Source organism: Pinus tabuliformis, chromosome 3_2 (genome assembly GCF_031772625.1).
Source record: "Pinus tabuliformis cultivar Carrire ecotype Pingquan chromosome 3_2, CPIR1, whole genome shotgun sequence".
Classification (NCBI taxonomy): Eukaryota; Viridiplantae; Streptophyta; class Pinopsida; order Pinales; family Pinaceae; genus Pinus; species Pinus tabuliformis.
Genome location: NC_142302.1, coordinates 649,259,815 through 649,548,172, shown reverse-complemented (window position 1 = coordinate 649,548,172; position 288,358 = coordinate 649,259,815). Strand labels below are relative to the sequence as shown.

At 39.0% G+C, this 288,358-nt stretch overlaps 1 protein-coding gene across 2 annotated transcripts; it reads left to right on the top strand.

Annotated features, from left to right (window-relative positions):
* Positions 1 to 62,153: 62,153 nt before the first annotated feature.
* LOC149182312 (uncharacterized) lies at positions 62,154 to 253,849 on the top strand. Of its 2 annotated transcripts, XM_089416810.1 has the most exons (8): positions 62,154 to 62,668; positions 111,967 to 112,107; positions 149,543 to 149,635; positions 149,750 to 149,876; positions 152,665 to 152,774; positions 211,341 to 211,421; positions 253,189 to 253,274; positions 253,357 to 253,849. In XM_089416810.1, exons 1-8 carry the CDS (start codon positions 62,198 to 62,200, stop codon positions 253,571 to 253,573), a joined length of 1,326 nt encoding a protein of 441 aa, XP_089272936.1. In that variant the 5' UTR covers positions 62,154 to 62,197; the 3' UTR covers positions 253,574 to 253,849. The 2 variants fall into 2 exon arrangements, with proteins under 2 accessions (XP_089272936.1, XP_089272937.1); XM_089416811.1 differs by lacking the exon at positions 211,341 to 211,421.
* The last annotated feature ends 34,509 nt before the right edge of the window (positions 253,850 to 288,358 follow it).

Sequence of the window (288,358 nt, the reverse complement as noted above, 5' to 3'; positions counted from 1 at the left end):
TGATATTGTCTTGTGTTCGTCCATTCCAGACTCTTCACTTGTTGTGAACGAGGAATAACCCATTGATGGAGTTAGTGTTACACAACCAACATGCATTGTCATTCATGAAGAGTATGAGTGGGAGCTTGAGCATCAACACTAGGCGAAGGAGGACTCCCTTATGTCTAAGCCCGCTCAGTTCTTTCCTAACATCTTTGATGAACCTGCCATCCAAGATTTTACATGTGTGTCTTCATCCACAGATGCACCCGTTGTTGATCACTTGCAAGACTCACTGGATGTTGGTCCACCATTCGACAATGAAGAGGATAAGTTATTCGTTGAAAATCCACTTGATCTTTCATCTATATTTTCTAGAAACACAGAGGATGAGTTTGTTCGCTTTTCATCTACCCCTCTGTTTGATTCATCTGATCATGAGGATGCCGATGAAATCATTGATTTTTCTGATCGTGGCGGTCGTGATCCATTTATTTTTGTATTTGATCACGATCATGACTCTGTCACAGTTGATCTTTCGAAGCCACCGGTTTATGATGATCTATTTGATGATGAATTTGAAACACCCAAGACTGTCGAGGCACTTCAGCCCAAGCTAATGGTTATGTCAGTCCCTCGCTCACTTGGGGTTATTCTCACTTCCGATCATGAAACTGTTCAATCACCCAATGCTCCTCATCACTCATTTGTATGCATTGAAGAACCATCTCACACACAGATCACACTTCCTCCACTCAAACCGCACAATCCCATCGCTCATGCATTAGAGGAATCTTACATTGCAAGCACACATGTACGCCGCAAGTTATCTTTTTTTCTTTTGTTTGCTTACATGTCTCAGTCAAGATTGTGCTCGTGCTTCAAAGTTGCACACAGTCTCACACAACACCATGATAAGTCCACAGACTACTCATCATGCACTTGTACTCACTTATGTACTGTGGGCACTATCAAACACGAAGTGTGGTTGTATTCAATATTATATATTTCTTGTTTGTTGGTTCGCACAACTGGGTTGCTCCCGAACCAAGCCTTCACCAACATGGGTCAACCAATGCGCCGGTGGCTACATTGGAAATATCACTTCATATGATCAGGCCCATGCATCGTTATTGTAGGAGTAGGAGTCGTGTTTGCTTTCAATCAGTTTGCTTGCATGCTTGTTTGCTTGTTTGTCTGCTTGCTTGTTTGCTTACTTGCTTTGCTTTCACAGATTCCACTAATTTGTGAAGGTATTACTTTTTAGTCGTAATATAATTTTTGCATTAAATCAAGTAAGCAACTCAAATTTTGTTGTTCGATCATGTCATTGTTGCCGCCTTGCCATTCCATCTTCCACATTCATATTAATGATGATACTATCAATTTGTCCCCTTGGTGTCTTTAAGAGTTTTATCTTCATTGTTAAATGATTGTTTATATTCATTAATGAACCATTTTTTTCTCTTTTCTTGGGGACGATATATACAGAAATAAAGACAATGGATATAAAATATATTGTGAATAACATAAGCATGTGATCAGTACCATATTTGTTCAAAATTATTTCTCTAAGAAAAATAATTACATATTGCACTCCAGATTTATGTTATCATGCCCATTAGTCGTTCTCCTAGAAATACACAAATCATGCATTGGATTATTAACCATTTATCCACACCAATTGTATTGTGGAGACATATTTCCCTCATTGGTAGAAAGTTGCCTAAGACCTTATGTTATAGCCTTGCAACCAGCATCAACTATTGCAATTTGTTTTCTTTTCTTTATTATGTTCTTCACTTTATGAAATTATTTAATAAGGGAAGTTTTGAACACTGTGATGCAAGCTTTGGATTCTTGCACCATTTTGTGGTCACTACTATCCATAGAGGCCAGATCGTCTTAATTTTTGGTACATACATGTAAATATGTTGTGTACCTCTCATATGTTAAGTTTTTGCTCCTTTTTGTTATTAATCCATTTTCCATATGCTTTTACATGATACTATGAAGAGAAAACCTAAAGATATGTGGTCCCATAGGTCAAAAAAGTTTGCAGACACTTATAGGTAAATACTCCTCACTTTCCATTCCCCCAACTGCCCCTGTTCATGTCTTTGTTTGTTGGTGTTGTTTACTAAGACAACCTTGACTTCTACATAATATTAACAATACAAGCTAGAAGTAAATATACCAAAGTTTGACATAAGCATTTCTATAGTCTCTCTTCAATCCACTCCAATCTCAGAAACATGAGAAAAGTTGAATATTGACCACCCACTTTTAAAGCCTTACGTGAGCTAGCACATGCTTGAGATGGTTTCATGCCATGGGTATATGTACATCCCATGTTCATGGGTGTAGATAGGTTGAAGTTAACATGCTACCAACAAACTGCATGATAGTGCCCTTGTACTATGCAACAAATACATATTTCTGCCTCTTTAGCATGCCTGCAGGAAAAGTAACTGCTCCAAAACCCCAGGCATGACTAACAATTTTTGAATGTTGCAAAACACTATATGGAAAAACTTAACATAGCCTGCCCATGCACAATAAACGAATAGTGAGTAACATACTGCAAGATTAGCTCATTATTTGGTCCTTCATCTAAAATAAGGATAGAAATTTGTCTCGGTATCAAGTAAAACAATAAGACTATATATAAGTAGCGCACTTAAACATATTATGGTACCTATCATGTTTTCTTTTATCAATGTAAAACTAGAGAAGTCATAGACATATTTGTAGGAAACTTGAACATATTTAGAGTTTATGTCCCTATCCCAAGCCCATTATATAATTGAGAACAATTAGACAACATAGGTGGTACAATTGTCCTAGAAGAACATCAGACATGTTCAAACCCTTCACTTCCCATGTACATGCCCAAAGAGACAAAGACCCATTTCCTTGGAGTGGGTTTCATCAAATGTTGTCTATGGAAGTAACATAATCCCTTGTAAATAGAACTAATGACCACATATTGCACAAAAAAAATCTTCATTCTGAATCTTAATTAGAAAGTTGCAAGACACTAGTTATTATTATAATATACTATTTAGCTTTCTGAAGTACACGAGATACAAAGAGATTCCACAATGTTTGGCTTCATAAATCATCTCAATTTTCAATTTATGAAGCAATTGAATACAACATGTTCAGAATAAGCAACACTAAGATCAGTACTCAAATCAATGCCTAAAAAAGCTGAGAAAAAATAAACATAATGCATCCTCGATAATGACAATGGCAACTATGAATATAGACCATGAGGTCTGCCTAGAAGAGGTAAAATTGGGATGGCCAACTTTAAATGATATATTCATTACAAATCTTAATTAGAAAATTTTAAGGCATAAATTATTCTAACAACAAACCATTTGGCTTTCAAAAGTAAATGAGATACAAAAAAATTTCAAAATGTTTAGGTGAAAATCACAGGACAATATAATTATATAAGAAACAACTCTTAGTAAACAATAGAATTAATGGAAACTTTTAGCTACAATCTTGAGTGCAGACTTCATAGTTTCATACATGTATAAAGTGGACTAATAAATTTACAAAGAAATGACCAAAGATGCCCTGGACTGCCATTATAAAGTGAATGTCCACAATCAGTACAGTAAGGAAACCTTATACAAATTTTCCAGAAAAGAAGAATATCTTGGATTGCTATCATGTAGTAAATCTCTGCAATCAATACGATAAATGAAATCTTATTCAAATTTTCTAGAAAATAAGGTTTCTATTTAGGGAATTCCTTCTTCATTGCATGACCAATAAAAAATAAAGTTTGCAATTGTATGTTCATAGATTTTCATTGAACTTTTAGTATGATATAACAAAGAGTAAAACATTTTAATGAACCTTGTAAATAAATAATATTGACAGGATGAGCTACAACATTCATAAGACAAAGTCAACATCACAACCAAATGAATTGTAATAAGATTTCCTGGAAAAGCAATAATTTTGTGTCAGTTTTATAGGAGCCTGAAACAACATAAGATATTCTCTACAACCTGTCTTAGTAAACAATGCATAAATAACAAAAAGGAGCTTCTAGGTTATCATTGATTTTCATCATGTCTAACAGATTATGTTAAACAACTAGACCCATAAACAAGCTAGATCAAACAACAGTGTCAACACTGCCCCACCCAAAATTGTTGCTTTAGGTTGGAAATTTCAATAGAAAATGAACAGACATTTTAAAGTCCAGGAAAACTTGCAAATCAAATTACTACAACTAAATATTAAAAATAAATTTCTACCAAGAGGTTCAGAAACTATATACAATTACACAAACAAACGCAAACACATTTGAAGACAAAGTATTTGATTTAACAGGAAAATGCATAACAAACATAAAGCAAAATATACATCAGGAACATCAACTAATACTTGCAAGCTATAATATAACTTCATGAAATTTAAAACCGATGCATCCTCTTGTGCAGTTGGACTTTTGACAACTTTGGGGCTCTTAGATGGTGGTTTCAATTCACGGAGTCATTGAGCTATGTCCTTGAGCAATGTCAATTCTTCTTTCTCTTTTTTTAGGGAATCAATGGTCTATTTCATAAACTTTGTCGCTCTCCAATGCTTGTAGCCTCACACTAAGCTACTTGACTTACCCTTGCAAAGAAGTGTCAAGTATTGACCCCACTAAACCACCAAAAGCAACATTGCAAAGACTATCACCTCCTTTACATAACTGGACATTATGCAGTGCAGACTGCAAGAAATTTCTTTCAGTCAAATTAGGGTCCTATGAAGAACTATCTTCTTGACGTTTTTGTGGTAAAGGTTCTGGTTTTCAAAGTTGATCACCAACCACTATGTCAAAATTAAAAGTTGTTCCTTTATGAGAATTGTTTCTTCTTGTCCTTTCAAATTCATGTTGGACTACATAAACATCATGCACATTAAAATTTAAATCAATTTCATCATTGGCAGCTTTAACATCTGCGACATTCTTATTGGAACATGGCACTTCAATAACAATATTAGATACCTCTGTCGTTTGCTTATTTTTTGCAAAGACACTTGATGGTTGAAGATATTATGCACTTTCTCCTCTAGCTACTCTCATCAAGCCATCACAGATTCTAGTATTATCTGAAGAAAGCTTCCAACAAGACCTTGCTCCTTCCCTTAAATTGACAGTGTAAGTCGCAATTGTTTTCCAAAGCTCCCTATTTGTTACTACCCATTCATCATCCATGTGACAATTATGCACTCTTATTTTTAACAATTGTTGCAGCATATCCTCTAACTTTTCTATCTATTCCCAGAGAGTAATATTGTCACATCTAAGGATTGTTTCTTGCATATCCATTTCTATTTCGCAGACAACATCAAGTTCTAGATCAACATCAAAATTATCATAAATTTTAACCTAATGTAATATAACCTTTAGGTATAGTGATATCAAATTAATATTAGAATTGCAACCAACTATTTACACATGTCTGCCAAATGTCTTATGATATCAGTCACAATAAGAACTCACCGAATTGACTCCCTTGTTTCATATTAGGAAGAGATTTTGGAGGTCACATGACAACCCACGCCCCCATCAGGCCCCCGCTATTGAAGAATGTGTAACTAAGTTCGATCTTCATAAGTGTTTAGTCAATTTAGTGTGACCTAAATTGCTACATTAAGTATCAATCCGGGAATCGTAAACTGATGAAGGCGCACTGTATGTGCAAGACAACCTCTTTCTTGCTTTATTGTTTTCAGTTTTTATCTTGTTTTCGGGGTTTTGTTATTGTTGGTCTCCTAAAGTGTCTAATGAAAATGGAAATCCTATTCTAAGGTCTTAAGAATACTTTTAAAGGTCAAGTATGGATGTAGAATTTAAGAGAAAGTTTATGCCTCTTATGGTAATTTCCAAACTTAACACTTCAAAGATCTCAAAACATGTTATTTATAGAATCAGAACTTGAACAAAAGTGTAAACGTGCAGCTACTTAAATCAAGCAAAAGATGAAGTACTGAACATGAGGTTACTGTCTCTATTATCCATCTAATTATAGAAATAAAATCTAAACTACTGCACTCAAAACCAAAAAGAATAAAGAAGCTGGAAACTAGTCACTGATTTCACCCATAATTCCAATATTTCGTCAATTAACTTCTAAAACGGGGTTAAGCTAAAGACACCAGAAATATCGTCATATGACATGAAAGAATGACATTTAAACTATCTACTTGCAGACTAATGAAAGAAAAATCAATTACTTCACCTACAATCCGATAGCTTACCAATTAACTTCTAAAACGGGGTTAAGCTAAAGGCACCGGAGATAACGTCATGTAGCATAAAGAACTGATATCTAAATTATCTACTTGCTGATTAATGAAAGCAAAATCAAATTACTTCACCTACAATCCGATAGCTCGCCAATTAACTTCTAAAACGGGGTTAAGCTAAAGGCACCGGAGATAACGTCATGTAGCATGAAGAAATTGATATCTAAACTAGCTAAAAGCAGTAAACAAATCTCACTGAAATCAAAGCATAACAACTGGAATTAAAAGCTAAAGTACAGCAGAGGAAGCAAGTCTCATATCACCACTTGATGCAAAAACTATATTAAAAAGCTCGAGCATAACCTATCCTGAAATGCACTGATCAGTGTTAGTGGAAAATATAACAATGCTGCAAAAACATGTACAGGAACAAAATGATTAATACCATGAACAAAATGTGAGAAATGTAGAGTTAGAATAAAAGAAAACATGCGTGAAAAACTATACAAAAACAAAAAGAAAAAACTCAGCCAGCAGGGGCCCTTTGCACAGCCTTGGATTTATACACTATCACCTCAAAACCATGCTTTAAACAGTCATAAGAAAACATAGTTTTTGCATTATAAAACAGAGGATATGTCTCTCGGTTACAACAGCAAAATAACGCTAAAACAACAACATCTAGACTAACTACTTGCGTTGCAAACGCTTATACTTATAGGAGAAATAGATAATTTCCTTTTGGAGAAAAATCTTCAGCAGAGGACACGTGAACAGGACAGAATCCGGAAGTTCAGCCTTTTGGTTGCCATAAACATTAAATCTACGAAAGGTGGGTGTTAGATTGTGTCGTGGAGACGGCCTGCAGATGGCAAAAATGGATCCATGAACCCAGGAACGGTTTCGGACTTTTTCGTGTGCTGGAACAGAGTCGTAATTGACGTAGAACTCTCCGTTGACCGTCCTTTGGCCGATGCCTTTCTTCACAAATTCGGCTAAACAAATAGGACCTTGTCCATGTGTGGATCATTTCTGAGTTGCCCATGTGCCTCATTTCTCCTACCGACACCTATAACCTATAGAACAATGAAAATAGTTGCGGAATTGCAAGTCAGCTACAGAAAGTGGCTACATTCCATAGCTGATGAACAAAATCTAAATCAAATAGCACACACAAGGATATAGTTTGAAAATCACTTAAATGCACTCCTAGAATCAATATGTAACAATCTTTGATAGCTTATGAGGCACTAATGTGGAAAAATGGAAGAGAAAAGGTTTAGAAAAGTATGTAGAAGAGAGGTAGTTCTAGGGCTCAACATACCCCCACTGTGAAGATGTTGCATGTCCTCATGCAACCAAAACTGTGACTATCCTTCCTTCAATTCATCTGCTCTGAGACTTCTGCTAATACATCTAACCTTTTCTTCTTCTTCCTTGGTGTCACTGTCATCCTGGGCTTCATCATAAGGCACCTGTATTTGAGGTTGATAAGGGCTCTGCTCAACCTCCTATTCTTCTTCTTCAATTTCCTATTTTTCTTGTGCCAAAATCCTAGATGCAGCATGGTGTTGTCATGGATAATTTTGTCCAATTTATTTTGCTCTTTCAATGTCTCATTTTCCCTTTTGATATGTCTGTTCAGGACTTCTAGTTCATAAACTTCTTGTTTTAATGATTGGATCAAAATTTCTTGAGTTGTACCAGGCTGATTAGATGAAGTGCCCTGTTCTGTTGTAGTCTTTTCCAATGATTCAATAAAATCATACATCTGTTGCTGAGTTTGATCAATTTCTGGTGTGGTCTTTCTTGGATTGATTTCAAAATCTAGTTGAGGAGAAGTAGAATGTTGTGGACTATGGCCAGGAGGAGTGATTTCTGGTGACTATTCTGGTGTTTCCCCTCCCAAGTCGATAAAGTGGGCTCCTTTGACTTGCATTTTCTTTAATTTGCCTTTAAGTCTTGAGCTCCTTCTTAAACTCTGTGAGCTGGTATCTCCCTTTTCTACACTCTGTTTATACTTTCCTTTTTCTTTTTCCTTAGCTGATTGTTCCTTAAGATGAATTAGTCTCTCAGAAAGTACCTGTTCTTCTTCCGAACAAGGTTCTGGGGTCTGATAAATATCTTCAACATTTCTTTTCCCTTTCTGTTTTACTTGTTTTCTAATCTCAGTCAAAGTTTCAAACAACATTTCTTCTTTACTGCTTCCCTTGGTTATACTAGTAGGATTATCTTGAATGTTTACATTTGTTCTTCTTCTCCTACTTTTTCTTGTTGAGCTACCCTCAGGCATTTTAGGTGGGTCCTGAAAGAAATTCCTAATTAAGAATTGTTCCCATGTATCCCCTCTCTCTTTCAATTGATTTTCAACCAGAATTTTAACAAGGTCGTGATGATAAAGATGAGGCTCTACATCATCCAGATTCTTTTGTATAGTGGTAGACATCTTTCTCAAGCTACTCAACAAGAAATAAGGAAGATTGATGGTTTGACTCTCCAGAAAATTCATTAATAACCTTATATGGTACATGTACATAGACCCATACCTTCCTTCACACGTAATGAATTTTTGAATTATCAACAACAGACTGGTCCATTTTTCTTTTAGGGCTGAAACAGGAATGCCTCGTTTAAAAACAGATATGTCCATACCTGGGTTACGCAGAATGATCCTCCAAGCCTTTTCATCGAAGTCCTTATTTTTGAACCATCGTTCTCCTTCCTGTGGAAGTTCTGTTGCTGCTGCAATGGAGGACTCTGTTACTGGGAATTTGATATCCCCAATCTCGACTTCCACACCGTTGAAGGACCTTGCAAATGTCTTTGTGACTTCTTTATTATGACCCCTGAACTTCTGAATAAACTGCAACCACCTTGCTTTTCTTAACATGCTCTTTAGCTGTGGATAACCCTCCATAAATTTAGCTCCATCCGGCTCTGTTCTTACCAGAAGACCCATTCCTCCTCCTTGCTTCGAAAATACCTCTGTAAGTGATGGTTTCATGGAGGCAAAACAGTGATATGAGCGGAGAATGGAAAAAGGGTTGCGGAGAAACCAGTGGTTACAAAGCGGGAAGAATATGGAGCATGCAATGAGAACAAGTTCACGGAGCAGAGGTCTGTATAAACAAACCCTGAACTGACAATCATAAACTCGGTGTGAGAGTATGGAGACAGAGTGAGACTGGTAGAATTTTGAAATAAAAGGTTCCGGAGTGGACGTTGGTGAATTCATAAAATGACTGCGGAGTGGAGCGTGGAAGAGAGCCATGGTCAATTGGCTTACGTCTTCATGATTAACTGTTTTAACAGGTGTGATGCGGAGTACGAGTTAAACTCGGAAGAGGATTATGAGGCCGTTAGAATTTGATGTGCAGAGGACATGGTGAGTTAAGGCGGCTATCAAATCAATCATTACACATTATGGAGTTTGTGATTTTACGAACTATATAGATTATGTGTTTAAAGTGCTATTTGAAAATGATTTTGCTCATACCTTAGAATCTTACCACTTCTGTTCGCTAACTTTTGATTGGTTGCCTCTTGTAGGTGCTTTTAGGTGCTGACATCTTCAAAAGATTTTCCTCTTCCATACCTGCATCTGAATTTCATCATTATTTGGCTAATCACCTGACTGTCACTGCAGAGTAACAGAGGATTAGCTGCGGAATCAACAATCAGCTGCGGAATCAGTGTTCAACTGCGGAATCAAAATTCGGCTGCGGAAACTGACATAGTGAATAACACATGACTTGGCGAAATGAATGGAGATGGATGGAAATGAAAGATGACTGAATGAATGATATATGGAAAGTTGAACATGAAAATAAACTGAAAGAAATTTTATTGGTGGAATGTGGTAGGGAAATGAAATGACATGAAATGAAGCAACTATGAGTGAAATGAGAGAGATTTTTTTGGAAAATATAAGGCATCAAAAGCTTCTGATTTTCGCCCTATATTTTCTGTATAAGATTGCCAATTATACTTCACCAGCCTTGTTGCAGAATTATCGTGAAAGACTTTGATAAACTCCTCCTTTGAGAGTGGCTTGTGGTAGATCTTCAATCTGTGACCATTCACAATGAGAGGAGTTTGATACTCATCAATTGTTTTGATTCTTATTGCTCCATTGCTAAAAACTTTTTCAATCTCATATGGCCCAAGCCAATGAGTCTGAAATTTACCCTCAAAATCTTTGAATTTGGAATCAAATAGAAATGCCCAATCTCCTTCTTGAAAACTTTTGTCCTTGATGTATTTGTCATGCCACTTAGCCCTTTGATGTTGAACTAGATCAGTTCTTAGAATTGCTTCTTGTCTGATCTCATCTAGTTCATTCAACTGCTCCATTCTATGCTTTTGGGCTTCTGATAGATCCATTCCCAATTGAACTGCCATCTTGAAGGTCTTAACTTGGAACTCAATGGGAAGCAGAACTTCCTTCCCATAAACAAGTTCATAGGAATAATGTCATATTGTGTTCCTCCATGTGGTTCTGTAGGCCCATAAGGCTTTAGGAATCCTTTCTACCCAATCTCTTCTATGTAGATGAACATTCTTGGTAATGATGCCTTCAATTACTTTGTTTGTGGACTCCACTTGACCATTTGCTTGCGGATGGTAAGGAGTGGATTTTCTGTGCTTGACCTTGTACTCTTCCATCAGCTTCTCCACCAATCTGGATGTGAATTCACCTCCCTGGTCTGTCACAATTTCTATTGGAACACCAAAGCGAGTAAAAATATCTTCTTAAAGAAAACTAACAACTGAATTTTCAGTAGCTGAAAATAATGCTTTGGCTTCTACCCATTTAGTGACATAATCAGTACATACCAATATATAATTTTTTTCTGTTTGGATGGAGGATTAATAGGTCCAATAAAGTCTAAAGCCCATTTTTCAAAGGGTTCAATGAGTACCTGAGGTTGTAATGGCATCTCATTTGAGGGAGTAGGTTTCCTTACCCTTTGGCAGCTGTCACACCTTTTGACATATTGTTTTGCATCTTTTAAGAGGGACGGCCAATAATATCCTAAAGAAAGGATTTTATAGGTTGTCCTCTTGTCAGCAAAGTGTCCACTGCACGGTTCATCATGACATGCTTTGAGGATATCAGGCATTTCATCTTCCTTGACACATCTTCTGATCACAAAGTCTGGCCCTGTTTTAAACAATTCGTTAGAAATCCATGAATATCTTGAACTCTCCTAAATAATCTTTCTTCTTTCACTAGGAAATAAATGTGAAGGTAGTTTCCCTGTAACCAAATAGTTAGCCATATCTACAAACCAAGGAGTTAGTAGTTACTGCAAATAAGTATTCATCAAGAAACGTATCCTCTACAGGTGAATCTTCTTTGATATTCTGAATCCTAGACAAGAAATCAGCTATTGTGTTTTGTTTCTCTGGTCTATCTAATACAGTAATATTGAATTCCTGCAAAAGTAGGAGCCATCTCGTAACTCTGCCATTAGTAACAGGTTTGTTCATTAGATATCTAATTGCAGAATGATCAGTATGAATATAAGTTTCATAGCCTATTATATAATGTCTGAACTTATTAATTGCATGAACAAAAGCTAAGAACTCTTTTTCAATCACAGTATAATTCATCTCAATGGGAGTCAAATTTTTACTGGTATAGTAAATGGCATAAGGAACCAAGTTTTTTTGTCCCAATACAGCTCCTAGAGTTGTATCTGAAGCATCTGTAGAAATATGGAAAGGAAGTTTCCAATTTGGTCCTCTCAAGATAAGTGCTTCAGATATTCTTGTTTTCAAAGCTTCAAACGCTGATTGGCAATCAGGACTCCATTTGAATTGACAGTCTTTTGTAAGTAATTTGAAGAGTGGAGATGCTATTTTGGTAAAGTTTTCTATAAATCTTCTATAATAACCAGTAAATCCTAGAAAACTTCTAACATCTTTTTGACAATTTGGAATAGGTAACTTGGAGATGACTTCAACTTTTGATTTATCAACTTTAATCCCATCCCCTGAAATATAATGTCCCAAAACAATGCCTTAAGTAAACATCATAAAGCATTTTTCATGGCTTAATGAAAGATTTGTTTCTTTACATCTTATAAGGACTTTTTCCAAATTTTCTAAGGCTTCTTCAAATGTATTACCATAAACTGTAAAATCATCCATATACACCTCTACACAATCATGGATTAGATCAGAAAAAATTCCTAGTACTACTCTTTGGAATGTTGCGGGTGCATTGCATAATCTGAAAGGAAGCACTCGGTAGGCAAAAGTTCCTCATGGACAAGTGAATGTCGTTTTATCCTCATCTTCAGGTGCTACCTGAATTTGATTATAACCACTAAAACCATCCAGAAATGGAAAGTATTTTTTGCCTGCTAATGTATCTAATACTTGATCAATAAAGGGAAAAGGAAAGTGATCCTTCAAGGTTGCTTTATTCAATTCCCTGTAATCAATGCACACCCTCCATTTACCATCCTTTTTGGGTACTATAACCAAGGGAGAAACCCATCGGCTATCTGAAATTGGGTAAATGAAGTTCACATTGAGTAGTTTTTGGAGCTCTTCTTTCACAATCTCCCTAAGATTTGGATTCATCCTTCTCTGAGGTTGTCTGATTGCTCTACTGTTTTCCTCAATATAGATATGATGGATGCAAGTCTTTGGGTCAATACCTTTCATATCAGTATACTCCCATGCAAATACAACAGAATGCTTTTGCAAGATTTTGGTTAGCTCCTCCTGTTGTAATTTTTCCAAATTTTTGTTAATATTCAATGGTTTTTCCTAGAAAAATTTCAATTGCAGAAATGCCAAACTCTTCGATAGAGTAGAGAGACATTTACTTTGATGGCAAATATTCAATATCAATATCTAACTAAAATTGTGTGTGATCATATTCTGAAGATGTTTCAAAATTTTCTAATGTATTCAAGATTTGACTATCTTCACTAACTTCAGAGAGAGTAAAGACAGGTTGTATAGTATCTTCATCATCGACCCATTCATTGTTTCCTACTTCTATAACTGTTTTTGCTAGAGGATACAAGGTGAATTTCTTTTTTGAACTACCATCAGAAATATACATGTCCCCAGATCTACAACTAATAAAAGCATCAACTGTGGCTAGCCAAGGTCTTCCTAAGATGAGTGGGTGCCCTCCTAGATTACTCTTGGGAGTCAAAATCATGAAATCTACTGGATATTCCCAAGAATATAAGGAGACCGAAATATCTTCTAGTACACCATCTGGTTTGATTACTGATCTATCTGCAAGTTGCAGTAAGGTAGGTGTAAAAAGAAGATTAGGAAGTTTAAGTTGTTCCATAGTCTGTCTACTCATAATGTTTATAGCAACCCCTAAGTCAATCAATGTATTTGGAATTTCTATCCCATTTATAAGTGTCTTGACAATTGGACTACCTGGATCCACATATTTCTGCATGGTAATATTTCACATCATGATATCTGCTATTTTTCCTACCATGGGGATTATTTTTGTGTCTCTTGGTTTCCTACCTGGTCTTTTGATACTCAACTCCTTTATTGTTTTTGCTAGCATAGGAATCTTTCTATGGCTTGTAGCAAGGGAATCTTGATATAGACATTCTTTAATTCATCTAGGAAATCATAGTCAAGCAACAAGATTTGTTTTTCCACCCCTTTGTCAATTTGTAATATTTCAGGGAAAGGAGGTGTGGATGTAGATACAGGTTGCTCAACTATAGGAGTTGTGGGGGTTGACTCTTTTTGTTTTTCTTTTTGAATGGTTGGGTTTTGAAGGGATGCTTCTTCAAAACTTTTATTGACTTTAAGAGAATCCTCCTTAGAAACATCTTGCTCTTGAACATCTATAGAAGGTTTTTCCCTTTCTAAAATCCTACCAGATCTAAGTTGAACATCATTAAGATCTAGAGGAACAATCATGTAAGTAGGAAATTGTTGTCCTTCTACCATGTAAGCATTCTGAGGGTTTTTGTTGTTGGGATTTGGTAATGGCTAGGCTGGTAGTTGATTTGGCTTCTGTTGAAATGGAAGCAAGAGTTGAGGATTTTGATTTTGTTGGGGAGGTTGTTGTTGTGGAAGTGGCAATGAAAGTTGTGGGCTTTGATTTGGAAGTTGTGGATTTTGTTGTTGAGGAAGAGGATAGCCTTGATAAGATGGAGGATATTGATAAAATTGAGCAAATCTCCCATAAGGATTTTGTACCCCTTGTGCCCATGATTGAGATTGATATTGATTTTGAGGTTGGGGCCAAGGTTGTTGCCAAGAATTCCAATTTAGTGGGGGCTGAAAATTCATAGGATTGTTAAATCCTTGACTTTGTTTCCCTTGCCAAGTTCTTCTTGAAACAAAACAAAGAGATTCTACTGAATTTAGCTCCTCCTGAAAGATAGCTTTGAGTCCTAGGATTGAAGGACAATCCTTGGTCTCGTGATTTTCTGAGCAAATCATACATGTTTCCACAACTTTGGCATCCAAGGGGCATTCCCTTAGAGCATGTTTCTTTCTACATTTTGGGCAAAAGATGGCTAAAGCATCTGCTTCTGTTTTCTGCTTGTTTTGAATTTTAAGGGTGTCTAGCTGTTCACTAAGGCTTCCTAGAATGTCAGTTTTGAATTCATCAAGCATATTGCCAATCTCTGCCCTACTTACTGATCCAGTTGCATATTTGTTTGCTCTAATAAGAGAAGGATCTCTAGGCCCTTTTCCAGTTTTAGATTTTCCCCTTGAGAGATGGACACATAGTTCTGCTATGTCATGTAGTGGAAGTTGAGAAATGTCTCCCTTCCCCATCATGTTTAAAATATCTATCCATTCATCTCTGATGGCTTTCAATAGAAGGGCTTTCAAGGTTTCCTCATCTAAATTGTTCATTTTCACTCTCTTTAAGTTGTATTGAAATCTTTCAAGTAAATCCTCCAAGTTCTCATCTTCTTTTTGCATCATTTTGAATACCTCATCCTTATGATTAGTGGGCATACAATAATCCAGATATCTATCCAAAAATCTTTGCTTCATGTCATTCCAAGTCCTAATAAATTGAGTGACTAATCCCATGAACCATTTCAGAGTAGCCCCTTTCAATGTTGAAGGAAACAGTTTGAGTTTTTGAGAGTCTTCTAGATAGTCATAGGTTCGGCATAAGACTTCAAACTCAAATAGAAATGTCTCAGGATCCTCACTTCGCAATCCATAAAAGTTTGGGAGGACGGATGGTGAAATATTTTTCATTGTTGTATGGGTTTCCTCATCGAATATAGGGAATCCAAATGAGTTATCTCCTCCCCTATTTCCCCCATCATTACCTCTACCTCCTCCATTGTTACCTCTACCTCCACCCCCTCCTCCAAATAGTGAAAATTCTCCATTTGTCACTTCTTCTGCCATGATAGTTTCCTCAGGGTCTTCTGGTTCTTCTATTAGTGGATAATGAGAGAGAGTCTCTACCTCTTCTTCTTCTCTGGGTGATTCTACTTCTTTTACTGCAATATGTTCCCCTATAGAGGTGAAGAAGGGTTCTTCTCCTAGGTCAGATTTACTAGATAGTGTGGGAGAATCTTCTAATTCAGTTGTTGCCCTTTGAATTCCAAGAATCCTAAGGCTAGGAATATGAGTCTGGGATGGAGGTGTATCTTTTCTATGCCTTGAAGTAGTTGGAGTTGTAAAAATCGAGCTTTTGGCCCTAGCTATAAACCTTCCCCTAGAATCTCTTGCTCTATGCATGTCATTTTTTTAATGAAAAAGTTTTAATTGGGCTCAGAATCCTTTTTCTGATCTTCCAGATCACACTAGGTGCAAGAAGAGAGCATACTCAAGAAATTATTGAACTAATAATTCTCTTTTCTAATCCTCCAGGTCACAGCAGGTGCAAGAGGAGAGCATACTTCAAAAAATTATCAATTTTTCCCTATATTTTTTTTTGTAAGAGATAGGCTGCCTAGTTACACTTCCCCAGCAACAACGCCAAAAAGTTTAGTCAATTTAGTGTGTCCTAAATTGCTACATTAATTATCAACTCAGGAGTCAGAAACTGATGAAGTGTGGTGCACCGTATGTGCAAGACAACCTCTTTCTTACTTTATTGTTTTCATTTTTTATATTGTTTTTGGGGTTTTGTTATTGTTGGTCTCCTAAGGTGTCTAATGCAAATGGAAATCCTATTATAAGGTCTTAAGAATAATTTTAAAGGTCAAGTACGGATGTAGAATTTAAGACAAAGTTTATGCCTCTTATAATAATTTTCAAACTTAGACTTCAAAGATCTCAAAACATGTTATTTATAAAATCAGAACTTGAACAGAAGTGTAAACGTGCAGCTACTTAAATCAAGCAAAAGATGAAGTACTGAACATGAGGTTACTATCTCTGTTGTCCATCTAATTACAGAAATAAAATCTAAACTATTGCACTCAAAACCAAAAAGAATAAAGAAGCTGGAAACTAGTCATTGATTTCACCTATAATTCCAATATTTCGTAAATTAACTTCTAAAACGGGGTTAAGCTAAAGACACCGAAAATATTGTCATATGACATGAAAGAATGACATTTAAACTATCTACTTGCAGACTAATGAAAGCAAAATCAATTACTTCACCTACAATCCGATAGCTTGCCAATTAACTTCTAAAATGGGGTTAAGCTAAAGGCACCGGAGATAACGTCATGTAGCATAAAGAATTGATATCTAAATTATCTACTTGTTGATTAATGAAAGCAAAATCAAATTACTTCACCTACAATCCAATAGCTCGCCAATTAACTTCTAAAATGAGGTTAAGCTAAAGGTGTCGGAGACAACTTCATGTAGCATGAAGAAATTGATATCTAAACTAGCTAAAAGCAGTAAACAAATCTCACTGAAATCAAAGCATAACAACTAGAATTAAAAGCTAAAGTACAACAGAGGAAGCAAGTCTCATATCACCACTTGATGCAAAAAATATATTAAAAAGCTTGAGCATAACCTATCCTGAAATGCATTGATCAGTGTTAGTGGAAAATATAACAATGCTGCAAAAACATGTACAGGAACAAAATGATTAATTCCATGAATAGAACGTGAGAAATGTATAGTTAGAATAAAAGAAAACATGCATGAAAAACTATACAAAAATGAAAAGCAAAACCTCAGCTAGCAGGGGCCCTCTGCGCAGCCTTGGATTAATATGTTGTCACCTCAAAACCACGCTTTAAACAGTCATAAGAAAACAAAGTTTTTGCATTATAAAACAGAGGATATGTCTCTCGGTTACAACAGAAAAATAACACTAAAACAAAAACATCCAGACTAACTACTTGCGTTGCAAATGCTTATACTTATAGGAGAAATAGATAACTGTCTTTTCAAGAAAAATCTTCAGCAGAGGACACGTGAACAGGACAGAATCCAGAAGTCTAGCCTCTTGGTTTCCATAAACACTAAATCTATGAAAGCTGGGTGTTAGATTGCGTCATGGAGATGGCCTGCAGATGGCAAAAATGGATCCATGAACCCAGGAACGGTTTCAGACTTTTTCACGTGCTGGAACAGAGTCCTAATTGACATAGGACTCTTTGTTGACCGTCCTTTGACCAATGCCTTTCTTCACGAATTTGGCTCAACAGATAGGACCTTGTCCATGTGTGGATCATTTATGAGCTGCCCATGTGCCTTGTTTCTCCTGCCGACACCTGTAACCTACATAACAATGAAAACAGTTGCGGAATTGCAAGTCAACTGCGGAAAGTGGCTACATTCCATAGCTGATGAGCAAAATCTAAATCAAATAGCACACACAAGGATATAGTTTGAAAATCACTTAAATGCACTCCTAGAATCAATATGTAACAATCTTTGATAGCTTATGAGGCACTGATCTGGAAAAATGGAAGAGAAAAGGTTTAGAAAAGTATGTAGAAGAGAGGTAGCTCGGGGGCTTAACAATAAGTATGAAATGTATTCTTATAAATAATAAAATGGAAATAAATTATTATTAGAACATGGGTTTCATGCTCAAGTTCTTTTATTTTATAGGTCAATCACCCATTGAGTTCTTGTAGGGTTTGTCCTAGGTTAAAGAGTCATTGTCATATATTGAAGACCCTATGGGCACATTGTATCCTGTAAAGAAATAATTCTTTTGTCTTTAAAGTGTCGAAATACCTCCAAGGTCAAGTCGACCTAAGGAGCTATCAAGTCAGCCTACATGAAGAACCACGTCTACCCCTTGGAAAATAGTATATAGAGAGAGGAGCTCGTCCTCCATTGGACACATTCACTCATCTCATTCTATGTGAAGAAGAGGAAGAGAAGAAGTCAAAGAGGAGGGTACAAAGAAGTTGAAGTGCTTGGGCTAGATATCTCTCTCTTGAGAAGGTCAAAGTTAGGGTTTTTGCATTGGGACTATCTTTGGTTCGATCTGGGAAGAAGAAGAGAATGAAAGGAAAGTGAAGGTCTCTTAGGGTGTCTCAATAGATCGAAGTCTCCAAGATAAGCAACAACAGTTGTCGTGAGCCATAATTTCAAATCTACAATAGAAGGTCGAAGTCACTAGAGCAGGAGGCCAAGTTGATATTGATCTTGGAGGGTGTTTGTCTGAGTCACTAGGTCATAGTATTTGCCAATTGAAGAATCTATAATAAGAGAATAGATTTAAGGGTTTTCCCCTCATGAGGACGGGTTTTGGCCCTGGCTTGCAACCTATATATTGTGTCATTGTTCTTATTGTTTTGGTAGTTGTTTGATGTATCGCACACTGTAATAATAAGAAATAAATCTAATAAGTAAAAAGGTAACACAAACAGTTATCAAGTTAAGAGAATTAACCTACTTACTGCCCTATTGAATTCTCAACATGGTATCAGAGCCAAGTTTATCTCAGGGCATCAAGAAGATCTCCTCTACGGTGAATAATTTCATTAATGAGATTGCAAGCCATATCAAGAAAGGTATTAAGGAAGCATGGAATTTCTTATTCTCTACAAAGAAGGTATCAATCAAAGAAAGGGATGAAGGTCTCTTCTCGACTCTCTCTGACATGTTTCAAGATGAAGATGTTTGGGTAATTGAGAGTGGTGCATCAAGGCACATGATTGGCCACTCCAACCGATTGAAGACCTTATCAAAAGGTAAATCTGCCTATTTGATGGAACTTGGAGATAACAAAAGATATCCCATGAAAGGCATTGGATCAACCTCCATAAAGCTAGAAGATGAAAGCAACATGCACCTCAAAAAAAATTCTATTTGTTCTAGGTTTGCATAAGAATTTACTTTCTATTTCAAATTTAGAAGATAAGGGTGATAGAAATTTCATAGTTTTTAAAACCGGAACCGGTGACCGGACCGGTCCACCTAATGAACCGGTTTACCGATCGGAACTGGTCTAACCGGGACTGGTTTGGTCTAAACGAATCGGTTAAAAAAAAAAAAAAAAACATTAAATAATTAATTTTTAATGAAACAAAACTATTTTTAAGATGTAAACCCATGATTCCAAGCCAATAGAGACAAAATATGCAAATTTTTCTCATTTATATCCCATGTAAAGGTGAATATATCAAAATGGCACCGAGTGCAATACATATCATCGACAAAATAGCAAAATACATAAGAAATGAGGCTCTAAATGGCCTATAAAGTCCAAAAGCAATGCTGCAAGCTATGAGGCCATTGGCCTACAATCCTACTAGAAGTCTACAGTGTACACATGATCAATCATCAAGTTCATCACCACTACTAGACAAAGGATCATCATTAGGAGCTACATAGACATCATCTGGTTCAGAGTCTGAGGATGCCTCAGCCTGATTTGCAACCTCAGTATCAATGCCACCAATGCACAAGTTTGTCAACCTACACGACAAGTGCCTTGCATTGGTTCTTTGCCTTTCCTTGATGTCGTTATTGATCCTGGTTCTGATGCCGCCACATAATCTGCTTCATCCTCCGCGAAAGCCATGTCGATATCAAAATCAGCCTCAAACACAGGATCTTCAGTCTCCTCCACCCATTCTAATGTTGGATCAATATCGTCCAACACAATGGGATCTAGATTAGGTGTTTTGCTCGTCATTTGGTTCCTCCTCAGTCGAAGGTTGTATTGCACGAAAATAAGATCATTTAACCATTTTTGTTCCAAACGGTTTCTCTTCTTCATGTGTATGCACTCAAAAACAGACCAATTGCGCTCACAACTTGAAGCACTACAAGTTTGACTGAGGACTCTAATTGCAAACCTTTGCAATTGAGGACACTGGCCACCAAATGACTCCCACCAATGTGCTGCAAAGAAAAAGACATTAATTAGTAACTTAGTTTATAATTTGAATTGTAAAGAACGTAAACAATTTTAACTTGAAAAGAAAAACAAAATGGAAATTGGAATTGCTTACCTGGTTGGTCCACATCTCTTGCCATCTTTACCAAGTTTTTGCCAAAAGTACCACCTGCCATATTGAAAATAGTAAGCTATCTATGTATTTCCAACTAGTCTGCATGGCTAGGGACCATGCACTCCAAGCAATCAATCAATCCAGCTCTGACCTCCCCATCATGTAGATCTCCTAGCCGATTTTTATAGTGATACTTTGGGTTCAAAAAATACCCAACTGCATGTATAGGACGATGGAGTTGATTGTTCCATCTGTTCTCAATGATCTCCCATATGCTGCCATATTTAGCTAACCTGTCCTTGTAAGCTGCCCATATCTGCTCCTTTGCCTGATCCATAGCCTCATAAATGTAGCCCATGGCCAATTTTTCCCCATCCACCAACCTTAGCACCTTAACAAGGGGCTCGGTAATTTTCACAAGCTCTAGAGACCTTTTCCAAAAATAAGTGTCTAACACTTTCTTTTTAGTGTCTTTTCCATCTGGTCTACGAGCCCACTGAGATTCAGACCATTCTTCAGAGGAAAACATTTTCTGCAAGTTTTTATGTTGACCATTGAGACATTGCAACATGAGGAAGTGAGTTGCAAATCTTGTAATTGCAAGCCTAACAAGCTCTTTGTCCCCAGTGCGTTTCCTCATTAGGCTCAATACCCATGAGTGGTTGTAAATGTATTTTGTAATGCACTTGGGATGCTCTATAGTGGTTTTTACCCACTCCACTTTGCTTATATCCTCAAGCATGAGGTCTATGCAATGTGCAGCACATGGAGTCCAAAATATGGTCTTATATTTGGTCTCAAGCATCTTTCCAACAAGAACATAATTTGAGGCATTATCAGTGATGACCTGCACACATGCTGCTCCCCAACTTCCTGAATAATGCTATCCAAAAGCTCAAATAGAAGGGTTGCATCCTTTACCTTATCAGATGCATCAACTGATTTCAAAAACATGGTTCCTTGAGGCAAGAAACAAGGAAATTAATGATAGTGCGATTCTTTCCATTGATCCATCCATCTGACATAATGGAACAACCTATTTTGAGCCATGAATCTTTAGACTCAACCAAATACTCATCAATGGAAGATATCTCTTTTCGCAAAAGAGCTCCCCTCAAGTCATGCATACTAGGGCCTTTGAAGCCCTTTCCTGCAGCTATAACAGAGTCCCACATAGCTTGGTAATAAGGTGAGCGAGCAGCATTAAATGGGATATTTGAATCATACCACAATCTAGCAATGTATTGATGAGAAGTTTTTTTGCATTGTCTTTTCCAATGTTGATCCAAAGTGGGTTGAGAACTTGGCTGGGAGGAAGTGGGATTAGAAGAGGCAATGTTGGCAGAAGATGAGAAATAACTTTGGATGTTTGTTCTCTTTGTTCCTTTTGATGGTTGGCCAACAGAAGGATGAACATAGTGAAAGGGGTCATTGGTGGAAGGGATAGAAGAGGAGTCTTGAATCTCATAATCATCATACCCACTCTCTTTCATGGCTTCTAATAATTCCCTCTTCCTTGCAATGTCATCTTGGATGGCCTTCTCCCTAGCCTTATCCTCATAGAATTTTTCAAGCTTGGAAATGTATTCTGCCCTAATAGGACCTAACAGTGCATTTGGTGCATCACATGGCTTTACTTGGCCTCTTATCCCAGCCAAGTGTTGTTTCAACCTAAGAATACCCCCACATCCAATAGATTTATGGCATAATTTGCATATCATTTTTCCATCAATTACATCACAATGAGCCCATGCACTGTTCTTTCCTTTTGGAGCCATGTTTGCTTGAAATAATAACAATTTGCAAAGAAATCTGCCATTTAAAAAAAAAAATTGCAGCTAAGGAACATGGAAAACTAATGATAAATGTAGGGGAAAAAATGCACATGCAAGCTACAAAATTTGATAGCATAGAGCTAGAGAGTTAATAGCATAGATGATAGATCATTGAAGTGAGAAGTTTATAGCACATAATAAAAAATAATTTATGGACAGTAGACTCAAATGAGGAATTTTCAAGTGCAAATCCTTACCTGGAAATGCAAACTAACTTCCTTAGCCTCCTCTTGAAGATGGAAACTCCACTGACAGCTACACACTATCTCCAAAATAGCTCCAACTCCAACTCCAAGATGACTACTTCAGCAAAAACTCAACACTCTCCAAGCTCACAAACAAACTCACAAACACTCCAAATCAGTTGTGTGAGACAAATGAGAGTGAGAGGGGCCTCTTATAGGCTTGGAGAGGGTGTTTTTGGAGGGAAAACACCCTTAGTTTCCCCCCAAAACCCCTAAACCACAATCAGAATTACGCTTTTTGCAAGTTACGGTGGGCATGCCTAAAACCGGCTAGTTTAGGACGGAACCGGCCGGTTTTCACCGGTTAGGGCAAAAATTTGGCGAAATGGCCTTTCCAATCGGGTTTTTTGGCCGGTTTAGACCTGCAGCCTTGCTAACCGACCGATTAGACCGGTAACCGGTTTTTAAAAACGGTTTTGAAAACTATGGATAGAATATACTGCATTGATGGAAAGGTTGTTATCTGGGGAAAATACTCAAATATAAATCAAGTCAAGGTCATTGGCATCCGAGAAGGAAGAATCTACAAATTACTATCTCATATGGCCTAAGCCCTAGTTCACATTGAAATTAGCCCATGTGAACTTTGGCATTGAAGATTTGGTCATCTACATTTCAAAATCCTTCCAACTCTAATCTCCATAGTAGATGGAGTTCCTAATTTGAAGGAGGATCATGAAGATGTCTGCAAGGGATGTGCATTGGGTATGAATACCAAGAGACCATTTGGAAGTAGTGCTTCATGGTCAAAATAAATCTTGAATCTCATACATTTCGATGTATGTGGTCCTATGACTCCTAAATCTCTTGGAGGACATCTATTTTATGTCAAATTTATAGATGACCATTCAAGAAAGACCTAGTTTACTTAATGAAAACCAAGGACTAAGTATTTACAAAATTTCAATAATTCAAAGCTGAAGTGGAAAACCTTACATAAAGGAGAATCAAGATACTAAGACCTGATAATGGAGGAGAATATACATCCAAAGAGATTATAACATTTTGTAAGGAATCTGGGATTAATAGGGAGTTGATAGTCCCATATAATCCCAAACAAAATGGAGTTGCAGAAAGAAAGAATAGATCCATTGAAGAAATTGTAAAGGAAATGTTACATGGTCAGGATCTACCTAAGTTTTTGTGGGGAGAAGCCACAAAGACAGATGTCTACATTCAAAATAAAAGTCCCTACATATCTCTAGACAACAAAACTCTGGAAGAAGAGTTCACTAGAAAGAAGCCATATGTAGATCATCTCTCGATCTTTGGGTGTCGTGTATATATCCATATACCAAAGGAAAAAATAAGGAAGTTGGATCCTTCCAGTCTAAAGGGTACATTTGTGGGGTATAGCAACTCATCAAAATCTTATAAGATCTACATGAAATATGGACATCACATAGAAGTCAGTGGTGATGTCATATTTGATGAAAGCATAAAATTCAAGAAATCAAATGAACTTTCCATAGATTCTGATGACGAAGAAATTCCGATACTTGAGGAAGAAGCTAACCAAGGGAATGAATAATCGCACCACGAAGGAGAAGGTCCCTGTGAACCAGTTTAATTTGTGGTCATTCCTAAAACAGGGAAAAAAACTAATTGGTTGAAGTCTACACTACTTGATGTAGAAGGTCATGGAGCAGTGACAGACTCATTTAGAGAAAGCAAGAAACCAAAGAGATACTCTAGGTACGTTGCATACATGAAAAAACTAATAGAATCAGAACCATCCTCATTTGAAGAGGCTATAAATCATCGAGAATGGAAGGATGCCATGAATGAAGAGTATCAATCTATAATGAAGAATGGAGTCTGGGAGATTGTACCTCGGCCCAAAGACAAATTTGTGGTTTCTTCCAAGTGGATCTATAAGATCAAGCATGCAACCGATAGAAGTATAGATAAGTACAAAGCAATATTTGTGGATAGAGGCTTCTCTCAACTTGAAGGCATCGACTATGAAGAGACATTTGCTCCAATGACAAGATATACAACAATTCAACCATTAGTATCTCTGACAGCATTGATGGGATGGAACATCCACCAAAATGATGTCAATATTGTGTTTCTGAATGGCACAATAAATGAAGAAGTCTACATAGAGAAACCCTTGGGATTCAAAATTAAAGATAGAAAGACATGTATTTGTAGATTGAAGAAATCATTATATGGCCTCAAGCAAGCACCAACGGCATGGTATGCTAGAATGGATGCATACTTACAAAGAATAGGCTTCTCAAAAAGTTATGTTGATTCAAACCTTTATATCAAGGTTGTAGATGGAGAATCTGTAATTATTCTTCTATATCTAGATGATCTTCTCTTGATATGTGTAGAAGATCGAATTGAAGAATGTAAGAAGAAACTAGCAACATAATTTGACATGAAAGATATTGGGCTAATGCATTATTACTTGGGACTAGAAGTCTGGAAAGGACCTAATGAAGTTTATTTGGGTCAAGGAAAGTACGTGATTGAGATACTGAAAATATTTGAAATGATGGTTTTAAACCTATGAATACTTTGATGATCACTAACTTGAAGAGACTAAGAAGTTCTGAATCTAGCCCTGTGGATTATTCCAAGTATAGGAAACTCATTGGCTCACTGATGTACTTGGTGAATACTTGACCAGACATATGCTTTGCAGTAAATGTTCTCAGTCAATTCCAAGTGGAGTCAAAGCATGATCATTGGGTGGTAGCAAAACATATTCTGAGATATCGACAAGGAAGCATCCACTATTGTCTAAAGTATGACCGAAGAAATGATGTCCAACTGATTGGATATACAGATTCTGACTGGGGAGGCAGTGATCAAGATTGAAGGATCACTATGGGAAGATGTTTTAGTTTGGGATCCTCCATGGTCTCATGGATGAGCATAAAGCAAGACACAGTTTCTTTGAGTAGTGTTGAAGTTGAATACATTGCAACCTGTGAAGTAAGAAGAGAAGCAGTATGGTTGAGGAAGTTTTTATCTGACTTGTTTGAAGGACCGATGAACCCTACAATGATACTTTTTGATAACACCAACTGTAAATGTTTGTTTGAAGATCCAGCGTTTCATGGAAAGACAAAGCATATAAACAACAAGTATCACTATATTCGAGAGCTAGTACAAAATGGTGTGTTGCAGCTACAATATATCTCCATTGATAAGCAGATAGTTGACATACTAATGAAATCACTTTCGAACAAGAAAGTTGTATACTTAAGAGACAAGCTTGGTTTGGTTGATATATCCTCCCTAATTAAGAAGGAGAGATAGACATTGCATTCTTGTCTTCACTTGGGAAGAAAGAATGGAGGATCGGGTAACCATCTAACATTCGATACTCTTTAAGAATGTCGTAGGGAATTCATGACAAGAGTATTAGTGGACCGATATTCTTTGAGGATTAGCTACCTAATATAAGAATAGTCCAATGGAAGGTCATACTCTATGAACACCCAGGTGGAGTATATACCTTGAGAGACAATGATTTTGGTGTCTATGAATCATTGGTCTTGCAAGCATTGTGCTGTGATCATGTGGATATGGATATTAGTCAAGGACTTTTTATGTAACAATGTTAATGGATATGATGCTAAACAGGTGGGTTACCAATCCGACTCTTTTTATGGGATATCTTCAGATTGAGAATTATCATGTACCTCTTATGAATACCTTCCTAGTTAAGAGGGAGTGTTGAAGAATGTGTAACTAGGTTCGGTCTTCATAAGTATGAAATGTATTCTTGTAAATAATAAAATGAAAAGAAATTATTATTGGAGCATGGGCTTCATGCTCAAGTTCTTTTATTTTATAGGTCAAGCACCCATTGAGTGCTTCTAGGGTTTGCCATAGGTTAAAAATTAATTGTCATATATTGAAGACCCTATGGGCACATTGTATCTTGTAAAGATAAAATTATTTTGTCTTTAAAGTGTCGAAATACCTCCAAGATCAAATCGGCCTAAGGAGTTGTCAAGTCAACCCACGTGAAGAGTCATGTCTACCCCTTTGAAGAACCTATATATAAAGAGGAACTCGTCCTCCATTCGACACATTCACTCATCTCATTTTATGCGAAGAAGAGGAAGAGAAGAAGTCAAAGAAGAGGGTATGAAGAAGAGGAAGTTGAAGTGCTTGGGTTAGATCTCTCTCTCTCTCTTGAGAAGGTCAAGGTTAGGGTTTATGCGCTGGGACTATCTCTGGTTCGATCTTGGAAGAAGAAGAGAAGGAAAGACAAGTGAAGGTATCTTAGGGTGTCTCATTAGTCCTAAGACTCAAGTAAAGGAAAACAAAGGGAGGAGAAGGCTATTCAAGGGAGATCGAAGTCTCCAAGAGAAGCATCAAATTTGTCGTGAGCCAGAATTTCGGATCTATAGTGGGAGGTCAAAGTCACTATAGTAGGAGACCGAGTTGATCTTGATCTTAGAGGGTATTTGTCTGAGTCACTAGGTCATGGTATTCATCAATTGAAGAATCTGTAAGAAGAAAAGAGATTTACGATTTCCCCTCAAGAGGAGGGGTTTTGGCCCTGGCTTACAACCTATATATAGTGTCACTTTTCTTATTATTTTCGTGTTTGTTTGATGTATCGCACACTGTAATAATAAGAAATAAAGATAATAAGTAAACAAGTAAAATAAATAGTTATCAAGTTAAGATAATTAACCTATTTACTACCCAATTGAATTCTCATCACCCGCCTCCATCATTGCAGACATAGTAATTGAAAGAAAAATTCAAAAGAGCAAGAGGCCTAGAGATCCAAGGTACCAGGTATGCAATCCAACTTACTCCCCATGAACAATTTGGTTCCGACAATGTATCTTGTAATTATTTCAAGTGGAGAAAGTGTTGCTAATAATTCATAGTTCCAATTGGTTGAGGACTTGTGGGCAGACGAATCTGTGAAGTTGAAGAGTGTACAGAGTTTGGCATATCAAAAAACCTTCGACTCCCACATGTTAACTAATTCTATAAGTTCGAATAGCTTCCCAACATAGAAACATGGTATCTTTGGAGAAGTTATGTGGAGGGTTGTGTGAAGTTGAAAATCATACCAGGATCGACCAAGCCATAATGCTTCGGATCCTATGTGTCAACGGGTGGTCTAAGTTAGACGAGCTACCAAGCATGGAAATATTGGTATCTTATGAGGAATTGGGAGTAAGGATGTGTGAAGTTGAAGAGGATATGGGGCAACAAAGCTTTGACTCTTTTGTGTTAGTGGTTTGCGTTAGAAAGTAAAACAACTAACAAGAATGTAAACATTTCTATTTGCGTAGGAGAAATGGATGGTCGGATTTTTAAAGCTAAAGTGCATATGTGATTCGACACAACCCATAAAGGTTCTAATCGTTCATGTTGGTTGGTGCTCTGCGTTGGAAGCTTTGCCAAGGGCGGAAACATTGGTATCTTTGGTGGTGTTTACAGAAGATGCCTTGTGAGGGACTGGATTCCACAAAGCAGATAGGGGAAGAGTAGGACCAATAATAGTTAGGTCGTGGTCACGTGGAAGAAGTTGAGGATCAGGAGAAATTCCATGCTGGTTACCATGTGCCATGTGGTCAAAAATAATTCACGAGAGGAAGACGATCTAATTGGTTGGGATGAACAGTGTTTGTTCAACCCAACCTCGCAGAGAGAACGCCTTCGGTGTAATTAGACTTCACCATGTTATATATTATAATTAACAGTTCCATATCTAAATTATTCATATTCGACTCTCTTATATATTTTGAATGAACGTTGTGTCTTTGCATGTATTTTCATCCTTCTAAATTGCATCCATAATGTTGCTTTGAAAGCTTCAATAATTGTACACCTGATATACATTGAATATGTGAAACAAAGAAAAAAAATTACTAGTATATATTATGTACAAACAAAAAAAAATTGTTCTTTTCCCTAATTCTATTTTAGTTTGTTTTTTGTAATTTATGCATCACTTCTCCAATCCATTCATTTCAATTTTTTGTATAAGTCTAACTGAGGTGAATCTTGATCCCTTGACACTAGTGGATGAAGGAAATGCCCTGGTTTTAGCTATTGTTACATTTGGTAAGTGCTTTAATCAGACATTATTGTTAGTTCTATTTGGATTTGTGTATGTCATTTATGGTGAAATAATGAAAAATTTTATTATGGATGGTGAAGACTCTATTACATTTTGCTAATTAAACATGGTATGTTTCCCTGTTATACTTTCAGATAGGTGTTTAAACATCTAATGAAGCTTCCTCACTAACCAAATATCGAAGCTTCCTTGCCCTCTACCACACGGACTTATCTCATTGATCAATTTCACTGAAGCAGATATTCATGGATCAAATATCCAATTGATCAACACATTGCTATTGTGATTCGTGAATAGTTGTTGGGCATATGGAAATTATGTTCATCTCCCTTTTGTCCCTATTCAATATGTACCGATGCACTAGAGTTTTCATATCATAATGTATTGGGGTATGTTTTGAAGTTTGCATTTGTCAATTTACTTGATGGCTTCAACTTAAAGTTTGTTACACTTCACTGAAGATTACATTCTTTGCTTTCTTTCCAAATGTTGTTGTACAAATATTCTTATAACATTGTTGTTGCTAGTGCTGGTAGTATTGTATGAAGGAGCTAATTTTCCCTGTCTTATTTATCACTTGATAAGCATTACCTAGACAAGCTCTTTCTTGCACTACTTTATTCAATTCTCCTAGTTGCCAAATATCAAGCACACTTAATCCTTTTATCACTTTGTTGATGCATCATATATTCCAATTCACTATATTATTTCCCTTAGTCCTTGGATTTATTTTTTGTGGACCAAACAATGTTCAATCTGTCTATCCCAACAACTTGATAAGTGTTCATATATTGTGTTGGATGTTCCATGGATTTAGACCACATGCTTACATAGTATATCAATTAAGACAAATCCCCAAGTCCTCTCAAGTTTTTAGATTGTTACACATTTTTTGCAACTGCCCTTAATTTATGGAAACATTTTTGTACAAAATTATTTTCTCGACACACTGTTTTATGTGATATTTTGGTAGAAGTGATTTGAGCAACATTTTCCTTAACAAACCTAAAATTTACTTGTGTGAATATCGTTCTTTCATTTAGGTCTTTATAGTTTTGCTATGCCAAATGAGCAGTGCACTTTACGATGTTGAGTGTGCATACAAAGCACTCACCATACCTTTTCCCATTGAACACACACACATTCAAGTAGTTGTCTATTTTCAAGCACATAAATTGACAACACATATATTGTTGTAGTATACATTCAAGATAGATCATGCATATTAGCACTCCTTATGTCATTTCTCACTACAGCAAATCAATTTATATATATATTTTTATATGTGAATGCCTGTAAGTGATGGGTAAAACACATAGGCTTGGAGACACTCGAATGATGGTTGTAGGTGGTTTATATATAACTCAAGCCAATCCAGTATACAAGTGAACAGGGTAAGAGCCAATTTGGATTTTGATTCCACCAAAGACTCAAACAAGTTGAAATTTATTTGTACAATTTGGTTTATACAACAAGAATTAGTGTTCACACTAATGAACAAAGCAATCATTGCAAATGAACAGAGCAATCGTTGCACTTGGAATTTGGGGAATTAGCAAAAAATAAATCTATGGTATAAAAGCTTGGTTATTCTTATACCACAAAATGACATTGATTTAATAAGAGTGTAACCCGCAACCAAGGTGAATAAGAGAAAACTTAACAAAAAATAAGCACAAAAAACAACATTCTTCCTCCAAACACTTATTTCATCTCCTTGGCTATTATTAAATTTAAAGCTAATGTCAAATTTACAATAAATAGCACAATAGTGAAATTTATAAGTTTGAAGATTTGAAATATTTTAGAGTCAAATGGTTGCCAAAGATTTGCATTTAATCTTTTTAACTGTAAAGGCACGTGAAAGCACAAAACCTCTCAAATATATAAATAATAGCAACACCAAAATCCAAAGTTTATAGTCTTCCTTCCATATTTGCTTCTCTTTTTTATTATTCTCTGTTGCAAAATTTTAGAGTTGAAATCTCAAATTAAAACATGCTAAAGAATTCTAGTTTTGGGGTTTTTTTCATTTCTTTCTGGTTAGTGTATAATCATTATTCTGCATTTTGTGACAATGTGTGCGCTTCTTAAATATACTATTTATTTTCTTATTTTCAATTGTTTACTATGTTGAACTTCAGATTTCAGAACATCTGTGATATCTTATGTTTAGAGAACCTCATTTTAAATAAATATACAAGGCTTTCAAAAAACCTTATAAGTGTATAACAGGGTTTGAACCTATACGATTTTCAATTCTGTAGATGGTTATGATAGTGGGGGAACATGGGGGACAAGAGCTGCCTCATACTTATGTCCTTACAAACTAGTGGAGTTTCTTGCATGTTCATGGAGTGATTCCTCAAACGAGGTCACGCAGGCCCTGTCACCAAATTTTGGGGGCGGCTCACTACTCTAGTGTTTGGTCTATTTCATGTATATTTGGAAAGCTTTTAGCTTTTCAAGAATGTATCTACCAAATATATTTCGAGACTCATGAATCAATCTTTGATTATACAATGCACTTCTTGAATTGTTTTATATATAATCTTTTGGTGAACAATGATGTGATGTACATAACGAACCTAATTAATTCATAGAGAGAAAACCATGATGCACTTTTTAAGATATGTCCTCGTTTCCCACTCATTAAGTTTAACTATGATTAAGGCTACTCGAAATCTAATTGACATATAAAGTGAAATTTTACAGGCCTTCGTTTCTGATGCATAATAATGTTTGCTATAATACTTTAGTCTTTACATGTAGCAGGTTTTTAGGAACTCCTAATGAAGAAGTATGGTCGGGAGTGACTAAATTCAAGGATTGGCATATCTATCCTGAATGGAGACTGCAAGATTTAAGTTGTGTTGTTCCACACTTGGAACCAAGTGGTGTATACCTATTGACTATAAGTCCTTAATTTGTATTCTTGCCCTTATATTTCTTAGTTTCTTTATCGTTTTGTAGAAATAGTAGACTAAAGAAACTTGAATTCACATGTTTTGCAGAAAAATGTTGGTTTATGAGCCCTCCAAAAGAATCTTAGCTAAGAAGGCATTACAACATCCTTATTTTGAGGACCTGGATAACCCTCAATTTTGAGATTCCTTTTAAGGATTTAGGCAGTTCAGGATAGTTTGTATGTGTCATTGTCATATTCATTGATCTTTGCTTAGGGTGTTTTGGTGATGTTCCATTTCTAATATTTCCATCTCTACAAAGGAAAACATGTTAAGCCCATATAATTATCTCGAAGTGTTTGCACAAGCAAACAAGCAGTGTAAGGCTACCCTTTTAGCATCATGACAATTTATACATGGGAACTAAAAAATCCTAAATTGCAAGCTTTTATAGAAAGTTTACTTAAGTGTTTTAGTTTTCTTTTTATCAGGACAAATGTTTAGTGACATGTCTACTAGGTCACCTGACCTATGAAGGTTTTCAATTTTGCGATTGAAATGTCAGGAATGCATGTTTTATTCATTAGAGACTCTGAAGTACAACAAATTATGAGCATTTTCAAGTTATATTTCACCAAAAAGATATATCCCATCTTTGTTTATAGTTATTTGTTTCTGATGCATAATATTTTTCTGCTATAATACTTTAGTCTTTACATGTAGCAGTTTTTTAGGTACTCCCTTGTCCTAGTATTAGTTACATTTTATCTTTGACGTGCTCCACCTTGTGTCGGTTCATAGGGAGTATCCCATTTCCTGACTCCACAAGCCTTCCCCTATTGGTAACTTTGGTCCTTGTCATCTTTCTAGCTAAAACAAGGGATACATGTGTGTTGTATAATAGAATAAATTATATTTGGGATGGGTTTTTTGGTGGGGCAAGAGATGGCCAATACCTCTATCCTGAATGAAGACCATAAGAGGACAAAAATATATCGCTATGGTGCCAACACCTAGGGGAAAAAAAAGAAAAATGTTGTACAAAGTGGTTTTTTTTTTATACACAATAAATTTATGTCTATTAGATGCATGCATTAAGAGAAATGTTGAAAATAACATCAAGAAATGTTAAAAATAGCATAAAGAAGAAAAATCCTAATTTAATTTGTCCTTGAATTAAATTAGGACTTAAAAGTTAATTCCACATCTCATGACAACTTGTAATAGTTAACTAAGTTAATTTGACTTAGTTGGCTTAGTTCATTCGAGTTGAGAGTCTAAATTGAGTCACGTAGAGTGTCTCCTACTTTTTAGGAGCCCTCGTTGAGTTTATTTTGAGTTGTAATTATTTACTTCAGTTAAACTGAGTTAAATTTAATTAAACTAGTTCCAACTGATGGAGAAATTAGTGGGAGATCTAGTAGTGCAGCATAACCTGCAGTAGTGAGGTGTAACCAACACTGATCAACCAGTAAACTAAAGATTCACTCATAATTAATTCATGCATGTTAGATTAGAGAAAGACCCAGTTGAGATTGGAGTTCAGGGACAGTGTACTATCAATTGTATAATCATCTGAATTGTACATGTGGTGCATGCAATCAGATGAAGGCCTATGAGGATTGCGCAATTCATATTTGTGGATTTTCCCAATAAAATATGGGCTAATTCCCTAGGAAATTGCGCAAGGAAATAGGATCTTGGCAGGCAATAATAGGCTAAGTATTGGCTTGAACTTGTCTGGGAAGTAATGAGATAGATAGAGATAATGCAAAGATTGCTCGAGCTTTAGCAAAGCATTGTAATCTTCTCATATTTTCTGATTAATGCAATATACATATAACAGGGGTTTTGTAGTTGTGGCTTTCCCGAGAAAATTATTGTGTTATGTGTGATTGAATTCTTTCTCTTTTATGCTTCGTGATTTCATCAATCGTTTATTGTTTCCACTGTTGAGTAGAGTAGATTCAAGCCAATTATTTTAGCATATGAAAATCTCCAGCTTGAATATATAAGGAATTTCTACATGGTATCAGAGCTAGATTTGTAGAAATTTCTACATGGTATCAGAGCTAGATTTGTAGAAATTTCTACATGGTATCAGAGCTAGATTTGTAGAAATTTCCACATGTACGAGAGCTAGATTTGTAGAAATCTCTACATGGTACGAGAGCTAGATCTGTCAGAATTTCTACATGGTATCGGAGCTAGATTTGTAGAAATTCCTACATGTTATCAGAGCTAGATTTGTAGAAATTTCTACATGGTATCAGTGCTAAAATCACTATAGAAAAGGAGAATACAAGTTTTGAGTTTGTCTTTTGCAGGAGAAATTGAATTTGAAATATCATACTTCAGAGCCAGCAGGATGTCGTTCTACAGATTGAGACTTGAATATGCCCTTGAGGGTAGTTTAAACTATATTGCTTGGAAGGACATGATGGAGGTAGTGTTGGAAGACAACGAGCTTAAGGAATTCATAGACAAAGATATTCTTAATCCAGTTGATGCTCGGTTTCTAGAAGAGTGGAGAAAGATGTGGAAAAGGCAAGAAGAATTATCCTAGAAGGAGTGCGATATCATATTGTCTCAAATCTCCATGGTAAGAAAACCCCATCTGTAATGTGGAAGGCCTTGAAAAACCTCTTTCAAAACAGCAATGACCAAAGGAAACTGGCACAAAATGACAAACTCAGAAAGATCAACATGGAGAAGGGTGACATAATACTGAAAAAACTTGACCAAGTTCACCCAATGTCGAGATGATCTTGGAAGTACTTGTGTTATAGTTGTTGGAGACGATCCGGTGAGCCTAACACTTCTAGGCCTTCCCAAGAGTTGTCACAGTTACCAAGACTCAGTTAATGGGAGGGAGAAGCTGCCAGAGTGGGAGTGGTTGTGGTTTGACTTGGTACAAGAAGAGATTCAACGGAACATCAGAGATGGGGCCTTATCCAAAGAAGTGGAAGAGGAATTTGCATTAGTCAGAAAAGAAAATAAATCGAAGGCGAGGAGGGTGGAAATAAGAAGGACTTGTCGAACATCAAGTGTTTTCACTATCACAAGTTTGGGCACTATGCCACGAAATTCCCACAGAATAAAGCAAGAAAGAAGGAGCTTGCATTAGCAACAGCAGGTAAAGCTATAGCTTCACATTGAAACTTAATTCAGAAGCAGCCTTAGCAAGTTGTGGAGCAGCCAAAATTTGAGAAGCAAATAGGAAACCGAGTGGAGACATCCACTCAAGTAGAGACCTTCAGTTGGGGGGAATTTCGAGCCAAGTGGGCAGAGGCAGAACATGGAGCCATACCTCCAGATGTCAGGTGGGGCGATATGAAACCTTATTCCAAGAGTTTCAGGATTTGGGCAGGATCCATTGAGGTGTTTTTGTCTCATGGACCTATAACACCCCCCTCTGACATCTACCCGAGTAATCGGCCAACTGGGGTAAACAAGTGACGAGAGGCTACTATGATTAGATTCAACCTCCCATGTGACCTTAAGGAAATGCAATTGACGGAAACACAACATATAGACCTTCCACATCAGTTACATGACCACTTGTAACCATCCCAAATCTTCAGGTAGCTATCCTGCAGGTCCCACTGATGTTTTTTACCATTTAACCTCTAGACGCTCTCATGTTATAGGCTTTCCAGTGTCGAGGAGGCTCTGGATGCTCTATTTTGTCCAGTGTTGTGCTAGCGTCCCCACGTTTTGAACCACTTTTTTAGGCCCAAATCCTAGGTCACTGCCCATAATTAATGATATCTCCAGAACAATAATATAACAGGGAAACAATGATGCAAAAGCATATAGTTCAACAAGCCCTTAACCAGACCCTTATTAGCCATGACAGGCATTTTGTCAAACATATCACAAATATGTAATCTACAGGTGTAAATAATAGATTTAAGCGTAGGGATCTCATACTTATTTGAGAATCGCTAAGAACCATTGTTCCCTCATATCATTTGTTGCATTATCATCTATTAGGTCATAGATACATTTTCCATTCATTTATAAGTAAAAACATGATGAGATCCATACATAGCCACTGTCATAAAACACATACATAACCAACATAATAGCAACATAAATACCAATGAAATCACAATCATATGATCCACATATAAATTAGTATAATATTCATAAAAATACAAGGAGAAATAACCTCTCATTAATGATGCAAAATACAAACCCAGGATGGGACTACCATGTTCCACCGGAAAATAGAATGGTTGATCCAAATCTGTCTTCAGCCATTCACCCCTGTGCCATATTCTAAGCATGAATGTGAGACTCAAACCAAAGAACCAACCAAGGCATCCCGAGGCTAAACCACCACACCCTCATCAATAGAAATCAGGTTTTACCGTAATCCATCCTGGATCACTAGGCCAAAAAATAAATATGTCATAACAAGTGTTATCATGATCTCCACCCGATCACTAGGCCAAACAATCATGGATGCCACCAAATTTCTCCACCTACATCGTGAGGAATTTTCCTGTCTCTTAGTCTCTCAGGCTTTACCGCAATCCAAAACCGTGATTACTAAACCCAACAAACAACAAACCACCTCTTGGCTTTACTGTATATCTTTCCATTCACCGGTAAGGATTCCTAGGCCCACCAAGGCAACACAATCTTGGATTTACTGCAACCCACAGTCTAGCTTAGGGGTCACTAGGCTAGTGGCTTTACCATGATCCACAATCCGATCCAGGGACCACTATGCCATGTGCTCTATCATTCATAGATCCACCTTACTCAACTTCGAATCCATCTGGCAATCCATCTCAACCAAAACATGAGAACCCCATCACACCATGGCTATCCAGAAATGGAAAGGCTAGGCTAAAAACACTATTGCACCTAGCAAAACCCATGCCATAACAGCAAAAGAACCGCATGAAATACCATGCATGCCTAATATAGCAAAGAAAATGCACATGAAAATCAATACCTGCAAAGACTCATATTATAGTTGATTGATCCTGCCTTTTACTTCTTGATCTTTGCTTCCTCTTGCCTTCTTTGCCTTTCTTGATCCAATGCCAAAATGCTCCAAGAAAACTCTAAGTATCCAAGAGTGAGTGAGAGAGAGAGAGAATAATGAGATAGCTCCAAAACTGAACTGAAAAAAGATACCAATTGATCCTCAGAAGCCTTTTTATCAATGAGGCCTCTATTTTCTTCAATTTCCATTATTTTCCTTCATTTTCCTCCTCACATGCAACCTGCAACCTTTCACCTCCCTTTTCTCATAATTTCCATTATTTTCCTAAATAAATGTGAAAAAATGCCATTTTGCCTTTCCAAAGCCTTAGCCATTGCCTTTGCCAATTTCTTTAGCCATAATAAATCGATGAACACCAACACTAGGATGTTTTGCCCAACATTCAACTTGGAATAAGTGTCCCATCAACCATGGTTATTATTTTTGGCTTTATTAACTTTTATTACATGGAATTTTCACCAAGGCTATTACAGAACCCTCCCCCTTGAGGGACATTGTCCTTGGTGTTCAACCACACCTATGCCTGAGCAAAGTCGTTGAAAACCCAACATACTACCATGGAGCTTTATAACATAACTCAATGCAGTATTTACACTGATCACACTGCTGAAAAGCAAACCGACATGACAACATAACGACATGGCAACATAATGACATGACACCCATACCGCTTATTAGAGCTTTATAACATATCTCATGGCAATATTTACATCCATATACATATGTACATATACCAAACATCACCAAACATGTACTAAAACATATATCGAAGACATGTACCAAGCACCATACAAAAATACTTTGCCTCAACTGGCAAACAATGAAGGATACATAGCCCGCATCTGCTCCACCATCTCCCATGTAGCTTCATTGGGCCCAAAGTGCTTCCACTACACTTTAGCCTGCTCGATTGGTCAGTTCCGGAGCATGAGCACCTTTTTCTACAATATACACTGAGGCTTCAGCTGGAATTATCCATCTGGTTCCACCTGCAATACAGGCTATTCAATCACATGATCAACATCTTTATCATACTTCTGAAGCAATGATACATGGAAAACATCATGGACTTTCACTGTGGTATGTAATGCAATTCGATAGGCTACTGGCCCAATCCTCTCAATAATACTAAAGGGTCCACAAAATCGCGGTGCCAACTTGGCACATGATCCAATCCATAAGGAACTCTTCTTCGGTTTGATGTGCAAGTACACCTGTTCCCTAGCCTGGAACTCCTTAAACAACCTGTTTTTCGATCTGCATAACTCTTTTGCCTATCATGTGCTACCTTTAGATTCTTCTTTATAACTTGCATTTCCTTTTCCATGTCCGCCAACATATTTGGTCCAATCAACACCCTGTTAACTGTATCACTCCAACTGACAGGAGTATTGCAACTTCACCCATACAATGCCTCAAACAGACTCATCCTCAAAGATTCTTGATACCCATTGTTGTACGTGAACTTTACCAATGGAAGGTACTCTTCCCACTTCCATTGATGATGCATCACATACATCCTCAACATGTCCTCCAATATCCTGATGACCTTCTCTGTCTATAGATGATAAGTTGTACTGAAGGCCAACTTTGTGCCATAACCTGCAACCAACTCCTTCCAAAACTTGGAAGTGAACTTTGCATCCCTGTCTGACACAATCTTCTTCGGAACACCATGCAATCTGACCACATCTCTGATGGATACCTATGCTACATCGCTCGTTGAGATTGTAGACTTCGCTGGAATGAAATGTGCAACCTTTGTCAACCTGTCCATAGTAACCATGATGGAATCATGTTGTCTCACTGTCCTCAACAAACCTGTGATGAAGTCCATGGATATGACCTCCCATTTCCATTATGGAATCGCAATCGACTATAGCAGTCCACCTAGATGTTTACACTCTACCTTCACACGCTGACAATAAAAACACCTAGCCACAAACTTTGCTACATCCCTCTTCATATTCGACCAATAATAAAATTTCTTCACTGCGGTCAATGTCTTATTATAACCTAGGTGACCTGAATATGGTTCCGCATAAAACTCTCTCAAGATCACTTTCTTGAGCTCACTATTGTATGACACGTATATGTTGTCTTTGAATCTAACCAATCCATCTGACCTAAGACAATAGTTCACATCATGTGCACTTGTACTTGTACCACTACCTATACATGTACATGTCACTGTACTACCACATGTACCTATAGTATCACATGTACCTATACCAGTACTCTGCTGCAACCTGTGCATAATCTCCATATACCTGACATCCTACTGACCTACCTACAAGATCATATCCTGTAAGTCTCTCCCATAGGAGCTCATAGCTCCTAAGTGATTTACTTGTATCTACCTGCTGAGAGTATTTGCCACCTTGCTCTCCTTTCCTTTGATGTACATGATCTTGAAATCAAACTCACTGATCTTGGCCAACCATCTAACTTGCTTGGCATTCAGATTCTACTGGTCAAACAAATATCTCAACCTAATAAGATCACTCATAAGTACAAACCTCCTACCAAGAAGATAGTGCCTCCACATCTTCAATGCATGTACTATCACAGTTAACTCCAAATCATGTGTTGGGTAGTTCTTCTCGTGCTTGTTTAGTTTTCGCGACTCATAGCATATGATCTAAAATAGATAAGATTAGTAATTTTGTGCTAATTCCCCATTCATAATAAAACCCAAAATGATTATCATTTGCTTATCAAGTGCTCAAGGATTCAATACTTTTTCTTAATTAACTCATTCCCATGAGAGTTTCTTATGTAAATGTTAAGAACAATTTAATATAAACATATATGTTGAACAACAACAAAATAATAGCAAAGAACATCAAAATACAACACACAACAAGCACATGATAAAGGAGTTCACTACTCTTGAGCTACGTCTCCTTGTTTCAGCTTACAATGGCTTGGTCCTCTCTGTTATGCTCAAATTACAACAAAAGTGTGTTTACAATGCTCAAATACCTCTAAAACATGTCTCAACGAGTTCAGAATACTAAAAAATGGGTATCTAGCCTCTTTTTTGCATCGCATTTGGATAAGAACTGAAGAAGATATGGCTTCTCTTAGTTCTCCCACTATTCGTTCCATAAATTGCTCCAAAACTGACCAAAAATCCCATTTCCAATCCAAAATCTGCTAACGGAGCGAGAAATTTGATGCACAGTGGGTTATATCCTATTGGCCATATTACAAAATGGAATCAGCAAGTGTTGCGGGCTCTTATGGAACAACAAAACATTGTAATTGTGATATTGCAGACCCACTAGGGATAATTAACTGCAACATATAAAATCCTGCATCCGGAACTTGTCACTCATCGAAATCGATGAAGTTCAGCGGCCAAAGGTTTTGTTAACATGGGAACACTATGATTGTGGTATTGTGGATCTGTCGGGGTATTAAACTGTGTCATATAAAATTTTTGTGTTTGAGGTCTTATTGCTCATCGCAATCGGCAATCGGTTGCGGGCTCTTAACACAACAAAACGTTGTAATGTGATATCACAGACCCACTGGGACATTAAACTGAACACAATAAAGTATCTCGTTCGGGCAGTCATCATAATAGGAACTCTATCAGTGGTAACAAATAACAACAAGGTTTTTGGTGCGATATGCGATTATCTCAAATCGCAACCCAACTTGTCGGGGACTGATTCTTATCCTACATCCTTTGTTTTTCCCTGATATGCGATATGCGGGACCCAGTGGCAACCTGCCACTTGGTGCTTCCCCATTCGTTGGGACCCTTGTCATGTCATCCAATCCTGCCACATAAACAAGTCAAACTTGAACTTTTACTTGCTCTAACTTCTACATACGAACTCGGATTTGAGTACCATTCACACCGTTGGATTCAAAATGATGAGCTCTTCAATATGAATCCGAGTTTGACAAGATTTTGACACTTTGATTTTTTAGTATAATTTTGAGCACCTGGTCGCTCCTCCCCACTGGAAGCCTTTTGGACCCTAAAATATTTATATTTAGTTATTGAACAGATGAGGATATTATTCCCTCACCTTCCCCACTTCAATCCATTTGGCCTTTGATGGATGCGTAACTTTGAGACCCACTCAAAGATAATCAATACTTCCCCTTTTAGTTGTCCTTGTCCCTCTATCAAGTATAGTGTCTTGTTGAAGCACATCAAGGAATTATGGAGAAAAGTCTTCAATATATGGAATTTGAACATTCTCTCCTTGATCTTCAATCAAAGGAGGTTCATACAATCTCAAATTTTCAACATTAACAATGGAATAGATTTGCATATATGAAGGAAAATCAATCTTGAAAGCATTATTACCAATATTTTCCATAATTTTAAATGTACCATAACGAATTGGTTTTAGCTTTTTACCTTTACCTTAAAGCCTTTCCTTGCTAATGTATAGCCAAACTTCATCACCTACTTTAAACTGATGATCCACACGATGCTTATCATGTCTTGCCTTATACTTACCTTGACTCTTTTCTAGTTGTTCTTGAACTGTTTGGTGAATCAACTGAATTTGCTCAATGAATTTCTTTGCTCTATCTATGTCACTATGTCCATCTATAGCTACATCTTTCTCAAACATGAAATCCAAAGGCGATTTAGGGAAATAACCAAGACATGCCTCAAAAGGCAAAGTTAGAGTAGAAGAGTGTTTTGCTCAGTTGTAAGCATGTTGAATATAATGCAACTGTTCATCCCACAACTTAGGATGTTTGCTACAATATCCTCTTAGAAAATGAATAACTGTCTTGTTAACCACTTCAGTTTGACCATCTGTTTGCGAATGAAAGGTTGTACTTTTCTTTAACTTGGTCTTCATCATGTTCCATAAACTTGACCAAAAATTCCCAACAAATCTAGATTCACGATCAATTACAATAGAAGTAAGCAATCCAAAATGAACCGATACAGTTTGAAAGAAAAGTTGAGCTGTTTGTTCAGCTGTAATTTTCTTTTTACAGGGCATTAATCTGCACATCTTTCTGAACCTATCCACAACTACATACAAATAATCATGACTTTTCTTTGATAAAGGAAGACCTCCTACAAAATCCATAGAAACACTTTCCCATGGTAGTGCATGCATTGGAAGTGGTGTGTACAATCCTAGTTTCCTATTACTAGGCTTACTGATTACACACAATGAACAACCTCTGATAAAACGTGATACACTTCCAAGCATACGAGGCCAATAAAAATACCTCTGAATATTTTCCACTGTTTTACTTACATCGAAATGTCCAGCAATAAGAGAAGTGTTCGCTTCCCTTGTGACATTTACTCTCTCTCCCTGTGGCACACAAAGTTTTCCCAAATGATACAACAGATTATCATGTACATGGTAGTCTAATTCCTCAACCTGGTGGCCTTGACTCAAGTTTAAATGTACCTCTTGAAAGTCAGCATCCTGTGTGTATTGTTCAACATAACTTTAAGGCATAAGAGAATGATTCTTGAGTAAAATGGCAACATTAATAACTGGTCTAGAAAGCATATCAACAACTATGTTATAAATACCTTTCTTGTACCTGATTACCAAGTGGAATTGCTATAAAAATCCCATCCAACGAAAGTTCCTTGACTGCTGCAATTTGGTTTGAGATTGTAGCTATTGCAGAGGCTGATGATCGTGTGAACAATGGTTTCTTTTCCCATCAAGTAATGCTTCCATTTCTTCACACTTTGTACCAATGCATATCATATATAGGATAATTAATAACAACACCATTGAAAATCTCAAAATGAAATGAAATGGGCTTACCATGATGTAAAATAACTGCACCCATGGCGTAGTCGCTTGCATTTGTTTGTATTTCAAATGGTTGTTTCAAATCTGACAATGCTAAAACTAGGGCTAAACTGATCTTTTGTTTCAATGCATTGGAGGCTTTTTGTTGTTTGCCTCCCCACTGGAAGACAACCTTCACGCTGGTCAAAGCATGTAGTGGAGCTGCTATGGAGGAGAAGTTATCAATGAACTTCCTCCAGTACTGCGCTTCTCTTATAAAACTCCTTAGTTTTGTGCTTGATTTGGGTATTCGCCAATTCACAATGACCGAAACTTTAGAGGGGTAAACCTTTAGCTCACCTCATCCAACTATGTGACCCAAATACACTAAGGAATTTTTCCTAAATTCACATTTAGACATCTTCAGAAATAAATGTTCTTTTCCCATGATATCCAAAACTTTCCTCACATGCTTGACATGCTCTTCTCGTAATTTGTTGAATTTCAAAATATCATCAAAATAGACAATTACAAACTCATCAAGAAATGATCTTAAAACATCATTCATAACTCTCATGAATGTAGTTGGAGCATTGCAAAGACTAAAAGGCATAACCAGCCACTCAAACAATCCTTGTTTGGTTTTAAAAGCAGTCTTCCAAATATACTTCTCAGTTATTCTTACTTGATGAAATCCACTTCTCAAGTCTAATTTTGTGAAATATTTTGCATTTTTCAACTGATCTATCAAATCATCTATTCTGGGCAGTGGGTATCAATTCTTTATTGTAATCTTATTCAAAGCTTGATAATCTACACACATGCGCCAGGTTCCATCTTTCTTGGGTACCAATACAATTGGTGAACCACATGGCGAAGTCGAGGGATGAATTACACCTTTATCTAACAATTCCTAGACTTGTTTCTTAATTTCTAAACTTTCCAGAATTGACATTCGATACATACCAATGTTTGGGAGTGGACAGTCCTGTTGTAGCTGAATTTCGTGTTGAATTCCTCTTTTTGGTGGAAATCCTTTTGGTTCTTGAAACATGTCTCCATATTGATTGACCACATCAACCAATTCAGCTTTCAACTTCATCACAACCTACAAAGGATTCCTGCTCCATGTCATTCTTCTGCTTGATCATAAGGAGCACGAGACTCTTGCTGAAATTAACCAGACGCTTCATTTTCCTATTCTTGCTAAAGACAGACTAAGCTTTTTGTGATGGGCTCTCACAATATACTCCACTCCGTCTTTGAACAAATGATATTTGTTCTCAAATCTGTGGAAAACGACTTTCCTATCATACAGATACGGGCTTCCCAACACAATCCCAAAAATATCCAATGGCACAACGTCTAATTCGACTTCATCAATAAAATTGGCAGTGATTGCAAACCTGAAAACACATTTCCGTGTGACCTGCAAATTGGCATCCTTGGTTATCCAACCCAACGAATACAATTTATGATGAGGCATGGTTTACAGATTCAACTTCTTGACCAAGTCTGTAGAAATTAAATTTGTCTAAGATCCATTGTCAAACAATGTATCAATCTTGGTGTGTTTGGAAATAACTTTGATATGGAACAACTCAATTCTTTTTTCCTCATTTGAAGCGTTATTGGAGTTATTGGTTGTGTTGGTGCTTGCCACGAATTTCTCTTTTCTTGCTTTTGCAATGGCTTTTTCCTTAGTGATTGTGGCTGTAATCTTTGATTCATCACCTGAGTTGGAACCCAAGCCTTGTTGTGCAATAATGTTTGTCCTCTGTTTCCCTTTATTGCTAAATTTCTTTGGTCATAATTCTGGATGAAGCTTCCAGCAATGCGCTTCATCATGGCCCTCTTTGGAACAATTCTCGCACACACGTTTCTCCCCTTCTTTCTTAACATAAGATTTTTTATTTTTCATTTTTTTGCTTTCCTTTAAATTTCTTCCCTTTTTCACCACTCTGAAATGGTTTCTTCTTACCTTCTTCTTGTACATTTTTCCCTCTTTCTTCGAGGTGTGTAGCTTGAACACAAACCTCGTCAAGATTTGTGGGACCAAACATAAGAATGGTATGTCAAAGATAGCTATGCAACCCTCCAATGTATTTCAGCAAAGTATCTTGTGACTATAAGTCTACTCCTAGCATAAAAGCTATTTTCCTAAACTCTTGAGTATACTCTTTCACATTTTGATCTTTTAACTGTTTGAAATTTTTCCAATTCATGATAGCTTTTTACATATGAGCTAAAGGGTAGAATTGTATTTTTATAGCAACAATGAAATCATTCCAAGAAATAGAGATCTTACCATGTTTTTTGATCTCGTCTTGAGTCCTTGATTCCCACCATACAAGTGTTGCACCCTCCATTCTCAATGAAGCCAACTGAATTTTGATGTCATCCTCTTGAAGGTTTTGAATTCTACAATACACCTCCAATTGACGAATCCAGTTATCTAGCTTCTCTGCATTCACTTCACCATTGTACATAGGCAACTCGAATTTAACATCAAGCTTTAGAAAAGGTGATTTACCAGTTCCTTTCAAAGAATGATGATGAGTATGAGTAGTGGTGGTATTAGTGGAAGAGGGTGAAGATGCTTTCGAAGAAGAAGATGAAGAATATAGTGGAGATGGTAGAGGTTTTCTTCCATTCCCATTACCTCCTTCCAAAGAGCCTTCTCCATTGGGAGGCTTGGAACTTTCTCCTTGCGTCATGCTATTCCTCTCTTCATAGAGGACCTTAACCATCTCTGTCATATCAAAAAAAGCCTTTCTGAAGGTCTTCTCATCTTCTACCATGCCAGGTTCTCCTTCATGAGACATGATCTCAGGAGACTCAACTGAAACTTCTGCAACTTGAGGATGTACTGGTGTAGAAGACTTTGGAAACCTTTCTCTTCTTCCACTTGAACCAACTTCAGGGCTTCCAACCAGTTTTCCTTCACCTCTTTTGAGTTTCAACCTTGTAAGCATGACATAAACTTGCAAACAATTAAATCCTTCTTTCACAAAGAAAATCTAGTACGCAAAACCAGCGCTCTGATACCAACTTGATCTGAAATAGAGCAGATTAGTAATGTTGTGCTAATTCCCCATTCAAAATATAACCCAGTATGATTATCATTCGCTTATCAAGTGCTTAAGGATTCAATACTTTTGCTTAATTAACTAATTCCCATGAGAGTTCCTTATGTAAATGTTAGGCACAATTTAACATAAAAATATATGTTGAACAACATCAAGATAACAACAAAGAACATCAAAATACAACACACAACAAGCACATGATAAAGGATTTTACCCCTCGTGGGCTATGTCTCCTTGGTCCAGCTTCCAATGGATTGGGCCTCTCTATTATGTTCAAATTACAACAAAAGTGTGCTTATAATGCTCAAATGCCTCTTAAACCTATCTCAATGAGTTCAAAATACTAAAAAATAGCTATCTAGCCTCTTTTTGCATCCCATTTGGATAAGAGCTGAAGAAGTTATGACTTCTCCTAGTTTTCCCACTATTTGTTCCACAAATTGCTCCAAACCAACCAAAAATCCCATTTCTGCTCCAAAATCTACTAGCAGAGGCTGAAATTCGTCGTACGGCGGGCTATATCCTGTTGGCCATATCACAAATCGCAATCGGCAAGTGTTGTGGGCTCTTATGGAACAACAAAACATTGCGATTGCAATATTGCGGACCCGTTGTGGATAATTAACTACAACATATAAAATCCTGGGTCTAGAACCCATCGCTCATCGCAATCGGCGAAGTTCAGCATCCGAAGGTTTTGTTAACACAGGAACAATGCGATTGCGATATTATGGACCCATCGAGGTATTAAATTGTGTCATATAAAATTCTTGCGTCTGGGGTCTTATTGCTCATCGCAATCGACTGTGAGCTCTTATCGCAGCAAAATGTTGCGATGCGATATCACAGACCCACCGGGACATTAAATTGTAACACAATAAAGTATCACGTTTGGGCAGTCATCACAATCAGAACTTTATCAATGGTAACAAATAACAACGGGGTTTTGGGTGTGATATGTGATTATCGCAAATCACAACCCAACCTGTCGGGGGCCAATTCTTGTCCTACATCCTTTGTTTTTCCCCGATATGCGATATGTGGGACCCAGTGGAAACCTGCCACTTGGCGCTTCCCCATTCGTTGGGACCCTTGCCATGTCATCAAAGCCTACCACATAAACAAGTCAAACTTGAAATTTGACATACTCTAACTTCTGCATACGAACTCGGATTTGAGTGTCGTTCACACCGTTGGATTCAGAATGATGAAATCTTCAATCTAAAGCTGATTTTGACAAGATTCTGACACTTTTATTTTTGAGCATAATTTTGAGCACCTAATCAACATACAACCTATCCATCCTGCATAAGGACTCCACCAAGTCCTCTCTTGCAAGCATTTGTGCACACTACAAAATATTTGTCCAGATCTACAATCTGTAGCACTGGTGCATGTATCAAAAATTGCGTAAGTTGCTCAAAATTAACCTCACACTCCTCTGTCCATTCAAACTTCTTACCTTTCCTCTGCAATGATGTAATAGGATAAGCACTATGTGAGAACTTCCTCATGAACCTCTTGTAATAGCTTGCCAATCCCATCAAAGATCTCACCTCATCCACATTCTTGGGAGCTACCCACTCCATGATGGCCCTTATCTTTTCTATATCTACTACGATGCCCTCCTTGGAGAAACATTGTCCCAAGTAATGTACCTCTGTCTGAAAGAAACTACACTTTTTGAGCTTAGTATACAACTGATGCTCTCTCAATAACCTCAACATTATTGCTAAATGCTCGGCATGCTCTTCCTCATTTTTAGAATATACCAATATGTCATCAATGAACACAATAACAAATTTATCCAAATACGACGCAACACACTATTCATCAAGCACATAAATGTAGTTGGAGCATTAGTCAAACCGAATGGAACTACAACAAACTCATAATGCCCATACCTGGTCCGGAAAGTTGTCTTGTAAATGTCCTCCTCTTTGATGCGTACCTGGTGATATCCTGACCTCAAGTTGATCTTAAAGAACACTGCTACTCCCTTCAGTTGATCAAACAAATCATCAATCCTCGGTAATGGATACTTGTTCTTAATAGTCACTTTGTTCAACTGCCTGTAGTCAATGCATAATCTGAGAGTTCCATATTTCTTCTTCACGAATAATACTGGTGCACCCAAGGTGATACACTTGGTCTAATGTATCCTTTGTCCAAAATTTCCTTTAACTGCAACTTAAACTCAACCAACTCTAGAGTGCTCATCCTGTAAGGTGCTTTTGATGTTGGAGTTGCCCCTGGCACTGACTCAATATAAAAGTCTACTTCCCTATGAGGTGGCAACTCCGAAATCTATTCTGGAAATACATCCTGAAACTGCTGTAGAATTGGGTACCTGTTCAAAACATCTGCATCCTCAACTTCCTTACCTTTGTCACTTGAAATATGAATTGCAAATAACACACACCCTTTCTTGTGACTACACTTTGCCTGCATAGCCGTCACCATCCTAACTGATGTGGCTTTCTTCTTTCCCTGCAAAACTCTTGGTTCCCCATTGTCATCAACAAACTCAATGGCTTTGTCATAACAATTTACCTTGGTTATATGAAGATACAACCAATCCATGCCCAACAACATACAGTGTGATCCCAATGGTAATACATTCAAATGTGTTACAGTAGGCATACCATTCAAATCAAATGCACAATCTCTTACCCAATGATGAACTCGCTTCTTTGTACCTATATCCAACTGCACTAACCAAGATTTTGCATGCAATTCCTTACTCGAACCACAACTTATCCACCAAGTCAAGACTATCATAGATATAATTAGATCCAAGGTCAATCAAAATAGAAATAACTTGATCACAAAGCTTACCGTCCATCTCAATGATAGATGTCTGATGGTCTGCCTGTTTGTTATCCAATGCCGCACAAATACAAGGAATGCTCTGACCAACATCCCCAATAGTCTATGTCTCCTATGCACTATATATCTGAGGCCTACCACCCTGATTTTGCGAACTATCTCTCTTAAGATGCTCCTTACCGCATGTCCAACACTCCAACCAACTAGTACCATCACCTTTATGGTGTTGTTGTGACCCATGTCCCTGTCTAGCTGCATTGAACCTCTTTTAAGGTGCCACATTTTCTTTCTCATCTGCATTTTGAGGCCTTGTTCTTTTCGGATGCCATTTACCATTACCTTTGTCTTTTCCTTTCCATCCTTTTTGAGATTCATTCTTACGCTTTGAATGTTCATAGCAATGCTTCAAGTTCCCAACAACTTCCTCAAGTGATTGAGGCTCATCACACTCGATCCGATATCTAAATGCTAATGGCAAACCACTGAAAAATCACTGAAATTTATCCTCCTCATCTTTAAGATACGTTACATACCTCAATAGCTCTAGAAACTTGGTCGTGTACTCTTCTTTTGTCATTGATCCCATCTTTAGCTCATAAAATTATTTGGACTTATTTTCGTAGTACCTTTCTGACAAGTATTTCTTCATGAAAAACCTCCTGAATTCATGCCAACTCAAGTCGTATGTCCTAATGTCTCTGACCTGCTTCACATCTTCCCACCAAATGTCTGCTTTACCTTCCAAGTTGAAGATCGCTACTCTGGCCTTCATGTTATTTGCGTAATTATTCAACTCAAATAATTTGTTCATCCCAAGTATCCAAGCCTCTACATCTTCTGACTTCTTCACATCTCCATCAAAAGTAGGTGGCATTGATTTTTTAAACTCATATGGCAAGTATCCCCTATCACTCCTCCTGTAAGGATGATAACGATGATGATCATGATGTCTATCAGAACTAGAACTAGAATAATACTTGTATCCATCACCTCTCCTATCCGGAGTATCTAATAATCTGCCATCTCTAATATTGTCATCTCTTTCTGAAATGTGACCACCATGAGACCTACTGCCACATGCCCCATTATCTTTGTCCTCCTGTCCATGGCTGATCCAAAGTGGCCCTTGTCGCTACAATTTTGACAAACTTTGAAGAAGTATATCATTAACCTCTGCTTGTTTCTCTTGTGCTTATATGATCTGGTCATTGTATGCTTTACAACTCCTTATTTCTTCCTTCAAGCTTCTCAATGTGTCTGCCAAATAAGAAGAGTGCCCAACACCACGCGGCTCATCTGAATCATAGGGAGAGCCTTTGTAATATACCATCTTGCTAGTCATTGATCTCTTTCCTGCAAGGCATACTATGTCATCTAAGCCAAATCACAATAAGGCAACATACCTTATCATAATTTGGGGATGACACCTTGTTTGCAAGATCAACAAATCAACGTGATACATGTATAACATAATCATAATAACATATAGAAACATAACACATAAACATATAACCATGCAACCATCATTCTATTAGAGTCCAGTCATCAATGCATGGCCATATAAACTACACATACCATGACTACATGCATGACAACAACAACCATTACACCATTGTACACTTAACTGCATGCAAACATTAACATGCATAAGCAATGCGTTATCGACCACACACTCACATGAACGCATATAATCAAGCATAAGTGAAATAATACTTGAAACCAAGCTTGAAAGAATGATACATGCAACCAAGCATACAAAAATGATACATGTAAGCGACATATAACAACATGTAACCAGTCATACACTCATGACAATGCATTCCACAATGTTGGGAACAGGATCCCCCAAGGACAGTGTTGGGGCTAAAAGCCCATGTTTTGGTCAAATTTTGTAATAAACTTGTAAAGACTCCGCATTTTGTGGTTGTGGAGAGCGAAGGTGTCACGAGTCATAAAGGGTTGTCTGCCCTTATTTTTGTAAAGTAAATTCGGCTATAAGAGATCTACCCATGGTCCGCGGACCATGGGATTGTATAAAAAGAGCTAAGCTCTAAGTAGTTTTGGAACTAGATAGGGAAGATAAGTCTTAGAGAGTCATAGCTCTGAAGTAAGAAGTCTAAGTCTTGGGTCGTAGCGTAGGTAGAGGCTCTGTAGCTGAGTGCGTAGAGGCCTAGGGTAGAAGTTTGCAGCTGAGTGCGCGGACCCCTGTAGCTGTGTGCGCAGGGTGGATAGAGTCTGTAATCACTTGGAAGATATCAATAAAGAGAAATATTCTGCAAATTTTGTGTCTTTGTTCCTGTTAATGCATCTTGACATGTTATGTATGAATTTCATTTATAATGCTTATATGATGCGCGAATGTATGTAATTACGTTGGTTCAATGAACGGAAGTAAGAACATTTGTTTACGTGGTGCTAACTATAATTGTTTAATAAGATAAGTAAGACACTTAGAATAGTTTGGGCATCTACACGGTACGTTGCCCTAGTAGCGCAAAATACTTGAGTCGTAGGTTAGGGCTGTGCGAAGGTCAATCGTACCCTTTCACAGAGGTACTGAAGGGTGGAATAGAGCATTAGTCTGGCCAACCCTAGATCCAAGTGACCTGTGCGAAGGCAGAGATGAAAGGAATAAACCAACATCACAACCATCTCAGTGTGCAGAAACTTGGTTCTAGCATCCCCCCATACTGCTTCGGGTGAGACTTAGGTTCGCGCTTCACGAGCTGATGCCGAAAGGGCCAGTAGTGTAGGGATTTGTTTGGCTACTTAACACTGAACTTGGGTCAGGCCCCAACAAGCCAACATACAACAACAACATAAAATTCCACAGGGTGATATCACTACAACCATGATCAACACCGTGCAATGCAACAAGCACATGGAATGAAAGTGTGAGAGACACACATGGAACCGACATGCATGCATGACCAACACACAACCCCTCCAATTTGAGGGGTGAACCATGCTTTGATACCACTCTGTAACACCCTCCTCACACATCTACCCATGTAATTGACCAACCGGGGTAAAGATGCGACGAGAGGCTACTATGTGACCTTAAGGAAATGGAATCAACGGAAACACAACATACAAACCTTCCATATAAGCTACGTGACCCTTGAGAACCATCCCAACTCTTCAGGTAGCTAACCCCGGGGTCCCGTTGATGTTTTTGACCACTTAACTTCTGGACGCTCTCATGTTATAGGCCTACTAGCTTCTAAGAGGCTCTAGACACTCGCATGCTATAGGCATGCCAACATCTAGGGACTATTTTGCCCAATTTTTTGCCAATGTTCCTGAGTTTTGAACCACTTTTCAGGCCCAAAGCCCAGGTCACTGCCCATAATTGAATGACATTTCCAGAAAAATAAAATAGCAAGGAAACAATTATGTAAAAGCAAATAGTTGAACAAGCCCTTAACCAGAACCCTACTAGCCATGACAGACATTTCATCAAACATATCACATGTATGTTATCTACAGGTGTAAATAACAGATTTAAGTGTAGCAATCTCATAATTATCTCAGAATCGCTAAGAACCATTTTTCCCTCGTATAGTTTATTGCATTATATCTATTAGGTCATAAATACATTGTCCATTCATTTACAAGTAAAAACATGATGAGAGCCATACATAACCACTGGCATAAAACACATACATAACCAACATAATAGCAACAGAAATACCAATGAAATCACAGTCATATGATCCACGTATAAATCAATATAATACTTATAGAAATACAAGGAAAAATAACCTCTCATTAATGATGCAAAATCCAAACCCGGGCTGGGACTACCACGTTCCACCTGACCATAGAATGGCTTAGCCAAATCTGTCTTTAGCCATTCACCCCCGTTCCATATTCCAAGCATGAATGTGGGACTCAAACCAAAGAACCAACCAGGGCATCCCAAGGCTAAACCACCACACCCTCATCAATATAAACCAGGCTTTACCATTATCCATCCTAGATCACTAGGCCAACACAATAAACATGTCATATCAGACTTTACCATGATCTCCACTTGATCACTAGGCCAAACAAGCATGGATGCCACCGGATTTCTCCACCTACACCGTGAGGAATTTTCCTATTTCTTAGTCTCTCAAGCTTTACCGCAATCCAAACCCGGATCAATAGGCCCTAAAACAAAACCCACTCTCCAGGCTTTACTACATATCCCAAACCCAATATTACTAAGCCCAACAGAGAGAAAACCACCTCTTGGCTTTATCATATATCCCGCCATTCACGGGCAAGGATTCCTAGGCCCACCAAGGCAACACAATCTTGGCTTTACTGCAACCCACAATCTGGTTGAGAGGTCACTAGGCCAATGGCTTTACCGTGATCCACAGTCTGGTTCATGGACAACTAAGCCATGTGCTCTATCATTCAAAGATCCACCTCACTCAATTTCGAATCCATTCGACAATCTAGCTCAACCAAAACATGAGAACCCCATCGCACCATGGCTACCCAAAAATGGCAAGACTAGGTTGAAAACATTGTTGCACCTGGGAAAACCCATTCCATAATAGCAAAGAACCACATGCAATACCATGCATGCCAAATCTAGCAAGGAAAATACACATGCAAATCAATACTTGCAAAGAATCCTGCTACTACTGCTTGATCTTGCCTTTCCCTGCTTGATCTTTGCTTCCTCTTTCCTTCTTTGCCTTTCTTGATCCAATGCCAAAATGCTCCAAGAAAACTCTAATTGTCCAAGAATGAGAGAGAGAGATAGAATAATGAGAGAACTCCAAAACTGAACTAACAAAAGTTACCAATTGATCCTCATAAGCCTTTTTATCAATGAGCCTCTATTTTCTTCAATTTCCATTATTTTCCTTCATTTTCGTCCTCACATGCAACCTGTAACCTTTCACCACCCTTTTCTCCTAATTTCCATTATTTTCATAAATAAATGTGCCAAAATTTCCATTTTGCCTTTCCAAAGCCTCAACCATTGCCTTTGCCAATTTCCTTAGCCATAATAAACATATGAACACCCACACTAGGATGTTTTACCCAACATTCAGCTTCGAATAAGTGTCCCATCAATCGTGGTTATTATTTTTGCTTTATTAATTTTTATTACATGGAATTTTCGCCAGGGCTGTTACAAGATCATTACCTTGATATGGGGGCCCACAATATTCGGTAGCAGGAGGAACAATATCATTCATATACTGAAGAGCGCAGAGCAGTATTGATAGCAAAGCAGGAGGCTCAATAGCATAGTCAACAACAACACAATTTTCCCAGTAGACAGTTGCAGACACAGTTGATTCAATTTATTTTATTTGGATGTTTTTTAGTTGCAGTAGCAACAACAACAGTGACAAGAGTTGCATGCAGAACATTCCAAAGGTACCGAATTAGGATAGAGCTGAATTCCTTTCTTGTTGAGAGGGAGTTTTGAAAATAACAACAAGAAATGTTAAAAATAACATCAAGAAGAAAAATCCTAATTTAATTTGTCCTTGAATTAAATTGTAATTCTACATCTCATGACAACTTGTAATATTTAACTAAGTTAATTGACTTAGTTGGCTCAGTTAATTCGAGTTGAGGGTCTAACTTGAGTCATGTAAAGTGTTAGCTACTTTTTAGGAGCCCTCGTTGAGTTTCTTTTGAGTTGTAATTATCTAATTCAATTTAACTAATTTAAATTCAATTAAACCAGTTCCAACTGATGGAGGAATTAGTGAGAGATCCAGTAGTAAGGTGTAACCTACAGTAGTGGATGTAACCAACATTGATCAACCAGTGAACTGAAGATTCACTCATAATTAACTCATGCATGTAAAATCAGAGAAAGACCGAGTTGAGATTGGAGTTCAGGGACAATGTACTATCAATTGTATAATCATCCAAAGTGTACAGGCGGTGCATGCAATCAGAGGAAGGCCTATGAGGATTGCACAATTCATATTTGTGGGATTTCCCAATTAAATATGGGCTAATTCCCTAGGAAAATGCGCAAGGAAATAGGAGCTTGGCAGGCAGCAGAATAGGCTAAGTATTGGCTTGAACTTGTCTCGGAAGTAGTGAGATAGATAGAGATAGTGCAAAGATTGTTTAGGCTTGAGAAAAGCATTGTAATCTTCTCATATTTTTCTGATTAATGCAATATACATATATCAGGTTTTTTAGTTGTGGCTTTCCCCAGAAAATGATTGTGTTATGTGTGATTGAATTCTTTATCTTTTATGCTTCATGATTTCATCAATCGTTTATTGTTTCCACTGATGAGTAGAGTAGATTCAAGTAAATTGTTTTAGCATATTACAATCTGCAGTTTGAATCTACAAGAAAAATGGTATAAAATAACTTTAATGGGCCACATTCATCCAATTCGCCCAAGATTTTAGAATTGAGTTGGTGCTCACACATTGTCGTTTGACTATATACAATGACAAGGCTCTCTTTTATAGCATGATGAGTTCAACAGTGTGGAAGCCTGTGAAAATAGGAAAGCCAAAGGAAGCAAAGACACGTGGAGAGCATGAAGTTAGTATATTAATGTTAGCAAGATCATAACTAGGGCAATAAAATATGTAAACCTACTTTTGTCTTGCTAACACTTCAATCAAAGTGAAGAGGAAAAGGTAAAGAAATCATCTGAATTCAAAATCCTTGTAACTAGTAAATAAATTTTAATGATGTCCACCTTTAATAACTCATATCATCCATGTCATGAAAGAAAGTATTTTTACTAATGTACACCATAAATAACCTATTTCATTTTTATCATTATAACATGTATATGTATGTATATTGAAGGCAACAACATGGAATGCAAAAGGCATGCCTTAAAACAAATATACAAGCAATAGTTATTTGATAAGCATACCCAATACAAAGCAACACTCAATTTGATATAGTTGTTGCCCATGTCAACAATTATGATACCCAAGTTATATGTATATTATCCTCAGCTAAGGTGGATACTTACCGACAATCCAGTTGTATAACATGGCATGGTATTTGAAGATGAAATCCCCGCTAGAGCTACAAAATGTTTGATGAGGAGTAGGAATTGAAAGAACTCATCCTCAGTTGCTAGTTATAATGTTAATTAGCGTTATAAAAAATTGGCATGTATTGTAGTGCCCAGTCATTCTATGAGAGTGTACTACGTAGGAGGTTCTCATAAATACCTATGCACAATAGATCATCCGTAAAGTGATTAAAGTGTTTTTTAAGCATAATATGTTGAATAAAATAAAATAAATTTGAAATGACTCAATGGACCATCTCGGCCCTCGCATGAGGGCCACGTGCCTCACCACTCCATCTCCATAACATAGCATGGAAGCCTAAATCACACCACTCAACATTACCACTTAACATTGCATCATGTTAATATGCCTATATGGGGGCATATGGTTGTCTCACCCATAGTATTTGTGTCAAATTGGACTTGTGGAAGCCAAAACCTCACTGAGTTAAGCTCATATTGCTACTGCTAGAACCTTTATATTATTGGGGTATTCATTGATCGCGGGACGGTGGAGCTTTCCTCTCCACCAACAATTACCCATTGTGGGGCAAGAAATATGAGCGAGAAATCCAGACATCTTGAACCCACAACCTGCAATGTTTGTGTTGTGCCAAAAATTGCAGGGATTTTGAGTTAAATAAATCCAAATGGTTCAAACTCACAACTTTCCCCTTCAGTCGAACCCACGAATTGCCAAAAACACAAACCTAGCGATGATTTTGCCAAAATATACTAGGACTTGCGTTGTAGAGTCTGTTGGTGGATCTATTGTTGCCTCTGCAACTATTGGTGCTTGGTGAGCGTTGGACGGTGAATGTTTCATGGGAGGTAATTAAGGTAGATATGATTTCATGAATATTAGTCATTACTAGTTTCAATAAATCCATGGGGGTGGGGGCTTTTTGGTCTCTACCTAGAAATCATTTGAAAAAATATAGAGGGAGCTATTGAAATTAAAACGCTATATTGTAGAGGAAATTTAAAATACTCTACTGATATTGAAAATCAAAATCCAGTAGGGAAGGCTTCAACATCTATCACTGAAGCAACTAAGAATGAGTACGGGGAATAGAACAAAGAGTTAGTAAAAAAGGGGTTTGCTTCATTGACTATCACCCTTCTATCTAGGGCTTAGGGCCTTGCTTCAAGATGGTAAGACTCTCACGACAAAAAAATGAAGCAATGGAGGGAGAGGACACAACACCATAGAAAGAATGTGCTCTACTTGCTTGGTAATTACACATGTACTTGAAACTTAAATTTTATTTTGTAAAAAAAATTAAAATACCCCACTGCTATTGAAAAAGGGAGAGCAAAATCTTTAGAATGAATGATTTTACATATGATTTTGCCTTGGTTATTTCTTCACAAGGTTTTCACTCTTAAGCTTAGAATTTTGAGGAAGCGCATGTCTCGACGACAATAATCGTGGAAGCAAGATTTGAACTCGCACGGGAAAAAATAAGTCAGGCATGTTGGAATTAGTTTGGTTGATATGCATTGCGGGCTTGCTTCAAGCTGGCAATACTTTGAGGACATAGAAGTGAAGCAATGGAGGGAGAGGACACACCACCATATAAAGAACATTCTCTCCTTGCATGGTGATTACACATGTACTTACAAGTAATTAAACATGTTTAGTGCTACTTTCTTTGCTTCTACATCTATCAAACAACCAAACATAACTAGGGCCCCAATAATCTAATGCTCAAGTTCACATATCCCTAAAAATATTAGGGTCACCCACAAAACAATTTGCAACTCCAAATCCAATAATATAAGGCTTAAATTCTCATATCCTTGAACATGTTAGCATCAACTACAAAACAATTTGTAACTCCAAATCAAATTGGCATATGAAATTCAGTCAATGAAATACCTTTGTCCTTGGGAGGAAGGAGTAAAACTTGTATTCAACAGAACCCTCCCATCCTTGGCCTTCCCAAACCATTTTTCAATTGTAATTTAGCAGTGGTCCACCTCAACAAATAGTCTTGTGTAAAATTTCTTTAACCCCTTCAGGAAATGGCACCTAGAACTCAAATCAGACCCAACTGTAGGGACCAAAGCACAAATCAGGGCCTCCTTCTGGGGAGCCCTATCCCTCGATAACCAAATGATAGGTTTTGTATATTGAATTACGAGATGATGCATTGGTTCCTTTCCTTGTTAAATATATTGAATAAATGTGGGTTTTCTTTCCATAAATCAACTCCAAGAAATGAAATAGGACCAGGGTTTTGTGCAACTTTACGAGGGTTGCCTTGGTACCCCACTCCCTCTCTTTGTCCCCCCTTACGTTGATAACCTCCCTGACGCGTCTTGTAGATAACCAAGATTAAATGCATCAGGGATAGAGTAAAAGATGGTAGCAAAGTCATACCGAGACAAGAAAAATAGATTAATGTATGAAATGACTTTAAGAATTCATGTACAAGTATTAATTTCATTAATAGATTTTACAAAAATATATAATTGTTTTCTTGTTAGATTCTAGTGAAAACAATAAATATCACGGAAAGAAGGATTTGAACCTGCACAAACAAAGATTACTTAAAACACTCGCTTGTACCTACACAACAAATCTAAAATACGAATCCCACGTCAACTCTTACATGTTTCTCTATCTCAATGGCTCCTCCCAACGCTCATTCCTCTGAGGACGAAGAGCCCAATTTGCAAAACGTGCTAGAGGAACTAATGCTCTCCCTGAAGCCCTTAGGCATAACCCTACCTACTCGGCTCTGGACTTGAAATAAGATAGTTGGGCTTAGGAAGGAAATAAATGCGGTAAGTTGGTAAGGAAGAGGCATGACCTCCATTCACGAACCTGAAAGAAGAAAGCAAGGGGCTGACAAAGCGTGCTTTAAAACTGAAGACAATAAGGATGCATGGGAAAGGAAAGAGTCTGTCCCTCTTACTAGTGGGATGATAGGTTGGCTGGAAGTTGGACATGCCCAAAGACCAAAGTTCAAAGTTCTAAGTTGCAGAGCCTATTCCAAGCATGAGTCGCCGATTAAGCCCATGACAACACATCTCAAATTTGGCAACCATGTGTAATCATGCATTTCGACCACATTCTATACAAACACTTAATATTAATCAAACAATGCTAACATTACTTTATTATGATTTGTTTTTGATAATATGGTTTCTTAAACTAAGTTTTGAGCCTCTCCGCTTTGGGAAAAGGCCAAATAAGAAGACAAAACTCTTCATTGGCCAACCCAAAAAAAACCTTTGAGAAAAGATATATTAAAACACATATTTAAAACTTTGATTTTAATGATTATATATATATATGATATTTTAATGTCCACGAGACTAAAAATAGTCCATGAGACCATTAGTTCTCTGCTTTTCAACTTTTGCAATTCAACCCTTTTCTTATTCAAATTGATGATAAGCTAACCCAACTTTCCAACAATCCCCTCGCTGAAAAGACAATGCCAAGAAACTGATGCTAACATATTCCCATAATTTTCTCTGGTGTCTTTGAATGCATCACATTCCAAAATGAAACATTTTTCCGATTCCAAGCTTCTTTAGGTCTTTTCCACCATCTTGTTTCACATCGAAGTTTATGCGAGTTGGTTCTTAATTGAGCAATAAGAACCTTTACCCTCCATGGAATGCTAGCTCCAATGACTCTTTCTGTTGTAAATCACAAGTAGGGTTGAATTCCTCAATGTAGTACTTCTTGGCCTTCCTAAACCATTTTTGAATTGTAATTTAGCAGTGGTCCACCTCAACAAATAGTCTTGTGTAAAATTTCTTTAACCCCTTTGGGAAATGGCACCTAGAACTCAAATTAGACCCAACTGTAGGGACAAAAGCACAAATCAGGGCCTCCTTCTGGGGATCCCTATCCCTCGATAACCCAAATGATAGGTTTTGTATATTGAATTACGAGATGATGCATTGGTTCCTTTCCTTATTAAATTTATTGAATAAACGTGGGGTTTCTTTCCATAAATCAACTCCAAGAAATGAAATAGGACCAGGGTTTTGTGCAACTTTATGAGGGTTGCCTTGGTACCCCACTCCCTCTCTTTGTCCTCCCTTACGTTGATAACCTCCCTGACGCGTCTTGTAGATAACCAAGACCAAAGGCATCAGGGATAGAGTAAACGATGGTAGCAAAGGCATACCGAGACAAGAAAAATAGATTAATGTTTGAAATGACTTTAAGAATTCATGTACAAGTATTAATTTCATTAATAGATTTTACAAAAATATATAATTGTTTTCTTGTCAGATTCTAGTGAAAACAATAAATATCACGAAAAGCAGGATTTGAACCTGCACAAACAAAGATTACTTAAAACACTCGCTTGTACCTGCACAATAAATCTAAAATATGAATCCTACTTCAACTCTTACATGTTTCTCTATCTCAATGGCTCCTCCCAATGCTCATTCCTTTGAGGACGAAGAGCCCAATTTGCAAAATGTGCTAGAGGAACTAATGCTCTCCATGAAGCCCTTAGGCACAACCCTACCTGCTCGGCTCTGGACTTGAAATAAGATAGTTGGGCTTAGGAAGGAAATAAATGCGGTAAGTTGGTAAGGAAGAGGCATGACCTCCATTCACGAACTTGGAAGAAGAAAGCAAGGGGCTGACAAAGCGTGCTTTAAGACTGAAGACAACAAGGATGCATGGGAAAGGAAAGAGTCTGTCCCTCTTATTAGTGGGATGATAGGTTGGCTTGAAGTTGGACCTGCCCAAAGACCAAAGTTCAAAGTTCTGAGTTGCAGAGCCTATTCCAAGCATGAGTCGCCGATTAAGCCCATGACAACACATCTCAAATTTGGCAACCATGTGTAATCATGCATTTCGACCACATTCTATACAAACACTTAATATTAATCAAGCAATGCTAACATTACTTTATTATGATTTTTTTTTGATAATATGGTTTCTTAAACTAAGTTTTGTGCCTCTCCGCCTTGGGAAAAGGCCAAATAAGAAGACAAAACTCTTTATTGGCTAACCCAAAAAAAACCTTTGAGAAAAGATATATTAAAACACATATTTAAAATTTTGATTTTAATGATTTGGTGTATATCTATATATATATACCAAATCATTAAAATCAAAGTTATATATATATATATATATATATATATATGATATTTTAATGTCCACGAGACTAAAAATAGTCTATGAGACCATTAGTTCTCTGCTTTTCGGCTTTTGCAATTCAATTCTTTTCTTATTCAAATTGATGATAAGCTAACCCAACTTTCCAACAATCCCCTCGCTGAAAAGACAATGCCAAGAAACTGATGCTAACATATTCCCATAATTTTCTCTGGTGTCTTTGAATGCATCACATTCCAAAATGAAACATTTTTCCGATTCCAAGCTTCTTTAGGTCTTTTCCACCATCTTGTTTCACAACGAAGTTTATGCGAGTTGGTTCTTAATTGAGCAATAAGAACCTTTTCCCTCCATGGAATGCTAGCTCCAATGACTCTTTTTGCTGTAAATCATAAGTAGAGTTGAATTCCTCAATGTAGTACTTCTTTCTACCCAACTTTTTTCCCCATACTTGTTTATGAAACTTCTCCATAACAAATTTCTTTAGCTCCTTGCTATTTGTGGGACATGTATTGAGGTAGATATTCCATTTTTGCATCTATATGTAGTTTTGTTTCATCCATGTTTTCTTTCTTTCACTCATGCCTTAATTGAAGATAACATTATGTCATATACCTACTCCCATTTGCTCAATTCTTTATAGATATCTTATGAGCCACACCATAGTAATTGCTTTGATGGAAGTTGCTCATGTTTCACTCAACATTATCTCATAAGGTACCGAACTTTTTTATTTTGAACTTGCTCATGATCAAGCATTTTTGGATTTTCTCAATTTGTTTCCATTTTGAGGTAGGGGTGCTGCTAGCCCACAATTCAAACCCATATAGCCTTACTGGACAAACTAGAAGTCCAAAAAACACTTTAATCGTTTTACAATCCCATAACTTTGCCTGTCTACATCTACTCTGAAGAGCATATAATGCTTTCCACCCTCCTAAAGTTCTCTTCTTTTTGCAGTCCTCCCATTTAAGTTTGTTGTTGAAATCAATCCCGAGGTACTTGTACTCATTTACTTCTTCAAGAATGTTGTTTTCAAAGAAGAACATATGCTAGCTCTACTTCCTTTAATTAGATAAAATCATTATTTTGGTCTTGCTAGTATTGACTTGCATCTCCTGTGCTCTACAAAAATGCTCAAGGGCATATAGGTGCATTTGCAATCCATGGGACAATTTAGAAATTAATACAAGATCATCAGCATATAAAAGAAGCTTTATCACAAACTCCCCCAACCAAACACCATCTCCACCTTGCAAATTTAGGCTCTCTTCCAGGTTATCAATATATAACCTAAAAAAAATAAAAGATAGAGAACAACCTTGCTTAACTCCAATGTCACTTCTAAAGTTTTATGAAATACCGACTGAAGTTCTAATTTTAACTTTCACCTCTTCATAAAATCCATGAACAACAACTCTATAATCCAAAAAAATTTCAAATTTTTCCATTGTACACCACAACTCATCTCTATATAGTGCTTTTAACTCATCTCTATATAGTGCTTTTATGACATCCACTAATAAAAACATGGCTCGTGGCACCTCAATAAAGTGGAAAATTCGCTTGAAACAACGAACTTAATGAATTACAAATTAGGCGAACTTAAACACAATCACATTAAAATAGCAAAAGACCGTTCAGAACTTGAACCCTTTTGCTTTGCACTAGAATAGCGAACATACTATTTAGATGCACGAAGGACGATATATATGCATAGAAAAGACAATGGCGGCAGTTTTCTGTTTGTTTACATGCTGTGCCTCTTCGTTCCGACCATTTCTGCACGAAATTTCTACCCATTCTCGCCCCATTTTAACTCATTCTCATCTCGGAATGGAGTTATATCCTCAGAGTCCGTCACAAGACTTCCCAGCCAGATACTTCAAAGCCTCTGCATTTTCAAATGCCAATGCGGGAAACCCAGCTTCTGTTTCTACCCCACTGGGGGCCGGCGATTGTAGTTCTGGGAACGAGGACGAGGGAATGGAACCCGTGACCTCTTTTGTGATTGGGAACGATATAACTCTGGAGGAATGGCAGGCATGGGGGACGTCTTCTCAGATTCCTGCCATGGTCAAGAAGACTATCGATGATTTGAATCTGTTGGAGCGCGAACTTGAAATTAAATTGAATTTCTGCACTCCTCGAGGGAAGCTCCAGGTTTGTCGATACATCCCGGTTCCATGGAATTTGTCCAATGTGTCGTTGATTATATTTTTTTCAATTTGCTTTTATGTCATATTTTGTGTGTGGTTGTCTGGTTAAGACGGTGATCGATTCTCTCAGGTTAATGTATTCAATTTTTATACGTATTTGAAGTTTAAAACCCCTGAAATGCAAGTAATAGAACTCCTGTAATTACAATTTGTTGTTTAGGTGTTATTGGGATAAGTGTTTTGTCTTTAATTTTTATTTTGAGTTAGCAAATCTCAGTGCTTAAACATAAGGCACCAATGTTCTTGAAAGGTCTGCATCCATAGCTTATAAATTTTTGATCACCATGGCACGAGAAAGGTCTGCCACTTTCCGCTTGTCATCATGCTTGCAGTTCTCCTATTTGCTTGCTCCACCAAGCTTCATTGCTGTCCCATTGTCATCATGCTTGCAACTGCTCGATACATCCCGGTTCCATGGAATTTGTCCAATGTGTCGTTGATTATATTTTTTTCAATTTGCTTTTATGTCATATTTTGTGTGTGGTTGTCTGGTTAAGACGGTGATCGATTCTCTCAGGTTAATGTATTCAATTTTTATACGTATTTGAAGTTTAAAACCCCTGAAATGCAAGTAATAGAACTCCTGTAATTACAATTTGTTGTTTAGGTGTTATTGGGATAAGTGTTTTGTCTTTAATTTTTATTTTGAGTTAGCAAATCTCAGTGCTTAAACATAAGGCACCAATGTTCTTGAAAGGTCTGCATCCATAGCTTATAAATTTTTGATCACCATGGCACGAGAAAGGTCTGCCACTTTCCGCTATAGCATATGATTTTTTTTCTAGCTTTTATACCTGCCAATTTAGCACGTCTTTTGTCTACACTGGGGCTTTGCGAGAGATGGGCCTTGAACCAGCGTCTCACCCGCTGCAATGCTCTGCCCTGCCACTTCTCCACCCAGGCTATATGCTGTTCTCATATTTAAACTAAAGCCGCTGCTTTTTTGTTGTTGTTGCAATTTTTGCCCTCTTGCTTTGCCATACCGATTAGACGTGCAAGATTATGGTCTGCCCATTTCAGATGTTCCACATGGCCTTTAATCAATTTTAGGTTTAGCATTTGTTGAGGTTGACCTCTTCGCTGCCTTGGCCAGCTAAGCGCAAGTCGTTTATTGCCTTGTCTGCCCAAGCTGGTATCATTTGTACCTTCCTTGGCTGATCAAGCACCTCTCGTTCGTGTCTACATTGGGAAACCCCATGTTTTGGTGGCATTATGACAAGACTTTTTACCTTGCCTTATCTACGCCAGTCATTGCCTCGTCCGTCAGCAAGTCTTTTTGTTCACCTTCATCCTTGTCCAACATGGGATGGCCACAATAACGTGCTCACATTATGTACTTTTCTCTGTACCATAAATAGAGGGCTTGTTGGGAAAATTATGTATTATAATTCCAACATTAAATCATCAATCCAGGACTCATAGGCTTCGAGGCACAAGTGCAAGTAACGCAGGATCAGAGCGTCTAATCTAAACTAACATCATGAAATCTGAAATCTATTCCTAAATTAAGTACATAATTCCTATTCCTAATTTGAAACTAATCCATTGATAAAAACATGCTCAAGCAATACCAATCACTGTTCAAGCAATTCTAATCATTGTTCAAACGAAATTAACTCTAATCAACATTTAAGAAATATTAATCATAACCCAAGCGACACAAATTACCATTCAAACGATTTTAATCTAAATGGAAATCTCAATCTAAATAATAAGATCTATTTAATCTAAGAACATGAATCTTGAATCAATTGAGATAACATCAAGCTTATGCTAAATCTCAATCCAACATAATTCACTTTCACTCAAACGATGTTAAACTAAGGCAATAATTCAAACAAGATTGCAACTAATTTAATTCCTGGGATCACGCAAATCAATAAGCATTCAAACTTTAACCTTTCAATCTTCCCAACATCACTCTGCAATAAGAATTTAAATGATCAAGATTAAATTGACATGCTTCAGATCTAATGGACTACAAAATAATAAATTATCCTATCCTTAAACGTCTTTAATCAAATTCAAGAAAATACTCAAACATGAACGCATTAACCAACAATTCTATCAATAACTAATTGCAATTATAATGCATCTGTTAAGTTTAGGTATGTTCTATGCTTAAAGCAATTTAATTCAATTTTCACAGTTAGCTCAATATCTTTTCCAGATTAGCAATCACATTAGCATTAAAGTAAACTGCAGATAGAACATAAACATAAATCGCAGAAGACAAGCCAAGAAAAGAGGACACAAGATGTGGCGCTAGCCAGGTACAAACCCCAATGTGGGGAAACCCTTGATCAATTTTTCTTATATGTTCTTCAATAGTTCAGCAGAGAGATAGAGAGAGATGGTACATTTACAACATAAGTCAACACTTTGACTTGTCTAGATAAGAGCATAGATCATCTCTAAGAAAATGATACATGAGATCAGTTGAAGGCAAGCTGCCTCAACTGATTCTCCAAGGTGACTCCTTCACCTATCATTGTGCTGCATCTCGTCATCATGCTACACTTCACCGTGATGCACTATTGTCCCAGTGTTTGGCACTGTTGTACCTTGTGCCACTGTTGCACCATGCTGTCACCCATGTGCTTGCTGCACCATTGTTGCTTTGTGTACTTGCTGCACCAAGTACTATATTGCTGTCCCAATGTACTTGCAACACTATGCTTGCTGTTGTCCATGCTTTACCATGCTTACAACTATCCCATGTGTCACCATGCTTACAGCTGTCTTATTTGCTTGCTCCATGAAGCTTCATTGCTGTTTTGTGTACTTGCTGCACCAAGTACTATACTGCTGTCCCAATGTACTTTCAGCACTATGCTTGCTGCTGTCCATGCTTTACCATGCTGCTGTTATCCATGCTTCACCATGCTTACAACTGTCCCATGTGTCATCATGCTTGCAGTTCTCCTATTTGCTTGCTCCACCAAGCTTCATTGCTGTCCCATTGTCATCATGCTTGCAACTGTCCTATTTGATCATGTACAACTATACTGTTGTCCCATTGTAACACCTACAACACACATTTCCATGCTGTCACCTACAACACACTTAGATTTTTGCTGCAAATCTTGGCTATGCTTGACTGTAGATTAGGACTTCCCTTTGATAACGTATAGGAGCTCCTCTTGACTTTAGATTAGACCTCCTCTCCTTGCTATGTATAGGTCTCCTCATTTGCTGTGGATCTGGCCTCCTTTAATGGCGACCAAACCTCCCCCTTAATGGCTGCTAGAGCTCTCCTTCATCTGTAGCTAAGTCGCCATTTAGATCCACGGCTAGGGCACATTTAACTCAGTTGTAACCCTACCTTAGATTTGCGGCTAGGGCATACTTAAGGCCTCCTTATGACAACGGATTAGGGTAGTGTATAAGGGCTCCTTTGGACAACGTATGAGGGCAGGTTAGGGCAGCGAATGGGAGCCTCCTTATTGCTGTTAGGGTATCCCTTTTGCTGCATCTAAGGGTTGTCTCAAACCCTTCCAGAACAACGTATAGATTAGGGCATGATAGGACTGCGTTAGGGTCTGCTGTTAGGCCTCCTTCACCGTGCTAGATCTCCCTTTCCTCCTGCGTCTAGGGCTTCTTCATTAGGGCAGCGTAGAGCCTAGGGCACTCCCTCTAGATAGCGTAGAACCTTTCTCCATTAGGGCAACATTATCCCTTAGGATCTCTCCTCTTACCAAAACCCAAAGACAAGTAGAGAGGAAGAGATCCCAAGTGAGTGTGTCCAAATGAATTTCAAGGCACCTCTATTTATATTGAAACGTTGAGCACATGTGGGGTTTGTTTGGTTGCCTGCTGACCTTGACGAATTGTCCCATAACATAAATAAATTCATATCTCCATGAATACTTATCGGAATCGGATGATCTTTAGATCAATCCTATACCTCTCGATGAGAGGGATCCAAGAAAAATATTAGTTTCCATTAATAAGATGACCCACATGTAGTTTGGCCCCAGTTGCCAATTTTAACACTCCCTCTCAACTAGGGAGAACTCCATCCGTTGATCCATATGTCCGACTGTACTATCTCTGCCATCAGTGCCCTGCTTTGCTGAACCATGAAGAAGAAGAATTGATCGAGAATGTCTCATACCATTCTCTACTGACCCGAAGTCAGTTTTATTGATTCCAGATCAATATCACAAGAGAGTGTCTCAAACCACTCATGCTGATCCCAGATCAATTTCATTGATTTCAAATCAATAACACAAGAGAGTGTCTCAAACCACTCATACTGATCCCAGATCAATGGGGGTCATCCTAGCATAGGGAGTACGGTAGATACAACGATGCGTCCATCGATAGTACTACTATGGTCCCTAACCCTATTTCCCTGCTCATTGATCAGATGAAAGGTACTTCCCATGAGTCCCAGACTACATGGGTAGGATGCCTTGACAAAAGAACTAATCATCCTGTCCCAAAGTCGCTTGGGGGTATCACAGGGGAAGGCTGAGCCATTCACCCTGTACACAACGCACCATTAGGGGAGGGCGAGTCGCCTTATGGTCATGTGTTGCTTCAGTAAGTATCCCAAGCCCCCTAGAGCTCCCAGAGCTCAATGCATGCAACATGCAGGACCCTTATAAGAAGGTCCGTCAACAACTCCAAATCGTTCGGGAAAGTCACAGATTTGACCTTTCCTCAAGGCTTTGACAAAATGTCTGCGACCTGTACATCAGTTTCAATGTGATGGAGTCTCCTCGTTCATCGATGTACCATATCCTAGACAAGGTAGTATCTGATGTCTATCTGCTGGAGCAATCATCGAATACGGGATTCCTCAACAATCGAATCCCCCCCTGGTTGTCACAGAGGATCATGATGGTATTCATCATGTGTACAAACAACTCACTGAAGAGCTTCCACAACCAGGCAACTTCATATGAGATCATACTCTTAGCTATGTATTTGGTCCTGACGGTGCTTATAGCAACCGACTTCTACTTCTTGCTCATCCATGATATCGAAGCAGAACCCAAAGAGAACCAACACTGAGAAGTGCTCTAGTGATCCTCCACACTCCCTGCCCAGTCAACATTCGAATAATCATGTAGCTTCATATTTTCGGCAGTGTATTTCAATCCATGAGAGATTGTGCCCCGAAGATATCTCAGAAGATTCTTGGCAACAATTCAGTGAGGCTCAACCATATATGAGATCATCATGCTAATTGCAAATCATATGTCTTGACGAAAGTTCACCAAGAACATCAATGCAAATGAGTTTATGAAACTCAGAGGCATTTCCCAAATCAGGTTTGGCATCACTACCATATAACTTTTGAAAGTTAAGATCCTTGAGGTAGTGACGGGCTTGTAGTTTATCATTCCACATTCGAAATCCAACTCCCTCTTACTTCTGTAAATGAGAGGGTTTGCACCTTTCAGAAATAGGTCGTCCTTAGAAGGTGCCGGTATGAGAGGTCTATCATCCACAACCTTCAAACAAAGGTTTGGATTGGCTTCACTCTTAGTGAATCTCAGCTTCATCTGACAGCTATCCTCTCATATCAAACCTGGGGTGTTTTGCTTCAAGCCATAGAGGGCTTTCTTCCACCTGCACACATGAGATTCCTGATCATGAATCTCAAACCCCTCGGGTTGTTCCAAACCTGTGGACCTGCTACATGAGGGGAATGGTCCCCTTGTAAGATTTTCCTTTGGTACATCTTAGACATGTACCTTCATGCTTTTCTTGAATTCAGGCATCCGAGTCACCATCTGACTCACATCGGGTAGAGCCCCATAAGTAGACCTCCGGTGCTATAGATGAGATCTGTCAACTGACATGGTCCCCAATGGACCATCCTGCAACTTGATACAAATTGCCAACCCTGAACTCAAAGATAAAAGCATCTTTGAAAATTCTATTTCCAAACACGTACCTTTCCATCGATGAATGCCACCCTGTAACCTTTGACTTTCAATGCCGAAGTGGACACCAGGTTCTTCTTGCGATCAAGTACATAAAAGAGATTCTGTAAATGAATCGAGTTACCCTCATTCAATTGAGGGGTAACATTCCCTACACCCTTTTCGGGATAGGTGGCATTGGCTCCAAGTATAATCCCACGATTGTTTCCATCTCTACCAAATTAGAGAGAGCACCCTTCTATCCGATGAAGTGCCTTGAAGCACTACAATCAATAAGCCAAATTCCCAAAGAATTTGAAGGAGAGGGCCAATACAAGATAACGCTTCTTTATCTTATCAGAAACAACATTTGATTCTTCATACTTGGGGTTCCTTGCTTTCTATGAAGATTTGGCTATTACTTGTCATTCCTCTAATCATTGAAGATGTCTCTAGAATGATTGTTATCATCATCAAGTGATGTGTCCCTGCCATTCAGACACTCATTCGCATAATGGACGAACAAGTCATCCGCCTTTCCTTCCACCCTTAGATCCGAACTTCCCAATGAAGTGATCTTTAGGTAGGCCATCATAAGCTTCCGCTGCGCTATTTTGATAATGTTCTCTTCTTCGATTTCACCCTTGGTGAATTTGAAGAGGGATGAAGAATCCATTGATCCTTTTGTCCTTTCCCAACTGTCTTCGGTGATTGCTTTTTCACTCTTGCTTGGGCATTGTCTTCACCTCAACTCTGATACCATGTTAAGTTTAGGTATGTTCTATGCTTAGAGCAATTTAATTCAATTTTCACAGTTAGCTCAATATCTTTTCCAGATTAGCAATCACATCACCATTAAAGTAAACTGTAGATAGAACATAAACATAAATTGCAGAAGACAAGCCAAGACAAGAGGACACAAGATGTGGCGCTAGCCAGGGACAAACCCCAATGTGGGGAAACCCTTGATTAATTCTTCTTATATGTTCTTCAATAGTTCAACAGAGAGATAGAGAGAGAGATAATACATTTACAACAGAAGTCAACACTTTGACTTGTCTAGATAAGAGCATAGATCATCTCTAAGAAGATGATACATGAGATCAGTTGAAGACAAGCTGCTTCAACTGATTCTCCAAGGTGACTCCTTCACCTATCATTGTGCTGCATCTCGTCATCATGCTACACCTCACCATGCTGCACCATGCTGCACTACTGTCCCAGTGTTTGGCACTGTTGTACCTTGTGCCACTGCTGCACCATGCTGTCACCCATGTGCTTGCTGTACCATTGTTGCTTTGTGTACTTGCTACACCAAGTACTATATTGCTGTCCCAATGTACTTACAATAATATGCTTGTTGTTGTCCATGCTTTACCATGCTTACAGTTGTCCCATGTGTCATCATGCTTGCAGCTGTCCTATTTGCTTGCTCCACCAAGCTTCATTGTTGTTTTGTGTACTTGCTGCACCAAGTACTATACTGTTGTCCCAATGTACTTGTAGCACTATGCTGGCTGCTGTCCATGCTTCACATGCTTACAGCTGCTCCATGCGTCATCATGCTTGTAGTTGTCTTATTTGCTTGCTCCACCAAGCTTCATTGTTGTCCCATTGTCATCATGCTTGCAACTGTCCGATTTGATCATGTACAACTATACTGCTGTCCCACTGTAACACCTACAACACACATTTCCATGCTGTCACCTACAACACACTTAGATTTCTGCTGCAGATCTTGGCTATGCTTGATGGTAGAATAGGACTTCCCTTTGATAACGTATAGGAGCTCCTCTTGACTTTAGATTAGGCCTCCTCTCCTAGCTGCATATAGGTCTCCTCATTTGCTGTGGATCTGGCCTCCTTTAACTGCGGCCAAACCTCTCCCTTAATGGTTGCTAGAGCTCTCCTTCATTTGCGGCTAAGTCTCCATTTAGATTTGCAGCTAGGGCACATTTAACTCAGTTGCAACCCTACCTTAGATTTGCGGCTAGGGCACATTTAACTTAGTTGTAACCCTACCTTAGATCTGTGGCTAGGGCATACTTAACGCCTCCTTATGACAGCAGATTAGGGCAGTGTATAAGGGCTCCTTTGGACAGTGTATGAGGGCAGGTTAGGGCAGTGAATGGGAGCCTCCTTATTGTTGTTAGGGTATCCCTTTTGCTGTGTCTAAGGGCTGTCTCAAACCCTTCCAGAACAACGTATAGATTAGGGCATGATAGGATTGCGTTAGGGTCTGCTGTTAGGCCTCCTTCACCGTGCTAGATCTCCCTTTCCTCCTGCGTCTAGGGCTTCTTCATTAGGGCAGCGTAGAGCCTAGGGCACTCCCTCTAGATAGCATAGAACCTTTCTCCATTAGGGCAACGTTATCCCTTAGGATTTCCCCTCTCACCAAAACCCAAAGACAAGTAGAGAGGAAGAGATCCCAAGTGAGTGTGTCCAAATGACTTTCAAGGCACCTCTATTTATACTAAAACGTTGAGCACATGTGGGGTTTATTTGGTTGTTGGCCGACCTTGACGAATTGTCCCATAACACAAATAAATTCATATCTCCATGAATACTTATCAGAATTTGATGATCTTTAGATCAATCCTACATCTCTCGATGAGAGGGATCCAAGAAAAATATCCATTGCCATTAATAAGATGACCCACATGGAGTTTGGCCCTAGTTGCCAATTTTAACAGCATCTCAAAACTAAACTACAACTCCAACACTGATTTAATGGTCTCGTTGCATTGCTTTCAAATACTTGACTGCCCAGACACAATGTTACAAGAAATTGCATTAAATCAGTAAGGTACAAAATTGCTGATATATCAATTTTAATTTAGATTTGAAAACCAATTATTGATCTCTTTGTTTATCCAATTGAAAAGCACGTTTAAACTCCGAATCGTAAGCCTGTAACAAAAGGTTTATTCATGTGATAAAATTGTTGATCAAGACAATTCGTTTAGCTTGCAATGAGATGGAGCTGAAGTATCTATTTAGCTTCAAAGAAAATAGAGTACAACTTAGGTACAGAATGGAAATTCTAAGATTTAATTAACAAACGCTTTCAAAACAAAATCCTTTACGCCTAGATCCTAATTAATCATGTTGCCTATAACATATGAAATTTACAGGACTTGCTTCTGGGTGGTGGTGGGCCCTTGCCATTCCTGGAGCAAGTCTAAGTTAATGCATTGCTCTTAGAAATCAAAGAAAGCCATAATACTCATAGGAAAATAAATGCTGAATCGAAATTATATATTAAGGATCAGCAAAAGATGAGTTCAGATATCACAACTCCCATATCTTCTGAGCGCAAAGCTTCTTTGCAACACAAGTTATTTAACAATCTTGTCCAAGCTCCCTTGTACAGAAAATCATCCCTATGCGTATCCTCCATCGAGATTTTAAAGAGTTCAGCTGGTAACAAATTGGAGAGGATAGTTTCAACAAATCACTAAGTAAGGAATGGAATGGATCAAAGCTACATAGAGTGGAAGAACATGCCAAATTAGAGTCTTCTAGAATGTGCAACCAACTAGCCCAATCGTGGCTGACCCGAAACCGTGGCAGACCGAAATCGTTCAGCGATTCTGTACTTACGTAGAGAATTCCGGAACTGATTCTATACTTAAGATTCCCCTGATCATAACTTCCTCATAATGCCAAATTTTGCGAAACGGTTTTATGGGTTATCTGAATGAGGGTACTCTGAACAAAACCCGCGTGTCAGAATCTCAAGATTCTTCCCCATTTGATCACAAATTTCATATTTTTAGCTACATGAATTTATTCCATACTCAACCTGTAGCAACTAGTTTAATTGTCTTGTGAAGAATTTCAACAATGGAATCCTGCGAAAAATGAACTTAGCAAAAACCGTCATTAGTAAATCATGACAAAATCATATTTAATCATAGAAAGGCTATGAAAACTAATGATAATAATCAACCATAAGGTGTAAGATGTGATTTGGCGGCAAGTTGAGGAATTATGGTATGAAATGAGTTAAAAATATAGGAATTTAGGTTATGAATAGTGATATTATATTGTGGAAAAATGGGCATATTTGAGGCTCAACATCCCCCCATGCCTGAGGATTTGCATGTCCTCATGCAAACAAATCCCTTGCTCATTGACAAATTGCTTGTAGATGTTGGTTCTTGTGGAGCAACATTGCTTGAATATTTGGAGGTGCTGGTTCTTGTGGAGCAACACTCTTCACATTAACATATCATAATAGTTTACTGAGCAATACAAATTGAGGACAAGAAAGGGATGGATGAGGAAGAGATGATGGATGAAATGAGGTGGTGATGGAGATGATAAGTATGTGAATGGGTGCTTGCATACTCTGTCATCGCAAGGCCAATGCTTATAGGTGGTTTCCTTTATCATTTTATGGCAATAATGATTTCATCCTCTGGATAGAATGCTTGTTATCATGGGAGGAGAAGAAATGTATAGAGACTACTTTTATTAATACACCATAAGGATTTGCTTTTAACATGGTCTTGTAATCAGAGTATATGCGTAATGAATGGAAGGAAAACAAAAGGATAATGGTTTATGAAAGATAAAATGCATGGAATAAGAAGTGGTCAATCATTAAGTTTCTTAAACCTTCTAATGAATTAGAGAATCTTAAGCCAAATTTACCTCAAGTTTTACCTTTATTGTTGATGTGCTTGGTGCTTCAAGATGAAGTGGAAGATGGACTTGCGATAGCTGATGTGACTGCTATTTGATCTACTGAAGAAGGTTGAAGGATTAAAGGATGAATTGAAGGTCCCCTTCTCCCCCATGCCTGAGGAGTTGTATGTCCCCAAACAACTGAGGAAAGGTGACTGCTGCTGCAAATGAATGGCCAGGCTGCTATATGGAAGCCTTTACTGAAATGAATATACTGCTGCAAATGAAAATGGAAATGCTGATACAAAAATCCAAACTATTGTAAATCTGTGTTGAGATCACAAAACCATATAGTCTTCAACCGCTACACACCCATGTGCAATCTTGCATATATGAATAAATGGTGTCGATGTCGAACATAAGCAAGATCATTGGATTATCGACCACTGAGGATGTCGTTAACCAATGCGAGATATCCCACCTTTGATGTCAATGGGAATCAAGGCACTAGGTACATTCTACCAGCCATGAATGGATTTGAAGTCGAATGGACTGCAAAATTCATCCACCAAGAAACATTGATGTATTTCCTTAGTATATGACAAGGATACTTGCCATTAAGGTATGCAGGCTCCCATGTACCTTATTTAACCCTATCCTTAGTCCCAGATAATTTGCTGCTGTCAATGGGACAAGGCTTGTTGGCAGGTGGGCCTCAAGGGATCCCACATCAACCGACACGAGTACAAAACATAATGACTTGAAAGATACATGATTTGAAGAAATCATACAAATTTACAAACTCTATTGGGAACCTTGCCTACCACCTACCTAGTTTTCAAGCAAAGTCCCCGTCCAGTTGCGCCAGACAAGATGGTTTTCACAAAAGGACTTATTTTTATCTTTACTATTTTCATTTATTTTATTACAATACTAAATTTCCTACTATACTCGAGAAAAGATGTCCTCCTTCAAGTGAAAGAGAACTTCCAATGAAGCCATGTGCGGATCAGGTACAAGGATATATTCATGCTCAGATTTAACATATACAATTTAGAATGTACATGAGCATGAAATATTAGCAGCTTTGAAAGATGTGATACAAAGAGTATTTGAAGATGAGAGTGGTACTTTGACTGGATTATGATTTGGAACCAATGCTCGATGTAATCCTGGTGGTATTGGCCCATTTCTTCATTTGAACCACTCTGAAAGCCCTCCTCGGTCATGCCAGGCAAACTTGGATAATTGGTCTCCAGAATGCATACAAGGCTTGCTGATGGGCATGGTGAAAGTTCTTCGATCTTAGGTTCCGCTGGATGCTCCCCATCATATTTGGTACATGATTTCTCGATCTCCTTGGTAGATAGGCAAGAGGAATCAAGGGAGACTTCCAAATCCTTTTCTGACTGTGGAGAGATAGATAATTTCCTGAATGCGGTTAAGATGAACTCTTCCTGAGAAGCAGATACCCCAGCTACTGCTAGGATTTGAGAAAGTGCTTCGAGGGACATTCTTCAAGCTCTCAATCATTCTTGAATTTCTCCTGCTGGTTGATGATCCCTGTCTCGCAACATGGATTAGTACAAAGGGGTTCTTACAACACCCCAAAAATGTTTTATCTTTAAAGAGCTTGAAATTTTAATCTAAATGAATTAAAACTAATTGCAATAAAACTCACCAAACTTGAAATCCTCGCTTACTTGGACAACCAAACTTTGGAGCAACCCCACCATAGTGGATGCGTGGCTCTTCACTCACGTCTTACTGTACACTCTCTGCCCTCTGATTGCCCTGCAACTAAGATCACACAAAAAAAAACTTGTGAAAGAAACTATGCTCTAATCCCTTTAGCACCTCCTCAACAATGACGCCAAAAATGTTGGGGAAATTATGTGTTATAATTCCAACATTAAATCATCAATCTGGGGCTCGTAAGCTTCGAGGCACATACGCAGGTAATGCACGATCAAAGCGTCTAATATAAACTAACTTCATGAAATCTGAAATCTATTCCTAAATTAAGTACATAATTCTATTCCTAATTTGAAACTAATCCATTGATAAAAACCTGCTCAATACCAATCCTTGTTCAAGCAATTTTAATCATTGTTCAAACGAAATTAACTCTAATTAACATTTAAGAAATATTAATCATAACCCAAGCGACACAAATTACCATTCAAATGATTTTAATCTAAATGGAAATCTCAATCTAAATAATAAGATCTATTTAATCTAAGAACATGAATCTTGAATCAATCGAGACTAACTCAAAATAACATCAAGCTTATGCTAAATCTCAATCCAACAAAATTCACTTTCACTCAAATGATGTTAAACTAAGGCAATAATTCAAACAAGATTGCAACTGATCTAATTCCCGGGATCACACAAATCAATAAGCATTCAAACTTTAACCTTTCAATCTTCCCAACATCACTCTGCAATAAGAATTTAAATAATCAAGATTAAATTGACATGCTTCAGATCTAAGGGACTACAAAATAAGAAACTATCCTATCCTTAAACTTATTTAATCAAATTCAAGAAAATACTCAAACATGAACGCATTAACCAACAATTCTATCAATAACTAATTACAATTATAATGCATCTCAAAGCTAAACTACAAATCCAAACAATGATTTAATGGTCTTGTTGCATTGCTTTCAAACACTTGTCTGCCCAGACACAATGTTACAGGAAATTGCATTAAATCAGTAAGGTACAAAATCGGTGATATATCAATTTTAATTTAGATTTGAAAACAAAGTTATTGATCTCTTTGTTTATCCAATTTCAAAGCACGTTTAAACTCGAACTGTAAGCCTGTAACAAAAGGTTTATTCATGTGATAAAATTGTTGATCAAGACAATTTGTTTAGCTTGCAACGAGTTGGAGGTGAAGTATCTATTTATCTTAAAAAAAACAGAGTACAACTTAGGTATAGAATGAAAATTCTAAGATTTAATTAACAAACACTTTCAAAACAAAATCCTTTACACCTAGATCCTAATTAATCATGTTGCCTATAACATATGAAATCTATAGGACTTGCTTCCTGGCGGTGGTGGGCCCTTGCCATTCCCGATGCAAGTCTAAGTTAATGCAATGCTCTTAAAAATCAAAGAAAGCCATAATACTCGTAGGAAAATAAATGCTGAATCGAAATTATATATTAAGGATCAACAAAAGATGAGTTCAGATATCACAACTCCCATATCTTCTGAGCGCAAAGCTTCTTTGCACACAAGTTATTTAACAGTCTATCCCAAGCTCCCCTCTACAAAAAATCATCCCTATGCGTAGCCTCCATCGAGATTTTAAAGAATTCAGCCGGTAACAAACTGGAGAGGAGAGTTTCAACAAATCACTAAGTAAGGAATGGAATGGATCAAAGCTACATAGAGTGGAAGAACATGCCAAATTAGAGTCTTCTAGAATGTGCAACCAACTAGCCCAATCGTGGCTGACCTGAAACATGGCAGACCGATACCATTCAGTGATTCTGTACTTGCGCAGAGAATTCCGACACTGATTCTGTACTTAAGATTTCCTTGATCATAACTTCCTCATAATGCCGAATTTTGCCAAACAGTTTCTGGGTTACCTAAATGAGGGTACTCTGAACAAAGCCCGTGTGTCGGAATCTCAAGATTCTTCCCCATTTGATCACAAATTTCATATTTTCAGCGACAAGAATTTATTCTGTACTCAACTTGTAGCAACTAGTTTAATTGTCTTGTGAAGAATTTCAACAATGGAATCTTGCGACAAATGAACTTAGCAAAAACCGTCATTAGTAATTCATGACAAAATCATATCTAATCATAGAAAGGCTAAGAAAACTAATGATAATCAACCACAAGGTGTAAGATGTGATTTGGCAGCAAGTTGAGGAATTTTGGTATGAAATGAGTTAAAAATATAGGAATTTAGGTTATGAACAGTGATATTATATGACGGAAAAATGGGCATATTTGAGGCTGAACAGGGCTCTTGTACAACTAGCATTATACTTACAATCTGGCTCATGATGGACCTTCCTGCTATTTTTATGTATTATGATTAATCCAAAGCTGTTTTTTATTGTTAGCAACAAGTTTTTGTATCGGTTATGAAAGATTCAATGTAATGATTACTCCTATGTGGATGTGAATTGGGGTTTGAGAGGACTATGTGGAAGTTTTGGTCCCCCATTGTTAAAATCAAGCATTTTTGGTTTTGACTAAATGACATCATGATGTTAGTTTAGTAGCAGAAGCAGAGGTTCATTGTGCAGTCAGGGATTTCTGGCTGCTGTTAAGTATGAATCACAAATTTGACACTTAAAGCTTATCTGAGATCTCTGCACAACACAAAAAACTCAAAAGACAGTCGCCAAAATTGATAGTATAAAGAGAAATAAGATCGACATCACAATACTACAATTGGAGATATGTTTGAGATTCAAATAAGTTTTCTAGAGTTGCTCTTTTCAAGATGGGCGTTGTCGAAGTCTTTTGTTTTCTCTTGTTTGAGAATATTGAGGAATGTTGAAGATCACGCTCTCTTTTCTCCAATTTGAAACCTTTTGTAACATAAGCGGGCCCATTAGACCATGAGTAAACAATGCATGATGTATGGTCGTTTGGTCAAAATCTTGTCAATTGGAGATTAGCTGTTACCTACTGTCGACTTAAATATACCAGATATGGAGAGATTTTGCCTTGTCCATATTGCAACCTCGATGATGAAATGGAGTGCAGATTCTTATTTCAGCATATTGAATGTGGTATTTGTGTTTCAAGCCAAGAAGGGGAGTCAATTTAACGTTAGAAAAGAAAAAAAAAATGAAAATGTTACCTAAGAAATCTTGGTAACCACAAGTCTCCCACTGGTCTTTCTTTTCTATGATGCTTTTTCTCTTTTCATGATGGGAAGGTGTGCCCTTCCCCAATTTTAGCTGACATACTATATGAGTATCCAACATTCTCCATGCTCAAAAGCACTTCAACTGAGATGTTGAGATTAGGGGGTATCTATTTCACTAAATTCACCTAGAAGTTGCACCTTGACTCATTTCCAAGGAATGACATACTTACATAGGTGAGATGGCCTGCTTGCATGGGTAAGACAACCCACAAGGGGCTTAAATGTTTCTAGGGGATTTGAACCTTGGTTGGGGGTTTCAAACACCCGCACTATGCCATCGAACCAAGACCCTGTTGACAACACCCAGGTCATCGATCTTATGCAGGAAGTCATATTGGCCAAGTTGCTCACAAAGAGGGATTTTGGTGAATTGGCTTATAGAGCATCCCAACATAGTTAACTTGCACTTTTTAAAATTTTTGGAACCTTGAAGTGTGGTTGTATAAACAACACTAGCATCTTAATAGATGTAACAAATATAACACAATACCATATGGAACCAAAAAGAGAAAGAATTGTAAAGTGAAGCCCACGTGCATTGGGTGGCCTAATATGGATCAATTAACATCGTGATGACAACTTGCTCTTGCTCCTCTTTATTTGTTGCTTCTTGATGGGTGCTATCTTGTTATGTGATCATAATCTCTTCTTGGTGGGAGGTGGAAGTAAGGAAATTGTGGGTGGAATGATTGACCCCTTTAATGTGGATTCAACTTTTGTTGCCTTCCCTGTCCCCTAAGTGTGGAGATGTGGAAAAGAAGTGGAGTGAGTGATAAGCCTCACAATGATTTGTGTATATTTGATAATGAATGATTCAAACGAGTGAATATGACCACCATTTATGTGATTCCATATGAAAATTGCTCTCAGTAAAGTAACATACATTTTAGCTTCTAAGTTTGTGGCACACTTGGGATTGTTGTTGGCTTCATTTAGGCCTAAGGGGGAGTACTCAATGGTTAGCATGGAACTGTAGTTGTCTACAAAGGTCAAACCTATTGTTTTGGCTTGTGGAGTAGCTCTTAGTATTGTTACCTATGAGGCATTTTGGTGGTAACACTTGGGACATATGGTAGTATGTGGATTATTTTGATTGACGTCATCAGTTGGGGGAGTCTCATTTCTCCTTGGTTGGATGATTATGCTTGTTGGTGGTGGTCTTCTCACATATACTTGCCTTGTTGACCACCCCTTGGTTGAACATTTGATGTTTATGAAACATGCTATCTCACCATGGTGTGGTTTTGGTATGCTTGTTTATCTTTTATGTGATACATCTTGTTCATGGATGGTCTATTAGGTCCCTAAGGGAATAGATGATCGTGTTTGGAAGTAGATGTTTCATGATGTAGTAGGAGTTTCCTAGTGATTATATGTGATGATGTTGTATTATTTGTGTCACTAGCACCATTGCTTTAAAAATTGGTCCAGCTCTACTCGGAATTGGTCAAACTGACCGAGTTGTTAGGTGATCATGTTGACTTGGCTTTCAACTCAGCTCAAGGGGTTGGTTTAGGTTGGTTTGGTACCTGTTGATGCCTTGAAAATCACTGCAACAACATTGGGGAAAACCACCCGGTCGGGGACTTGAATACCGTCCCTTTTCCATTTGGAATAGTGGCTTCGACTAGATATAATGGGACCAGTTTCCCAATAAAATGTGTTAGAATGGATAGAGTGTTTATAACCAAAACTAAGTGATAGATGGGAGTGATTTATTAACTGGGGTTACTTATGTTTATGCGATAATTGTCCTTAGTGCATGATAATAAAGATTAATCAAACACTTACAGAAATGAAAAGCATTTAAGATAATTATTTTGATTAAATAGTTAATCAAAATAATTGATGAAACTCGTATCGCAATCAAATAACGTTAACAAATTGCTTATATATGTATTAAAGATGACAATTCTAGCATGTTCAGAAATGAATTAATGCAAAACTGCGTTAGAAAAGATACATATAATAAACAATATAAAGAGGAATGACTATCAATTCATAAACAAAACAGAAATACAATGATAAAAGTGTTGAAAAATCTAGGGCATTCAAAAATTAAGTTGACTCTTCGATACATGATAACAATTTGTGAAGTATTTATACTTAATGTTTCCTTCATTATTAGTATGTATATGTTAGCTTCATCAAACTGTTATCAAAAACCAAAAGAGACAAGAACACAAATATTTGGCTTTCTACCAGGGCCAAAACCTCTCCCTCTTGGAGAGGAAAAGCCAAGCAAAATTCTTCTTATAGAGATTCCAACTGACGAATACTAAGACCATGACCCTTGACATAATTTGCCTCTCCAAGAACAAGACATCAATCCTTTACTCTGCCACTGCTGAGATCATCATTTTCGTTGCACTATTGAAGCCATTACTGCTACATTATTAAGATCACTGCTGCATCATTGAGATCTTCTTTATTGCTTTTTGAGATCTCTTGTCCTCACTGAGATCATCCTCTTTTCTGCTACCGTGCCATTGTTATCACACAACTGCTGCATCTTCACTTGTTGTTCTTCTTGTATAGTATCATTATTGATATACATTCTCAGAATAATGAAATCATTGAGATATATAAGATCATGATCCCATATTCTATCCATGCTAGGGATAATGTTTCTTTATACATCACAAAGATCCTACTTGATTATTCATATGTTAAGACTATGATTATATTCCATTATACAATAATCATCATGTGCTGCGCCTACAATGTCATTACTAAGAGAATGCGGAGAAGGTAGATCCTTGTGTTCTTTTTCTCTTAAGAATGAACAATCATAGTTATGTCGAGATTGAAGACTTACTCTTTGAAACCTTTATCACCGCTGTTCATTGCAGCGTAAATCAATCGAGGTGATAGATCCGAGTCTTTCGTTTGTCACAATCATGCCGAGATCGATATGTTTGATCCTTCTCATTATGCGGAGACTGTTGTTCTCCTTCACCGTCATGATTCTGATCTTCTATGTCACTGTTGTGACTACGGTTCTTCAATATGCCAAGACCATACCTTCAAAAGAGCAGAGACATCTCTATGCCGAGACTGTCTATCCATTCGGATATCCTTCTGCTCCATCTATTCGGGATCTAGTTTGACTGTACCCTTCGTTCATAGGTATGCTGAAGTCCTGTCTACTCTTCTTTTCATTCGAAGTGTAGCTTGCCTACACCTTAAACACATTCGAGGTGCAGTAAAGTCCTTCTCCGTATGCCTTCCCATAGTGTGGTTCTGTTCCTCTATTCTAATGCGAAATTTCAGAGACAAGAACCTGAGATCTGTCACTTGCATTTGCGGATACCCTAGATGGGTATTTATAGTAGTGAGTGCTCCTATTTTGAGCCGAGGTGAGCGTATGGACAGTTGTGACTATTACCCAAGTTGACATGACTTCCATTTACTCAATAATTTCTTTTTAATTCATTTTTGGAGCCGACATTAAGATCTCTTCATTGTTTTGCTTGCAGATTTCGGTGTGCTTGCTCTTGGAGGATTTTTCTTGGCCTTGGAGGGCTGATACACAACTTTGAGGACTTGTCTACATTTACATAGGCTCAAGAAGAGCTTTCATTACATGACATGACTCTGACAAATAAATAGAATCCTAAAGACATCAAGAATAAGTCTTTGACCTAATGACACTACTTGCTCATGAAACCCATGTAGCAAGATATACAAAAATAATTTATTACATCATTTACAAAGATCATGTCATTATGAAGACCGAACCTAGTTACACTTTCTTCAACACTCCCTCTTAACTAGGGAGGTATTCATAACGGTACTTGGTCATTCTCAATTTTAAGAATTTCTCATAAGAAGAATCGGATTTGCAATCCATCTGTTATAGCATCCTTTCAACCAACATTGTTTCCATTTAGGACGGCCTTGACTAACAACTCCATCTCTCACTTAGATCAGAGCACAATGTTGGCGAGACCAATGACCAATAGACACACATCATCATTGTCTCTCTTAGGGTCATACCCACCCGGGTGTTCTTCGAGTATCCCCTACTAGGACTATTCTCATCTTGGGTTCCCAGCTCTCAAGAATATTGGTCCTCTTGCCCACTCTTGTCTTGGATGCCCTACCACATCCTCAAAGAGTGTTGGATGCCAGATGATTACACAATCCGCCATTCTTTCTTCCAAACTGAAGATAAGAATGTCGTGTTTAACTCTCCCTCTTAACCAGGGACGAGTTCCAAGTTTCTCTTCACTCAGAAACTTGCTTGAGTTCCTTTTCTCATAGGAACTTCCCAGAGCTCCCCCTTATCCAGGGACTCTATCATCAATGCTTTATAGGGTCTTCTAGTTGACTGATGATCCAAGGCTTCGATGTTATCAATTTTCTCCACACGCAGTGTTCAACCATCCATTACTTTCCTCTGTCATGTCATCTGTAAAGTATCCTCCTTGGCTTTACATCCGGGACTTCCCTCGTAGGGCCATCTATTTTCACCTTTTTCTTCAACGGTGATTCACAAGGTACATAGTTGTGACATCCTTCACAACTCTCCTTACCTTGGCCTTGCACACATACCCAAAATTTACCAAGAGGCTAGACACCAAAAAGCAAATCACATGTTACCTTTTGGTGATGGCCTTTTTTTAGTGACATCACCTTATAGGTATCAACATCTTGTATACATGTTGACACATCTCCCAACGATATTTGTTGTCAAGGGTCTTCATCTTTTCAGACTTCCATCAAAGTCTTCACATCATTCCGGGAGATTTCCTGGTCAGGCCTTCCTGATCCTCTAGATGTTGATTGCCTTCATCATGGTTGCATAATTCACGATCTCTTCCATCCTCACATCTTTCATTCCCAGGAGCTTTCAATCAGAGTTCTTCAATTGTGATCAACTACCTCATACTTTATATGAGGACATATTATGTTGATTTCATCTAGTGTGACTTAAGTCTTTCAACATCCTTTCAAAGGAGGAAATTTTTCCCCTTTTGATCATGCTCGATCCATGTTACCTGCAACCATATGACATGACATTACAATATTAATCAAATATAAGCATACATACCTCATTATTCCTTCAAGCTTCTTTCAACAACTTTCTTGATTGAACGGATCTTCAATCCCTTGATCTGCTTCATCATGTCATCCGTCCTTCATCTCATGATTTCCATAAGTTGGAATTCTTGATGAAGCTCTTGCTGCCTTCCCAGACTAAGGGATCCTCCGCTGAGGTTTCTATCAGAGACTCTTCAGGATCTAGTATATCCCTATTTGGCAAATGTTCCCTTTGTCCTGGATGACTTCTTCCTTTCCTTTGATATTCAATGAGATTCCCAAGAGCTATGTTCTTCATGATTCATACGAGCTCTTGTTTCCATGATGCCACAATGCATCTTCTTACCATGATCATATCTGCAAGGAATTCTAATAGGATCCTTTTGAGAGGGACACCATCTCATTCATAATGGAGATCTATTACTCCCTCTTTCCCTGATCCTTTCTTCAGCTTCCTCCATCCTTCAGGTAATCTTTCCATAGTACTATCTTGTCAACCTTTCCTTTGCACATATTTGAGTCTTTTGTCTTTCTCTATTCAACATAGAGACCACAAACTGTTGATCGAGGTAACCTTCTTATTCATGGACATTTGTTACCTTGCTTATCAATATCAATACCAATGATGATTATTTTCTCATCATTTTTCCCAGATCTCATAATTGAGATCTCATGAAGATATATCTTCATTCTTCTTTACTGCATTTCAGATAGTATACCCTCCAGCATTTCATGTATCCTTCTTATGTCTCCTTTCTTACTTTATAGAACCTTAAGAGTTCTCATGACTTTAAAGGAGACCTTGATGTACTGACTTCTCTAAGGATAATGACAATCCTTCTCATTCCATGCAAGACCCTTGATGACCCATCCAATGTAGGTTTTCTTGCAATCATGAAGTCATAAAACCAAATTTGATAATAAAATGAAAAGGTACTTACTTGATTGTGAAGATGAAGTCTTCACCCTGATCATGATGACTGTTGATGAGGCAGATGTATTGCTTCCATTGGATGAGATCCTTGATAGGAAGATTGCCTTCCTTGCCTTCAAGCTATCTTGATATACAAACTGTTGATATGTATCCGGAGATTTGAAGGTTTCATCTTTTGACTGTAGATCTCCTTGTTGTTGTAGACTATCTCCTTGATCAGACAGACAACAACCCTTGTTACTATATAGTATATACTGCTGTTGTAGGCTGATCCTTTGATCTAGGGTTTGATCAAGATGTAGATCTTGATATATATTCTTCAACTTGCTGAGATGTTTTTCTTTGATCTTTGCATGTCTCTTTTATGCCCTCTCTTTGATTTTTGAAACCATCCCTCTAATACCATGTTGAAAAATCTAGGGCATTAAGAAATTAAGTTGATTCTTCGATACATGATAACAATTTGTGAAGTATTTATACAATTTATCTTAGCTTAATGTTTCCTTTATTATTAGTGTGTATATGTTAGCTTCATCAAACTAATATCAAAAACCAAAAGAGACAAGAACTCAAATATTTGGCTTTCTGCCAGGGCCAAAACCTCTCCGTCTTGGAGAGGAAAAGCGAAGCAAAATTCTTATAGAGATTCCAACTGACGAATACCAAGACCATGACCCTTGACACAGTTTGCCTCTCCAAGGCCAAGACATCAATCCTTTACTCTGCCACTGCTGAGATCATCATCTTCGCTGCACTACTGAAGCCATTACTGCTGCATTATTAAGATCATTGTTGCATCATTGAGATCTTCATTATTGCTTTTTGAGATCTCTTGTCCTCACTGAGATCATCCTCTTTTCTGCTACCATGCCATTTTTATCACACAACTGCTGCATCTTCACTTGTTGTTCTTCTTGTATAGTATCATTATTGATATACATTCTCGGAATAATGAAATCACTGAGATATCTAAGATCATGATCCCATATTCTATCCATGCTAGGGATAATGTTTCTTTATACATCACAGAGATCCTACTTGATTATTCATATGTTAAGACTGATTATATTCCATTATACAGTAATGATCATGCGCTGCGTCTACAATGTCATTACTAAGAGAATGCCGAGAAGGTAGATCCTTGTGATCTTTTTATCTTAAGAATCAAACAATCATAGTTATGTCGAGATCGAAGACTTACTCTTTGAAACCTTTATCACTGCTGTTCATTGCAATGTAAATCAATCGAGGTGATAGATCTGAGTCTTCCGTTTATCACAATCATGCCAAGATCGATATGTTTGATCCTTCTCTTTATGCCGAGACTGTTGCTCTCCTTCACTGTCATGATTCTGATCTTCTATGACACTATTGTGACTGCAGTTCTTCAATATGCCAAGACTATATCTTTGAAAGAGCTGAGACATCTCTATGTCGAGACTGTCTATCCATTCGGATATCCTTCTGCTCCATCTATTTGGGATCTAGCTTGACTGTACCCTTCGTTCGTAGGTATGCCGAAGCCCTGTCTGCTCTTCTATTCATCCGAAGTGTAGCTTGTCTGCACCTTAAACCCATCCGAGGTGCAGTCAAGCCCTTCTCCGTATGCCTGCCTGTAGTGCGGATCTGTTCCTCTATTCAAATGCGAAATTTCAGAGAGAAGAACTCGAGATCTGTCCCTTGCATTTGCAGATACCCTAGATGGGTATTTATAGTAGTGAGTGCTCCTATTTTGAGCCGACGTGAGCGTATGGACAGTTGTGACTATTACCGAAGGCGACATGACTTCCATTTATTCAATAATTCCTTTTTAATTCATTTTTGGAGCCGACATTAAGATCTCTTCATTGTTTTGCTTGCATATATCAGCGTGCTTGCTCTTGGAGGATTTTTCTTGGCCTTGGAGGGCTGATACACAACTTTGAGGACTTGTCTACATTTACATAGGCTCAAGAAGAGCTTTCATTACATGACATGACTCTTTGACAAATAAATGGAATCCTAAAGACACGAAGAATAAGTCTTTGACCTAATGACACTACTTGCTCATGAAACCCATGTAGCAAGATATACAGAAATAATTTATTACATCATTTACAAAGATCATGTCATTATGAAGACCGAACCTAGTTACACTTTCTTCAACAAAAAATACCCGATGTATGTTACTCTGCTCATAAAAGAAATAGTTCTGGTCCAGTCTTTCTCATTAAGATGGTTTCAAGAATACAAAAGTGCAAGATCTCAAAGCCTTCTCTACAGAACTTCAGGACCTTGATCCGGTCATTCTACTAAGATAAAATTGAAAGTACAGAAGTGCAAGCTTCCAAAGTCTTTTCTTTATAAAATTCGGGACCCTTTCTTTGTAGACATAAAAGGGTTTATATAACAAAAATAAATATAAAAATAAACAATACATAAAAAGTGCTGAGGAGGTTGAAACAACTCTCCTTAAACTAAGAGACAATAAGATAGAAATAGAAGTTGTTGAAATGACAAGCTCATGAATGTAAATGTATCTATTCTTCCATTAGTTGCCTGAGCTCGTAAATATCTAACATTGGCTTAACTTCAGGGGGTTGACCTGTCCTCATGTGTAGCTGTCCAGTGTACACTACATCTGAAAGCGCAGGAAGCATATGAGTGGATGAGTCAGCAAGGCAGCGGAGCATTAGCCACTGACTGTGTGGCTTCACAAGTGTTGACGGTGCTGGACCCACCAACATGTCAGGGGATCTCCCCGGTAAGAAGTCCCAACTAGACCTTAGAACGTTTGGTGTAGGAGTCGCCGCTGTGGGTTGTATGGTATCGCCTTGACTACGGTTGTGTGTTGAGGCAAGTAAGATGTCCCTGTTGGTAGCAAGGGTGTGACATATGCAGCAAGTCAAGGAAGGTGCATGAGTGGTTCTAACACACGGAGGGTGAGGTGAGTGCGCCCCTTGGAAACCTGTGAAAGCACGGAGTTAAGAAGGGAACACATGAGCAAAGATGCATCACAACATGGAAGGCAAGTAAGCTAGCAATTCAAAGTGATGGTTAAACCAACAACACATTTCAGTAAGATTCATACATACATATACAAAAAATATCTACACGTGCATGCGTAAGAAAACAGGTACACATATCATTTAGAGTAAACAAGATAGCTGAAATACAATACGACATGCATGAAACGTGCTAGATTTGTTATATTAAGAAGTAAAAGTTTCAGTCATACAATAAAACCATGGCCAACCACTAGTTTCAACAACGGAACATTACAATCATTGCCGCCTACTCCTCCAAAGAGATATACTAACTCTGCACAGTGGAGAAGCCAAGGCTCGTTATAATACTCTCCAAGCTTTCTCTAAGATACTCCTATCGAAAACTTCGTTGACCAAAAGCCTCTACATTGAGTTATGAGGTACTATATACAACAAAGGGTGGGGTGACCCTTAACATTCCCTTTTGTGACTGTTCGCCTACCCTCATGACTCTTCAACTACTCTATCACTGTTACATTCAACTATCGACACTCGAACTTCCACTTGACAAGATGTTACATACAATCTGCACATGTACCCATATGAGACAAAATAGGCTTGAGCAAGCCATGCAAGACATCACTAACACTTGGACAGTTGTGGTAAGACCAACTCTTTGGCATCCTTGCGATGATCAATGGTGGCAAACTGATGTCAAGCTTGGTTGTTTGTGATGGTGTCCGTGTGCTCAATGGTGACATCTTGTTGAAAACGAATTCTTGCCTCCGTTGCATCCGGGTACACTGATATGGCTCCTCTGTCCAACTCGTCTGATAACATGCACATCATCGTCTTGAGTGTAGCTGTACCAGCAACACATTGATGCATAGTGTTTGTGCTGATCTCCAAGTGTGTGCTGGTGACCATGTTCATCAACTTGTCAAAATACATGTTCAGCTCCAGTCAGACTTGCTTCTTGTATTCACCTCGGTGAGTGTGCCAAATGGGTGGAATCGCGTGCGTGCGCACAATGACATCCATGCCCGTGAATACCCTTGCATGCGATCGACAACACTGCTCACCTTGTCTGCTCCATGGCGGCTATTGAATGGATCTATAACTTGTACGACCGCAGTTTCATTAGTTTGTGCATGTTGCGCCCCTGTTGTACCTGTTCCTACTGCAACTCCTTCTCTCGTCTGTGTAGCTCTTGTTCTTCCTTCGCACGATCTTCTTGTCGTGCCGTTGTCTCATAGCTTCAGTCTCCAAAGCTGTTTTCATCACAAGTGGATCTGCTTGAACTTGCAACTTTGCTCCGCCTCTATGCTGTCAACAACCTTCCTCTTGCATTTGTCGCATGTAGGTGTGCTACCTTCTACTGCTGCTGATGGTGCTGCTCACTGTGATGCCATTGCCATTTCATCTTGATATCCTTGTCCATGAACAACTTTATGTCTTCATAGATAGGCAAGTTCATAGACACTTGATTGACTGCATCCCCAGTTGTGCTTTGAATGATGTCATCGACTCTGCTCTCCTGGAAGCCATTGTACCTATGCTGCTGAGAGGCAGACGAACACCTGTGATACCTGGAGACATAGCAACACTCATGACAAGCAATCTGTCAGTTGAAAACCAAAACAAACTGGAGGACTGACATGCAACATACCTGTGTGATTGTTTGTGAAGATTATACGATTTTCATCAGGAGGTTGGGAGACTGATTGCCAAAATTGCGCAAGGCACAGTTCGGGCTGTCGGGAGGCTGACTGACTGTTGGAACTGCATAATGCACAATCTAGCTTGGCCTGTTGAGGATTGAAATTGCGCAATGCGCAATTTCAGTCAGCAGTGACATGCAAACCAGCAAACTGCATTGCGCAGTTTCTGGGGCCAGCAAGGCACTGCCTCCTAGAATTGCGCAATGCAAGCCTGGAGGTCAGTGTTGGGCTAGATTTGCGCAATTTCTGGAGGGAAGGCAGAGTCTTCACTTCCAGAAATGTGCAATGCTAGCCGGGCAAGGCAAGGTCCGGGCTAAGGCAGCCCAGACCCGTTGACGGGCGACTGAAAACATGAGAAGTCTGAATGCATGGTGATATTGAGTGTAAACAAGAGTGAATGATCATGCATGCAAACAACAAGTGCAGGATTCAGAAAATGGGAAAACATGCATGCGTGTGAAGCGAGTCGTCGCAACGACGATCGTTGGTGCAAAACAATGTCATGCATGCAACAACAATGAGATGCAAACGAAAACTGAAACGATGCTTCTACAAGCTAACATACATTAAAAAGACAACAAGCGCTCACTGAAATCAGGTAGACAACACTCACACAAGCCGAAACACAAAAAGCGATAGAAATGCAACACAAGACATGCAAAGGAGGCTTACCCGGAAACAACTGAGCTGAATGTGCCGACAACTCCTAGATGCGATGTGGGATGCTAGAGCTGCAAGTTCGATGTGAGGGATGAGCTCTGCAACGTTAGGTTCATAAGTTTTGATAAAATCGAGGTTATGACGTGCTTGCCACAAATCTAGGAAAAGTGACACTTGGTGGGAGGTTTCTAAAATTAGCATTGCATGTAACCTCCAGCTGCTAAACATAGATTCCTAAATCAAGGGATGTCGTTGCATGCTGCTTTGGGAAAAGCAGTCCATGCATGCAAATCATTTTTGCTCGGTCCCAGAGGGAACCGATCAACCTGAAGGCACATGCATCGGCCTGCGAGCTTGGGATGAAAGTTTGCGCGGTTCTTGATTTGAGCTGGGCTAGTTGTCCCAAAGGGATTGCACAATTTCTGGGCTCAACAGGTGACTGCCTCCCATAATTGCGCAATTTCTGGGCTTAACAACAGTGCTGGGTCAGATTGTGCAGTTTTTTGGAGGAAGACAGGCTGACTGTTCTGTGCAATTTTGGAGCCCAGCAGGCTGCTAGGCTGATTTGCGCAATTTTTGGAGGGAAGGCTGGTTCCCCTCCAGAATTGCGCAATTTTCTGAGGGAAGCCTGATAGACTGATTTGCACAATTCTTGAGCTCAACAGGCTAGCCAACTGATTTGCGCAATTTTTGGAGGGAAGGTTGGTTCCCCTCCAGAATTGCGCAATTTTTTGGGGGAGCTGCTTGGCCAACACATGGTCTAAGTCCGGAAAGACAACCTGTGAGGGGAGTGAAGCAAACTGACATGCACAGGCTGACAAGACACTGAGAAACAACTGAAGCCTATATGTTTGATGGTGCAAGACATGTTGCTGAGGATGGTTGGTAGGGAGGCTCCAAAACGAAGCTAAGGCAAAATTTTGGAGGGTGTTTGTAGCCGCTACAACAACAAGATATTTCCAGTATATCTCCCAGTCAAGTTTTGTCAAGTTTTTAGTTGTTCCTTGCTTTGCTTTTGAAATTTCCTACCATTGTCTTTCCAAAATTTTGATATCGGGAAGATTACTATGTGTGCATTCTTGAATTAGGTTGGCATTATGCAGGTTATCATTGATAGTTTCAATGATGTTATTGGCAACATGGTTTGCCTTGGAGACTGCTCTTTCTGCCTGTTTCAACTGAATGTCCCAATCAGTAAAGAGGATTTCCTTGTGAGATTCCTCTATTCTGGGAAGGTCTGCTGCTCTGCCTTCTGGTGTATCCTGCCATGTTATAAATCCTGAGATTTTATCATCAATGTCATTGAAAGTCACCCTCAGATCAGATGATTGATTCATCAGTGAATCACTTTTGACACATAGTGGATTGATGATTGATAACTTTTGATAGAATATCGCTTGTTGCTGTGATAACAAAGTGTTTAGTTCCAATGCTTCCTTTATAAAGTCTTCCACTTTAGGATTGTCCTTCAGCTGATCAAGTGAAAACTGGAACTGTTGGATTTGAGTATCCTTAGTACTGATCTCTGCCTGATGTTGGAGCTTTAATTGATCAAAGCTTTGTTGGAGTTGAGACAATTGTGTCTTCACTTGTTGATCAATACTTTGTTTTTCCTCTACCAACATCTGTTCCAACTGTTCAATTCTTTCTTCGTTCTCTCTGATCAATTGTCAAACTTCTGCTGTTTTATCAATCGTAGCAGATGCATAAGCACCTGCGAACTATAACAACTTTGTTAAATTCTCTGAAGGATCAGTTTGTGTATCCTTCCACACTATGTCCATTGGTCAGGAATGATTGTTGATGATTGCTCCGTTCTTCTCCTTTTCCTTTGTCTTTTCACCACAACCCGATGTTTGAGATTGTAAAAGACATCAAGAGGAGGGATTTCTTCCACTTTAAAGATTCAAGATTCGAAATTCTCTACGACGTTTTGGAAGCAAAATATCTTCTAAATTGAGGGAACTAAAAATCTTTTTTTCATCCCCCAGAATTTTCCCGCGTTGCACAGATCCATCATAAAAATCTCCATCTATCCATTCTCCGACTCTTTTTTTACAATTTCGGATGAAGGGAATGCCGGGATGATTTCAATTTCATCTGTAGTGACAGCTTTATCAGAAGCCCTATCAGTAAACGAGCTCTGTCCAGTGTTTTGGGGTGTGCTGACTGTTTTCTCCAGCTCAATATTCTCTGCCCCTTGCTATCCTTTTAACTGTTGATCAAACTGTTTCCAGGCTTCATCCAGTTCATTATTGAAGGGTGTTTTATCAATATGGATTTCTGTTGATTTATCTTCCACTTCAATATCTTTAGAAACCTGCGCTGAATTCTATCCCAAATTCTTCTTTGAATTTTTCTCTGAATCTTGCTCTGAATTCTGCTCTTCTTGGGAAATCGGTTGAGAAATCCTCAACAGATCCAAAGGGATGTTCTACAGTATTTTTTCCCTGTATTCTTTGAATTGCGCTAGCTTTTCTAGATTAAGTTTCAATGTAGCCAGGTGCTGTACTTGTGAAAATATCTCGGTAGACTCAAATAGGTCATCATAGTCATCATCTTCATGACTGAATTGCCTGATTTTTACTTGAGCAGTAACATTCTGTGCTACTTTGTTTGGATCAAACTGTCTGCCAGGCATAGTAGCAAGATTTAAACATGTTATGTTATCAATTTCAAGCGAAGCATGCTTGAAATAATGTAGAGCATATACACCACATTGGATAGGGAATGAAGGCCATAAAGATTTCTTGGCTTCCTTTAGGGTTTTTGTCAATCCATCCCCTATAGTTTGATAGGCAATCTCCCTGGCCAATAGTTTATCAGGGACATATAATGGGAGAACATGAGGAGCTGCCAGACTTCCATAGACTCTAACATAGGTAAATAGTTCTTCACCAAACCACCTGCCTATAGGTATGAAATCAATTTTGGCCTCTTCGGACAATCTTGGGGCTCTTTTATAAAAAATGGCTTGGTGTATTGGCAGAATGACTCCTTGGCAAATTTTATAAAAATGGGCATGGAAATTAGATTCCCACAGGATTTTATGATATACATGGATAGGAGTGGGGTCTTGAATGGTCCATTTCCATCCCATGGTTGGGAAATCTGAAGTGAAATAGACCGCATCCATGATATATGCACTCATAAAGAATGGTGGAACTACTCTGGTAGTAACATACCGATTTTGTCTGTATTCTCGGATTTGGGAGGCAATATTATTTGAAAGGATAGTGCCCCAATCCATTATATAAGAATATGATGCTGCCTCAATAAGAGGAACCCATTCGACTGAGAATTTAGCTGTATTAGGGTACCCAAATAGCCTACACATCATAGTTGCGATATAAGAATAGGGAGCGGCAAGAGAAGATAAAGAGTACATACCCAAATTTTCATGTTTGTGTTTGTTTGGGTAGGATCTCCATCGTTTAATTGGATCTGATTCCACCTCATTCTCGCTTGCAAACTGTTCGAGGAAAGCTTTGCCATATACCTTCTGTGGGTCGGGTATATGGTACATTTTCTTCAAATCTTGAGTTGTAAAAGACCCGATGACTGTTTTTCTTGAAGTCAAGTGTTGGAATTTCTAAGTCTAATCGTTAGAAATTCTTCCTGTACTATCTGATTTATTTCTTCTTACTTGTTCATTTACTTAAGAAGTTATTTACCATGTAAATACGGAAAATAAATACAAGTACAATATCAACACATACAAATCATCAACTGAAAGAAACAAGCACACAAGTGACACTGTTGCTTTTTGGACTAATGTCCCCGGAAAAACCCAATGTGGGAAAACCAGTGCAGCTATTCAGAGGGTTTTATTATTATGCAGTTTCAGAATACAACCAGGGTGCCAAAAATGGCTCACCCAACAGAGAATGCCCTCGGTAGTAGTACCTCTCAGTCGAAGACTATTAAAATTGGCAACTAGGGCCAAACTCCACGTGGGTCATCTTATTAATGGCAGTTGATATTTTTCTTGGATCCCTCTCATCGAGAGGTGTAGGATTGATCTAAAGATCATCCGATTCCGATAAGTATTCATGGAGATATGAATTTATTTGTGTTATGGGCAATTTGTCAACATACAGTGAGTGGTAGCAATGCAGCATAATGTAAAATGGGTGCAACATGACGTGATGCATAATACTACACTATGTATGATGTAGCTACATGATTGGATGCAATGATGATTAGTGCAACATAGAGTGCAGATCCGTGATGAGAGCAACCCAGTGATTGGAGAAGCACAGTGACAGGAGCAACAACATGAAGTGCATAGCATGGTCATTAGGTCCAACACTATGATGATGAGTGCAACATGGTGCAGAACAGTGAGGTGCAACACATGGATGAGATGCAACACAATGATAGGTGAAGGAGTCACCTTGGAGAATCAATTGAAGCAACATGTCTTCAACTGATCTCGTGTAGAAATGATCTATTCTCTTATCTAGTAAGTCAAAGTGTTGACTTCTGCTGTAAATGTACTCTCTCTCTCTCTTTTTGCTGAACTATTGAAGAACATGGAAGAAGAATTGATCAAGGGTTTCCCCACATTGGGGTTTGTCCCTGGCTAGCGCCACATCATGTGTCCTCTTGTCTTGGCTTGTCTTTTGCGATTTATGTTTATGTTCTATCTGCAGTTTACTTTAATGCTGATGTGATTGCTAATCTGGAAAAGATATTGAGATAACTGTGAAAATTGAAATAAATTGCTTTAAGCATAGAACATACAAATCATCGGATGAACGATCCCGCAGCAACAATACAACTTTCTGCGGCTCTGCGTCACCCTGATAGGGACTGTGTCACCCTATCCAGCTGTCCAGCGCCAATCTGTCCCACGAAATCTCCCAGTGCTGCCTCTAGGGTCTGCGTCAGCCTCTCCGGCCTAGCGTTAGCCTATCTGGCCCAGCGTCAGCCTCTTGGGGCTCTTCGTTAGCCTCTGGACGCTGGCCCTCCTTAGGCTCTGCGCAGCTCCTGGCTGCATCTACGTGGCCTCTAGCTGGCTCTGCGTCAACCCTCTCCCGGCTTCTGCACTGATTCTCCTGGTACTAACTCTGCCTCTCTGCTATGTATTTATTGCTCCTCAGCTGCAACTCTGATCATTCACTCATTCTCCTCAGCAAACCCTGCCCCAGAAAATCGAGTTCTTGATCTCTCTTGGTGTGTTCTCCAACTGGCCCTCAAGCCTCCTCTTATACTTTTCTCGTTGGTCCATCAACGACCGAGATTAAATATCTAATCAACGACTAAGATTAGATTTGGCTTGATCCATGACTTTTGGACCATTCTAACTCAGTTTTATATTAATTCACATTAATATTTTATTTTTCCTAAGTTTAGACTTAGGAATTCCATTAAAAATATTAATTATTTTAATATCTCCCAAACTAGTTAGATTTAGCCCAAACCATTTTTGGGTCTTGGAGATCTCATGTGCTATAGTCTCTCCACCATTTTTCGTGGCTAGATCACATCCGATGCTACCCCAAATCAACACTTCCTCTTAGCGAGGACTGTGCTCTAATAATACTCGTCACTGAGTATCGCCCTGATCATCCAGCATCGGTCTCTGTGGTGATGCTAGGCCTCCTTGCCCAACATCCTCTGCACTGCTACATCATGTACTGCTACCCATGGCCCTGCCACTGCCACTGTTGCATCTGCACTGCATCCCCTCTCATCATGCTGCATTGTGCTGCCCATAGCACTGCCACTGCTAACTGCTGCATTGCAACTCAGTTACTGAGAAGTAAGTAACTGATCCTCCCAATTCTGACATCTTTGTTAGGCTAGAGACACTCCCGACGCTGAAGCTCCCTTTGTCACTGACAAGTGCTCCCTCTTTGATCTTTGCGTTGCTGCAACAACTCCATGCATCTCACATTGCTGCCTCACGCTGTCTTGGGGCTCCTACACTAGCACTCTCTGTCGCTCCATCCGCATCCATCTCTACCGACATCCGCCAGTCTTGCTACTCCTCTTCGGGGCTCTTGTAGCAAGGTATAATCCAAGAGGTAGGGTACCTCGAGGATCCTGCCCCTCATCCCCTGTAGTCCGTCTGACTACAGTTCGATGTCTCCCCACCTTTTCTCTTGAGGTGCATGAGAACTCATGGCACAGTTGTCATCAATCTCCACTTCCTTCTCCGCCTTAGCCGGTGCATCCTTGGTCTCAGAAGCCTCTCCCTTGCTCTTCTTCCTAGGACATTGGTTCGCATAGTGATCCAGTTCCCCACAATGGAAGCACTTGACCTTGGAGAGGTCCTTTTTCTTTCTTTTCTCCTGCTTTCCCGCAGATGCGAGAGTCGCATCGTCTTCTTCCTCTTTCTTGATTTTGACCCATTTTCTGCTACTCCCCGCCTTGGACACCCTTCTGATCTTTTCTTGATGAAGAGCTGCCCACTGTTCCTCCCAATCTGGAAGGCTCGTCCTGCCCAGTGTGTTCTGGACAAATACCTTCCAATCCTCTGAGACTGTGTTCCACGCGGTCCTCACCATTAGTTCCTGATTTGGTGTGGCCCCTGTGGAAGTTAGCTGATCACAGATCTCCTTCAATCCACCGAGGAAGACATCTATCTACTCTCCCTTCTGCATCCGATTTAACGCATCTAATTTTCAAGTAACATCTTCCTCTGCATAGAAGTATGCTGGTACAATTTCTTCAGGGCTTCCCACATCTCATTTGCCATTTCTTTCTCGGCAATATGTGGCACCACATGATCCTTGACACCAAGGATGATGCACTTTGCCCTAGCCATTGCCTCCTCGTACTTGTCAATTTCAAATGGGTCAACCGGGATCGCTATCGTTTTCAAGGCGAAGTGTTTGATGCGATACCTGTCTAGAATGGACAAGATCCTGGCCTTCTAGACTACAAAGTTTGAAGCTCTGTCCAGTCTATCTTGATCTCTTAGCCCATCCATTGCCATTTTGCTGCTCCTCTTTTGACTCTTTCAAGTCTCTCTACTTTTCGTCTGGAAGTTCTCGGTTTGACTTCCTTTGAGCCTCGATTTCCCTTCTTGAAATCTCTCTGCCAATGTTGAGATGCCCCACTTTGATCGTTTGTGCAACTGCACCACTGATCCCGATTTCTTGGCTAGAAATCCTCGGTAGCAACTCCCTCCTCCTTGGTCTTGCCCTGTTAGGTAGTGTTTTGACCATAGTACACCACCAGCTTTGCTTCGCAACTTATCCATAGCCTCCTATGCCCCAACAGTCTGAAGGTTAGAGCCTCTAGGCTCTGCGCAATCTCGGCACTGGCACAATCTGCACCTCTTGGCCACAACGTCGATCCTTCCTTGCTGAGAAAGATGACTAGGCACTGCGTAGGTCAGGTCTGCTCCTCTCTGCCTCAGTGTTGATCCTCCTCCTGGCTCGAACTAATGACGCAGGCTCTCTGCGTCACCCCTTTCTTGCTGCTTTCTGCTAGGAACAACTTCTGTCACTCGGGACAGATGTGTCCGCTGCTGCTGCTCTATTCGGCTGATGCTCTAATACTAGGTTGGAATTTCTAAGTATATCCGTTAGAAATTCTTCCTGTACTATCTGATTTATTTCTTCCTACTTGTTCATTTACTTAAGAAGTTATTTACCATGTAAATACTGAAAATAAATACAAGTACAGTATCAACACATACAAATCATCAACTGAAAGAAACAAGCACACAAGTGACACTGTTGTTTTTGGACTAATGTCCTCGAAAAAACCCAATTTGGAAAAACCGGTGCAACTATTCAGAGGGTTTTATTATTATGCAGTTTCAGAATACAACCAGGGTGCTAGAAATGGCTCATCCAACAGAGAATGCCCTCGGCAGTAGTACCTCTCATTCAGAGACAGATATTTCGGTTAAATCACCGAATGAACGATCCCACAACAACAATACAACTTTCTGCGGCTCTGCGTCACCCTGATAGGGGTTGCGTCACCCTATCCGGCTCTCTAGCTCCAATCTGTCCCACGAAATCTCCCAATGCTGCCTCTAGGGCCAGCGTCAGCCTATCTGGCCCAGTGTCAGCCTATCTGGCCCAGCGTCAGCGTCGCGGGGCTCTGCATCAGCCTCTCGAGGCTCTGCATTAGCCTCTCGAGGCTCTGTGTCTCACACACTGGCCCTGCGCAGCCCCTGGTTGCCTCTGCGTGGATTAGTGGGGGAATTCGGCCCAAAGGGTGGGCTTGGCTTGTACTCTTGTCTACTCTATCCAATTTGATGATTAGCCTTGTATCCTAGTCCCATGGGAGCTCCTTTATTGGCTACTAGCTTTAGGGGTGGCACTACATGGGAAATCCAGATTTTGGTTGTGTGGTCTAGCTTCCTGACACCATCTACATCACTCCCCTCCGCTCATTATAACCCCATTCACTACAGTTGTTCATTAGATCCACATTTGTTCATTGGGTCCACAAGGAGTTAGCCTCCCCCTCCCCTTGTCCACACTTTGGATCGGGCCCGGAACGATGTCCTGGAGGTTGATGCAACTAAAAGAAACGAAAAAGCATAATTTGGCCACTCTTAACAGGAAAAGTGCCATAAAATGCAAAAGATGGCCGAGACATACACATTTAGCACATGGGTAAAAGCCAAACATGAGCTCTACCCCTTTCATCATGGCCATCACCTTAGTTCCTAGGGCCCCTCACATTAGTCCCTTACATCATTTGGGAACCCATGATTGTCCCAACCCTTGTTGGGCAATGAATTGCCCCACCTAATGGGGGTATTCACTGCTACATCCTACACATCATGCTCTCATCCCCTGAGTCCCGAGCAGTTACAAAAGAAAATTTATAAAAGGCAAAAGGCACATGAAGAAGGGTGGAAAGACAACGGTCAGGGTAACTCATGTACCACTATTGCTCCCTTACACTCATATACGCAAGTGTGGGCTTCTCTTATTTGAGCTACCCTTGTACTGTGGCATGTGGTTTAGAGCCTTTCCCCTGATGCTCCATTTCGTTCCATCATTATTTCACATACCACCAACCAATTGATGGATGTACCATGGACATGTCAGCCACTTAGAGGCTAAAACCACCTAATATGGTCCTTGGTTAACCTTCTTCTTGAACTTGGAGACACTTGTACGTTCTGAAGCCCATTATGTAAGGGCATGCCACTACGAAGTGTCCATTTGGTTACATGATTTGTAAGCTCATTTACTCAATTGCACTAATGATTGTTTGTACTGGAAGGCGAGGAGACGCATTGGATCTTATATAGGATTTCAAGTGGGTCTTCATCTGGGGTTTGGTCTCCCTATACGGGGTCCAAGCCCTCCAGAGGGTCATATTGGCACTTGTAGGGTGAGCGTTGAGAGTCATGGGCCTCCACCATAAGAAAGAGCAGATTGCCACTTCATGGGAGCCTTCAACACCTTCCATTGCTTGCCCATGTTCCATTTATTTGAGGACAAGGATGCACCTAGATCACCTTGCTCAACTGACTACAATCTTGCTTTACACACTTGGCAGCTGATCCAGGGTCCAAATGAGGATGTGTCTCGCCATGGGAGACAATGGTAGGGCTTGCTTCTAAAGCAAGTAAGCTTTTTATCTGACCCTCTCTTGTGAATAGGGTTTGGAATCACTTTACATCCTATCATTGATCTATCATTCCTAGTGATTCTTCTCATATCGGGACTCCTCCCCTTAGTGAAAGTCTTTAAAGAGCAGGGAGCTTTAACTTCAGTGACAGTGGGCTATTGCTCCATTGTTGCCACTTGACCTAGTAATTGCTCTATAGGATCCCCTCCTTGGACTCTTGCTAGTTTGAGCGGTAACAAGGTCAAAACATATTGAGATCTAGCACCACTTCATTTGAGATATGGTATTGAGGGTAGTAGTGAGGCTCCAACACATCTCAACAGGTGAGCAGGTTGTAGACATTCTCACCAAGCCTTTTTGCCGAAAATGAACTTTTTATTCTTCCGAGAGAAGCTTGGAGTGCAGGGGAATGTATCTCTTCCCGAGAGGGAACATTATTGGTCAAGGACACTGAGCATATGCTCTTCCCCAAGTCTTCTGACTAGCCATGGACTTGGTGAGGGGGGAATGAGCAGCGAGGCTCTTGGGTGTGAGGGTACTTCTTGAATCCAAGTTGGCTGAGTGGTTGCCCCAATATGCATCCTACCCACAACCCACCTTGTACCTTTATTAATCAAGGGTCATGGACTTGGTTAAGCTTGTCGGATTGCGACACATCTGGCTAGTGTGTGAGGAGACTTAGGTGTGTGTGATCTTTATCAAAGTCGGATGCGACTGCGATGGACTTGGTTAAGGTAAATTGATTTCCCTAAGTATTGGATGTAGGTGTTCTACCACTTGATTACTGAGGATCAAGTTGGGTGAGGGTCAGTCTGTGGACATAGGGTGTGTGATCTTTACCAAGGACATTTATGACTATCATGGATAGTGGACTTGGTTGTGGTAAATCGATCTCCCCTGTTGTCGTGTGGATTGTTCTTCTTCTTCTATGGATCGAGTCATCGTTGTTGAACTGAGTTGAGATGAGATGAGACGAGATGAGCTTCTTTTATGTTGAGACATGTACATCTGAGATGAGACTTATGGTGCAACCAGAAGTTCCTCCCTAGCTGAGAGGGAGTGTTGAAAATTAGCAATTATTGTTTGAATTTCACCATCAAAATCATTTGCAAACCATGGAGGAAAGTCACATTTGCACATTTGACTAAGTCGACCCTAGGTCCAACAAGTCGACCCCTTAAGAGGAATTGACCCTCCTAAACCACATATAAATAGCGAATTGATGGAGCTCATTTGGCATCACCTCAACCAAGCAATTCGATTTGAAATTGTAGGAGACATTTCACATGTGCGAAGAAGCAAGGATTATCCTTTATGTTCTGCATTTTCTCTATCTTGACCAATGTTGACCTACGTTGACTTGCGCTGTTTGGTTCTAGTTTGACCAAGTTTTTGGACTGTCTTGCAGGAGACTTTGACCCTGAGTTGACCACATACTCAACTCTGTTTTGGCTCTTTGAGGGAGGTTGGCTTGCAACAATGTTTTAAAACTCCGACTCCGACTCCGACTCGGTATCGACTTGGCCGGTTCGATTTCAATGACTCGGTCGTTGTAAAAAATACATTAAATATTTTTTTATTTATAAAAAGACATAATTTTAAAGATTTTCATTCATGTTTCCAAATGCACAGCATTAGAATATAGATAGAAGACAACATATGATCAAAGTAGGCTCATGAATATATCCATTATATCAAAAATTAAAATGGCACCCAGTGCATTGTCCAATACATACATGATGATGATATAGAGATCAAAACAAAAACACATAACCAAGGAGGCTAGAAATAGCCTCTACAGCAAAAGTAAACTGTGACTAGTACTATTGGCTAGTGGCTGCTACTAGAGGAGCCAAGATCATCTAGATCAACCACTGGTAGCATATCTACATGCTTCATAGTTTGTAAATCATTTTTAATCTTGTACCCTCATCAATCATCTTAGACCATCTCACCAAGATGGATTTTAATAGATGTATTCATGAGAAGAACTACAAAAGCAAATTGTATGTGACATAGTCTACAGATCAAGATATAGGATCCCTAACGCTAAAACTTCTACATCCACATCTACATGCAGTCATGACATACCCATCTACACTCCATAGAATATTTTGGGGCTATTCTCTAGTTTTAGGATCCCTTGGGGAAACTTCAAGTCTGTTCCCATCAACTTTGTAATATGTTTAAAGATAAACTGCCATCTTCCAAGAGAGAATTGCACCTATAAACATTCTAACTAGGACCACATGTCTGATCAGCATTTCAATTTCATGTGCCCTCTTTATTACATGGTTCTCAGATAGTATCATTGTTTACTTAGAAATTCACATTGTTCCTTGAGGAATTTTATACAATGAAGGCAACATATGTCTTGCTCCATTCTTACAGGAGATTTCATGTTCTTGGCAAAAAGTTCACAACATTAGATCCTATCAAATTGCCAGCGCCAGACTCATCACTTTCTATTTTCAAGCACTAAATGATTCATGCCATAGGAAGCCGAGTGAACAAGTAAACAACCTATGAAAACAGTCAGCTAATGTGGAATTCATGTGCCCACCAACTTTTAACACAAATCTCTTCTCCAAAAAGAAAGTAAAAATAAATTGTTGTTTTTTTGAGTTTTTAGGCCACTGTTACCGAGCTGGCCGGGTTATTACTGAGAAACCGGTTTGATGCCCGAGTCAACACGGTGAGGGCTTGACTCGGACCAACTCAGCCAAATCGGTTCTGAGCCGGCTGGTTCTTAAAACAGAGGCTTGCAGTCAATTCTCTCTCTTTTGACCGAAGAATTGCAAGACTGTTTGAGTTTGTTTTGATCGAAATTTGGACTAAGGATGAAGGGCTGAATATTCTATGGTATATTCTTTGTGTTGACTGATGCTTTGGCTGAGGGTTTTGACTAGCTCTTTGATCACAAACTTTGACTGTGATTTGACCAAACTTTTCTATGGAAGTTGTAGGCCGAAATTCAACCTCTGTTGCAGATTTTCATATTTGACTAGAATTGACTTTTCTCTCTCATTTGATTTGTCTTGCATTGATTGACTTTGATTGGTTATTTGATGTGCTATTTGATTATGTATCTCATGCTGAACTTTGTTTGACTAATAGAAGAAGAAGAATTGATTGTGGGTTTTCCTCCTTGTGGGGTTTTTCCCTGGTCGTTGACCAAAATCTCTGTCTCATTGTGCTTAGCTATCTTCTATTGTGAATTTACGGTTTACTTTTCTATCTATAATTGCTTAACTTTTACTGGGGTGAATGAAATTGGATGAAATTGTTTAAGTGATTATATCAACATAGAACACTGTGAAAAAAATTAACAAGAATCATGGGACTTGATCGGGAAAAGCCAAAATAATAAATGCTTTGGGTAAATTCACAAATGCTTGGAAGGAATATGGGGTATCCATTGTATCTAATGGTTGGACAAATGTAAAAGACAAGCCAATGATAAGTGTTCTTGGTGTGTCTGGTACTAGTGTAGTCTTCCTTCCATCTCATGATTACTCAGATAAGTTCAAGGTCGACATCAACATTGCAGAACCATTAATTCAAACAATTGAAACTATTGGGCCATACAATGTCATCCAAGTCATTACTGATAATGCTTCTAATTGTAAGGCAACAGTAGCAATCATTGAGAAAAGATACCCCAACATATTTTGGTCTAGGTGTTTGGTTCACACAATGAACTTTTTGATGTATGACAATATTAAGATAAAGGAACCTGAATACAAATGGATTGGTTCATTGTACAAGAGAGGCAATTGCATGATAAGGTTTATTACCAATCATAGCAATGCCCATGGCCTTTTCCACAGTCACTTGAGGTTGGAGCTATTGAGGATTGCAAAGACTAGATTTGCTAGCTGTAACCTCACTTTAGGTGTCTTTTGAAGGTAAGAGAGGCATTGGCTAACATGGTATCAAGTGAATCATTGAATGTATTAAAGGATAGGGTTGCAACCACATCCAACAGGGAAGATTTTCAAGAGGTGGAGGACACTGTTCTTGAGGGTTAGTTTTTGGGTAAGTTTGAAGTATGTTTTGTAGTTCACCAATCCCATTTATAACATGATTGGTTTTGTAGATACAAATGTGCCAGTGATTGGGGAGGTTGTATGAGCGGACGAATAACATGATAGGGAAAATCAAAGATATTGTTCCAGCCGAAAGATGCCATCTTGTATGATCATATTCACAAACATGTGGTCAAAAGGTGGAATAATCTTAATGTTCCACTCCATGCCTTGGCATATGTCCTTCTGCCAAAATGCTACTCTCCATATTGGTTGGCCAAACCTGCCCTTGGGGGTGGGGTTAGGAGAAAACCTTATATAGATCCCAGAGGTACAAAATGGGTACATGCTAACATTAGACAAGTTGGACCCTAATAGGGAGGAGTGTGCTAGATTACATGGAGAATTAAGCAAATACTTTAGTCAAACTGGAATTTTTGGTATTTTGCATGCAATCGATGATAGAGTTCGATTGGATCTCGTTGAATGGTGGAACATGTATGGCTTTAGGGGGCCTTTGGCGAAATTGACAGTTAGAGTGCTTTCATAGGTGGTTAATACTTCTTCTGCAGAGAGGTGTTGGAGCACCTATAGCTTCATCCACAATGTTAAAAGAAATTGCCTCAATGAAAACTGGGTAAAAAGCTTGGTTTACGTACACTACAACTTGAGGTTGTTGACATATTATTGTGAGCGAGCTCGATTTGATATAACATATATCTCTTGGGACAACAACCTGGAGGATAATTTGGAGGATGGAGCCTTACATTTAGAACAGTTGGAAGCAAAACTTTTGGACGATGAGGATGACGGTCATCAAGCAACAACAACAACATCAACAACAATGCCACCCCCATCCACTAATAGGGCTCAAGTTGCACCAACTTTGCTGCCACCTCCATTTGCAGCATTTCATGGAGGTCATGTGCCTTTTGTTTCTAGACATGGTTCATGACCATTGCAGAGTCAAACTATGCGGGAAGGAGACTCCCATTGTTCATAGATCACGAGAAAATAAATTACAAGTTTCTCGTGGCATGAAGAAATTTTAGTAGATAGTAGATTTACTTGTGTTTTGTAGTTTCTAGTACTTTTTATAACTATAGACTCTTTCGTATTTATTATGTTAATTTTTGCAAACAATATATGACAATTTAAGTTTGAAGTTGGCAATTATAACTCATTGGTAATGAATTATGAATATGATGCTTCGTGAAACGTTTCATTTCATGTTTGATATTCTTTGTTATAGTTTGGTAATGGTTACAAGTACAACTTTAGTGATGACAAATGTTATATATTGAATTTTGAAATGTTGAAACTTTAAGGTTGATGGGAATCAAGAGGTTGTGGACTTGTGGTTGATGAAGATTATAACTACTAGATGATTGATGTTATATTGTTTAATCCATGTTTTTATGCTTTTTATAAATAATTCATCATTCTACATGCTTTTGTTGACATATATGCATCAAAATATATACAATTATATATTATATAAAAAACGCTCAGAATCGGAAATCTTTTGAAAATTGTCGTTCCCGCTCCCATTCTAAGCAGCCTTGCTTTACGAAGATCTTGAAAAGGGTGGTCCCATTAGCTCCCTGGAGATTAGCATTGATGAGTTTTGGCATGTGGAAAAGGGTAAATGGGATATATGAGTGGCCATCATTTTGATAAGGATCTGAATTATGACATTAATGATGATGATGTCAAAGATGACTTTATTCTACCTTGCACTCCATATGATGATCAACAAGATATAATTATTGATTTGTCTATGCCTTCTTCGCTTTTTCCTGATGTCATTCCTTAGTCACATTCAAGTCCCATAAATTTTGAAAATGATGAGCCAACTTTGGTTGACTCTTTTGAATTTGATTATTGTGACAAGCCACGAGGTTGTCAAGATCTTGTTCTCTGACCATTCCTATCCTTATGCTACTTAGGGCATGTCCCTAGTGACATCACTCAGGCTTGTATGCCTAAGATATCTATTGGGCATGAGTTCCTAAAATTGATTATTGATTACTGTTCTAGATCCCTTCTGATGGTAGTGAAATCGATCTATGGTTCTTTTAATTTCCCACCTCCCACCCCTATGAATTGGATCCAACATTCAAGTATTATGATATGGTTGATTGTGACGTTTCCTTGTTCTATCTCATGGTTGATCATAGAGGTAAGAGGTATGATATTGATGTAATGATGTCTTGGCTACATTGGTTATATGACTATACTTAGTTGATGTATTGTATGCTAGCATAGGTTAGAGTAGGTAGTTGCATTGCATTCTTATGTGAGCATCCTACTTTCGAATTCTTCATGGTGATGTGTATGCGCAGTAGTTAGATTACCTTGCATTTAATTGACTTTTCTTTTCAGTATTGGTTTTATATACATCATATGATCGCAAGGGTGGAAATTAGCACCCTGTCTACATGTTAGCAAACAAGTTGATTTGAGTGTGTAGGTAACATTGAGAAATCTAGGGCAACTAGATTAGGTGATTTCTCTTACTTTGATAACTGCTTGTGATGTTCTTTTACTTAACTTGATGTACTAGTTATTAGCTTCTTCTTTCACTTTATTATTATTATTTCTTGATCATCAAACAACTACTAAACAATGAAGATCAATGAGACAAGAGGACACAGAATGTAGGCCGCTAAACAGGGCCAAAACCTCTCCTCTTGAAAGGAAAACCCACAAGAATTATTCTCTTCTTATAGAATCTTCAAATGACGAATTCCAAGACCTAAGACCCTTGTCAAAAACCCTTCCAAGACCAAGTCAAACCTCTTCTTGATGAACTTGCCTTATAGCAACTAGAACTTCTCCTTTGACCAAAATTTTCAGACTTGCAATTCTGGTTGGAAATTTCGATTTAACTACAAAAACCCTAGTTTCGCATGTGTGAGAGAGGATGGTGAAATTTGGATTCTTTCTCCTTTGTTTGGGGTACTTATCCTTCCTTGATGACTCAGCTTGTAAACTAGATCCTTTTTACTCCAACTTTCGGCTCTTTAAGTGGCTGTAATTTCTGTTATGTAGTAGCAAAATGTGCCCTAGTTCCCTCACATGAGTGAAGGATGATGCCCAAAAACAATCCTTAAACTTATTTGCTTTCTTTTCCATTTATTCTCCTTCTCTTTGCTAGGTAATATGCTTCTTTTTCTTCCTTGATCGAACTGCTTGTTGCTTGAATGTGTTGTTCTCAAATGAGGTCGATGACACACTTATATATAAGCTTCTTGTGGAGGTCGAGTAGCACTTATGAGGTTGACTTGTCACTGCTTGTAGGCTGACTTAACCTTTCCTTAGGACGACTTGTCTTGGAGGGAGTCTTTTGACATTTCTTGACTTGCAATAATTTTCTTGACATGATACAAGATGCCCAATGAGGTCTTTCATATATGAGAATGACTCAATTGACTTCTTGACTCAATGACAAACCTTAGAAGCACTCAATGGGTGCTTGACCTATAAATAAAATTGACCTTGAGCATGAAACCTGTGCTACAAAAATAATAATACTCTTTTTACAATATACAAGAATCAAGAGTACATTTCATATTTATGATGACAACCTAGTTACCTATTTCAACAGGTAACTGGTTTGCTAGCCCACAGAGCTAGGGCTTTCACGAACTCCCCATTCGAGCATATGGATCATGTGGTCTATGGTGAGCATATGTCCATGATTTGGACAACCAACGAGCCAGTAGCCTTACATTTCTTAGTGTATGATGATGTGCCACATGCCTTAGCTATTTGCATCGGTCATACATGGTAATGTACCAAAGCTAATTTATGCCACTAAAACACAACAAATTTTTAAAATTTATTTGATGCATTTTGTCAAACAATTAGTGAACAAACATTTCGTCATTATACGAGGGGAAACCAAAGATTTTATGAATCTAATTGGAGGATTTTACAATACAAAATTACTTCATAAACTTGAATGTAGCTCCAACAATCAACTCAACATACAAATAGTGATGAATTTGGCCCACTGAGAAGCAAACTCGTCTCACAAACAATCCGGCTTGATATAAGAGGGTAACTCGACTTAGCAAATGGTATTTTCAGCCTCCTAGGAAATGTAACTTGATCACCAAAGGAAGATGAAACTTGACCTCCCAAAGAAGAGGGAACTCGACCTCCCAAGAAGTCGACTCACTATGCTTGAAGTTGGATTAGCTAATGTTGGCATCCATTTGTACTATATATTGGTGTCATTCATCTTCCTCTCCAAGCGCATTTGATCTGAGCATCATCAATAGTATCTGCTGATCATACGAAGCTAGAAAAGGAGCAAGAACGAAGATCAAAGTGTACCTAATTTCTCTGTGGCATATCTCTTGAAGAACCAAGTTTTCCTGAGGTCTATCTTTGTGCTAAAAGGGCTGAAATATTTGTGGTTTGTATCCATGAAAGAAGGTCGAAAGTCTAAAGTACGTTTGTTGAAGGAAACCAAAGCATCTCTGTTGAAGGAGGCCGAAACATCTCTGTTGCAATGGGACTAACACTCTCTGACCTATCTCTGTTGAAGGAGGCTGAGACTTTGTGAAAAAGGGCTGAGCTTTTGAAGTTGATCTTCATGTTAAAAGGTTTGCATATCTTGTGGAAGAGGGAGCCAAAATTCTTTGTTCTCTTATGGTTGTTATCAGAATGAGGAGGGCTGACTTGGACACTTGGTGGATGCACTTTATGGTTAGTTTGTCCATAGCTTTGAATTTGATATTTCTTGTTGAATTGGTTCTCTAAGGAAAGATTTGCTGGGTTTTTATCCCAAGTGGGTTTTCCCCGAGTAATCATTGTGTTGATATTGTGCACAATGATCTCTGCTTTCTTATTCTTGTATGGTTGATTTTCTGAAGTATAGTTACTTGATGAAGAAGTTGTAAATGTTAAAAGGATTGTATATATAATCATCACAAGTAATAATCACTGTTCATAAATAAGTACATTGTACTAGAATTTTCAACACGATCATTCTGTCAATTGACTCATATATTTCCCCAAGGTTAGGAGAATCTAAATCTGCATACCTTATTAGCTCCACTATTGTAGAGGAGAAAGAGACAATGTATTTCACATTAAGCCACCATTCATCATCCAAAAACATCCACATTATCTTCTTTCCTTGATATGTTTTTGATGTCCCCCATGTAGACCACTTAGAACTGATAACAATGGGCTTGTTGCACCTCTAGCATACAATCAAGAAGAATAATATAGGTAGCATACCTTGTATTTGCTGGTTTCAAGAATTGCTTCTTTGCATAAATCTTGTAAATAGCTAGAGAGGCATGGTGGTTGCAAATGAACATTTGCACCTCTCTTGCATCTAAATCTGCATACCTTATTAGCTCCACTATTGTAGAGGAGAAAGAGACAAATGTATTTCACATTAAGCCACCATTCATCATTCAAAAGCATCCACCTTATCTTCTTTCCTTGATATGTTTTTGATGTCCCCCATGTAGACCACTTAGAACTGATAACAATGGCCTTTAAGGCTTTTTGCAGCTCTAGCATACGATCAAGAAGAATAATATAGGTAGCATACCTTGTATCTGCTAGTTTCTTGTTGTATCTGCTAGTTTCAAGAATTGCTTCTTTGCATACATCCTATAAATAGCTAGAGAGGCATGGTGGTTGCAAATGAACATTTGTGCTTCTCTTGCATTCAAAATAATGCAAGTGGTCCAAGAAATTTTTCCAATGCCTTTGAGTGCATTATTCAAAGCATGCACACAACAAGGAGTCCAAAATAGGTGCTTATACATGCTTTGAATCATTAACCCGCAGACCTACAAGCTTATGCAACATCCATGATAACTTGAACTACATTTGTAGGACTAATATCTTCAATTGCTTCCTTGAATACCTCAAATTGGAATGTTGTAGCCTTCATCTTTCCAATACGATCAATTTCCCTTCATAAATAGGGATTACTTAGAGAAGTGATAATGATGTTCAACAAATGCCTTTGTTGAATATTTGTCCAACTATCCATGACGATTGGACATCCATAAAGAACCCATGATTTCCTAAGGCCTTCCATAACAATGGCCTTTGCGTGTTGCACCTCTAGCATATGATCAAGAAGAATAATATAGGTAGCATACCTTGTATTTGCGGTTTCAAGAATTGCTTCTTTGCACAAATCCTATAAATAGCTAGAGAGGCATGGTGGTTGCAAATGAACATTTGCGCCTCTCTTGCATCTAAATCTGCATACCTTATTAGCTCCATTATTGTAGAGGAGAAAGAGACAATGTATTTCACATTAAGCCACCATTCATCATTCAAAAGCATCCACCTTGTCTTCTTTCCTTGATATGTTTTTGATGCCCCCCATGTAGACGACTTAGAACTGATAACAATGGCCTTTAAGGCTTGTTGCACCTCTAGCATACGATCAAGAAGAATAATATAGGTAGCATACCTTGTATCTGTTGGTTTCAATAATTGCTTCTTTGCATAAATCCTGTAAATAGCTGGAGAGGTATGGTGGTTGCAAATGAACATTTGTGCCTCTCTTGCATCCAAAATAATGCAAGTGATCCAAGAAAATTTTCCAATGTCTTTGAGTGCATTATTCAAAGCATGCACGTAACAAGGAGTCCAAAATAGGTGCTTATACATGCTTTTAATATAGGTCCAAAACTCCTAGAAACTTGGTCAAAATGAGGATCTTGAAAACCACTTAAAATAATTTTTTTACGAGGCATGGGTTTTTTGATCATTTTGGACACGTTACATGTCAAAAATGAAAAACAATGGAACCTCCAATATATATGCCCAAAAAACCCATGTGCACCCTTATTAACCAGCTTTGACCAACCATAACTCATCACTGGAGGCTCAAATCAGAAAATCTCTACATGGCATGTCTTCATCTCACTAAGCTCTTTAATCTGAGACTAAATTGACTTTTTTACCATTGAGACCACTTTGCATTGGGAACAATGATGTGCCTTGGGAAACATGAAAGTTGACACAAGAGACTACTATGCTCTGAGAGCTTGTCATGAGGAACACTGTACCAAGGCCAAGGCCACCTATAGACTCAATAGACTCTAACCATGTGGAATGACATAGGTGCACCTTGATGTGGGCTGGATTGACCCATACACCGATGATCACCCCTACAAATGCAGGGCTCCCATAGAACCATGAGTCCTCATGAAAAACCTCCCAAGGTCCTCCAATCCAGTTAGGGACGAGATTGCCAAGATGAAGCTCTCAAGGGACGAGGCATGGCCCAACCAATCACAATGAATACAGACTCAAAAGACAAGACACCAGGTCTGGGATGCCTAATACATGGCCTCACATGGTTTTTTACAAGGCTTTGACTTGTGACTTTGGGCTTACAATGGTGGGGAATGATCTGTTTGAAAAAATCTGTCTGGGATGCCTAATACATGGCCTCACATGGTTTTTTACAAGGGTTTGACTTGTCACTTTGGGCTTACAATGGTGGTGAATGATCTGCTTGAAAAAATCTATGTACCCTCACTGATAGAGGTGTAACAGGGCTGATCGAGTGTTGGTAGAGGAAACTAGATGTATCATCTGCATCCTGGGGATTCATGGTGGATGTTTAATCTGGCTAGTCATATATCACTGTGGATTGGGTTTTAACTTTAGATGAGAAATAGAGACCTTTAGGCAGTCCTTTGCCCTTGGGACCTCATAGCTTGGATTGGGGGTGATGTCCTCATTTTTATCTATGGTCGGGAGGTAAATTACTAAATTGTTCCCAGGCAGCTTTTTGACAAGGGCAGCTCTTTATAGAGATAAGTACTCTTCTCTCCTTGTATAATTCTGTAAAATAAATTGCTTGAGCTCTGTTTTACATGTATGTTTGAAGATGGTCTGGTTACTGTTCATGGAATATATGCTAATGAATCTGAATGCGAATAAATGTAGGCATGCTGTTCATAGTGTAAATTCTGTTCACACACACACAGGTCTCAGATTTCTGTTATAAATTTAAATGGCACATACAGTATTGCATTAGAATTCTGTTGGGAGCTGTTTGAAGCTTCAATTAGAATTACAGTCAATAATGAAACTGGTCAATGGAGAAATTTTTAGGTTTGGTACACTGCTGGCCAAGAAAAAGCAGATGATTACACCACGTGGATATGTATTTTTGTGCTATCATAGTTCACTGTGTTCAATGCTGATTTTGTACGTGTTGTATATTCTGAAGTTTCACACCCCCTATACTTATATGCTCTTCTAGACTATGAACTCAATATTATCGAAGATTCCAAGGGAACATCTCAATTAAACAACTTACTACCTTCAATGAGGCGGTTTATTTCGATAGTGAGGTTAATGTTAATCTGACTTTTGTTATTTCTCTGGAGGAATCTTCAACATTGCAATTGTTCACTCAAATCTGCGTGACAGTGGATATCCCTGTCTCTAATGCATAAAGGAAACTTATTCTGCTTATTTTTGAAGTGACAGTGGACATCCCTGTCTCTAATGCATAAAGGAAACTTATTGGCTAAAAGGAAGTGCAATGCCAAAACTAAGATATTGAAGTAATACTAATGTATAATTGGTTCGTTGATAGCTCTTATTGATCATATTGAGATTTTAAATGCTCATCTTATAATGAAAAGTTACACTCGTGAGATATCTAGATTGCATTTATGGACACTTAATTTCATGTGGCTGCGTAATTGCAGTTGAAACATGACTGTTACATGACTTTAGATCTTTTATGTTAATATCTCCCTTGAACTTTCGGCCTTAATTTTATAACGACAAAGAAACAGCTTAGAATCATAGAGTGATGTGAAGTTGTGGCCAAGATACTAGATATCAGTGTACTACTTATTTTGTTTTTAACTTTCTAAAGTCAGGGTCAAGAGAGGATTGAAGAGGATAAGAAGCACAGAGCTACATATAAAGATCTTTTGGATTCAGAACAGAAACTGCAATTCTTCACAGCACGACAAGTGGCATATCGCCTGTTAGGCAGCAGGGGATATCTTTGCCAAAATGTGAGTATTATTGTTTCTTATTAATTTGATTTTCAATTATTAATACACATCATCAATGCACCGTCTTTTTATTTCAAAACTGGTTTAAAACAATATTTTAGTATTTATGAAATAATTTTTATGATTATGTCCTAATATATCGCGTTGTTGGATTGGAACTCTTCAAGGTCAGAGATATGCATATGTAGAACTTTTAAATATCATATCAACATCATTAACAAATGTGTTATTTAAGAATAATAAAACTTGAGTTGTATATGTTATGGTGCCAGTAAATAAGCCCTTACCAAACAAAGCACTGACATCTTGTATATTTCGCGTGATTTGAGTGTTGAAAGTTGGGCAGCTTTGGGACAAATTTCCCTATAGGGAAACTAAGCTTCTTAAGGAAACCCTACTACCCCGAAGAGAATTTAAATTTGGTTAAAGAAGAATTCAAATCGAAGAAGAAATATTATTTATTGGAATGACAAATTTTCTTGGGCCAGAAATCATTAATACTTGGAAAATATATTTAATATTATTAAATATGAATAAATTTGAATTTCCCTCCATTGGTTTTAAGTAGGCTTGGAGACATTCATTTTGATCCATGAGAATGTATACTAGAAGAGATTCATCTTAAATACAGATCTAACATGAGCCGAGATGGATTAAATTTCTTCATGTGCAAACTTTTTTAGAGTGCAAAATATAATGTGTTATTTTTTATTGTTTAAATTGTATTTTTGAATTCTAGAATATATATAGGACCAAATAAACGTTTTAACCATAAAACTTAAATTTTTATTAAAATGATTTTTTATTAATGTATTTTTAAGTATATATCAATATTTATTGGTATTAAAATATTTATTGTTAACCTACATTGAATTGTTTTTATATGCAACATTAAAATATTTTAACATATTTTTATTTTCTATGTATAGATATATATGAAGTTGATATCAACATAAATCAGTTTACATAGATCTTCAAATAGTTTATTTAATTCCTTTACAAGGATTTTTTTTTTGGTGACATTATTTTTCTATTTATAGCATAATTTTTATTTTTATAAAGGGGCATAAATTAGTTAACATAGATCTTCAAATAGTTTATTTAAATATCTTCTTGAAATATTTTTTAAAATTACAAAGGTTAAACATCTTATTCGCACATTTTTTTTTACTTCTAATTACTTTACAGCATATATATATTTTTTATTATAGCTAACATTATTTTTCTATTTATAGCATAATTTTTTTTATTTTTATAAAGGGGTATAAATTAGTTAACATAGATCTTCAAATAGTTTATTTAAATCTCTTATTGAAATATTTTTTAAAATTGCAAAGGTTAAACATCTTATCACACATTGTTTTTTACTTCTAATTAATTTACAACATATTAATTTTTTTTTATTATCGTTGACATTATTTTTTTATTTATAGCATAATTTTTTATTTTTATAAAGGGGCACCTGTCAATTTGACAGATCGACGGGCAGACAAATCAACATAGATCCATCTTAAGTAAGAGAGATCAATTTTCTTCACGTGCAAACTTCTTTAGAGTGTAAAATACAATGTGTTATTTTTCATTGTTTAAATTGTGTTTTTGAATGCTAAATAAAGTATATATTGTTAGGATATTCCGACACACAGGAAATAGTTAGGTATAACTTGGTCTAGTATAGAGTTAGGTAAAGTGTGTTTCTTTACTATGTACATTTTGTAACTTACAATCCGACGGTCACGATATTTAGTGATCCGACGGTTCATTCTCTCCTCGGTATTACCGACACTTGATCCGTGGCTTAACACCCGATTGGTACATGACCTCTATTTAAAGAGCATGGAGGGTCATTTGTAGGTTAACCGTTCATGAGAGAAGCTTATGTAAATTTTCATTCTCTTATTAATAAATTGTCTGAAGTGGCCGCGTTGGCTCAGGCCGTGGACTGTTTCCCTCTTTGAGGGTTTTAACCACGTCAAAATACTGGTGTATTGATCTGTGATCTGCGTGTGAGCGGTGTCCTTTGGTGTTCTATCTGAGGAACTTACCCTGTAAATTCCTACATGGTATCAGAGCTATTTGAGGGCCGCGTCCGTTGGTGATCCAAATCTGATGTCGGTATCCATAAATAGCTATTTGAGGGCCGCGTCCGTTGGTGATCTACTGTTTCTGACTGCTTTCGGGCCGAGAGGACTGCTCTGTTGTGTTGGGAGCATCTGTTCCAATGAGGAACCCCTTTCGTTTCACACGAAAAGGTTTCCGGTAGCCCTAGCTGCGTCATTTTTAAGATCTGGAGGTATACAGTATTTATTTGCAGTTTACAGTTATTTTCTCTCTGTTTATTTCGGTTTCGGTTTATTTAGCCTTTTTTATTACCAGATCTATACCTTTCATTTCTATGTATGCTCTTTGCCCCGCGACTCTGTGCGATCTGGGCAAATCAGAAACAGAAAGGAAGGATTTTTCTCATGCGTATGCTCTTTTTCGCTGCGCCTTAGTGTGATCTCGGAAAATCAGAAACATTGAGGAAAATATTTAGTTTCCGGCTAAAGCTAACTTCGAGCTGCAAGGTTCGTTTTTTTTGTATGTCCGTGTTGGATTTTGTGTTTTTTTGTTTTGTAGGGAAAAAGAGCTTTCTTAAAGCAAGCACGCAACCCAAAGCTTCAACCCCCCTCTCTCTCTCTCTCAAACTTTTTGTATAGCTCACTTGGTCCAAAGCTAATTTATGAGAGTAGAGGTCTTGAGTTCAAGTCTCCTTTTTGTGGGGGCAGATTTTTCATTTCCACACATTCCCGCACTTTGTTGGCGACTTCATCAAATTTTCTTCAAAAAGCCATAACTTCTTCATCTGGAAGCCGTTTTCAGAACCGTTTTTTTTAAACAGCCTAATTTTTCGAGATCTTTCCATTGCAACACTTAGTTTCAACATCTATAGCTTCAGTTTTTGTTAAAATGGAAAGTCCATGCCAAGTTATTCTTGACAGCACCAACTACTTCCAATGGTGGTCCTACATTGTGGATTTACTTAGAAGTAAAGGTCTCTACAGAATAGCCTCCGGCCAAGAAACCAAACGGAAAGATGAAGATAAGGCAGCTAAATGGGAAAATAGGCAAGATCAAGCACGTGGGTTGATAGGGATGTCTATTTCTCCAGATCTTAGATTCCATATTGAGAACTTGATACTCCTGAGGAAGCAATGAAAGAGATCACTAAAGTCTTTGGAATTAAAAATGAACTTGAAGCCCATCAACTCGAAAATGAGCTGCTTACATTGGACCCCTATAATTTTTCTTGCATTGAAGATTTTTTGTCCAAGTTCAAGACCATTAGACTTCTCTTGGAAGGTGTTAAGGTTAAGAAAGAAGATAGTAGCCTTATCTATTCCATTCTTACTAAGCTGAGACCAGCCTATTCTGTGTTTGTTTCCACCTTCCATTCTACAAGATAAGCCTTCATTTCTCAAGGACAAGACTACAAGCCCCCTTCCTTTGATTCTTTTTGTGATTCTTTAATAAGAGAACAAGAAAAACTCTTACACCTTGGTCTTCTTAATCTTGGAAACTCTTCTATGAAAGCGTTAGCCGCCCAGCAGCAACCAAATCCAAAGAATCCTAAGAAGTTGTATCCTAAAAGGAATGGTCCTAAACCAAACAAGGGTCCTAAGCAATTTCAGCCTCAAAATGAAAAATCAATTCAACAAAATGATAAGACAAATAAAAACAAAGGGAAGAAGACTGATAGACATTGCAACTTTTGTAATCGAGATGGCCACTTAGAATCCAAATGCTTTAAGAAGATGGAAGCCTTGGAAGCAGCAATGAAGAAGCATAACATCCATTTGGAGCACTCTTCAACTTCAACTTCATCTTCCGGAATGACACTTTCTGCATGTGGTTGTCAAGCATCTCGGTCTGGCTATGCACTAAATGTATCTTCTTCTTCTCATTCTCATGAGTGGCTCATTGATTCTGGAGCTTCTTATCACATGGCCAAAAACAAAGCCATGTTTTCTTCTTTAAATGATTGTAACACCAAAAATATATATGTTGGTGATGATAGATCTCTTAGTGTTGTAGGGACTGGAACTGTTCATATAGACAATGGTCATTTTAATGATGCATTATGTGTTCCAACCTTATCTTGCAACCTTCTATCTGTATATCAGATAACTCATTCAGGTGAAGGTAAAATCGTTGAATTTTCACCTCACGATGTTGTAATTAAGGACCTAAGAGATCCTAGACAGATTTTAGCTACTGGCATTGCTGATGATTCTACAAGGTTGTATAAGTTTCACAAATTTGGGTCATCAAATCTTCCCTCAGTATTTGTTGCTCATAATGATGAAGTGAACAAACTTTGGCATGAGCGATTTGGTCACTTAAACTATCGCTCTCTTCAGAATCTATGTAAAGAAAATATGGTGACAGGTCTTCCAATGGTATCTTGCAGAGATGGTGTTTGTTCCGGATGTGTACTCGGAAAACATCATCGGGACAGTTTTGAAAAACGTGCCTCTTGGCACGCCTCAGCCCCTTTACAACTCGTGCATAGTGATTTATGTGGTCCACTTCCAGTTGTTTCATTCTATGGCTACAAGTATTTCTTAACTTTCATTGATGATTTCTCCAGACGCACTTGGGTATACATCTTAAAACTCAAGAGTGAAGTATTTAACATGTTCTTGGCCTTTAAGGCCTTTGTTGAAAAACAATCTGGACATCAAATTCTTAAGCTAAGATCTGATAATGGCGGAGAATATGTTAACAACAAATTCATCAACTTTTGCACTGAGAATGGAATTCAAATGCAACATACTGTTCCATATACTCCACAACAAAATGGTGTAGCTGAAAGGAAGAATCACACCTTAAAGGAAATGGCTAATTGTATGCTTCAATCTAAAGGACTTAGTCTTAGTTATTGGGCAGAAGCAATTAACTGTGCAAATTACATAATAAATTGCACTACTACTAAGGTTTTAAAGAATATCACTCCAGAAGAAGCATGGAGCTCAATTAAACCAGATGTAAGTCACTTTCGTGTTTTTGGAAGTGAAGCATGGGCCCATATTCCAGATGAGAAACATAAAGCATTAGAACCTAAGAGTGAAAAATGTATTTTTGTTGGATATTCTGAAGATGTCAAAGGATATAGACTTATTCCACTTAAGTCCAAAAATGTTATCATTAGAAGAGATGTAAAGTTTGCTGAAAATATATTGGCCTGCGAGCCTAGTTTGGCGGATGTGCCACCTCTCCCTATCTCTTCTACTTTTGAAAATATTTCTTCTTCAGATGATGAAAGTGAGGATGACAATCCTCCCCCACCTTCTCAGGATCCTCCTTCAGCTCCTCAGCTTCCAAAATGGGTCCGTGCTACTCGGGATGCAACAGGTGATCTTGTCAGTGATCCTACAGATCAGCGACATACACGTTCTCAGTTCGATAGAGCCTCTTCTTTACTGGCTCAAGCTTCAGTGAATTATGATGCTGACACCTTTGTAGAAGCTTCAGGCCATCCAGATTGGGAAGCAGCTATGAATGAAGAATATCATTCATTATTGGCAAATGATACATGGGATCTTGTTCCTCTACCAAAGGGACAAAAACTTGTTAGATGCAAATGGGTTTACAGAACCAAGTATGGACCAGATGGGAAAGTTGATAAACATAAAGCTCGTCTTGTTGCTAAGGGTTTTTCGCAAGTTGAAGGCATTGACTACACTGAAACCTTCTCCCTTGTTGCCAAAATGAACTCTATCCGCCTTGTTCTTTCCCTTGCTGCCTCTTTCAAATGGGAAGTCCATAAGATGGATGTTAAATCTGCATTCTTGCATGGGGACTTGCATGAAGAAATCTATATGGAACAACCTATTGGCTTTATACAAACAGAATCCAACCTTGTATGTCGGCTTAAGAAATCCCTTTATGGTCTCAAGCAAGCTCCTCGGGCTTGGTATGCCAAAATGGATAGCTTTCTTTTAGAATCTGGCTTTTCTAGGTGTCATTCTGACAATACTGTCTACACCAAGAAAGTGGGCAAGTCTCTTATCATTCTTGTTCTTTATGTTGATGATCTTATCCTCACTGGTAGTGATCCCAACCTTTTCAACCATGTGAAGTCCAACCTTAAAAAGAAGTTTCAAATGACAGACCTAGGACACTTACATTATTTTCTTGGTCTTCAAGTCTTGCAATCCAAGGAAGGTATTTCCCTTTCCCAGTCCAAGTATGCCTGTGATATTCTACGCCATTTTCACATGGAAGACTGTAAGCCAACCCCTTCTCCCTTTCAATCTGGAGTCAAACTTTCAGTCACTTGTACTTCTCCTGAAGTTGATGCTACCTTATACCGTCAACTTGTAGGAAAACTTTTGTATCTAATCCATACTCATCCTGAACTTTCCTTTGTCGTTGGCCTTGTTGCTCGGTTTATGCAAAACCCACATGAAAGTCATTGGAAAGCAGCTAAAAGAATGCTTCGTTATGTTCGAGGTACAGTTCAGTTTGGGATTCATTACAGTGCCGAAGAAGCTCCTCTATTGGTTGGTTTCACTGATTCCGATTGGGCTGGTGACCCTGATGATCGGAAGTCTACTGCAGGGTATGTGTTTAGTCTTGGTTCAGGACCTATTACATGGGCTTGCAAGAAACAAGGTGCCATTTCTCTTTCTTCAGCAGAAGCAAAGTATCGTGGTGCCGTCGAAGCTAGTAAGGAAGCCTTGTGGCTTCGTCAGATCCTGTCAGAGTTTGGCTTTCAGCAGTAGCATCCGACTACACTTTGGTGTGATAATCAAAGTGCCATTAAACTATGCAAAGATCTAGTCCAACATCAGCGCAGCAAACACATTGAACTGCACATGCACTTCATCAGAAAGCTCATCCACGACCATGCTCTTGAAGTGCAATATTGTTCAACAGATGATCAAGTTGCAGACATCTTTACAAAAGCTCTCACAGAGGCGAAGTTCACTAAACTTCGATTTATGGTTGGAGTTCGGGAAGTTGTCACTAAGGGGGGATAGGCTCTAGTGCCTCCTTCCTTCTCCTATTGTGTCATATTTGTAAATCTTTCAATCCAATCCCAAGTTGTTCTTAAGGGGGGATGTTAGGATATTCTGACACACAGGAAATAGTTAAGGATATTCTGACACACAGGAAATAGTTAAGTATAACTTGGTCTAGTATAGAGTTAGGTAAAGTGTGTTTCTTTACTATGTACATTTTGTAACTTACAATCCGACGGTCACGATATGTAGTGATCCGACGGTTCATTCTCTCCTCGGTATTACCGACACTTGCTCCATGGCTTAACACCCGATTGGTCCATGACCTCTATTTAAAGAGCATGGAGGGTCATTTGTAGGTTAACTGTTCATGAGAGAAGCTTATGTAAATTTTCATTCTTTTATTAATAAATTGCCTGAAGTGGCCGTGTTGGCTCAAGCCATGGACTGTTTCCCTCTTTGAGGGTTTTAACCACGTCAAAATATTGGTGCATTGATCTGTGATCTGTGTGTGAGCGGTGTCCTTGGTGTTCTGTCTGAGGAACTTACCCTGTAAATTCCTACATATATAGGACCAAATAAATGTTTTAACCATAAAAACTTAATTTTTTTCATGATATACATAAGTTTTTTAAAATGATATATAATGTATACTCAATTGACATAAAACATTTTACATAACATATACATAATTAAAATGGTTTTTTGTTATTAACATATTTTTAAATATATGTCAATATTAATTTGTATTAATTTTTTCATGATATACATAAGTTTTTTAAAATGATATATAATGTATACTCAATTGACATAAAACATTTTACATAACATATACATAATTAAAATGGTTTTTTGTTATTAACATATTTTTAAGTATATGTCAATATTAATTTGTATTAATATATTTTTTCAATAACCAAAATTTAAACATTTTACTCAAACCTTTTTTTACTTTTAATTATTTTACAACATATTCATTTTTTTATTATAGCCTACCTATTTTTTCTATTTAGTTTATTTTGAATCTCCTCTTGAAATGTTTTTTAAAATTATAAAGTTTAAACATTTTATTCATACATTTTTTTTTCACTTCTAATTACTTTATAACATATTATTGTTTTTATTATTATAGTTGACAATATTTTTCTATTTATAGCATAATTTTTTATTTTTATAAAGAGGCACGTGTCAATTGACAGAGGGACGAATGGACGGACATACAAACTTAAACATGGACAGATAAACTTACACATCTCCTCATACTGGGTTGTAAAATGAGCCTTTCGGCTCGCATAGATCCATCTTAAGTACATATCTGAGTCGAGAGGGATCAAATTTCTTGACGTGCAAACTTCTTTAGAGTGTAAAATACAATGTGTTATTTTTCATTATTTAAATTGCATTTTTGAATGCTAAATAAAGTATATATAGTGCCAAATAAACGTTTTAACCATAAAAATTTATTTTTTTCATGATATATACATAATTTTTAAAAAATGATATATAATGTATACCACAATTGACAATAAAATATTTTACATAACATGTACATAATTAAAATAGTTTTTAATTATTAACATATTTTTAAGTATATGTCAATATTAATTGTATTAATATATTTTATCAATAACTAAGATTTAAACATTTTACTCAAACTTTACTTTTAATTACTTTATAACATATTTATTTACTTTTAATTACTTTACAATAAATTATTTTTTATTATTATACCCTACTGTATTTTCTATTTAAAACATAATTTTTAAATTTTATTTTTATTTTTATATTTATATTTATATGAAAGAAAGAAAGAAAATTATTTTAACGTCCACGAGGCTAAATATAGCCTATGGGACAGATTGCTTCTTCATCTGCTTGATGTATTCAACCCTTTTTTTATGAAGCTTTACAATAAATGCTCCCAGCTTCTCGACAAACCCCTCGCTAAATAGATTATCCCAAGAACTCGCTACCAGCATATCTACATAACTTTACCTGTTGTCTTTGAAGGCCTCACATTCTAAAATGAAATGTTTTTCTGTTTCCACTTTTCCGGAAGAACAAAAAATGCATACCCATTCCTCCCACACTTCCTTTGGCCTTTTCCAGTGCCGTGTTTCACAATGGAATTTTGGCTCTCCAAGAGATATTGGTCTCTCTGTATGCTTTTGGTTAATGATTATGAGTGGGATTAAACACTTCAATATAGTAAATTTTCTTTCTTCCTAGCTCCTTATCCCAAGTACGTTTGTGGAACTTGTGCCATTCAGATTTATTTCTGAAACTCGGGTTAGACTTCTCTGTGATTATGGTTCATTTTCTCCTATCCATGGCTCAAGTGAATCACACAACACAGGTGATCTCACATTATTCTATGGCATTGCTCTGTGACTTGTCTGTATTACATCGCATGTGCATATTGTGGCATCGTTACTCCTCGTATATCGTTGTGGTATCGTATTCACAAGTATGGCATCGTGGCTTGCACAGAAATGCACAGACATCAGAGAACGTCATAATTGTAATCTTATGTATGTCTCGCACTCTATAACATTTATACTTTGAGTGGGTCCAATCAACTAATGGTGGCTCAGATACATAATGGTGGCTCGCATTGATCTGATTCACACATTCATTGGTTTACAGTGATCACATATATCATCTGCGGATCAATTTTTACAACGTACTTCTATTATGACTCATACAGGTACTTCTATTGCGGCTTAGTTTTGGTTCGTGTATATATATATACACCTCTATGGCTTGATGGGCAGTAATATTGATGCATATAGCAGTCAACGGTATGACTGTAACCTTTTTTTATATATATCCATGTCTTTAGTAATCTACAGTGGAATTGTGTCAGCATATCCATTGACATGGCAGCAATGTTGCACTAATCGTTATCGGGATAATATCGGCGCGAGGAAAAAATCGTAATAATTGGGAAAAAATTCGGTAATAATCGGGAAAAATCATTTGGTACAAAAATATTCATTTTTTTTTCAATTTTTTTAATATCTAAACCATCTACAACATAAAATAAATACATTGACACATAAATATGATAAAAGAACTAATATATAAGATGTTTAATATCATTTCTAGTGTTAAAATCACACATAACAGTGAATCATGTCCTGAATAGTAAGTCCTGACTCCTGAGTCCCAACTCAACTTCAAAATATCAACAAAAAATATAATAATGTTTTCTCATATCATGAGTCATAATGCCATATACAATGAAATGAACCAAATAACTAAAGTCTAATACCACTGATTTCCTTTGCCCCTCTAGATGTAGATGTCGGTGGAGTTGGCAGGCTGCAGTAGACTATGGAGTCTGCTGTGCTCTAGAAGCTGAAGAACTAGGAGCTACAGGAGGTAGACCACGTCCTCTACTTGTGACAGGGGTAGCTTGGGTCACCTCCTCCTACTCTCAAAAAAAAAAATATATGATTTTTTCCCCAAAAAAATCACGATTTTTTCGAAAAATTCGCCTATAAAAAAAAAGTCTGAGTACTACTCACGATTTTATCTTTTTTGCTGAAAAAATCACGAAAAAACAATGATGTCGTGATAATATCACGATTTTAACAACACTGCATGGCAGACAGTACGTATGGCACAGCATGGAAGACACACTATGTATAATATGGCAGACAACATATATGACATGGTAGACAGTATGTATGTATGATATGGCATGGAAGATACACCTGTATGATATGGCAGACCACATAAATGACATGGCAGACAGTATGTATGACATGGCACGGAAGACACTTGTATGACAGGGTAGACAACTTATATGACATGGCACACAATATATATGTCATGGCTGACAGTATAGTAAACATGGTAGGATTTGTCTTGTACACTATGATATAATTTCGATATGAATGATTTTGCTTCAACTACGCATAGCAGTAGGTTTGGCATTATATGCAGAGCAATTATGTATATATATATATATATATATATATATATAGTTTGGCATTTATATTCAGAATTCAATGTTGGTATGGCACTTACATTTAAAGCAGCATCATGGGTTTATGTAGAGCAGTTCTAATATATGAAGAGCAGTGGAACCATTGTTATATATATGTCATAGTATGTGCAGCAGTGGTATCATCATTATTGCAGCGGTGGTATAATTATTGCATATATGTATTGCAGCAGTGGCATCTATGTTTCTTATATATGCAGAGGCCTTGTTGGCCGTGAGCAGTAACATTGTTGTATGATTGATGTATCTCTTTATGGAAGCACTTTCTATCTCAGCTGAACCATTGATAAATATTTAATAGAAGAAGAAAAATTGAATTTTGGGTTTTCCCTTTGTGAGGTTTTACCTTGGTCTCTGACCAAATTCTGGTGTCTTTATTTGTGCATGCTTTTCTTTCACTGTTTCTTTATGTTCCGCTGCATTTTTTATTGTTCTTTTTACATAATTGCTAATAATGTTATGATATTGTGGGGTGAACTCAATATGTAAAAGATGTAATGCAATTATCTAAAGAAAAGTCATGGATATCACCTCTGTGAAGACACCATTGATCAAAGAAGTGAAGGTATTGGAGACCTAAAAGAATGCTAGGGTTTGAAGGAATCCCTGGGCAACTTTGTTATAGTAAAAGAAGTTAAGGTTTGGAAGAAACCCCTGAAGTATGGTTGAAAGGACTTGGATATGATAAAGGTTCGAGCTCTATAAGTCTTGAAACCCTAGCATGATCAGTAACTGTGACAAATTTAGTGATCATTGGACTTGGATGTTAAAATTGGCTATTGGCCATTGAGGCATATCCTCTTTTGATGATAATAGTCATATATGGTTGATGACCCGTGACACCTCATGATGAAGAAGGAATGGACTTGGGATAGAGATTCTATTGATGTATATCTTTTGAAAGCAACATTGACATATGGATGATGGACAACAATGACTCTTGGAAGCTGGAACAAGAGGTAGTTGATCGCTTCCTTCAACCCTTATTAAAGATAAATACCTTCTAAACTTATGCTATTTCCTTTTGACACTGCTCTTGTTCAAATTTATTGCTTATCCTTCCTGCATGAATATTTGACTATTTGAATACCTATAACTCTTTGATGAAGATATGATAATCAAATACTTCTTGAGGATCATTTGGATGTTAGTGTAGGAAGAAAAGTTGGAGCAGGAACTTGACGCAAATTTATTTTGGGAGCTAGTGAAAAAATATTTTGTGTATATGAGAGATGACAAAATGTATATGCTACAAGTTGCTAAGGTATCCAAATATTACGAGGTATGTATACATTTTAGCTGCAACGTTGAGATGGCAAAGTTAAGCCCTAAGATATGACAAGAATATTACTTTCAAAAAGGTCTTGATAGTACTCTTGAGTAATGCATGCCAGTCATATACACATTGGAATGACATGGCGGACAACATATATGACATGGCAAACAATATATATGTCATGGCTGACAGTATAGAAGACATGGAAGGATATATCTTGGACATTATGATATAATTTCCATATGAATGATTTCGCTCCAACTACACATAGTTATAGGTTTGGCAATATATGCAGAGCAATTATTGACAACATATATATATACACACACACACACATTAGTTTGGCATTTGTATTTAGAACTCAATGTTGGTATGGCACTTATATTCAGAGCAACACCATGGGTTTATGTAGAGTAGTTCTAGTATATGCAGAGCAATGGAATCGATGTTATATATATGTCATAGTTGTTGAGAAATCTAGGGCTTGAATAGTTAAAAGATATCTCTGCTTGATAATTGCTTGTGATATACTTTTACTTCTTATCTTATAGTCTTTTCTTTGTTATGTTATTATTATGTTCTCTTCATCAAGACAATTACCAATATGCACAATAAAAGACAAGTGACGCAGTATTTAGGCTTCTCAGCCAGGGCCAAAACTTCTCACCTCTTTAGAGGAAAACTCGATCAAAATTATTCTTCTAGATCTTCAATTGATGAGTACCAAGACCATGACACAGACCCTTGACTCTAGTATCTTCCCAAGAACCTTGTCATTAACCTTGATGCTCTGCCTCTTCTCTTTCTCAAATTTCCTCTTGATCTTGAACTACCCTCCTCGGCTCCTTCTAGAGCAACTCAGTTTCTGTCCTTCACACAACTCCTTCTTGGCTTCCCTAGAGAATCTCGGTCTCTAGGCTTTCATTGGTCTCCTCTAGAGAAACTCGGTCTCTAGATCTCTATATCTTGATCACCCAGAAGAATCCTTTCTTTATTGAATTGAGACTTCTGTGATCCATATCAATTTTTTGAAGAATTCTTCGGCGAAAATCACATGGAGAAATTTCTGTCGATGCGTTTCGAACCAACCAGTGTGGTTCATCGTCAGGGCAAGTTGAATGAGTAGATCAGGCTATGCACTTTAAATAGACAGGGCAGAATATCCAATGACTTAGATTCCTCGATAAGGTCACAGCTGAAAAGACACCAGCTAAATTTGACCTGATAACGGCTAGTTTGACCATGATAGGGTATTACTTTATATTATTTATTTTAAAATATCAGTTAATTAATATATAATAAAATAAAATAAATTAATTTTAATTTAAAATTGTTAGAAATGTATACAAGAAACATATAATTATTAAGAATAAGAATTAATTATAAAAATATTAGTTAGTTATAACGGCTAGTTTGACCATGATTTTATTTATTTATTATTATTATAAATATATATAAATATTGTATCTATAAATTCGGTTATTAATATAGATTAAATTAATATAATTAATTTCAAATATATATATATATATATATACTATATTGGAAATATATAATAGCATAAGTAAAATTAATAATAAAAATAAATCATTTCAAATAAATTAAATAATAAGAATAAAATTAATTTAAATTGCTCGATAAAACTTCTAGTTAGTAATATAAATTCTTCAAAAATGAGAGAACTATAAAACTTAATTCAGAGTAAAAAATAAATAAATAAATAAATAAAATAATAATAATAATAATAATAATAACAATAATAATAAAAAGATAAAAGTAAATAAATAATAATCATAAAATTAATTAATAGTTTAAATTAATTAATTAAATTAATTTTTGTAGATAAATTAAGTTTAAATTAATAGTCAAAGAGTCTTAAAAAAATAAATAAATAAATAAATAATATATATATATATATATATATATATATATATAATAAAAATAAAAATAAATAAATAAATTACCAAATTCAAGGAGAAAAAGAAAGAAAACGACTAGGAGGAGAGGGCTGGGATCCAGCAACTGCTGATCTTCCAACTATCCTCTCTATTGAGATTGTTCGGTCTTTTTTCAATCTCTAGGGCTTCCCTGAATTTCCGGTGATGGAATTGCGACACTCTAGCAATCACACTGGCCTCCTCGATGCAGACATGATGGTTAGTTTTCTCCACATGCTCTGCTAAAGCGGAAGACTTTGTTCTCATATGTTTGAGGTCAGCTGCGTGCTCACTAATCCTTTGATTAATGGAGCGACCAGTCTCACCAATATAGGGGGTCCCACAAGAACAAGGAATAATATAAACCCCTTTCATGTCCTTAGGGTCGATGGGATCCTTCACCGATCTGAGGGATTTACGAATGGTGCTGAGCGGTCTAAAAGTTGCAGGGACATTATGCCTCTTAAGGACCCTCGCAATCTTATCCGTGGTCCCTTGAACATACGGAAGATGGACACCAGGAATCCGCTCTTTAGGCCCTCTTTTGGTTAACGAATTCTTAGCTGCTTTGAGGAAAGCCTTATGTCCCAAGTGTCTACTATAACTGTTATCAACAAAGACATTAAGGAGGTGGGACTTCTCTTCCTCGAAGCTCTTATCATCAGAGATCCTTAAGGCCCGAGTTGCAAGGGTGTTGAGAACTCCCAACTTCTGGGCCGGGAAATGGTGGGAACTAGCATGAAGATACTGCTCAGTATGAGTTTTCTTGCGAAACACTCGGTGGGAGAGGGAACCATCCTCATTCTTAGAGATAAGAATATCAAGGAACGGGAGGCAACCATTAACTTCTTGTTCCATAGTGAACTTAATAGCCGAGGATTGATTATTGAGATGATCGAAGAAGAGATTTAACTCCTCTTGGCCGTGAGACCAGATGACATTAGTGTCATCTACATACCTTTTCCAAAGTTTGGGAAGGAGACGTGCTGAGTTCAGAGCCTTAGATTCAAAATCCTCCATAGACAGAAATTTCTCCATGTGATTTTCGCCGAAGAATTCTTCAAAAAATCCTTTCTTTGTTGCCCCAGAAGAAAACTCTCCTTCGCTTGCCCAGAAGAATACCTCCTTCGCTTGCCCAGAAGAATACCTCCTTTGCTGACCCGGAAGAATACCTCCATCGCTGACCCAAAATAACCCTTCTTCGCTGCCCCAGAAGAATCTCTTTTGCTGGACTAGAAGAAAGCTCTTTCGCTGCCCGAGAAGAAACCTCTTTTGTTGCCCCTTCTTCACACTTTTAATGATCGAATGCAAGTCGAGTTACTTGCTACTAATGGAGGCCGAGTGTGTCTATATATACACCTCATCTCATGTCCTTTAGGCGGACATGACTGCTAGAGGTTAGGCCGACTTCTTCTAGCATGTTCTTCCATTGTTGTAGGTTGACTTGAAGAGGTTTAAGTGACAAGGTCTTGGAGGATACTTTACATAGACAAGTTTGACCTTTTACAAAGTATAACATGACTTCATTACATGACAATGACTCTAATATTTTATGACTAGATGACAAATAAATGACAAAGACTTTCAATGGGAGTTTTGACCCAAAAATAAAATCTCTTGCTCATGAAACCCATGATGCAAGAATTACAATATTTTATTTTTCTTCTTTACCTCTCATTACATAAAATCATAATTACATGTCATTATGAAGACCGAAACTAGTTACACTTTTCATCAATAGTATGTGCAACAACGTATCATCATTATTGCTGTAGTGGTATAATTATTAAATATATGTATTGCAGTAGTGGCATCTATGTTTCTTATATTTGTAGAGGGCTTGTCGGCCTTGAGTAGTAACTTTGTTGTATGATAGATGTATCTCTTTATGGAAGCACTTTCTATCTCATCTGAACCATTGATGAGTATCTAATAGAAGATGAAGAATTGAATTTCGGGTTTTCTTGCTTGTGGGGTTTTTCCCTTGTCTCCGACCCAATTTTGGTGTCTTTATAAATGTGTAATTATGATTTTATGTAAAGAGATGTAAATAAGAAAAATGAAAATTATTATATTGACTTGCTTCATGGGTTTCATGAGCAAGGATTTTTTTTGAGTCAAGACTCCCATTGAGAGTCTTTAGGATTTATTTGTCATCTAGTCATAAAATATAAGAGTCATTGTCATGTAAATGAAGTCATGTCACACTTTGTAAAAGGTCATCTTGTCTATGTACATTGTAAAGTATCCTCCAAAGACCCTGTCACCAAACCTCTTCAAGTAGGCCTACAAACATTAAAGAAGCTACTAGAACAAGTCAATCTACATCTAGTTGTCAAGTCGACCTAAAGACCCAGAGAAGAGGTGTATAAGTAGGGGAACTCGACCTCCATTTTAAGCATGAAGTTCAAACTCAATTCTAGCGAAGAAGTGCAAAAAGAAGTACAAAAAAGAGGCAGTAAGAAAGGGTTTTCTCTAAGGTAAAAAGGACACTCTTCTAGGGTATCGAATGAAGAATCTTCTAGAAAAGAAGCAAAATCTTTTGGAGCAGCGAAGTAGATTCTTTTGGGGTAGCGAAGAAGGAATCATCTGGTAGGTAGTGAATAGGTCTCTTCTAGGATAGCGAAGGAAGGAATTCTCTAGAATAGAAAAGTAGAGACTGAGTTTCTCTAGAAGACCTAGAGGCTGAGATTCTCTAGGAAAATAGTGAAGGTGCAGCATAAGAAGTAGAGACAGAGTTTCTCTAGAAGAAGAAAAGGAAGGAAGGACAAGAAAGGACAAGGTTGGTGACAAGGTTCTTGAAGAGGATACTAGAGTCAAGGGTCAGTGTCATGGTCTTGGTACTTATCAATTGAAGATCTAGAAGAAGAATTTTATTGGGTTTTCCTCTCTAGAGGTGAGAGGTTTTGGCCCTGGCTGGAGAAGCCTATATTTTGTGTCACTTGTCTTTATTTACTTTGATAATTGTCTTGATGAAAATAACACACTAATAAGCTAACAAAGTGAAAAGATCATAAGAAAAGAAGAACAAGCATATCACTAGCAATTATCAAGAATAGAAATTATTAACATTGAATGCCCTAGATTTCTCAACATGGTATCAGATCTAAGGTGCTGAAGACAAGAAAGGACAGACAAAGCAAGTTGACACACAAATCAAACTTCAAAAGGGGAATCAAAGCAAGTCAAAGGTTATCAACAAGTCCAAGATCTACATCATAGAAACCCTAGATTAAAGAAGGAAGCAGGAAGAAAAGTAAAACCCTAGAAGCCCTTCAGATCATCAAATGATCATAAATCAAGCTCTCTCTCATAAAAAAGGCCGTCCATCAACATCAAGAAGAAGGAGGAAGCAAGCAACAATTTGACAATTCAGTCCATGACTATATTCGATAATATCAAAATATCTTTTTGCAAGGAAAGTAGTAAACTAGTTGGGGCTGTAAACTTCCTGCTTGGAAGAAAAGGAATGACCTCAATCTTATTGAGAATGAGGTCATGGTTCACATTAAAGGATCAATAACCCAACCTTCAAAAGAGGATACTCAAGCTCATGCAAAATACATGAAGGGAGAAGTAAGAGCTCAAAGGATTCTTATAGAATCTATAAAAGACTCTCTAATCCCATATGTATCAAAATTAGAAACTGCAAAAGCTATATATGACAAACTAGTAGAGTTGTTTTTTGTAAGTACCGTAGGAGAAGTAATCTCCTTAAGGCAAGAACTCTATAAGCCAAAGATATCCGAGGAAGATGGAATAACCTCATACTTGATGAGGATATAAGAAATTTGAGATCAACTACAAGAATTAAGAGAAGTTATGTTTGATAGAGAGATGACCATAGTGGTACTAAATGCACTACCGGAAGAATGGGGCAGCTTCACTTCAAGCTTATATGGGAAGAAAGAAACTACTCCATTTCAAGATTTATGGTCACTATGTAAGATCAAAGAAACTAGACTAAAGGCAAAGGTTGATGTTAGACCAAGCGAATAGAATCAAGCATATGCTACAATGATAAGAAGAAAGGGAAAATTTGGAAAGTTTTGTCCCTCAAGGAAAAGGAACATGGATAAGATAAGGTGCTTTGGATGTCAGGAACTTTGACACTACAAAAGAGATTGTCCTAATTGTCGTAAGGACGAGAAATAGAGAAGGAGCACACATTACTGAAGAAGTGCAAGAACCTGAGTCCAAGAAGCTTAAGAATGAAGAAGTAAAAGATCTCCACTATGATTGAGATATCTTCTTCTCAAAAAGGTACTTCTGACTTGTAAATTATGGTCTTGATGCAATTTAAAATTAGATACAATGCATCTCTTTAGAAAAATACATAGAAACATTAGAAGTAAGAGCACAACGACCATGGAAACATAAAATGTGGACCATATATGATGTCAAAGTCACGTAAGTATATCATAAAAATTATCTTCTTCAACTTTAACATTAGCTCAAGACATCAGAGTTAGACAAGTTGCCAAATTTAGGTATGGAGGATCATCAAATGGCCTTATTAGGTGCTTTAAGACCCAGGGGGAGGAACAGATCCCAGTGCCTACCCTTCAATCATTAGGTGTAGGTGATAATTGATATGGTTTGGGGTGTATTTCAAGAGAGTTGTCATAGGCTTATATTAGGTTCTGCTAGAGCTTCACACATGCGTACCTTTGTGGAGGGAGTGCTTGCATTTACTTGAGTTACCTTTCTTGGGCATTTCATTTTCCACCTTTTAATTAGCCTTTTGTTTTGCTTTGATTTTGCTTGCTTAGCAAGCTTTCTTTGATTTCATTGAAGGCCCCTTTTAGAATGAGGTGGTTTATTGCCCATTAGGGTTGAGATGTTTTCATAAGTCCCTTTTACTTTGATAGGTGTGATAAACATGGGACTAGGGTGATAGCCTCACATGAGCGGGTACAACTCAAATTGGCTTTTAACAATCCTTCCTTGCCATTCTTTTGCATTTCGACATTTTGGCATATGCTTTTATTTTTCTTTCTTTTTGATGCTGCATCAACCTCTGGGCAATTCTGAAACCCCTTTTCTCATTGAATGAGGCAGGTAGGGAACAAGTATGAGCGACTGACAAACAATGTTGCGAACATCAGCATCGGGATAAAATCAACTAGAGCCCAGAACAAGAAAAAATCGTAAAAATTGGGAAAAAATAAGCGAAAATCGGCAAACATTAGCAAAATAAAAATAAAAATACAAAATATCTCTGTTTGCAAAATGAGATAAAAAGAACCCACAAAATTACTTTATAAACAAGTTTGGGTGCAGACCGGAGAATTTGCAGTCGACTCGCAATTAAATCACAATTTTTACGATATTATCTCTATTTTTTCATTGAGGAAAAAATCAGCGAAAAAATCAGGGCCGTGAAAAAAACACGATTTTTATGATATTATCTCTATTTTTTCATTGAGGAAAAAATCAGCGAAAAAATCAGGCCCATGAAAAAATCACGATTTTCTGATTTTATAGCGATGTTCACAACATTGCTGAAAACAACCAAACGAAAGAAGGGATAATGGATTAAGGTCAAATGGTAATTGTCAAGAATGAAAGGGCATGGACATTACATCAGTCAAGGCCTCCTATTCGTGCCCCTCCTAGATAGTGAAAGAAAAAACCTAACTGGTAAACTTGACTAGGAAGAAATGATGACAACCAAAGTGAAATAAGGAAACAGGTACAACTTCCAAGCATCATGATCCATTATCTGATTTCAACCCATTATCCTTAATTAGATGTGCTAAACATCAAATCGAAGCACTTTGTATGAGACAATGGCTAGTGTACCTCATGGTCGTTGACCTACCATCATCTGGCGAGCAATCTGATCAAGTGGAGGAGCTGACTAATGTGTGGGTGAGAGGCATCTAAGAAGCTGCTTTTTGAGGATCATATGAGGCAGCTGGTTGGAAATCTCCATCTTAAGAAAAAATTCTCCTAGGGTTACCCATATATATGGATGGCTAACAATCCCGAATGCTGAAAGTTCACAGAACAGATCTGTGAAACACTAAACCTCATATTAGAGGTGGCATCCATGAATTTGTATTAAAGCTCATTTCAACAGCTCTTTCCTCATGTTTCTTCTTTATCATTTTGAATTTTTTTCAAACTACCACCTCACTTCTTGTTGTTGTGCATTTCACATGCTCTGTTGTGTGTCTCATTGTTGTCACTGAAGACATGGCTGCCTCAGTACTGTTTACACAAGTCAACCCCACATTCTCCTTCCTGTCAATGGTCTTGATGGTTGTGGTCTTGAAACTGCTATATGATCCATGGTAGGTTGTGCCGTCAGGTCTATCATGTTTCCTGCTGAATCGTTGGGCATTTTTAGTTCAGATTTTGCTGGGTCCAAGGCATTGCTGTCTATATTTTTTCTTTTGATGGAAAATTTTAGAGTTTATAAACTTGAACTTTATAAAACTTAAAACGGTTAATTTTCTTACATGATGGCAGCCTTTATTGTCATTGTCAACCTGTGCACATCTTCCAAATCTGTCTGCCATCAAGGTTTTGTCTCCCTGGTGCTGTTTAGATATCAAATCTGCTATTCATGCATCTGCTATGTCGGATATTATATATGGGTGCCATGCAGATGTTTCACTGAGCAAGTCAGTTGCGCATGAAAGTGTTATGGGTTTTGGTTCTTCATCTCATGTAAATTAAAACAAAGGTGATGTAGACAGTAATTTAGATCTACATATACAATCTTAAGGGCTCTTGTAGTTTGGCAGGATTATGATATCTCCAACGCATTACAATAATGCAATTCATCTGTTTTTATAAACTGAAGCACAGAAAACAGATCTCAAGTAAGAGCAAACCAATAGAATAATTGTGTGAATCTTACTAAATCAGCCAGACATCTACGCAAAAAGCATTGAATGATAAGATGTATCCATCTATTCTGTGCTGATATATATGACAGTTGGAATCCTTATTTTCGAAGCTTTTCCTTGGCTTGTAGTTCTACACAGTGTTGTTAAAATCGCGATATTATCATTTTTTCGCGATTTTTTCAGCAAAAAGATAAAATCACGAGTAGTACTCGGACTTTTTTTTATAAGCGATTTTTTCGAAAAAATCGTGATTTTTTGAGAAAAATCGTGGGGGAATTTTTTTTTTTTGTAAATTTTTTTAATTTTTATCCTTCGAGGAGGAGGTGACCCAAGCTACCCCTGTCACAAGTAGAGGACGTGGTCTACCTCCTGTAGCTCCTAGTTCTTTAGCGTCTAGAGCACAACAGACTCCATAGTCTACTTCGACCTGCCAACTCCACCAACATCTACATTTAGAGGGGCAAAGGAAATGAGTAGTATTAGACTTTAGTTATTTGGTTCATTTCATTGTATATGACATTATGACTCATGATATGAGATACATTATTATATTTTTTGTTGATATTTTGAGGTTGAGTTGTGAGTGGGACTCAGGACTTACTATTGAGGACATGATTCACTGTTATGTGTGATTTTAGCACTAGAAATGATATTAAACATCTTATATATTAGTTCTTTTATCATATTTATGTGTCAATGTATTTATTTATGTTGGAGATGGTTTAGATATTAAAAAAATTGAAAAAAAATGAATATTTTTGTACCAAACGATTTTTTGCCGATTATTTCTGATTTTTCCGATTTTTTCCGATTTTTTCCTTGCACCGATATTATCCCAATAATGATTAATGCAACATTGGAACTTCTACAAACTGCAACAGTTCTAAAAGTTCAAAGAATCATAAAACACCTTTAACATTTACAAACGAAAAGCAATTTGGCTTGTCTACAGAGTGCCACTTACAATCATCAACACTTTCAAAAGAATGTGGATGCATACTAGTTGATCCAGCGTATTGTTCCAGTACATGCAGAGATGTAAGGGATCCCCTCACAATTCCACGGAGGAGAATTCCATGTTGTTGATTTTTGGTAGCATCGGATGTGCTCTAAGTCTCAAAATTTGAAGGGGGGCTTAGACACATGCATTCTCCAATACTTAGAAATCGTTTTGGGAAATTCCACCCGGAGACAATTTTATTAAAATAATTAATTATTTTTAATGAGACCCTAAGTCTAAACTTAGGAAATTAAAATAATTAAAGGGTATTAATATAAACTGTGGGTGCAACTTCTAGAAGAAGACTGAGATCAAGTCAATATGATCCTAGCCATTGATTAGGATCTAATCTGGGCCGTTGATTGATCAAGGAGAGGAGTATAAGAGAGGGCTTGATGGGCACTTGGAGAACACGCCGAGTGAGTTCAGAAGATTGAATTTTTGAAGAGAGCAGCTGCCAGAGAGAGATTTGAAGTGAGTTTTTGCAGTGAGGGGCAGTGAGTATCCAGAAGAAGTTATCCTAGGTCGGAGAGTACGAGGCAGAGAGAGGGAAAAATGACGTACAAAGAGAGACAGATGTTGGCCCACGCAGAACTGACGCAGTGGTAGCGCAGGCCTTAGGGGGAGATCGAATTCCTGCTGAGGAAATCGAGTTTCAGTATCTAGGAGCTAGGGTGTGAGACCAGGAGGCAGAGATTCGGATTTTGTAGCCAGCAGAAGGTTCAGAGAAAGAGCAATGTGATACCCAACAAGGGGACGCAGGAACTGCGTGGGAGTGACGCAGTGTTGCGCAGGGGCTACGCAAAGGGTACATAGAGGTTCTAGTTTAGCGTGATCAAACTCAAATTCTCCCAGTGATAGGGTGAGAACACTTCACCATTCGTTTTTTCCAGTCTCTCTCTGTATCAGATTGCTAGTTGAGCATCCAAGAATTGTACTCAGATTTACTACTGCATAATAATAAAACCCTCAGATCTGCTGCACCAGTTTTCCCACATTGGGTTTTTTCTGGGGGACATTTGTCCAAAAACAAAAGTGTTATTGTGTTGTATTTTCTTTCTTGCTCAGTCTCTTGTTTCTGCAAATAAATTAATTAAGTGAATGCTACAATGTATCTATTTCAATATTTGCTGTAGGAAACTGCAAATAACTTGTTCATATAAATCTAACAAGTAGGAGAAATATCATCAGTTGCTACAGTAGGGATTCCGGTTTAGGAATTTTCACCTGGTATCGGAGCTGCAGGTGGAACAAGAAGAACAGTGCCAAAGAATCCAATGTTGAGCAGAAGAGGGAGATCGAAAAGCTGTAGGAGGCAGCGGTTTGAAACCTTAGAGGGTTTGCACAGTTCTAGCCGGAAGGCTGAAATTTCGAGGCAGTCTCTCTCTGAGTGAGTCGACGAAGAGAAGGGCTTCCAGATTGAGTTTTTGCTGGGGCAAACGACGCAATGCTGAAGCCTCAGTGTGGGGAGAAGTTGGTGGGATGCAGATTTTTCTACAGGCAGTTTGGTGGGCAGAAAATCGTCAGAAGAGAGAGGAGAAGCACGATTGAGGGAATTTCTTCTTCTGAGAATTCCTAGCCAAGGAATTCAAATTCTCTAGTGCTGAGCAACAACAAGGGGCAACAGTTCTACTAACTTCGGCAGGGAGTGCATAGGCTAGCCCAGTAGTAGTGCAAAGGAGAGAGCAGGTCATTCGACTTTCTATTTGTGGCAGAGATGGCAACCAGTGGCTTGAGAGATCAGGACAGGTTGGATGGGGCATCCAACTACATCATCTGGAAGGCGAGAATGTCATTCCTTCTAAATGATCATGCTCTCAAGACATACGTCAACAACGTGGTGGTTGTCCCTGTAGATGCAGATTCGTTGAAGAAATACAAGGCCGAGATTGCGAAGACGAAAAGAATGATCCTCCGCGGAGTGAAGGATCATGTGGTCTGTCCAATGTTTTAAAACTCCGACTCCGACTCCGACTTGGCCGAGGGTCTACTTCGACTCTGACTTCGACTCGGTATCGACTCGGTGGGCTCGATTTCAATGACTCGGTGGTTTTAAAAAATACATTAAATATTTTTTTATTTATAAAAAAACATAAATTTAAAGATTTTCATGCATGTTTCCAAACACACAACATTAGAATATAGATAGAAGACAACATATGATCAAAGTAGGCTCATGAATATATCCATTATATCAAAAATTAAAATAGCACCTAGTGCATTGTCCAATACATACATGATGATGATATAGAGATCAAAACAAAAACACATAACCAAGGAGGCTAGAAATGGCCTCTACAACAAAAGTAAACTCTGACTAGTAGCTACTACTAGAGGAGTCTAGTTCATCTGGATCAACCACTGGTAGCATATCTACGTGCTTCATAGTTTGTAACTCATTTTTAATCTTGTACCCTCATCAATCATCTTAGACCATCTCACCAAGATGGATTTTAATAGATGTATTCATGAGAAGAACTACAAAAGCAAATTGTATGTGACATAGTCTACAGATCAAGATATAGGATCCCTAACGCTAAAAATTCTGCATCCACATCTACATGCAGTCATGACAGACCCATCTACACTCCATAGAATATTTTGTGGCTATTCTCTAGTTTTAGGATCCCTTAGGGCAACTTCAAGTTTGTTCCCAGCAACTTTGTAATATGTATAAAGATAAACTGCCATCTTCCAAGAGAGAATTGCACCTATAAACATTTTAACTAGGATCACATGTCTGATCAGCATTTCAATTTCATGTGCCCTCTTTATTACATGGTTCTCAGATAGTATCATTGTTTACTTAGAAATTCACATTGTTCCTTGAGGAATTTTATACAATGAAGGCAACATATGTCTTGCTCCATTCTTACAGGAGATTTCATGTTCTTGGCAAAAAGTTCACAACATTAGATCCTATCAAGTTTCCAGCACCAGACTCATCACTTTCTATTTTCAAGCACTAAACGATTCATGCCACAGGAAGCCGAGTGAACAAGTAAACAACCTATGAAAACAATCAGCTAATGTGGAATTCATGTGTCCACCAAATTTTAACACAAATCTCTTCACCGAAAAGAAAATAAAAAAATCATTGTTTTTTTTGAGTTTTCAAGCCACTGTTACTGAGCTGGCTGGGTTATTATCGAGTCGATCGAGTTGTTAGACAACCCGGCCGGCCGAACCGGTTTGATGGCCGAGTTGACCCGGTGAGGGCTTGACTCGGACCAACTCGATCGAATCGGTTCTGAGCCAACCGGTTCTTAAAATAGAGGGTCTCTCACATTGCTAGCAGAGGGACTGCTAAGGAGATGTGGGACACATTGTCTACGTTATATCAAGGATCTTCCGAGCAACGAAGGATGTACCTTGAATAAAAGTTGAGATCTGGTCCGATGCAGAAAGGGGAGCGTGTGGATCCATTGCCCACGAAGCTTCAAGAGGCTCGTGATGAGTTGTCTGCTGTGGGGCATACACCTCAAGACTCAGAGTTAGTTATACTGGCCCTCAATTCTGTCTCAGATGAGTGGTAAGTTGTTAAATTTTAGGTATGTTCTATGCTAGAGCAATTTATTTAAATTTTCACCGTTAGCAATCACATCAGCATTTAGATAAACTGCAGATAGAACATAAATATAAATCGCAGAAGACAAGCCAAGGCAAGAGGACACAAGATATGGCGCGAGCCAGGGACAAACCCCACAATGTGTGGGGAAACCCTTTGATCAAATCTTCTTTTATCTTCAAAGTTCAGCAGAGAAAGAGAGAGAGAGTACATTTACAACAGAAGTCAACACTTTGACTTATTTAGATCTGAGCAAAGATCATTTAGTATAACAATGAGATCAGTTGAAGACACTCTACTTCAACTGATTCTTAAGGTGACTCCTTCACCTATCATAGTGCTGCATCTTGTCCTCTTGCTGCACCATGCTGCACTTATCATGACCATGTTATGCACTTCATGTTGCTGCTTCTATCACTGAGCTGCTCCAATCATTGAGCTGCTCTTTGATCATTGATCTGCACTCAATGACTTATATGCTGCACTCATCATACAACATCCATCATCACTTTGTTGCCCCATCATGCTGCAACCATCACCTTGCTGCATCCTTGTCATTTGACATACCCTCAACATAGTCATACTAACCCATGACAATAGCTTTGTCCATCTCACATTATAGCAGTGTCATACAACCATCTAATAGCTTGAGATCTCAACAATATTAGACACGACAACTCCATGTATTATGCTAATGATCTGAGCCCTCACATACCCATACGAAAAGCTTGACTGTGGTGTTATGGCCTGCGGCCTAACACACAGTTTTCCTGTAGCAGCATAAATGTTATACTTGTTCTTCCAATGATACCCCAACAAGTTTGTTCCACTGCTCCATTTAACTCGGCCTTCTAACAAGAAGAAACCACTCTCAAACGGTTGCACAAGGGATGCTCAAACAGTCCCTTAACCTTGCTGCATTATGGTTCCTTCTACTGCAGCTAGGGCACAACAGAATCCTTACTTCAACTGTGGTTAGAACTCATGGTTGGACTGCGGCTTGAACAACAGATCTGGTCTCCTTTTTATCAGCGTATCAGGGCCTCCTTATTACTGTGTATAGGGCTGCTGATCAGCCCTTCCTTTGCTGCGGATAAGGCCTCTTTATAACAACGAATAAGGCTTCTTCTTTTACTGTGTATACGTGCCTCCTTATGGCTGCGTTTTACATGTATTCCCTGATCTGCGTATATGTCTCTTTTATGACTGCGTTGGATAAGGTGTCCATGTTGTGCGTATTACATCGTATGGAAACCTGTGTGAGTATTTCTCCTTTTTGGCTGCGTTTTGCTTCCCTGATCTGCGTATTGTCTACGTGTATATATATTGCATTTCCTGAGTGTGAAAGCTGTGCGTTGATATCCATATTGACTACATATATATATACATATGCAATTGCCTACGTGACTGTATCATTGCATATACAAATCTTGCTGCGTTGTATTGTCTGCCCTGCGTATATATATCCTTATGTATGCGTAGTGTATAATGGTCTGAACAATATTATGACTGCGGCTCTTCCACAATGGCAATGTGAATAGAACGTTTCCTTTGGCTGCATATGTGACCTCTTTTACAGCGGCCAGATTTCTGCGGCTAGGGTTTACTGCGGCCAGATCTTTGTGGCTAGGGCAATGTACAGCAGCTAGGGCATTTCTTGAAGACCAACGTATCACACATGGTGTCTCTCTCCTTCACCAAAAACCCAGACGTGAAGAGGAGGAGACTACACATGAAGAGGTGTTTAAATGACATAAAATCCTCATCTATTTATACTAAAAATGTAGAGGTTGAATAGACACGTCGATTGGGCTTCTAGAGCCTACATATGCGCTGGTCGGCTTGATAATAATTACATAAACAAAATAAATTCATATCTCCATAAATACTTATCGGAATCGGATGATCTTTGGATCAATCCTACACCTCTCGACGAGAGGGATCCAATAAAAATATCAGCTGCCAGAAATAAGCCAACCCACATGGAGTTTGGCCCTAGTTGCCAATTTAACACTCCATCTCAACTAGGGGGAACTCCATCTGCTGATCCATATGCCCGATTGTACTATCTCTCCCATCAGTGCCCTGCATTGCTTTTCCTATCTTTGCTCAGCTCTGCTGGCTCTGCTCTACTCTGCTCAGCTCTGCTGGCTTTGCTTTGCTCTGCTAAGCTCTGCTGGCTCTGCTCTGCTCTACTCAGCTCTGCTGGCTCTGCTAGCTCTGCTCAGCTCAGCTCTGCTGAACTATGAAGAAGAATTGATCGAGAATGTCTCATACGATTCTCCACTGACCCGAAGTCAGACTCAGAGTGCATACCACTGGTCCCAGACCAGTCTCAACTGACCTAAAGTCAGCTTCATAGTAGGTACCACTCCTACTACTGGTCCCAGACCAGTATCGCAGTCTCAGAGAGTGTACCACTGGTCCCAGACCAGTCTCAGCGTACCCGAAGTCAGCGTCATAGTATGTACCACTCTCACTGGTCCTAGACCAGTACTACACTGACACGAAGTCAGTCTCAGAGTATGTACCACTGGTCCCAGACCAGTCTCAACTGACCCGAAGTCAGCGTCATAGTATGTACAACTCCTACCACTGGTCCCAGACCAGTATCATTGATCCCAGATCAATGGAGGACATCCTAGCGTAGGGAGTATGGTAGATACAACGATGCGTCCATCGGTACGACTATGGTCCCTAACTTCATTTCCCTACTCATTGATCAGATGAGAGGTACTTCCCATGAGTCCCAGACTGCATGGGTAGGATGCCTCGACAGGAGAAGTTAATCAATCCTGTCCTCACAGGAGAACACATCAATCCTGCTACAATCGCCATGGAGAACACATCAATCCAGGCTGCCATGGAGAACACATCAATCCAGGCTGCCATGGAGAACACATCAATCCAGACCTCACAGGAGAACACATCAATCCTGCTACAATCGCCATGGAGAACACATCAATCCAGGCCTCACAGGAGAACTAATCATCCTGCTACACAAGAGAGTGAATCATCTTGTCCCACAAGAGAGCGAATCATCTTGTTTCAGTGCACACCACCAGGGGAGGGTGAGTCACCCTGTGGTCGTATGTTGCTCCAATAGAACTGCAAGGCCCCCAAAGCTCCTAGAGCTCAATGTATGCAGCATGTAGGACCCTTTTACAAAGGTCTCTCGACGACTTCAAGTCATTCGGGAAAATCACAAATTTGATCTTTCCTCAAGGCTCTGTCCTGTACATCATCTCAGTGTGATGGAGCCTCCTTGATCATCGACTTACCATATCCCAGATAAGGCAGTAATTGATGTCTATCTGCTGGAGCAATTGTGAAATACGGGATTCCTCAATAATCGAATCCCATCTCTGGTTGTCATAGAGATTCATAGTGGTATTCATCATTTGTACCAACAGCTCACTGATGAGCTTCAACAACCAGACTGCCTCACAGAAGGCCATACTATCAGCAATGTATTCTACCTTGGTGGTGCTCAGAGTCACCGATTTCTGCTTCCTGCTCATCCAGGATATCAAGGCAGATTCCAAACAGCACTGAGAAGTGCTCTAGTGATCCTCCATACTTCCTGCCCACTCATCATTCGAATAATCATGTGGTTTCATATTTCCGGTAGTGTATCTCAATTCATGAGAGATTGTGCCCTAAAGATATCTTAGAAGATTCTTGGCACCAATCTAGTGAGGCTCAACCAAATATGAGCTCACCATGCTAACTGCAACACAGATGTCCGGACGGAGGTTCTCCAAGAACATCAACGCGAATGAGTTTATAAAACTCAGAGGCATTTCCCAAATCTGATCCGACATCATTACCATATAACTTCTGAAAGTTAAGATCCTCGAGGCAGTCACAAGCTTGCATCTTATCTTCCCACATTCAGAATCCAACTCCCTCTGTCTCCTATAAATGAGAGGGTCTGCACCTGTCAGACATAGGTGCCGGTACGAGAGGTTTATCATCCACAACCTTCGAGTAATGGTTTGGATCGGTTTCAGTCCTAGTGAATCTCAGCTGCATTAGACAGCTATCAATCCTCTCATATTATGCCTGAGGTGTTTTTCTTCAAGCCATAGAGGGCTTTCTTCCACCTGTATACATGAGATTCCTTGATCATGATTCTCAAACTCCTCGGGTTGTTCCAAACCTGTGAACCCGCTGCATGAGGGGAATGGTACCCTTATAATATTTCCTTTTGGTACATTTCAGACATGTACCTTCATGCTTCCTTTTGAATTCAGGCATCCTAGTCACCATTTGACTCACAGACCTCTAGAGCTGAGTCAATGGACATGGTCCCCAGTGGACTTCCTGCAACTTGATACAACCCTGAACTCAAAAACATCTTTAAAAGATCTATTTTCAAACACGTACCTTTCCATCGATAAGTGCCACCCTGCAACCTTTTCCGAGATGGACATCAGGTTCGAAGAGATTTTGGGGTTCCTTGCTTTCGTGGAAGAGTCGACCATTTCCTTGATGACCTGCATTACCAGTCATTCTTTTGATCATTGAAGATGTCCCAGGAATGATTGTTATCTTCATCAAGAGATGTGTCTCTGCCATTCGGACACTCCTTCGCATAACGGCCGAACAAGGCATCCGCCTTTCCTTCCACCCTTAGATCCGAACTTCCCAATGAAGTGATCTTAAGATGGACCATCAAAATCTTCCGCTGCGCCATTCTGATAACATTCTTTGCTTTGAATTCACCCTCGGTGAATTATGAAGAGAGATGTGGAGCCCATTGATCCTTTTGTCCTGTCCCAACTGTCTTCGGTGATTGCTCTTTCACTCTTGCTTGGGCATTGTCTTCACCTCAGCTCTGATACCATGTTAAATTTTAGGTATGTTCTATGCTAGAGCAATTTATTTAAATTTTCACCGTTAGCAATCACATCAGCATTTAGATAAACTGCAGATAGAACATAAATATAAATCGCAGAAGACAAGCCAAGGCAAGAGGACACAAGATATGGCGCGAGCCAGGGACAAACCCCACAATGTGTGGGGAAACCCTTTGATCAAATCTTCTTTTATCTTCAAAGTTCAGCAGAGAAAGAGAGAGAGAGTACATTTACAACAGAAGTCAACACTTTGACTTATCTAGATCTGAGCAAAGATCATTTAGTATAACAATGAGATCAGTTGAAGACACTCTGCTTCAACTGATTCTTAAGGTGCTGCATCTTGTCCTCTTGCTGCACCATGCTGCACTTATCATGACCATGTTATGCACTTCATGTTGCTGCTTCTATCACTGAGCTGCTCCAATCATTGAGCTGCTCTTTGATCACTGATCTGCACTCAATGACTTATATGCTGCACTCATCATACAACATCCATCATCACTTTGTTGCCCCATCATGCTGCAACCATCACCTTGCTGCATCCTTGTCATCTGACATACCCTCAACATAGTCATACTAACCCATGACAATAGCTTTGTCCATCTCACATTACAGCAGTGTCATACAACCATCTAATAGCTTGAGATCTCAACAATATTAGACACGACAGCTCCATGTATTATGCTAATGATCTGAGCCCTCACATACCCATACGAAAAGCTTGACTGTGGTGTTATGGCCTGCGGCCTAACACACAGTTTTCCTGTAGCAGCATAAACGTTATACTTGTTCTTCCAATGATACCCCAACAAGTTTGTTCCACTGCTCCATTTAACTCGGCCTTCTAACAAGAAGAAACCACTCTCAAACGGTTGCACAAGGGATGCTCAAACAATCCCTTAACCTTGCTGCATTATGGTTCCTTCTACTGCAGCTAGGGCACAACAGAATCCTTACTTCAACTGTGGTTAGAACTCATGGTTGGACTGCGGCTTGAACAATAGATCTGGTCTCCTTTTTATCAGTGTATCAGGGCCTCCTTATTACTGTGTATAGGGCTGCTGATCAGCCCTTCCTTTGCTGCGGATAAGGCCTCTTTATAACAACGGATAAGGCTTCTTCTTTTACTGTGTATACGTGCCTCCTTATGGCTGCGTTTTACATGTCTTCCCTGATCTGCGTATATGTCTCTTTTATGACTGCATTGGATAAGGTGTCCATGTTGTGCGTATTACATCGTATGGAAACCTGTGTGAATATTTCTCCTTTTTGGCTGCGTTTTGCTTCCCTGATCTGCGTATTGTCTACGTGTATATATATTGCATTTCCTGAGTGTGAAAGCTGTGCGTTGATATCCATATTGACTACATATATATATACATATACAATTGCCTACGTGACTGTATCATTGCATATACAAATCTTGCTGCGTTGTATTGTCTGCCCTGCGTATATATATCCTTATGTATGCGTAGTGTATAATGGTCTGAACAATATTATGACTGCGGCTCTTCCACAATGGCAATGTGAATAGAACGTTTCCTTTGGCTGCATATGTGACCTCTTTTACAGCGGCCAGATTTCTGCGGCTAGGGTTTACTGCGGCCAGATCTCTGCGGCTAGGGCAATGTACAGCAGCTAGGGCATTTCTTGAAGACCAACGTATCACACATGGTGTCTCTCTCCTTCACCAAAAACCCAGACGTGGAGAGGAGGAGACTACACATGAAGAGGTGTTTAAATGACATAAAATCCTCATCTATTTATACTAAAAATGTAGAGGTTGAATAGACACGTCGGTTGGGCTTCTAGAGCCTACATATGTGCTGGTCGGCTTGATAATAATTACATAAACAAAATAAATTCATATCTCCATAAATACTTATCGGAATCAGATGATCTTTGGATCAATCCTACACCTCTCGACGAGATGGATCCAATAAAAATATCAGCTGCCAGAAATAAGCCAACCCACATGGAGTTTGGCCCTAGTTGCCAATTTAACACAAGTCTTTGTCCAGAGTATTGTAGGCAGAGCAGCTTTGCTAAATTTGGATGAGATGTGGACATCTCTAAAACAAGAGGAGCTGAGGAGAGACTTAGTCAAGGTTAAACTTAACGGAAGCAACAACAATGGGTTGAAGCCCAAGGAGGAGGAGGAGAATGCAACCCTTGCATCGAAGGGACAACAGGAGCAACAGAGACGTAAGAAGGACGTCTCGAAGATCAAGTGTTTCAGGTGTAGTGAGATGGGTCACAGCGCTACACATTGTCTTCTCAGGAAGAAGGACAAAGATGACAAAGATGATTCGAAGGTTGCGCCCGCGAAGATTGAAGAGGAGGAGTTCGCCATGACAGCCGAGATACCTCCAGGAGGGAGGTGGGCTGATTTAGAGCTGTAGTTCGAAAGAGCTACTGATGGGTAGAATACTTGAGGATCCCACCTCTTGGATCAATTCCTTGCTACGAGACCCCAAATCAGAAGTAGCAGGATGGACTGGTGTCGAATGGTGCCGAGGAGTGTCGGGGAGACAGTTCCAGTGTCTAAGAGTGCTAGAGACCGAACAACACAGAGCAGAGTTGGCAGCGGTGCAGATGGCACAAAGTAGAGGTCAGCAACAACACCATAGATTCAGAGGGTCAATGCAGAGACTAGTAGCAGTTAGGCTTCAACATTCACGTAGTATCATACTGAACACAATTAGTTAAGTAATTTGGGATGTTTTTTCGTTGTTGATAGAGTAGCAACAATAGTTTGCAGTGCAGTGGCAGTGCTAGCAGCAACACAAATGCAACACTTGAGAGGGAGCTGTAGTATGAACTCAAGTGAGCTATAGTACAGATGCAGTGTTGACACTGGCAGTGTCAGTAGCAGTACAGTTGCAACAACAATGCAGTAGTTGATGGATAGCATGTCAGATATTAGTTGCGCAGAGGACGATGTTATGAAGTTAGGATGATGCTTCAGTGGGAAGAATTGCTAGAGCACATTCCTTGCTAGAGGGAGTGTTGATTTCTGGTAGCATCGGATGTGCTCTAAGTCTCAAAATTTGCAGGGAGGCTTAGACACATGCATTCTCCAAAACCCAGAAATCGTTTTGGGAAATTCCACCAGGAGACAGTTTTATTAAAATAATTAATTATTTTTAATGGGATCCTAAGTCTAAACTTAGGAAAATTAAAATAATTGAAGGGTATTAATATAAACTGTGGGTGCAACTTCTAGAAGAAGACTGAGATCAAGTTAATCTGATCCTAGCCATTGATTAGGATCTAATCTGGGACGTTGATTGATCAACGAGAGGATTATAAGAGAGGGCTTGATGGGCACTTGGAGAACACACCGAGTGAGTTCAGAAGATCGAATTTCTGAAGCTGAGCGGTTGTCGGAGAGAGATTTGAAGTAAGCTTTTGCAGTGACGGGCAGTGAGTATTCGAAAGTAGGAAGTTTTTTTGGGCCGAAGAGTACGAGGTAGAGCGGGGGAAAAACGACGTCCAAAGGGAGGCAGACATTGGTCCACGCAAAGCTGATGCAGTGGCAACGCAGACCTTAGAGGGAGATCGAATTCCTGTTGAGGAAATCGAGTTTCAGTAGCTGGGAGTCAGGTTGTGAACCTGAGAGGCAGAGATTCAGATTTTCTAGCTAGCAGAGGGTTCGGAGAAGGAGCAACGTGATACCCAGTAGGGGTGACGTAGGAACTGTGTGGGAGTGACATAGTGCTGCACAGTGGGTACACAGAGGGTACACAGAGGCTCTAGTTCAGCGTGATCAAACTCAGATTCTCCCAGTGACAGGGTGAGAACACTTCACCATTCATTTTGTCCAGTCTCTTTCTGTATCGGATTGCTAGTTGAGCGTACAAGAATTGTACTCAAATTTACTACTGCACTATGTTGCAGGAAACGTGGTATATAGGTCCGTTTTCGTACGGAAACGGGTACGAAACGCGGAAACGCGTTTGGTACGGTCGTGAAACGTGTTTCTGGCCGTACTGCCACGTTTCCCGAAACAGAAACGTGGCCAGTACGGCCGGAAACGCGTTTCAGGGCCGTATGACCCACGTTTCCTCATTAACTTGTGTTTTTTTTAATTTTCTTTTTTATCATTTTACTGATTAAAATGATAAAAAAGAAAATTAAAAAAAACACAAGTTAATGAGGAAACGTGGGTCATACGGCCCTGAAACGCGTTTCCGGCCGTACTGGCCACGTTTCTGTTTCGGGAAACGTGGCAGTACGGCCGGAAACGCGTTTCACGACCGTACCAAACGCGTTTCCGCGTTTCGTACCCGTTTCCGTACGAAAACGGACCTCTATACCACGTTTCCTGCAACATAGTGCAGTAGTAAATTTGAGTACAATTCTTGTATGCTCAACTAGCAATCCGATACAGAGAGAGACTGGACAAAATGAATGGTGAAGTGTTCTCACCCTGTCACTGGGAGAATCTGAGTTTGATCACGCTGAACTAGAGCCTCTGTGTACCCTCTGTGTACTCACTGTGCAGCACTATGTCACTCCCACACAGTTCCTACGTCACCCCTACTGGGTATCACGTTGCTCCTTCTCCGAACCCTCTGCTAGCTAGAAAATCTGAATCTCTGCCTCTCAGGTTCACACCCTGACTCCCAGCTACTGAAACTCGATTTCCTCAACAGGAATTCGATCTCCCTCTAAGGTCTGCGTTGCCACTGCATCAGCTTTGCGTGGACCAATGTCTGCCTCCCTTTGGACGTCGTTTTTCCCCCGCTCTACCTCGTACTCTTCGGCCCAAAAAAACTTCCTACTTTCGAATACTCACTGCCCGTCACTGCAAAAGCTTACTTCAAATCTCTCTCCGACAAACGCTCAGCTTCAGAAATTCGATCTTCTGAACTCACTCGGTGTGTTCTCCAAGTGCCCATCAAGCCCTCTCTTATAATCCTCTCGTTGATCAATCAACGTCCCAGATTAGATCCTAATCAATGGCTAGGATCAGATTAACTTGATCTCAGTCTTCTTCTAGAAGTTGCACCCACAGTTTATATTAATACCCTTCAATTATTTTAATTTTCCTAAGTTTAGACTTAGGATCCCATTAAAAATAATTAATTATTTTAATAAAACTGTCTCCTGGTGGAATTTCCCAAAACGATTTCTGGGTTTTGGAGAATGCATGTGTCTAAGCCTCCCTGCAAATTTTGAGACTTAGAGCACATCCGATGCTACCAGAAATCAACACTCCCTCTAGCAAGGAATGTGCTCTAGCAATTCTTCCCACTGAAGCATCATTGAAGGACTGAAAGGACTGCCACGTTTCCCGAAACGGAAACGTGGCCAGTACGGCCGGAAACGCGTTTCAGGGCCGTATGACCCATGTTTCCTCATTAACTTGTGTTTTTTTTTAATTTTCTTTTTTATCATTTTCATAAGTAAAAGTGATATTCTCCTTTATTTATCATTTTCATCATTTTATTTAAATTTTTAACATTACCATGAAATGACTTAGGATGTTTGAGAGTGGTTTCGCCCTCACTGGATTTCATATGGAGAAAGTAGAATTCTAGATCTCACTCAAAATCCAGCAGACTTATTTGTTTTTCAGGATTTCAGGATTGGAGGGATTGCAATGTTTCCATTGGATTTTATCATGTACTAGGGTATGGAACTTGTATTTAATCAAGAGAACCAAGCCCTCTATGCAGGGGAAACTCCCAATAATCAAGATCATGTAGGGTACTAGGGTATGAAACGTGTATTTAATCAAGAGCACTAAGGTCGTTCGACTATGTAGGAGGAGACTCCCAATACAACAGTAGTCCTTCTAAAGAATGGGATGTGGATGTAGAAAATCTTGATTTGGATCTCTCTCTTGCAGCCTTATAGTCTTTATTGTACTTGCAGCCTCATATATTAATATAAATAAAGGCTTATTTTGAGATTTGGATATATAATAAAGGTTGCTTTTGGATATTCTGATATTTTTATTTTCATTTGACATTATGTGATCATTCATGAGTAATTGTGATGTAAATTAAATCTTAATGTTTAAGTGTAATAAATTATAATGTATCATTTATGCTTTATGATTACACACACACACACATATATATATATATATATTCGCGCTTCCCCGTTTCCAAAATTTGGGGAGGTCGCGTTTCGTATCGCTTCCCGTTTCGGAAACTCGTACCCGTTTCCCCGTTTTGTGCAACTTAGCTACTGCATAATAATAAAACCCTTAGATCTGCTGCACCGGTTTTCCTACATTGGGTTTTCTTGGGGACATTCGTCCAAAAATAACGGTGTTATTGTGTTGTATTTTCTTTCTTGTTCAGTCTCTTGTTTCTGCATATAAATTAATTAAGTGAAGACTAGTGTATGTATTTTAATATTTGCCGTAGGAAAATTCAAATAACTTGTTCATCTAAATCTAACAAGTAGGAGAAATATCATCAGTTTCTGCAGTAGGGATTCTGGTTTAGGACTTTGCACACATGTAAGTGTTTAGACAGACCTATGGTGAATTTCTGTAGGAGAGTCTCTAATGTGGCTTCTAAAGGAATTATTTCCCGTATTTCTTTTTCTTCTGATATTGTGAATGATAGAATAACTTTGCTAGTTCTGATTTTGACTCATGGTAATCATATCAGAAGACTTCTGCTGTTTCATGAAGAAAATAAAGTTATATGATGATAGAGTATAATGTGAAGGTGACCTATGCAGCATAATGGCCTAGCATTGGCTTCAGGGAGATTTGTTAATATTATTCATCTACACTAATGTTATATACCTACGGCTTAACTTTAGGCAGTTATCAGTGCAATTGGTGCAAGCTGTGCACTGCTTTGAAATTGAAATGCTCCTTTTCTTCGTCCTGATAATTGGAGTAAAGTTTGGACAGTTGTGACTTGTTTCCACTGTTGTGCAGTGCTGGCTTCCTCTGCCAGATTGCATGTGCTCAAAACTCATCCAGCATTCTCTTTGGCCGGGAATACGGTTCTGGTTGTACATGCATCCCAAGGTACACCACCGTTTTGACTATCTTTGCTTTTTTATTGCATATCGAGGAAGGCATTCTGGCTAAGTTTCTTGATATGCTATGTTGATTTTTGGCATTCGTGGTCCATCCAAACAGGACTTCTTAAGAAAGAATAACACTGGAAAGCTGTTGTGGCAAGTGTTTAGAAAGGAAGCTGCTCGTCTCTGCATATTTGGTATACAAGAACACGAAGAAACAATGTGGAATGCCTTCAAACTGGCAGGTTTGTTTAATCTGTCAAGATGCATTAATTTGGTTGGGGAATAATGCAAATCCAGAGATTTCAAATCGAAGTTACTTCTTATGAGGAAGTGCTATCCGTCTGTTGGTCTTAATCATTTTCAAATATTGTTTTGATTCATTTTCATTTCCAAAGGCTATTGAAAATTTGAGATATTGAGTACATAAGAAATTGATGCGTTATGGCAGTTCAAAGGATCTTCCTTCCTATAGCTCTTTTATGCCCTCTAGATGAAATATGGACTAGAAGTAGTTTTATCGAATACTGACTTATTTTGATTTCAAAACAAAAAATATCAAACTTACATTACTTTTAGTAATAGTGAAAAGCAGTTTCATAATAGATGAATGGGAATGCTTGTAAATTTAAAATGAATAGAATAGCCGATATGCCACACTTCTTGATGGGGATGTGGAAGAAGTCAAGTGCCCTTACGAAAAATGACTGTCTTCTCCCAGGTCGATAACTCTTGGATGGGGGAGATCTTTGTTACGTTGTGTATGTCTCTTTTTATGTGATATATATATATATATTTTGCACGAAGAGAAACAAACATGATGTAACAAAGATCTCCCCCACCTGAGAGTTGTAGACCCAGGAGAAGAAATATATATATCACATAAAAAGAGACATAGACAACGTAACAAAGATATATGACATCGTTAAATAGTTTGTAAAGACTATTAACTAGTTTTTGAATAGTCTTTGAGGGTGCAAAAGTATTGAGTGTTGCTCTTCAAGGTTTTTGATCTCTCTTCTTTCTTAATAGATTTGGTGTTATGATGGATCTATGTTAGTATGTATGATTCTGAGTTCCATTGTAGCATTTTGAAAATAGACTGAAAAAAGATTTGAATGTTGGGTTTACAAAGCATTGTCTGTTTCACATATTCAGATCAGGTTCTTGAAATTAAGTGTGTTAAAGTTGTCTCCATTGATACAATAACAATCTTGAGACTCATTGATAGCAGAGCTGTAAAGGTCTGAAAAAAAAACTCATTGTAGTCATGGTCTAACAGTACATGCAACCTGACTTATACATCATTTAACTGAGTATTCAGAAGTATGAGGTTATTGCACAGAAGTTTTTTTTTAATTTTTTTTTTCATTTTCACACAAAGGAAATTTGATTTGAAAGTAAGACCAAATAGAGAGTCTACGTTAGAAGACGACAAAATGATTTTTAATGTAAAATTTAATTCATTTTCAACATAAAAATATGAGTGCATTGTTAGGCAGCAGTCTCTTTTGGATAATAACGTTCACATGGAAGCCTTGGTAGTTTTCTTTGATACTACAAAAAGATCGAACTTTTCCTTCAGATTTAAATTACTTATGGAGAGACTATTCAGTGTACTTAAGGAATTGATAGATAATGGTTGCTGTCTTTTTATACTTGTTGTTAAGTATTAAGAAAGTATTTGTCTTATTGTATTTCACATATGCGAGTAATGAACACTCTTGTCCTTTCGGTGTGTTTATGTTGTGACCTGAAGTAATGTTTTGCATTTACTGTACGTATATTTTAGTACTGTCCTTCAACGATTGAGAAATCCTTTTTATGTGGTAGGAATCCCCAATTTTGTAGACCCTTTATTTATTTATTTTAGGCCACTTTTTATTATCTTGATTCTTGCATATTTGAGGTGTAATGCTTGTGACTAATTGATTTCACGAACAACAAAATGATTTTTAATGTAAAATTTAATTCATTTTCAATAACAAAAATATGAGTGCATTGTTAGGCAACAGTCTCTTTTGGATAATAACGTTCACATGGAAGCCTTGGTAGTTTTCTTTGATACTACAGAAAGATCGAACTTTTCCTTCAGATTTAAATGACTTATGGAGAGACTATTCAGTGTACTTAAGGAATTGATAGATAATGGTTGCTGTCTTCTTATACTACTTGTTAGTATTAAGAAAGTATCCTCTTATTGTATTTCACACATGCAGAGTAATGAACACTCCTTTTGGTGTGTTTATGTTGTCACCTGAAGTAATGTTTTGCATTTACTGTACCTATATTTTAGTACAGTCCTTCAATGATTGAGAAATCCTTTTTATGTGTTAGGAATCCCCAATTTTGTAGACCCCTTTTTTTTTTTAATCTATTTTAGGCCACTTTTTATTATCTTGATTCTTGCATATTTGAGGTGTAATGCTTATGACTAATTGATTTCACGAAAAACAAAATGATTTTTAATGTAAAATTTAATTCATTTTCAACAACAAAAATATGAGTGCATTGTTAGGCAACACCCTCTTTGGGATAATAACGTTCACATGGAAGCCTTGGTAGTTTTCTTTGATACTACAGAAAGATCGAACTTTTCCTTCAGATTTAAATGACTTATGGAGAGATTATTCAGTGTACTTGAGGAATTGATAGATAATGGTTGCTCTCTTCTTATACTTGTTGTTAGTATTAAGAAAATATCGTCTTATTGTATTTCACACATGCAGAGTAATGAACACTCTTGTCCTTTCGGTGTGTTTATGTTGTCACCTGAATTAATGTTTTGCATTTACTGTACCTATATTTTAGTACAGTCCTTCAATGATTGAGAAATCCTTTTTATGTGGTAGGAATCCCCAATTTTGTAGACCCTTTTTTTATTTATTTTAGGCCACTTTTTATTATCTTGATTCTTGCATATTTGAGGTGTAATGCTTATGACTAATTGATTTCACGATATAACTACGTGTATGATGAAGGTGTGAGAGTGTGCAATTAAACGGAGTGTTGTGTGTTCTGTCTTTTTTGCAGGAAGAGACAAGGTTTGGTGCTTATATCCAGATACAAATTCTAATGTGCATTCTGTTGCAGAGTTGAGTGTTCCAAAGCACATGGCGAGTTCGAGTGATGAATCTCTTATGGTATGCTTATGTATTCACAATGTTCTTTTGGTTAATTATGGAGAGTATTTCCCTACTTTTTGTTACAGCTCAAGAATCGTCATCACTTTCTTCATTTTTATATGTAGAGGTACATCCAAACATGTGGAGGTATTTGCTTACAGGTAATGGCATTGGCTGACATAAAGAAATTGTTCACCCAGAAGTGAGGTGTTAACTATGGTTTAATTGTATTCTATTTAGATGCTATGAGGTATGCGGAACCACAGTTCAATTATAGCCTTTTAGGAGGCCAGTTAATCTTAGGGAGCCCCTTGAGTGGAAGTGGACTACTTGGTTAAGAAATGTGATCTGTAAACTGCTGTGGATATTCCACTAGAAAGTTCATCACAACAAATTTGACAACATCATACTTAAAAATCTGAAATCTGAAATTACTGTTTATTGCGTATGCATGCAAATTATAATTTATGCAGAAAATAGAGAACAACGAAAGAAAAACTCACAAACCACATTTGACACAAGGTATATCTTGGGAAACCATTTTGGGAGAAAACCCAGCTGGAAGGTGAGGCTGCTTTGCTCTCTTTCTCTGAATAGAAAATGGATGCCAGTACAAGGAAGTAAGGCTTGTGGCCCATGGGCTACTACAATGAACAAATCCTCTGTGTGCTCTCTCCCTATCTCTCTCAGTTACTCTGCTCATCTATGGAACAAAATGCACTAGAAAAGAATGGATCCCCTTTTCCTCCTAGTGGCCCGGTGTTAAAATTGGCAACTAGGGCCAAGTCCCACTTTGGACAACTCCTTTGAGGAAGATAATTGTGGCATTGAATTCCTCTTTTCGAGAGGACCAAAATTGACCTAAAGAGCACCAAATTTGGACAAGGGAAAATATTTATTTATTTAAAAGAAATTCTACAAGTCATGACTTTATTAAAGTGGGAAAATTGAAAATTTGAAATTCAAATTTGCCCCCAAAATGTCAAGGTCGGCTTCACCTTCTTAAGGACAAATTGCTATATATATAGAGGTGTTCTCCAACCTCTTTTGACACATTAAAAAGGCTTGATTATGTCTGAGACAACTGAGCTTTTGGAGGAGGATGAAGGGCTAATTGGTTTTGGGTCTCTCTTCCACAATAGGGCTGAGATTCTTTTGTTGGGCAGGCCGCAGATCTTAAAGGAAATTCTGGGTTGTATTCATCATCCAAGTGCAAGCATGTCAAAGAGATCTTCTCTGTTTTGGGCCGCAGGTCAGGAGCATGTACAGTGAGATAGAAGGAGCCATTTGGGGTTTGTTTAGGGCTATTTTATCACTGCAATGCAGACCGAGTTCACTTAGGAGAGGGCTGAGTTAGTTGAGAGAAGATATGGTCAGTGTGGGTGCTTTTTGGAGCTACATATTGTTACAGGTATGGGCCGCAGACTTTCCTGGAGTGACAGTAGGTGTTGAACCCTTATTTGATGAGGCCGAGAAGGCTAGCACCTTGGTTTGACTAAGCCGCAGTCAAGGGGAGATACTACGAAGTTTTTGGGGCCAGTCTTGGAGCACATCACAGAAATCTACAATGGTGTTTGGAGCTGATGTAAAGCCCTAACCAGGACTGTCATCTCAGACAAAATCTCTTTTGGACTGTCTCTACAGGTTGACCTCACGGTCGAGAGGCCTGTTTCATATCTAGATCATCTCCCAGGTTCAGCGAAGGGCTGTGTATTGTTTCTATGTTAAACTGCAACTGAAATGATGTGTACAAAAAGAGACCCTAATCAGATCAAGATACCTCTGCACAATGTCATCACCTCAGTCAAATCGGCAAGTCATTTTACTCTCTTCTCTGCTGAACATTTGATATTTATAATAAGAAGATTCGATCAAGGGTTTTCCCCATCTTGGGGTTTTTCCCTGGCTTGAGCCATATCTTTGTGTTCACTTGTCTTGGCTTGTCTTCTGCTGTTCAATTTAATGTTCTTTCATTAGTTACTCTCATGTGATGATGGTTAATGTAATTATTTGTTAATGGGCTAACAATATCATGAAGTAACTAACTTAAGCAAAGAACATCTTAAGATAAAATTAACACCCAGTTATAACACAACTCGTTAGCCTAATAGTGGTTAGGTTTGACTCCTTCAACTCTTAACTAGAGTTACAGTATAGACTCTTCTAAAATTTTATTCATCATGATCACGTGACTAGCCCATTTTCCATGAATAATGAGGGCTTACATGGCATCCTCTTGAATTATGGTGCTCAAAACAGGAAGGTTAGTTTCCGAATGGCATACAATTTTGCATATGAACCTCGATTGAGACAATTTTTGTGCCGTTGGAAAGGTCTCAATGTGTAGAATGGGAAGTAAAGGTGCGGCACTAAAGCGACAAAGTTTTACCCCAAAAAAATGTCGTTTAATGCGTCAAATTGTTTCCGGAAGATTTCAAACCCCAATTTGCCAAAGTGGGTCTCGCTAGTGAAAATGGTCTTGTGAGCCAATTCCTGTTGATTTTACAAGTGCAATAAAGATAAGCACAATTTTCTGCTACTAATAATTACTTCCAATGTTATTGTTCTTACTCTAGCACATTCCAGATCATTAAGCAATTATACTTCAGAAAATTACAACCATACATGTAGAAGGACAATAGAGATCACAGTAAAATAAATAAGCATAAGAGACACAAAAATTATGCCTAGGGAAAACCCAACCTCGGGAAGAACCCAACAATTTTTTCTGAGGAAAAATTGTGCAATTCAACAAATGTACAATCCAAATATTCTTGTCAAACTTAGCAACCTGAGAAATCAATTCATATAGGTCAAACCTGATCAAAAGAGAGAATTTCAGTCTTCTGCAATAGCTAGTAAAATATGGCCAAATAGGCCGAATTTCAGCCTTTGCAGCTTCTGGTAAACTTTGGTCAACAAGTCGAATTTCGGCCCCTACAACTACCTCGGGAATTTCATTCAATTGTCCTAGAATTTTGGTCAACTTCTTTAGTCAAATTGCGATCAAACAGAGCAGTAGAAGGTTTAGTTAACGCAAGGTTGTTGAAAAGTGTAACTAGGTTCGGTTTTCATAATGACATGTAATTATAATTTTATCTAATGAGATGTAAATAAGAAAAATAAAATTATTATATTGACTTGCTTCATGGGTTTCATGAGCAAGGGATTTTGTTTTTGAGTCAAGACTCCCATAGAGAGTCTTTAGGATTTATTTGAATCATTGTCATGAAAATGAAGTCATGTTACGCTTTGTAAAAGGTCAATATTGTCTATGTAAAGTATCCTCCAAGAACTTGTCATCTATCCTCTTCAAGTCCGCTTACAAACGATGGAAGAAGCTGCTAGATGAAGTTGACCTAACTCTAGCTGTCAAGGTTGAAGATCATGTCGAGAGGAGTATAAATAGATGTACTTGGTCTCCATTCTAATCAAGCAACTCGTTCTAAATTCGGTCAAGGAAGAAGTACAATGTAAGGGTGAAAAGGAGTGCGAAGGAGGAGTAGTGAAGAAAAATGCGAAGGGAGGACAAGAAGGATTCTTCTATAACAAAGAATACTATCTTTTGGGTATAGCGAAAAGACTTTCTTTTGGGCAGTGCAAAGACAAGATTTCTATTGGGGCAGTGTGAAGAAGCGTATCTACTGGGCAGTGCGAAGAAGGTCTTCTTCTATGGCACCATAAGAAGGATTCTTCTTGGAGGTCAAAGTAGAGATCTAGAGACTAAGTCTCTCTAGAGGAAACAAGTAAGGACCTAGAGACCGAGATTCTCTAGGGAAGTTGTGTAGGAGCAGTGAGAAGGATAGAGACCGAGTTTCTCTAGAAGTAGCTGAGGAGAGTAGTTCAAGATCAAGAATAAAGGCGAAGAAAGGAAGAGGTAGAGCATCAAGGTTAGTGACAAGGTTCTTGGGAGGATACTAGAGTCAAGGGTCTGTGTCATGGTCTTGGTACTTATCAATTGAAGATCTAGAAGAAGAATTTTGATCGGGTTTTCCTCTCAAGAGGTGAGAGGTTTTGGCCTTGGCTGAGAAGCCTACATACTGTGTCACTTGTCTTTTATTGTGCATATTGGTAATTGTCTTGATGAAGCTACAAAGAAAAGATCTTAAGCCAAGAAGTAAAAGTATATCACAAGCAACTATCAAGCATAGAAATTGTTAACTTTGAATGCCCTAGATTTCTCAACATGGTATCAAAGCTTAGGTGCTGAAGACAAGAAGGGGCAGTGAAAAGCAAGTAGACACAAGAGAAAATAACTTCAATGAAAGGCATTCAAGCAAGTTGAAGATTATCAAAGCAAAAGGATCAAGATCTGCAACAAAGAAACCCAGATCAAAGAATACTCCAAGCAAGAGTCTTGAAATTATCTTCAAGAAGGAAACAAAAAGAAAGATCGAAACTCTAGAAGCACTCCATAAATCATACGTCACCAAAGAAGTGGAAGTTCTTCAAATCTAAGAAAGATTAGATCAAAAGACAACCCCCTCTCTATTGAAGCAAAGATATCATAGAAGGCAATCCTCCCTCACCGAAGATTTGAAGCAAGAAGCGACAAGTTCATCACCAGGTTGAAGATTAGATCTTCACGAGTAAGTACCTTTTATTATAATCTAATATAGTAAAAATGACTTCATGTTTCAAGGAGAACCAAAAGCTGGTTTGGGTATCAAACTTCCTTGAATGGAAAATAAGGATAAACATTTTCCTCGAAGTAAATGAAGTCATTGATCATGTCCATGGAAAGGTCTCCAAGCCATCCGAAGGACAAGCATTATCTAAATACATGGAAAGGGATATCAAGGCTCAAAATATTCTTAAGGAGTCTATCAAAGATCCACCCATGTCCTATGTAGTCGAGCTGGAGACATCTAAAGAAATATATGATATGTTGGGAGAACTTTTCTCTAAAAGAACGATAGAAAAGATCATATCACTTAGATCTGATCTACACAAATTGAAGGTGTTAAAGGATGAAGGGATATTGTCATGTCTCTTAAAGGCATATCAAATAAAGGGTCAATTGCAGGATCGAGGAGATATGGTATCTAATAACGAAATGATCTCCGTTATTCTAAGTGCATTGACTAATGAACAAGATAACCTCATATCTACTGAAGAAAAAGAAGCTATCCCATTCATCAAATTATGGTCTCTTTTCAAGGTAGAAGAAGACAGGATGAAGAAAGAAAGTGACACGAGATCATATTGAAGGAAACAATTAGTGTCAAGACGAAAAGAAAAATTTGGAAAGTTTGGTACTCCAAAGAAGAAAAGGAAGAACATGGCTAAAGATGCTATGGTTGTGTTGTGCCCTACAACAACCCCCCATTTCATAACATTTTTATCACAAACAATTAACATATGAAATGGGTCCCTTTTAAAAATTTTAATTGGCATTAATGAATTTGTTCGAAAAAGGTATGATAATCAAATGAATTTGTGAATAAAAGCCTTTTTGAACAAATAACAAGCAATTTTTGGTTAAGTCCGAAAAAGCAATCGCAAGATCACTTGTTACCTTGGTCCTTCCCGATGCGATATCGCTATCGGCCATCGGCAATAGCCAATGCACACACAGAAAAAGCACATGTCTTCTCCCCGATGCGACATAATATCGGTGATCAACTATCGGCGCTGCTTCTTATGAAAAGCGTTTTAAGCCACGACCCGATGCGATATCGCTATCGGTAGTCGGGAGAATCCCATACATTTTCATAAGACGTTCAGATCTTTTTCCCCGATGCGATGTGATATCGCTATCGGTAGTCGGTAAATCTTTTGATATACATCTAGGGATTATGTTCGCGCGCTAATATGATGCAATGTCGCAATCGGCATTCGCCAAGATCTCTCCCAAATGATAATATCACTCATACCCCCGATGCGATGCGATGACGCTTAATGATGACCAGAATTCTTAAAAGGTGATTATTTCAAAGCTTTAAAGTTATATTTAAATCCGATTTGACAAAAGCACAGATTTCAAAAAGCCGTTAAATACAGGGATAAGGTAATGCATGCGTATTTAAAGCTTTGCCCCTTCGATTTAACGAATATTTACGATTAGACCTTTGAAAAAATCTGTTGCACGCTTTAAGGGGTCATTCGGTTTAATAACTTAAGTAATGGTCATTTATGGATCTGCAGGCTGTAAAATCACCATCATTGCATCTGCGGTGCCTTCTCAAATCATTAGATCCGCAGCCACTTTTAGAATTAATCTCACCACGCTTCAAGCAATATATCTATCCCGTTATGGAATGTCATTGTTATTTCCTTGTTACGATTTCTCTTGCACTTGTGTAGAATTCAACCGTCGAGAGAAGCCTGAACATGATGGGAAAGAAATTCAAGAAGGTGGCAGGTTCTACTGCAACACCTGTCGCAGGTCAAGCTGCTATAATTTCAAAGAAAGGCTTAATCTCAGATACTACATGCACTGGTCTTCCTAGCACTACGTGGCAAGGTACATATAATTTGTTAGAGGCTGAGCAACCAGAAAAAACAGTAACTGAGGCTAGTGTCGATGAACTAAGGAAGTCCGAGGCAACTCTCAAGGACTTGGCCGACTCCTTTTTGCACAGAATAGCAGCCAGAGAACAAGTCCTACCTTACACTGATGTGGTACGTTGGGCAATTGAGGAAATTACCCTCACTGATAGAACCTTTCATACCAAGGATGGAAGGATTTTCGGGTCCTTCAAACCGGACGACCTGAGGCGGATGTATCATTTGCCTGAACCTGAGATAGTCTATAACAGAGCTTTTGTGGAGAAGTTCGCGAAAGAGAATGAATCACCATCCGAACCTCTGCGAGATTGGAGGCAGAATCCAGCCAAACACAAGCATGATATCTCGGGTAAGTACTCCAATGCTTCTTTGGCTTCTCCCTATTGCTATGCTGGGATTATGATGTGTAGATTGTGGGGATTACATGACTCTGCAAATATCCATATTGATATGGTCCCCTTAATGGAAGCGGCCGTCAATAGTACAATCATGGATTGGGCCACTATTCTGTCTGATAAATTGGTCATAGCTGTTCGTGAGTTTAGAGCCAAAACCAGAGTCACCGAAAGAAAAATCCCACCCTTTTATTACTCTGCTTACATTATGGATACCCTGTGTTTTAATTCTGAGTTTCCTGTCCTTGGTTGGAGATGGACCACCCATGACCCAACACCCATTCACTTGTATCATCGGAAATTATGGAAACCCTCTTACAAAGACCATTTGTATCAAATTTGCAATGGTTTCATGGTGCCCGTCCACTATTCTATTTTCGACAGACCTATCCCAAGAATTTCCTATGAAGCTTCTTTTGACCTACCAGCCGTAGCCCATTGGTTCGGGGAAGAGCATTTTACCTATATTAGAGTTTTTGGAAGCAAGGCTAGGCCACACGTTCTCCCTCTGTACATCCCAGATAAATTGTTAGCCCGGGAAATCTCCTACCAGATTATGTCTGAGGGTGTCACACAAACTCTCAAAGAGGAGAAAAAGAGAGGATGGCCCTCTTTTCCTTTAAGAATTGGAGTTTATACGCTGCTAAATTACAAGCATGCAGAAAAGGAAGCAGCAAAACTCCAAATGATATCCCTGGCTTCTATTCCAAACAGACTCTATGATCCAAAAAAGACTGCTTTCATTGCCTTGGAACAGGCCAAACTGTCAAAGGTTGTTCATCAAGAAGATCAGTTTGACGACCTGTTCGTGAGTGCCGATTCAATAAGCCAAGTCAAACAACTTGCTGCACTGAGATACGAAGATGTGGAGTTAACTGAATTTAATAAACTTAGAAAGCAAAGGTTGCAAACTTTGCCTCTAGATTTATTATCCACAACCCCAACATCCTCCTCAAGCGAGCCTGGTCAGCAGCAAATACACCTACCTCCTGTTACAATTAAAGAGTATGATAAACAACAGGAGGAAAGGCAAAACAAGCTGCAAGCAGAGAAGCATAAAAGGGAGCAGATAGAAAAGCAGCAAAAGGCACAAAAGGATCAAGAGCAAAGAAAATAGAAAGAGGGAAGAAGAAGAGAAAGCAAAGAAAGAACTGGAAGATAGGCAGAAAAAGGAATTAGAGGAGCAGCAGCAGAAAGCACAAGAGGAGCAACAGCGGAAGGCATTCGAGGAACAGCAGAGGATTGAACAAGAGAAAGAACAGAGTAAAGTCCACATAGAACAAAGTGAGCAAATCTCTACTGATCCTGAATTGATTAAGGAATGGAACCAATTCGATTCCATTATCAGTGGTAAGGAAGCCTCCAAAGACTCAGACGCCTCTAAAACAAGTAATGCTCCCGATACTACTTCTTCTCAGGTTCTAGAAGGAACCAGCGGCCCACCCATGTTACAGAATGTTGAGGTAATCACTCAAGACCCATCCGATCAAATTGATCTTCAGGTGGAGGAAATTCCTCCCCTAGATATTTTCTACAGCCCAAAGCATAGAGCCGTTGTTAGGCGCTCTAGGAAAAGACGAAGGCTTGATCAACCTTCTATTTCACCCGAGCAAACAATCACGGGCAATGTGGTCTGGAAAGGGGAATTAGATCCCTCTGAAGATCTGACTAAGCTGTCGCAATTTGCGGGAGCTTATTCGGCAGCAACTATTGACAAAGCATCCGAAGTAAGTCTTCTGTTGAAGACTAAAGATCATGAGATATATGCATTGCAGGCAGAAGTGATAGAGGCAAGAAATAAGGCAGCGCAGGTAGAGGAACAGTTGCTGGCTCAACAGCGAGAAAATAATTTGTTAACCCAGCAGCTGCTAATCGAAAAACAGAGGATAGACCAAAGTGACATTCAGAAAGCACAAGAATTATCAGAGGCATTATCTCAGTTAAAGGCATCGAATGAGCTGATGATGAAATCTAAAGACGAGCAAATAATTCAGCTATCAGCACAGCTCGAAGGTATTAAGGGCGCCCAGAATATTGATGATTTCAGAGCAGAGGCAACTCGAATAAACAGCGCATTAATATCTCAGATCAAGCTCTTGTGCCGACAACTTGTTGACGCTGAGTCACTTTGTGAAACATCTACAGCAGTATGTGAGCAAATAGAGAAGGCCAGGAATAAGCTAGATCAGGCTGAGGATGATATAACAGAATATATTGAGTGGCAAGACACTCCAGAAGGGAAAGCGGCGAATTTGTCCCAAATCCATGTACCATACAAGGACATACTCTTCATGGAATGGAACACTCAGGTAATGAAAGCGGAAAGGGCAGCCTCAAGATGTAAAATGATTGCCAGCAACATGATCAATCTGGTCAACGACACATTGTATCTGGCAAATATGATCTCCCAGTGCACGCCTGGAAACATAACAACAGCGAACATGCTGGAGCACAGAAATTACCCTGATCTGGAGAAACAAGGACGGTTAATCGCCGGAGTAAATACCTTAACCGCCGACGCATACTGGCTCTTTCTGATTAAACCACATTCTCAAAGGTCGGCTCTTAACTGTTTAACAGATGCCCTCCGATATCTGATTTCCGACATTCAGGATGCCACATATGATGCTCAGCTAACTTCACGCCTCAATACTCCACCAGAAGTAGAGCCAATGCTGGCGATATGTCAGCGAAAGAGTAAAGGCAAAGAGACCTCTGAATGAAGCATCGCCGCCGACTGCCAGATCACCAGGAAACAAGATGATACTTGTTAAATGCCAATTTAGTAGCTTTTTCAGTTTTTAGATATTTAGATATTTAGATTAGCATAGTATTTATAGATCCTTTCATTGTTTTGGAAAGGGTCGTAAAATTTTGTAAAAGACTTAAAGGCTGAAGTTTGCACTATTGTGCTTCAGTCTATATATTCTTTTTTGAAACTCGACCACTGGTTCTTAATTTTGCTTAGAAGGCTGTTTTATGCAAATTGTGCACTACTGTCATTTGCTTGGAATGCTTTCTGGTTTGAAGGAAGGACCGCGACATAGTGATTAATATACTGGATTGATCAAACAGCTTACATGGTACTATTATCTGTATCTGTTCTCTTTTCTATTATATGAATTGCTGTGTTATTATCTTTGCTATTGTTGAATACATGTATGCAATATAACAGCAAATCTTCATTTCATATCACTATTGAATGTTTTGTGATTTGTTATCTCTCTCACTTATACGTGTAGCAGCAATATAAATGATTAAGTGTAGTAATTCGCTATTATCGCTCTGCATAACTAATTATGCAGAGCAATCTTAAATGATTTAAACATCTATGCTTTAGTGTTAGAGTCATCTATATGCCTGCCACTAAGTACAGATTATCAAACGCTGCACTCTATGAATCGATAAATCCCGGGATTAGATTATAGTTATTATATTTCTCTTATAGTTTAGCTATTCACTTATTATCACCTTATATCGTAAATCATTCATCCATCCCGTTTACTTATAATTCTTGGGAAACTGGTCCCATTATCCCCAGTCGGAGCCACTATACCAAACGGAAAGGGAGCTGCAATAAGGTCCAGACCGGGTGGTTTCCCCGATGTTGTTGCAACGAATTTCGGGGCATCAACAGGTTGTCACAATCTTGGGCACTATAGAAAAGACTATCCTTATTGTAAGAGGGACAGGGAATAAGACTATTCTATTAAGGAAGTGAAAGAACCTGAGTCAAAGAAGCTTAGGTAGGAAGAAACGAAAATATCTCAACTATGACTGAGATGATCTTCTTCACTAGAAGGTACTTTTCACTTGTAAGCTATAGATAAGATGCAGTGTAAATAAGATAGAATGCATCAAATTAGAAAGTAGCATTGTGATAGAAGCATTAGAAGTAAGAGCTCATAACATGGAAATCAGAAAGTATGTATGGTACAAATCCTATTGATTACAAAGAATAGGAAGCTTTATACCAAAGCAGAGGTCAGGATCGACTGGGATCATCATAGAAGAAAACATCTGCCAGGTGAGGATATGAAACATCCTCGAGTTTCTATGATGGAATTATCGTCAAAGGATTCACCGATCTAGAAAGCAAAGGTTTTTATCAGGAATTCCAACTTGTGGGATTTAAGAGATGATGGTATGATGACATATCAGGAAAGTAGGTCTAAAGGATAAAGACCTTTCGAATGAAGATGGTACAGGAAATCTGGATGACCGAAAGGAAGATGAGGTATGTATGCCTACGTAGATAGTTATAAAAGTCATGTCATATGGTTGCAGATAATATGGATCACTATTTCGATCATGGGAAATATGATCAAGAGAAGAAATGATCTCCTTTTTTGAGGGATTGCAGTGAAGCATAGGTCACACTAGATGAAATCAACATAATATGTTCTCATATGGATCATGAGGATGTTGACTACAATCAAGGAACTATGATTGGGAGCTCCTGGGAATGAAGTGTGAACAAATAGGAAGAGATCGTGATAATATGCAACGAAGTAAGAAGGCATTCAACATCCGAAGTCCAAGAATATTTGACTAGAATATCTCTCGGAAGGATGTGAAGACTCTGATGGAATTCAGAAAAAGATAGAGACCCTTGGCAATGGATATCTGTGGGAGATGTGTCAATCTGTATGCAGGATGCTGATACTTACAAGAAGATGTCATGGTGAAAGATCATCACTAAGGTAATTTTGATTTGAAGTGTTCATTGATTATTTTTGAACTAACATCTGGATGGGCTTATTTAGGTCTGCCAAAGGGAAATATGTGGATGACTTTCAGTGAACCATATAGAAGGATGTAATGTCCCTCTGAAAAATATGGCATGAAGCAAAGCCAGATGGAAAATCTGATGGATCACTTTCTAATTAGTTGAGGACATGACTAACTCATAGATAAAAGTGATGGATGATCTATGCCCTATGAAGAAGTCCTTGTACGAAGAAGACTCCTTGACAAAGAAAAAAAATATTTCATGACATCGATGGAAGGAGCTCTTTGAGTAGTTGATTGTTTTAGGATCTCCACATGAGGAGCTGTGGTAGGTCCCTAGTTACGAGGGAGCCTGAAAAAAAGTTTCTTACTTGGAAGAAACTTGGAAATTCCTAAGCAAAGAGCTTAGGTACATTCCTTTGTGATAGGAATGAGTACATTCCTTTAATGGAATATGTCCTCCTGGGTTGAAAAAGGGGAGATAAACATGTCGTTCTGGTCTTCTCCTGGGAAGACAAAATGGAGGATTGTGTGATCATTTGGCATCCCATGCTCTTTGAGGATGAGATAGGGCATCCAACAGTAAGAGTAGTCGTGAAGGACTGATATACTTGTGGGACTGGGGAGTCCAGGAAAAGGAATAGTCCTGATGGAGCATATCTTGAGTGAACCCGGGTGGGGTATGTTCCTAGAGAGACAATGATGAGTGTGTCTATAAATCATTGGTCTCGCCAACATTATGCTCTGATCATGTGGAGAGATAGAGCTATTAGTCAAGGCCTTGCTATATAACAATGCTGGTTGATATGATGCTATACAAATGAGTTACAAATCCAAATTCTTCTTATGAGAGATTCTTCAGATTGAGAGAGTCCAAGTACCATTATGGATACCTCCCTAGTTAAGATGTAGTGTTGAAAAGTGTAACTAGGTTCGGTCTTCATAATGACATGTAATTATGATTTTATCATTAGTATCCTAGTTAGATCCTTTGGACTTCCAGAAGGCAACTTCGTCCTCTTCTCCTTGGGAACATGAATGTAGACGTGACAACCAATGATCCTCAAATGCCCGACCTATGGTTTCTCACCTGTGAATACTTCTTCAAGAGTCTTATTCCCCAATATCCGATGAGGATTTATGTTCTAGACATGTATTGATGTTTTGGATGCCTCTCCCCGTAAGAACATGGGTAAGTGCTGATCATGAATCATTGCTTTATCCATAATGGTTTTGTTTTTCCTTTCAACAACTCCATTTTGTTGAGGGTTGTAAGGGACTATCAACTCCCTCTTAATCCCAGCTTCCTTGTAGAAGGCAATGAGTTCCTTGGAGGTATACTCTCCTCCATTATCTAACCTCAAGACTTTAATCTTCTTCCTTGTAAAGTTCTCCACCTGAGCCTTGAATTCTTGAAACCTGTTGAAGACCTCATCCTTGGTCTTCAAGAAGTAAATCCATGTCTTTTGGGAGAAGTCATCAATGAAAGTCACATAATATAGAAAACCACCCAAGGATGACACTAACATTGGTCCACATACATCTGAATGTATTAGATCCAAAATTCCTTTGGATCTATTGTCATTGCTCGAAAAAGGTCCTTTGACATTCTTGCCAAGTGCACAACCTTTGCAAACTCCTTCATGCTCTACCTAGATTTCTAGAAGACCTATAACCATCTTCCTTAATGTTGGTAAAGCCTTGTAGTGAAATATTCGGTGCCATAATTCACATAGATCGATGTTGTCATGTACCAATGCTTGAATTGTTGGTTCTAAGAATTTGTACAAGGCTCTCTCTTGAACACTAATCACCTTGGCAGAATCTATACTTGAACCCTTCTTCCATACAAGGACTTATCCATTGACAAACACAACTCTATATCCTTTGTCTTCCAAGGTGGAGGCATAAAGAAAATTCTTTTTCAAATAGTTACATACAATACATCATTTATAAAAATTTTACCTCCTGACTCCAATGAGAAATATGTTGAGCTAATGCCTTTGACTGCATACTTGTTATTGTCACCAAGCTGCACTTTCTGTGTTGACTTCTTTTCTACTAGTCCTGTGAGGCTATCACGGTTGCCCATCATATATCTAGAGGCACCATTGTCCACTAAGCAAATGTCCTTGTGATCTGCAATAGAACCTACAAGGGCAGAAAAGTAGAAATAATTATCATCATTAGTATTGTCATTCCTTGAATTCTTCTTCTGTTCTTCATCAATGTCAGCAGTTGAAGCATGCTGCTTGCCCTTCCTCTTCTTATTATCCTTTCCTTTAGGGCACTTCTTATAGTGACCAAACTTATGGCAGTAGAAACATTGAATCTTTCACATATCCTTCTTTGCAAAATTCCTTCTTCCTCTGCCACTCGTAGAATGGACTGCAAATGCTTGAGAATCACTGTCTTGAGGTCTTTGAATCTTCCTGTTTGACACCAGTCTAGATTCCTCTTGAGTACGTGAGGACCATAGCTAGTCAATCATGGAACTTCTGCTCTACCACAAATGCTAGATGCAAATGAATCCCATGAATTAGGTAGACCATTAAGAGCTGTAGTCACAAATTCTGTCTCTTCAATGCTTTCTCCAATAACCTGAAGTTGATCTCTCAATTGAGAGATCCTCATGAAGTAGGAAGCTACCATATCATCTCTAGTCATTTTGACATCACGAAGTTGGTTCCTTAAGGTCATTTTTTGACCAATGTTATTGATGATATACAATCCCACTAGAGCATCATACATCTGCTTTGAAGTTTCTAGCCTTGAAACATATGGAATCAAGTGGTCTCTAATGGATTCAACAAGAATCCTCTTAGTTGTAATTTCATACTTCTTGTACCTTTCTTTTCCTTCATTATCCTGTGGTTTAGTGACCTTTCCTTTCACATGATCCATAACATCATTCTCTTCAAGAATGAGATCAATCCTTGCCTTCCAGACCCTAAAATTCGTAGCATATTCCAACTTATTTTCCGCCTTAGTAGATGAACCCATGGTCAAAGATCTGGTCATAGATTAGATTGCAGAAGAAGGTGCCTTCAAGAGTGATCTCAATGCCCTTTCCTTCACCAATGCTTGGATTCCATGCCGATTTTCTACTACAGATAATTACTTCCAATGATATTGTTCTTACTTTAGCACATTCCAAATCATTAAGCAAGTATACTTTAGAAAATTTCAACCATAAATGTAGAAGGGTAGTAGAGATCACAATAAAATAAATATGCACAAGATACACAAAACTTTTACCCTGGGAAAACCCAACCTTGGGAAAAACCCAACCTTGGGAAAAACCCAACAATCTTTTCGTAGGAGAAATTGTCCAATTCAACAAATGTACAATCTGAATATTCCAGTGAAACTTAGTCAACTTGACCAATCAATTTATATAGGTCAAATCTGGTCAAAAGAGAGAATTTCCATCTTCTATAGCCAGTGAAATATGATCAAATAGACATAATTTTGGCCCTTGTAACTGCCTCAGGATTTTCGGTCAACTGTCCTAGAATTTTGGTCAACTGTGTCAGTCAAACTACAGTCAAACAAAGTAGCAAAAGTTTCAGTCAATGAAGGTAAAAAAACCCAGAAATTCCACAGTCAATGCTGGTCAAAAGAAGTAAAACTTCTGATCAACTTCGTTGTTCTTTACTCTCTCTCTCTCCTTTGCATGTGTGAACATAAAACAAAAGAATAGATGATCCGAATTGATGCCAAATGGAGGAGGTCGATTTTTCAAAATATAGAGGTCAAATAAGGAGGGTTTTGACCAAGGGTCAATCCCATTTGTATGGTGGGTCCGATATGACTGTTTGGGGTCGACCTGAACTTCAAAAATAATATTTTAATTTTCTTTGACTTTGTTGACTTGAATACCGACCTTAGCTACAAAAATTCAACAATTCCTGCCCTTTTTCCACTCTGAAAGGATTGAAATGGATGGCAAACAATATAATGATCCAATCTAGATCACACCTCTCAATTTTTGGAGGCTTTTGATCCCCAAAAGCTTCTATTGAATGAGGTGAGGAAAATTTTCCTCCACCTTCTCTTAGGTGTACCATTTAGCATTGTCTGGAAGTTATCCTTTCATCCCAATCTGCCAAAGGTCGTGTTACCCTTGTCTTGTAGTTCTGGATCTCTTCTGCAAAACTGTGTCCTTTGTCAACTATGCCTTAGCATATGGGGCCAAATCCTTTATAGAAGCTAGGACCTGCTCCTCTCCCTGATTTAGCATGGAAGGGTCATAGAGTTTCAAATTCTTTGTTGGAAAATGTAACTAGGTTTGGTTTTCATTTAATGTATTTGAGTCATCATGTAATCTACTTGTCAAAAGAATAAAGAAAAGAATTTTATTTTATTATTGTGACTTATTATTTATTACCAGGACGTTGTAACCTCTCCTTGTTTATCTATAACCATACTGTATCTCACACCTTGAATGACTTCTCTGTTCTGTGTTGATCATGCCCAACCTTATACTTTTCCTGTGACTTCTACATTCTCTCTTCTACCTGTACATGGATTTTAAAGATATTTTCAACAAAATTTTCTACCCTTAAGTCATCCCATAATGCATCCCTTGTAAGATCCTTCTTCACTCCTCCTTGCTGCCCATACACAATATCTAAAGGTGAAGGTGGCAAATATCCAAAACAAGTTTCAAATGGGCACTTACTAGTAGTAGTGTGGATTTTTTTGTTATAAGAGTGTTGTATATATACCAAATTTTCATCCCAGGTCTTTGGATGTTTCTGATTGTAACCCCTTAGAAGCTACATTAAAGTCCTGTTGATTACTTCTCTTTTCCCATTTGTATGTGGATGGAATGCTATAGACCTCCTTAGTGTCCATATTTTCCCAAAATGATATGATATGATATGATATATTTTAATGACGTCCACGAGACCCAATGGTCTAAGGGACCTAAACTCCACACCAAACAAGATATCACAATCTCAAGTTTCCCTCTAAAACAACTCTTTTGCCATGAATCTTGATAAAAAAATTTGCCGTTTGGTGAAGCCTTGCTTCCTCAAACAGTTTGCTCAAATTGTCCACCTTTAGACCACTTTCAAACTGATTATGAATGTCCTCATAAGCCATACATTCCATGATGAAATGCCATTCAGTTTCAACCGCTCCTGTCCTACAAAAGATACAAATTCTTTCTTCCCACTCTTCCTTGGGGGTTATCCACCTACCAGTTTCGCACCTAATATGGTGAGATCCGATCCTCAACTGGGCTATTAAAATCTTAGCCTTTCCCTTGATTGCGACACTCAAATAAGTCTTTTCATCATGCAATTGTGATGGGTTGAAATTTTTGACATATAGCGCTTTTTTTCTGCCAACTTGTTTTTCCCACATGGCAGACCTGAATTTTTCAAGCACCCAATTTTTTATTTCCTCTTTAGAATTAGGACAGTCTTGCCAATTAATTCCCCATTTGCTCATCCACTTGTCATTTTGCTTCCTCCAAGTTTTCTTCCTACGCTTTAGCTCCTCTGCAACAATCATCTTGGGCCAACGATGTGCATCCATGTTTTCCACCTTTTTTAAATAACTTAACAAATGAATGATTGCTGAAGCCTCCATCGGGAACATACCAACCTCAACTAGTAGGATCTCATATGGGACCGTTGACTTGACTTTGAGGTTACTAATGATTAAGTGCTTTTGAATTCTTTCCAACTGTCTCCACTTGTGATTTGACATGCTGCTCCCCCAAACTTCACATCCATAGAGGAAAACTGAGATAATCAACACTCCAAAAAGAGTTTTCTTGGTTTTCTAGTCCCATAATTTTGCTTTCCTGCATCTATTTTGAAGAAGGTAAGAAGCTCTCCAACCCCCTTGGATCCTTTTAGTTATGCATGTCTCCCAATTGAGCCTATTGTGAAAAACAATTCCTAGGTACTTGTACTCTTCCACTATCTCCAAGGGTTTTTCCTCAAATATAAAGCTAACCTGTTGCTTTTTCTGTTTCAAAGAGAAGATCATGACTTTGGTTTTGCTAGTGTTTACTTGCATCCCAAACTCCTAACAAAAGAGCTCTAAGGCCTTTAAATGCTCTCTCAGACCATGAGCAGATTTTGCAATTAGGATAAGATCATCAACATACAAAAGTAGCTTCACCACATAACCTGCTAGTTGAATGCCCTCTTCGCTAGTGGTGTTTAGCCATTCTTCTAGCTTATCAATATATAAACCAAATAGAGTGGGGGAAAGGGGGCACCCCTGCTTGACCCCAATGTCACTACCAAAGCATTCCGAGAAGCCCTCTTTAGTTCTGATTTTGGCACTGACTTTCTCATACAGTTTATGAACAACAACTCTATATTCATTTGGGATTCCAAGCTCTTCCATTCTTCTCCAGAGCTTATCCCTAGGGATAGTGTCAAAAGCTTTTTTGAAATCAACAAAGCAACAAAAGGCTTCCCCACCTTGAGTGTCCCATACTTTTTTGATGAAGTGCCTAAGAGTGATGCAATGATCAATTGTAGAGTGTCGTGGCCTAAAGCCAGCCTGCCCTTTTGCTCTTTTCCCCTTTTCTTCTGCCCAACTGCTGATTCTATGCTCCATCATGCTCCCAAACAATTTTCCAAGAAGAGGATTGACCATAATAGTGTGATAATTAGATGGATTATTGATGTCTCCACTTTTGTAAAGAGGGATAGCAACACTTGTTGTCCATTCAACTGGAAAATTGTCTTGCGTGATGTTGTTGAAGATCCTTTTGATGATTGGGGCCAAGATCTCAACACCCCATTTTAAAAATTCTGCCTGTAACCCATCAATGTCTTGGGCTTTACCACTTGCTAGATTTTTTATACCACGCTTGACATCCTCCTCTGAAAATAACATAGTTGTAGAGTTGATTATGGGGGGGCTACTTTTCTCCTGTTTTCTCTCATAGAGGAGCTTTGCATATTCCAACCAATGAGTATCCGAGATATTATTCTCTATTTGCTTTCTCTTTTGTTGCAGTTCCCACCAGAATCCTTTGGGGTTGTGCTTTCCCAAAGAGATTAATTCATTTCTCCTTGAAATCACATAATTTTCTTTTTTTTTTTGTTTTTATCAGATTTTTATACTCTTTCCTGCTTTCATTGTCTGCCTTCTTCTCCTTAAGGGATCTTTTAACAGCCTTGCACTCTTCATCATACCAAGGATTAGTTGGAAAAGTGTTTGAGACCCTCTTCTTAGGCCGAGATCTTTTGCACACCTTTAAGGCTTTGTGGATTAGAGGGATCAGTATATTGCTGCCAATACATTCTATTTCTGCATTGTCTTCCTTGTTTTCTGTGTTGTTTTTTTCACACTGAAGGTTTTGTTCTAGAGCAACAACAAAGAGCTCTTGGTTTTCTTTATTTATGAGGATTCTTCCATTTGCATGCACTTTCTTATGGCCTTGTCGGGTCTGCCCTTCTTGTATCTCACTTGTGTGTATGCCCAACTTAATACATAGAGGCATATGGTCAGAATTCATCTCAATAGGACAGTCCTCAATACTGAACTCTAACAAATTGCAAATAGAGCTCTGAGAGCATATTACATAGTCCACCACACTTTGACCATTGTATGTTTTACACGTGATGCCACTGGATGTTGGCCAAGCTTTCATGCCATTGCAAATTACCATGTCATAGAGGCTACATAAGCCTAACAACTCAGCACTGAAGTGTGACACATTCCCATTCCCATCTTGAGAAATCCTTTTCCACGTGTTCTCTTCATTCTCCTCTAACCAAGAGGATTGTTGTCCAAATTTCTATTGCTTCCCAACTGAATACTCTGATTTTTTGCTGTCCTGGCATTAAAGTCGCTGATTAGAACTATATTTCCTAAACTCCTGAAAGCAACAATATCTCTTTTTAAAGCCGCATAAGGATCTTCTTTATCTAAATTTGTTTTCTTGTAGAACTTTGAGTTTTTTGGGGCAAAGTAACATGCAGCCAGCCTAAATGTTACATTGTTGTCTGTTATATTTAGCCATATGAATTGCTTATTTGGATCCTCTTTTTCCACTTTCACTATTCCACTCCATATTTCTCTTATTAGAATGGTGATCCCTCCATGCCCTTTCCTTGTACTAGTCTCTTCATTCCACACTGAAATTTTATTGTATCCTTTGAATTCTGGAACCCTGCAACCATCATGCTCATGGGTTTTTATAAGTATAATGACGTCTTTCCCTTCTACTATGGGCCCTAATCCTGGTCCTCTCCTCCATGGGTAACCTTTACAATTCCAACTCACCATGTTTAGATGCTCTTGGGGGCCCCGAATCCCTATTTTTGATTTGTTAAGCGCTCGTTGACTTGGGCTTTCCCATTTTTGAGCCACGCCCATTTTCTTGCATCTCTTGTTGATTTCACTTTCTCCCATTCTTTCCTTCGCTCGTCTTGTTGTTCAAGTGTCAAGTCATCATCTAGGTAAATATGAGTGCCTCTAAGTAGCCCTCTATTCTTTAGGATATCCATCTTGTCTTTGATATTTTTTAGTGAAACTCTAACATGCCTATCCCTTCCATTTTCTGCCTTCCTAATAATCTGATTTGCTTGCTAAATATAACCTGTCCAGTTCAACTTGTCCTTGAGAAAATCCCTTGCCAAAATATTTGTTTTTTCTTTTTATCCACAATCTTTTAGGCCTTTGATGATGACATTTGTGGCTTTGTCTTGCCAACCTTTTTCTTCTCTTATTTGCCTCTTGATTTGTCTCTCCATAGTTCCTTTTTGCTCAACCAATGGTTCCTTTACCACTTGAGCCCAAGATTTATCTTCTTCTATTTGCTGCTTTAGTTTGATTTCTCTCATTTCCATGCTTGCAATTGTTGATTGAACCTCTTCCATTTGATTTGCTCTGCTGTTTTTCCCTGTCTCTATGTCTTTTCCTTCTACTTCCTTCGTTTGCTCTAACTCTTGTTTCAGCGTGGTCAACTCTTGCTGCCCTCTTTCCAAATTGTTTTGTAGGCTTATTACCTGCTCTTTGAGAACCTTGTTTTCCCTTTCAAGTTTCTGACTGACTTCCAAAATTTCTTTTAATTTGACAACTTCATGTTTCCCCTTTAGCTCAATATACTCAATTCTTTTTTTCATGCTCATGAGTTCGCTTACATAGAGCTCCAACGACCACAACAGTGGAGTGGTTGTGGGGCTGTATGTGTCCTTACTACTCTCTTCTCTGTTTGCTAAAATATCTTCACTTTCGTTTTGCTTTGTCCTGGGTTCCTTTTGTTTTGATAAGACCTCTTTATTCTTGCTAATATCCCCATCTTGGTCTGTCTTCTCTTCTACTAACAAATGCATTCTGGCCGTGAAATTTGTATTGTTTTTCGCTGTTTTTGGTAAGATCCAAGTGAGGTTTTTCTCTGTGACTGTCTCAGTTTTTTGTTCTGTCTGCGCTGTAAAATCCCCTTGTACTGTTTTTCATTCACAAAGATCACTCTCTTATTTATGCCAACTGCATTGTCTTGAGAAAACTCTAGGAGAAAGGGATTCCAGTTCCCATTTATACTCTCTGTAATAGTGTTGTAGTATGGCTCCCTATTCCCTCCTGAGATTTGGAGATTGGGATTCCAAAATGTGCACCTGCCTTCCTCCAAAAAACTCCTTAACGCTGAACTCAATATTTGCCTTTGATACCCACCTGTTACCTCCCACCTGTTTGAAGTGTTTTTTCTTAACTCTATGTTCCTTGGATATTTAGTTTCCACCAAAACATGTGTTTTTTCTGCACTGGGCCTCGTTGATCCCATATCTGGTTAACTTAACGCTTTACTTGTTGGTTACACGAGGTTTAATAGAGGTTTTAGGAGACTGCAGTTTGTAAAAGTTATTGTTTTTGTTTGCCGGATTGAAACCCAAATAATGCACAAAAGAAAAATAATTTTAAACAGAGAGATGTGGGTCCGAAACACCTGTAGTTGTTAGATTGGTGGTTGGTTGCTGGCCTCACTATGTGGTCCCACGGTGTGCTCCCCGTTGTGGTCGCCGTTTTCTTGTTCACTGCCTTTGACTCTTCACTGTTCGTTGTTCCCTTAACTATTTGTTGTTCGTTGTTCCCTTCATTGTTTGCAGGCACCCTAACTCTCTGCTCGCTATTCCTTCTCTTCGGCTGCTCTTTGTCTGTTCCCTACTCCATGTTCCGACTCTCTACTCGTTGTTGCAGCTGCTCTACTTACTATCTCAGCTGCTCAGAGAGATTCTTCTGAAAAACGTGAGTAGGGTCTTTAAGTATACAAAAACCCTCTTGGTTTTTGTGAATTTTTTTTATCAAGTCTTTACAATAAAAAATTGTTCATATCCAGAATGCACTCCTTAGTATTCTAAAGTTCACCCAGACTTGTCCAAAGAACAATTTTGTTGCTTCTTTTCCACTGATGGTTTTTTACAAGGCATCGTAACACACTTTTTTCAAAACCTGTCAACTACCAAGAACAGGTAGTCATGTCCATTCTTGGTTGTTGGTAAATCTCCCACAAATTCTATGGTTGTTGGTAAACCTCTCACAAAGTCCATGGAAATGCTTTCCTAAGGACGAGTGGGTATAGGTAAGGGATGATAAAGACCTTGTTTCTTGTTGCTAGGCTTGTAGGTACAACAAAGCATGCATCCTTTTATGAACCTAGCTATCTGTTCTTGCATTTTGGGCTAATACACACACCTCTACAATTTGGCCACTGTCTTCCCTACATGAAAGTGCCCTGCAACCTTGGATGTGTGAGCTCGCTAATCAACTGCAATCACTCACCTTTAGGAACACATAACTTATCTAGTGTGTAGAGTAACCTGTCCTGGAGATGGTAGTCAACAATGTTGTCACCATCGTGCAGATGACTCTAGATCTGCAAGTGTTGAAACACCTCCTTGAAGTTATCAGTCTCTGAATATGCCTCTCTGTATGCATCATGGGTGAATGGATCCATGTGCATTAGAGTTCCCGAAGCTACGATCTTTGATCTGGGTGGCCTTAAAAGCATGTCAGGTAACTTGTTTGTGTTTTTGGTCTTATACTTGATCACTAAATGAAATTGTTGCAAAAACCCCATCCACTTGTAATGCCTAGTTTGCTATAACTTACTTTGGGCTTGCATGTACTATAGTGGCTGGTGATCTGTGTGTATTGTTGTCTTCTTTCCCATGAGGTAGTGTTTCCACTTCTTCACAACTTGCACCAGGGCATAGAGTTCCTTGTCATAACTAGTAGTTAAGAACTACTTCGTGAAATATTTCATAATGGTACCATATAGGCTTTCTTCCTTGCATCAAGATTGCTTCCATAGCACACCCACTTGCATTTGTCTTCACTTTGGAAGGTTGTTGCAAGTTTGGTAATGCCAAAATTGATGTTTGATTGATCTTCTTCTGTAAATCCTCAAAGGCCCTCTACTGACCCTTTCCCCACTGGAAACTCTTGCCACTTGTTGTTATGCTGTGGAGTGTTGCTGCTACTACTAAAAATGAGGCTATGAATTTTCTCAGGTACTGTGCAACCTCAATGAAACTCTTGAACTCAGAAACATTAGTAGGCACTGACGACTTCGTGATGGTTTCCATCTTGACAAGATCTGTTTTCAACTCTCCACTTATCACATACGCTAGATACACCAAAGACTGCTGGGTAAACTCACACTTCTTGAGATTTGCTAGCAGTTGGTGCTTCTTTAATATCTCCAACACCTGCGTCAAATGTGAGATGTGCTCCTCCCAGGTAGCTCTATATACTAGTATATCATCCAAAGAAACAATAACAAATGAATCTATAAAAGGGCACAATATATCCTTCATGAACCTCATAAACATAACTAGTACATTGTATAGGCCAAATGGCATGACTAACTACTGATACAAACATTGTTTGGTTTTGAAAGTGATCTTCTAGGTATCTTCTTCCCTTAGTTGAACTTGGTGATATTCAATTTTTAAGTCCAACTTGGTGAAGTATTTCGCTTGTTGCAATCAATCCAATAGATCATCTATTCTGGGTAGGGGGTACCTGTTCTTGAGTGTGATTTTATTCAACGCCCTATAATCTATACACATACGACAAACCCCATCCTTCTTGGACACAATGATGATCTGTGAACCACATTGTGATGTACTCGGTCAAATGAGACCCTGTTCAAGTAGTTGTTGCAACTTTTTCTCCACTTCACTTGCTTCTATAATAAACTGTCTATGCAACCCATTGTTTGGCAATAGGGAGTCTTGCATGTGTTAAATATTGTAGCTCGGGCAGTTGTTTTAGCCTTGAGAGGTGCCATTGAGGCTAGGAACATAGAGGAATTAATTATCTCCAAGCCCTTGTAATTTTTCCTAAGTTTCACCTAGGGAAAATGTCATAATTATGTTAACTAGTGATTTTTAAATATTTCCGAAGTCTAAACTTAGGAAAAGTGGGTAATTAATTGATATTAATTGGGATAAGATCGATTTACCTCTAAAAGATTGTAGAATGTTTCTAAGATGATCTGAGCCATCGATTGTATCAAGTTAACTTCTAATTGTGGCCTTTCATTTGTGAATAAGAGATTATAAAGGGAATCGTTTGATAGCATTGGATACAAACAAAAGATTTGAGTTGGGTAGGGTTTCAACAATAGTAATTGGGAAGAGATTTTCCAGAGTTATTCTTCATTCGAGAGACTTCTAGCTTTTGAGTTTTAGATGGAGGTTTATTTATCAGTTATTTTCTGTAGAAGGCAAAGTTTTTCTAGTGAGGTTGTGAGCTTAAGGAGGAGGCCTTGTTGCTCAGTAAATTCACACAAGTGGAGGCCGAAACTATTTCCACGAGGCAGTGCGAGATTGCCAGAGGCCGTGTGAGTTTTCAAGGAGGCAGATCGAGTTTCTAGAGGGCAGTGTGAGTTTTCTAGGAGACAATGCAAATTGTTGGGAAAACTATGTGAGTGCCAGAGAGGCAGTGCAGATTGCAGAAGCGAAGCCGTGGGGTTTCTCTGGGTTGATTTGTTTAGAAGAGGTGAAGATAATTTATTTGCCAGAGCTTTGCCAGAATTAGGTGAGCAATTTATGTATTTTCTCAATAGCAGATTTTGCTGAAGATAATAATAAAACCCTTAGACTAAAGACTGGTTTTCGCCACATTGGGGTTTTTTCAGGGACATTTCTCTGGAAATATTTGCGTCAATTATGTGATTGGTTTCTCGTGTATTCTGCTGCAATTTTATTTTGGTGGATGGTGTTGCTTATTTTCTTCTCCAGCTCTTTTTGGACAATATAGGGTTAACAGTTGTCAAGGTAATGTTTTAACTCCAAACCCTAATAATTCTTAAAGTTTAGTCTAGGGCTTACAATTTATAGATGTGTAGCACTCATCCTTGCATTCTTTTCCAACTTCATCATCCTCATTTTCAATATCCACTTTATGAATGACCAGTCCTAGGGTTTTGTCCACAAACCCTAGGGATTTCTTGTTCAAACCCTTGCTAGCATTTATAAACCTAAAATATCCTTGGAATCTAGCCAAGACATTCAGTCTTCCATATCCTAGATTTTGCAATCTCATCAAGTCTCAATTCCTCAACAATAATTTGGTCAGACTTCAAGATTTGAAGAGGAGCTTCAACCTCTTATTATATTTGCCTTATGTGGCAAATGGTGTAACCTTGGCATCGTTTCATTTATTTCCAATGTCCAAAACTACATGCTTGCAATGATATTCAAATCAAGGAACTCTTATCACAATGTCATTGTAACAACAACATCGGTTCTTGCAATACATTCCATCATTCAGGTCTAAGGCTTATTCTCTAATATACATGCAAGCTCTTAGTCATCTAGGACTTTTTCTTCAGATTTAGTAGACCTTTTAAAATTTTTTTCCAAACCTTGCTCAATACTTGAGATTCCAAATGAATATTCTGACACTATTCCTTTCATTTGTAGGCTTGCAACTGCCACCCATCACCGTGTTGGAAAATCTGAAAGGCAGTAAAGCTTTTCTCGATCTTGATAATTACTTGTGATGTTTCTTATTATTACAAATATCTATATCTTCTTTGTTTAGATCATCAAGTAATTATGAAAAGCAACAACACATAAAAGAATGAACACAAGATGTAGGCACATGCCATGTAGGAATTTACAGGGTAAGTTCCTCAGATAGAAAACCAAAGGACACTGCTCACAAACAGATCATAGATCAATACACCAGTATCCTTGACATGGTTAAAACCCTGAAAGAGGAAAACAATCCACGGCTTGAGCCAACGCGGCCACTTCAGGCAATTTATTAATAAAAGAAAGATAATTTACATAAGCTTCTCTCATGAACGGTCACCTTACAAATGACCCTCCATTCTCTTTAAATAGAGATCGTGGACCAATCGGGTGTTAAGCCACGAATCAAGTGTCGGTAATACAGAGGAGAGAATGAATCGTCGGATCACTTCATGTCTAGAACATATCGTGATCGTCGAATTGTAAGTTACAAAAGTACATAGTAAAGAAACACACTTTACCTAACTCTACACTAGACCAAGTTATACTTAACTATTTCCTATGTGTCAGAATATCCAAACACCCCCCCTTAAGAACAACTTGGGATAGGATCGAAGGATGTACAAATATGACACAATAAGAGAAGGAAGGAGGCATTAGAGCCTACCCCCCTTTTGTGACAACTTCCTGAACTCCAACCATAAATCGAAATTTAGTAAACTTCGCCTTTGTGAGAGCCTTTGTAAAGATGTCTGCAACTTGATCATCGGTTGAACAATATTGCACTTCAAGAACATGGTCATGAATGAGCTTTCCGATGAAGTGCATGTGTAGTTCAATGTGTTTGTTGTGCTGAAGTTGGACTGGATCTTTGCATAGTTGAATGGAACTTTGATTGTACACCAAAGTGTCGTCGGATGATGTTGATGAAAGCCAAACTTTGACAGGATCTGATGAAAGCCACATGGCTTCCTTACTAGCTTCTACGGTGCCACGATACTCCGCTTCTGCTGAAGAAAGAGAAATGGCACTTTATTTCTTGCAAGCCCATTTAATAGGTCCATAACCAAGAGTGAAGACATAACCTGCAGTAGACTTTCTATCATCAGGGTCACCAGCCCAATCAGAATCAGTGAAACCAATCAATAGAGGAGATGCTTCTGCATTGTAATGAATCCCAAATTGAACTGTACCTCAAACATAACGAAGTATTCTTTTAGCTGCTTTCCAATGACTTTGATGTGGGTTTTGCATAAATCGAGCAATAAGGCCAACAACAAAGGAAAGGTCAGGACGAGTATGGGTCAGATACAAAATTTTTCCTACAAGTTGATGGTATAAGGTAGCATCAACTTCAGGGGAAGTACAAGCGACTGAAAGTTTGGCTCCAGACTGAAAGGGAGAAGGGGTTGGCTTACAGTGTTCCATGTGAAAGTGGCGTAGAAGATCACAGGCATACTTGGACTGGGAAAGGGAAATACCTTCCTTGGATTGTAAGACTTGAAGACCAAGAAAATAATGCAAGTGTCCTAAGTCTATCATTTCAAACTGCTTTTTAAGGCTGGACTTCACATGGTTTATAAGGTTGGGATCACTATCAATCAAGATAAGATCATCAACATAAAGAACAAGAATGATAAAAGACTTACCCACTTTCTTGGTGTAGACATTATTGTCAGAATGACACCTAGAAAAGCTAGTATCTAAAAGAAAGCTATCCATTTTGGCATACCAAGCCCGAGGGGTTTGCTTGAGACCATAAAGGGATTTCTTAAGCCGACATACAAGGCTGGAGTCTGTTTGTATAAAGCCAGGAGGTTGTTCCATATAGATTTCTTCATGCAAGAAGGCAGATTTAACATCCATCTGATGGACTTCCCATTTGAAAGAGGCAACAAAGGAAAGAACAAGGCGGATAGAGTTCATTTTGGCAATAGGGGAGAAGGTTTTAGTATAGTCAATGCCTTCAACTTGTGAAAATCTCTTAGCAACAAGACGAGCTTTATGTTTATCAACTTTTCCATATGGTCCAAACTTGGTTCTATAAACCCATTTACATCTAACAAGTTTTCTTCCCTTTGGAAGAGGAACAAGATCCCATGTATCATTTGCCAATAATGAACGATATTCTTCATTCATAGATGCGTCCTAATCTGGATGGCCTGAAGCTTCTGCAAAGGTGTCAGGATCATAATTCGTTGAAGCTTGAGCCAGTAAAGAAGAGGCTCTATCGAATGTGTACGTCACTGACCTGTAGGATAACCTGCAAGAGATCCTGTTGCATCTCGAGTAGCACGAACCCATTTTGGAAGCTGAGGAGCTGAAGGAGGATCCTGAGAAGGTGGGGGAGGATTGTCATCCTCACTGTCATCATCTAAAGAAGAATTATTTTCAGAAGTAGAAGGGATAGAGAGAGGTGGCACATCCGCTGAACTAGGCTCGTAGGCCGATATATTTTCAACGAACTTTACATCTCTTCTAATGATAACATTTTTGGATTTAGGTGAAATAAGTTTATATCTTTTGACATCTTCAGAATATCCAACAAAAATACATTTTTCACTCTTAGGTTCTAAGGATTTATGATTCTCATCGGGAATATGGGCCCATGCTTCACTTCCAAAAACACGAAAGTGACTTACATCTGGTTTAATTGAGCTCCATGCTTCTTCTGGAGTGATATTCTTTAAAACCTTAGTAGGAGTGCGATTTACTATGTAATTTGCACAGTTAATGGCTTCTGCCCAAAAATTAAGACTAAGTCCATTAGATTGAAGCATACAATTAGCCATTTCCTTTAAGGTGCGATTCTTCCTTTCAGCTACACCATTTTGTTGTGGAGTATAAGGAACAATATGTTGCATTTGAATTCCATGCTCAATGCAAAAGTTGATGAATTTGTTGTTAACATATTCTCCGCCATTATCAGAGCTTAGCTTAAGAATTTGATGTCTAGATTGTTTCTCAACAAAGGCCTTAAAGGCCAAGAACATGTTAAATACTCCACTTTTGAGTTTTAAGAAGTATACCCAAGTGCGTCTGGAGAAATCATCAATGAAAGTTAAGAAATACTTGTAGCCAGAGAATGAAACAACTGGAAGTGGACCACATAAATCACTATGCACAAGCTGTAAAGGGGCTGAGGCATGCCAAGAGGCACGTTTTTCAAAACTATCCCGATGATGTTTTCTGAGTACACATCTGGAACAAACACCATCTCTGCAAGATACCATAGGAAGACCTGTCACCATATTTTCTTTACATAGATTTTGAAGGGAGCAATAGTTTAAGTGACCAAATCGCTCATGCCAAATTTTGCTCACTTCATCATTATGAGCAACAAATACCGAGGGAAGAGTTGATGACCCAAAGTTGTTAAACTTATACAACCTTGTAGAATCATCAGCAATGCCAGTATCTAAAATCTGTCTAGGATCTCTCAGGTCCTTAATTACAACATCATGAGTTGAAAATTCAACGATTTTACTTTCACCTGAATGAGTTATCTGATATATAGATAGAAGGTTGCAGGATAAGGTTGGGACACATAATACATCATTAAATTGACCATTGTCTAGATGAATAGTTCCGATCCCTACAACACTAAGAGATCTATCATCACCAACATATATATTTTTGGTGTTACAATCATTTAAAGAAGAAAACATGGCTTTGTTTTTGGCCGTGTGATAAGATGTTCCAGAATCAATGAGCCATTCATGAGAATGAGAAGAAGAAGATACATTTAGTGCATAACCAGAATGAGATGCTTGACAACCACATGCAGAAAGTGCTATTCCTGAAGATAAAGTTGAAGTTGAAGAGTGCTCCAAATGCATGTTATGCTTCTTCATTGTTGCTTCCAAGGGTTCCATTTTCTTAAAGCATTTAGATTCTAAGTGGCCATCTCGATTAGAAAAGTTGCAATGTCTATCAATTTTCTTCTCTTTGTTTTTATTTGCCTTATCATTTTGTTGAATTGATTTTTCACTTGAGACTGAAAGTGCTTAGGACCCTTGGTTGGTTTAGGACCATTCTTTTTAGGATGCTTCTTCTTAGGATTCTTTGAACTTGGTTGTTGCTGGGCGGTTAAGGCTTTCTTAGAAGAATTTCCAAGATTACGTAGACCAAGATGTAAGAGTTTTTCTTGTTCCCTTATTAAAGAATCACGAAAGGCATCAAAAGAGGGGGACTTGTAGGCTTGTCCTTGAGAAATAAAGGCTTCTCTAGTAGAATGGAAGGTGGAAACAAACACAGAGTAGGCTAGTATTAACTTAGTAAGAATGGAATAGATAAGGCTACCATCTTCTTTCTTAACCTTAACACCTTCCAAGAGAAGTCTAAGGGTTTTGAACTTGGACAAAAAATCTTAAATGGAAGAGAAATTATTGGGGTCCAACGTAAGCAACTCATTTTTGAGTTGATGGGCTTTAATTTCATTTTTAATCCCAAAAATTTTATTGAGCTGTTTCATTGCTTCATTAAGGGTATCAAGTTCTACGATATGGAATCTAAGGTCTGGAGAAATAGACATCCCTATCAATCCATGTGCTTGATCTTGCTTATTTTCCCATTTGACTACCTTATCTTCATCTTTAGGTTTAGACTCTTGGCTTGAGGCTATTCTAAAAAGACCTTTACTTCTAAGTAAATTCTCCATGTAGGAGACCCATTGGAAGTAGTTGGTGTTGTCAAGAATAACTTCGCATGGACTTTTCATTTTAACAGAAACTGAAGCTGTAGATGCTGAAACTAAGTGTTCCAATGGAAAGATCTCGAAAAATTAGGCCGATTAAAAAAAATGGCTCTGAAAACGACTTTCGGATGAAGAAGTTATGGCTTTTTGAAGAAAAGTTGTTGAAGATGTCGACGAAGTACGTGAATGTGCGGAAGTGAATGATAATGTTATATTTAAAAAAAAACCCCTCTTTCCAAACTTAATCTAATTAACTCACTTTAAAAAGAAAAAGTTTATGTGACCTACTTTTATAAATAAATGAAAGTCACTTTTACAATGGTACTTTATGAGCTACCCACTAAATTGTAAAAACTTAAATAAAAGATAAAGAGACTTTAGAATTATAAGCGACTCCTTCTTATAATGGGTGAGAACACTTTTACATAAAGTAACTTTAAAACATAAGTTACATGTGCTTGTTGAAGAAGTAACTCAACAAAAAGAAAGACTTGAACCCAAGATCTCTATTCTCAAAAAGTAACTTTGGACCAAGTGAGCTAGTTTAAAATGTTAGTAATTTTTGGAAAAGAGGAAGGGGGGGTTTTTTATTTATTTATTTTTTAATTAATTTATTTGTTTAAGTCACTGAAGATTTGGAGTGCATGCTTACTTGAAAAGCCCTTTTTGCCTACAAAAGAAAACACACAACCCAACACGGACATGGAAAAAAAACCAAACCTTATGGCTTGAAGTTAGCTTTCGCCGGAAACTAAATATTTTTCTCAATGTTTTTGATTTTCCAAGATCACACTAAGGCGCAACGGAAAAGAGCATACACATGAGACAAATCCTTCTTTTCTGTTTCTGATTTGCTTAGATTGCACAGAGTCGCGGGGCAAAGAGCATACGCAAAAATGAAAGGTATAGATCCAGTAATAAAAAACAAAGAGCTAAATAAACCGAAATAAACAGAGAGATGAATAACTAAAACTGCAAATAAAGACTTTATATCTCCAAATCTTAAAAATGATGTAGCTAGGGCTACCGGAAACCTTTTCGCGTGAAACAAAAGGGGTTCCTCACTGGAACAGATGCTCCTAACACAATAGAGCAATCCTCTCGGCCCGAAAGCAGTCAGAAACAATAGATCTAGGAAATGACAGTCGGATGTAGTTGTACTGGCTCTGGATTTGGATCACCAATGGATGCGGCCCTCAAATAACTCTGATACCATGTAGGAATTTACAAGGTAAGTTCCTCAGATAGAACACCAAAGGACATCGTTCACAAACAGATCACAGATCAATACACCAATATTCTTGACGTGGTTAAAACCTTAAAAGAGGGAAACAGTGCATGGCCTAAGCCGATGCGGCCACTTCAAGCAATTTATTAATAAAATAAAGAAAATTTACATAAGCTTCTCTGATGAATGGTCACCTTACAAATGACCCTCCATGCTCTTTAAATAGAGATCATGGACCAATCGAGTGTTAAGCCACGGATCAAGTGTTGGTAATATCGAGGAGAAAATGAACCGTGGGATCACTTTATGTTTAGAACATATCGTGACCGTCGGATTGTAAGTTACAAAATTACATAGTAAAGAAACACACTTTACCTAACTCTACACTAGACAAAGTTATACTTAACTATTTCCTATGTGTTAGAATATCCTAACATGCTAGGGCAAAACCCCCCTCGAGGGGAAAACCCAATCAAAGTAATTCTTCCTTTCAATAGTAGTCTTTGAGATTTTTCACCCTAGACCAAGACTAGACCTTCCCTCCACACCAAGTTAGCCTCCAGAAGATTGACCTCTTCCTAGTAACTTCAACTATGCAGCAACTAGCAGCAGCAACCAACTTCCGACAACAGTGCAACTTGGAAGACTTCGATCTCCCAATCCAGAGCATGAAATAGAGTGAGATCGCCACCAAAATTTCGATTTTTCTCGTCCTTAGACTCACCCAAACTCACACTCTCTTCGGCTTCCTGACAACAGAATTTCCCAGCTTCCTACTTCGCACTTTTGCCCAACAAACAGATTTTTGCACTTTTGCCTAGTAGAGAGAGAATGTGAAGTGATGATCCAAATGAATTCGATCTCCTTCCTTTTATAGGACGACTTGATCTTCTCTTTGGCAGACATGGTGTGGAGGTTACATAATTCATATTTGACTCAATACTTAACCTTTTTACATGATTCAAAAGCCCAAGAAGAGTCTCTTTAAATGTACAATAATACTATAGACTTAGAATAAATCCTAGAAGTCCTCAATGGGGACTTTGACCTAAAACATGGTGACCCAAGCATGAAACCCATGCTTTAATAAGTCACAATAAAAAATTCTTTTCTTTATTCTTTTGACAAGTGCATTACATAATGACTCAAGTACATTATTGAAAACCAAATATAGCTACGTTTTCAAACACTCCCTCTTAACTAGGGAGGTATTCATAATGCACATATACAATGGAAGATCTCAAACTATATGAACCATGAAGAACTTTAGGCATCACAATTCCATGGGTTAGAGTCCTAACCAGGGCAATCTATCCAACCAGTCACTCAACAATTTAGGCACCGCAATGCCATGGACTAAATTTATGACCAGGGTAATCAATCCAAGTTGGACTAAGGTGGACTCAACCTTTCGGCCCCTCTAGGTACCATCATGCTTACTTATTAACCACCAGCCCAGGTGTGTATCCAAAACAGAGCTCAATAATCAACACCACCTTTCCAACTTCGGGGATTCATACATCAACATAAAGTGTCATCTAGATGTCTCCCCAGGCAATGCTTCACTCGCAAAGCCTCAACACCCCTTTATCCAATAGATCAAGAATGACCAATCTCTCCCAATCAAATTGATTAGTAACCAGCACGCCGTCAAATCCTTTGAGAGATTCACCTGTACAACACAACCCCAATCAATAATATACTTTCACATGTACATAATCAAATACAAACCTTTGGGGTCTTCCAGGGAACAGATGTTGCTTCTTAACATTCCATAGTAGGACTATCAACCGAATATTTGACAGAAGATTCCTCAATCATATTTCCTACTTTACATGCAACAACATATCCTCCAAAATTCATTCTTCAATTGATACCAAGATATGCCCTCCCTCTCAATCAGGAAGCACCTCTTTATCCGAACTCCCTCTTAATCTTAGGGAGATCTCTTTTATTCATGCTTCCTTCGGGAGACCAACTTCTTCTTTTCGACATCGGAGAATCTTTTGTGGCTTCCAACCATTTCATCAAAGTTATCATCATCCCCATCATGCTCATCACATCTTCACCAAGTTGAAGATTGTGTCCCAACACAACTTGCTTGTCACATCGAGCATCTTCACCAAGTTGACGATTGTGCACCTGCACAACTTTAATAGCAAGTACATCCAAAACTATAGAAGCTTGATGTTAGCCATTTCAAAATCACGGAAGCATTTCAAATTTATTCATAACAAATACCCAAACTCAAGGACAAACAGGAGATGTATACTCTTCAACATCTTGCTAGGGACTTTGCTCTACACCCTAGACTATTTTGTAACAACATTCATTCCATTTAAGGTTTCAATATGTCTTCCAACAGTATGAGTCATGACATACCTTACTACAACATATAGCAAACCATTTACACAAATATAGATCTTCAAAGTATCTAACAACCTTTCAAAACATATATATTAGACTTCTCATTAGGGATTCGTACAAATCCTAGATTTCATACAAAAGAATCAATCAGAGGCAATCACAACTTAGTCATTAACCTGACCAACTTCCACTAGGGTTAGTTCCAAACCCCTAGATTTTCAATCAACCATCAATCCAAGTTGCTAGAAACGGCTACATTCAACCCCAAAAACCCTGGATCTTGTTTCAGATCTGGATCTGTGTATGAAATGACGGAAAAATCGTGAAAAAACATATTTGTGGCCGTTTTTTTCTAGAAACAGGGTGTATGTATTTCAAACGTTTTTTTGGCGTTTTGGTTGAAAAACGATCCGTTTTCAGTAAACGTCAATATGTTTTGTAATTTCATGATCCATATTTTCCTAAAACAAAGACGTATCTCGATTGGTCCTACAATTTCATTTTCGATCTTTCCTTTTCGTTTTCGATCTTTTCTTTTTGTTTTCGATCTTTCCTTTTGCTTTGACCACCGAACCTAACCTAAAAGGCTAAATACCTTATGTTATTTTGACTTGTCTGCCGCCAGAGTGAAATCTTTTCGCGAGTGAGTGCCAACTGGAGTGAGCCGTCGACTCGAGTGACTATTTGTCTGCCGTCGGAGTGAAATCTTTTTGCTGGAGGAATGAGTGCCCACTAGAGTGAGCCGCCAACTGGAGTGAGCCGTCAAGACTCGATTGTGCAGACTGCAGACTCTAGAAAGGTGTTTTTGTTGAAAATGGACTTGATTGTGCAGAGTAAGCGTCGACCTCCTGTCCTCACTTAAAGTTTAAATGAGTAATTCACCTGCTTCTCTGAAATAATAGATATTTACGACGAGTTGTTTCACTCCACTCCGATGACACAGAGTATTCTGTGGACAGGATGCTGGGATGGGTTTAGCCTAAATTCAACCACCTTGTTAGCTCTATAAGGGTTGATGCAATTTTCAGGAGAGACGAGACAATTTGGGTTCCATTCTTTGAAATTGCTTGAGCCAGATGTAAACTAGTTCAATAGATATGTGACAAATAGGATTACAAGGAGCTGGGATGGGTCATTAAAATTATGACTAGTCATCAATGGTATGGAAAAATTATTGAATGTGTCAGTATCTATCAAGTCTGTAGTGGTTTGGTCTCTCGGGACTGCAACATATCTAAAAAATATAGATTGTAGTTTGCACTGTACATGAAGCATTTGGTGGTATATCCAGGCAAGAAACTGATAAATGAATTCTCTTTGTTTGATTACGGTTGCAATCTTTATCTGAGGAACACTGCTAGTTTCGAGTAGAATTTTGGCATTAATTATACTTATTCTTGTTCAATGTTAAAGGTAAAAGTTGGAAGTCCATTGGACTGACAAGGTGCACTTTTCAGTGTAAACACAAGGTCATGATAGAAAACTTTATTTCTATCATTATAATGTAAAACTTTATTTCACTTAGAATGTACAACTTATTCATTCATCTATAGAGTTGTCCTTCATTCAACCCACAAAATGAATATTCCAAGGACCAAAACTTCTTTATTACTTTCAAGGTTGAATATTGATAATGTATGTCTAGTTCCCCTAATTTAGGACAATAATTAAAAGTGAAGCCTCTATCCAGTTCCCCTAATTGAGGGCAATTAAAAACAAGTGAAGCCCAATGGTGAATATTGAGAATCTATATCTAGTTCCCGTGATTGAGGGCTAAAAGTAAAGTCCATTATCCTAGAGAAATAATGTTTTCTACCATGACCTCATGTTTGAGATAGTTCTTATAATGATAGAAATAAAGTTTTACTAGGGTTTTCTTGAGATCTAAGATACATATTTTAATTTTTAAGTGTGTAAACTTGTTTTGAAATACATATTTGTCAATTTTATTTTGCAATTTCATTTACATCATCAACATCATTCATGGCAACTTCAAGTTCAGCGATTCATGAGACAGAGAAAGTGGAGCATGAAACTGAATCTGCCCCTAAAGTTGATCCAAAGTCACCACTTTGGAAATATGTAGCTACTGTTGGGAAGATCCAAGGGGGGGGGATCATTGACATGGGCTTGCAGTGAGTATAAAAAAGAGTATAAGGGATCATATACATGGGTTAAAGCACATTTACTTGGGTTAAAAGGCAATGGGGTTTGAATATGCTGTGGCCCACCTAAAGAGAATGGGACAGATGGAAATGGTTTAAGCAAGGAAAAACTTGCAAAATATCAGAAAGAACACGACGAGGCAGACTCTAAAGCAAATGAGGCAAATCCTGCCTCCCAATTAAAACACCCAACATGGTTGGGAGCATCTTCATCAAAGCCTCCACTTCATTCTCATGGAATTGTTGGTTCAAAGCGGTCTAATTTGGGACTGATTGAAAGGAGTTTTAATAATGATACTCGAGAGATGGCAATTGCAGCTATAGGTCAATGCATTTATGCAAATGGCCTTCCCTTTAACCTTGTGCGATCTCCTTATTGGGAAAAGATGATAAAAGCAGTGAATGAAGCCCCAAAAGGGTTCAAGAGCCCTGAATATGACAAGGTATGCACTACAATGTTGAGTGACGAAAAGTTAGATTTGGAGGCTAAATTAAGCCCCATTCGTAATTCATGGCGCATTTCAGGGGTGTCCATCATTTTTGATGAATGGAAAGATTAAAGGAATAGGCCTTTGTTCAATGTGATTGCTCAAAGCCCAAAGGGGGCAATGTTTTTGAAGGAAGTGGATTGTGAGGGGCAGATGAAAGATTCTCAATTCATTGCTGACATCTTGATTGAAGCAATTGAATTGGCGGGGCCAAATTTTTTTGTCCAGGTAATAACTGACAATGCAACGGTGTGTAGAGGAGCATGCCTAATTATTGAAGGCAAATATCAACACATCTTTTGGACTCCTTGTGCTGTACATTCATTGAACCTCATGTTGAGCAAGACGGGGAAGCAAATTGAGTGGATTCGAGTTATTTTTGAAGAGGAAAAAGAATTTCAAGCCTTTATCACAAACCACCATATGTCCTAAGGCACCTACAAGGAATTTGCGAAGTTGGAGCTCCTTAAGGTGCCTAAAATTTAAAGTTTATTTCATAAATTCTAATTTCTATGACTCTAAATTCAAATATGTAAATTGGATTCTCAAATGTCATGATTTGTGAATCATAATAGTTATTCAATCAAATTATGATTTTTAATTTGTTGAAATTTGAAACATTGACAATTTGGCACTTGCAGGTTACCGAGACTCGATTTGCTTCTCACATCATAGTCTTAACAAGGCTTATGCAGGTGAAAGATGCATTACAATCAATGGTATGCAGTTCTCTTTGGAATCAATGCATGCAATCCCAATCTGATAGAGCACAAGCAGTGAAAAAGTTGGTTGTTGATGATCAATGGTGGGATTAAGGTGGAGTACCTCTTGGCCTTTACCAAGCCAATTGTGGATTTGATCTGTATGTTTGACACAAATATGCCTAATTTTGTGAGAGGTGTATGAGGGCATTGATTCCATGATAAAGAAGATAAGGGTGGTTATAAATGCCAAGGAGAATGACCCAGATGAATTCGTTTACAGAGAAGTAAAAGATATATTGACCAAAAGGTGGAACAAGATGACCACCACATTGCACCTTTTGGTCTGTGCAGTGAATCCAAAATACTATGCTGTAGAGTTGCTAAGTGATCTAGAAAGAACCGCACCAAACAAAGACCCAAAAGTCTCACAAAGATTTAAAAATTCTTTTAAAAAGCTTTTTGTAGATCTTGAAATTGGGCTTCGGATTTGTGCAACGTTTGCTCATTTTGTGGGATCAAAGGGTTGGGGGCCTGATATTTATTGTATGTGGGACAAGGCCAAATTAAGTCGAATTGATTGGTGGAACTACTATGGTGGGGAACTTCCACATATCCAAAAATTGGCCATCAGGATCTTGTCACAAGTTGCTAGTTCCTCTTCAGCAGAAAGGAACTGGAGCACATATGGCTTCATCCATTCAGTGAAGTGAAATAGATTGGGCTCTAAGAAGGTTGAGGAACTAGTGTATGTTCATTCAAGCCTTCGCCTTCTGTTACACAAGAGACACATACAAATTTGGGGCCACCAAATTATGGGACGTGGAACCAGAGTTGCCTTACTTGGATATAACATTGAATGCTATGTCTCATATGACTTTGTTTGATGTGATGTCACCAATAGGTGGATCTTTAAGTGGACATGGAAACAATGTTCCCACTTCTGAAGAGGATGTGGAACTTCCTAGTGACATGGATGAAGACATATTTGATGATATGTAAATGTAATTTATGATGGTGTTTTAACTTTTAAACTTTTGGACAACCATATGAATTATGAATAATGATAGTAGACTACCAGTCATAGTTCATTTTGTACTTTGTACTATGTAGTATGCATTATTAATTTTGGTGATGATGTTGTAACTTGTCATGTTGATGATTGAAATTTGAAACAAAAACCTGATGATATGTTGAATCATGAATGATATAATAATCGTTAATGATGATGACAATGTTTATGCTGAATTGATGATGATGATAGATGATAATTGATTATGTATTTTTAGATATAATATAGATTCTAAAATATGAATGGTAATATGAAATTCTTATTTTGTTATATATATATATAGATGTGTCGTTTCTTGCCGTATCGTATCCAAATGTTTTGAAAATTTGTTGTGTCTGTTTCAAACCCCGTATCCGTTTCAATGCAACTTAGCCATCAATCAATCACTATCATGACCAACTACCACGAGGGTTAGTTTGCAAACGCTAGATTTCCAATCAATTATCAAACTCAACCAGAAATTCCAATTTCAACAATCCCTTCACAAATATCAAATTATCATATAGTTAACATTCATTAGAGATTTCTACTCCAACTAAGGTTTAACTCCAAAGCCCTAGAATTCACAAATTCACCAATCTTTATACAATCTCAAATCATCATATTCTAGAGATTTTACTTTGACTAAGGTTTAACTCCAAAACCTTAGAATTCCATTTTCACAGTCTCAACAATCATTACATACATAAATCTTAGATTGTTACATTTCACACTAGACAATGTCACTACTAGGATTTAACGCAAAACCCTAGATTTTCATTTTTCAACAATTACTTAATAGATTTGAGATTGTATATCACACATATTAACTTCTCTAGGGTTTAGCTACAACACCCTAGAATTCCAGATATCATCATCCTAGAATCTTAGACAAGGACTTCCATTAAATCCTAAAACTCATGACCATCAATGACTAGGTCAACACACATATCTAGGAATTCATAACCATACATAAGCATATCATATGTCCAACAACATTAATACATCTGACCTAGACTAACCTAAGACTTTAATCAAAAGGACATATCTATACATGCTTAGATTTCATCATCATGCAAATACATTTCATATCATGTGTTAGTTAAACCCAACTTCTCAATAATATCAAATAAGAGTTAGACACAAAATCAATTTGATTATACTAGGGTTTGATCAGTCAACACACATACCAAGTAAATGGATTCTAAGACAATGTAAGGGTCTTGCTTACACATTCCACCAAACCCTAATAAGCTAGAGTTCCAATGTAGAACACATGTTCCACGAAACCCCAGTGAGCTAGGGTTCTAATGTAGAAACATAGCAAACCCAACATTACCCGAACTTCAAAGGTTTGGGATTTTAGACCTCATTATTCAACCCTAACAAGTTAGGATTTCCCAATCATACCAAAATCCCAAACATGACATCATCAATAAAAAACTTCAACTAACATTTCACAACATCCCAAAGCAGCGTAGGATTTCAGACATTCACATTAGCATACCCTTTGGTCAGGGTTTTCCAAAACCTATCTAGGGTTCTACATAGTCAATCAAGAATATGACTGGGGTGGGTAGATTTATCGAGAGATGAATCACCCAAACAAGAATCACTAAGATTCAATACAGCGAGTCATAACAAAGTTAGTAATAGATCATCAAATGAATAATCCTTTCAATCAATGTATTCAACACATACCTTTGTTTCTTGACTAACCTTCTCTTTAGAGATCCTCTTTCTTGCAGATGTTTTCCCTAAGCAAGACAACAAAGGGAGAAAGGTGATTAGTATTTAATATAAGCAAAACTACATGAAAAAAAATTGAAAAGACATGAGATACTTATTATCTTTTAGAGTTGTTGGGAGCTCCCTCCTAGGCTTGAGGGAAACCTACAACCTTAAAGTAATACAAAAATGTCTTTTCCAAAGCTATGTTAAAAACCGATAACTTCTAAAACATATAAAACAAGTTATGTAAAGCAAATGACTTAATAGTGTAAGTTCCTAATGTCGGATTCTTCAAGCTTGACTTTCTTTGAGTCTCTTTTAGCAAAGCTGGCTTGATCTCTTCCTCTCTTCTTATTTTTGGATTCTTGAGACAGTCACTCTTGTTGGGCTCTCTAAGAGGCCTGATGAAGTCCATAAGTGCCAAAATGATGAATTGGACTTCCAAAAGAAATGGACAAGGGGTTGGCCCCTTGTTCTCCACATAATAAACCTGTGGTTCTCCCAATTGGCTGTGAGGGTACGCAAGTGACCTCATGGGTCTCCAAGTAAGGCGAAGATGCTTGTAGACCATCTGTAAGGGCTCAAATGATGGTGTAAGTGATGCCACATCAAAATACAAGTCTCGGGTCATCTACCAAGTGCATGGTACAACTGTGGGGTTGATTGGGCAAAGGTGAACCAAGTGCATCCTCCTCGTCAAAAAGGTGAATCTTGAGCAATCTTTGAACATCTTTGGGGATCCATGGAGTGTTGTCTACTGTTGTGGAGGCCCATGGCTCTCAACACACACCCTACATGTGCCAATGTAGCCCTCTCGGGGTTAGGACCAATGTTGTTAAAAGCGTGAGCGGGATTAAATCGGCGCCGGGAATAAAGCGGAAAAAATCGGCAAAAGCGAGAAAAAAGCGGAAAAAGCGGGAAAAAAACGTTTGGCACAAAAATATTCATTTTTTTCATTTTTTTTCAATTTTTTTAATATCTAAACCATCTACAACATAAAATAAATACATTGACACATAAATATGATAAAAAAACTAATATATAAGATGTTTAATATCATTTCTTGCGCTAAAATCACACATAACATTGAATCATGTCCTGAATAGTAAGTCCTGAGTCCCAACTCAGCCTCAAAATATCAACAAAAAATATGATAATGTATCTCATCATGTCATAATGTCATATACAATAAAATGAAAGTCTAAGACTCTAATCCTATTGATTTCCTCTGCCCCTTTTGCGAGAAAATGTCACTGCTTTCCCTTTCCCTCTAGATGAAGACGCTGGTGCCTGTGCTGGTGGAAATGGCACTGGAGTCTGACGTGCTCTAGAAGCTGAAGAAGTAGAAGTAGCAACTATAGTAGGTAGACGGAGACCACGTCCTCTACTGGTGGTAGTGGTAGCCCGGGTAGGCGGTGTCACCTCCTCCTCCTGCTCCTCCTCCTCCTCCTCCTCTTGCTCCTGCTCCTGCTCCTGCTCCTCCTCCCCCTCATCCTGCACTAACCAATCATCAGTGGGATCAATGAGAGGCCTCTCGGTCTCAACCCTCCATTCAGCAGTGGTGTCAATCCCATCCAATGAGATGGCATCCATATCAGGTGTCTTCTCTAGTTGCCTCACCCACAATTGAAGATTGTAGTAGACATAGACCATGTCATTAAGTCTATGGGACTCCAACCTGTACAAAGTTCATGAAATAATAATTAACATTATAAAAAAAATATTGTTTAATGAATTCAAAAATTTATTTGGAAATTTGCAATATTTTAAATGTTTAAGTGTTAAGTTGTTAACCTATTGCACTTCTTGTTGTGTATTTTTTCAAATACACTCCAATTGCGCTCACATCCTGAGGAGCTGCATGTTTGGCTGAGGATGCGTACGACAAGCTTTTGCAAAAGAGGTACTCTGCCACCATACATCTTCCACCATGCGTCTACAACAAAATTACAAATAAAATTTTAAATAAACATAAGAAAAAAATGGAATTTGAAGAGACAATGAAATTTGAAACAAAGTTACAAAGTACAAACTAAAAAATACCTGGCATTTTAATCGTCCTATCAGTGACAGCCATCTCAAAGCCAAATATGCCACCTGAGATCTTATATGTCTCAATTTGTTTCGAGATCTCTATATGTTGTTCTGGAGATCTCACCATCTTCTGGACACAGGATAACAATCCATCCATGATCTCAACATCAAAATCAAACCCACATGCATAAGAAAATGCAGGGTTCAGGAAAAGCCCAGCAGCATGAATGGGATGATGGAGTGTGTTGTTCCATCGCTCATCAATCACTTCCCATAGAAAGAGTTGTTTCTGAAACCCATCATCTCCCTTATCATCATAGTAGGACCGAATGGCTTCTTTGGCCCTGTCCATGGCTTCATACAAATAGCCCATTGCGGGCTTCTCACCATCAACCAACCGAAGAACCTTTATCAAAGGTTCAGTAACAGCGCACACCTCCTGCACTCTTGCCCAGAAGTCTTCCTGGTATGAAACTAGTCTGCACACGGCCTCTCCTTCTAGTTTGCGGCTCATTGACGAAGCACGCCACTCCTCTGAAAGAAACATTCTCTTCAAATCCCACATAAAATTCAAGAGGGATTGAAGAGATATGAAACTCGTCGCAAACCGTGTAATGGCGGGGCGCACCAACTCTTTGTTGTTGGTGCATTTTCTCATCAAGCTAAGCACAGATGTATGATTGTAAATAAATTTTGTGATGCTTTTTGATGAGTCAACAATATCTTTGACAAAGGGAATTTTCCCTATGTCCTCTAACATCAAATCAATACAATGGGGGGCACAAGGTGTCCAAAATAAAGTAGGATGCCTGTCCATAAGCATTCTACCAGCAACAACATAATTTGCAGCATTGTCCGTTATGACTTGGACAACATTTTCTGCACCCACCTCCAAAATAAACACATCCAGCAAATCACATAAAGTTCTTGCATCTTTGATTTGATGAGTTGCATCAATAGATTTGATAAACATAGTCCCCTTGGGACAACTAACCAAGAAGTTTATAAGGGTTCTCCCCTTTTGGTCAGTCCAACCATCTGACATAACAGTGCATCCTGTTTGTGCCCATGATGCCCTAAAATCCTCCAATCTTTGGGTGCAGTCACGCTTTTCATCTTGAAGAATCCGGCCTCTGAAATCATGATAAGAAGGGATTTTGTACCCCGGGCCAACACTGGCAATAGCATCAACAGCAGGTTGGAAAAATGGATTATTCCTTACAACGCTGAAAGGAATATCACTCCAGAGGATAAATTTTGCCATCAACCTATCAGCTTGTTCTTTTTCAGTTCTTTTTAGCATTGAACCGATAGTTGGTTGTGAACCAGGTGTGGTTCGATGAACAAAAAATGATGATGCAACTACCGGATTGATTGACGCTGCAGTAGAACCAGTGCCACTTGGCCCACTTCCTTCAGCTGACCTTTTTAGTTGCCTTTTGAGTTCTTCTTTGGCCTCTCTAGTGTGCTCTAATTCTCCCAATGCTCTCATGGCTCTTTGGATAAGTTCAGGATTTGTATTTATACAGGGCCCCACATCATGTCCAGGGATTTGTGCAAGGTGATACTTCAACCTGTACACCCCCCCGCGTATCTCCTTTCCACACAACTTGCAATGCAAGTTTTGTCTATCATTCGGAGCAAAAGGTTCACCATATTCCCAGAAAGGATCCAATTTCCTTGGCATGTTTGTTTTTGAATTTTGAATTTGCAAACCTATGGAAAAATAAGGATTAGGAAATAGGAATTTAGGATTACAAATTACAATTTAGCATTTACAAAATTACAAGTTACAAATTTACAAAATCCCAATTTCCAAACCCAAGTTACCCAACCAAATGGCAAATGCCAAAAAACATAAACAACGTTTAAAAAAAATGAAAAAAAAAAAATTGGTTCCCATAGTCATAACAAGTTACCCATCCCAAATCAATGAAAAATTACAAAAAATTCTTTAAAAACAATGAAAACAAAAGGAAAATGGTGCCCATATGAAGTTTCCCAACCAAAAACAATGAAAAACAAAGTTTTTAAAGAAGGAAAACAAAAAAAAATTAATCTACATACCGTTTTTATGGACAAATTGGTGATCTTGTCTTGGATTTCTCCTAAAAACACTTGGATTCGCTCCCAAAGTCGACCCAAACCCTTCAGCTCTTCTCCTCCTCCTCCGCGCGGCGACAGTCAGAAATGACAAATAAAAATTCGTTTTTCATTATTAAAAGCCCGCTGCCCGCGCCCTCGGCGCTTTTTTCGATTTAAAGCGCGTTTTTTCGAAAAAAGCGCGCTTTTTTCGGAAAAAAGCGCTATAAAAAAACCGGCGCTTTTTTGGTATAAAACGCGGGTTTTATTCGGCATAGTCAAAAACGCGCGCTTTTTTGAAAAAAGCGCGATTAAATCGCGCTTTTAACAACATTGGTTAGGACCCCATATAGGGAGACCAAACCCAAGATGGAGACCACTTGCAATCCCAAATAAGATCCAATGTGTCCCCTAGCCCTCCAGTACAACAAGTCATCAAGAAAATTGAGTAAAAGAGCTTACAAACCATGGACAACAGGTGGGGACTTCATAATGGCATGCCCTTCCATAATGGGCTTTGGCATGTGCTAATGTCTCCAAACTCCCAATGGGGTTAACTAAGTATCCCATTAGATGGTTTCTACTTCTAAAGGGGATAATATTTCCAAGGTTCATCCTTTAAAAGGTGGTGGCATGTGATAAATGTTGAATCCAATAGGGTGACAAGTTAATTGATTTCGCATATTATGACATTATCTTGTGATGTTTCATTATTAATTTTCTTCTTTCAATTTATCTTACACTTCTCACCAAGACTAATGCCAATCAACAAATTGAAGAGGACACGAGATATAGGCATCCAACCAGGGAAAAACCCCTACGTAGGGGAAAACCCAGTCAAGAACTCTTCCTTCCTTCCGTAGATTCAATACAAAGTTGAGATGACCAAGACCTTTATAACCTAGACTAAAGACTCCCTCCTTCAAATCATCCTTGTTTATTCTTCAGTTCTGAGTTCCGTGAGTAGTATTTCGTTCTTCAATCTGTTCTCAACACCTCGTTCCTATAACAATGTGATGACCCTTGGCAAATTTTGGTATTATGCTTCAATCCTGCAATAAGATCAGTTCCGGTCCTGTAGTGGTGGTATACAATCTTCAATATACTTCGATCATGATTCAATTATGAGACAACCTTCTTATTATACGATCCTTATCATACTTTGATCTATGGAGGCCTTCTCATGTGACATCCTTACCATGCTTTGGTCTATGGTAGCCTTCTCAAGTGACATCATAATTCGGTCTTGAAACATAGTTACACTTTAGTTCTGTATTGGTATAGTAGTGGGTTTAGACTTCGGTTCTGTAGTGGCCCAAAGATTCGGTTTCTGTGACAGCCCAATAAGCATATTAAACTTCAGTAGCAATGACACTTCGACTTCCTTGAAACTTCGAGTTCTTCTTCACTGTAACTTCACCAAATTCCCTTACTGAGATTCACTGAACTTCCTCACTGAAATCATCGAACTTCTTTTCTGAATTTTTTCGAACTTGTATCATTTTTTTGTTGAGCGAAGTTTACCCTCCTATTTATAGTTGTCTCCCACTGTAAAATAAGCCAACTTGTGTTTGTTTGAGAAGCTGACTTGTAGAGTATTTGTTTTGAGGCTGACCTTGCAAGGTGACTTAATGTAGGAGTATTTTGACAAAACAAATTTGACTTTGACTTTAAATACAAATCCTAAAGCGTACAATGGAGGCTTGACCTATGATATTTGACCCAAGCATGAAACCCATGCTTTAACAAGTCAATTTAATCATAATAAAATTTCTTTTTCATTCTTTTGATAAATATATTTCATTATAACTCAAGTACAACTACGAAGACCGAACCTAGTTACATTCTTCAACACTCCCTCTTAACTATGGAGGTATTCATACTTACACATATCTATAGAGGTACATGGAAGATCTAAAAACACATTATCTACGAAGAGTTTAGTCACACTCAGTGCCATGGACTAGATTCCTGACCAGGGCAATCTATTCGGGTGGGACTAAGATGGACTAAAGCTTTCAGCCAGTCTAGGTACCATCAGGCTTACTTGCTAACCATCAACCTAGGTATCTAGGTGTGTATCCAAGGTTAGAGCTCCATGACCAACGACACCCTTCCTCTTAGGGATCTAGACATCAATACATATGCCGACTAGATGTCCTCCCAGGCATTTTACACACACAATGCCTCAACAAATCTCTCTAACCTCAAGCATGCTTTTTGAAAAACTTTGAGAGATTTACCTAAACAGTCGCAACCCCAACGTTTCAAATACTCATGAGTAAACACAAACCTCCGAGGTCTTCTGACTTCTTGATGCTGCCTCATAATTGATCACAACGGGACTTCGAGGCTTCCCAAACGAATATTGACAAAGGTTTCCTCGATCATTCAACTTCCTTTCCTACTTCACTCGCATCAACCAAATCCAACTTTCCTTCTTTCAACAACACCTCAATATACATTCTCCAATTTCTTCTTCAAGGTATCCATCATGACTATAATATGTCCTCCCTCTCAACTCGGGAGATATACATATATATATATATATATATATATATATATTTTTTTTTAGGCTCCCTCTTAACTTAGGGAGATCAACTCTTTTCTATGACATCGGAGAATCTTTCATGGCTTCCATCCTTCTTGATCATCAATATTCATACAACTTCCTTCATCATGCTTACCAATCAAATCAACTTTACTTACGAACATCTTCATCATCTTGAAGATTATGTACCTGCACAACTTAGATAGCAAGTACAACCAAATACATATAGAAGCATGAAGTTAACTATATCAGAATCATACACTAATGGAAGCATTAGACTTTAGACATCAAATACCTAAACATAGTTAGGTTCATAATCAACAAGAGACTATGCTTCTATACTTCAACTTCTTGTTTGGGTTTAGTCATAAACCCTAGATCACATCATTTAAAGTAACTCAATCAAGATATTAGTCTCATTATATCTAGGGCTTCAATATTTCCTTCAGAGATATGACAAACTCTTCTATGACATATTGCAAACCCTAGAAGCATTTCAAACAAGTACAATGCATCTAACAACTTTAGATTTCATATGTTAGACTTCTATTAGGATTTAATGCAAACCCTAGATTCCCTACACTAAGATTTTAACAATCAAAACCTATCTTGGGACAATCTAAGGTTTCAACCAACCGATTTGTAAACCCTAGATTTCATCTTTGAGATACTAAGCCTTGGATGTCAACAAATAAAAAACAAGCACAACATAATGTAAGGTTTCAACGATATGACCAACTTCTACTAGGGTTTCTTGTAAACCTTAGATTCATCATCATAATTATATCCTAGAATATCAGACTTATACTAGGGCTTAGTTACAAACCCTAGAACAATGAGCATTAACAATAAGGTTAGCACATATACACATCTAGGATGCACAAGCATATCATAACAACATATATTAGGTGAACCCAAGACACAAATATCCAAACATTAAAGTTAGACATATTCCAATTAGGCTAGGGTTTTGATCAGACGAACAAACATATACCTAGGGTTTCATTCCTAGGACATCATAAGGGTCTTGCTTATAAACCCTACCAAACCCTAGAGATCTATGGTTTCAATACATAACACAACAAACCCTAAATTTTCCAGAAACTCTAAGGGTCTAGGATATCAACACATGGACATTATCATCAACCCTAAAAGATTAGGGTTTCCATAATAATACCAAAACTCTAAACATGACATCATCAAAACCCCAAACATCAAAAGAATAATATTTCATCAGTAACCTAAGCAGACTAGGGTTTTCACATTAGCATAGACATACCCTTAGGTTAGGGATTTACAAAGAACCTTTTTAGGGTTCCACAAGAATGATTAAATGTATAATGAGGGTAGATTTATCTAATGATTAATCACCCTTATCAAGAATCTTTATGATTCATAGGTCCTAGACATAATGATGTTAGTAACGTAAACTCCAAAAGATAATGAGCATACCTTATATGTTAAGAGAATTTTATAAAGTGTATAGTCTAAGACGTACCTGGAGATGTTCCTTTTACAAACCTTATAAGGTTTCTTTTATTGAGATGCTCTCCTTGAATGCTTTCATAGTTTGTTCTTTTGTGAGTCCAAAGAACCAACTTGATTTATACCTGCAATGTTTATTATTAAGTACAACCAAAATATGCAAGCATAGTAGTATGATGTCCATCTAGGATTTCTGTTATTTCTAGGAGATGTTGAATACTCACTCTTATTGAGTCAAAATCTAAATCTCATTCAAATTTTATTTTCCATAATGAATTGTCATATATCCTAGATATTATGGATTAGGAACAAAAGAACTTTACAAATTCTAAAAATAACTTAAAAAATAGTTATGCCATACATACCTCGAATCTTACATACCTTAGTCTTTTGATCGCCCTTTAAGCTTGTTTCCCTTTTTCTAAAGACAGATTGTTTGTTAATCAGAAGGAGTAATGTTAGTACTTGTATTTGGATAAGAGGACTTCAAAACTTCTTGAGGAGGAACAAATTCTTTACTACTTTCATCATGGTCTTTGTATCCTTCTATCAAGAAGCTGCTACAGGTCCAAAGGATTTCTTCTCACACTGATGCAGATTGCTTTCTTGATATTTAATGAATTCTTTCTTTCTTCGATATGTTCATAGATTCCTATCCTTTATCAAAGTGTTCATGTCTCCATTGGTTTTGAGGTGGTTGAACCTTGTTGTAATGATTGTATTCTTTGTACTTTCTTCGAACCTCTTATGTGCCTTCTTGATTCTTGTAATATACCTTAAGATTCTTGTACCTTGAATTTGGATCATAAGGTTTGTAGTTTTGTGCAATTTAGCCCATAATCGTAAGTCAATGTTTTTATTTAATTGCCTTCAATGTATAGATCGGGGAGTAACTGCATTTCCTTCTTGCCAATAAGGGATCCAATGAAAGGGGTAGCCTTGGGCCACATGTTAGGGTTCAAGGGTAGCTAATAAAAGGGAAGCCCATACTTGGGTATATAATGTATAGGAGGGAGAAATCATGGTACATGAGGTGCCTCAGCCTTGATTTTTCCACCCTTCTTTATATGCCTTTTGCCTTTTATGATTTTCTTCAATTAACTGCTTGGGGCTGAAGGGGTAAAAGCATGATGTGTGAGATATAGCAAAATATACCCCCTATAAGGTAGGGTGGTTCATTGCCCACCAGGGGTTGGGACAATCATGGGTTCATAAATGATAAAGGAGGCTCATCTAGGGCCTATAGGAACTAGGGTGATGGCCTTGATGATGGGGTAGAGCTTATGTATTGGCTTTTTCCCATGTGCTAAATATGTTTGTCCCAACCATCTTTTGCATTTTGTGGTACATTTTCCTGTTGAATGTGGCCAATTATGCTTTTGCTTTTCTTTTTAGTTGCATCAACCTCTGAGACATCATTCCAGGCCTGACCCAAGGTGTGGGCAAGGGGAGGGGAAAGCTAACCCTATGTGGACCCAGAAGGGAGAAATGATGAATGGGGTTATAATGAGAGGAAAGGGGGCAATATATGTGGATGAGGGAGCTGGACCACACAACCAAAATGAGGATTTCCCATGAAATACCATCCCTAAAGCCAAAGGGTTAGTAAAAGAGATCCCATGGGACTAGAATCCAAGGTTAACATCCAAAAGGGGTCTAGGGGACAAGAGCACAAACCTAGCCCATTCTTTTCGCCGAATCACCCCATTAATCCATGCCCAAAGTGTCCATGATAAGCAAACTACAATACTCAATTACTAAATGACAAGACATACCTTTAGGTTCGGGAGGCCCACCTTCAAACATACGATCATGGCAGATGGGTGAGGGACCACATGGCTGGCTCAGGTGGCAGAGAAGTGGCACAACGAGCTAGCTGGTGGCTGCCGGCTGAGGACCATCTTGGAGAAAAAAATTCTCCTAGGGATATCACCCACAAAATGGTGGGTAACAGGTATAACATTAAATTTACCTAACATATGTTATAATGTGTACACCATAAGACGTTAAAGGCGACCTATCAAAGCGACTTTCTATATATTATTATTTTATTGCTTTATGTGGGATCCACTCATTGCTCTATGTCGGTTTCTTTATGAATCAATTGCTAGCCAAAATCCAAAGTTGTTTTTCAACTTACATCCTATGTTTAAATGAAATTGAACGAACGCCAAAACTTTACCACTGCCATGATAAAATGCCCCAAGTGTTGCTACACGCCCATAGGGTGGTCAAGCATCTATTTACAAAAAAATTAGTCAATTGAATTGTCGAGGAGAGACCATCCATTTCCTAATTTCTCATACTTGAATTTGTTTCATTATAAAAATTTCAAAATACGAACTTTTAATTTGAAGTATTTACGCTAAAAATTATATGCGTCGTATATAAATTAATAAGTATAAAATAATAATCTAAAATATTTAATATATAAAATTATAAATTTAACCCATCACATTTAGTATACCAAAGAAGTGGCAATGGGTCCTACTAAATGCATTGACAATATATATGAGGATGCCATATTTCATATAATATGAAAATTTAAAAGGAATTTTTTAAACAATTTAGAAGTTTCGACAAAAAAAATATTTAATATGAATTCAAATCATCATATTTGTATATATGACAACATTTTTTTAATTATCCAAACTAAACTTAGCAACATTTTTTCGTTATCCAAATTAAACTTAATTAACATACGTATAAAACACAATCATGATTCAGTAAAAAAAAATCAAAATTATTACATAAATAGAAGATGAGATATTCAAACGACTTATGAGGAGTCAAGTTCTTGACCTCTCGAATTTGACACTTGCCTAAGAATGATTTCGTAGATAGATGATTTTAAATGTCCTAATTTTTGACACTAGAAGCAAATTTCAGCATTTGGCGCAACGCACTGCTCAAAAAGTAAAATAGTAAGACACTGCGGCCAAAATAAACCGATATGTACACAATGGAATAATGTCAAAAGCTGTGCTTTGTTGAAATTTCTAATTCTGACACGTTAGAAACCCCTACAACATTATCTAGTCTATTTCTCCTACTTGTTTATTCCATTAACAAGTTATTTATAAATATAAATATTGAAATAGACACAAATGCAACCTTAACTCGTATACAGATCATCAACTGAAATACTAAAACAAACACACAAGGGACACCATTATTTTTGGACAATCATCCCCGGAAAAACCCAATGTGGGAAAACCGGTGCAACAGTTCTGAGGGTTTTATTATTATGCAGATTTTTGAGTACAACTAGGGTGCCAAAATGGCTCACCCAACAGAGATTGTTACACGGTAGTAATACCTCTTCTCGGAGACAGATATTTAGCCTCTTAGCTCTAGTCTGCCCCACGAAAATCCTTCCGACGCTTCCTCTTGGCTTTGCGTCAGCCCTGCTAGCTTCAGATCAGCCCTTGAAGCCTCTGCATCAGTCCTCTGGCCCTCTGCGTCAACACTCTGGCCCTCTACGTTAGCTCTCTGGCCTTCTGCGTCACCCACGCAGGCCCCTTAGCCTCTGTGCAGTCTCTAGCTGCCTCTGCGTAGCTTTTGTTGCCTCTGCGTCTGCCTCTTCAGTCACTGCACTGACCCTCAGGCACTATCCCTGCTTCTCTGCGATGTACTCACTGCAACAAATCACTTGTTCGAATTTTCTCAGCAAGCCCCTCTCTAGAAAATCAAACTAATTGATCAATCTTGGTGTATCTCCAATTGATCTTCAAGCCTCCTCTTATACTTTTCCTGTTGAGTCTTCAACGACCGAGATTAAGTCCCTAATCAATGACTAAGATTAGATTTGGCTTGATCCATGTCATTTAGAACATTCTCACCCAGTTTTATATTAATACCCATTAATATTTTAATTTTCCTAAGTTTAGACTTAGGAACCCCATTAAAAATATTAATTATTTTAATATCTGTCCAACCGGGTGGGATTTCGCCAAACCATTTCTGGGTCTTAGAGATCTTATGTGCCTTAGCCTCTCCACCAGTTTTCATTGCTAGATCACATCTGATGCTACCACAAATCAACACTCCCTCTTAGCGAGGAATGTGCTCTAGTAATGCTCCACCACTGAACATCACATTGATCCTTCCGCACCGGTACCTGTGTTGATGCTTGGCTTGCTGCCCAACATCCACTGCACGACTGCTTCATGTACTATTGCCCATGGCTTTGCAACTACCATTGCTACATCTTTACTGCAACTCCCTCTCAACATGCTGCCCATGCTGCCCCTAACACTACCACTGCTAATTGCTGCACTACAACTTAGTTACTGAGAAGTAAATAACTGATCTACCCAAATTCTGACATCCTTGTCAGTGCGAAAGCCTCTTGATGCTGAAGCTACCTCTGCTGCTATCCTGTGCTCCCTCTGCTGCCTCTGCGCTCTTGCAAACAACTCTGTGCCTCTTGCATTGCTGCAACCACCTCTGTGCCTCTCGCATTGCTGCAACTGCCTCTGTGCCTCTTGCACTGCTGCAAACACCTCTGTGCCTCTCACACTGCTGCAACCACCTCTGTGCCTCTCACACTGCTGCAACCGCCTCTATGCCTCTTGCATTGTTGCAATCCCCACTGCGCTGCTACAGACTTCTGCACTCTAGCACTGCCTTGTCGCTCCATCACATCTTGCTTCTACCTAACATCCGTCATCCTGCTACTGTCGTTAAGGGCTCCTGTAGCCAGATATGATTCAAGAGTTTGGGTACCTCAAGGACCCTGCCCCTACATCTTCTATAGTCCTCCTAACTAGAACTTGATGTCATCCCACCTCTTCTGTAGAGGTGCATGAGCACTCATGGCACAGTTGTCATCAGTCTCGACTTCTTTCTCCGCCTTAGTTGGAGCTACCTTGGAGTCAGAAGCCTCTCCCTTATTTTTCTTTCCGGGACACTGGGATGCATAATGACCCAACTCCCCACAATGGAAGCACTTCACTTTGGAGATATCCTTCTTCTTCGTCTTCCCCTGTTGTCCCGCAGATGCTAGAGCCGCATCCTCCTCTTCCTCTTTCTTGATTCGACTTCCCTTCCCACTACTCCCCACCTTGGTCAACCGTCTGATCTCTTCTTGGCGAAGAGCTGCTCACATCTCTTCCCATCATGAAAGATTAGCTTTTCCCAAAATGCTTTTGACAAATGTCTCCCACTCCTCGGAGACTGCATTTAGGGCGTTCCTCACCATAAATTCCTGATCTGGCGTGGCCCCTATGGAAGTTAGTTGGTCACGAATCTCCTGCAATTCGAGGAGGAATAGATCTATTTGCTCCCCCTTCTACATCTTATATGTCCGCATCTGATTCTCCAATAGCATCTTCCGCTACACAGAAGTGCCCTGATACAATGTCGTCAAAGTATCCCACATCTCCTTTGCCGTGTTCTTTTCAGCAATGTGTGGTATGACATGATCCTTGACCTTGTCAAGGATTATGCACTTTAACCTCGCCATTGCATCTTCATACTTCTCATTATCAATTGGGTCGACTGGGATAGCCACGGTTCTCAAGGCGAAGCCCTTGATGCGATGTCTATTTAGGACTGCGAGGATCCTGGCCTTCCAGATGACAAAGTTGGAAGCCTCGTCTAACCCGTCTTGATCCCTCAATCCTTTCACTGCCATCTTTGCTCCTCTTCTAGACTCCCTCTGATTTTCGACTTCCCTCCTGGAAATCTCCCTCTAAGCCCTGATTTTCCTACTGGAAATCTTCCCGCCAAATGTCGAACCACTCCTCTCCAATCCTCTTTGCAACTGCAACTTGGATTTGGATTTCTTGGCTAGAAATCCGTCAAGGCAACGACTCCCTCTACCTTGGTTTTGTCTCGTTAGGTACTGTTCTGCTTCGACAGAAACAACACCCCACTAGCTTCCCAATCCACAATCTGCCCACAACTCCCTAGGCCCCGACAACTGAAGAAACTGAGCCTTCCAGCTCTGCGCAATCCCGACAAAGGTTGAATCGCTCCTCTGGCCAACTACGTCAAGCCTACCTGGCTGAGTAGGATGATGTGGCTCTTCGTGAGCCTCTTCTGCCTCTCTCTGCCTCTGTGCTGGCCCTCTCTTTGGCTCGAAATGATGACACAGGCCCTCTGTGTCACTCCTTCTCTGCTGCCTTCTGCTTAGGAGCAACTCTGTCTCTCGGGACAGCTGCTACTGCTGCAAATTTCCGATATCGTTGATGCCTTCAGTCCTCTTATGATCTGCAATGCTCTGATACCATGTTGAAATTTCTAAGTCTGACACGTTAGAAACCCCTATTGCATTATCTGGTTTATTTATCCTACTTATTTATTCCATTAACATGTTATTTATAAATATAAATACTGAAATAAACACAAATGCAACCTTAACTCATATACAGATCATCAACTGAAATACTGAAACAAACACACAAGGGACACCATTATTTTTGGACAATCGTCCTCGGAAAAACCCAATGCGGGAAAACCAGTGCAATAGTTTTGAGGGTTTTATTATTATGCAGATTCTTGAGTATAACTAGGGTGTTGAAATGGCTCACCCAACAGAGACTGTTACATGACAGTAATACCTCTTCTCGGAGACAGATATTCATCCTCTTAGCTCTAGTCTGCCCCACGAAAATGCTTCTGACGCTTCCTCTTGGCTCTGCGTCAATCTTGCTTGCTTCAGATCAGCCCCTGAAGCCTCTGCGTTAGTCCTCTGGCCCTTTGCGTCAACACTTTGGCCCTCTGCATCAGCTCTCTGGCCTTCTGCGTCACCCACGCAGGCCCCTCAGCCTCTGTGCAGTCTCTAGCTGCCTTTGTGTAGCTCCAACTGCCTTTGCGTTAGCCTCTTTAGTCACTGCGCTGACCCTCATGCACTATCCCTGCCTCTCTGCTATGTACTCACTGCCCCTCGCTGCAACAAATCACTTGTTCGAATTTTCTCAGCAAGCTCCGCTCTAGAAAATTGAACTAAGTGATCAATCTTGGTGTATCTCAACTGACCCTCAAGCCTCCTCTTATACTTTTCCTTTTGAGTCTTCAATGACCAAGATTAAGTCCCTAGTCAATGATTAAGATTAGATTTGGCTTGATCTATGTCATTTAGAACATTCTTACCCAGTTTTATATTAATACCCATTAATATTTTAATCTTCCTAAGTTTAGATATAGGAACCCCATTAAAAATATTAATTATTTTAATATCTCTCCAACTGGTTGGAATTTTCCCAAACCATTTCTGGGTCTTGGAGATATTATGTGCTTTAGCCTCTCCACCAATTTTCATGGCTAGAGCACATCCGATGCTACCACAAATCAACATGCTTTGAATGTTTCAGGAGCAAAAATTTCGGTCAAGGTCTGAAATAAGGACAAGTGTGGAAATCACTAGAAAAGGAGACATATAATGAATGAAGAGAAGGTAAGAAAAAGCGAAGTATTTTGGGACTGTTTTGGGTACTATACACTTCACACGTGAGATTTTAGAACCCTCTGTTGTAGAAAGAGCTGAGATACTTCAGGTATTACAGTCATCATGAAGAAGGCAAATTTGGAGGAAGCCTAATAGATCCTCTAGTCGAGTTAAGGAAGGTGAGTCTCTCTCTCTCCAACAAAGAAGGTTGAAGGTCAGAATTGCTCAAGGACCGAATCTAGGGCTCTCTGAATTAGGGCCGAAAAGTTTCAGATTTGTTCAAGGGACCAAAGTTCTGAAGGGTAGCCAAGAAGGAGGAAGAAGCAAGAGAGTTGACTATTGTTGACTCAAGGAAGAAAGATCTTATCAAGGAAGCTTTGTGTCTTGGTCTTGGAGGGATCTTGGTTAAGGGTCTAGGTCTTTGTATTCGTTAATTGAAGTCTCTATAAGAAGAAGAATTCATTTGGGTTTTCCTCTCAAGTGGGAGAGGTTTTGGCCCTGGCTGATCGCCTATATTATGTGTCTCTTGTCTTGTTATTGTTTATGCTTTGGTAGTTGTTTGATGAAGAACACTATAATAATCTAACTAAAAGAGAAGATCATAATCTAATGAAGTAAAAAGCATTCACAAGTAGTTATCATTAGAAGAGAAATCACCTAATCTTGATGCCCTAGATTTTTTAACAGATAGGATGTTACGTGGTCTAGACTTTCAAGTCATGTCTAAGAATTTATGTGGTTTGTGGACGGATTCACGTCCTTCAGATTGATTAAATTAAAATAATCTAAACCGTGTGGAATGACTAGTTAAGGCCTGCCGTGATCCCTTAGATGTGTGCATAGGGTAGAACTTGAGCCCATAGTTTTACGGATTTATTATTTACATTTACCAAGTTCCGACAGTAGCTTTTTGCATTAACTGCTCAGGTTCCTGTAGAAAATCCCCACCCGATGGGCAAATACATGCATTTTAGAATTAAGAACATGCACAGTCACTACCCATTTCACAAGGTCAGAGAGTTTGATGCTCTGATACCAGATTGTAATACCCTTACCAAAACAAATCCCTAATTAACATAATTTGATAATATCGAAGCCTAGAATTCAAATAGTGATGTTTTAAAACAAAATTTGTCAAATTTAATACACAGATACATACCTGGCTTCCGAGTTTGAAGTCAATCCCACGCTGTTGTAGCACTCAATTTGCTCCCGTTACCAAAAGACCAAAACCTCCCTGCCAAACTGGGCACAATCTTGGTACCCAACTCCAAAATACTTCAAAATTTGTAGTAATGTGGCCTCTGTGCCCAAAAGCTTCAAGAACAATGAGGCTTTTCCTTTGTGTCTTTCTCTGGTAAATTCCTCCTCTGTCTCCCTGTGTAAAAATTCTTTTCATCTCCTCCTCTCCCAAAATTTTCTTTCATCCCCCCTTATATTTCAAATATTACCTTCTTTTCATCCTTCATTGCCTCGACAATGATGCATGGATTCTTGTCGTCTGTCCATTACGTGGCTCCTCAGAATCGATAAAGAGGCCTGGTCATATTCTTATTCATTGACACTCATCATTTAACATCTCCTTTAATGTGAACATTAATGAGGTTAAGTAACTTTCCTTTTATATATATAAAAAATTATAATTTAATATTTTGTTAAATTCTACCCTTTTAATATTTAATTTAAAATTTATATGGTTATTTTCTTTATAGTTCCTTTTTATAGTTAATACTTTCCCTTTTTAAAGTTTAATAATTTAATTTAGAACATTAAAGATTTATATAGTTAGTTCATTTTATTTGATGTACTACATAGAATATATACTATTTTTTTAGTCAATAAAATCCCTTGTAATTATATATTTTGAATAATGCACTAGTAATATTAAGATAGTGGTATAACAAGTACTCCACAAATATGTTGGTATCTACTTATCATTTCGATAATTAATTCATTACCTTATACTTGGACATTTCCTAGAATTAGTTAGTATGCATACTAGTGTAGTGCATGCGATACATGCATATGTAGCTATCATATGCATGTCTCGTATGCATGCTAATATTTCCATGTTCTTTATAACTGGAAGTGGGTCATTACACAATCTATCTCCAATGTGTATGTCATCATGATACAACCAATAGTAGCCAACTCACCAGGCACCCCGCATTGCATGAAGCACCAACACTTTTGGAGTAAGCCCAAAAGCTAATAGGAAATAATAGCTTGTTATATTCCATATAGGATGAATGCAACCAAATGACATGGGCCAAGTAGATAAAACATAAAACTGTCTCTAATTGATTGTATGTTTTAGAAAGAACATGGACAAAGGCATGAGAAGTGAATTTGTTGTATTGTGACTACTTGATTTGTCTCTAGCAATGATATTGCATGTAATATATGGACATGCTAGCTGCAAATGCTTAGTGGTGTTGTGATTTTGTTTATGTATTCATTTTTTTTACCATATTCTTGAAGAAAAACAAAGCATTAAATGGATGTTGGACATATGCATTTTATCTTGGTTAGCATGTCAGATAGCTTGCCTAAGCAAATAAGCAAATTGGTGTTAAATTCATACATTGCCAAATTTGTGAAATAATAGCATTTCCAAAGAAGTGCAGTCAAAGTGTGTGCAACTTGGTCGAAAATCGAAGTTTGTTGTGTCCATCTTTATTTTCAATTATGCTAGCGTTGCGATTGTAAGAGCCAGAGGTCAATTTGAGTTATCAAACATCCAATAGTATCCCTCTTGACTATTGTAATATTTTAAAATTGTTTCACTCACGGCTTTAATATAATTATGCCACTTTTCTCTTAAGGTCACAATGCTATGTTGTTTCGATTTTTTTTGTTGCTATTTTAATGAATGTGTTATTAGCAAAATCTCTATCAGCGAATCACAAAATTTATTGCATAGCCTCTCTACTTATGCTACAAGAAATATATCTTATTGCATGTGTCATACCACTAATATTGTTCATGGATTTTCTCAATGCTCAGATGGATGATCGATTATCTCTAAATTTCATAATGGTTGATGGGACATGGAGTAATTCTAAAGCAATGTTTTGTCGTCTTAAGGTGAATCTTTATTTTGGATTGGCATTGTCTCTTTGGTGTAGACATATGTTCGAATTTAAAATTTAAAATTACAAATGCCTTTGTAGTGTTAAATTGAATTGATGTTTGGATATCTTTTGAACATAAAATTTAGAAAATCAACTTAAATGAAATTGGGAAATGAAGCTACAATTTTGGAAGACAATAAATCAATACAAATGAATGGGAATATAAAGAACAATATTGCCACAAAAGTTATTAGCTAAGGAACTAGATGTGTAAGAGCAGTGAAAGTGACTGCATGAGTTCAAAGGAGCAAGAACCACCATTATGGTGTTTGTTGGAGTTATTTCTAGTACTACCTAGCTTGTGCTTTAATCAATGGGGGGAACATAGATATGTTAGAGAGCACATTTTCTTTGCTCATTGGAATAATATAAAGAAGATATTGCATATAGTTTCAAGAGACCTTGACGATTGAACCATACTTTAGAAGGAAGAATGTAAGCTTTGCCTTTCTGGATGGTTTTGTTGCCAAAGAAAACATTGAAAGTAATTTATTTCATTTGGTTTTTGCAAATATTATGCATTTTATAATATTATGTTGTATTAGTGAAGTTATGTTGTGAGGCATAAATAAAATATTCTCCTAGGAAGATAAGGTTAATATTATGTTTGAAATCAACAAAGTCTTGCTAGGTTTGTGAAAGCAGTGCTCTGCTATTGCCCCCCATTAGGGATCAAGTTTTTCGAATGACATGTTCTTGCTTGTGCTTGTGCATGTGCCAATGCTTGGAAACAAGTTTTGGGCCAATTGTAAGTCTTGGGAAACTTTTACAGAATATAAACTCCAGAGTTGGTGGCTTCGTAAGAAAAGGGATGCTTGATAATGTGTGGAACACTTCTACCTCATGATGCATCTCACATCGAGTAGTTGTTCACTCTTGTTCAATGAAAATGTTTTGACTTAAAAAAACCTGTATTTTAACATGCAACCCACGTATCTATTTCATTGTTTCAAATCTAGAATCCATAATACAATGACATATACTATATGTTATTTTTTCTTAAGGCGACATTGTTCTTTGCTATGATAGTTGCATTTCATCATTAATACATTAAGTTCACCCCATTTCATCATTACATTATTCAGATCTATGCCATTATACATCAACATATGCAATTACATAGGAAGAAACAACATCACCATCATCATCAATGTAGTGAAATATAAAAGGGATAGTAGAAGAAAGCATGCACACACATAGAGACACTAGGATTGGTCCGAGACCAGGGAAAAACCCAACATGGGGAAAACCATTGCAAATCTTCTTCTTAGATCATTATCAAATGATGCAGCAAAAGAGAGTACAATGATCCATCACTTTATCTATGCAGGAAAACAATAACGATATCTATGAAACAAATCTAATCATGCTAGGAATCGGAACCCTCATGCTAAATGACTGTAATGTGCTGTCACAAATTGATGTCAACTACTGTATACTGTTGTCACTGTGCCGAACATTGCTAAGTACTGCTGTCACTGTGTCGAATAATGTTGAATACTGTTGTCATTGTCAATGAGCCCAATACATATGTTTGCAGCGGAAACTAACATATTAGATCTACAAATCTACAAATCTGTATAACTGTAGAGAGAAACCCAAATCTACTTGATCACTGAACTCAACTGAAGCCAAGATGTCAAACCCTAGATCTCAACTAGGTCGTCCTCATCAACATTGTCTGTGAGCAACTGAAACTTTTGGGTCGCTCTCACGAATACAGTATGTGAACGACTGTGACTGTAGAGTCACTCCTAGGAGGTCTCTATGCGTGCAATTCTAGCACTGAACTGCAAAGACCCAAAGTCGCTCCCTAGCCGAGCTGTGCTAGGAATTGACAAACCAAAGTCGTACCCTTTTTGAGTTGTGCAAGCGATCGAGATGACAGGGTCGCTCCCATAAGCCTTTGTGCCAACATCCAAGGGTCTATAGTCGCTCTCATAGGTTTGTGTGCCAGCGACCAGAATGCCCTGTTCTGTGCCAACGACCGAGATCTAGAAGACCCTAACCCAAAGCGAACCTTTCGCCTATAATTTCGGACCCTTGAGCGAACTCCTTCCGTCGAACTTGTGCGAACCAAGACAAAAGAGAAGAGAAGATGTGTCCAAATGATCTTGAGGTCTCTTCTATTTATAGGATTTCTTGAGGGGTCACTTGGGGTTAAGACTGACCCAAGCAGTTACTCATGTGGTTAGGGCCGACCCATTCCATAATACATGTGAATAAAATAATTCATAACTCAACTTTTGCTTAACCAAATTGGGTGATCTGTAGGTTGATTTTAGTTCTCTCGAAAAGAGGAATCTAATGCAATTATTATCTTGGTCATTTGAGCTATCTAAGGTGGAATTTTACCGTAGTCGCTGAGCTTATCTCTTGATTGTTCCTGATCATATGGTGAACATTCTCGGATCTAGAAGAAGAAGAATTTGTTATCGGAGGGGAGCTCAATCTATCACTGTCTAGCCATTAGGCTGCTATCTGGAATCTCTACTAGCAGGCTGCTACCCGGAATATCATCATCAATTGTCTTGGAGAGCTTATCATCAAGGAGCATGTCTCAACTTGGAACTACATCGGGGAGCAATAGTTTCCACCCATACCGAGCAATAGGATAGCTCATCACATAGGGGAGTACACCCTCGACCCTGGAATTTCATCGAGGATCTTACCCTCAAACCAGAATCATATCGAGTTATCTCAACCATTCCTATTGCCTATTGATCTTCCCATCGATGACCCAGAATAGTCATGTGGTAGAACACCTGCATCATAATTGACTTGGGTTGTACACCCCAAGTACACTCTCAACTCGTTGGCCAAAACGAGGAGCGATATTCCCATAAAGCTGGCCTGCTTGAGGGTATGATGCCAACTGGGGTATACTCTGCAAAGACCAAGAGGGGAGCAACATTCTCCGACCCTATAAAGATAGGGGAGAAACATTCTTCTACCCTGGGTAACAGATAGGGTAACACCCTATTGTCTAGAGTTCCCTCAACCCCAGGAGCCCTCTATCTCAATTCCTCACCTTGGGAGCTCAAGCAGGGTAGGAAGAGTTTGCTCAGTGTCCTTGATTAGCGCTTCTCTCATCATCAGCTTGTCTTAATAGTAGTTGTTTCCTGTTCATACAGAACATCAAATCAAATATCATGTCAGATCATATATAATCATATAAATCACAAAAGGATACCATAATCATCCTCCCTCTCAAGGAGGTGCCAACCACAAGCTTGAGCTTGTTTCGAATAGTTGCACTGTCTCAATATATGAGAGTATCTCGGTCCCAACTATAAATATGGGACTTACTACCAATCAGATCATCACAATGTATCCATGGTATCCATGTCATATCTAGATCATGCTCAAACAACTCTCTAAGGAGCTTCTGTATCCTGCCTCACAGCTAGCCATGCTATGGACCTCTCATCCAAGATATCATGGCAGATCGTATACTAAAGCAACATCCAAATGTGCTTATCAACAATAATCTCAAATATCAACAATACATCTATGTAGATACATATCATAGGAGAAATATCACATTCTCAAAATAGAACACCTCATGCAGATATTTCAAAGCATGCTCGGAGGCAACTCTATGTGAGTGAAGCAACTCACTCATGAATTCATTAAGGTTCTATGCACATCATACATATACAAATGGATGTTCAAAACGAAACATCAATGCTTCAACCGTCAGATGCCATGTCAAGTTCAACAACATCTTGAACTTCAAATCCGAGTATCCAAGGATTTGCAATTTTCATTATTCAAAAACATTTTCCAATAGCTTTGCAATATGGAATTTCTTTCCCAAATTCCAGAAATCGATTCATCATGCCATGATACATTATTTCGGGCTTCATAAGCCATCTCCCTCTGATTTAGATCATCATAGGCTCATCACCTGTCACAAGTAGATCATCAGGATATAAAACCAAAACCATAATCAATATCAAAGCCATACCTTGGAACTCATCATCCTGACTTCATCAAATAACTGTCAAATATAGACATATCTGGATCGGGGAGCTTGCTTCATGCAAAGCTCTCTACAGGTACCATGCCTTGCTAAGCCACCATAATTATCCTTACATAACTCAATGTTATACCATCAATCAACAAGGTCAACTCATCATAGTTTATAAGCCAAATCACGACCATTATCAAAGTCATCATTATCATAGTATTAATACTTTCAACCAGGAGACAGGTGTAGCTCATATCAAATCATGACTTCATCATTCCAACAAATCTGAACTTGATTAAGTCATTCTCAGAATCATAATATAAGTCATCCTGTCACTAGATGCAAATGCATACATCAAGGATGAGTCGTGCAGGTTCCATTTTTCATCCCAAATCACAACTATCATTATTTCAACCGTTGTGCTAAGAATAAGGAGGCCAATCTCCACATAAGTCATCATGCCCACATAGTATCGATATCAGGGCAAATCAACAATCGTCAAATCAAATCACTAGACATCAGGTCAAGTCCAAATGTTATCGTAGAGAGATCTATAGTTAAAGCCCATCTCAATCATTATTTCAAAGTTATTGTCAAGCATCATGACAAAACACTTTTTGTATATACCAGTAGTGCCAAATCATGCCAACCTCTTGTAGCACAAACATAGTGACATATCTATATGTATGTCCCGGTCACTTGCAAACACAAGTTTAGTCTGCATGTTCATGTTATGGCAAACATTCAACCTTTTCCTGTTAGCAGATCTTCTTGTTATCTGCAATACATTTGTGGTCCTGATATCTTCCAGGTGACTATCTCATTTCATGCACAATACTTCATTATATGATCAACAATTTAACTCAATAACTTCAGAAATTAGTTAACAGTGGCATAATATGTTAGGAACATCATGATTCAGAGTTCAGACAACTTTAGAAAGCTTCATATGATGGTCAGCAACAGTCAAACCTCTGGTCGCTCTTTTTAGGTTAGCATGGGAGCGACTTTAGCTGCCTGGACGCTGTCTAGGCCTTAACATGCGTGCGACCAGAGACAAAATCTCCTATATCTGTGACTGCGGCTGGAGCAAAAACCCTAATTTCTGTATGAGTTTCATATTTGAGACTCAGCTGTGGATCAATACTGTCAGATGCACATAAATCATACTTCAGCAACACATAATGAAAATAGTAATAAGGTTAAGAATCTTGAGAAGAGATTCTCCCTCTGACTGGGGATCTACATCATTCATCTTCATTCATGTCATCAACCTATCTCTACTAGAGTCATGCAACAATAGATCTGTTAGATCATAAACATATATCTATCATGGCTATCAACATCATGACATCAATCTTTCATCAAGTGATTAGACTCAAAGCAATAGATAGATGCAATCATATCTCAAAGATTATGAACACAATAGCATTTTCTGTCAAGTCACTCCATCAAGTTACTGCATCCAATTTAACCATATGCCATCAAGACAAGACCACAGGCAGTAAGAGGTCTAGAATATCAATGTTACACTTATACCTCTCACATTAAGGTTATCATGCTCTTCATGACCAAGGAGATCAAAATAGGTCATTCAATAAAAATTGACTAAAACAACAAGAGTGTCAATCTCTCTTTCCATATGCTTTCATCATGCTTATCGCAAGCATTACCAACAGAATCATGTATAGGAGTCAATGAACTATCCTTCTATATGAAATCCATCATGACAAGTATCAAGAGTATCATTTTCTAGAGCCAAGGTGCTAGCCTTCTTTATAGGATCAAGATATCCAACAGATAGATCATAGATGTTAGCCAAACATCAAGTGTATCAATGTATCAACATTAGATAGCCTCATAGAATTCAAGAAGGTCAAAATTTTCAACACTAAGTGCATAATTTCATCATAGGAGACATATATCCAAGTCACTTTCATATGCATGTATGAGCCATTAAAGAAAGAGGCATTCTCATCATACCTTAGGGCTTATCGAGCCAATAGCTGAAACACAACATACCATGCATACCTTGAGGTATTCAAATACCTGAGCACCTACTCATTAGACATAGGCCACTTGAAGCACTTTATCATCTTTTCATTAAGTACCTCTTTGTCTCTTTCCAGATCTGCATCTCAAAATGATCCTCAAGAAGGATCTACACATCACATCTCATCAAGGAGGTTAGAAACATCCATATACATATGCAGGAAGTACAAGCAATAACATAATCATCAGATCCATAAGTCTAACAAGTAAGAAGCATCATAAGTCAAGAAATACTTATCTTCAATGAGAGGTGATCCTCTCCCTCTTGAACCAATCTTCAAGAGCCATCATTGTCCATGGTCCATATACCAATGTTGTCTTCAAGTATCCAACCAGATCTGCTAGGGATTATCCCATCTAGGGCTTCATTAAATCTCCCACAAGTGCTTGAGCATCTTCTCATTGACCATACTATACCTCATATAGTTTCCATAAACCAAGGTTTTCTCTCCAACCCTAACATCATAGAATCCATCAACCCTAATCATCAAGATGCCTAGGGTTTTCTTCAAACCCTAGAATTCTTTTAGGTCTCCACCATCCTCTTCTTGCTTCCATTAATGGTGTCATCATCAGGGTGATCTCCATGGCTTTTCTTCAACCCAACTCTAATACCATGTTAATTTTTCTTAAGGCGACATTGTTCTTTGCTATGATAGTTGCATTTCATCATTAATACATTAAGTTCACCCCATTTCATCATTACATTATTCAGATCTACGCTATTATACATCAACATATGCAAGAAACAACATCACCATCATCATGAATGCAACAGAATATAAAAGGGACAATAGAAGAAAGCATGCACACACATAGAGACACCAGGATTGGTCCGAGACTAGGGCAAAACCCTTGCAAATCTTCTTCTTCTTAGTTTGTCATCAAATGATGCAGCAAAACAGAGTACAATGATCCATCACTTTATCTATGCAGCAAAACAATAATGATATCTATGAAACAAATCTAATCATGCTAGGAATCAGAACCCTTATATTAATGACTATAATGTGCTGTCACCAACTGATGTCAACTGCTGTATACTGCTGCCACTATGCCGAACAATGTTGAGTACTGCTGTCACTGTGTCGAATGCTGCTGAGTACTGTTGTCATTGTCAATGAGCCTAATATATATGTTTGCAGCAGAAACTAACAAATTAGATCTACAAATCTGTATAACACTAGAGAGAAACCCAGATCTACCTGATCACTGAAGTCAACTAAGGCCAACCCTGGATCTGAACTTGGTCACCCTCATCAACACTGTCTGTGAGCGACTAAAAATTTTGGGTCGCTCTCATGAATACAGTATGCGAGCGACTGTGATTGCAGAGTCTCTCTCAGGAGGTCTCTATGCGTGTGATTCTAGAACTGAACTGCAAAGACCCAAAGTTGCTTCCTAGCTGAGCCGTGCGAGCGATCGACAAACCAAAGTCGCACCCTTTCTGAGTTGTGCGAGTGATCGAGATGCCAGGGTCGCTCCTAGGGCTACCTGGGACCGGAACCTTTTGATCTACCTCTGAACCCAGAGTCGCTCCCATAAGCCTTTGTGCCAGTGCCCAAGGCTCTATAGTCACTGTCATTGGCTTGTGTGCCAATGACCAGGGACTAGAATGCCTTGTTCTGTGCCAACGACTGAGATCCAATGGATCCTACCCAGAGCGAACCTTTCGCGTATGATTTCAGATCCTTAGCGAACTCCTTCTGTTGAACTTATGTGAACCAAGACAAAAGAGAAGAGAAGATGTGTCCAAATGATCTTGAGGTCTCTTCTATTTATATGATTTCCTAAGGGGTCACTTGGGGTTAAGACTGACCCAAGTAGTTACTCATGTGGTTAGGGTTGACCCATTCCATAATACATGTGTGAATAAAATAATTCATAACTCAACTTCCGCTTAACCAAATTGGGTGATCTTTAGGTCGATTTTGGCCCTCTCGAAAAGAGAAATTTAATGCAATCATTATCTTGGTCATTTCAACTGTCCAAGGTCAAATTTTACCGCAGTTGCAAAAATTAACACTATATGCCAATAGACCCTTGTAGGTTCTATATACATACTAGCAATCAAACCTTGATTGTCATCTTTTATATCGAAGATTGCCTAGAATAAACCATGTTTAATTGGCTTCCTTTTATAAGTAGAGCATCTTACAATGACACACTCAATAATGCTACACATACCTGAAAGATTTGCTAGTATGAGGCGTGCTTCAGCCTTGTTAATTTTTGGGGTTACTTCGAAAGTGTTTACACCATGCTTGGGGTGCTTTATGAGATTTGGGGTACATGGTGTATGTTCAACCCCTGTATGGTTTGAGATGGATTGGCACATGAGAGCTAGTCCTTGATGGATTTGCATAGTTGAGATAGCTTGACCTCAAATGGTTGCTAGCTTAGTGCTCTTCCCTTTGGTGTTAGAGTTCTCCTTATAGTTTGGTGGATGCCCTTTAGAAAATGAACATAGTTCATTTATGGAATATCCAATGTAAAAAGGACATAGTTTAAAATCCTTATGGTACAAGCAATAAATATATTATGTACTAAATGAGATTAGTTGATTGATACAATGCCATGTGATGGTATACTTGTATCATTGAATAGTCATAATTGTTGAGAAGCAATGCCCCTTGATTAGGTCATGTCCTTTAGTTAAGCTGTGCCACTTCATTTCTTATTATTAATATTAGTTATTATTATGATTATTACTTATATACTTATGTTCATGACATTTCCTACCCCTTTAAAATGCTTTGTCCTCACAGCATGTATGGAAAAGCTTATGTCTTTTTTATGGCTTGTAATTGCCTTCTCATAGATTATCTATTCTTGGAGATGTGATGGTTGACGACATGAGATGGTATGGGTTATGGAACATTCAGTAAAACTGTTTAATGGTGAAATGGTCAGACCTGTTGAATTTTTGTAGCTATGGTCGGTCTTCATAATGCATCATTTGTACATGTAATGATGAAGAATGAATTATATTGGTAAAAGAAAATTTATTTGAGGCATGTTCTTCATGCTTGCAAGAAAAAGAAAAATATTTATCTTGTATTCAAAAAGAAAAATTATAAAGCTCATCAAGAGCGGGAAAATGAAATTTTGAATTTGTATTTGACACAAGTGACCAAGTTGGCCCTCCAAAATGTCAAGTTGGCCTGCCCAAGGGACACCGACACACCCCTCTGCATGGACAAATCACTATAAATAGACCCTATTTGCTCTCTTCCAAAGACACAATTTGGATCTCTTATTTGAGGCAAGAGAACTGGTTGATTTGAGGCAAGAAGGAGACAAGTAGGTCGTTGATTTGAGGCATGGAAACTCGTTGATCTGAGGCAGATAGCTCGCATTTTCTGAGGTAGACAGATTGCATTTCTGAGGCAAACAACTCACATTCTGAGGCAGAAAAAGTGCAAAGTTCTGAGCCTATATCTCTGTGGAACCATGCACAAGTCTGAGGTTGCATCTCTGTGTTTTTGTGCGCTAGTCTGAATTTATATCCACGCGGTTTTGTACGCAATTCTAAGGCACATATATCTCTATAGAACAGTGCGAATCTGAGGCACTTTATCTCTGTAGCACAATGCAAATTCTGAGGCAGAGTAACTGGACGTTTGGAGACCTTATCGCAGAGATCCTTGTCGACAGAATTGTGGAGGGTTGACATGGTCCTAGATGGTTGGTCATCTTGCTGGTTAGTTGACTTTGATGTATCTCTTGTCGCATTGATTCTCTAAGGAAAAGGTTGGCTGGGTTTTTCCAATGTAGGTATTCCTAGGGTAATATCCTACGTTCTTTGTTTGGTTGCTTCTTCATGGTTCTTATGCTATTATATTGTTAATGTCTTCTATATAATTTGCTTAATAATGAAATCATGTTTAAGAATGTGCAAAAAGATCAGTTAAAACATCAAAATAAATTATTGGTATAGAAGACACTGAAAAATCAACAAGACCACCCTAGTTAATGTTTTGCAAAATTGTGTGGTCACAACTTCTGTGATCCCAAAAATGGTAAGATTCCACACTTGGAACTTCTCTTCCATCTAACAGTATCTTCACTTAGCTTCTCATATTGATTTTGTCTTTGGTTACAACTTACAATGACTCTTGTCATTTGGATGACAATAAGGCATCCTTGTAACATGGTCTTTCCTTACCATATTTGTAGTTCTCTCTTATTTCATGTTTGGCAGTATGTTTCCCTTGTGTACTTGTATTGCTTGGTTGATCATCAAAAGTTTATTGGTAGAGATATTTGGATTTTCCATTATTTGTACTTCAACATTTGAGGATATTCCTACTTCAACTGGATCAGTGATTGTTTCTTTGTTGACATGTTCGTCTAACTTTGGTTGTGTTTTTTTTTCATCCTTCAACTTGTTTATTTATGTGAATAAACTTTGCATATAGTTCCTTAGGTGGAAAAGTTGTTCATCATTTTATGACTTGTTAAATTTATTTTAATGCTTCTAACTCTTTAGCCCCTAGGGGTTAGCTCTATTGGAAAGTGTTGTGATAATGAAGTGTTGTTTACCAAGATATGTGATGTTCAAATCTCCTCAACTTACCCATGTCTGTGGAAGCCGCAGATGTAGGCACCTATAGGTTATAGTGGTAGCAATCGAAATTGACCTCGTGTTGATTTTTCCATAGCACTCAAGAATCTGGTTTGAGTCTAAGATCACAATCACAAACACACTCAAATGCCACAACACTTCTACTTTGCACAATGAAAAATACACAACAGTGAATCAACTAGTACACAAGACAAATTTTATCCCAACACTTGTTATATTACAAATCTTTAATACAACAATCTTAGGGTTCCTGTACCAGGGATCATGGCCCTTACAATCAGCCCTGATATAAGACAACAACTAGGGCTTGGTATCAACAACTATGATGACCAATCTACCCTGAACAAAGTACACTTGACTTGTTGATGTAGCGCTTCCACAACCCTTTTAGTCCATGTATCTTGAAGACATCTGGTGGGTGCTTTGCCTTCCCTTCTGCTGATCACACAACTTTTGCTCCCTCAGAAAGTGTGCATATCCAGCTCAACAACTTGCCACTATCAATGATCACTGCTCCTCCAATGTCACTGGACTTTGGCCCAATCAAATTTGTCGACTAGCCTCTCTTTGCTTTATCAAAGACAAAGTAGCACATTGGGTCTTCATCACTGCCTACTTCTTGCCTCTCTATTGGTCCAAAGAAGACAAACATTAGTGCTTGGAGGCTGCCCTCTTATTCGTGAAGTTGGCCTCCTGCAACTCACTAAACTAGGGCACAATGACCAGCCCTATTATCATCAATCCTCCACCCATGAGGTCAATGAACTAGAGCCCAAACAACCTGCCCACTTAACAGTGACAAGCTTTCCCTTGTCCAATGTACTAGGGCTCTCCAAATGTTGGAATATCAATATAATGTAGATTTAGAGTTGATTCTCCTTACTTGGTAATTACTTTGTGATGTTTGTTGGCATTTTATTTTTTTATTAGTTCTTCTTCATCAAGCGATCAGCAAAACAAAAATACATGAAGCTCACAAGAACACAAGATGTAGGCTCCAATCTAGGGCAAAACCCCTCCAAGGGGAAAACCTAGTAATATTTTTCACTTCTTATAGAATCAAATCAAAATGAGACATCCAAGACCAACACCAAGTCAAATTCCTCCATAAGATCCCCAAGCCAGCCCTCCAATTTTGTCAAGACTCATCTTCAATAAGAATAGTTGATATGTCACAATATGCCTTATCCAAAGAGACACTTTATTCTTCCTGCTCCCTTCTTACAGTCTGTTCAGTTCTCTTCTAGCTCGCATATTACAGTCGTTATGGCTTTATATATATATTCAATTTTTTGGGGCTTAGAAGTCATCATAGAAATAGCTTTGTTTAGTAGCACATCTTTTTAGAAATTTAACTTCAGGGATTCACATTTTGTCCAGATAATATGTCACAAGAAATTCCGAAATTTAACTTCAGGGATTCACATTTTGTCTAGATCATATGTCACAAGAAATTCAGATCTTTACTTCAGAGATTTGTATTATGTCCAGATCACATGTCCCAAGAAATTCAGATCTTAACTTCATGGATTCACATTCTGTCCACATCATGTCACAAGAAATTTAGATCTTCCGACGTCCCTTTGACACTAAAATTTTCTCATCATGCCTCAGAAGACTCGTATTTATTTATCTCTGAACTTCCATGAAAATCCTTCCACAATGAGAGAGAACAGGTGGCAATTTATAGTAGTCTACTCAGCGAAGGGTCATGTCTCTTTGGGTAAGCTGACTTGACAGTTTGGAGGGACGGCTTGGTCTTATGGAGGACTATTTTACACTTTTTGACTCAAAAACCTAGAAGCATGAAGAACATGCTTAACCTAGATGACAAAAATAAATTGTGCATGAAACCCATGCTTTCAAATCAATATTCTTTTTCTTCTTTTCAATTATATAATGACATAAGTACAATAACAATTATGAAGACCGAACCTAGTTACATTTTCCAACACTCCCTTTTAACTAGGGAGGTATTCATAATTACAATAGGTACAAGGATTCTCAAATTGAAGTATTCTCATAAGAAGAGTCAGATAGATAAGCTATCTTCAAGCATCATAACCAACATATACTATTCCAGGGATCTAGGTACCATCTAGGCTACTTCCAAGGTACCAACTAGGGTTACTTGGGAGCGGGAGCGAAAACATGTGCGATAGCGACATTTTCAGAAGCTCTTGGTTTGGGAGCGAATCCCTGAGCGTTTTTTTATAATATATATATATATATATATATATATATTTCTATTTTTTATATTTTGATACATATTGTTGGAATTTCTAAGTCTAACTGTTAGAAATTATTCTTGTACTTTCGGATTTATTTCTTCCTACTTGTTCTGTTAATTAACAAGTTATTTACCATGTAAATACTCAAAATAAATACAAGTACAATCTCAACTCATACAACTCATCAATTGAAGGAAAAACAAGCACCCAAGTGATACTGTTATTTTTGGACTAATGTCCCCGGAAAAACCCAATGCAGGAAAACTGGTGCAACTATCTGAGGGTTTTATTATTAAGCAGTTGCAGAATACAATCTGGGTGCCAAAAATGGCTCACCCAATAGAGAATGCCCTTGGCAGTAGTACCTCTCAGTTGGAGACAGATATTAGCCCCAATCTGCCCAACGAAATCTTCTAGTGTCTGCCTCTAGGGTTTGCGTCAGCCAAACTGGTTCAGCGTCAGCCCAACTAGGCCAGTGTCAACCTCTAGAGGCTTTGCATCAGCCTCTGGAGCCTCTGCGTCTCCCACACTGGCTCTCTCTGGCACTGTGCAACTCCTAGTTGCCTCTGTGTGGCCTCTAGCTAGTTCTGTGTCAACCCTCTCTCAACTTCTGCGCTGATGCTCCCGGTACCCTCTCTGCCTCTCTGCGTCTGTATTCACTGACCCTCAACTGCAACTCTTATCACTCCTTCGATTTCCTCAGCAAGCCATGCCCCAGAAAATATAATTCTTGATCAACTCGGTGTGTTCTCCAAGCGACCCTCAAGCCTCCTCTTATGCTTTTCTCGTTGACAATTCAACGACCGAGATTAAGTCCCTAATCAATGGCTAAGATTAGATCTGGCTTGATCAATGACTTTTGGACCATTCTAACTCAGTTTTATATTAATTCACATTAATATTTTATTTTATTTTCCATTAAAAATATTAATTATTTTAATATCTCCCAAACTGGTTAGATTCTGCCCAAACCATTTCTGGGTCTTGGAGATCTCATGTGCTTTAGCCTCTCCACCAATTTTCGTGGCTAGAGCCATCTGATGCTACCTCAAATCAATACATATATGTCAACAAAAACATGTAGAATGATGAATTAGATATAAAAAAACATAAAAAAACATAGATTGAACCATATAACAACAATCATCTAGAAGTTATAATCTTCATCAACCACGTCCACAAGTTAGTAACATACAACATATTGAGTCTCATGAATTATGATTCATCAATATTAAAGTTTCAACTTCAAGCTTTCAAAGTTGAAAATTCAATATATAACATTTATCGTCATTGATCACCAAAGTTGTACTTGTAAGCTAAGTTTAACCATTACAACAAATAATATCTAACATGAAATAAAATGTTATAAATGAAATGAAATGAAACAACTTTCACAAAGCATCATATTCATAATTCATTACCAATGAGTTATAATTGGCAACTTCAAACTTAAATTGTCATATATTGTTTACAAAAATATCATAATAAATATGAAAGAGTCAACAATTATAAAAACCACTAGAAACTAGAAAAGACAAGTAAATCTATCATCTACATCTTCGTTTTGCCACCACTAATAATGTCTAATTTTTTAGCAGATCGTGGTGGTCTTCTAAGAGTCTCCTCTTACACAGAGCCATGATCAGAACCAGAAGGCACATGTCCTCAATGTGAGGATGTACATGGAGGCGGCGACAACAAAGGAACAAGACTTGGAACTCAAGCATTGCTATTGGATGGTGGGGGTGGCATGGTTGTTGCTTCATCTTCCTCTCTCATAAGTTCTGCTTCTAGTTCTTCAAGATGTATATTGCCATCCTCCAAATTATCATCCTCTGGGTGGGTGTCCCAAATTTTATATGTTGGATCCTCATAAACCCGATCACAGTAATGACTTAACAACCTCAAGTTGTAGTGCACATAAACCAAGCTTTTTACCTGGTTTTCATTGAGTTTGTTTCTTCTCACATTATGTATGAAGCTCTAGGTGCTCCAACACCTCTCTGCAGAAGTCTTTACAACCTGTGAGAGAATTTTTTTTGCCAATTTTGGCAAAATTCCCTCACCGCCATATGCTTCCCACCATGTGAGAGCATCAAATATGTCTCTATCTTCCATTGCATGGAAGGAACCAACCAAACCAGTGCAACTGAAGTATATGCCTAATTCAAGACGCAAATTAGCACATTCCTCCTTGTCAGGTATCAACTTTTCTAATGCTTGCAAATATCCTGTAGATACCTCTTCATCTACATGGGGTTTGACACTAACCCCACCCCTTGGTGCAAGTTGGCCCAACCAAGATGCAAAGTAGTATTTTGGCGTAAGGATATATGCCAAGGCATGTAGTGGAACATTAAGTTTATCCCATCGTGTACACACACAATTGTGAATCAGTGTATACAAGTTGGGATCATCTTTCTGAACAATATATTTTGTTTGCCCCAACATGGTATCCATCTGCTCATACACCTCCCCAATCATTCGTTTATTTGTATTTGCAAACCAAATCATGTGATAAATAGGCTTGGTGATTTCCAATACGTGCCTCACACATGCCCAAAACTGACCATCAAGAGCGGTCTACTCCACCTGTTCAAAACCTTGCATGTTAGTTGCATTTGTAGCCCTTTCCTTTAATCCCTGCCAGTGTGGACTTGATACCATGCTAGCCAATGACTCTCTTACCTTGAAAAGGCGCTTGAACGTGAGGTAATAACTACCAAATCTAGTCTTCGCAATCTTCAACAACTCCAATCTTGAGTGATTGCGGAAAAGGCCATGGGTATTGCTATGATTTGTAATAAATTTTACCATTTCTTTGCCTCTCTTGTACAAATCACCAATCCATTTGTATTGTTGGTTTTTGTTCTTAATAATATCATGCATCAAAAGGTTCATTGTGTGAACTAAATACCCAGACCAAAATATGTTGGGGTATTTATCCTCAATAATTGCTCCCGTTGCCTTACAATTAGGAACGTTATCAGTGATGCCTTGGATGGCATTGTATGGCCCAATACGGTCAATTGTTTCAAGTAATGGTTCTGCAATGTTGATGTCGGTCTTGAACTTGCCTGAGTAATCATATGCTGAAAGAAAGATGGCACCACTAACAGACACAACCAAAATACTTATCAATGGCTTGCCTTTTACATTTGTCCATCCATTAGATACAATGGACACCCCATGCTCAGTCCAAGAATTTGTCATTCTACTCAAAGAATGTGATATTTTTTCTTTTTCATGATCAAGTCCAATGGTTCTAGCCTTGTCATACCTAGGGCTCTTGTATCCTTTAGGGGCATCATTTATGGAAGAAACCATTTCATGCCAATAAGGTGAGCTAAGAACATTGAATGGTATCCCACATGCATAGAGAAACCTGTAAACTTTTGAATCCACATCATTCCTACACCCTTCATCAAGGAAATTTGATATGGTTCTATGCCTTAAAGAGATGTTTGGTGACCCTGTGCCTCCATATCCACTGCCATGCTTTGTGCATGTGATTGTGAGCTTGGTTCAAAGAAACCCTTTGATTTTTTAGATTTGTATTGGGCTTCTTGCTCTTCCCTTAAGTATTTGGCTCTATCTACTAGTGACACACATATACAAGTTTTGATTCCTATTTGTTTATCTCCATCCCATGGCCTTTTCCCACAGAGGTGCTTTCTGGCATGGGTGTATGAACCTGTGTAATTATTGTTGCAATGGGGGTAGTGAAATTTAGTGGTTCCACCCCCTTTCCCTGCTTCAGGCCTATTAACATATTTCCACAATGGGGTTTGGTCTTGTTTAGTTTTTTGAGCTGACTCATGTTCACTCTCCTCCAGCTCCTCCTCACCAAGGTACTCCTCTCTGGGGTTTTCATCAAATCCACTATAACCCACTTCTTCATCCCCTTCTTCATTTTCAACCCTCCTTTTTCTACTCTCCAACACCATAATAACCAAAAAAGGAACCAAGAAGAAGAAAATGCCAAGCAATATAACCATGATGTTTGAAATTTGAAGTTTTGAATTTGCAAAAAAATGGAATGGGAATGGGAATGGGAAATAGAGAAATTTATTCATTTAGGAATGAGCAAAAAAAAATTGCTAGATTAGAGTGTAGATCCTACCTCTTTGGCCTCCAATCTCCCCTTGCAAGCTCTTCAATCTCCCCTTGGATGCCTCTCCTTGCTCCAAATTCTCTCTTGCTCTCTCTCACTCTCTCACACTTAGAAATTTAGAATGAAATGAATAATGAGAGGGAGAGGGTTTATTTATTTCCCCCCTCCCCTCCCCTTCCTTCTCTCCACGCTGCCGTCGCCTCTCCCTCCCGTGCGGGCATCGCTCTCTGCTGGATGGGAGCGATTTTTCCAACCCGGGAGCGGTCGGGAGCGATCGCTCCCCGACTGCTCTCGGGTTGGAAAAATCGCTTCCAGAGCGATGCTCCCTAAGGCGACTGCTCTCGGGTTGGAAAAATCGCTTCCAGAGCGACAAGAGCGACGCTCCCTAAGTCGACTTGAAAAAAAATATGGAGCAATTTTTTTGGTTAGGGAGCACGCTCCCAACCCACTCCCGAGTCATTCTCGCTCGGAGCGCAGATTGCGAGCGGGATCGGGGGGGGGGGGGCTCCCCCGCAACCTTGGTACCAACCCAAAAATTTTCAAGGATCTATGTGTCATGTAGGTAACTGCCAAGGTACCAACCCATCTTACAGGGATATAGGTACCATCTAGGCTACTGCCAAGGTACCAACCCATCTTATAGGGATCTAGGTACCATCTAGGCTACTGCGAAGGTACCAACCCATCTTACAGGGATCTAGGTACCATCTAGGCTACTTCTAAGGTACCAACCCTAAGTACCATCATATAGGCTATTTAGCCTAAGGTACAACTAGTCACCATGATCTAGATGGCGCCTCAACCTTATGGTATATATGTTGAAGGAAATGTAACTAGGTTCGGTCTTCATAAATGTACTTTTGATATTTGTATTTATTCAAGAAAAGAAATATTATTTTTATAATATATGTCAATGAGTTTCTTGCTCATTGAAATAGGTCTAACACTATTTAAAGTGCTATAGGTGAGTCAAATAGTCAAAAGAATAAGTTGAAGACCTTAAGGGCATGTTATACCTTGTATGTATATGTATTATGGTCAAGAGAATACCTCCAAGCAAAGTCACAAGCATCCTCCAAGCTACGACATCCTAAAAAGAAGAAATCCAAAGCATAAGAGCAGTCCTCAAAGTCGGCCTACAAACAGTTGACTAGTCGACCTTCTAGTCGGCCTAAATGGAGAGGCAATCCTCTATTTATAGAGGCTGTCCACTCCAATACAACACATTCATTCAAGCTCTGAAATCATCGAGGAGATAAACCGAGAAAGGAAATTAAAAGGGAAGTCTACGAGACCACTCACCATATCTCATTGTTTAGGGTTCAAACCAAGCCTACAAGACCACTCTCGCAAGAGAAGGATCAAGGAAGAAAAGCGAATGTAAGAGGGCTGTTCTAAGGCCCATTACAATCACATTGTGAAGGAAAAGAAGGTTGTCTCTACTGTCATAACAACCCTCCCATTACAGTCATACAAGTTAGTTGATTGGTGAAGAGAAGAAATGAACCATCATAGGAAAAGGGTCTCATTAGGTTTCCCCTCTTGAGCAAGTGCAACAAGGTTTACTAACAAGTTGAAAGAAGAACAAAGTGCCGGAAGAAGGAAGTGTTGGGGAACGAAGTGCAGAAAGAAGAAAGGTCTTGACTTGTGCTTGGAGGATCTCTTTGTCAGGGGTCTAGGGTTTGACATTGATCAATAAAAGCTTCAACAAGAAAAATTCACTAAAGGGTTTTCCTCTCAAGAGAAGAGAGGTTTGGCCCTGGCAGAGAGCCAAAATCTTGTGCTCTTGTTTTTATGTTTTGGTAGCAGTTTGATGAAGTACACACATATGCACTAATAAGTAGAAGAAGAAGAATAAGTTAATAAAGAAAAGTAAAAATACTCCACAAATTGTTATCAAGTAACGAAGAATCACACTACACTATGTTGCCCTAGATTCTTCAACAATATAGACTAGTACAGGTTTGTCATCACCAAGGTCAAACCTCCAGAAACATCCATGTTACGACTATACACGGTTGGCCAAACACTAGAGGACATTCAACTCCTCACATCATAGGGTCAAAACCCTCAAGGATCCTCACATTATAGGGTTGCCATTATCTTGGACAAACCCTAACATCACAAACCTCACTCTAGGTCAAAAGGCTCACTCATCAAGTTTCTGAGCCTAACAAAGTCACCCACTCTTGTGGAGTGACAGGGCCAATTCAAAGAGGCACGTACTCTTTTAAGTAATTGGGCCTAAAGGACCATTCTTCCTTGATACGAAAAGAATGATTGTCCTTTATCGAGCCATTCTCCTAGGGTAGAATAACTATCCCATACTGGACCACTCTCCCTAAGGTAGAATGTCTGTCCATGATGCTATCGAACCATATTCCCTAATTTGGTCAAACATGACACATAGGAAAGACGTCTATCCCCTTACTGAGAAGGCCTATCTTAACAAGTGCAAGCGTGTCCCTGAAGAGCAAGTACTTCATCTAGGACAGAGGCTTATCAAAGGCCTATCACAACTTTGGCTATAAAGTTTAAAAATAATTCTTAAAGACATACCTCAAAACTTGAGAATCAAATTGCTCCCTCTGAGTTCAAAGATTCTTTTAAATTTAAGATTCTTTCTGGATCCAAAGCTCCCTCTGAATCCACAACCCTTTCAAGATTCAAAGCTCCCTTTGAAGCTTCCTCTAAATCTAGGTCTTGTCACAAACTTTTGTTTTGATATTATAACTTCTTCTAGCCTAGATAGTTTTTAACATGTATTTGCAAGCCTATTCGGGAAGATCACAGAAGAATAGTTACAATTAAGCAATGAATATAAAACAAGAGACTAGATTAAAGAAATCAATAATAGTATAAGAAGAGAGATAGAGCACTTATATTTTATGAACAACAATAACTTCCACTTGATCTTATACTTCTCGCATCCACTCAATAAATTAACATCCTCATCATCAAGGTTTCTTTGTTTTAGCAACTCATGCTAGGGTTTTGTTCAAACCCTAAGCATTCTCTTATCAGGCCTTTCTCTGCCACTTTCATCAAAGCTGGTCTTCACGTCAACATGACATAGTACCTAGCATGCTTAAGAACTATGTCCTTTTTCCTTTCACAGCTACAACAAACAATTAAGGTTTTTATCTCTAGGGTTTTCTCCTTCTTTCTTCCATACTTTTGCTAGGGTTTACAAGCCCTAGATGCCAAGACCTTGAAGATCCAATTCTTTCTTCAAGCCCATTTAACTTTTGCCATACCCATATGCATTCTTCCTAAAAATTCGCTTTGAAGATAGGTCTTCAAACTTGCAATGTAGAGAGAATAATCTGATCTTGGTATAGTAGCTCAAAACGAACTCGCATTGTCTTGTTGCAAATAGCACTGTAGCAACCAATATTGCATGCCATCATATCATTGTTGTGATTTGTGTGACCTATTATATTTGCACACCGAAGTGACTTGGATATCATACTCTCATATCACTATCAGTTCTCACAGTCCTACACTGTTTGTCAATACACCATACGTATGGTCAAAGTTAAAGGTCATCACAGTGCTTCGAATAGATTCCGTAGAATTTCAGATCAGGATCTTGTAGAGTGTTACTTGCAACCATCTAACTGTTACCATGGTTACTGTTCAACATGACCAAATCACTAATTTTCCATCAAGGGCATAACCACACATATGATCTAGTTATGTCAACCACCATATATTGTTTGTCATTGACATATGAAACTATGCCATTGTATGTTAGCGAATTCAATGTTACTGTATCATTGCCACTGAAATCATAGTAGGATCATTGAAGATGTCATAGATTGAGACTATACTCAATTCGATCCACGGGTAACAAATTGTATGAGTTAGTTAAACGAATCGCTGTTCTGTCCCCAAGCCAATATGAGCCATAGGAGCAAGGAATGTTAATCTATCTTCATTGCCATAGAATAGTACAAGATCATCATAGAACTAGCCTTCAAACTATATATAGTCAAGGATCTTTTACATGAGCCTTTACATTGTATATGAAGAAAGAACGAGTCAGTGTAATCAAACATTCCTTAGTGTATTCTGCAAGTAGTCATCACAGGTTATTACGAGAAGGGTACATGTAAGAGCGAGGCACTCTAAAATGATGCCAATATCTTGTCAAGATCATGGTTTATATGTCAAGGTCTCTATATCACACTTAGTGATATTGTTAGTTATCATATGTAGAGACAAGCGATCCACTAAAATAGGTCAAAGTATAGGTCGAAGCTAATTTGTAAGGTGCAAACCAATCGAATGTGATCTCCAAACCTCCTCCTTTAAACCACCTTAGCTCTGATACCTAGTTGGAAAATTAATATAATGTAGATTTAGAGTTGATTCTCCATACTTGATAATTACTTGTGATGTTTGTTGGCCTTTTATTTTTTTATTAGTTCTTCTTCATCAAGCAATTACCAAAACAAAAATACATGAAGATCACGAGAACACAAGATGTAGAGTCCAAGCCAGGGAAAAACCCCTCCAAGGGGAAAACCCAGTAAGATTCTTCTCTTCTTATAGAATCAAATCAAAATGAGACATCCAAGACCAAGACCAAGACAAATTCCTCCATAAGATCCCCAAGTCAGCCTCCAATTTTGTCAAGATTCATCTTCAATAAGAATAGCTGATTTTTCAAAGGAGTTGAGCTCAAATGGCAGAGGCACATATTTTGTTTCTAGTCGTGGCGGGTTCAAATCTTTGGAGACATGCTCTACTTGGTGAAAATTGTGAAAAAAAGTTGTATAAACAAGTTCTAATGGGTAGTCCCATAACCGTTTCGTTGAAAAAGAAAAGGAATAGCTGATCTGTCACAAGATGCCTTATCCACAAAGATACTTTATTCTTCTTGTGGCTCCCTTCTTATAGTCTGTTCAATCCTCTTCTAGCTTGAATATTATAGTCATTATGGCTTCACACTTTATATATATATATATATATATAAACAGCAAGCTGATTTTTTCATAAACAACAGTTTTATCTTTACTACAGCAGTGCTATTTTTTAGTTTTAGGACAGCAGGATGTCATTGGGATTGAGGGTGGAGGATAGGCTGGATGGGCATATAAATTACAGCGTTTGGAAGGAGAGAATGCAGAGTATCTTTGAGGAGGTAGAAGTCTGGGATATCATGGTGCATACCGCACAGAACCCTGTTGTTGTGCCCACTGATGTTACTCAGTTGGCTGAGTATAAAAAGAAGAACAATAAGGGTAAGAGGCTGATTCTAGACAGAATCAAAGACCATTGCATTCCTCATGTGAGAGGAAAGAGCAATGCCCATGAGATGTGGACAACATTGTCCAATCTCTACCAGAGTACCAATGAGAACCGGAAGATGGTCCTGAAGGAGAAGCTGAAGAACATTAAGATGGGTAATGATAGTGCAGCTGGATATCTCACAAAGATTACTAATGTGAGAGATGAGTTGGCAGCGATTGGAGAGGCCATTCCACCCACTGAGTTGGTGCGGATTGCAGTGAATGGCCTCCCCCGTTCATGGTTGAACTTTGCTGATGGGGTTTGTGCACGTGAGACCCTTCCCACATGGGAGAGGTTTTGGGATGATTGCATTCAGACAGAGCTCAGGAAAGGTCAGCTTGGGGCAGCCAAGCCAGTTGAGCAGGATGAGGATGTAGCACTAGTGGCGGGAGGCAAGAAAGGCAAAGGGAAGAAGCAGGCTTTCACAAGCAGTGGTGGGGGCAAAGGCAAAGGTAAAGGTAAACAGGGGAACACACAGAAGGACTATTCCAAGGTGAAGTGTTGGAATTGTCAAAAGATGGGACACTATGCAGTTGTGTGTCCGGAGAAGAAGAAGAAGAAGGGGAAGAACCAGGACGTGGCAGCCTCAGCAGAGATTGAGGACTTTGCAGGTCGTTTTGACTGGAAGTTTGCGTTCACTACATGTGAGTCCTCTAGTGCAGGATCACCTGCCACACAGGTTCAGAGGGAGCATGCTTTTCCCTCGATTAGCGGAGTATCTTCAGGTATCTGGTATGTGGACAGTGGGGCTTCACGTCATATGACAGGAGTCCGTGAGTACTTCTTAGAGCTTTCAGAGAGTGGCACTGATATTGAGGTAGTACTCGGTGATGGCAGAGTTGTTAGAGCAGTCGGGGTGGGGACAGTGACATTTCAGAGGGAGTCCAAACCTCCCTTGAAGGTGTCAGAGGTTCTTTATGTGCCAGGGATGATGAAGAACCTCATATCCGTCTCAGCTTTGGAGGACAGAGGATATGAGGTACTGTTCAGGGGAGGATAGGTGTTGATGTATCCCAGGGGCACTCCAGCTGATTCAGCTAGAGTGATAGGTGTACGCCATGCAAAGGTGTACAAGTTTGCATTCCAACCCCTTTTGGCATTGAGCAGTAGTACCGACAGCAGAGCTAGCAGTTCTGAGCTGTGTGAGATTTGGCACCGCAGGATGGGACATATGTATCATGGAGCCTTGAGGACATTGCGGGAGATCACTACAGGTGTGCCAGATTTCAGTACTAATCACTTTGATACTTGCAGAGGTCGTGCGATGGGCAAGTTTGCCAAATCCCCTTTTCCCAGCAGTGACAGCAGAGCGACGGGGATACTTGATTTGATTCATTCTGATGTGAGCGGTCAGATGTCTCATGTTTCCTTGAGTGGATATGAGTACTATGTTTTATTCATTGATGATCACTCCAGGAGGACCTGGATTTATTTCTTGAAGACCAAGAGTGAGGTCTTCAAGCGGTTTCAGGAGTTCAGAGCTCTTGTGGAGACACAGACAGGTCGGAAGATCAAGTCCCTGAGGTTGGACAATGGAGGAGAGTACACCCTTGGAGAGTTTGTTGATTATTGTGCGGAGGCAGGCATTAGGAGGGAGTTCACTGTTCCTTACAACCCCCAGCAGAACGGGGTTGCAGAGAGGAAGAACAGATCCATCATAGGGGCTGCCAAAGCCATGTTACATGATCAGGGGTTGCCATTGTTCTTGTGGGCAGAGGCCTGCAACACAGCTGTTTACTTGCAGAACAGGAGTCCGCATCGTGCCTTGGGGCACATGACTCCAGAGGAGGCTTTCTCTGGGAAGAAGCCTGATATTGGTCATCTTCATATCTTTGGATGCATAACATACTCCTATGTACCCAAGGAGAAGAGGACCAAACTAGAGCCCACCGCAGAGAAGGGTATCTTTGTGGGCTACAGTGAGACCTCAAAGGCCTTTCGGATTTACATTCCTGCACAGAGGAGAGTTGTTGTCAGACGGGATGTGAAGTTCGAGGAGGACAGGGCCTTTAGGAGGTCACGGGAGTTAGAGTATCTGGATCAGCCAGACCCTCAACAGCAGTTGAGTCAGTCGCAGGGATCCAGTGGGCAGGGATCAGGAGGATCCGGAGGTACATCTATGAGGATGTCAGGTCCATCAGTGAGCAGTGGCTCGCCGAGCCAGAGGGGTGGTGCTCCGGGCAGCATGCAGAGCAGTTCACAGAGCAGTTCACTAGGGAGTCCACTGATGGACAGTTCACACGGTACCTCAGCTTCTACAGGTTCAGGTGCAGGCAGGAGGACAACAGATAGACAGTCAGGAGTTCAGGCTACTGATGATGATGAGGAGGAGAAGTTTCATTCTCCGGTGGGAGAAGTGCGCTCAGGGAAGAGGAAGCCCAAGTGGCTTCAGGACACCTTGAGAGATGTAGACCACCTGAGAGGTTTTGTAGCTATATGGCGATGGTTACCAGCATCCTTGACTCTGAGCCTTCTAGCTATGAGGAGGCAGCTAGCCAACAGGTCTGGAGAGAGGCCATGCAGGAGGAGTATTCTTCTATCATGAAGAATGATGTTTGGGAGGTGGTGCCGAGGCTTGAGGGCAAATCCGTGGTTACTTCCAGATGGCTTTACAAGGTAAAGCATGCTGCAGATGGCAGCATTGAGAAATTCAAAGCGAGGTTTGTGGCTAGAGGGTTCTCCCAGGTAGAGGGAGTTGATTATGAGGAGACCTTCGCTCCCGTGGCTCGATATACTTCGATCCGCTCCATTATATCGATAGCAGCAGAGATGGGTTGGAAGATCCACCAGATGGATGTGAAGACCGCATTTCTCAATGGCTTCATACAGGAGGAGGTGTACATTGAGCAGCCACAGGGCTTTGAGGTGCATGGGAAGGAGTCCCATGTGTGCAGATTGAAGAAGGCTCTTTATGGCCTGAAGCAAGCTCCCAGAGCTTGGTACTCCAGGATAGATGCATACTTGCAGGGGATGGGTTTCACAAAGAGTGAGGCAGATCCGAACCTTTACTTTATTGTGATTGGTGAGGAGCCTCTCATTCTGGTGCTGTATGTGGATGACTTGATCATTACAGGTGCAGAGAGACTCATAGAGCACTGCAAGAGAGATCTTGCGGCGGAGTTTGAGATGAAGGACATCGGCTTGATGCATTACTTTTTGGGTTTGGAGGTGTGGCAGGAGGAGGGGCATTTCCTCCTGGGGCAGGGGAAGTAAATTGTGGACATCCTTAGCAGATTCCACATGGAGGATTGTAGACCCATGTCGACACCGATGATCACCAACTGGAAGAAGCTTCATGCTTCGGATTCCGAGTTGGTGGATCCCACATTGTACAGGCAACTGATTGGTTCCTTGATGTATTTGGTCAACACTAGACCAGACATCTGTTTTGCAGTCAACACGATGAGTCAGTTTATGTGTGAGCCTAGGAAGGTTCACTGGGTGGCTGCAAAACACATTTTGCGGTACTTGCAGGGGACAATGGATTATGGTCTGGACTATAGGCAGGGAGATGGAGTGAGATTGGCAGGATACACTGATTCTGATTGGGCAGGTTGTGCTTCTGATAGGAAGAGCACTTCAGGGTGCTGTTTTGGGTTGGGTTCAGCAGTAGTGTCATGGTTCAGCCGGAAGCAGCAGTCAGTAGCACTGAGTTCAGCGGAAGCAGAGTATATGGCAGCCAGTCTAGCTAGTTGTGAGGCTATCTGGCTTCGCAAGGTGTTGTTTGGCTTATTTGGTCAGCCGTTGAGACCTTCAGTGATTTACTGTGATAATCAGAGTTGCATTAAACTCACAGAGAATCCAGTGTTTCATGACAGGTCAAAGCATATCGGGATCAGATATCATTTCATCAGAGACTATGTTCAGAAGGGAGCTGTGAAGCTTGAGTATATTTCCACTGATGAGCAGGTTGCAGATATTCTTACCAAAGCCTTACCACGGGGCAAGCATGTCTACTTCAGGGACAAGATGGGTGTGGTGAGGAACACCTTCCTCGGTAAGAGGGAGTGTTGAAATTTGGTAGCGGAGGACAGGTGGTTCCCTTAGGCTTTGATCTTTGGCCTAGGGAAAAGTGTCCAAAAGAATTTAATTTTTCTCCTAAAGTGACTTTATAATTTTATAAAGTTAAATTTAATTTAAAAGTGACTTTAAGTGATAAAGTTATTAAGTCTAATTTTAAAGTAAATGAAAAATTAGAAAGGAAAAGTGACTTTGGAAATAAATGACTAAGTGGGTCTTTATTAAAGTGGGGTGAATTAAAAAATAGAAAGTGAGATTTAAATGAGCATTTAATCTCAGCCATTGATCTAAATCTATTTCAGCCATTGGATTTAGAGATCACCCAAAAGTCACTTGGATCACCCAAAAGTCCCTTGGAGTTATATTAAAGGAGGAAAATGAGGAAAAGGTCATTCATTCTTTCATGAGCAGATTGGGAGAAGGAGAGCAAGAGAGATTTCTGAGCAGGGAGGAGAAGGAGACAGCAGCTTGGCACACATTCCAAGGCAGCAGTTGAACAGATTTGTACAGCTGATTCAGCACATAGTGAAAGGCAGATTTTTGCACAAAAATCGAGGAGCAGTTTGCTGATTTTTCTGCACACAAAACGGAGGCCGTACAACATTTATTGCTGTCCTGTTTGCTGTAATTTCCAAATTGCTGTGAGGCACGGGAAAGGAGATAAGTTGTAAATTTGCTTGCTGATTTTTTGTTGAATAATTCTCACTGTAAAAAGGCAATTTTCAGAAATAAAGAAGAGCTCTCAAACTGGTTTTCCCCAAGAGTTGTAGGGGGTTTTTCCAGGGTCAAGTTGACCAAAAATATCAGTGTTTTAATGTGTTTTAATGACTTTTTGATTGCTGATTTTTAATTCTGCAATTTCCAGCATTCTGAAAAATTTTCAGAATTTGTGTTTTCAGCAATATTTATTTTTTTCAGTCTGTTAAATGTATGGTTATGGGAATGGGCATTTAACTACATGGGAGAAATAAGGAGAAACTGAAAACCAGGGTGGGAAAACAGAAATTTTTACAATATATATATATATATTAGTCTTTCTAGGGCTCACAAGTCATCATAGAAATAGCCTTTTTTAGTAGCACATCTTTTCATAATTCTAACTTTAGGGATTCACATTTTGTCCAGATCATATATCACAAGGAATCCAGATCTTAACTTCAGGGATTTGCATGTTGTCCAGATCATATGTCATAGGAAATTCAAATCTTCCGACATCCCTTTAACACTAAAACTTGCTCATCCTGCCTCAGAAGACTCGTATTTATATATCTTCGAACTTCCACGAAAATCCTTCCACATTGAGAGAGAACTACCAATTTATAGTAGTGTGTCCAATGAAGGGTCGTGTCTATTTGGGTAAGCCGACTTGACAATCTGGAGGGCCGACTTGGTCTTGTGGAGGACTATTTGACTCCTGAATAAAAAACTTAGAAGCATGAACAACATGGTTGACCTAGATGACAATTATAAATTGAGCATGAAACCCATGCTTTTAAATCAATATTCTTATTCTTGTTTTTCAATTATATAGTGACATAAGTACAATAACGATTATGAAGACCAAACCTAGTTACATTTTCCAACACCTATCAGCCACTAACAAGCCTCCAAATTTCTGTACATAGGCTGATCTATCACTACTGTTCAAACACATTAAATAACCCTCATCACTTAGCAAATCAACTTGGGAAGACAACCAACATACCTCTTCTTTGGAAGTCTTCTTTTGCCCTATACTCCACAACCTTGTGCACAAAATTCCGAAGTTTCAACCCTTTGTTAGGGCTTCCTATAACAACCATGTTAGCCTTAATTCTTGTGGGCTAATCTTCCTCAAATCCGTACACAATCCCTTCCTTGAAGCCCTTATCTCTTGTGCTATCCCACAAAACATCTTAGTCCTTGATCATAGGTTAGTTCCAAGGTAAAATGACCTAAGATATGCTCCCAATTAGGGCTCATCCCTCTTGCAACAAATAGATATATTACTCGGCTTGTTCTCAAGAGATTTGCACCAAACACATGCACAGAAAACTGCCTCTCCAACTAGGTCAACACTGCCTTAACTCGGCTCACTCCAAAGACACCGAAAATACACAGATTTATCCTTCATTCACTGGGAATAACTCCTACAGGGTTGTGGCCACCTCATATGTCTTCCTTTGATGTTTGCACTTGGATGTGTATATGAATGAACTCACCTTGCCTCCTTTTTATAGAGTTCATGATGGGCTTCCCTTAGCCACCAAGGGTCATCTCGTTTCACCAAGTGATCCTTAACAATTTGTTAAAACTCCATAAAAAATGAGAACAAAAATTCCTTTCATTCATCTAATACCACCACATTGATGCCTTTGGTGCCCCTTAGCCCTTTAAGGGTGCCCCGCATGTCCTCAATGATTAAACCATCGAAAACTCTGCTTGGTTCCACGACAACAACTTTGGGTGCAAAACCCATTGCTTGGGTACTTCGCCCATAAAGCCCATGTGGGTCAAACATTTCCCAAACCCTGTACCCTAGGGTGTGGGAGTACCTCCCAAGCTAGACAAATCAACACTCCCTCTTAGTGAGGGAGGTACTTCCACCACTTGGAAGTAACTCATCATCATCATCACTGGCGACACTAGCCCAACTTTTGGCGTTCACCATTGCAGCATATCCCGTAAAATGAATCATGCTTGTCACAGTTGTGTCTCTGCCACCTGAAGCCTCCTGCTTCTTCTTCCCGTCCTGATAGGCCTTCATGCCGTCCCACAGTTTCTTCTTTCCAATCGTAGAAGTCCCCTTACTCCCAACTGACCACACGTTGTTCTTGGGTTGCCATTCTCCCTTTGAACCTGCATACTCCCACTAGAACTTGGCTCCCTTTGAGCCTTAGGAACCTGCAACTTTTTCTTCTCATGATCTATAGCCTTGCCCATTAGCTGATATAGACCATGCTCCCTAACTTCAATGACAACTCCAACAGAGTTAGAGCCTCAGGGCCTGAGTCTCACTTTCTCATCCTGGAAAATCACCTCATACCCCTTTTGCTTGATCAATGAGACATAGAGCATGTTTTATTTGAGCTCTCGTACAAACTATACACCTTGAACTCGTAACAACCGTCCTGAGTTCATCCTGAATGGCACAACACTTGATCCTCTGATCTCTTTCTGACTCTTGTTGCCTACCATCATGTGCAACTTCGAGTTCCACATAGTTAGAGTCTCCAACACATCACATGAACCTGTCATATGCTTAGATGCTCCACTGTCTACGTACCATGCGATCTCATTGATGGTACCCTCAACGGAAATGAGAAACTAGGGAAAAATCCTCATCCTCTAATCTTCTTGAGGGGTCATCTAGCTCAGAAGAAGTAGCAACACTTGCTATATCCATCCCCTTCTTGTTCTTATTATCTCCCTTCTTCCTCGAACACGTTGTTAAATAATGACCATATTCACCGCAACTGAAACACTTCAGCTTGCTCGAGTCCTTCTTTGGCTTGCCCTTCATCCTCCCTACAAGAGCTTCATTATCATCAAAAGTCTTCTTCTTCTTATGAAGGTCCTTGACTCATAGTTCTTCCTAAATGAAGTCATCCCACTACTTGTTCCAGTCTAGCAGCTTCTCACAAGCGATGATCCCTTTGATGAAGGGCTTCCATTCCTCAGTAAACCCTTTCAAACCAACCCTCACCATCTTAGAATCTGAAACAGTCTCACCGATGGCAATAATCTCATTTCGAACTTGAGACAATCTCGTCAGATACGGGATCATTCCTTCACCATCCAACATCTTGGTGCTCTTCAACTTATCTTTCAATACCAACAATCGGTTCTCGTTCTTATTCTGGAACAGATCCCAAATGGATTTCCACATCTCATGGGCAGAGCTCTTCCCAGATAGATGAGGTATCGAATGATCTTTGACACCATCTAGGATGATCAGCTTTGCCTTTATATCCAACTCTTCATACGCTTTGAATACCTTTGGGCCAACCAATTTCTTGATCTCCTTGTCGACAAATTCCCAAATCTTGTTCACCATCATGACCAACTTGATCCTTTCCTTCCAACGACTATAGTTGGACAAGCCATCCAATCTATCCTCATATTGTAGACCAACTAACAACTTCGCCATTGCTTTTAGGGCTTCAATAATAATGAAATGAACTCCTTAAGTTGTACGTTGTGCACACTTTGATTCAACGGCCCTTCAAAGTAGCTCTGATACCATGTTGATTTTTCCAAGACACTCAAGAATCTGGTTTGAGTCTAAGATGATGATCACAAATACACTCAAATACCACAATACTTCTACTTTGCATAGCGTAAAATACACACCAATGGATCAACTAGTACACAAGACAAATTTTAACCCAACACTTGTTATATTACAAATCTTTAATACAACAATCTTAGGGCTCCCATACCAGGGATCATGGCCCTTACAATCAACCCTGATACAAGAAAACAACTAGGGCTTGGTATCAACAACTATGATGACCAATCTACCCTGAACAAAGTACACTTGACCTACTTGCTGATGTAGTACTTCCACAACCCTTTTACTCCACATACCTTGAACACATTTGGTGGGTACTTTGCCGTCCCTTCTACTGATCACAGAAATTTTGCTCCCTCAAAAAGCATGCATCTCCAACTCAACAAACTAGCACTATCAATGATCATTTCTCCTCCAATGTCACTAAACTTTGGGCCAATCAAATGTGCCCACTAATTGCTCTTTGCTCCACCAAAGGCACAAACACATAGGGTCTTCACCACTGCCCACGTCTTACTTCTCTGCCACTCTAAAGAAGACAAAACTTAGGGCTTGGAGGATGCCCTATTATCACTGAAGTTGATCTTTTGCAACTGAACTAGGGCACAATGACCAACCCTCTTATCATCAGTCCTCCACCCTTGAAGTCAATGAACTAGAGCCCAAACAACCTGCCCACTTAATAGTGACAAGCTTGCCCTTGTCCACTGTACTAGGGCTCTCTAATCAGCCACTAATAGGCCTCCAAATCTTTGTACATAGGCTGATCTATCACTGTTGGTCAAACACAAACGACCCTCTTCACCTAGAAAATCATCAACTTGGAAAGACACCCGACATATCTCTTCTTAGGACGTCTTCTTCTGCCCTATACTCCACGGTCCTGTGCACAAAATTCTAAAGTTTTGGCCCTCTGTTAAGGCTTCCTATAACAACCACATCAACCTTAATTCATTTGGCCTAATCTTCCCCAAATTCTTGTGCAAATCCCTTTCTTCAAGCCCTTATCTCATGTGCTGTTCCACAACATATCTCGTCCCTTTATCACAGGTCTGTTCCAAGGTAAAATGACCTCATATCTACTCCCAAAGGGCTCAACCCTCTTTTAACAAACAAAGATATAACTTGGCTTGTTCTCAAGAGATTTGCACCACACATGCACAAAAAATTGCCTCTCCAACTCGGCCAACACTGCCCTAACTCGACCCAATCCAAAGACACAGAAAAGATGCAAAGGTTTGTTCATCCTTCACTTGGAATAGCTCCTATAGGCCTGTGGCTACCTTAGTTGTCCTTCTCCTTTGATGTTTGCACTTGGATGTGTGTATGAATGAACTCACCTTGCCTCCTTTTTATAGAGTTCATGGTGGGCTTTCCTTAGCGACCAAGGGTCATCTCCTTTCACCAAGTTGACCTTAACAATTTGCTAAAACTCCATAAAACCTGTGAACAAAAATTCTTTTCATTCATCTAATACCACCACATTAATGCCTTTGGTGCCCCTTAGCCCTTCAAGGGTGACCCACATGCCCTCAATAATTAAACCATTGAAAACTCCTCTTGGTTTCATGCCCACAACTTTGTGTGCAAAATCCATTGCTTGGGTACTTCATCCACAGAACCCATGTGGGTCGAACTTCTCCCAAACCCTGTACCCTGGGGTGTGGGAGTACCTGCCATGCTATGCAAATCAACATCCCGTGTCACGCGAGTACGAAACTGGTATAGTTGCCAATTCTTCTAGGCACACAAAAAGAAATGTTTCTAACTCTTTGGCTTCTCATTCTTTAACTTTTTATTTTATTCAAGCAATTTCTGATTAGGTTTCTTTAGAGAAGAATTTCCTTCATCCTTTGATAATTTCTTCTTGAGATCTCAAGATCTCTTGTCTTATGATTGCACTTTGTTATATTTGTTGACTTCTTGTTTTGTTGAGTCTCTTAGACAAGAAGTTTCATCTTTATCAACAACAACCTTGTCAAAATATTTCTAGTGATCTTGCGACTTTTGTATTAACTTCTGTCTACTTGGAGGATCACTTCTAATACATCTGCCAACTCTTTTGATGAGGGTGCCACTGAGCATGATCTCATTGTAATGCCTTGCAATGTTGTCTTCTTCTTCCTATAGGATAATGTAAATAATTTCCTCTTCATGTTTAAGATGAAGGTACCCAATGTTTCCAGCTAGGTTGAATAAAAAATTATGTCAATATTTTTATCATAGGCATAACATTGAATTTGGGTATGAAATTATAACCATCAATTATTTACTTGTATGTGTTCATGACAAAAGTGTTGATGCACCTAATTGACATTATTGTAATTTTGTTATGGTTCACATCGATAATGATGCTAATCTCTTTTTCTTGAATACTCCCTTTGAATCTTAATAATCCTATACCAGGGTTAAAAAGGCCTATACAAAAAACTTCTTTCTTTTTATTAAAATCCATGTTTATCCTTTTTGTTTATACACTTGATTCAGTTCTTTTATATAACCCCTTCACTTTATAAATTCAATTGATTACAAAGAAAAAATCTTTAACTAAGTGCTTACAACCCCGCTTGATGAGCCTTCACTCATTTTAACCTTGTAATTGATCATGGTGATTGTTACCCTTTATGTTAGTAGGGGTACACATAGTTTTGCAACACATTTCACACCATGTGGGGCTTTGTATTAGGTGTTCTAGACCCTCTGTTTGGTCGGCCATGGCCAGTTCTTTTGGGCTCATCTTTGGTCCCTTTCGTCCTATATGGGATTGGAGGGCCTTGGATGAGCTTACTTGAGGACTCATGGTTTTAGAGGAACTTACATATGTAGGGGTGATCACTAGTGTATGGGCCAGTCCAGCTTGCATTAAGGTGCACCCATGTAATATGACATGGTTATGGGTCTATGGAGTCTGTATCTGGGATTCTGGCCTTGGCCTTTGTGCATTATCACTTAGATATTTCTCATACAAGGCAGTCTCACAAAGTCAACTTTTCATGTTTCTCGAGGTAGTTCCTCTTTCCTAATGCAAGTGGTCCCAAAAGTCAAAAGTCAACTTAGTCCCGAATTGTTTAGTTTGATGAGAGGATGACATAGCATGTTGAATTTCCCAAACAATGAAGGCATTGTCAAGTTATAGCTAGTCAAAGTGGGTCAATAGGTATTATAGGTTTCCAGGTGGCATAATTGTTGGAGAATGTAACTAAGTTCGGTCTTCATAATTGTATCAAAATAAATTTTATGTAAAAAGCAAAAAGAAGAAAAAGAAAATTTATTTTTCAAGCATGAGTTTCATGCTCAAGAAATTATTATTCTACTAGTTAAGCATGTTCTACATGCTTCTAGGATTTAATGAGTCAAAGTCCTATTTGGACCTATTGTAAAGAAAAAGGAAAAATATTTTTTTTAATATGTATTTTGGTAAAATTCCCTCTAGAAGCTAAGTCGGCCTACTTGTCAAGTCCGCCTTGCCTGTCATGTGGGCTCTGCACCAAAGGACATGTCTATTCGCACCACTGTAGACAGTATAAATAGATGGTGAGTTGGAGCTCATTTTGGACACATAATTTGGAGCATCTGATATGAAATTTCGCAAAGAAAGAGTAGGGCCAAAATCTGAAATGGATAAGGAAGGAAAGAAAGGTTTGACTTGGCTTCTAGAGGGTTGAAGGGTCTTGGATATCTCATTTGATCTGATTCTATAAGAAGTGAATTTTCTGGGTTTCTTTACGCTAGCTTGGAGCCTATAACTTGTGTTCTTTGTTTTCGTGATCTTCATGTTTTTTTAATGTTTGGTAATTGCTTGATGAAAGGAGAAGAATATAATAAGATAATGCCAACAAATTCATAAGTAATTACAAAGAAGAAAAACGAATTTAATTTATAAACATCCTATTTCTCCAACAAGGTAGCAGAGCAAAGGTTTGTACAAGGAGGCATGAAGATCAGATTGTTGGCATTTAAATCAAAGCTTGGTGCATCTTTGTGACTATTGTTTACAAATTTCTATAGCTTCTGTGGATTAAATGAGATTCTAGGCATAAATTCCATTGTTCGATTATGATGCACATAATTTTTTAGTAATAATGTGAAGGTCTTGCTACCCACCACTAGTGGGTCCCTTATAGAAGAATCTTTCTCATGGATTTGTCTTTAGCCAACATCCCTTTGTAGCCACCAGATAGCTTGATGTGCCACCATTCTCCGCCACCTGAGCCAACCATTGTGTGCCCTCGCCCACCTGTTATGATCGTATGTTTGAAGGTGGGCCTTCCAAATCCAAAGGTATGGCTTTTCATTATGTAATTGGGTGTTTATGCCTACTTTTCTTGGGCACATTTGGACATGGACTAGTGGGGGGGATTTGGTGGAATGAATGAGCTTGGATTGTACTCTTGTTCTCTTGTCCCAACTTGGTGGTTAATCTTGTATCCTAGTCCCGTGGGATCTCTTCTATGGGACAATAGCTTTAGGAGTGGCACTACATGGGAAACCATGATTTTGGTTGCGTGGTCCCACTTCTTTATGCCATATATCTCACTCCAAAGAAAACCCCACACTTGGGTTCCAAGCCCACAAGCTGCCCTTATGGTGCTTTGCCCTTCAAACCCTGAACCCTAGGGCTTGTAGTACTTCCCAAGCTACACAAATCAACAATGAGTAGGAGGAGAAGGCAGCCTCTGTGATTTAGGGATGCCGCAGGCCTGTATCAAGGGTTATATGAAGGCCGAGCTTCATACCCTAGTAGAAGGAGAGCCACAGGTCTACTTTAGGGCTGGTATTAGCTCAGACTAGCAGTATTATATTGCAGACCTTGTTTGAAATCTGGCCGCAACTGATAGAGGTGTTTTAAGCAAGTGGAAGAGGGCTAAAGTGCTGGTCCTTTACCCTAACCAGGTCACCTGACCCTACAATAGAGAAGCAAACCCAGATCTAAGGAGATTGTCTAGGAAGGAAAGCCACAGTTGTTGGGAGACCACAAGAATTGTTTGGAAGAATTTGACTGTGGCTATTAGGAACCCTAACTAGGCAGCAAGCTACATCAGTTAAAGTTGCGAACTTTACAAGGTAGTTTTGGACAGTTATTCATCAAGTCAATCTTGACTTACATTATTGTACTTTCTCTCTCTCTCTCTCTGAACATTTGATATTAATAATAAGAAGAATTGTTCAAGGGTTTTCCCCATCTTGGGGTTTTTCCCTGGCTTGAGCCATATTCTTGTATCATCTTGTCTTGGCTTGTCTTCTATATTCGTTGTTGATGTTCTTTCTGTAGTTAATGATTCATGTGATTGCTAATGGACTGATAAATGGGCTAATATCGAATATTGAAGTAACAGTCCTAAGCAAAGAACATGTTAACCTAAAATTAACACATATTCTGCCCATCTCCTATCTCTATTCTTAATCCTATCTCACACCTATTTCATACATAATTAGATATATAATTATTATTATTATTTTTTAGGTAAATAGGTAGCAATATATTTCATTATCAGAAGAAGATGTACATAAGAAGTGTGGGCCAGAAGTTGGCCAAAACCAAACTAAGGAATGCAGGATTTGATATCGCTGCCCATAACCAATAACACTAGGTCAAAACCGAGAGTCCCACTTTCATAAGCTAGCACAAAAACTATATCATTGTCTTGCCAAAACATTAGGGTTTCCAGGAAATAACAAAGCAACATCATGAAATTGATTCCAAGCAAACAATAGTAGTGACTGAAAGTGCCAAAGAAACACTGTATAGATATAGACATAGTGACAGATATAAACACAGTAGCAGTAACATGATATAATGCCAAAGTGTGACTGGTAGTCGAGAGATATAGAAACTTGTCCGCCAACATCATACGCAGGCAACCTTCTCTAGGGCCAAGACCATAACAACATATACCCAAAATCTGAGCCATAGAAACTTGTAACCAAAAACAAACAGGTACCTTCACTTGTCTGCTCTAGATGAATCATGATCCAAAGAAAATAAAACAGGAGTGTGCATGAAGCATAAAAACTGATAGCTTGTAGGCTTAAATGTAAAAATACACAAGAGGTATTTGTAATAATAATTTATTATATATAAAATTGTACAAGTGATGATTGTTAAAATGAGGACCTGCATATATATACCTAAGAAGGTGTCCTTTCATGACTGGGCATGTCTTTTTAGACATGCCTTTTCACTTAACTTAATGACTATTTGACCTAATCAATATTTGATTATTCAATATTTACATTCATTTTATTTATTTACTTATTATGAATTATATTCATAACATAGCCCCTTCCTTCAGAAGCTTTGTCCTCAAAGCTTATTGTCGGCAGTTTCCTTCAGTTTGCATTTGTCATCTCGGCATAAGTAACTCGACGCCATTGGCACCTCTGCCTATATAATTCGCTCGGTAACATTGTCTTGAATCTGAGGTTATCATTTTTATTTTATTTTTTTAATAACTCTAATTTTATTTTTTTTGATAATTCTAATTATTTTTTATAACTCTTTTTTTTTCTCTCTTTTTTTTGGGTTTTTTTTTATAACTCTTAACATTTTTTTTAGTAATTCTAATTTATTTATTATTTATTAAATTAATTTTAATTAATTTATAATTAGTTTAATTAATTTAATTATATATTTGATTTATATTATATAATATATAGTTATTAATCGACTAGTCACACCTTTGACCACAGTGGCTGACACCGTTTGACTTGCGATAACACCACGACGCACCCTTGATGAAAACACAAAATTATGACCACTTACAGTAGCAAGCTTTGAACTTGTCACATGTGCAGAAATTTGAGAGGAAAAACAAGTCATCAAACTAGTGTTGCGCTAATTGCGATTAAATCGGAAAATCGCGATTTTTTCAAATCGGTGATATTATTTGCCGATTAAATCACTAAATTTTTTTTGGCGATTTTTATGAAAAAATCGCGGAAAAAAATGATTATTATTATTATTATTATTTTTTAATTTTTATGAGGAGGAGGAGGTGACCCAAGCTACCCTTGTCACCAGTAGAGGACGTGGTCTACCTCCTGTAGCTCCTAGTTCTTCAGCTTCTAGAGCACAACAGAGTCTACTGCCAACTCCACCGACATCTCTACATCTAGAGGGGCAAAGGAAATCAGTAGTATTAGACTTTGGTTATTTGGTTCATTTCATTGTATATGACATTATGACTCATGATATGAGATACATTATTATATTTTTTGTTGATATTTTGAGGCTGAGTTGGGAGTCATGAGTAAGGACTTACTATTCAGGACATGATTCACTGTTATGTGTGATGTGGCACTAGAAATGATATTAAACATCTTATATATTAGTTTTTTTATCATATTTATGTGTCAATGTATTTATTTTATGTTGTAGATGCTTTAGATATTAAAAAATTTGAAAAAAAATGAATGTTTTTGTATGTTACGATTTTTTTCCCGATTTTTACGATTTTTTCCAATTTTTTCCCCACGTCGATTTAATCCCGATAACGATTAGTGCAACATTGTATCAAACCATCTTCCACTACTCCTTCATCAGGCACATTAAGATCGATATCTAAATGTGGATGACCTTGCATGTCGCTTACACCAACAGTCACACTAGTTGCAGTGATAATTGAACTGCCTTTACCCACCATCCTTGTTTTTTCGAAGGTATTCACATTCTCCACATCTTCAAGAGCCTACTTTTCCTCAAGAGCCACTGATGGCAGTTTCTAATTGACATATTCTTCTTTGGGCACGACTAAATCTTCTGGTTTTTCCTTCTCACTATCTACAATAGCTTGCTCCTTCTCCAAAGCCATAGATGGCAGTTTTTCATTGACCCCATCTTCTTCATTGTTATGATATTGTACATCCCCTTATTTATCAAGATAACTCTCATCCACATCATCTTCATTTGGATCATCATCTTGATCTATATCATTCTCATCTACATCGTTTTCATTATCATCATTCTGATAACAATCTGCTTCTCCTGTTTCACTTTGTTTCTTTTCTTCATCGTTGCTATCATCTTCTTTATTATCGATTTCCTTTTGACATGCTATAACTTCTGCAAATGATTTTTTTAAATGCTGAATGCTTTTTGAGTTTTTTTAAACTGCTTAACGGATTCAGGACGTGAATGTAATGCCACATTATGTGGCGAACAAAGTTCAAAGACCCACATGATTATATTGTGCGCCATGGCTCTGATGCCATTGAAGCATAAAAGCTGATAGCTTGTAGGCTTAAATGTAAAAACACACAAGAGGTATTTGTAATAATAATTTATTATATATAAAATTGTACAAGTGATGATTGTTACAGTGAGGATCCGCATATATATACCTAAGCGGGTGTCCTTTCATGACTGGGCATGTTTTTTTAGACATGTCTTTTCACTTAACGTAATTACTATTTAACCTAATCAATATTTGATTATTTAATATTTACATTCATTTTATTTATTTACTTATTATGAATTATATTCATAACAGTGCCCATTGAGAGTAGGAGGATCAGTGAGGTTGCCCGAACCTGAATCACTAACTGGAAAAGTCTCCACTCTTGCCAGACGAGAATCTACATTGTTTAAAGAAAATTGTCTATTTCTTACCATTCGCTTGATGTCCTCCAAAGAGGAGAAAACGTTGTGATTCTCCACCTGTTTTTCCTTGAAGAGGAGACAAAAGAAAGTAGTAGTTTGTTGATTCAAGGCCAGGGAACTTTAAAAATTTAACTTCCTTTTCCGAAAACGACCGAGGTTTGGAAGCCACTTCACCTTTATCACCAGCCAGTTCCAAGTCTGAAGCATAAGGGCAATCATCACTCTTCACACCTTCCACGTATAAAATTTCTCTGCGGACCTCCAGAGGAACTGAGTTGAAGAAGTGGCCATTGAGTCATAAGAGAAGGGCTGTGACCTTTGCTACCCAGCAAAAATGCCACCTCCTCTTGACAGGGCATTTTTTGCCTAGGTGCCATAAACACTAAAGAAGAGAGACAATGACAACAACCTGAGGACAAACAACGTCCAATGAAAGACACCGAGGGACAGAGAGGGAGACTCTGGGGACTAGACCTGAAAACAATGAGGTCATCTGCAATAAACCACTCGACAGGGCCCAGACCCAAGAGGTTTTGGAATTCACTACACATCCAGATTACAAACCAAACATTCCACCTGAAAAATACCCAGCTAGGCACCAAGACAAGACCACCGAGCTATGGCACCAAGACAAAGAAAGCCCTCAACAAGAAGCGAAAAAACTGAGAACAGGACTGCTTAACACTATAGAGACTATAAGTCCAGATAGCCAAGAATGACCACAGCAAAGGAGCATAGAAAACAACCACGACAAGATAATTCACATGTAACCAAAATATCCACCACAAGAAATAGAGAATAAGATGATGCACACAGGTTTGCAAGGTAAATCCCAACAAGCGAAGAAATTATAGAAGAGGAGCAAAACGAAAGCACCACCTTCTAGCTCTAGCAATCCCGCTGCTAACCAGAACTGCTGCACACCTAGAAATCACCCACCAACTCAGACCAAAGGAATGACCAGAGCCAGAGGATGAGGTGGTAACATTGCCTTCGTACCCTCGACGCCAACACCAACAAATAGTCCTCATCCAGGATCAACCTTTAATACACTTAATGGCACACATATCAACTGAAACCTCATTAACTACTTCCATTCACCCAACACCAACAAATAATCCTCATCCAGGATCAACCTTTAATACACTTAATGGCACACATATCAACTGAAACCTCATTAACTACTTCCATTCACCGCCTCATGACTGAAAATCAGGCGTGGTTCCAACACCTCTCCTGAAGATACCAGAAACCCCCAGCTGTACACCACCATCAGGGACAATTAGATACTCATCATTTTCTGATTTATTAATTTTAATTTTACCATTTTCCCCATTTAAATATTCCATCAATATTTCTTGTTTTTCTTTGATTTTTGGGCCATAATCATTCTATTATTAGTGGTTAATTATTATGCTTATAATTCATACTTTCTAATACTAGTGTGTTTTCTCTTCCATTTTAAGTTATTCTATTATTAAATTATGTCATTCCTTAAAATCCATTGACCATAATTACTTACTAAAGTTATCTGTTAAGTGATTCTTTCTTCCCTTCATAATGTTATTATCAATATATTTATGTTAATTTTTTGAACATTTGGGCAATTCTCCTCTTCAAGAATATTATATTGTGAACATTTGACCAAGTCCTCTCTTCAAGAATATTATCTCATGAGTTTAATCTTTCCCTTTTACACAGATTTAATGCCTCGTTCCCTCGTGGACCTAATGATTTTTGATGATTTTTTCAGAAGGAAAAAAAAACTAACTGGATATTATTAAGTACAAAAACCAGTTAAATTCAGCATATCATATAGAGATAGTTTCATATCATATATAAACTGTCATATCCCACTTCAGTAGATCTTCAATACGGTTCCTTTTTCTAGAAAAAAAAAAACATTTCCAAAATGGCATATCTCCAAGCTATGCATAAGGAGACAAAACAGAAATAAAAAGATTATCGTCCAGGATATATATATGAAAGAAATCGAAGTCCCAGGCCTGTGCCCGCCTATGGAATAGCAGTGCGTCCTTCCTCCCTCACAATTGATGATATTTGATGGTATTTCACTGTTCTAGATCTTTCAAAAGCTTCTGGATTCCCTAATGATGGTGGGAATGTCCATTCAAAACTTCTGAAGTGCTTCTAAAGTAAAACACATTTAAATTTTAAACCCATAATTTTTGCTATAATTATTACGACTGTTATGCAAAACACCTGACATATGCATCTGCTTAACCTTTAATTATGTTATCAATAACTGAAAAAGTAAGTTCACGGGTTCATTTCATTGAGGTTTATGTCATGTGCTGTCATATCTAATTGCAAATAAATTATCAAACCTTATAGCTGTGAACATTCATTCGAAACATTATTGGTGTTTTGAGCAAAGTTTTCAGATTGTAGAAATTAAAACTGCTATCTGCTTTTGCATTGTATATTGTAATGTCAAACTTGATTTACATGCTTTTTCAAACAGACTCAAGGTCAATGTAGTGGCTTTTCGTTTAGGTAATCTGCAAGCAAACCAGTAAAATTGTAATCTAAATTGTCCTGTCACATGAAGGAACATGCACATGCTGTCTGGGGTGGAGAAAGTTTGCCATGTCTTGCGCTCTCACATTCAAATCTGTCTGTGATGCATAGATTGAGGTAAGACACTACGTTGAAGCATTTTTCTTGTTCATTCTGGCTTTTAAGTTGGACTCATAGGTGTGAGTTTGATTTCAAACAGGCCGCAGCCATCATTGGATCGCACTTGCACAGCAGGAGCTGCTGTGCAGTTGTTATATGATTTATGTGTCGTCCAAGAGCTAGAACCAAAAGGGTTGGATCAATCAGCTAAAGCCCTTGAGAATTCCTTGGAATTTCTACTCAATGCTCTTTCGGGTCGTCGCCAGCGGTTTGGAAAACCCATAGTTCGTGCACAAAGATGGAAAGAGAATGTATGATTACAGAAATGTTCAAAGTGGAACTAGGCGGAAGTGTTCACTTACAATCTGGTCCAAATAAATGCGTGATGCATGCAATTTTGATATTGAAATCTCTGGTTGATGATTGAAGAGATGTTGCATAAATTCAATATTTACTATTTCCATTGCCCATTGTATTATTGAGTACAGTGCATCCTTCTGAGTAAAATCTGGAACATCTTCATCTGTGATTGAAATTAATTATTGCACTAACGTTCAGATATAAGCTGAGAGCTATGATATCTGAGTATGTTTCATCTGCTTTATGATGCATTGAAGTCTGTCAGCACGGGTGCACAAACTCTTCCTCATGGTTCAAAATGTTTTCTTGTTTATCTGACTCTGTCCATAGGACAGGCAAGAGAATGCTTTGCAGGTCTTGTCAATTGGGCTTACTAGGAAGAGAATGCTTTGCAGGTCTTGTCAATTTGAATTTTCAATGCTGCTAAAGGTTTTTTGAGGTCATTTGCATAGGGAAAAAATACGAAGATTCTGTCATGGAGTATGGCAGAAAGGAAGATTTTAAAAAATTGAGATGTTTATTCATAACTTGTTAGTCTCCTCACTGGATAGCATTTTGCAATCTATAGAGTTATTCAATTCTAACTTCGAACATTCAATGTTTAGAGACATTCCGTGGCCATCTAGAGGAGATGCATAAAATAATGGCTTTTGCCCTCATGGAAGTGTTCTATAGGAAATTAAACACTTGTTGATTGGGCATGTCATAGCTTGACCAAGCTCTTGGGGTCCAGATTTGTCGAATTTAGTCTGTAGTCATGTTAAGGGATTGCCAACTATAAGTTAAGGTCTCAATGATATTTATGTTATATGTAAAAGATTCCCACAAGTCAAGCTCCATATAGAGTCCCGACCATATTTCTCCTTTGTAGGTATATGATGCCCAAATGGTGAAAGGGGAGTGTTTATTGTAGTGTGATAAATTTGGAAATAATTCATTTTTAGTAGCTCGCTGGTCCAGGAGGATCTCGTTGGATCAGTTACACAGGTTCAGAGTCATCATTAGCATTCAGTCCGGTGTCGTTTAGTTTCAACAATGTTGTTTATGGTTCAGGGTGTTCAGGTGATGTCAGTGGTTTTCATGGTGATATGGTTTTGTCCCTGGTTGTCGACATGAGGTTGTCGTCAATTCCACCAGGATATGGTTGTCGACGTGGGTTGATCATTCGCCTTGCAGAGTTCGGGTGTCGACAAAGGCTTGTCGTCGTGTGGGGTTTGAATGTCACTTTGTGACAATTGATGTAAATGGGTTTTCTTTATATGATGTAAAAAGTAAAACCTAGCCCTAAAAGCTATGGTGAGAAACATGTAATGACAAATCCTAACCTAAATACCTAAAACCCTAATACACATAAACCTAAGTCGTAAACTTTATCAAACCATATTACAATACAAACAATGTATTGAAAATACATTAAAAACTAAACCTAAACCACACTAAAATCCCTTTTCCCTAAGTCTAAACCCTATGTTATCAACTATCGACCTATATAATACATTGCAATTCAAACTATGTATTAAACATGCATAAACCTATGTTCATTACTCTCTTGGCCTTTGTTAAACAATGCAAAAACATTATAAATATTATAACAGTCCCCTGACCGCTGGACTAAACTGCATAGGGACCGTTGTTCATGTGAACAATGCAAATAGTAACTGGGCGGAGTCATCGTAGATCACAGCAACAATTAACCGGGCGAGTTGTAACCATGTGAACAATGAGTGATTAGCCGTCGGGGTTAACAGTTGGAGATCTTGCCAGAACCGTCGGGGTAAGACCGTCAGGTAAGCCGCGTTCACATCGCCACCGCAACCATTGGGATAAGCCTGCAAGGTGGCAGATTATGACAAGACCGCAGCCAAACTACCTGTTCACATGCGGGCAATCAACCAACTCTGCGCCGTTAGTACACTGCTAGTGGAAATGTGTAATATATGGTCTATTTTGGGTTTTTGTTAAGTTTTGGCATGAAAACTAATTCAATGACCATGGTGTTATCCCTAGGTGGCAAACAGTGACAAGACCGAGACCAAACAAACCTAAATTGTAGCTCATTCATCCCGAACTCAGCGTGAGGAGGTTAGAATGTACTTGTAGGGTTATAAGAGGCAGTTTTTGCTCATTGAAGGAGAAGAGAGTGGTTTTGGGTTTTGTATGCAGGTTTTGGAGGTTATAGTCGATTTTGTTTTCAATGTAACAGGAGCCCCCAGTGTTAGAATTGGGAAATGTGACAGGTGTTGGAAAGCTGGTTCAGAGAGCTATCCTATGACATTGACCAGAAGTGCCTGCGTGCACATTCAGTTTGGTCAAATTTCTGTGTAATCGACCTCTTGGGTATCAATCCTAATAAAGTGGTCGCCCATCTTGAAGCAGACCCAGAGACGTAGTCCATCAGGGACGAACTCTGTAATCAATTTTGCTGTCTGGTATCGCTGTGTATTTGCTGTTTTCACCACTGTTTTGCATCTTATTTATGTTTTCTCATTTGTTGTAAAGTCTTCTTCTCGAGTAGTTCTCACAGTTTTAACACTTTAAGTTAACATTCATTTCACTGATGGCATAATCAATTCTATTTCAGTTTTAAGATATGATCATTTCAGATTATTGGCACCTTGTAGGTGTCATCAGTTCACTGTCAACCTATTCTGGTTTATCTATTGACAATAAAGATACTCATGCGTTATGGCCTCATGTGATGCCAAGGTGGTAAGCTTCGAGATGCAAATGTGACCAATGGTGGCAAGCAGAGCACATCAACCCGAGGCCTAACTCTTATCTACTCATTTGTTGAGAGAAAATCTTTCTGGAATTCTTAGAAATCATCTTTGAATGTCAAAGCCATTTGTTACTGTGCCTTCTGGAGTTGATGGGAAAAATTACAATCTTGTAGTCTTTCTAGAGTAAAATCACTATAAATTTTGTATTTACTATTGACTGATGTAGGGTTGGTAATGTAACCGATCTCTCGTGGGTAAGCTATTTATGGTGATTCAGATCGTTTCATATATTAAGATGTTATGATTGCGAACGTAACATCCCATCGTTGTTGGATGGATGACCGTTTTAAAGATTTTGTCTAGATCGACCTTTAGGTGTGAGTTTTGGCGTTTTGGAGCATATTCTCATCTCTTATAACTTGTTCTATTCATTCGTCTTTTTGGATCCAAAATCTCAAGCTACCCACCTCTAACTGCGTTGTCTTTGCTTTCTGATAGGCTTTAGGCAACTTTTGATGGTGAAAAGAGGGCCACAAAGATTGCTTCTTGGCAATATTAGGTACAAATATTCTGATTTTGTGAGATGATTTAAATGCTCATGACCATTGTTATTATTATTATTTTAAAATTCAAAACATTTTATCTTTTTATAGACTCTATTACCTTTGCATTAAGGGTTTTGGTACTCAAACCAAAGACTTTCATAGGTTTGTGGAAACCCTGATTTGACGAATAAAAAGAAAAGGCTTTGCATATATACCTACAAAATTGCTTGTGAGTAATACTTCAGAGTTAGTAAATTATATATTTTTAAGATAACAAAGATTTCTCCAAAGTTTCTGTACATTAAGAAAATATTTCAAATTATATTTTATTTATATGATCTGTGATTGTACTTAAAGAAATTCTTAAATGTTAACTTTGATTATTATATACACATGATTTGATAATAAAAAATTCAAAAACTATTGTAGGTGAGTGATTTATATTAATGCTCAAACACAATTCTGCCTATTAGACATCGACATTCACACAATGATGTGGAAGGTCTGTACTAGTGGCTTGGGAGGATTCCCATTATTACGTTTGAGAGTCATTGGCTACTAAAGCAGAGAGTGAAATACAATGTGCAGTAATATGGTTTTCATAGTTATAAAGTGTTAATTTTGAATTAACATGTTCTTTGCTTAGGCCAGTTACTTCAGTGTTCAATATTAGCCCAGATACCAATCCATTTCATTTCCATTAGTAATCACTTGAATCATTATCACATTGACAGTAACTGAAGAAAGAACATAAATGATAGATGCAAAAGACAAGCCAAGACAAGAGAACACAAGGATATAGATCAAGCCAAGGAAAAACACTGAGATGGGGAAAACCCATGATCAATTCTTCTTATTATTAATATCAAATGCTCAACAGAGAGAGAGAGAGTACAATAATTCAAGGTCAAAATTGACTTGCCAATTTGAAGATCCAATATCACTGCCCTTAGATACATAGCTGACCCAAAAATGCAATTCTGGAGAAGACAAATTGTGCCCTCTTAGACTCGAGTCATACTGTTGTAGAAGCTTCTGCGTTCTAGTGTTTTGGTTAGGGTTTGATGGGAAGCTGCTACAACCCTCTTTCATTGCTCCTAGATCCCTTCCTTGACTGCGACCTCCCTCCAAGTTGATCTGCCCACATACTTGCATCCTCAAGGGCCGGTGCAAGTCTGGTCACTGGTTAGGGTTGATGTCAAGTTGCTATAATATCCTTTTCTTGCCTTCCAGACCTCCTTGACTGTGATCTCCCTCCATACAACTCTGCTCTAATTCACTGTTGGTTTAGGCTAGGAACTGTTACCCACCACTTTGTGGGTGATATACCTAGGAGATTTTTTTCTCCCTGATGAACCTCAGCCGGCAGCCAACAGCCCCTTGCAACCGCCTAGTAGCTCGTTGTGCCATTTCTTTGCCACCTGAGCCAGCCATGTGGTCCCTCACCCACCTGCATGTTGATTTGGGTAGCATCGGATGTGCTCTAAGCCTCAAATTTTGCAGGGAGGCTTAGGCACATGCATTCCAAAGAACCCAGAAATCGTTTTGGGAAATTCCACTTGGAGACGATTATATTAAAATAATTAATATTTTTAATGGGGTTCCTAAGTCTAAACTTAGGAAAATTAAAATATTAATGGATATTAATCTAATTGTGGGTGAATCTTCTAGAAAACGACGGATATCAAGTCAAAACGATTTGAGCCTTTGATTAGGAGTTACTCTAGGCCGTTGGTTGTCCAACATGAAGATATAAGAAGGGGCTTGAGGGTCATTTGGAAAATACAAGAGAGATCAAGAGATCGAATTTTTGAAGTGAGAAGTTCTGAGGAGGAAGTTCTGATCGAGGAGATCTTTTGCAGTAGAAGGGCAGTGAGAATATGGAAGAAGGAATTTATGGAGAGTACAAGGCAATGGGAGGACGGAAAGACGTCTAGAGAGAGGCATGATGCTATCCCACGCAGTGGCAACACAGGCCTTGAGGGAAAGTCAAGTTTCCTGCTAAGGGAAGTCGAATTTCAGTTGCCGAGAGTAGGGGTGTGAGTTCGGGAGGCAAAAGATCGATTTTCTTAGCTAGCAGAGGATCCAGAAGAGGGGCAGCGTGATACCCAGCAGGGGTGATGTAGAAATTGCCGGGAGTGACACAGTTCTATGCAGAGGGTGACACAGAGGATCCAGTTCAGCAGGATCAGTCACTGATTCTCCCAGTGATAAGGTGAGATCATTTCACCACTCTTTTGTCTAGTATTCTCTCTGTATCGAATTGCTAGTTGAGCATCCTAGAACTGTACTAAGATTTTCTCCTACATAATAATAAAACTCTCAGAGTTGATGCATCGATTTTCCCGCATTGGGTTTTTTTGGGGACATTTGTCCAAAAATAACGGTGTCCTATGGGTTTGTATTTTCTTGCTCAATTTCTATGTCTTAGAATCATATATAATTTGGTGTAGGCTGCTTCAGTAATTTACTTCAATATTTCATGAAGAAATCTGAAATAAGTTTGTAATGTAATTATGATCTAGGTGAAGTAGATTCAACTGGTTGCAGTAGGATTCCAGAGATTGTTAGATCTAGGAATTTTCACACTGTATTGATCGTACGTTTGAAGGTGGGCCTCTCGAATCTAAAGGTATCTCTTGTCATTTGGTAATTGAGTATTGGGTTTACTTATCATGGATACTTCTGGGTATGGATTGATGGGGGGATTTGGCGGAAAGGGTGGGCTTAGTTTGTGCTCTTGTCCCCTTGATCTCTTTTGGATGTTACCCTTGGATCTTAGTCCTATAGGATTTCCTTTATTGACCATTTGGTTCTAGGGTGGTACTACATGGGAAACCCCTACTTTGGGTGTGTGGTCCTGCTCTTATCCACATGTATAACTCACTTTCCATTCATCATTTCTCCCACCTGGGTCCACATTTCCATTTTGGGTCCACATAAGGCCAAGTTGCCTATCCCCTTGCCCCTACCTTGGGTTAGGCTTGCAATGATGCCCTGGAGGTTGAAGCAGCTAAAAGAAGAAGAAAGAAGCATAATTGGCCACATTTAATAGGAAATTTTACCACAAAATACAAAATATGGCTGGGACAAAATAATTAGCATGTGGGCAAAAGCCAATACATGAGCTCTACCCCTATCCATGGTCATTACCCTAGTTCCATAGGCCCTAGATGAGCCTCCTTTATCTTTGAAGAACTCATGATTGTCCCAACCTTTGGAGGGCAATGAACCACCCTACCTAAAAGGGGGTAATTGCTGTTGTATCTCACACATCATGCTCTTGTCCTTTGAGCTCCAAGTAGTTAATTAAAGAAAATTCATAAAAGGCAAACAACATATAAAGAAGGGTAGAAAAATCAAGGTTGGGGCACCTCATGTACCACAATTGCTCCCTCCTACACATTACATACCCAAGTGTGGGCTTTCCCTTATCTAGCTACCCCTATGCTCCAATATATGGCCCAGGATTGGCCCTCTCATTCCCTACTCCATTCCACTTATTTATCACTTGCCACCCCCATTAGAGGGATGTACCTTAGACATACTATCCCCTTTAAGGGCTAAAACCACCTAATAAAGTACTTGCTTAACTCTCTTTGGAGCTTGGAGACACTAGCACATGCCAAAGCCCACTACGGAAGGGCATGCCATTTTGAAGTGCCCAATTTGTTATCCATGGTTTGTAAACTCTTTTATACAATTATTTTAATGACTGGTTGTACTGGAAGCCTAAGGGGGACATTGGATCTATGCAGGATTATGGGTGGTGTCCATATGGGTTTACTCTCCTTATACGGGATCCTAACCCCAGAGGTCTACATCGGCACATATATGGTGTGCATAGAGAGCCATTGGCCTCCACAATAGCAGACAACACTCCACGGATCTTCATCGATGCTCAAAGACTACCAGCGATCCACTTTTGTGATGATGGTGATAGGCGTGGTACCTTATGCCCAACAGGCCCCTAAGGAGCCCCAAAGTCTTGGCAGGTGTCCCACGACTTGTACGATGTCATGGCAACATTCATTCCACCACTTGGACCATTGCAGAGGATCTACAAGCACCTCCAATTCATATGGAGCCCCATGGGGTCATTTATGTGCCCTTTGACCCATTGGGAGCACCACAGGTCTACTACTTGGAGAACAAGGGGCCACCCCCTTGTCCATCATATTCCGAGGAATTTATTCCTCAGTGTGGCACTTCAAGACATTATTAGGCCTTTGGAGGGCCCCATGACATGTACATATTATTATTTGGCTCCTTATGAGGCTTATTTTTCCATTTGTGAGCTAGTTTGGTGGGCTTATCACCAATAGAGGTTTTATTTGCACATTATTTTATCATTAGCGGCTAATGTAGGCCCATAGGGTAATTCGAACTCCTTAGGAGGCTATATATTGACGTTAGATACATTCATTTGGATCATCACTTGACTTGGGATCTCTCTAATCATAGAGAACTTCACATTTTTTCCTTGGAGGATATTTTTGGAGATGGATGAATTTTGATGTATGGATTTGGGCTATTTTTCTTGTCTTGGAGCTTTGTCTTGCAAACAAAATGCTAGTTGGATATACTCTATAATGTTGTAAGTAAATTTTAATGTTGTTATTCTTGTTGCTACATACTGCTAAAATTAGGGTTAGTTGCTACATAATTGAAATGTGGAGTTAAGCATGTTAGCTAATTTAATGTATGGGCCAATGTTATTTGAATGAAATGTCCTAGAGATTATTTGTTTTGATAAGCTTGCATCGTTTGCTTTGAAGTATAAATGTTAGAAGGTCACTTTTTTTTTTTTTTTTCTCTCAATGTTGGATGAAGTTGACTTTCCGAGCCTCCTTGATCAAGAAACTAAGTTCTTACTCATCATCATTCTTGACTCCATATCCCCAAGTAAATTAGGCACTAATCCCTAAAAAGAGTGGTCATCTCCTTCATCTTTTTCACTTTTTACCACTCTTTCTCAGGTCTAGCCCTCAAAGGTCACCTGGGGCATCAATTTCCCGAGAATTGAACCAAGGAAAAACTTCAATCTCCTATAGGCTACTGCGCTGGTGGGTCCCCTCCCTCTCCAAATTTGAGGCAATTCTAACGGTGGAATCTCCAGGAATCCCAAGCCCTAACTCTAGGATCGAATTTTGCCTAGGCATCCCCAAGTGCCATACTATGCTTCATAGTACTTGCTAGGTTTGATCCAGGTGGATATTGGTGGCCACCTGCCAATTCCACTTGGACCACCACCATTGTTTCTTTTAGTTTTTCAGTTTCCTTAATTGTAACACAATTTACTATTTTAGCAGTTTTTCAGGTCAATTTCCAGAGCCGTTTTGAGGCCCTAAACGATGTTTTTTGGCAATCTACCATCAGCGACTTTGTCGTAGTCCTTGGAGAGATCTTTCCAATAGGGTATCATGCGCATCAAACGAAGATAATATGACCAGGTCACGACCCCGAGAAGTTGGTTGCCCAACTAACCCCAATAGGGCGCATAAACTCTTGGTGTTACATCTCATCGCGTTAGGGTTTTGGTTGTTTAGGGTTTGCTCTTATTGTTCAATAATAAAAAAGGCCCTTGAGCCTCATTGTAATGCAGTTCAGAGGATGTAGCCACCACACCTCTTCTCAAAGATAAGCTACCATCGCTGAGCTAGTCTCGTTTCCATACTGTCTGTAAGCATATTTCATTATTTGATATTAATCAAAGGAAGTGTTATTTTTGCTGCATATCTGTATTTATGGTTATATCTATAATTTGTTGCGTTTCTGTTTAAATTCAGATCAATGGTATTAGAGTGGTCTGCGCTTTCTCTGTATTTCTTTGCATGCCACCAACAAGGTCGGGATATAAGGAGTTAGGACTTGAACTGGTCGAACCTTTGCAAGACCAGTGTCGTATATTCCGACGACCTCTCATGGTGGAAGCAAAGAAAGATGAGGGAGCAAGAGATCCTATCAAAATATTGCTCGAGGAGGCCCTTGAAAAACAAAGGAATGCGATGATGGATAACTTTGTCCAGGTCCTTAAACGACTGCCCACCGGCAGCACATCCACATCCAACAGTCACTTTGGAGGCTCCACACCTTTTAAGGTACAAGTAAACTTTGACATTCCCATATTTGAGGGCCAAATAGATGCAGACACTGTAGATAAATGGTTGAGTATGTTAGAAGGATATTTTTCTATTCATGAATTTTCCAGCGAAGAAAAGATTACTTTTGCTCTTCTCAAAGCCCCCCCACCCGACGTCAAGGATTGGTGGAAAACCTATTGTGAGCAGAAGGATGAAAATATGAACTCACTGTTTCCAGTCGCTTCCACTTGGAATTCATTCCGGGACACCATCAAGGAGTAGTACTACCTTGTCGGGAGCTATGAGAACAAATACATAAAGTGGACCAAGCTGTGGCAGGGAAGGGACCAAGATGTGCCAGAGTTTACCAATGTTTTTCATACCTTGCAGACGAAGTTGGGCATGAAGGATTCTGAGAAACATTTGGTACTCAAGCACCGCGGCTGCCTACATAGGTACATCCAAGACGAGATGGAGTTCCTGGACATCTCCTCGCTTGGCACGGCATACCGATACGCCGTCAAGATCGAGAAAAAGTTTAAATAGAAGAAGCGAGACTTTGGATTTGTGAATCCGAAGCAAGGAAAGGTAGCCCCAAACCGCAGAACAAAGGATAAAGCCAAGGCGGGACGACCTAGGACAACCCGCCAATGCCACAAGAAAAGGACAACACTGCAAAGCTAAAGAAGGACACGGGAAAGTGGTGTGAGTTCCATAAGATCTCCACCCACAACACAAGCAAGTGAAGGGCCAAGAAATCATTGGTGGCCGAGCTGAAGGCTTCAAAATCAAATGCATGTTTCAACTTTGAGTCAGAACCTGACAAGGGGAATGAAAAAAGGAAGTAGATTATTGATGCAAAGCCCAATGCCATTGTAGCCACCGCAAAAATCCAGAAGGAGGAACCCGATGATCCAGAGGAGGAGCGTCTTTTCCACTCTTAGATGTGGGTGAAGGGTTCCCCGCTACAATTCATTGTGGACAGCGGAAGCCAAAAGAACCTCATTGCAGCAGAGGTCGTGAAGCAGCTGGGCTTACTGACCATAACACACCCACAACTGTACACCATTGGGTGGCTTCACCAAGGACGAGATCTGCGCATGAGCCAATAATGCTGTCTTCCATAGAGCATCAAGCCCTTCACAGATGATGGATTATGTGATGTTGCTCCCATTGATGTTTGTGATGTATTATTAGGCCAACCATACTTGTGGAAGTGATATGCTGTGTATGAGTCAAGGCCTTGCGTTGTTATTGTTACATTAGGAAATAAGTTGTACAGGATATGGAAGGTAGCCTCGTCTACCGCCATCTCTCTGGTTACTGCAAAACAATGCAGTAAGCTAATTTCAAAAACCGGGAAATTTGTTTTCGTGATGATACACCCTCAAGGAAAGAAGAAGACAGTGACCATGACCTCCAAACAAGGCCCCTCCACACAAAGGTCGTGGAGGAGTACAAGGACATATTCGGTTCCCCTACATGGGTGCCTTTGCATTGTCTGGTCAAGTACTCCATTGATTTGACCCCAGGTGCGCCGTTACCCAATGGACCAATTTATTGACGCTCCGTTCTATAGAATGATGAAATCAAGAGGAAAATTTAGGAGCTGGTGCAAAAAGGTCAATATGAATGAGTTTATTGCCTTGTGGGAGCCCAATCGTTGGTACAGAAGAAGGATGGGACTTGGAGAACAAGATCACTATCCGAAATAGCTACTTGATCCCATGGATTGATGGCCTTCTGGACCAATTCAAGGGAGCAAAATATTTCAGCAAGATCGACTTGAAGTTCGGATATTACCAGGTACTAATCGAACCCTCCGATGTGTGGAAGGCTGCCTTCAAAGCCAAGGAGGGCCTTTCCGAATGGTTGGTTATGCCTTTCGGGTTGACAAATGTGCCACCAACCTTTACGAGGCTCATGGATGACATCTTATAACCATTCACCAACTCATTTGTAGTGGTATACTTGGATGACATCTCGATCTTCAACCAGAGTTGGGAAGAACACCTCTACCACATACGACAGGTTCTCCAAACACTACGGCAACACAACCTGTGTGCTAATTTGGAGAAATGCGCTTTTTGCATGACCTAGGTTTAGTATCTGGGATACATTATTGATGAACGGGGGGTCCATGTGGATCCAGCGAAGATCCAAGTCATTCAGGGTTGGCCAGCCCCAACCACTCTGACAGAGCTCTGCAACTTTTTGGATCTTTCCAATTTATACCGTAGGTTCGTGTTGGGGTTCTCTCATATCACTTGGCCATTGAGTCAAGTCACAAAAGAAGCGAAAGAAAAATTCTTTTGGTTTGAATCTCAACAGAAGGCATTCACAGAATTGAAACATCGCCTTTGCTCTGCACCAGTGCTCACATTACTAGACTTGCAACAATCATTTGAGATTGAGATAGATGCCTCTAACTATGCTATTGGGGCAGTCCTTACTCAACAGGGGCATCCAGTGGCATATCATAGTGAGACACTTTCAGATACAGTATGGAAGTATCCCACTTATGATAAAGAGATGTATTCCATTGTGTAGGCCTACTAACAATGGAAGCATTACATTTTGGGGAAGGAAACGATCATCCACACAAACAACTGACCCCTGCAGTTTATACAGATGCAAGGGAAGTTGCAGAATGATCGCCATTAGAAGTGGTCCACATACCTGCAACAGTTCCATTTGAATATCATGTACAAGAAGAGCAACACAAATAATGTTGTAGACTGCCTCAGCCGGCCACCAATCATGGTGTTAACTACCGTGCTCAACTCTTGTGGGCACGAGACTTCTAATTTGCCACTTCTCTACAAAAGTGACCTAGAATTTGGCCACACATACCATATGCTCTTGGAGGGTCAGCAAGTTCCAAGTGTTTACCTCCAGGATGCTCTGTTATGTCATATGAGACACCTTTGTGTTCCTTCAAGCGAGCGTGCGAAGATGACTTGGGAGGCGCACTACAGTCGGGCCGCTGGGCATTTCGGGGTTGAGAAAACAGTGGTAATACTGGAGAAGTATTTCTATTGGCCAAATCTTCAACATGATGTCGAGAAGTACATTGGATCATGTACTACCTGCATCATTGCCAAACCGACCATCAAGAAGCAAGGTCTCTATACTCCACTGCCTGCCCCTAGTTGACCTTGGGAATCTATATCCATGGATAACATGTCAGGCCTTCTTTCTACTAAGCATGACAACGATTGTGTTTTTGTGGTCGTCGATAGATTCTCGAAGATAGCCATTATGGTGGCCTACAAGAAGAGTATCACATTAGAAGCCACTACTAAACTCTTCTTTGAAAGAGTGTGGGTACACTTTGGGATCCCACATTCTATCATCTCAGATCGGGACAACAGGTTCCTCAGTACATTTTGGTCCAGTCTCTGGTCGATGCTAGACACCAAGTTCATTAAGTCCACAACTTTCCATCTCCAAACTGATGTCTAGACAGAGGTCATCAACAGGATGATTGTACACATTCTGCGCATATACAACTCAAAGCAACCACGCACATGGGATGATGGCCTCCCCTATGTCCAGCATAGCTACAACCGGGCTCTCCACAGCTCGACTGGCCACAACCCTTTTTAGGTGGGCTTGGGATTCTAGCCACTATGTCCCATGGATGTGGCCATACCAGTTGCGGCGACTCAGGGAGATTCGACTCGTTCAGTCCAAAGCCGAGAAGGCAAATAGCTTCATTGAGCATATTCTACACATCCACCAATAGGTCCATGACATATTGGACAAAGCCAATGCCATGTACAAGCATCATCATGATCAATATCGGGTGCGACACAAGTTCCAGGTGGGCGACAAAGTTTGGCTACATTTGCAGAAGGAGCACCTCGCCGGGCTCCACCACAAGATTCGCCCGCTTCGATATAGGCCATACACCATCACCAAAGTGTTAGGATATTCCGACACATAGGATATAGTTAAGTTCAATTTGGTCTAGTGTAGAGTTAGGTATAGAGTTAGGTAAAGTGTGTTTCTTTACCGTTGTACATTTTGTAACTTACAATCCGACGGTCACGATATGTAGTGATCCGACGGTTCATTCTCTCCTTGGTATTACCGACACTTGATCCGTGGCTTGACACCCGATTGGTCCATGAGTTCTATTTAAAGCACATGGAGGGTCATTGTTCGAGAAATCCATGCATGAGAGAAGCTTATGTAAATTTTCATTCTTTGATTAATAAATTGCTTGTAGTACCCACGTTGGGACAAGCCGTGGACTGTTTCCCTCTTTGAGGGTTTTAACCACGTCAAAAATACTGGTGTATTGATCTGTGATCTGGTTGTGAGCAGTGTCCTTTTGGTATTCTTTCTAAGGAACTTACCCTGTAAATTCCTACATGGTATCAGAGCTATTTGAGGGCCGCGTCCGTTGGTGATCCAAATCTGAAGCCGGTAGAACTGCATGCGGCTGTCGTTTCCTAGATCTGCTGTTTCTGACTGCTTTCGGGCCGAGAGGACTGCTCTGTTGCGTTCGGAGCATCTGTTCCAGTGAGGAACCCCTTTCGTTTCACGCGAAAAGGTTTCCGGTAGCCCTAGCTGCGTCATTTTTCAGATCGGGAGGTATACAGTGTTTTTTGCAGTTTACTGTTATTTTCTCTCTGCTTATTTCAGTTTCGGTTTATTTAACCTTTTTTTTTTTTTTAACCGGATCTATACCTTTCATTTCTGCGTATGCTCTTTGCCCTGCGACTCTGTGCGATCTGGACAAATCAGACACTGAAAGGAAGGATTTTTCTCATGCGTATGCTCTTTTCCCTGCACCTTAGTGTGATCTCGGAAAATCAGAAACATTGAGAAAAATGTTTAGTTTTTCGGCTAAAGCTAACTTTGAGATTTTTTTTAAAAATTTCTAGTTTTTTTGCTAAAGCTAACTTCGAGCCGCAAGGTTCGTTTTTCTTTGCATATTCGTGTTGGGTTTTGTGTTTTGTGTTTTGTAGGAAAAAAAAGCTTTCTCAAGGCAAGCACGCAAACCAAGGCCCCCCCTCTCTCTCAAATTTTTTGTATAGATCAATTGGTTCAAAGCTATTTTAAGAGAGTAGAGGTCTTGGGTTCAAGTCTCCATTTTGTGGGGACGGATTTTTTCATTCCCGCACATTCGCGCACTTTGCCGGCAACGTCAACAATTTTTTTTCAAAAAGCCATAACTTCTTCATCCGGAAGCTTTTTTCAGAGCCGTTTTTTTTTTTTAAATCGCCTATTTTTTCGAGATCTATCCATTGGAACACTTACTTTCAGCATCTTCAGCTTCAGTTTTAAAAAAAAAATGGAAAGTCCATGCCAAGTCATTCTTGACAGCACTAACTACTTCCAATTGGTAGCCTACAAGGAAGAATTACTTAGAAGTAAAGGTCTCTTCAGAATAGCCACAGACCAAGAGAAGAAACCAAAAGATGAAGACAAGGCTGCAAAATGGGAAAATAGACAAGATCAAGCACGTGGTTTGATAGGGATGTCTATTTCTCCTGATCTTAGATTCCACATTGCAGAACTTGAGACTCCTCATGAAACATTAGAAAAACTCGCTAAAGTTTTTGGGATTAAAAATGAAATTAGAGCCCATCAACTTGAAAATGAGTTGCTTATTTTGGATCCCAATAATTTTTCTTGCATTGAAGATTTCTTGTCCAAATTCAAGACCCTTAGATATCTCTTGGAAGGTGTTAAAGTTAAGAAAGAAGATGGTAACCTTATTTATTCCATCCTTACTAAGTTGGGACCAGCCTACTCTGTATTTGTTTCCACTTTCCATTCTACAAGGGAAGCTTTCATTTGTCAAGGAAAAGACTACAAGGCCCCTTCCTTTGACTCCTTTTGTGATTCCTTAATAAGAGAACAAGAAAAACTCTTACACCTTGGTCTTCTTAATCTTGGAAACTCTTCCACGAAAGCGTTAGCCGCCCAGCAACAACCAAATTCAAAGAATCCTAAGAAGTCATATCCTCCAAAGAATGGTCCTAAACCAACTCAGCCTCAAAATGAAAGATCATTTCAGCAAAATGATAAGACCAATAAAAACAAATGGAAGAAGACTGATAGACATTGTAACTTTTGTAATCGAGATGGCCACTTAGAATCTAAATGCTTTAAGAAGATGGAAGCCTTGGAAGCCGCAATGAAGAAACATAACATCCATGTGGAGCCTACTTCAACTTCAACTTCCGGAATGGCACTTTCTGCATGTCGTTGTCAATCATCTCAGTCTGGTTATGCATTAAATGTATCTTCTTCTTCTTCTCATTCTCATGAGTGGCTCATTGATTCTGGAGCCTCTTATCACATGGCCAAAAACCAAGCCATGTTTTCTTCTTTAAATGATTGTAACACCAAAAATATATATGTTGGTGATGATAGATCTCTTAATGTTGTAGGGACTGGAACTGTTCATCTAGACAATGGTCAATTTAATGATGTATTATGTGTTCCAACCTTATCCTGCAACCTTCTATCTGTCTATCAGATAACTCATTCAGGTGAAGGTAAAATTGTTGAATTTTCACCTCATGATGTTGTAATCAAGGATCTAAAAGATCCTAAACAGATTCTAGCTACTGGTCTTGCTGATGATTCCACAAGGTTGTATAAGTTTCACAACTTTGGGTCATCAAATCTTCCCTCAGTATTTGTTGCTCATAATGATGAAGTGAGCAAACTTTGGCATGAGCGATTTGGTCACTTAAACTATCGCTCCCTTCAGCATCTATGTAAAGAAAATATGGTGACAGGTCTTTCTATGGTATCTTGCAGAGATGGTGTTTGTTCCGGATGTGTACTCGGAAAACATCATCGGGACAGTTTTGACAAACGTGCCTCTTGGCACGCCTCAGCCCCTTTACAGCTTGTGCACAGTGATTTATGTGGTCCTCTTCCTGTTGCTTCATTCTCTGGCTGCAAGTACTTCTTAACTTTCATTGATGATTTCTCCAGACGCACTTGGGTATACTTCTTAAAACTCAAGAGCGAAGTATTTAACACATTTTTGGCCTTCAAAGCCTTTGTTGAAAAACAATCTGGACATCAAATTCTTAAGCTAAGAACTGATAATGGTGGAGAATATGTTAAAAACACATTCATCAACTTTTGCACCGAAAATGGAATTCAAATGCAACATACTGTTCCATACACTCCACATGGTATCAGAGCTTGGACCCAGGTTCAATTCCCCCAAGTTGCGTTTGAGGGGGGGTGTTGGAACAATCACCGCACCTCTATAGAATCTGTAATTTCCACCCTGGGGATCCTAGTTACTGGCTTGTAATGTTTACCAACACCTGCGGGTTTTGGTGTAACGGCAAACCTCCACAACAAAATGGTGTAGCTGAAAGGAAAAATCGCACCTTAAAGGAAATGGCTAATTGTATGATGCAATCTAAAGGACTCAGTCTTAGTTTTTGGGCCGAAGTAATTAATTGTGCAAATTATATAATCAATCGCACTCCTACTAAGGTTCTAGAGAATATCACTCCAGAAGAAGCTTGGAGTTCCATTAAACCAGATGTAAGTCACTTTCGTGTGTTTGGAAGTGAAGCATGGGCCCATATTCCAGATGAAAAGCATAAAGCTTTAGAACCTAAGAGTGAGAAATGTACTTTTGTTGGATATTCTGAAGATGTAAAAGGTTATAGACTTATTCAATTTAAGTCCAAAAATGTTATCATTAGAAGAGATGTAAAATTTGATGAAAATAAATCGGCATGCGAGCCTAGTCCGGCGGATGTGCCACCTCTTCCTATCTCTTCTACTTTTGAAAACATTTCTTCTTCAGATGATGAAGGCGAGGATGATAATCCTCCCCCACCTTCTCAGGATCCTCAACTTCCAAGATGGGTCCGTGCTACTCGGGATGCAGCAGGTGATCTTGCCGGTGATCCTACAGATCAACGACGTACACGTTCTCAGTTTGAAAGAGCCTCTTCTTTACTGGCTCAAGCTCCAGTAAATCATGATCCTGACACTTTTGCAGAAGCTTCAGGCCATCCACATTGGGAAGTAGCTATGAATGAAGAATATCATTCATTGATGACAAATGATACATGGGATCTTGTTCCTCTACCAAAGGGACGCAAACTTGTTAGATGTAAATGGGTTTACAGAACCAAGTATGGACCAGATGAGAAAGTTGATAAACATAAAGCTCGTCTCGTTGCTAAGGGCTTTTCACAGGTTGAAGGCATTGACTACACTGAAACCTTCTCCCTTGTTGCCAAAATGAACTCTATCCGCCTTGTTCTTTCCCTTGCTGCCTCTTTAAAATGGGAAGTCCATCAGATGGATGTTAAATCTGCCTTCTTGCATGGGGACTTGCAGGAAGAAATCTATATGGAACAACCCATTGGCTTCATACAAACAGACTCCAGCCTTGTTTGTCGACTTAAGAAATCCCTTTATGGCCTCAAGAAAGCTCCTCGGGCTTGGTATGCCAAAATGGATAGCTTTCTTTTAGAATCTGGCTTTTCTAGGTGTCATTCTGACAATACTGTCTACACCAAGAAAGTGGGCAACTCTCTTATCATCCTTGTTCTTTATGTTGATGATCTTATTCTTACTGGTAGTGATCCCAACCTTATAAACCATGTGAAGTCCAGCCTTAAAAAGAAATTTGAAATGACAGACTTAGGACACTTACACTATTTTCTCGGTCTTCAAGTCTTGCAATCCAAGGAGGGTATTTTCCTTTCCCAGTCCAAGTATGCTTGTGATATTCTTCGTCATTTTCACATGGAAGACTGTAAGCCAGCCCCTTCTCCCTTTCAGTCTGGAGTCAAACTTTCAGTCTCTTGTACTTCTCCTGAAGTTGATGCTACCTTATACCGTCAACTTGTAGGAAAACTCTTGTATTTAACCCATACTCGTCCTGATCTTTCTTTTGTTGTTGGCCTTGTTGCTCGTTTTATGAAAAACCCTCGTGAAAGTCATTGGAAAGCAGCTAAAAGAATACTTCGTTATGTTCGAGGTACAATACAGTTTGGGATTCATTACAGTGCCAAAGCAGCTCCTCTATTAGTTGGTTTCACTGATTCTGATTGGGCTGGTGACCCTGATGATCAGAAGTCTACTGCCGGTTATGTCTTCACTCTTGGTTCAGGACCTATTACATGGGCTTGTAAGAAACATGCTGCCATTTCTCTTTCGTCAGCAGAAGCAGAGTATCGTGGTGCCGTGGAAGCTAGTAAGGAAGCCTTGTGGCTTCGTCAGATCCTATCAGAGTTTGGCTTTGAGCAACAGCATTCAACCACACTTTGGTGTGATAATCAAAGTGCCATTCAGCTATGCAAAGATCCAGTCCAGCATCAGCGCAGCAAACACATTGAACTACACATGCACTTCATCAGAAAGCTCATTCATGACCATGTTCTTGAAGTGCAATATTGTCCAACAGATGATCAGGTTGCAGACATCTTCACAAAGGCTCTCACAGAGGCGAAGTTCACTAAACTTCGATATATGCTTGGAGTTCAGGAAGTTGTCACTAAGGGGGGATAGGCTCTAGTGCCTCCTTCCTTCTCCTATTGTGTCATATTTGTAAATCCTTCAATCCTATCCCAAGTTGTTCTTAAGGGGGGATGTTAGGATATTCCGACACATAGGATATAGTTAAGTTCAACTTGGTCTAGTGTAGAGTTAGGTATAGAGTTAGGTAAAGTGTGTTTCTTTACCGTTGTACATTTTGTAACTTACAATCCGACGGTCACGATATGTAGTGATCCGACGGTTCATTCTCTCCTCGGTATTACCGACACTTGATCCGTGGCTTGACACCCGATTGGTCCCTGAGTTCTATTTAAAGCGCATGGAGGGTCATTGTTCGGGAAATCCGTGCATGAGAGAAGCTTATGTAAATTTTCATTCTTTGATTAATAAATTGCCTGTAGTACCCACGTTGGGACAGGTCGTGGACTGTTTCCCTCTTTGAGGGTTTTAACCACGTCAAAAATACTGGTGTATTGATCTGTGATCTGGTTGTGAGCGGTGTCCTTTTGGTATTCTTTCTAAGGAACTTACCCTGTAAATTCCTACACAAAGTTGTGGGAGATAATGCTTTTGAGCTCAACATTCGCCCATTCCTTGGCTTGCACCAAATGTTTAATGTGGATCGCCTTTGGCCATACTTTCCACCATTACTAGACACATCCGACATTGTAGAACAACTCACACCAACAGAGTTAAATTCAGACTGCATGGAACAAGCTGTAACTGATCGGATCATGGACACGCAGACCAAGAACACTTGCCAACAAAAGATCCAACTGTATTGAGTCGTCAAAGTAGGCCAACTCTTTCACCAGGGCAAGTGGCTTGCCAGGGACCAAGTTTAGCAGAAGTTTCCTCATCTCATGGAGGAACTCAACACAATGGGGACCATTGCTTCCTACAAGGGGAGGAATGATCCAGGTGGATATTGGTGGCCACTCGCCAATTCCACTTGGACCACCACCATTGTTTCTTTCAGTTTTTTAGTTTCCTTAATTGTAACACATTTTACTATTTCTAGCAGTTTTTCGTTTCCTAAACTTCTGAAGCCGTTTTGAGGCACTAAACGACGTTTTTTGGCAATCTACCACCAACGAATTTTTAGAAGTTTTTTTTTCGTCATAGTCCTTGGAGAGATCTTTCCAACGGGGTATCATGCACGCCAAACAAAGATAATATGATCAATTCATGACCCCAGGAAGTTGGCCGCCCAACTAACCCCAACGAGGCCGATAAACTCTTAGTGTTACATCTCTTTGGGTTAGGGTTCTGGTTGTTGAGGGTTTTCTCTTATTGTTCAATAATAAAAAGGCCATTGAGCCTCATTTTAACGCAGTTCAGAGGATGTAGCCACTACATCTCTTCTCAGAGATAAGCCACCATCACCGTGCTAGTCTCGTTTCCATACTGTTTGTAAGAATATTTCATTATTTGATATTAATCAAAGGAAGTGTTATTTCTACTGCATCTCTGTATTTATGGTTATATCTGTAATTTCTTGCATTCCTGTTTAAATTTGGATCAAAGTTACATGCTTTGACCTAGTAGCCCATCATGACTTCATCATGATATTGCTTCAACATTGCTTTTCCTTTTGTTGGATGGCTTCTTCTACATCTTCATAGAGGAGAATCAGTTATCTGCACCTTTTATATCTCCATGGCCTTCATAGGTGTCAAGGCTCCTTTCTTTCTTTATCAGAGTTGTCCCGCCTTCTTTCGAGATATATCTTCAAGGCCTTTTGTCAAATAGTGATTCTCGATGATCATGGTGTTCTTCACATGCTTGATCTCTTTCTTCATTTGCTTCTTCAGATAGATCAACCATTTAATGCTTCTTGTGAGAGCATTCCTTCATTGCTTGCTTAGTCAGCAATTTTGATGCTCCTTATGTGAACATATTCTTTTGTTGACCTTCATCGCATTGTAGTGCATGCCTTTGAGCATGTCCTTGGTGGAAGAGATTCTTTCATGCTTGATTATAGAACTATACCCATGACTTAATAATATACAACTGAAAACATGACTCAAACTTTGATGCATACATACCTCATCTTGATCCTCCTTGATCATCCTTTGGTGTGGCCTTTCTTGCTTCACTTCGCTGCCTGCATATCATCCCTTTTCTTGAATCCCATGAATGAGATTCCCAATGAGACATCTGCCTTTTTTCATGAGCCTTCTTTTGAAGATTCTATCATAGGATCTTAAAGATCCTTACCTTACAAATGTTTCCTTTCTTTTTGATGATGTAGGTTTTCTAAGATTCTTATCATGATCAATCTTCTTTCATCATATATGAGGTCCTATACTAGGTATGCTTCTTCTACACAAATATCTTGAGCTATATTTGTCATGCTCCTATATTCTAGAAGATATTTCTACTTATGCATTTTTGTTCTTATCATAAATGCTATTTCTACATGAGTGTCTAGAACTCTATGTACATTATGCTGCTAGATTCTAGAGGGTGATTCTAGCCATGCAATTCAGTTTATTCCTACATGCTCCTATTCTACTCAAAACCATGAAATAAGTCTAGAAGAAAAGATTTTGACCTAGTCATAGTCGAGATACGGAGGATCGTCCTTCTTTTGCTTTTTTCCTTCTTCTTTCATCTCTTGAGTTATGTGAGCTTCTTCCCTCTTCCTTTTGTTATTGTTATCCTTCTTAAGCTTAGGACAATTCCTTTTGTAGTGTCCATATTCTTAGCATCCAAAACATTGGATCTTGGACATGTCTTTGTTGTTTGTTCTTCGTGGACCAAACTTGCCAAATTTACCCTTTCTTTTGGCCATGATAGAAAATGCTCTCCTTCGATCCCACATCTTCTTTTTCCTTAAGTCTAGTTTCCTCTGTTCTGCATAGAGACCACATTTCACTGAGAGTGGTTATTTCCTTTTTGGCATATATGCTTGATGTGAAGTTTCCCCACTCCTCAGGTAGAGCATTGAGTACAAAAGTTGTCATTTCTCTGTCAGACATGATAGACATGACTTCCCCAAGATCTTGAAGTTGATCTCTCATTTCAGAGATTTTCATGAAGTAGGGAGCTATTCCTTCCTTTGCTATCTTCATCTTGTATAATTCATTCCTCAGAGATATTACTTCTCTAGTTGTGGATACTGAGAATAGCTCTACTAGCTTATCATAAATTTCTTTTGATGTGTCAAACTTGGAGACATAAGTAATGAGAGAGTCCTTGATTGATTCTATCAGAATCCTTTGAGCTCTTGTATCATCTTTATTGTACTTGGCGAAGGCTTGAGTCTGTTCCTTAGCAGGAATAGTGATATTCCCTTTGACATGCTCTAGGAGTTCATTCTCCTTGAGTAGTAGATCAATCCTCTTCTTCCATGCAAGAAAGTTATTGGTGCCTACCAATTTATTGATTTCCTTGCAAAAATACATTGATGTATTTTCAGAAGGGGACATGTACTTGATAGATTTTGAGATGTGATGGATTTGCTTCCTCCTTGAAAGCTTGATGGCTTGTCTTTCTTGGATCTTGATGTCCTTCAAATTGCCTTCTTCAAGTGGACTTTCTTGGTGATGAGGTTTGCTTGAAGACTTGTAGCTTGATGTAGATTTGCTCTTCTTTGTAGGTGCCTTTATATAAGGCTCTTCTTATAGGTTTGTAGCCCTCCTTGATGAATGATGGATTGTAGACTTCGAAGATTGATGCTTCAACTTTGTAGATGTTTGAGTTTTCTTGAGTTTCCCTTTCCTTGATGTGTCACCCACGCTCTGATACCATGTTAGAGAATCTAGGGCAAAGTTGTGTTGTGATGATTCTCTGAGACTTGATAACAATTTGTGAAGTCTTTTTACTTTTCTTGTTAGCTTATTCTTATTCTTCTTATTAATGCATATGTGTGCGCTTCATCAAACTGCTATGAAAACAAAATAACAAGAACACAAAATTTGGCTCTCTGCTAGAGACAAACCCTCTCCACTCTTGAGAGGAAAACCCTTTGTAAGATTTCTCTTATTGAAGCTTCTTATTTGAACAACTTCCAAACCCTAGACCCTTGACTAGGATATCCTCCAAGCATAAGTCAAATCCTTCCTTCTTCTACACTGTCACTTCCAGCACATCTTCCGACTCTTAGTCTTCTAGGTTAGGAAACCCTAGAATATTAGGTCTTCTTTACTTCGTTATAGATAGAGGCTTCTTCACTTTTCTTTGGAGACCTTGTAGGCCTAGGTATACATCTGAATGAGGATATACAAGCTGCTATCAAACCCTTCCTACACACGGCACATGTGACTGTTTCTAGCCCTAGAAACAGTCCTATATTCCTTGGTTTTGTCTGTCCTTCCTTTGTTTGTGAGGTTAACTTCAATGTTGGAGTAGGAGGCCTTTGTAGGCCTAGTTACTAGCCCAAACCCTAAAGAATATATTACTGCAAATTCACTGTTGATCTAGCCACAGACTTATCCCTTATTCCCTCGCACGTGTGGTTGTAGTTGTTTCTTATCTTTGATGTTTAGTCTCATTAACTTGCTGCCCTTGCAGCCCTCTTCCTCGTCTTATCTTCGTCCACCTTGTTATAGACATATTTGGGCACTTCAACCCCAATCTTATATGTTGATAAACTAAGGCTCTTTAACCCCTAAAAGTGTTGTTTCATACCCTAAAAGATCATGGTCAACTGATTACATCATTCCCCAAAAGTTCCACCTGAAAAACCTTCCAGGACTGGCCAAAACAAGACCATACTGATTGCTCCATTGTCAGGGTGCGATGCATACTGACTCCTACACTAGCCAGGTGTGATGCCTACTAATGAGGCATTCTGTAGGGTGCGATGAGCGAGGATGGACAAATGTCCGAGACAGTTTGCTAAGTGGATGCTCATCGAATCTTCTAGAAACTTCTCCTATGACACTTGCCTCTCTAAATTCGCCCAGGGATGAGTAAGAGATCCAAGAAATCTCCAAGTGGAACAAAAAACAACAAGTGGAATGACACTAATCAAAACCCCAGAGATGACTCACACCCTTGCACACATCTATAAATGGATCCCTCATCTGAGAGATCTAGAGGCTGGAATTTTGTAATTTGCAAGGAAGTGCTGATAGTTTGCAGTTAAGAAAGAGCATTGTATTGTTGGTGTGATCTTGCTTTTCATGAGGTGAAGAGGGCTTTGATGCTGGGAGGATGATGTTGGATCAGACAGCTGGGTTGTAATTCTCCCTTCTATTTAATAAAGTTCTTTGAGTTTTCTTCCATACAACTGCGCAATTGTGAATGTTATTATTTGTGAATGCCATTGTATGTTCATTGTATTTCTGATTCTGCAATGCTTATGATATAATAGATCAAGATGCTTTAACGGTGTTTTGTTGCTATGTTTCTACAAGTATTCTCTAAGCGGGATAAGTAGGAGAGGAGTTGCAAGCTCTGTCAAGGGGGAGAGAGATCAAGCAAGGAGTTAAGCGGAATATCCAGGTTGGTTCCTTTGCCTCTCTCTTATCTATCATACATATAAGAAATCCAAAATTGATTTGATTATTTGTTTCTATGATAGCTGCCAATCCTAGAGAGCTAGTCGATCGAAAAGACACTAGTTTTCCCGGAAACACACTTTTTTCTTCATTTTTATTTGCGGATTTCAGAGATGAATTGATTATCTTTTTAGCAGTGGACAACATCTATAAATAGAGGCATGTCCCTCATTTTCCAACCGACATCACTGCCCTTGAAGCCAACTTGACAGTTTGCTTTATAATTCAATTTTATTCATTGTTTGCTACTTGTAGACTTCGTTGGTGCTAGGAGAGGATTTGACTATGCTTGGAGTTGTTCCCTTGAATTTGTACATTGACATACATGATGTAATATGCTCTCAAAGGGTCTCCTCATAATTACATTTTAATTTTGACTCTCTAGAATCACTTCAAAATGTGCTTGTCCTATTTTCAATGAGCAAGAAACTCATTGATAAATAATATCAAAATAATTTCTCTTTTCTTGAATAAGTACAAATATCAAAATTACATATATGGAGACCAAACCTAGTTACATTTCCTCCAACAATCTATAAGCTTATTTCTTCTCTCTCAACCCTACCTTGGAGGACCAAGTCCTTTACTTAAAGAGCAAGCAAGTTCCATTCTTCACTCCACCCTTGGGAAAGGGTTTCCAGGGTCACTTTCTACCTATCCATTGACATATACTTGACAAGTGATCCCTATAATATCGGGAATGGTTATTTGGGGTGGCATCGAATGTGCTCTAGCTACGAAATTTGGTGGAAATGTTGGGGCACATGAGATCTCCAATACCCAGAAAGGGGTTGGACAGATTTTAAACAGTTCAGGAGATATTAAAATAATTAATATTTTTAATGGAGTTCCTAAGTCTAAACTTAGGGAAATTAAAATATTAATGTGAATTAATATGAAACTATGTTAGAATGGTCCAAAAGACATGGATATAGCCAAATCTAATCTTAGTCATTGATTAGGGACTTAATATCGGCTGTTGATATGTCAATGAGAAAAGTATAAGAGGAGGCTTGAGGGTCACTTGGAGAGGACACCAGAGTGATTAGTCATTCTATTTTCTATAATGGGGTTTGCTAAGAGCGATAGAATCAGTGATCAGAGTTGCAGCTGAGGGGCATTGAGTACAGAGAGACAAAGAGGCAGAGATAGTGTCGGGAGAGAAGCGCAGTAGCGAGGGAGAGTAACGCAGTAGCAGCCAGAGCTCATGCAGGGCCACGCAGAGGCAGTTGGGAGCTGCGCAGGGCCACGCAGAGGCAGCTGGGAGCTGCACAGAGCCTTAGAGAGGCCAGCGTTGCTGACGTATAGGGACAGAAGGCTGACATAGGGCTAGCATTGGGCAAAGAGGGGCTGACAAAGTCCAGAAAGGCAGATGTTAGGGTTTCTGGTGCAGATTGGAGTTGAGGAGCCGTCGGAAGGTGTTTCCGGGGTTTCAGCCGGGATATTTGTCTCAAACTAAGAGGTATTACTGCTAAGGAAATTCTCTGTTGGGTAGGCCGGATTTGGCACCTAGTTTCTACTCTGATATTGTTTAATAAGAAAACCCTCAGATAGTGCACCATTTTTTCCGCATTGGGTTCTTTTGGGGACTTTGGTCAAAAAATAATGGTGTCATTTAGTGTGATTGTTTTTGTTTCCTTCAGTTGTTGCTTTGTAATATGTTGAGCATGCACTAGTGTTTATTTTCAGTGTTTACATTGTAAATAACTTGTTAAGTAACATAACAAGCAGGTAGGAATAAATCAGATAAAGTGCATGGAGGGTTTCTAATTGGTAGACTTAGAAACTTCAACATGGTATTAGAGTGTGATTGTAGATCACAGGAGAACTGAGGACATCAACCGAGTAGAGCAATAACAGTAGAAAACAGTTGTCCCGTGGTGACAAACGCTGTTTCTAGCAGAGCAGCGACAAGGGGAGGGTGACACAATGCTTGCATCATCAAGGGTGAGCTAGGAAGAGGCAGCGCAGAGGCTAAGGAAGGGAAAGGGAGCCTCACGTAGAAGCTAGGAGGGCTGATGTAGTTCGCTGAGGCTGAGTTGCTGGTGCCGGGATTGCGTAGAGCCTAGGAGCTCTCACCTTCAGGTTGTTGGGGTTTAGAAGGTTGTGGGAATATTGTAGAGTGGAGTTGGTGAGGTACTGTAGTTAGAATAGTACCTGACAAGGCAAGGCCAAGAGGAGGGAGTTGCTACTAAGGGTTTCTAGCCGAGAAACCTGGATCAGTGGTGCAGTTGCACAGATGATCAGAGTTGGGGGCATCTCGACATCGGCAGGAGGATTTCCAGGAGGGAAATCAAGATTCATAGGGAGTCAGATCAAGAAATTCTAGGAGGGAAGTAGAAGAGCATCATGGCACTACACGGAGTAAGAGACCAGGATATACTGGATAGAGCATCGAACTTTGCAGTCTGGAAGGTTAGAATCTTATCTGTACTTGACATAAATCGTGTCAAGAACTTCGCCGTAAAGGTTATAGCTATCCCAGTCGACCCCATTGATAACAACAAGTACGAGGAGACAATGGCGAGGGCCAAGAGCATCATCCTTAACAGGTTTAAGGACCATGTAGTACCACACATTGCCAAGAAGGAAACGACATATGAGATGTGGGAGGCCCTCAAGAAATTGTACCAGCATACTTCTGTGTAGAAAAGAATGTTACTAGAGAATCAGTTGGGGTTGTATCATATGAGGAAAGGGAGAACCGATTGACACCTTCCTCGGAGGACTGAATGAGATCCGTGATCAGTTGAATGCTATAGAAGCGATGCCGGATCATGAATTGATGGTGAGGACGGCCCTGAGTGCAGTCTCAGAAGACTGGGAGGTATTTTTCCAGTGTATACTGGGCAGATGGACACTTCCACCTTGGGATGAGATGTGGGCTGCTCTTCGCGAAGAATAGATCAGACGACAGTCAAAGACAGGTAGCAATAGTAAGGGGATCAAAGTCAAGCAAGGGGAGGAAGATGTTGCCCTAGCATCTGAGGAAAAGCGGAAGAAGAAGGATCTCTCCAAGATCAAGTGCTCCCATTGTGGGGAGCTGGGTCATTATGCGACCTAGTGTCCAAGGAAGAAGAGTAAGGGAGAGTCTTCCGAGACTAAGGCAACGCCAACAAGGGCAGAGAGGGAAGTGTTGACAAATGATGACTGTGCCATGAGTACCCACTTGAACGGAAGTGGGGAGACATCGAGCTGTAGTCAGGTGGACTACAGGCGATGAGGCGCAGGATCCTCGAGGTATGCAGCCTCTTGGATTAGACCTTACTACGGGAGCCCCGAAGAGGAGGAGCAGGACTAGATGAGTCAGGTAGAGATGGATGCGGATGGAGCAGCAGAGAAAGCTACAATGTAGCAGTCCCAGGACAACGCAAGGCTAGCAGGTTGCAACAATGCGAGAGGCACGGGAGTGTTTCACTAGTGCAAGATGGCACAGAGAGGTGTGCAACGGTGCAAGATGCAGGGAGTTGGTCCAGCAGCGCAGAGGTAAGAGAGGGAGCACTTGTCAGCGACAGAGGGAGCTTCAACATTAGGAGGGTCTCTAGCCCAATAGAGAGGTCAGAGTTGCGAGATCAGTTACTTACTTCTCAGTAACTGAGTTGCAGTGCAGCAGTGGGCAGCACGATGCAACATGATGAGAGGAGGTGTAGTGCGGATGAGAGATATTACTGCTAAGGAAATTCTCTGTTGGGTAGGCTGGATTTGGCACCTAGATTGTACTTTGATATTGCTTAATAATAAAACCCTTAGATAGCTGAACCCGTTTTCCCGCATTGGGTTTTTCCAGGGACTTTGGTCCAAAAATAAGTGTCATTTGGTGTGATTGTTTCTGTTTCCTTCAGTTGTTGATTTGTAATATGTTGAGCATGCACTAGTGTTTATTTTCAGTATTTACTTTGTAAATAACTTGTTAAGTAACAGAACAAGTAGGTAAGAATAAATAAGATAAAGTGCATGGAGGGTTTCGAACTGGTAGACTTAGAAACTTCAACATGGTATTAGAGCATGATTGCCGATCATAGGAAGTCTGCGGACATTAGCCGAGTGGAGCAATAGCAGCAGAAAACAACTGTCTCGAGGTGACAAAAGCTATTTCTAGTAGAGCAACGAAAAGGGAAGGGTGACGTAGTGCTTGCGTCATCAAGGGTGAGCTAGGAGGAGGCAGCGCAAAGGCTAAGGAAGGAAAAGGAAGCCTCACGCAGAGCCACACAACAGCTAGGAGGGCTGACGCAATTGGCTGAGGAGGCTGGGTTGCTAGTGTTGGGATTGCGCAAAGCCTAAGAGCTCCCACCTTCAGGTTGTTGGGGTTTAGAAGGCCGTGGGAATATTGCGGAATGGAGTTGGTGAGATACTGTAGTCAAAACAGTACCTAGTAGGGCAAGGCCAAGAGGAGGGAGTTGCTACTGAGGGTTTCTAGCCGAGAAACCCATATCAGTGGTGTGGTTGCACAAACGATCAGAGTAGGGGGCATCTCGACATCGGCAGGAGGATTTCCAGGAGGGAAATCAAGATGCATATGGAGTCAGATCGAGAACTTATAGGAGGGAAGTAGAAGAGCATCATGGCACTACATGGAGTAAGAGACCAAGATAGGCTGGACAGAGCATCGAACTTCGCAGTCTGAAAGGCTAGAATCTTATCCATATTTGACAGAAATTGTGTCAAGAAATTTGCCTTAAAGGTTATAGCTATCCCAATTGACCCCAACGATAACAACAAGTACAGGGAGGCAATGGCGAGGGCCAAGAGCATCATCCTTAACGGGGTTAAGGACCATGTAATACCACACATTGCCAAGAAAGAAACAACATATGAGATGTGGGAGGCCCTCAAGAAATTGTACCAACATACTTTTGTGCAGACAAGAATATTACTAGAGAATCATTTGAGGTTGTATGAGATGAGGAAGGGAGAACTGATTGACACATTTTTTAGAGGACTGAATGAGATCCGAGATCAGTTGACTACTATAAAAGCGACGCCAGATCAGGAATTGATGGCGAGGATGACATTGAGTGTATTCTCATAAGATTAGGAGGTATTTGTCTAGAGTATACTAGGTAGAGGGACACTTCCACCTTGGGATGAGATGTGGGCTTCTCTTCGCCAAGAAGAGATCAGATGGCAGTCAAAGACGAGTAATAGAAGCAAGGGGATCAAAGTAAAGCAGGAGGAGGAAGATGTTTCCCTAGCATCTGAGGGAAAGTAGGAAAAACGAAAGAAGAAGGATCTCTCCAGGATCAAGTGCTTCCACTGTGGGGGAGCTAGGTCATTATGTGACCTAGTTTCCAAGGAAGAAAAGTAAGGGTGAGACTTCTGAGACTAAGGCAGTGCCAGCAAGGGCAGAGAAGGAAGTGTTGACAAATGATCACTGTGCCATGAGTGCACACGTACCACTTGAGCGGAAGTGGGGAGACATCGAGCTGTAGTCAGGTGGACTGCAGGCGATGAGGGGAAGGATCCTTGAGGTACCCAACATATTGGATTAGTCCTTGCTACGAGAGCCCCGAAGAGGAGCGGGATTGGATGAGTCAGGTAGAGATGGATGCGGATGGAGCAGCAGAGAAAGCTATAGTGCAAAAGTCCTAGGACAACACAAGGCAAGCAGGCTGCAACAATGCGAGAGGCACGGGAGTGTTGCACTAGTGCAAGATGGCGCAGAGAGGTGTGCAACGGTGCGAGATGCAGGGAACTATTGCAACAACGCAGAGGTTAGAGAGGGAGCACTTGTCAGCGACAGAGGGAGCTTCAGCATTAGGAGGGTCTCTAGCCCAACAAAGAGGCCAGAGTTGGGAGATCAGTTACTTACTTCTCAGTAACTGAGTTGCTGTGCAACAATGGGCATCATGATGCAACATGATGAGAGGAGGTGCAGTGCGGATGCAGTGCTGGGAGAAAGGAACAACATTAACATGGATGTAGAGGGACCTGTCGTAGAGATGCAGCAGTGGCAGTGGCAGAACCATGGGACGCAGTATAGGATACATCAGTGTAGAGGATGGTGGGCAGCAGGCTTGGCATCAACACAGGGACTGATCTCAGATGATCAAACTAATACTCAGTGAGGAGTATTGCTAGAGCACAATTATCACTAAGAGGGAGTGTTGATTTGGGGTAGCATCGGATGTGCTCTAAACATGAAATTTGGTGGAGAGGTTGGGGCACATGAGATCTCCTATACTCAGAAAGGGTTTGGACAGATTCTAAACAGTTCAGGAGATATTAAAATAATTAATATTTTTAATGGAGTCCCTCAGTTTAAACTTAGGGAAATTAAAATATTAATGTGAAATAATATGAAATTGTGTTAGAATGGTCCAAAAGACATGGATCCAGACATACCTAATCTTAGTTGTTGATTAGGGACTTAATCTCGGCCATTGATATGTCAATGAGAAAAGTATAAGAGGAGGCTTGAGGGTCACTTGGAGAGGACACCAGACCGATCAATCATTCTGTTATCTATAACGGGGTTTGCTAAGAGAGATAGAATCAATGATCAAAGTTGCGGCTAAGGGGAATTGAGTATGGAGAGACAAAGAAATAGAGATAGTGCTGGGAGAGCAGTGCAGTAGCCGGGGAGAGTGACGCAGTAGCATCCAGAGCTCATGCGGGGCCACGCAGAGGCAGCGGGGAGTTGCGCAGAGCCTCAGAGAGGCCAACGTTGCTGATGTAGAGGGCTAGGAGGCTGACGGAGACCCATTCAGGGTGACGTAGGGCCAGCATTGGGTAGAGAGGGGCTGACGCATTCCAGAAAGGCAAACTTTGGGGTTTCTGGGGCAGGTTGGAGCTAAGGAGTTGCCGGAAGGTGTTTTTGGGGTTTCAGCTGGGATATTTGTCTCAAACTGAGAGATATTACTACGAAGGAAATTCTCTGTTGGGTAGGTCGGATTTGGCACCTAGATTGTACTTTGATATTGCTTAACAAGAAAACCCTCAGATAGCTGCACCGGTTTTCCTGCATTGGGTTTTTCCTGAGACTTTGGTCCAAAAATAATGGTGTCATTTGGTGTGATTGTTTTTGTTTCCTTTAGTTATTGATTTGTAATATGTTGAACATGCACTAGTGTTAATTTTCAGTATTTACATTGTAAATAACTTGTTAAGTAACATAACAAGTAGGTAAGAATAAATCAGATAAAGTGCATGGAGGGTTTCGAACTGGTAGACTTAGAAACTTCAACATGGTATCAGATCGTGATTGCAGATCATAGGAGGACATAAGACATCAGCCGAGCGGAGCAATAGCAGTAGAAACAACTGTCCTGAGGTGACAAAAGCCGTTTTTTAGCAGATCAATGACAAGAGAAGTGTGATGCAGTGCCTACATCATCAAGGGTGAGCTAGGAAGAGGCAACACAGAGGCTAAGGAAGGCAAAGGGAGCCTCACACAGAGCCACACAGAAGATAGGAGGGTTGATGCAGTTGGTTGAGGAGGCCGGGTTGTTGGTGCCAGGATTGCACAAAGCCTAGGAGCTCTCACCTTTAGGTTGCTGGGGTTTAGAAGGCTATGGGAATATTGCAGAGTGGAGCTAGTGAGGTACTGTAGTCAGAAAAATTCTTGACAGGGCAAGGCCAAGAGGAGGGAGTTTCTACCGAGGGTTTCTAGCCGAGAAACCCAGATCAGTGGCGCTGTTGCATAAACGATCAGAGTAGGGGGAATCTCGACATCGGCAGGAGGATTTCCATGAGGGAAATCAAGATTAAGAGGGAGTCAAATCGAGAACCTCTAGGAGGAAGTAGAAGAGCATGATGGCACTACACGGAGTAAGAGACCAAGATAGACTGGATAGAGCATCAAACTTCGGATTCTGAAAGGCTAGAATCTTATCCGTACTTGAGAGAAATTGTGTCAAGAACTTTGCCTTAAAGGTTATATCTATCCCAATTGACCCCAATGATAACGACAAGTACAGGAAGGAAATGGCGAGGGCCAAGCGCATCATCCTTGACGGGGTCAAGGACCATGTAGTACCACATATTGTCGAGAAGGAAACGACATATGAGATGTGGGAGGTCCTCAAGAAATTGTACCATCATATTTTTGTGCAGAGAAGAATGTTACTGGAGAATCAGTTTAGGTCGTATCAGATGAGGAAGGGAGAACCGATTGACACCTTGCTCGGAGCACTGAATGAGATCCAAGATCAGTTGACTGCTATAAAAGCAATGTCAGATCAGGAATTGATGGTGAAGACGACCATGAATGCAGTCACAAAAGACTGGGAGGTATTTGTCCAGAGTATACTAGGCAGAGGTACACTTCCACCTTGGGATGAGATGTGGGCTGCAAGCGGATCAAAGTCAAGCAGGAGGAGGAAGATGTTGCCCTAGCATATGAGGGAAAGCAGGAAAAGTGGAAGAAGAAGGATCTCTCCAAGATCAAGTGCTTCCACTGTGGGGAGCTAGGTCATTATCCAACCTAGTTTCCAAGGAAGAAGAGTAAGGGAGAGTCTTCCGAGACTAAGGCAACGCCATCAAAGGCAGAGAAGGAAGTGTTGATAGACGATGATTGCACACAAACCATTTGAGCGGAAGTGGGGAGACATCGAGCTGTAGTCAGGTGGACTACAGGCGATGAGGGGAAAGATCCTTGAGGTACCAAACCTCTTGGATTAGACCTTGCTACGAGAGCCCCAAAGAGGAGTAGCAGGACTCGTTGAGTTGGTTAGAGATGGATGCAGATGGAGCAGCAGAGAAAGCTATAGTGCAACACAAGGCTAGCAGGCTACACCAATGTAAGAGGCACAAGAGTGTTGCATTAATGCAAGATGGCACAGAGAGGTGTGCAATGGTGCGAGATGCAGGGAGATGTTGCACCAGCGCAAAGGTTAGAGAGGGAGAACTTGTCAGCGGCAGAGGGAGCTTAAGCATCAGGAAGGTCTTTAGCCCAACAAAGAGGTCAGATTTTGGAGATCAGTTATGTACTTCTTAGTAACTGAGTTGTAATGTAGCAGTGGGCAGAACGATGCAACATGATGAGAGGATGTGCAGTGCGGATGCAGTGCTGGGAGAAAGGACTAGCAACAGCACGGATGCAGAGGAAGCTGTCGTAGAGATGCAACAGTGGCAGCTGCAAAACCATGGGAAGCAGTGCATGATACAACAGTGCAAAGGATGGTGGGTAGTAGGCCTGGCATCAACATAGGGACTGATGTCGGATGATCAGAGTAATACTCAGTGAGGAGTATTGCTAGAGCACAGTTCTCGCTAAGAGGGAGTGTTGATTTGGGGTAGCATCAGATGTGCTCTAGCCACAAAATTTGGTGGAGAGGTTGGGGCACATGAGATGTCCAATACCTAGAAAGGGTTTGGACGGATTCTAAACAGTTCAGGAGATAGTAAAATAATTAATATTTTTAATGGAGTCCCTAAGTTTAAACATATGAAAATTAAAATATTAATGTGAACTAATATGAAACTGTGTTAGAATGGTCCAAAAGACATGGATCAAGCCAGATCTAATATTAGTCGTTAATTAGGGACTTAATCTCGACCATTGATATGTCAACGAGAAAAGTATAAGAGGAGGCTTGAGGGTCACTTGGAGAGGACGCCAGAGTGATCAGTCATTCTATTCTCTAGAGCGGTGTTTGCTAAGAGAGATAGAATCAGTGATCATAGTTGCAGCTGAGGGGAATTGAATACAGAGAGATAGAGGCAGAAATAGTGCTGAGAGAGCAGTGCAGTAGCTGGGGAGAGTGACGCAGTAGCAGCCAAAGCTCACACAAGGCCATGTAGAGGCAGCCGGGAGCTGCGCAGAGCCTCAAAGAGGCCAGCGTTGCTGACATAGAGGGACAGAAGGCTGACGTAGAACCATTTAGGGTGACGCATGGCCAACATTGGGAAAAGAGGGGCTGATGCAGTCCAAAAAGGCAGACGTTGGTGTTTTTGGGGCATATTGGAGCTAAGGAGCTACTAGAAGGTGTTTCCCGGGTTTCAGCCGGGATATTTGTCTCAAACTAAGAGGTATACTGCCAAGGAAATTCGCTGTTGGGTAGGCCAGATTTGGCACCCAAATTGTACTATGATATTGCTTAATAAGAAAACCCTCAGATAGGTGCACCAATTTTCTCACATTGGGTTTTTCTGGGGACTTTCGTCAAAAAATAACGGTGTCATTTGGTGTGATTGTTTCTGTTTCCTTCAGTTGTTGATTTGTAATATGTTGAGCATGCAGTAGTGTTTATTTTCAGTATTTACATTGTAAATAACTTGTTAAGTAACATAACAAATAGATAGGAATAAATTAGATAAAGTGCATTGAGGGTTTCTAACTAGTAGACTTAGAAACTTCAATAGGAATTCTTCCCATCGATGAAAGTTTGTAAAGAGCAAGGAGACTTAGCTGTGGTGATAGTGAGCTAAGCCTCC

Excerpts from the sequence above, each read along its gene's own strand:
- LOC149182312 (XM_089416810.1), top strand. The coding sequence starts at position 62,198 with ATGCACGAAGGACGATATATATGCATAGAAAAGACAATGGCGGCAGTT. Across the intron at positions 112,108-149,542 it reads GGGGATATCTTTGCCAAAAT|TGCTGGCTTCCTCTGCCAGA; the intron begins GTGAGTATTATT and ends ACTGTTGTGCAG. Across the intron at positions 211,422-253,188 it reads CAATGTTTTGTCGTCTTAAG|GAACATGCACATGCTGTCTG; the intron begins GTGAATCTTTAT and ends TGTCACATGAAG.